The following is a 242566-nucleotide window of genomic DNA, read 5'->3' as shown; positions in this document are numbered from 1 at the left end:
TGTCCACTTCCCCTGGGCTGACAGGAAGAGATGAGGATCATCTCATGCTCAGAGGGTGGCTGCCTGGGGACTGGGCCTCCATTCAGCAAATATTCCATGAGCTGCCCTCCGTGTCCCAGACTTCCTTACAGTAGTAAGTTGCAGCCATGTGACGAATCCCCATCAATGGACTGTGAGAGGAAATGACACATGTAACTTCTGGGGCACAGCAGTTAAGAGCCAGAGCACCATAGCCTCCCTCCTCTTCCCCAGATGCAGTGACCTTGGGGCCTATGCATTCCAAGTGGCATGGACCGCAATGGAGAACACAAACCTTTATTGTCTAGTGCTGCTGAGCATGGGGTTTATCTGCCTCTGCCGCAGAGCCAAGCCTAACCAGACTAATAACAGCGCCTGCTGAAAATATCAGCTCAGCCTCCAGGGTCTGGGGTCTAAAGGTCAGGCATGCAGGCAGGCAGGCATCTATCCCGACTCCCCAGTAAAAACTCAGAACACCAAGGCTCAGAGGAGTGCCACTGGCTGGCTATATTCTGCTTATTGTCACACATCATACCTGCAGGAGTCAGCACTGTCTGTGACTCCACAGGCAAAGGACAGTAGGAGCTCTGACACGGGAACCCTCTTCGGTTCTGCCCCACATGTGTCTTCCTTGGCTGATTTGATCTGTATCTTTTCACAGTAATAAACCATAACCATGGGTATAAACACATTCGTGACTTCCAGGAGTCTCTCTAGCAAATGGTCAAACCTGAGAATGGCCTTGGGAGTGAACGCCCAAACTCTGCAGTTAGAAGTGAGGGTGGTCTGTGGACTGCCCCGCTAACTTCAAGCTGCCTTTGCTTTCCCTCATGAAGGACCTGGAGCCAAAGGTGGCACCATGTGAATGGACCTTGCCTGGCCCTGGAGATAGATTCCTGGGCCAATGTCCTCTGGGGCCAAAATCGCAAATGAGGAACATGATGATGGAGACTCCCCTTGACCACAGTGGGTCATCCAGCAGCATCTGATGAACCTGCAGTCCCATCTGGGTGTTCAGGTCAGAGCTGCAAGGGGTCTGGCACGAAGATGTTCATTTCAGCACTGCTGGTGGGAGCGGGAGCCAGAGGGAGCTCAGGTGCACATCCCTCAGGGACTGGAGGACTGAGTGAGCTATGACACAGTGTTCCTTAGCACACGGAGGGGATGCTCGAATATAGTCATGTGGAGGAGGGTCAGTGCCACCTGCAAATGAGAAGAAACAGAGGAAATCTACATCACTAAGACCTTTATGTCAGCTTATAACACACATAAAGCTATTTTTCAAGAATCTAAGGACATACATTCAACATGGAGACAAACATCCTAGTGGAAGAAGAAAACAATACACTCAGACAAGGGAAAGTGACATTTGATTAGAAACTACAGAACCAGGGGAGCACCATCGGCTACAGGATTATTGGCATGACTTTGTGGCCCACGTGTCTTGTTCCCTTTGTAGGGTCTTTGCATTGGTCTCTCCCCATTTTCCAGCCCTCATTTCTGGCAAGTCCACCAGCTCTCACCCATGTTGATGAGGTTCCTTCTGCTTCCTGCACTTTTTTCTTCCCTGATCTCCAGTCTCTGCTTTTAGTGTCCCATGAGCCCAAATGCACCGTTGGGTAGATTAGATGCCCCTACCCAGATGGTTGGGGGTCTTCATCTTGGCTGCAGTTTGCAATCACTTGGGACACTTTGAAAATTACCCCCACCTCAGGCAAGGTGCTGGCTTATGCCTGCAATCCCGGCAACTTGGGAGGCCAAGGCCAGCAGATCACCTGAGCCCAGGAGTTCAAGACCAGTTCCTTGGGCAATGTAGTGAAACTGTTTCTACAAAAGATAGAAAAATTAGCCAGTCTTGGGGGAGGGAAGCACATCCCTGTAGTCCCAGCTACTCAGGAGGCTGAGGTGAGAGGATACACTGAGCCAGGGAGATTGAGGTTCCAGTGAGCTGAAATCATGCCACTGCCCTCCAGCCTGGGCAACAGAGTGACACTCAGGAAAAAAATTTGTCATCACCCCCCACCAAGATGCTGATGCAATTGGCTGAGGTGGGGTCACACTGGTAAGCTTTAAAGACCAGCCAGGTTTGGATTCTGACCCAGGAATCAGAACCACCGAGGCAGATGCTCCTCTCCTGCCTCCCTCTCAGAGCCTCTCTCATGCACCATTGAAGTTTTCTGCTTGTCTCTCCCCAACTAAGCTGTTTCTGAACCACCTTGGGCAGGAGCTGGCATAGGCCAGGCTCTCAGGAGCCTGAGATGAACTGTTTTAAAGCTGTTCAAAGAGATGAGACACACAGTGTCGTTATTAAGTTCAGCGTAGCACAACATTCATTTTCTTTTTCAGCCACCCCTAAATCAAGCTCCTAATTTTCACCTGCATCTTGGACCTCTTATCTACAGAGAAGCAAAAGTTTTCTTTTTTGATTTTTAGGACTACCTACAAAACTGGGGGACCAAGAAGGTGGGTGGATCACGAGGTTGGAGTTTGAGAACAGCCTGGCCAATACGGCGAAACTCCATCTCTACTAAAAAATTAGCTGGGTGCGGTGGTGCATGCCTGTGGTCCCAGTTACTTGGGAGGCTAAGGCAGGAAAATTGCTTGAACTGGGGAGGCGGAGATTCCAGTGAGCAGAGACTGTACCATTGCATTCCAGCCTGGGGGACATGGGAAGACTCCATCTCCAAAAAAAAAAAAAAAGAAGGCACAGAATACTGGAGTCAGTGGACAGACAGTTTATTGAGGATTTAAAAAATAAATCACACTGAGGCCGGATGTGGTGGCTTATGCCTATAATCCCAGCACTTTGGGAGGCCAAAGTGAGTGGATCATGAGGTCAGGAGATCAAGACCATTCTAACCAACATGGTGAAACCCCATCTCTACTAAATCACGAAAATCTAGCCGGGCGTGGTGGCACATACCTGTAATTCCAGCTACTCAGGAGGATGAGGCAGGGGAATCGCTAGAACCTGGGAGGTGGAGGTTGCAATGAGCCAAGATCACACCACTACACTCTAGCCTGGGGACAGAGCAATGCTCCATCTAAAAAAAAAAAAAAAAAAGGATTACACTGAGTCTGCATCCTGACACACAAGGACCAGGGTCACATGGACTCCACTTACCTGCAGGTGGAACAGATCAGAAACTATCTTTCTGGCCACAGGACTGGGGAAAAAATAATATCCCTCTGGGCTGGAGAATGTGAGAGAAATATTTGTTTTTTTTTTCTTCATCTTCTTCTTTTTTTTTTTTTGAGATGGAATCTTGCTCTATCTCCTATGCTATAGTGCAATGGCGTGATCTCTGCTCACTGCAACTTCTGCTTTCTGGGTTCAAGCGATTCTCCTGCCTCAGCCCCCGAGTAGCTGGGACTACAGGTGCACGCTACAACACCCGGCTAATTTTTGTCTTTTCAGTAGAGTCAGGGTTTCATCATGTTGGCCAGGCTGGCCTCAAACTCCTGACCTCAAGTGATCCACCTACCTTGGCCTCTCAAAGTGCTAGGATTACAGGTGTGAGACACGGCGCCCAGCCCCTTTTTCTTGTTTTTAAAAATTCTCTGCTTTACTCTGAGACCAATCCTATGTGGTGAAGCCACAGTTCTGTGGTGATGCCGGTGGCAAGTGGGCACCTAAGGGCCAGAGAGGAAACCTGTCACCCTGGATAGAGGAGCCAGGCAGAGGGGCCCCCCATTTTGTAAAGAGTGTGGAAAGAGTCTGCATTTTTTTTTCTTTTCCAAATACATGAGACAAATGGTAAATCTCTTTATTTCTAGAGTTTTAAAAATCTTAAAAATCTTATGTGCCTTATTCCTGAGGACAGGCCCAGTCACATGCATCTATGTAATAGCACGGGAGGCTAAAACACTTAGAGAATGCCATTTTTTCTGACCAGAGGGACCAGAAACTGGGACCCCTGTAAGCAACAGGATGTGGTAGAAATCTCCAACAGGAGAGGGATGGAGAAGGAAATCCCCTAATTCTGTGTATAAACTGATTTAAGTACCAGGCTCACCTTCAAGTGATGCATGCATGGAATACACATCAAAAAAAAAAAAAGAAAGAAAAAAAGAAAAGAATTTGAGAAGTGAATGATGATGTAAAACACTGCCCAAATCTTAGACCAACCTCTGGGTGGGACATATCAAAACAGTATAGCAAAGCGTTTGAAAACTGGACTGAAGTTGAAACCGTCATTCATGGAAGTCAAGACAGATCTTGTGTTCTGAACACCAGAAGGTTGATGGCCTGCTAAATTAAAACAAAAAAACAAAAATGCCATTCTCCAGAGGATTTCAACAGAATTGAGAGTCTCACAACATAATGTTCAAAAAGTCCAAAATTACTTGACAGACCAAGAAGCAGGGAACTCTAAACCAATTCTCAAGGGAAAAGACAAAGAATAGATGCTAACCCTGAGATGACTCAGATGTTAGAATTATCAAAGACTTTAATGGGGCCATTGTAACCATACTCCATGAGGTAAAGGTACTAAAATGAATGTAAAAATGAACATTCTTAGCAGAGAAATAGAAACTATAAAAAGGAACGAAACACGATGTTATAACGGAAACATATTATACATATATACATATATATTTTTAAATCACTGGATGAGTTTTTAATAGCAGAATAGAGACCTGTGGGACAAAACAAAACAAAACTCTAAAATTTCTGTCATTGAAATACCTGAATAGGAAGAGTTAGAGATAGACATAGAAAAATATTTTTTGAAATATTGGCTAAAAAGTTTCCAAACATAATGAGAAAAAAAATCCATAAATATACAGATTCAAGAGGTTTGGTAAAGGCACAAAGAAGATAAATTTTAAAAACTCATGCCCAGACACAACCTAACAAAAATTCTGCAAACCAAAAATAAAGGGAAATTGTTAAAGTAGTAAGAAAAATGATGCGTGTTACAGAAGAAGGAACGGCAGTTCACGTAACTGTGAATATTTTATCTGAAACCAGAGAGGCTAGAAGAAACATTGGGACATCTTTTCTGAAAGAAATAACTGTCAACCCGGAATTTTTATTTAACAAAAATACCCTTCAGAAATGAAAGCAAAAGAAAGATATTCTTAGATGAAGAAAAACTAAGGGGATTCTTTTTTTAAAAAAATTTATTTTATAGAAACCATGTTGAAAGCATTCGTGGTGGGAATTTAATCCATTTATTAAGTAGACGTGTAACATATAATAACTATAACAATTATGTTTATAAAACAGAAGACAATTTGATATGAGTATAATAAAGTAAAAATAATAATGTAAATAACAAGAATTTTGTAAGAATTTGCAGAAATATTGAAGGAAATGCCAATTTGCACATAGTCCAGAAATAGGTGATAGATATCAACATTGAAATGTGTGATTTAAAAAATACAATATCTTAATCTGTGAATTTTTTAAATAGGCCTAATCTTTTTAGAGCAGATTTAGGTTTACAGAAATATCAAGCATAAAGTACAGAAAGTTATCATCTACCCCTCACCCCAACACATGCCCAACCTCCCCAACTATTGCCATCTCCAGCCAGAGGGGTGCATTATTAAAACTGATGAGCCTGCTTTAACACATCTGTATTAGCCCATTCTCACTCTGCTGTAAAGAAATGCCTGAGACTGGGTAATTCATAAAGAAAAGAGGTTTAATTGACTCATGCTTCTGCAGACTGTGCAGACTCCTCTGCTTTTGGGGAGACCTCAGGAAACTTATTCATGGTGGAAGGAAAAGCAGGAGCAAGTGTTTTCACATGGCTGGAACAGGAGGAAGAGAGAGAAGAGGGAGGGGCTACACACTTTTAAACAACCAGATCTCAAGGTAACTCACTCAGTCACATGTCACAACAACAGCATTGAGGGGCAGTGCTAAAGCATTCTTAAAGGATCCACCCCCATGATCCTATCAACTCCCACCAGTCTCCACCTCCAACATTGGGGATTAAAATTCAACATGAGATTTGGGTGGGGACACAGAGCCAAACCGTATGAATGTCATTATCATCTAAAGTTCATAGTTTACATTAGGGTATATTCTTGGTGCTGTACATTCTACAGATTTTGACAAATGTATAGTGATGTATTCATCATTGTAGTTCAACCTGTTAATTCTTAGTGTCATTTTAAAACTCTAGAGACATGTTTTAGAAACTAAGTATTTCTCATGTGGGATATTATTCAGGATTAGTGGGGATAAATTGCAATAATCTACAACTTCAAAAATCTCAGTTCCTGGATACAACAAGGTTTTATGTTTTTATCTTACAGAGTCTGCTATAGGTCTCAGCATCCGCATGCATTAGATTTCATCTTCATGTAGCTGCATTGTCTGGATTGTGCAGCTTCTCTGATGAATATGGTAGGGGAAAAGATTGTTAGAGAAGCATATATGACAATGTAATCATATAGCCTGGAAGTCACATTATCATTTCCACCCCTGTGTTCATCTGTTCTTTTTTTTTGTTTTGAGATGGAGTTTTGCTCTTGTTACCCAGGCTGGAGTGCAATGGCGTGATCTTGGCTCACCGCAACCTCCACCTCCTGGGTTCAGACAATTCTCCTGCCTCAGCCTCTTGAGTAGCTGGGATTAGAGGCACACACCACCATGCCCAGCTAATTTTTTTTGTATTTTTAGTAGAGTTGGGGTTTCATCATGTTGACCAGGATGGTCTCGATATCTTGACCTTGTGATCCACTGGCCTCGGCCTCTCAAAGTGCTGGGATTACAGGCTTGAGCCACGGTGCCCGGCCTCATCTGTTTTTGTGTTGCTGTAAAGGAATACCTGAGGCTGGGTAATTGTGAAGGAAAAAGGTTAATTGTCTCACAGTTCTGCAAGCTGTACAAGCATGGCATCAACATTTGCTGGGCTTTCAGGGACACCTCGGGGAGCTTTTACTCACAGCAGAGGGCCAAGTAGGACATGTCACATGGTCAGAGCAGGAGCAACAAAGTTAAAGGTGGTGGTTTGCAACACTTTTAAACAACCTGATCTCACAAGAACTCATTCACTATTGTGACTAAGAGAATTCTCAACCAGGAGAAATGCCCTGAAAGAAAAGTTAAAGGGAGTTCTTCTGGATGAAGGGAACAGATACCAGAGGAAAACCTGAAATAAAGAAAGAGCAACAAAAATGTTAGATATCTGGGTAAATATAATACACTATTTTTCTCCTCTTAAGTTCTTTAAAATATATGATTATTAAATATAACATTGGGAGGGCTCAATGTATGTACGTAGGACAACTGTAATAACAAGGACTGTAAGGCTTCCATGTTTTATTTTTATTTACAGGTACAAATTAACTCTAAATAGACTGTAAAAAGTTAGGTATGCATATTTTTATCCCCAGATCAATCACTAAAAAATAATAGAAAGAGATATAGCCAAAAAGCCAATAGATAAACTAAAATGAAACACTAAAATATATTAAAGTAAGTGTAAGGAAGGCAGCACAAAGGGAACATAGAAACAAATGAACAAAAGAGGTTAAAATCAGGAAAAAAAAAGATAAAATGGTAGACCTAAATCCAGCTACATCACTTATTACATTAAATGTAAAAGGTCTAAACATAGACCTTAAAAGATAGAGATTGTTATGTTCTGATAGTGCTGTCTATAAAAAACCTAAATATCTATATAATTAATACTCTAAAAATTTTCCAGAGTATATATTATTCAGTTCTTTGCCATTTAACAAAAGCCTAGTTCTTTAAAGGTCATGTTAAGTATAATTTTCTTGATGAGATTACACTCCTTTCTCAAGATATTCCCAAATAATCCTTAGATCAAATGAACTATAAGGAACTCAGTATCTGTTCTTAGTAGATTGCATCTTGTTCTTATATATCCTCACCTGCCACTAGGGTTACATTTACAAAATTGCTATCCAACTATATTGAAGACCTTTGTGAGAAGCAATCCCTCACGACTCATCTTTATGTATTTTACAAGTTTCTTGAGTTGTTATTTATTATATCACATGGTCTCTCCCCAGAGAGAACTTATCTGAACCTACTCTTTTGGAGGGTAGAAATCTTTGAACCTACCCCTAGTAAGATTCTTCATTGACATCAGTGGTTGTATAACTCTCCAGGTTTCCCACTTTCCATTGGCTGCTAGAAAGCCCCAGGTGTCTCCCTGTAATGTAAAAAGCATTCCTACAATAAAAGGCCCTATGATCAAATAAATGTGCAAAACACAGGGATAAAGAAAATTAGGTTGATTTCTTTATTCTTTGATCTCATTTAATCCTCACAACCACCTTGGAGGCTGGTGCCATTATCATGCCAGTTTTATAGATGATAAGGAAACTGAGTCTTCAGAGAATTTTAGACCACTTGCTCAAGATTGTCCAGTAGTGGTGTCAGGATTAGAACATAGGCTGCCTGCATTCAGAGTCTTAAAACTGTAGTCAAATTCCTGTGCCTGACACAGGAAAAGTGCTTATCTTATAGTATGGGCAGCTAAAGTGTTGAACTGGCTTCACAAAAGGAGGAAGGGATCTCTAGGGTCAGTTAGGTGGGACCCAGCACAAGGTCCCAGGGGACCGGCCACCTCTATGTCAACTTTTCTACCTTTTTGCCTGGGAATGTTCCTGCTGGTGTTCAAATGTCCAAAGCTTCTCCTGATACCCCACAAACTTCATCCTGATACTCCTACTGATACTCTGACATGCACCTGACTTCCCCTAAGTCCCACATTTCTCTCTTGGAGGCCTATCTTCTGTGTACCAATGTGACAGGGCTGGCATGGGGTTTCATGAACTTTAAATTTACCACGGAGGTAAATGCTTATTGATCAGCTGTGTATCCATGGAAGTGGAGGAGGTAGAAACAGTGGAGAGGAATTTTTCCCCTACATTTTCTGAATGATGGGTCATAATTCTTTACTCCTCTATTATAGAATTAGACATTTGTACTCTTTTCATGCCTTAAGATGGGTGGAATATACATTCCCGTTCCTTGACTTTGAGCTTGGCCTCATGAAACTTGAGTTGGCTGTGGGATGTCAGTGGATCTGTAAGAGAAGGAGCTTGAAATGGAGATTGAACTGGAACTCCCACAACATCCATTGAACTCATGATTTGTAATCATGGCCTAGAAGCTGCCTTCTTAATGGGCTCCCAGAACAAATATTGTCAGACTTGTAGCCTGAAGCCAAGCTGCTTGTCTGTATTAGTTTTCTTTTGCTGCATTATTTTCTCACAGTTTCTGCAAGTGAAAGTCTGAGTGCAGAAGAGCTGGGTATTCTGCTGAGGATCTGACCAGGTTGAAATTGGGGGTTGGCAGGGATTATGGTCTCATCTGAAGGCCTGTCTATGGAAGAATGTTTCCAAGCTCATTTGGGCTTTTGGCAGAATTCAGTTTCTAGTAGCTGTAAGACTGAGATCTCTATTTTATTGCTGGCTGTTGGACAAGGGTCACTCTCAGCTCCTGGAGGATGCCTTCACATCCTAGCCATGTAGCCAGTTTACTTCTCAAAGCTAGCAGGAGGACCTCACTGCAGTCTGTTGTGATGAAGTGTAATGTAATGTAATGTAATGTAATGTAATGTAATGTAATGTAATGTAATGTAATGTAATGTAATAGAATGTAATGTAATCATGAGAGTGACTGACTATTCCACCACCTTTGCCAGGTAACATAACCATGTGAAGGTAGTGACTAGTTCATTATATTCACAGATCCTGTTCACACTCAAGGGGTGGTAGTTAAATAGGGTGTATACACCAGGTGTAAGAAATCTTAGGGGACATCTTATGGTTGCACCTATCACACCATCCGTAGGTAGATTAGCCCAACCATAGTCAACCTGCAAACCTGTGAATGTGAGAATTAATGCTTGTTGTTTTAAGCCACTGAGTTTTGAGGTGGTTTGTTATGCAGCATTATTGTGATGTAGCTGACTGTTACATTTCCTTTCAAGAAGCATTGCCCTTCTGGTTTACCCAGTGTCATAGCTCCACTTTGGGGAAGCAGCCTGGTATGGTGGACAAAGCATGTGAGATCAGTCAGATCTGGGTTTGAATCTCTATTTCTTCAATTTCTAGTTGGGGGAGGCTTGAGCCAGTTACTTCACTGTTTGGGTCCATGTCCTCACTTGTCTGAGGATTCACAATGCCTACCTTGCAGGATGTTGGGAGGGTTAACTATGATGTGTAGCACTTTGATATTAAAATCAGACCTGACCATGGAGAGATCAGCCTCCACCACCGACTACTGACGTGAGCTTGAGCTGAGACTTTAACTTTCTGACCTTTGATTTCCTTCCTGTGCATCAAAGGGTTAACTTCCCACCTCACAAGGCTGTTGTTACACTGATAATACGCAAAAAGCTGCTGCCTGGAGCCACTTAGGAGCCCAATTAAATGGTGTTCCCTTTCCCTCAGAGCAGGGGCCATCTATGTCTTCTGTTCTTTTTAATGTGGCTCCCTGCCACCTTCCCTCCAGAGCCCACCTTGGAGAGGAGCACAGAGCAGGTGCTTCAGGAAGGTGTTTGCTTCTCTTCCGGATCCTCATGAAAACCCCCTGGGCAGCTGATGCAATCTACCAGGGAAGTGGTAGATTAGCCTCCCTGCTCCCTTTGAAGCGTAGTGTAGCCATGTGACTTGCTCTGGCCAATGGCATGTGAGTAGGTGTGTCCTGTGTTTTGAGTGGAAGCTTTAAGTGCCAGTGCCTGGCTGGGCGCGGTGGCTCAAGCCTGTAATCCCAGCACTTTGGGAGGCCGAGGTGGGTGGGCACAAGGTCAAGAGATCGAGACCATCCAACATGGTGAAACCCCGTCTCTACTAAAAAATATACAAAAAATTAGCTGGGCATGGTGGCGCGTGCCTGTAATCCCAGCTACTCAGGAGGCTGAGGCAGGAGAATTGCCTGAACCCAGGAGGTGGAGGTTGCCATGAGCCGAGATCGCGCCATTGCACTCCAGCCTGGGTAACAAGCGCGAAACTCCGTCTCAAAAAAAAAAAAAAAAAAAAAAAAAGAGCCAGTGCCTGCCCACCTGCTCTGTCTTTCCTTGGGCCAGCACGTTCAAGGGGATGTCTGTCTCGATCAGGCTGACTAGGATGAGTAGTGGTCATGATTATGGATGAGAAGAAAGCAAACCTTTGTTGTTTTAAGCCACCAAGATTTGGGGTTGTTGGTTACTGTATTCTATGCTAATGCAGTGGGACAGAATGAAGAACTGGACAGCGGAGGGGAAGTGACTTGCCTATGGTCACCCAGAGGGTACCAAGGGGTGGGGCTTTACCTAAGGAAGCATGTTTTTGTTCTTCCCAAAAGTGGCTCAGGTGGTTGGAGCTCTGAACTAAGGGGCTAAGAGCTAAGGTGACTGGAGCTCTGACCGCCCCCCACCACCTGCTGCCTCTGGGAGATGGACCCCCCACTCCCCATTGCAGCTATTCACATTGTCAGGACTAGGAAAATGACCTCTGTTCAGATTAAGTCAGTGGCAGCCTAGGGAGGAGAGTGGTGGAGCTCTGGAACCCGTACTCTCAGGACCAGATAGTCTAGACTCAGCCACACAGCAGGAGCAATTGCACTCTGTCTCCCTGTGCTGTGTGTCCTTCCCACCTCAGTGGTTTCATTTATCTGCTAAGGAGCCCTTTTTCCTCACTAGTAAATGCTGTCCAAGTAAAGGCTGTGAAACTCATTCACCATAAGGTGAGCAGATCAATGAAACCAGGAAGAGAGACTGCTTTGTTATGCAGCATTATTGTGGCAGTAGCTGATACACTTGTCTGTCCAATATCCGTCTCCTCTTTTCTTTTATACACAGAAACCTGATTTTATTCTGGGCAGTCATGTGTCTGGGTAGAAAATTACATTCTCAGCTTTCTTTGGGATGTACACAGAGGTCTTTGTGGGCAGAAGGTGCTTCTAGGAAAGCTCCCTAAAGTGGGGGTTCTCCAAGGGCAGGCTATGTTGGAGAGCTCCTTGGCCTCATGTACTTAGCACCTCATGTGCTGTGTTGCTTTCCCAGCACTTGTGATGAACACCTTCAAGCCATCCAGGCATTCTCTGAGCTGCCTGCGTGACAACAAGCCTTTGGCTTAGTTTCTCTTCATGGTAACCTGGAAGATCCTTAGGTGTCAGCAGCCTGCTTCTTACAAATATATGGAAATAGGGTCCAATAGGGGAAGAAAATTGTCTTAGGACCCACAGTGAGTTACATGCAGAGGTGACTCTCCCACATCTTCCTGACTTACCTGAAGGATAGATTGTCTGGTTATGGGTGGGTGGGGGACAGATGTGGTTGGGAGCACTAGTTCTAATATATGCTGTCTGGATTCCAGAGTGGCTGGCACAGAGCTAATCACACTGCAGGGACTCTGTACAGAGGAACATACTGGGGCAACTTCTGATTGTTTTCAGATCCTAGGAAGACTCAAGGGTTTTCCTCCAGATCTTGCCCTGGGGAATTTGGCTGGGTTAACTGGACACAGGTCGACAGGAACACCTTATCAATACTTTATGTACAATTTCAACCAACAACTCTCTTGCCCCACTGCCTTCCTGTTCAGAAGATAATCCAAGGAAACCTGAGCCCTGGAATGACTTGGGTACCCAGGTTTAGGGCCAGGGAAACATACATGGAGTGGACCTTGCTGGTCCCTGCTCGGGTTCCTTTGTCTGGGTCAGTGCACCTGTCCCCTAATTGCTTGTTGTTGCTAAGGGTTCATAGCTGTGCCTTCTCTGCAGAAGTGCCTGCAGCCCACAAGAGCCACTTTAGAGATGCTTGGACAGATAGTTTATGTATCACTTACACATCACCCACCCACCCACATTACCAGGACAACCAGCAGTCAATGACCAACTGATCCAGTACCAGGGCCAGCCCCCGGCCTGAAGTGGGACTACTCTGATACTACAGTCCACGCTCCAGAGCTCCATGTAGCATCAGGCTGAAGCCGGACACCAGGTAAAACCTCCTCTTTGCTCAGCTTCTTTACCTGTCCTGTCTCGCTTCCTTCATGCCCTTAACAGCTTTCTCTGGAGATCTTGCCATCAATAATTCAAAAAGAGCCAGGCACACTGGTAGTCCCAGCGACTCAAGATGCTGAGACAGGAAGATTGCTTGACCCCAGGAGTTCAAGGCTGCAGTGTGCTGTGATGACACCTGTGAATAGCCTTGCACTCCAGCCTGGACAACATAGCAAGACCCCATTTCTAAAAAGAACGAAAACAGAAAATTGCCCGAGAATCCCCATGTGCTTCCAAGCAATATGTAAGTTTCTGAGCTCTCTTCTACATCCAACGTCCTGTGTAATGAGAGAGAGCCACCGAGGGTTCTATGCTTAGCGGCAGGAAAAGTTTGTTCCGGTGAAAAGGACTAAAGTTTCACCTTATTTTTTGACACCATACTGTTTCTATGAGCTCAAAGAGAGGCTTAAAGCAACAGCATCCATTGATCAAATACTGATCAGGCATTCACTAGAAGCCTCGCAGCTGCTTAGCCCTGGAGGACCCAATAGGGAGCAAGATAAACATAGTTTCTACCCTGATCCTCTAAATTAGGTACAAAGGCTTCTTGAACACCCCTCAGAGTCCCTTTTGGAGCAATCCAAATGACAATCAATTGAGTACACGAAAACTTCAAAATGCTTTTAATTTCTTTTAATGTATAACAGTTACGCCTGAGTTACAGAGGAAGCGCTTACAAGCAGCAGGTAGTTAAAGCAAATACCAGTTTCTCTTTCTAGTCTACTACTCCATATAGCTGAATAAATTATGGTGCGATTATATTTAAACACACACCTCACACCCACACGCCCACACACACACCCCACTCACACTCTCACGCACACCCACTCACTTCCGCATGGGGGAAATGGCTGTGAGTCAAACACGGAAGCAACAAAGTTGCAGTTATTAGGAAGGAGGAATGATCTAGGGTACTATGTAGATATTTCCCAGGTCAGGGAATTGGCCATGTCGGCTTTGACTTGAAGAAGCATCAAATACACAGAAGTGTCGGAGCGTTTCAAGTTGGCGGCTAGAGAACCCCCATTTGGTCTTGGTTTGGTGCTTCTGCAGGAGGGGAGGAGAGAAGACCTGTGTAACCCCAAAAAGTGTCCAATAGTGTGGGACACATTCGGGAGCTTGATGAGAATATCAGCCTGACAGAGGCCCTAGAGAACATCTTCTTAGTTGGGTGATGGAGTTTCACCGAGTCCCATGATCCAAAATCTTGAATGCTTCACCAACTTCATCTTAAAACACTGGATGCTGACAGTGTGGTGAAAGTCTGGGACCTGTCCTGTTCTTAAGCCAGAGTCAGATTTCCAATCTGACTCTTCATTTTCCTTCTGGGTAAAACCTCTCTCTCCATCCTTCTTTCCTTCTCTCTTATCCCACTAGTTCTCTGTTTGCTCTGCCCTTTCATGTTCCTCTGGCAAAAGAACAACAAAGGTATATCAAGTATAAAACGGAAGTATAAGAGCATAGCTTGGTTCTTACACATCACTTATAGCAAGAGAGAGATACCAAATGAAAAAATAAAAGAACAAGAATGAAAGAACCCAGCAGAGCCTGGAATGCGTAATTTGAAACACACGATATGAAGATATATCCCTACAGATGGTTCTTGGCACTAGCACGACACGCACTGTGGGGGATTTCTTTCCTTTTTTAGTATATATATATATATATATATTTATAAAAAGTCAACTTTCTATAAACGAACAGCACATCACCACATTTCCAACTAATGTACAATGAACTCAAAAGAGAGCCCTCCTCAGAGAGGACCAACAGCGACTTGTGATTAAGTTGGAGGAAGCAGCTCTTATTTTGCTACGGACTCTATTTACAGGGATGGATGGGGGTTGTTTCTGGGATAGCCTGGCTGCTGAAACCTAGGCCTTCTTTCTCAGGCTGTGGTCAGCCCCAGAGACATGGAGGCCTTGTGTCTTCCGTCCAACATCACCTCTCTGGTGCTGTTTCGAGCATCAACACAAGGCTGAATTTTATAGCCCAAGTTGGCCAGACACATTAGTATACGGGTTTTAGAGAGAACCTATCAGGGTCAAGGGCCTCTTTCTGAAGGGGGTGGGGCCCCTCAAGGAATAAGTTCCATTTTCTACCAAGACGGTGGCTTGGGAGACACTTATCTTCAACATCATGAGAAATCATTTGGTTTATTTCCAAGCAGGTCTTAGTTCCATTTTACCATCGGGGCCAGATATCTGGGATTGGTCCTAGCACGGAAATGTCACCTCCTGGGGGTGGGGCTGGGTGGTTTTGATGTCATCTGCCTGATATCTCTGCTCCTGAGTCACAGAGGGTGTCAGGAGACTCAGACACTTTCTGAGCCAGGCCTCCGGGGGAAGGACTGACCGTTCAGGGAATGTGGATGAAGCGTATTTGGTCTTTAGGAAGAGCTGCTTTCTGCTGTGATAGCTATAAAAGCTGGGCTACCAAGGGACAACAGAGTCTTCTTTTTCTCCCAAGCTTGAAGAACCAAAGGTCTCCCGCAGTGGATGCTCCAGTTGCAACCTTGGTTGACCTTGATGGGTCACGTGTCCACTGCTACCAAAGAGTCTGTTTGTCCCCAGTTATTCATAGGTTCCTCCAAACCAGAGATATGAACCAACCTGGCCATGGTCCAGGAAAGGCTTGATATTAGCGACTCTGAAGACGAGAAGCGGGTAAGTGTTTGTCACAGAGGTGACGTCCATGCAGGCGAGTGTCCTAGAATCATGCCAAACCAGCTCCCCAGGAAGGAGGAACTCAGATTGACTCCCAGAGCAGCAGCCCTTCCCTCTAGGAATGTCTCATTGGCTGAGGGCAAGAGGCATGGATTGAGCAAAGAGGTGGCCTCATGAACCCAGGTGGGGACAAGCAATTTGGTCCAATGTTTGTGAATTCAGTGCTGTGTCTCCCGTCCCAAGTACTTTGTACCCAGCAGCGCCTGATAATGGTGATGGAATGTGGATTACAGTGACAGTGACGGTAAAGACGAATGTGATTTTGATAAATAGGTAAAGGTGGTAAAAAGTTCCCAGGGAGGGGGAATCGGGGGTTTGAATCACCCCCTCAAGGTCCCAGCTCTTAAGAGAATGGTACTTCAGGAGGCTGCTGGTGTGGTCAAGGAAGCTGCCTCTTCCCTCTGCTCTGGAGCTGTTGACATCTTTCTCTGCTTAGGGGTGGTAGCTTGAAAATTGGCCCCAGCTGCCCCAGCTCAGCTGTGCTGGATCAGGAGACAGAGGCTCCTTGGCCAAGAGGGAGGCAACATGGAAAGATGCCACTCTGGGTGGGACAGTGGGATACACCCCTACCGACCTGCCAGGGGAAATTTGTAGTCTTGTCTGTGGGGCAAACAATCCCTGCCCAATCTAGAACCCTCCTCCAAAGCTCTGAGGGTTGTTCTCTGCATCCCCAGAAGCTGAAAGGGGTTTGGGGAAGATGGAGGCCTCTTCCTAGAGGATGGGACATAGTAAGCATGGGCCTGGGTCTCTTTGGGAGGCTTTGGGTAAAATCTCAACTCCCTGGGGTATGGGCTTGCAGGTAGAGAGCTAAAGCCTTGGGCAACAAAGGCTTGCCCTCCCACAAGCAAAGGTACCTGGTTATGAGAGCCCCTTCTGAGCCTACTTCATGCTCCTCCACTCACGTATCCTCAAGACTTGATCCCCTCTCCATCTCATCTGATCCAGCTAATGAGGAAATTGAAAAGTTCTGTGGGCTCCCCAGGCCCTAGATGGGGTGGACATGGTGGGAACTTGGGCTTCAGGCTAAGAGCCCTCTGCTTCTAGATGCCTGAGTCAGGTCCTTGTAACCTGGGTGGGCCCATGGCTGACAAGCCCTACCCCCACATGGCCCTGCCATTTGGTTAAGCCTCTTCCTGGCCTCCCCAGTCTCCTTGCCTTTGCTAGATTTCCCTGTGCACCTAGTAGAGGTGTGGGGGGAGCGTTCTAAAGTCCTTCAAATTTCTGGGTGGGGGTGAGACTGTCCCCCTGCTGACTCCCCTGGGAAGACCCCAGAGCCAGGGTCCCCTCACTGCTGGAGTCCCAATGTCTAGAGGAGGAAAGGGCTGTTGTTCTCACACTGAGCCAGAGACCCACCTTGGAAGGCTGGCTCCCAGTACATCCAGCTGAGAGCAGCCCTGAAAGCTACACTTCCACCTCTAGCTAGGGCACCCACTGGAGCTGGGTCCAAAGGGCTGCAGGACCTCCTCTCAGGCATTGTCCTCCTCTGGGTGCCCCAGGTGTTTAGGGCGAGCCTCGATTTCCATGCCTATGTTGGCACAGAGGCCACCATGGGATTTGACGGGGAGGGCTGCAGGACAACCAGAAACCCTCCTGGGGGAGAGTGGGGAGCAGACTCCAAGGGCATCACTCTGGATCCCTAACCACAGGTGAGTGACAAGCTGGCTGTCTACCTCCAGGGGGCCGGTGATGAGAAGCAGGTGGGCTCCTTTCCTGGCCTCCTGGGACCCCAGGGGGATGAGGGAGCAAGGCTGGGAAGCTCAGGGGTCAGTTAGGCTTGGGCTGGGAATTGGGCGGGGGCAAGTCGCCCTGGGGGCCCTAGTAGGCCTGTCCAGTTTCCACAGGCAGGAGTCCCAGCACAGCAGAGTGCTCCCCGAGCTTCATGCGACGCTGGGTGGAGAGGCTCACGTTTTTGGCCAGGTAATCAACAGCAGCTGGAAAAAAAGAAGAGCATCTCCTAGAAATTGAGGTTCTTTTTGTTTATTCTTCCATTCACTCTAAATCCACCTATCAATTCATCCATCCTCTGTCTATCCATCTGTTCTTGCATCCATCCATTATCCTTCCATCCTTCTACCCACTCATTCTCTCATCCATCCACACATATCCATGCATCCACCCACCCATCCATTCTGTCCATTTATCCATCCATCCATCCATCCATCCATCCATCCACCCACCCACCCACCCATCCTTCTATCCACTCATCCTTCCCTTCCATCCATGCATCTATCTATCCATCAATTCTTCTATCCATCCCTCATCCATCCATCCATCCATCCATCCATCCATCCATCCATCCATCCATCCTTCCATCCATCCATCTATCCATCTCTTCATGAAGCTCTTTCTCTCACCTCCTCTCCAATTATTTGGCAAATATCTATTTAATACATTGTGTGCCCAGCTCTCTGGTAAGTTCCTAGGGAGGCACAGAAGATTATCCACATTGCTGAGCAAAGAATTCACCACCCCTCAACAAACCCACTACATATTCCTGCTATGGAGGAGGCCCTGTGAGTCCCTGAGTCCAGGCAATGATTACAGCAAGGTCTCTCTGCTTTCTCTATCTGTGCTCAGTTTACAGATAAGGCAAAGCAAGACCTCTGCTGCAAGGCCAAAGTGGCTGAGGGTGAACTGAGGGATCCATGCAGCAGAAGTCAGGACACAGATACGCAGGGAGCTGAAACCGACAGCTCTGTCCTTCTGGTCACCCAGAGGAGAGAGATGAGTGTCTGAGGGTGTGTGTACCTGAGAGTGGTGCATATTTGTGTGTGTGAACAGCGGAAACAAGAATCTCCTTGAATAATTGGCCTGCACATGAATGTCCACACAAGAGCAACATCGCACACACATGTGCACGTATGTGAGTGAGTTGTGTGCACCTTTGTGAATAGATGAACCTTGGGAATGCCAATGCATGTGCAGGTACTATGGACAGGTGAGTTCCAACTGAGCCAGGTACCTGCCTCTCTGTGTGTACGTGCAGGGGTGACCTCTGACCTGCACGTACACGTGTTCTGTCTTGACTATACGGATTCTGCCTATCTGAGGTCCCACCAGAAATCAGCCCTGACCAAATGATTTGGCTGGGGTGTGGCCAAGCCCTCCAGAGACACAGGGATGGGGGCTTCCCGAAGTGGGGTCTGTGGCTATGGCCAGTCCAAATCCCTGGGATCTGTTGGGTCCAGGGCATTAGGAAGTACAAGGCCTGGCTCAACACCTGTTCTATTACCTCCCCACAGGGGACCCTGTGGCACTCTATATGCTTCCCCAAGGTTGGAGGTTTCTGCCTAGGGCAGGTGGGTGAAGCCAAAGGTGATAGGCATGGCCTGAGGACGAGGCCAGGGAGTGCCAATCACTGAGCCATGGGAGGCCCTATGGCCTAGTGGTTCAAATGACGGAGGTTCAAATCCTGCACATGCCAACTTTTAGCATGAGGTTTGGGGCATACCACCTCATCTATTCAAACTTCAGTTTCCTTGTCTGTAAAATGGGATAATAATAGCATCCATCTGAGGAGCTGTTATGAAGGATAAAGGAGAAATGCATACAAAGTGGCTAGCTAGTAGCGTGCTGCCACATTGTGAGCTCGAGAGATGTGGGTTTGGAAGCAGCAGACTAGGATTGGGATTTAGTAAGCAAATGTGGCTTTTGATCAGGGCAGGAGGGGATGGAGCAGCAGATGAGGTGGCTGCAGTTCCAGTTACCTCCCGCTCATGTGGCCCTGGGCGCATCCCTTGACCCCTCTAGGCCTGCTTCCTTGTCTGCTGCTCTGAGGATGAAGTGAGACAGTGATCTTTACGATGTGGGTTATGGAGCATGCAGGGGCCGGGCCCTCAACATTCTCAAGGGATGTGCAGATGTCCGGGGGTCTCTCTGGAGTGTCTGAACCCTGTGCCCCTCTGCTTGCCAGGATCCAGGGTGGGTGATGAGAGGAAAGTTAAGCCTGCTTAGGGTCTGAGCTGAGCCCCTGGGGGCTGCCAACCTTCCTCTGAAGTCACTTGGCCTCCAGGTTCCCAGTTGGTAGAGCAGAGGTGGTGGCAGCCAGCCTGGCCCTGCCTTGGGTCTGCCCCTTGCTCTGTGTGGGGGTAGGGCCATTCCCATCTCTGGTCTTGCGGGGACGTTGCAGCCCTGGCCACACCAACTCTGCTACCGGGAGCCCACCCTCCCCGGGCTCCAGGGTCCACCCCATTAAGAAGGCTCATTCTTAGAGCGACAGTAGAAATGGAAAGAGGAGGAGCCAATGTTTACAGAGAGCCTGCTTATGCCGGTCCTGTTAGAAGCACTTTGTGGTCATTTTCATTTCGTTCTCACAACTCTGTAAGGCTGGTAGAGGTGATATTGGCATCTTACAGATGATGGTACTGAGGCCCTGAGAGACTGCTGCACTTTGAAGATCACACAGTTCATAAGCTGTGGAGCCAGGATTCAAACCCAGGCCGTCGCCCTGGGAGCCTAGCTCCCAGCCACCCCTGCATGCTCCTAGAGAATAACCCTTTGTACAGGCACACTTTAGAGTGCATGAGGTACTCTACACCCCAAATTCTGCACTGATCCCATGTTCTGCTCCAGGCTCTGTAAGTGATGTGTCCAAGGGCACACTGCCAAGACAGGTGACCCTTTCCCTGAGTCTCAGCAGCCACTGCCTTCCCACCTTATTTCACACGCCAACCTCTCCAGCTACTCCTGTGGGTGGGCTGAGAGCTCTGGCTTTTTAAACAATTGATACATAATATTTGTACTTATTTATTGAGGTACATGTGATGCTTTGCTACATGCATAGAATGTGTAATGATCAAGTCAGGTTGTTAGGGAATCCATCGCCTTCAGTATTTATTATATCTTTTCTTTTTTCTGAAACGGAGTCTCGCTCTGTCACCCAGACTGGAGTGCAGTGGTGCAATCTCAGCTCACTGCAACCTCCGCCTCCCGGGCTCAAGCAATTCTCCTGCTTCAGCCTCCCGAGTAGCTGGGATTACAAGTCCCCGACACCATGCCCGGCTAATTTTTGCATTTTTTAGTAGAGACGGGGTTTCACCATGTTGGCCAGGCTGGTCTCAAACTCCTGACCTCAGGTGATCCGCCTGTCTCGGCCTCCCAAAGTGCTGGGATTACAGGCGTGAGCCACCGCACATGGCCCAGTATTTATCATTTCCGTGTGCTGGGAACATTTCGAGTCCTCTCTTCTAGCTATTGTGAGATATACAATATGTTGCTGTTAGCTGCAGTCACCCTACTCTGTTATCAAACACGAGAGCTTACTCCTTCTATCTAACTGTATGTTTGCCCCGGTTAACCAACGTCTTCACCTCTGTCCCTGCTTCCCTGCCTCTAGTAAACATCGTTTGACTCTCTAGCTCCATGAGATCAACCTTCTTAGCTCCCACATATGAGAATATGTATGTTTGTCATTCTGTCCCTAGCTTATGTCACTTAATAAAAGGACCTGCAGTTCCATCCATGTTGCTGTGGATGACAGAATTTTATTCTTTTTTTCTGGCTGTATAGTATTCTACTGGGTATCTATACACTATTTTCTTTATCCATTCATCTGTTGATGGATACTTAGGTTGATTTCATATCTTGACCATTGTGAATGGTGTTGTAATAAACATGGGAGTGCAGGTATCCCTTTGCTACAGTGATTCCTATACTTTGGATAAATACGGTAGTTATAGGTTTTGCTGGCTTTGAATAATAATTAGAACAACAAAGGGAGCACCCTCACATATGGCCCACCTACTGTGTGCTGGCAGGCATGACCACATCTATTTCTTTCAACAGCCCCATGCTTTAGGTATGAGTGTTCTCCTTCTATAAATGTGGAAACTGAGGCACAGAGAGGTCGCTGGCCCAGAGTCACAGGCAGTGCGTGATGTGGAGAAGCCTGCATTGGTCTGTCCTGTGCCTCTGGGCACTCTGTGTAATTTCTCCTTGTAAGCCTCTCCCAGTGACCAGCCTGTGGCCTAGTGCACAGTAGGAGCTTGCCAGGCCCTGTCTTGGTAGCCAAGGAAACTTTCCCAGCGACCTGCCAACTTCAAGGGCACCCAACAGGCCACAGAGCCTGCCTCTCCCCAGGGTGGATCCGAGGGGCCGGCGAGGCCAGGGCTGTAACATTTCTCATTATGGCCTCCGTCAACGGCCCTCCCTGTCCCTCTGTCTCTCCGCATCTCCCCTCCTCTGCCTCGTGCCCGCGCCTGGGCTCTAAATGTCTCAAATTAGATTAATCGGGAGCTGGCAGGAGATGTGGTGGTGATGCCAACTGGTAAACAATCTCAGCCGTCAGCGCCTCGTCAGCCCGCAGCCCCAGAGGAGGACCCTTCTAGACACAAATTCTTATTAGACTTGTCAGATCTATTAAAATTCTTTTCACACTTCTGCGTTCTATCAGCCCCATCATTAGTACAGCCCTGGCCTCTGGAAACACCAGGGCCATATTAATCTGCCGTGTGCCCCATCCCTGGGCCCCTGCCTCCACCCCTCCAGGGACGAGGGGAGACGGACAGGTGGACGGACAATAGCCAGAGCAGGAAAAGAAGGAGCGAAGGTGTCCCTGGGAAGAGGAGAGGCCCCGGGAGAGGAGGAGGAGGACTCGGGGGCCTAAGGGTTTGGCCCATGTGTATGCTCGTTCTGTGCACACCTGAAGGTGGCTCTCCAGGGACAGGCTGCTGGTGTGGCTGTGTACACATCAGTATGAGCTGCCGGGTGACCTCAGGCACACAGCCTCTCTGAGATCCCATTTCCTCATCTGTCCAATGGGAATAACCACGTGCACAACGTAGGGTAGTGTGAGGATGAAATGCCAGACCCATAGTAGATGTTCAATAAACAGTCATCCCTCCTTCCTTTACACACGCACATTTTGTGTATTTATATCTTAAGGCTGCATGTGTACACACATTAGTGAACACTCACATATAAACCTCTCTCTCTGTGGTGCATCTGTCCATATGCAGGTGTCTGTGAAGCTGTGGATGTGAATCCACATGTGGGTGGGCTCAGGTGTGTATTGTTGCTGAGTGGCCTCCACAAATCTGTGGCTTGAAGTTAGGAGACTTTGGGTCCACCATTGCCATGGTGTGGGATTTTGGAAAAGCTACCTAGCCTCTCTCAGCCTTGTTTTTGCATCTGCAACCTGGGGACAAATAACTCAGAGAATTACATGAATGAGGAGCATGCATTTTGCCCAGTGCCCTAGAGGACGAAGTTGGGCAGAGGACAGGTGTCAGCGGATGACAGGTGGGCCTGGGCACACAGTCCGGGACATGGGCCTCCTGCACACATGCTGGGCATCTCAGCCATAGACATGTTCAGTTGCCGAGAGATGTGGTGCAAGTGGTTAGTGGTAACACAGTGTGTCTCTGGGCCTGCAAAATGCCAAAAAAGAGGAGGTGGTGCAATGGAAACACTTTGAGATGGCTACGTCTACTCTGTGGCCTCCATTTCACAGATGGGAAGACTGAGGCTCAGAGAGGAAAGTGTGTGACTTACCCACACTAACTGATGTCAGAGGAGTGGACTTTTCCTCCAGCCCTTCTCTCCCAGCTCAGGCCCGGAGTCTCTGTGGGGTCAGGTGGGATCTGTGTAGGGCTTGCTTTGGGGAGGGCTGGAGAATGTGGCCAGGAAGAGCACTGAGCTCTTCCTGGAGAAGCGAGGGTAGCAGGAGTGGAGCTGGAAGGGGCATGAGAGGAGGAGAAGGGAGTGGAAGGAGAGGATGGAAAAGAGAAGAATGGAGTTGGGGAAGGGGGGAGGAAACTGCTCTGCCTGGCTTTGCCCAAGCAAGAGGAGAACAAACCCTCCTTTCTCGCCTCCTAGGCCTCGTCCCTTTTGATCCCCTTCCCTGCCCCCCCATGCTGACTTTGGGGTTAATTTTATTTCCGAATTGAGCAGGCGCCCCGGGAGCAGGGCACCGAGCTCGGGTGTGACTAACGCCTGCCCCAGGCCGGGGCTGCTGCTGCCGCTGAGGTCACTCTAAAATATTTATCAAGAGCATGTGTGTCCCGCTCCATGCCCAGGAACATGGGCTGGGTCAGGAGGTCGCCCTGGGACCCTCTGGAAACACTCCCAAGCACATGCATTCACCCTGCTTTTAAATATACATGCATACTCCCATGTAAACACTCACACACACACACACACACATGCACACACAGAGTTATACACACAGACATAGTATATGTCTATACCCAGATATACATCCATACACATGTGCTCACGGCCACACCTATGACATGCCCAAACATACACGCACCCCCATTTATACACGGCACATAGAGTGTATGTGTCCACACACAGGTACTCCCAAACACACAATCACAGACACACTCAAGCATGTGTACATGACTCAATGCATAGCTATACACATGTACATATAGTCACACATTTGCACACTAATATATATCTATACACACACATGCATGCTCATTATACATATCTACATATTGACATATGCATACAAACATGCAGGCACACAAAGACACAAACATATTACAGACTTGAATGGACATTTAAACATATTTGTTTAAGCAGACACATACATATGTGTGCACATGTGTGTTCATACATACAAACAGGTGTGACATCACATGTGCGCAATATGCTCATTTATGTGCACATGTGTGAACAGTCCTATACACATATGCCCGCATATGCCCACTGACACACACCTGTACTCACATATATGCAAAGATGCATGCAATAACACGTGGATTCTGGCATACTCAGAGGCATCGCATGCACACAACACACACACGCGCACGCACACACACACACACACAGAAATTGCAACATGTCCCGACACGTACTCGCATGCACCCATATGGACAAGTGTACATAAACATATGCAAGCATGTGCATGCACAGGAAGGGTCGTGAACACAGCTGGAAGGTGGAGGCTGACACAGCTGGCCCTTATTTGGCAGTGGAGGCCAACACCTTCCAGGAGGAGTGGGTCGGGGTGGGCAGGAAGCAGAGGTCAGAAAGGATGGCCCAGGGCTGGGCTGGGGGAGAGGATGCCCTCGGGGAGGGGGCCTGGCCCTCTTGCCACACGGCCTTCTGATTAGTTTGACACCAGCAGGTGAGGCCTTTGTAGGGCGGTGGGGCAGGAGAGTGACCGGTGACCTCTGGCTCCTTGTGGCATCTGGGCCTGCCCCACTGCTGGCCTTACCAGGCAGCAGAGGCTATGTCCAGGCCTGCATTTTCCAGGCTTTGGTCTGAGGGTCCACCGTCCCTGCCTCAAGGCAAGGCACCAAGGGGATAGCAGCTGGAATGGGTGCGTGAGACCACCGAAGAGTCTGGAGTCAAGGAGAGAGCTGGAAACACAGCTTTCCCATGCCCTGGGCAGAAAGGACAGGTCTCCCACTGAGCCATCCTGCACCGTGGCCACCAGCAGCACATGGCTATCGAGCACTTGGACTGTGGCTAGTGCAACCAGGGAAGCGAATTTCAAATGTCAATTTCACTTTCACTCACTCAAAACTAAAAACTGATCTTCAGTTATTTGGTGGTTGGAAAACTTGCAATCTGGAACACTTTGGGTGTATAAGTCTATTTTCTCAGTTGTAAACTACATGAAATGTAAATATAGATCGAGTCTTTCGGTTGAAAACTCAGTGTCTGAATTAAAACGACTGTAAGTGTAAAACACACATAGGATACCAAAGACAGCATGAAGAAGAGAATGTAAAATGTCTCCATAAATATATATGAATTGCATTTTGAAATGATAGCCTTTTGGATGTACTGGGTTAAATAAAATGCTAGTAAAACTAATTCCATTGTTTCTTCTCTTTTTTTTTTTGAGACAGTTTTGCTCTGTCACACAGGCTACTCTGTCACATAGGAGTAGAGTGGCATGATCTCAGCTCACTGTAACCTCTGCTTCCCGGGCTCAAGTGATTCTTGTGCCTCACCTACTTGAGTAACTGGGATTAAAGGTGCGCGCCACCACGCCTGGCTAATTTTTGCATTTTTAGTAGAGACAGCGTTTCACCATGTTGACCAGGCTGGTCTTGAACTCTTGGCCTCAAGTGATTCCAGAGTGCTGGGATTACAGGCACTAGCTACCACGCCTGTCCTGTTTCTTCTTACATTTTAAAATGTGGCTGCTAGAAATGTTAAATGATATTTGTGTCATGTATTATTTTTCTGTTGGAGCCCTAGTATGGGGAGCAGGGGCTTGGCCAGGAGATGTCCTGGGTTTTGCCCAGTTCAGTGTCAGTTTAGGTAAACCATTCCTTCTGGCTGAACTTCAATTTTCCCATCTGTAAAATGGACAGTCCCCACCCCGACACCACTTTGTAGCTCCCTACATATAAGCAGGAGGCCCTGGGGAGGAGGAGAAGAAATGGGGAGGGAGGATGCCCAGGGCACCAGGCACTCACTCTGGCCATACTGGCCGTACTGATAGCCGGCCACGGGGTCCACGCTGTAGCTGGTGGTGCTGTAGGTGGGTGGGCAGTAGGCCTGGGAGGTGGGCAGGCTGTCTCCGGGCTTGATGGAGTCGGCCCGCTGGCTGCAGCTGGCTGAGATGGAGGTGGCCGGGTCCAGGCCTCCGTGCAGCGGGGAGATGGAGAAGTCAGCCTGTGGCTGCGGGGGAACCGCGCTGGGGTTGCTCAAGATGCTCATGACCTGCAGGGAAAAGGTCATTAGTGCCAGGTTCACCCGACAGACCCCAGAGACACGAGCACATGGGGCACAACGCCCAGCTGGCCCTGGACCGCTCTTGGCCGGAGCTGTTCCCTTGAAGTCTCTGGAGCTTTGAGGTCCTTGGTTTACCTGATTTGCGTGCCCTCATGCGGCTCTTCAGTGTTTCTCTTGAAGGAGGGTCCTGAACCAGAGGTCCTCCTTCCACTGGGAGTTGGGTGAGGCCTTACTCTAGCTTCAGGGCCTGGCTGTAAGGGGCACCCTGGGCCTGTCTATTGAATGAATGCATGCATGGATGAACCAACTGGCTAATGATGCCTCTCCCATCAGTCAGGAAGCTCTCCTAGCTCAGAGAACTATGCCTCCCCCATTACACCGGGATGCCCCCATCTTCTAACACAAACATTTCAGCAGGACTCTGGTCTGTCCAGCACCACTGTCCTCAACTTTCTCTGCCCACCACTTCTCTGGACTCTGAAGCTCCTGCCCCTCTGACACCGAAACCCTCAGCCAATGCTTTCAAAGAGCCTCTCAGGTCCCTTCCTTTGGTTCTACCAGCTCCGGAGGTCTGTGACCGTCCTCTTTCCCTGCCTGGTCGGGTTCCACAAATAGGAACTCGCTGTCAGAGCTGGCTACACAGATTAGCAGGGGAGGCTTGTCTCTAGAAACTCAGCTTAGGGGACCCAGGTGGAGGTTCAGGTGTTTACTTACTGGGATGTTCACTCATTTGCTCCACAAATGGGCATGGATCGTGACTCTGGCTCCAGGCTGAGAGCTGAAGGCCCTGAGACTTCAGAGGAGAAAAAGCCACAGTCCCTGCCCTCAGTGGCGGGAGAGGAGGAGGAAGGGTCTGGGTCCATGAGGGAGGCTACTAGCAAAGTCCATGGGGCCATGGAGTAGTGATACAGGCTCTTATCCATCAAAGGATGCAGAGGAGGGCATCTCGCCATCCCTGGCAGTCCAGGAAATTGGGGGAGGTGGCACCTGCTGTCCAGGTCTCCAGGAAAGAGGGTGGGGAAAAGCAGTGCTTTCCTGTGGGGGTGGGGCTGGGATGGTGCTGCAGGAGTCCCTGCAGAGTGAGGGGGCACAGTGTCCCAGTCAGTCCAGAGGAGAGCAGAGAGAGGATAGGAGGGAGAGGCAGGTCCTTGTGAACCTGACCTGCAGGGCTCAGGTCTCTGATGACCTGCTGGTAGTACCACCCCTTATGAGAGGAAGACCATGAATATGATGAGGTGGGGTTGGCTTTGCTGATAATCTGCCCAGCACTGAGATGGAGAACTGCATGGCAATCTCTGCTGGTTACACAGTCATGTTCCCTGACTCCCTGTCCAGGGTAAGAAAGCAGGCTGTGGGCATTCAAGCAGTGATCGTTTTGCCAACTAGACACCTTCCAAAGATTTTTATCTTTGCCATGATGATTGGCCTGTTCCACAGGCACTGAGGCCTGGCCACAGTTGAGGGCATCGATGGATTCCTTGGGCCAGGGACAGAAACCAAGCTCCTCCACTTACCAGCTGTGTAACCTCGGGAGTCTCTCTGAGCAGTTAACTCATTTAATCTCCCAACTGAAAACCCCACTGAGATGTGTGGGGTGGAGCTAGGATGCCCATTTACCAGATGAAAAAACTGAGGCCAGAAAGGGGCTATGACTTCCCTAGATCTCACAGCAGGCCTAGGGGTCAGTTTGCCTGACCCTGGTTCATCTGCAAAATGTCAAGTTTAATTCTCAAGAATGAATAAGGTTGAGGCAACTGATCACTTTAGAGGGTCTCACTCCAAGGACCAGCAGCAGTGTGTTTCCTGGGCAGCTAATGGTGAGTGGGGCTGGGTTCCTTACTCCGGGGAAGCTTAGGTCCTCTGGAATGCCTTGAGCAGAGCCTCTGCCTGATTCTTTCCCCCATGCCCTCAACCCTGGGCGTCTCCCCTCCTCCATCCTTTCCCTCCGTCACTCTCCTCCCAGATCCAGAGCCCAGAACTCAGGCCAGCTGGGGCTGTCTACTGGCTGGTCCTCATCTTCACACAGCTGGGGAGATCTGAGTGAGACATAAGGGTGAGTCAGCCTCATCAAGATGGCAAAGACACACTGGAATGGGTTTGCAAGAAGGAGAGAGAAGGTCTGCCCAGGAGGCAGGAGGCTGGGCTGGGCGATGTCTGGAGTGCTCTGGACACTAGAGCGACTTTAGGGAGCTGAAGTCTCCCCAGCTTGCTCTGTTCAATGTGCTTCTGAGGCCTTTGTTGTGACTGGGTCAACAGCAGGGTGCTGGGTGGTATACCAGGGTGCCTGACACTGCAGGGTTGTGTTTGCTGCTTTCTGTCTGTCAAGATGGGATCTCCTTGGCTTGAAGAATGTACTGGGGCCTGGGGAGGAGGGCTGGGTCCCAGGACAAACTCAGGAATCTAAGTCTGCCCTGGGGTTCTCAATCTAGACCTTTTCCCACCCATCTCCTTTCCGACCCAACACAAACACGGACCCTGCTCCCTGCTCATAGGAGGCCTGGGCTCCAAGAATAGACTTATATGCTCAGACGGGCTCCATATCCCCTCTTTCAGAAGGGTTGTCGTCAGGGACTGGGAGGCTCCTGGGAGGATCTGTCAGCTCCCATGAGACCCCAGTTTGATCCTTCCCTCCTGCCCTTCCCCAAGATGCCAACCCCAGATGGGATGATGAGAGGGGAGGAATGAGGGGACGGTTAGGAAGAGGATGAGGATGCTTTGGGACAGGCTGAGAGCTGTGCGTAGACCCACTACTCATCCTCTAAGACAGAGACCTACACAGAACTGCCACCCAATCTGACTATATCACTCAAGAATTATCAATGGCTCCCTAGTACCTCCCAACAAAAGCTTCTCCTGACCAGACCTCTAGTTGCCTGTCCCAACTCCCTTCACTCCTTTCTACCTTGCACTTTGTATCCCAGCTATCCCCAACAATGTGTTATTTCTTGAAGATATCCTTTATTCATCTATGTATTCATCCAACAAGCATTTCATAGAGGGCTACAATGTGCCAGTCTGGAGCTAGGGCTGGACTACCAGCTCTTCGAGAACAGGATAGAACTGCGTTTTGTCCCTCTCTGTAGCCCCAGTGCCTACATTGTGCTTGCTACATATTCTGAGCTCAGAAAACCTCTGCTGAATTCATGCACATTCCTTTAGCAAATAATTACTGAGCATCTATTATATGCCAGACACTGAGCCAGGCACTGGGGACACAGCCATGAAAAATGCCAGTCCCATGCCCTCCTGGAGCTATCTGCCTAAGAAACAATGCTGACTTAAAACAAGTGAACAAATAATATAATTTCTGATACTGATCAATTCTATGGAGGAAAAACAAGCGGCTATGCGGGGTAGTCAGGTAGGACCTCCCCAAAGATGTGATAACCAGCAAGATCAGAAAGAACAGCCCCGAGAAGACGAGGCAGGGGAGCTTTCCAGGCAGAGACATCAGCAAGTGCAAAGGCCCTGAGGTCCCTGGGGTTGAGGGGGCTGAGCCACGAGATACACTTCGCAGGTTTAGGAGCAAGAAGGTGAATGTGGAGAGAGTGAAAACTCCAGGAGCTGCAAGGGCTTGTGTAGTCCTTTGTCAGAGGGGCTTGGGTGGTGCCCAGTGGCTCAGGAGGGCCTTGGACCCTGGGCCGTGAACAGACAGCTCAGAAACAGCTTGGGTCCAGGAGCTTTTCCCGTAATGGGATTTGCTCAATGGGATTTGCCCTGGACCATCAAATCAAATCCACATCTGGGGAAGGTGTGAATGGGGGCCGTGTGGCTGCGGCTCACTCTTTTCCAGAGTCCCTGGGGGTCTGTGGATCAAAGGGTTTCCATTTCATCCAACCTCCTGTCTCCAGGCAGGGCAGCATCTAAGCTAATGGGACAGGACCCAAGTGGAGAGCGGTGGGAGGGGAGAACACTCATGGATGAAGACCACAGGGCCTGAGTCGTACATTGGTCACTTCATGGACTCCTCGAGCAGATAGGATGTCATTACTCCCATTATGCAGATGGGGAAACTGAGGCACAGGGAAGCAAAAAGTCTCACCCACAACCACACAGCTGGGAAGTGGCAGAGCCAGGATTTGCACCCAGGTCTCCCCGGTCCCTAGCTGTGCTCTTTCCCTGCCGCCAGCTGCAGAGCACACAGGGAGAGGTTTGGCAACCTCACTGCACAGAGCCCCACAGGCCTAAATGATCCTTGCTGACCTCTGGCTTCCCCAGGACCTCTAGGGCTCCCTCTTGGCCTGCAGAAGCAGGAAGCATTGGCCCACCGTTAGGAGCCCAGCTGAGGTCTGGAGCCTGCAAACTTTTGAACTTGAGGAAGTCCAGCTCTGATGCAGTAATCTACCCCCCTCAAGAATGCTAAGGACTCTCCCCGGGTGGGTCTTACTTTTTTTCCCGGTGACCTTGCTTTCACTAATGTATTACTTCTTGGTACGTTACCGTTACTAACTCAAAATCAATACCGACCTCCACATCTGTAAGGTTTTATCTGAAGGCAAATCTCAGGGCTGTCCATCAGGCTGACAGACAGCCATCCCTTCCTCTCCCTTCCTCCTCCATTTCCCCCCACCCAACACAGCCCTCACCCAGCCCCCAACCCTTTCCTCTCCCTCTGCTCCAAATCAGTCCCAGCCTCTACCAGACTAAATCAATAAGGGCCCTGCCTCACCCTCCCTTCCGCCCTCTGGGGAGAGGCTTGCTGGTTTAGGGGTGGGGGACCCCCCCCTTCCACAGCCTCTGCTCACCGCCCCCTCCCCCGGGATGTGCCAGCGCTCTCCCCTACTTTAAAAGAAGGGGATGGGAAAAATGTAATTAATTCCCTCCGTTCCTGAGCTGGCCCCGAGGGCCTGGGACTGTGGAGGCTGAGCTGCGAGAGCTGCACCCTCTGTGATAACCAAACGTGGCTTTGGGAGTGCAGCTGCAATTAGAAGGGGCGATCGCCATCATCCGGCTCCATGGCAGGGTTTGTGGTCGGTGGGTGGAGGCCGCAGCAGGGTGCGGAGGGAGAGGGAGGCACAGAGCCTGAAGACTGAAGGTCAGGATAGGGGTGGGGTCTGGAATCAGGTCAAAGACCTTGGGGACCAGTGGCAGGTCAAGGAGCCTCACTTCTGTACTGCCTGAGAAGGACCCTGAGGTTCTATGAGGGACAACAGTGTCCCTGAAGGCACTGGGCTTGGGCCTGTCAGTGCTCAGAAGGGCTTTCCTGCAGCATGGGGGCCAGAATATCTGCCCTGAATAACTGTGACCCTGGGTAATTTCTTTAACCTTCTGTGCCTCAGTTTTCTCATCTGTAAAAGGGGTATGATGATAATTGTAGCTACCTAGAGAGTTATTGTAAGGATTAAGTGAGTAAATAAATGCACACAGGATGTGCCACACCAGTGTGTTGTTAGTTACCAGTAAATATCAGCCCTCCTCCTCCCCTTCCTTTTTCACCTCCCTGACACCTCTTCTGCCTGGATTAGAAGGAAGGAGGTGGCCCCGAGACCTCACCTGAGATGGAAATGAGCCCTTGGAAGCAAACTCTGGGAACAACACCTCCCAATCATGGGCCATGCACTTGTTCATCTTTTTCCCCCTTGGGGGCCAACACCCAGTGGGTGCTTTCTGAATGAAGACTTGCTCTGCACCTCTTAGAATTGTTCTGTCTCCATGCAGAAGCTGGGCCTGCACTCTGGAAAGGGAGCAAGTCACACCCTCTCCGGCCTGAATATGCTCCTCTATAGAAAGAAGGAACCCTCACAGTACAAGTCCTGGGAGTCTCCCAGTCTCAGCTGAGTGAGGCCTAGAATCCGCACAACTCCACAACACACACACAGCGCAGGGCAGCCTGCACCACGCTCCGCAGGACACACACCTGAATCCAGGACGAAGAGTCCACTGAAAACGTCTCTGGTCCTGATCACCAAAAAGCCTTTCATCAGAGCCCCAGTTAACTGGCAGGATAGTTTCCCCCGTTTGCACGCTCACTTTCTTAGACTCATCCAATACACTTACACACACACACACACACACACACACACACACATGCATGGGAATGCACCTAAATATGCATTCCCTGGGAGGCATGAAATATGAAACCTGGGAGGCAACTTGGAGATTGCGGCATGTTCAAAAATGGGGAAACTGTGGCTCAAAGAGAGGGAGTGGCTTCCGGAATAATCCCCAGGGGTTACTGCCACTCCCTCATGCCCCCAGTCTTGGGTCTGTTTCCAGAAGAATCTCCTGGCTTGACACACAGAGCACTTGTATCTCCAAGCCTCAGGTCCAACTCCAGCCCTGGTTCACCGTCTGGACTTCCACAAGAGGTGAGAGGAGGGAATATTTTCAGAGCCATCTGTTCCTGTGGTTGGAACACAGCTTGCCAGGAATAGAATGCATCGTTCGTCTGAATTGCATGAAAGTGTCTCTATGGACCAAGAACTGTCCCCAGGCTGGGAGATGAACCAGGGCAGCCCAGCTCACAACTTGTCTTGATTCCTAAGGTTCTGGGGCCTGGAGTCCACCTCTGCCTCCAGGCAGACTGTGTCAGAGCAGGCTGAGGACTGGGGAAGATGAACGGGCTGCTCCCCTGGGTCTGTCTGCTCCATCATCAGTTCTCTTATCTTGACTGTCCACTGGAATCACTGAGGAGTCTGGGGGTCAGGAGTTTTTAAAGCCCTCCGGGTGATTCTAATGAGCAGCCAAGTTTGAGAGCCACCAGCCTCAAGTCATCACGGTGAATTGCTACACACACGTAATACCATGACACATCCGTATTCATGCAGGTGAAGATATGGGATGCAAACAAAACACATCCAGACCCCATGTGGGAAGATACACACATTACAGACGTGCCAACATAAACATGCAGAGAACGACATCCATGCAAACCCGCAGGCACCCACCCTGCCGGCCACAGCCCATCTGCATGCCTCCCCGACGCACACATACAGAGCACACAGATCCTCACGCACTCACATACTGTGGCCCCACAACTCCGCCTTCAACGGCTCACTCACGCAAACCTGTGCACTCTTTCACCCTCCTCCAGCCCCCAGGGGACACCCAGACACACATCACATGCCTGTCCCCAGCCCCACACTGGGATTAGTGGAAGCCAGAAATCACCCACCCAGGCAGCTGCTCCCCCCCGCCGCCCCCTCTTTTTCTCAATTCTCCACTGAGAGGATCTGGACCTTCCCCCCATCCTTCCCCCGCTGTGGACATCGGTAATGGGCTTCGGGTGCTGACTTGGAGCTTCCAAACAAGATTTCCTGCAGGTCTCCCTGTCCCCTGCCTCCCAATTCAGCTCCCATCTCTGCTCACAGCCTTCACACCCCACCCCCTCCACCACCAGCATCCCACACTGCAGCCCTGCACCTGCCGTGTGGCCAACAAACTCCCCTTCCTTCCCCCGACCCTGCCCCCTGACTCCTGGTTCCCTCTCATTTGTCACCCCCAAGGCCTTCCGTGACTTTTCTAAGCCTGGCTGATGACATTCTCTTGCACAAGCACAGCACTTTTCAGTTGATGAAGTATTTCTGTGTAAGCTTCATAACTACACTAGGAAGCACGGTTATTCCATTTTTCAGGTGAGAAAACTGAGGCTTAGCTGCTCACCCAGAATCAGCTGGGGGATGAGTAGCAGGATCAGGGCAAGGACCCTTGACACTCAACTTCTGGTCTGATGCTAGAAGGTGGTCGTCTTGTGCCTGTCTGTGGCCTTCATTTACCCTAGGTGGCTCAGGGTCATTTATTAACTGAGTGTTAACTCAGTGTGTGTGTGTTTGCGTGTATGTGTGTGTGTGAGAGAGAGGGAGAGTGTGTTCATGTTTGAATACTGTGTGTGCATGTGTGAGTACTGTGTTCATGCATGCTTGTGCACATGGGAGTGCTATGTGTGTGTTTTGTTTGTGTGCTTCTAAGTCCTTGTGTGATGTGTGAGCATCGTGTCTTTGCACATGTGTGTTATGTGTGCATGGGAGTACTGTATGTGCATGTAAAGAATTTTTGTGTACATGTGCAAGTATTTGCATATGTGTGAATTTTGTATGTATGCTTGTGTGAGTATTGTGTATGCATAAGTATTCCTTGTGCGCGAAGTAGCTACTACTGTGTGTGCATGTGTGATTGTTGCCCACGTGTGTGTGTGTGTGCATGTGAGCATTGCACATGTATGGAGCACAGATGCTGTGTACCCCAACCCAAAGTACAGACTGAAGCTTGGGGACCTTGGAAGGTCAGAGGATACGTGGTGAACACAGGGTCATTGACTGCCATCTTTGACCAGGGTGGGGGCTCCTCATTCCCAGCCCTGTTGGGGTCTCTCCTCCTCCCACGTGCAGTTTGACACACCAGACTTGGAAGACTCATGAGGCCAGCTCTGTCTGAGTGAAGAGGGAAGCAAGGGGGCTAACTTGTGAAACTGCAGCAGATATCCAGAAATCCTTCTGGTGTATGAGGGAGAGACCATGGGAGGTAGAGCCAAAAGAGGCCACCAGGTTCCTGTGTTCAAGTCTTACCTCGTGGGAACTTTCAATCCCAGGAAGGCCCAATCTTCTTCCTGGGAACAGACCGAGTCCCACCCCGTTTGTTGTCTTCCTGTGGCCCTGATGTGCCTGGACTTGGCCAGGAGCTGCCTGGGGGCAGACTTGGTGTCTTACTCCTGGTGCCTGGCTCCCAGAAGGCACCCAACAAACATTGGCTAAGTGAGGAAATTCATGAATGAATATCTGAATTTATCTTTTTACCCCGAGCACAGGGTCTAGCACAGAGCTGGTTATACATTGAGGGGTCATTTGGCAAACATCCTCCAACCCAATGGGTTTCTACGAGCCCCCTGCCGACCCCAGGGGTCCTTGGAGGCTTTTGGTTAAGAACTGTCTAGAGGTGAGGTGGGGGTGGAGGGAGGAACAGAATGGCTTTCCACTTACTGTCCAAGAAGTCAAAGACACACACACACACACACACACACACACAAACACGCACTCTTCCAATGTCTGTTTTACAAGATGTCAATCTCTAAATATCTAGAAACATCTAGAAATAAGAAATATCTGGAAACACCAGATGGAGGCTTTACCCCCCATCCCAGGGCAGATCCTTGGGTTGGCCTGAGTTTGAAGATGCCCACGCCAGGATGGGTCCAGGGCTCAGGGCCCCTGGCGGGTGCTGGTGCTAGCAGGGTGTAGTGAGACTCACAAACCATCTCTGATGGCCCGATAAATGGCGGATGAGGGATTAGAGCGACTCTGCTCGGAGCGGCGGGGCTGCGGGGGGAAGGGGCCGATCACTGGGAAAGATATGACTATTTAAAGATAATGATTGCATAAATTTAATTAGCACACTTTCACGCGGCAAATGGCCGTTTTGTAATTAATGTATCTGGCCTTACTAAGCATGAAAGATCCCATCTTCTCCCCCTCCCTTCCCTGCTCCCCCTCCTCTGCGGCCCTAATGAAAGACAGAGAGCAAGTGACAGAAACAGTTTGTCAGCGGCTCCAGGTGTCAGGGGCCTAATTGGCTGAGCTAAGGGGAGGAGGGGGAGGCGGGAGGAAGGAGGAAGGAGAGGGGAGGGAGGAGGGCCTCCTTGACTCTGGTCCCCCATCCAGGTTGGAAAAGGAGGAGGTCTGGGCTCTCAGGCTCCCCTGGCGTGGCAGAGGATTGGGGGGGCACTTCTCCACCTCAGTAATTGGTGGAGATGAGGATGCAGATTGGACGTGGCAGGGACTGAGTGGTGGCAGGGAGGCCCTGGTTAGTACCTGGGCAGACAAGCTGGCACATATCACAATGCGTTAAGGACTCACGGCCATGATAGCTCAGACCTAGCTTGCCCCCTCCCAGAAGCAAAATCCCTTCAGTGGAATGAATAAACAAGTAAGCCTCAGTTTCCCCATTTGTAAAACAGCCCCTGGTTAGAGAGAGGCTCGCATGGAAAAAGGATCCTAGTCTTAAGCACCTACTATGTGCAGGCGAACTGCCAGCCCCTCCTCCCCACATCAGGTCAAAGACGTATGTGTTCACCTTTCTGAAATCAGGACGTGTATTGCCTTCACCTGATTCACCGCCTTCACGCAGTGGCTAAGTGGCTGCGCAGCTGTGTGGAGAGCTTTTGTTCCCACCTTCTGATAGGACTGAGAAAGGGCCAGCATCAGATGTCTCAGATTCAATGAAATATGAACTATAGTGAAACATGGATGTTCTATTTTACAGATCAGGAAACAGAGGCTCTAGAAAGCTAAATGATTTGCCCCGGTCTCCACAATGAGTAAGCACTGGGGCTTGGATTTGAAGCAAAAAATAGTAAACAGAAAGTGGATTCTCTTTCTTGCGTCCACCCAGGGGCCTTGGGCAGGGACAGCTCAGCACCTCTTCCTACCCCCACGGTACCATCCTCTGCAGGATGACTAAGGTGTATGACTGGCTTCATAGGACAGTCTGTCAGTTAAATGGGTACAGCTGTCAATTGCAGTGCTGTCCCTCAAAGTTAGGGATTGGTTTCTTGGGTGACTTGGTAATGGAACAGACAGAGAGGGCTTGAGCTACCATGCCTGCACCGTGCCATGGCCATGCTGGGGCTCTGCAGATGGCGGCCATGTACATCTCACCTCTGACCATGACCCTCCACTGCCTTCACCAGGTGCCTCTCCAGCCTGTGCCCCAGTGAGCTCGGCCCTGCCCAGTTTTCTCTGAGGAAGGCAGAGCAGGGAGGCCTTGAGCCAGCTTCGGCTGGTGGAGTGGGGCCCAGCCAGCCCTCTCCCAGACCAAATTCAATTTCGAAGCTTAATGAGTTTGCAGAGGAGCCGGGCGAGCTCGCTGACGCCACTCCTTGCCGGATGGGTGGTTACCGGCCGGGCCACCGAGCGCTCGCAGTGGCCTGAGCGGGGAGAGCCCTGGGCCCCATCGAGAGTGGCGGGGGCACTGAGGGAGTGAAAAATGTCAGAGCAAATTGCTCTTGACAGCGTTAATATCTGCACCTCATAGCAATAATTACATGTAAATAAATAGCAAAATCACACTCAGCTGGAGGCAGCTTGGGGAGGACAGACGCTGCTAAGGACCAGCTGGGGACCCGAATGCTCTGCTCCACTCTTTTCTTTCCTTCTTAGAGTCTCTGCTCCTCTGTCTCCCTCAACCAGGTTCTTGCTGCAATACAGAGCTGGGACCTCAAGATTCTAGCTACTCACGTTAAAAATGGAAGGGAAGAAGAAAGCATTTGGGTTTTCCCCTCCACGGGTGCAATGAAACCTCCCAGCCTTTCTCTCCTTGTTCCATCTCCAGGTCTCTGCGGAGAGACATCTCCGAAATCTACGTCTTATTCTGTCTCCGGATCCCTGCAGAGAGACATCTCTGAAATCTATATTTCTGCCCTGACCTCTGTCCTGGACACACATATGGCTATCTCCTGGTTTTGGCCTGCAAAGAGCTACCTCTGAGCAAGTCCTCCTCCTGCATTCCCAGTTTCTGTCTGATTGCCTCGCCTTCTTGGTCACTCAGACTTCAGACATCCCAATCGCCTTTGCTTCCCCTCTCAGTGCCCACATTCAGTCATCCATCATGTGCCAGGCAAGGTCACCAGCTAAACATGGTGCAGCTTCCTGGAGAGGAGTCAAGTTGACACGATGGCAACTTATTTCATGACTATGACCCAACATACATGGCCCTGTAGTGGCAAAGAATGCATCTCAAAGAGAATACATGAAACTATGTAACACCCCAGCTCCTGGGCCTCAGGGAGAGCACACTCAACCCTCATCCTGAGTGTTTGAAGAACAGTTTGAGAAGCCCTGTGAGCACCATATGGCCATTCCTTAGAGAGCATCAAGGCTAAGGAAGCAGCTGGAAACATTCTAGGGTTTCCAACCAGATTCACCTCTTGCTGCCACATTTGGGGCCCATTAATTTGTTGTCTTGGTTTTGTCCGACTGGACTATAAAGTCTTCAAGAGCAGAGATGAACATTTTAGCAATCCCTGAATGTGCAGTTCTTAGCAAAAGGCCCTTGGAGGGGTTTGAGGGAGGAAGAAATGAAGAAAGGGAGGTGAAGGGTAGGAAGGAAAGGAAAGGCGGATGAAGACAGAAGATGGAGAGGAAAGAGCTGCAGCCCGGGGAGGTGACATAACTCAGAATGAGCCCGGTATACCTATTTACCCAGATTTGAATTGGAGTTTCACTCTCCCCTTCCTGGATGGACCCAGGAGCTCTTCCTCCAGAGACCCAGCCTCCCTCCTGCTCCCTTCTTGCACTGTAGAAAGTTCCCATGAGTGAGGGCTTCCGGGGCCCTGGGAGAAGGAACACAGACAGCCCTTCCAGCTATGTCGACGCCCTGCTGCCTCACCCACACAGGGCAGGGAACGCAGGCTCCATTCTTTGCAAAACAAATATGTTCTCCGGAGCAGCCCCCGCGTCCCACACCTTCTTGTTTAGCTCACCGACTAATCCACTTATCGAGGATAAAGCGCCTGTGAATCCCCATTTGATAAAGGCAGCTACGAAATTAGCAAAAACGTGCCAACGGCATCGACGTACCAGGCAAACAAGAGGCTGGGGACGGTGGTGGAGAGATGTTGTCTCGTTTCAGTCCCTGGGCCCTAAGAGATGCGGGAGGAGATAGGGGCTTTTTCAGGCTTTTTCGCTGGCGCTGCAGGCTGGGAAGGCGATGCCGATGCTGTGGGTTGTATGGGGAAGGGGTTGGGCAAATGGAGTCCCCGCCTCATTCTATGCTGCATACATCCAACTCCAACCTGGGCCCCCTGCTCTGATGATGACCCTAGTCCATGTCCCTGGTGCTGACCACACTTCCAAGGTCAGCCATTCATAATCCTAAACTGATATTCTTTAATGCTGTCACCATGTCAGATACGATTCTAAGCATTTCATTGAGTTGACCCATTTACTCCTTACGACAGCCCTGGGAAGTAGGTCCAACCCTGTGTCATCCACATTTGGTAGAGTTGCAAATGGAGGCACAGAGAGGTCAAGTAACTTGCCCAAGATCACACAGCTGACAACCATTGCCCCCAACTTAGATAATACTCTCCGATTCAACATGACAGATTCTAACTCTAACCTTGATCCCATCTCTGATGGCAGTCCCCCAAACCATGCAACGCCCCTAATCCTGACTCTCCTTTGAAGTAACCATGGTCTGCTTCTTTGCCACTCTGCACAGGGCCTTCAAGTTGCTGAAGCCTATGTGTTTTCAGACATGGCCCGATGGCAGCCAGGTACACCTCCCTGCATCAGTGACAGAGCAGAAATGGTTCTTTTATACCAGAAATGGTTCACATCCACCGTTAGTGGCTCTGGTATCAAGACTGTGTGGGGCTCCCCTGAGAACCCCAGCAGCCTCTCTGCTTTGCCCCAGGGAGCTCCAGGCTCTCTGCTGGCACGGCCTCCTGAGCACAGCAGCAGGACTACTGCCACTTTCACAGAGCCAGGGAAACTGAGGCTTGAAGGGAAACAGCCACGGTCACATGGCTCATCTGAGAGTGTCTTTGAGGAAGGGTCTGCTCTCTGCTCCTGATGGCTGGAGGGGATCTAGGGAGAGAGAGGAACCAGGAAGGGATTCTGGAAGTTCAGTCCCTGTGCTGCCCACCCACTGCCACCTCTGGCTTTCGGAGAAGGAGCTGGCCCCAGGCCTAGGGGGTGGGGACATTAATCACAGGGTAGCACCTGTCAGGGTGGCATCTGGAACTAAAGGAAAACACCTGGCAAAAGGGCAGGACTTCTCACCCTGGGCTCTGAGGGCTCTGGGACCCACCACCGCTGCACTGGGAGGCCAGGGCATCTGGGGTTCAGGCCCGGGCAGCCCCCTGTGCATGGGAAAAGATCCTTGCCATAGACATCTGGCCTGGGAGTGGGAGAAGAGGCTGGAGGGAGTGTGGAGAGGAGCTGGCTCCAGCAGGTCACTAGGCTGGGTGAGAAAGGGACCTGCTGCTGCGGTTCCTATGGACCGACATGGGGGAGCAGGTGATGGGGCTGAAATTCAGTCGGGTTCCTCTTATGGCAGAGCTGTCTGTGTCTCCCTCCTCTGAACCCTCAAGCCCTCTCTCTGGACCTTCCTCCCTCCAGCTCTGGAGTCCCCTCTCCTTCATCCCCAGCCTCTTTGATTAATCCCTCTCCCTGTATCTCTCCCTCTCCCACCCCTGCCCCTGTATATGCCCCAGCCTCCACACTGCTCTGCCCTAGCTCTTCTCACTCCTGTTTCTGTCTCTTACTCTCTGGGTGTCTCTCTCTGCCTCTCTTTCTCTCTACCCCACCCCCAACCTCCACCCCTCTCCACCCCTTCCTTTCCCTGACGCTTCCATGGGTCCGTTCACGCCCACCTCCCTTCTCTCCATCAGCACCTCATACCCTGGCTCTCTCTGGGTCTGTCCATCTCTCTCACCACTTCCTTGCCCCCTGTATACCTCCCTGCTAGAGTCACCTGCCAAATAAGTTCAGGAGCTTGATGTGTCCAGGACTCAGCTGCCATGCCAGGGTGCCAGGCCCATACCCTGCTCTAGCTGGGCGTTGGCTGAGTACAGAATCGCGGGGCTGGAGGAGTTCTCAGCCACTTCCCTGGCTCTCCTGCCTCTTCCTCTGGACCTCTGAGGGATTTGGGGTTCCCTCCCAGACCCCTTCCTTTCTCTGTCCTCTGCTGTCCATCGAGGTCTGCGTTGAGTCACCACAGGGAGCTTATGGGGCATGTGAGAGCTGGCAGCGGGGGAGGGCATGAGAGGTCATTCTTCAGTGCTTCTCAAACATTCATGTGCACACAGAGCCTCTGGGGGAACTCAGGTCTGCTCCGGACCCTGCCTCCAAGCAGCCCCACTTGGAGGAGAGAAGTGTTATCTGGGTAAACCAGGAATTTCGCTTCCAACACTGCCCCTTGCTGCTGACCACGGGCTTCACCTCTCTGAGTCTGCAAAACGGGCACAATGATTCCAAGCCCTCTGGGCTCAGAGAGAACCAGATAGCTAATAGGAGTAGAGGTGACCTTGCCAACTGCCGAACCCATAGGGTGTGGCACGACCACTACTATGATCAGTAACCACGCTGGGAGACCAGCTCCAGTTCTTTGGGGTCAAAGCAGGGTATGACCTCAGTCGGGACAGCTGTTTCGCCCCAGAGACTTAGACAAGGAGAATGAAGTTGTCTGGGGTTGGAACCACAACCCAGGGGTCTCAGGGAAGGAGGCCATGGAGTTCCAGGGCCGGAGGAGGCATCACCTATGCCCAAGAAGGGAAGGGCGCCCCTTTTGGAGGAGGCTCCAGAACTTCTGCCCCGGGGCCTCATGTCTCAATTTCAGCCTGGACGTGTCCTCTTTGTGATAAGACACTTGCCAGGGCCCTCACGGGACCTTAATCCTCCGATGTTGCTGGTCAGAGACCCCCGGGTTGGTGAGAGGGTCACATTCATTTGGCCTCGGGCCTGTTTCACCGGCAGGACTGAGTGCTGAAAGAGCACACTATCTCCTATCCCCCAAAGCCCCAGCCCTCACACAGCAGGGTGGAGGGACTGGAGCGGGGTGGGGGTGGATCTCCCTCAAGCCCCACCAGGTCTCCCACCTGGGTTGCCTCTTTTGTGGATGTTTGAAAAGGTTTCCCAGGGCTCTGTGTCAAAGTGGAAGTCACCTGACCTAGGCCACTGCAAGCAGAGGTACAGATAACCACACATGCCGCAGATCAACCTCTTGCAAGGATAAGGCCGTTACCACATGCACTGTGCCCTCGGAAAGCCCTGCTAACTCCTGAGTCCTGGGCAGTGAAAGTGTGCAGGGGCCTTGGGGGGTCTCTATCTGCAATATAAGACAGCCAGTTCACTCTTTCTAGGTGCCCGCCAGCTCTGAGATTGCTGGGGAGGGTGATCTCGGTTCACTGCAAGCAGATACTCCCTCCAACTTGTTTTCTAAAGAAACAAAGGGTCAAGGCCTAGATATCACTGAGGTGCACTGGGACCCGCAGGTCCACTGAGGTTAGGAAGACCTTCGACAGAGCCCCACACTCCTCCACTCAGGATGAGGCTGACAAGGGGGAAGCCCGCTAATCCATGCTTTGCATGTGCCAGGCCTGGGACTGGTTGCCTTGCATCGTGCCCTTTCAAAAAATACAGATTTCCGCAGTCCTACCATGGACCTACTATAACAGCCTCTCGGGGCAGAGTCTGTGAATTGAGATTTTTAACAGGTCTCCCAGATCATTTTGAGGCTCAGGTCTGGGAACTGCTGACTCTACCTCAACCGCCCCACCCAGCAAGGACTCGCCCTCCAACCACGTTGGCAGGTAGTGCCTGGATTCTGTTTGCACCCCATGCTGAGCAGAGATGGGGCACGCCCTGCTTTCCAAAGTTAGCCCTTCCATCCCTGGCCAGCTTTGAGTGAACTCAGTTCAGCCGACTTCTGCCTCCGCAGGACCCGTGCCTCCTGCCATCTTCACAAACACACCGGCTCTCCTGTCCCCGACACCCCTGTGGAGGTTCAGGTGGGATCATGAGGGCTCCCTTTGGCCTCACTTTACAGAATCTCACCTCCTGTCCCTCTGGAATCTCCACATTGTTGAGCCATAGCTTGCCAAGGAGGGTGGTCAGACAGCAGAGCTGGGGCTCTAGGGGGTCTGTCCAGTGAATCAGGGTGGCTGGCCCTCTAGATGGTATATCCCTCGCTACAAGGGGGCTGCAGGCCCTCCCCAGGCCTCCCTCCTCTCTGGAAGCTTCTGGCTCATGGTTTGTCTGCTGGCTTGTCTGTGGGTGGATTAACTGAAGGTTCTTTAGGGCAGAGGCTAGGTTTAGCCAATCTGGCATCCTCTATGTGCAGAACAGGACACAGAACAGACCCTCACGAGAGCCCAGGGCACACCCATTGCTGTTTACTGGGCACCTACTTTGTGCCAGGCTTTGTGTTGGGGACACAGGCCAAGAGCCTAGCAGTCCTTGCATTAGAGGGAGAGAGCTGTATCCAAAACGTTAGAAACCAGAGGCAAAGCTGCTACCCAAGGGCATACAAGACGTGGAAGGGGGCCTGGCACCAGAGCCGGGTCAGGGCAAACTTCTGGAGGAAATGACCTCTCAGCTGAGACCAGAGGTTTGAGCAGGGCTGGCTGAGCGCCAAGAGGGAGGGCGAGAAGGTTCTAGGTGGAGGGAGGGAAGGGCATGGTGGAGAAGGCCCAATCAACGGGTGGGGAACGGGTCGCTCCCGAGGGAGCCTCTCGGCCTCTCTCCCCAGCAGGCAGCAAGGCTCTTGCTCACCGGCTGTCTGTCCCTTCGCCGCCTGCCCGGTCCCCAGACGGCCGGCCGAGGCCCTGCGACCTATACTGGACGAGCTAGCGCTGCTCCGCAGTCCTCAGTCTGGGGGCGGCCAGGCGCGCGGCTGCTCGGGATCCCAGGCCCGGGCAGCGGGAATTAAGCAGGCCGCCGAGCCTGAGGGCGCCCTTATCTCGGGGAGACAGTTGTTGGGAATCACTTTGACTGAGTGGTTTTGTCTCCCCGCATTTTCCACTGTCAGGCAGCCTCAGGCCATGGATCAAAGGCGCGGCGGCGCGGAGTGCGGGGAGGGGCGGCCGCGCGGATCCCCCCACCAACTCCGACCCGATCCCCCTCCATGCCGCCGCCCAACCCCCTCCCAGACCCGGGTCGGACTTGGGAGCCAGCCCGGGCCCCTGTCCAGCAGCAGCGCAGGAATTCAGAAAGGGGACACAGGGGAGGGGGACAGGGTTAAGGGGGGCCGCAGGGGCTGAAGATGGAGGGGAAGAGGTGCTTGTTGGGGGCAGGATGAGAGAGGAGAGAATGAGAGACTAGGGGGAAGAGAATGGGTGCAGGCAAGATTGGGTATGTGTGGGAGGAGACCAGGAAGGAGGGAAATAAATGAGGGTCTGAGAGAAGGGGGTGGGTGGAGACAGGATTCAGGCTGCAGGTATTCTCAGGGTTATGACACCGACAGGGAGAGGGTGAGCAAGGCGGGTTGGGGGTGCACGGGGGTGAAGGGAAATGGGGAGCGAAGGGAGAAAAGAGGAAATGGGGAAAGGAGAGAAATAGGAAGCAGACAGTGTGTGGGGGAAAAAAAAACCGGAGGTGCATTTTCCACCAACTGAGCCCTAGAGAAAGCTCCGTGCTGCAGGAGGGGACAGGGAGGCAAGAATGGCTGAGGGGTGAGGGAGGCTGTCCACCCTCCCTAGAAAGTGCAGGCTCTTTTCACTCAGAGGGCGACAAAGCCACAGAGTGGGGGAGTGGCAAGGCCGAGGTGCACAGGAGTTAGGGTAGCACTCAGACCCATCCTTCCAATCGCCTCCAACCACTTACGGGGGACTGACCGAGATCTCTGATGCTCTCAGAAGCTGCAAGGGAAGAGCCTCCCCTGCCCTTAGCAGAACACCCCTGGTGGCCAAGGACACCTGTCCCCACTGAAAATGGTGTTGGAGAAATGTGTTCACAGAGGGAGAGAGGTCCAGGAGGAAGAAGGGGCAGGTGGGGAAGGTTAGGGAGCCCCCAGGGCTGAGGTGGGGACAGGGCAGGAACCTAGAGGCCGGGGGCAGGAAGGAGCCAGGGAACAGGATGGAAAAGGCTGATGGAAAGAAGATGGCAAATGAGTCTGGAAGAGACAGCTGGAAAGGCGCTGAGGGAACGTGAATTCTGCAGCAGGAGGTCTGCGTCCTGGCCCTGCACTAACTCACTGTGACCTTGGCCCGCCATGGCACCCGCTGGAGCCTCAGACCCCATCTGCAAAGAGCTACCTCACATCCTACTAGGTGTTCTTCTGCACACTTTGTGTATATGAACACACTTCTCAGGCTAGCTCTACAAGATAGGAACAATTATTAGCCTCACCTTACAGATGGGGAAACTGAGGCAAGGAAGAGTCTGTTTGGAGCCACACAGGTAGGAAGTGACCGCGCTGGGGACTGAGCCCAGGCACAGGGATTCTATGCATTTTGACCCTCTGCTTTTCTTAGTGAGCAACTTACCCCAGACAAATTATTTAAACTGCTCCGTGCCTCTGTCCCACCATCTGTAGGACAGAAATCATAATTCCAGCACTTCCTCCAAGGGGATATAATAATGATTAAATGAGATATTTCACGTAGCTGGCTTAGCACAACATCTGGCTTGTGGTAAGAGCTCAAACATTTTGCTTATTTTTATTTAATAATATTTGTGTAGCGATACTGACATACTGTATCACTAATATCAATAAATACTCTTAATGTACTGATCAAATGTAGTAATGCAGGGAAAGGACAGCTAGCCCACCATGCTTGGGGGGTGAAGGAGGGCTTCATGGAAGGGAGCTGACTCTTGAAGAATAAGTAGGGGTGGTCTCGAGATGGCAATGGGGTGGTGGAGAAGGTGTTCTGGGCTGTTAGTAGTAGGTGCAAAGGCTTGCAGGCAGAGGAGAACACGGGTCCCCTTTGGTGACCCTCAAAGTCATCCCCGCCTCTTCTACCTGGGACCTCTCCTGGTCTCTCAGGTCCGATTCCCCAACCATCCCGGCGGCCTCCCTCCCACAGGGGACCCTAGGGAGAGGCCTGTGAAACTCCAAGTCTGTCCGCCGTATTAATTGCTAATCTCCCTCATTTTCTTTCCTTCTGTCTGCTGAACTGTCTCGTCCCCAGTTCCCGTGCTAATCAGAAAGAAGGACAAATCCACTATTTGCATTCTTTCTCACCAAGCCAGGCAGCTCTGGAAGGCTAAACTCCTGGCCTGCTGGGATTCCCAGGAGACAGGAGGGAGATACAGGATGTAGGACCGAGAGGCGGGCCAGCCCTGCTTGCAGATCTGGAGGCCGTGACTCCCGTGGATGGAGAAGAAACCCACAGAATCACCGACTCTGAGCAGGGAGGCTCGTTGGTAGCAGTTCGTCCATGTCTTTCATTGCACAGATGGGGAAACTGAGGCCCACAGCAGTAAGGCATCTATCAAGATCACTTGGTGGGTTGGAGGCAGAGCATAGAGGAAACTTGGATCTCCTGAGTTTCCAACCAGTGACCAGGCCCAGAAAGGAAATTGCCTGGTCATAGAAACCTAGCAAAACTTCTGTAGTTCAATTCTGTTCAGGGCAAGGAGAAGCAGGGAGGGGAAAACTGAAGCTCTTACTAGATGCCAGGAATGGTACTAAGTGTTTCACATGAACAATCTCATTTAATTCTCATAAGCCTGCAAGGTGAGTAGCAGAGGCCCCATTTCACAGATGAGTAAACTGAGGCTCTGAGAGCTCATATAACTTGCCTGTGATCACACAGCAAATAGGTAGAGGAGCTAGAATTTGTTTTTTTATTTTTATTATTTATTTATTGAGATAGAGTCTCACTCTGTCGCCCAGGCTGAAGGGCAATGATGAGATCTCAGTTCACTACAACCTCCGCCTCCGGGGTTCAAGCAATTCTCCTGCCTCAGCCTCCTGAGTAGCTGGGATTACAGGCATGCACCACCACGCCCAGCTAATTTTTGTATTTTTAGTAGAGACGTGGTTTCTGACTAGGCTTTAGTAAAGACGTCATGCTGGCCGGGCTGGTCTCAAACTCCCGGCCTCAAGTGATCCTCCCACCTTGATCTCCCCCAGAGTGCTGGGATTACAGGCGTGGACCACCACATCCAGCCTGGGAACTAGAATTTGAGCTGTGGTCTGTATGATCATTCCACTGTGTCCACGATGTGCCTGAATTAGTGGCTGTTTTAATATCTTCCATATCATTTGCTGCTGTCTGGTCTGCACCAACCTCCTCCCCCTTCCTTTATTCATCCCTGAGCAAATCCTGTCTTCCCACTGGGGCTCCTCTTCCAGGAAGCCTTCTCTGACTATGCCCTCCCCTCTCTAGACTTCCTGTCTGATTGGAAATCACGCTGCATTGTCAACACTGAATAATTTCTCTCCGGGGTGGGACGAGGAGTATTGTCTCTCCAAAGTATAAGAGCTGAGAGAGCCATGCACATTTCTCTCTTGAGTCTCCCTCTGTGCCGTGATAAACGGAGTTAGAGACAGGAATTTGAAGGGAATCATATGCAATGATATTCAAATGCAAACCAAATCATCAGCTGCCTCAAAATCCTCTTGGGAATGGACTACAGCTATGTCTCACCAGGCCGGCTGTATGCCCAGGGGTTACCCAACAGTTGGTGGTGGTCCCTTACCTGCCAGACGCCGAGTTATAATACAAGTGTCACACCAAGATTTTGTGTGCCAAGTACCGCCATGCTGCCTATGGTCCTACTGAAGACCATGGTCCCTAACAACAGGGGTTTGTGGAAGCATCTAGAGCTTCCAAGCAGGCTATGAGCCCCTTTCGCACTTGTTTACACCAGGCCTCAGCTCCACCTGTGCAGAGGGGCAGGTCAGCTCCTGCTCACACCCACTGGAGGTGTGGAGTTTGGATGGAAGCAGATGTTTTGCTAGTGGGCATAAAGAGGCTCAGAATGGCCCCCACCCCTGTTTTTTGAGATGGAGTCTCTGTCTGTTGCCCCAGCTTGGGGGTAGAGCTGTGATCTCAGCTCACTGCAACCTCCACCTCCTGGGTTCAAGCATTCCTCCCACCTCAGCCTCCCAAGAAGCTGGGATTACAGGTGCCTGCCACCAGGCCTGGCTAATTTTTGTATTTTTAGTAGAGATGGGGTTTCACCATGTTGCCCAGGCTGGTCTCAGACTCCTGACCTCAAATGATCTGCCCACCTCAGCTTCCCAAAGTGCTGGCATTATAGGTGTGAGCCACCACATCCAGCCCTAGAGTGGCCCTTGAAGGCCACCCTCTATCCACCTCTCCTTCAGACTCAGATAAATGGGCTGAAGGCCTGGAACCCTCCCAGAATCCCACTCAGTTCTCTAAGAAAGGAGACAAGGCCAGCATCACTCTTCTGCTTCTCCCTCAATGATAAAACGGCTCTGACAATACCCTGAAAGCCAGTCAATACACCAGTCCTCCGGATTCCTAGCAGAAGCTACTCTTAGGCCTGATCCATTCCCTCGCCAGCAGCCTGGAAAGTTCCTGAACCTGGTTTGGTCTTCCTTTCTGGGAGGAGTTTCCTCCCTCTCCCCTGCCCTCTCCTTTTCCTCCACCCAGGAAACAGGGGTGGGAAAGGTAGAGATACAAACATGGGTCTATTTTCACGGGAAGAGGCTCTGCCCAGGCTTCTCCCTGGTGGGCTGGAGCGGGAGCCTCTGATGGACGTGAGCAGGTGGTTTTGTGTGATGAGGAGCCACCAGCGGGGAAGTAACTCTGCTTTTCCCACTGAAGTGGGTTAACTGTGGACAAAGACAGAGCTGGATGTGAGAGCAGGATCTTGGCGGGATCTGTCTGGACCGGCTGAGAATGCCCAGGGCCAGGGGCTGAAGTGACCATTGACTCACACCTCCGCTATGGCCAATTCCCTAAGCCTTGCAGTTCATCCCTGCCCTGGGCCTCCCGGGCAAGAGAACCAGAAAGAGCCCTGGGGAGTTGGGGGCTACCTGATGAGCGGAGTGGACAGCAGTCTGTTAGCCTGATGCGGTGACCAGGGGCTGGTGGGTATGGTTTGGGTGGGGGCAGTCTCTGGGAGCTGGGCTCATCCTGGGTACAGAAAGCCAGTTAGGTGGGCAGACACCGAAAAATGTCATTTGGCTTCAGGTCCAAGAAATCCAGCTGCAGTCTCTTGGCCCTTTCCACAAACTGACTCCTCATTCCACACCATCACCGCTGGCCATGAACAGAAAGAGAAAGAGGGGCATGGGGGTGTGTGTTGGGGGGTAGGGGGATGCCTCAGTTAGCTTTCCCCTCGGCCTGGGAAAAACCACTCACAGCCCATGTCCTTCCAACTTGAGTCAAGCACTCCTCCATCAGCTCATCCTTCCCCAGGGGCCCGAGGGAGGAGCAGGAGACAGCCTTTCCCCCGCTTTCTGGAGAGAGGGAACCCCTGCACCTGGCACCTTCTCCTCCCCAGACTTAGGTCAGCAGAACACCGTCCATTGCCCTGGATAGGAAACGGACTCGAGCATTGTCCAGCTAACTGAAAGGGGTCAAGGAGAGAGGGGAGGTAAAAGATGGGAACAGAGGGAAGGGAACAGAATGGACGGCAGCGAGGCAGAGGCAGAGGCCAGAGCACAGGTGGAGGGGTGTGGCCAGTGCACATTTAGTAAGCGCCTACTTGTGCCAGGCACCTAATCCAAATTTTCCCTTAGTTCTCACAGCAACCCCTGAGAGGTAGCGATTACCACCCCTGTTTTCCGATGAGGAAAAGGAAGCCCAGAGAGGTTAAGCAAGCTGTACCAGGGTCACACAGCACTTCAGTAAATGGCAGAACCAGAGCTCCGACTCAGGGCTGCTTGTTGGCACAGGCCGTGCAGTTTCTCTCGCTCCAGGCTTCCTTCCACCCGTGGGGCCTGAGGGAGAGGCCTCTGGAGAAAGCGGAGGCCCGAAAGAGACCCTGACAAGGCAATAGGAGGAAGCGGGCAGCAGGAGAGTCGCCCAGGAAGGGAGGAGAAGGAAGGGCTGGGTGGGGCGCAGAGGAGCGGGAGGCCGGGGTTAAAGCCCCATGTTCCTACAACCCGCTAAGCCGGAGAAATGAATTCTGATCCCTCCAAAACCCAACCTTGGAAAATGTGTGAGAGAAGGGTCTCCTTTCAGGGGGCAGGAAATCCTCCACACCTCCTCCTGACGCCCTGGTAATGCCAGGATGTCCCCAATCTGCTTTGAGGAATGGAGAGATTAAGAATAATAAAAAAATTGCAATAAAATATGTGTGAAGGAGGGGGTAATTGTGGACAAACGCAGCATTCAAATTCATTTTTCAGCTCTTTTACACACCATTTCAATCTTATTTTCTGCTTGTTAATGAGATCTTGTTGCCTGGGCTAGGCAAAACCTTCCAATATCAGGACGTAATTGCACATAATTTTCTCTCCTACCAGTGATTTGCATCAGTTTTTTTTTTAACTTCTGGGCTATTTAACACCCCACAATCCCCCTCCCCATCTTCCTGCCTACAAATCTCTCACTCCCGCCTTCTTCCTCGTCCCTGGTCCAGCAAGACTCATTTTAAATGCTTATTATAAACGCAGTGTCACCAATAAAGGGGCGGGGGACATGAAGAGGAAGTGAGAGGAGAGAGAGGTGGGGGAATCTCCAGTACCCACTGTGTGAGTGGCACTGCTCTGTCCCCTAGGGCAAGTGGACTGTCTTGGCCGTGTCTTGCTGAGAGTCGAGTGGTGGGGAGGTTCCTGGGTCAAGCAGACCTGAATTAGAACCCCATCTCTGTTGCTCACCTGCTCTGTGGCCTTCAGCAAGTGACTTGACCTCTCTGAACCTATTTCCCCAAGAGTAGGGTTGCTGTGGGGCTGGAATGACTTCAGATAGGCAAAGTGCTTACATGGGATCTGACACATGGATGTACGCAGTTGATGGAATGTCTTTTCTTGCTGAACCGGCTGCCCCGGGATCTCAGACAATGCCAAAGGGCAGTACTGGGCATGTGCTGTTAAGATGCACTGAAGAGACCTCATTCACAAATTATAGATAAAGGTAAAGCCTTGAGCTTGATTACTGTGGGTCTGAGGAGGTAGGAGGAAGCTTGGTGTTTGGGGACAGTGACTCTGAACCTGGCTCTGCCATTAATTGCTGCTGTGACCTGGGACCTCAGCTTCCCTGGATGGACCGCCAGACCAACCTCACCAGGCAGCTAAGACACAGTAGCATCGTGGGCTCTAGAGCCGGGCTGGTGGAATCCTAACTCTGCCACTTGCCAGATCCTAGCACACAGCGGGCACCCGGGAGAGGCTCCGTCAGTGTTTCTTAGATGTTTGGATGAATAGAGGACCCTGGACAAGGAAGGTTTCCTCATCTGTAAAACGAGGGTCACGAGATAACAGCCAAGAGTCAAGGAGGGCAAGCGGGGTCAGCATCCAGACCCATCGGGACCCGGCCGGCTGTAAGCACCATCTCAGCCACTAAAGGCATAGGCTGGCCGGGAGAGAAGGGGATTGAGAAGCAGGAAAGGACAAGAAAGCGCTGGTGGGCCACTCGTGGTCGTGTGGTTAACCGCACGCTTAGAGAACATCCTTCATTAGCTCGGCGTGTGGGGAAACTGTAAATATGTAAATCCCTTTATGGGTTCCTTCGTTTTAAGCTCCTGAAAGGAACAAAGGAAATGACGAATGTGGGACATTCTGAAAGAACATGGGGAGGGGTGCTGGGGATACACCTTCCCTGAGGCTGTGGCCGGGGCCCTCCACACCAGCCAAGGATGCCACTAACCCAACGGTGTGACTTTCAAAAAACCTGGGGAGATTGGGCCCTCTCCGGGCCTCAGTTTCTACTTCCTACTCTGATATAGTTGGCATCTTAAAAAGGTTGGGAGATGAGGAAGTTTCCAGCTAACCACACCCCCCAGCTCCACCCAGCACACAACCAATGGTGTTACTTTCGGAAAATTTGAGGAGATTGGGCTCTCCCTGGGCCTCTGTTTTCACTTCCTATGCTGACAGAATTGGGATCTTAAACGGGGAGATGAGGAAGTCCAGCAAACCACACCCCCCGGCTCCACCTGACACACAGCACACAGACCCTGAGACAGCCCTGCCTGCAGCCTTCAACCCAAAGGACCCTCAAAACTGGCAGAACTTTTCTCCTCGTTCTTTGCTTGGGATCTCCGCCTGCCAGGAACTGCAGCTCTGAATGACTTTCTGACGCCTGTCTCCCCCATCTGTCTCTTGGAACTGTGCTCCAAGAGAGGGCTGGGATTCCATCAGACTAGGGCATCTAGGGACAAGGGGTTTGTCTCTTCCATTAGACTATGAGCTCCTGAGGACAGATGCTGTGTCTTCCCCGTCAGACTGGGGCATTTAAGGATGAGGGGTTTGTCTCTTCCATCAGACTACGAGTTCCTGAAGACAGGGGCTGTGTCATCCTCATCTACTGGAGATCCCTGAAGGGGCGGCCTCATGTTCTCCTTTCTACCTGTAGCCACTACCCCTAAGAGTGTGGCCTGGGCCGGGCGCAGTGGCTCACGACTGTAATCCCAGCACTTTGGGAGGCCAAGGCGGGTGGATCACGAGGTCAAGAGATCGAGACCATCCTGGTCACCATGGTGAAACCCCGTCTCTACTAAAAATACAAAAAATTAGCTGGGCAAGGTGGTGCGTGCCTGTAATCCCAGCTACTCAGGAGGCTGAGGTGGGAGAATTGCCTGAACCCAGGAGGTGGAGGTTGCAGTGAGCCGAGATAGGGCCATTGCACTCCAGCCTGGGTAACAAGAGCGAAACTCCGTCTCAAAAAAAAAAAAAAAAAAAAGAGAGTGCGGCCTGCTTGCCATTCCTAGACGGGCTGGTATGAAGGGCTCAATCCGCAAGTGTCACATTATTCAAAGTCATTTGTGTTACCAAATATTCCTTTCATCCTAATTGTTTTATGTTTTTAATTGATTAATTAATTTTGAGACAGGGTCTTGCTTTGTCGCCCAGGCTGGAGTACAGTAGCACAATCACAGCTCACTGTAGCCTCAATCTCCCAGGGTCAATCAATCCTCTCACCTCAGCCTCCCTAGTAGCTGGAACCACAGGCTCCTGCCACTGTATCTGGCTTTTTATATTTTTAATAGAGACTCTGTCTCACTATGTTGCTTGGGCTGGTCTTGAACTGCTGGCTTCGGGTGATCCTCCTACCTCGGCCTCCCAAAGTGCTGGGATTACAGGCATGAGCCACGGTAATCACAGCCACAGGGTGGCCTGTGATCCTAACCCCAGATGACCCTCATCAGGAATGAGGTCTCACGGGCAGGATTTCTTTTCTCTACATCTCTTCAGAAGGACTCAGTGCATGAAGCCAGGGACATCCATGTGCTGAGTGCCTGATCCCTAATCCTATTAGACTGGGGCTTGGGCGGGTAGGGGAGACTATGAAGGAACCAAGCCTCAAGGGTATCAAAACCTCTGGAAAGCCATTTGCCCATATAACTCAGCTCTGTCCATTGGTCCCTAATGTGACGTCACTGGTCTCAGTTTTCTCATCCACCTCATGGGTTGAATGAGCTGTTTCCTCTACCAGGCTGAAGGGACTGGCCTCCCTAGATGATTTATTCTTGCACCAGCCAATCTCTAAAAAGAGTGCAGGTATGGGCATTTCTGACAGGTAGGAAGATAATGAGTAGCTAAGATTCAGGCTCTAGGCCAGGTACAGTGGCTCCTGCCTGTAATCCCAACACTTTGGGAGGCTGAGGTGGGTGGATCACTTGAGGTCAGGAGTTCAAGACCAACGTGGCCAAAATGGTGAAACCCCGTCTCCACTAAAAATTAGCTGGGCATGGTGGAGCATGCCTGTAGTCCCAACTACTCTGGAGGCTGAGGCAGGAGAATTGCTTGAACCTGGGAGGAGGCAGAGGTTGCAATGAGCTGAGATCGTGCCACTGCACTCCAGCCTAGGTGACAGAGTGACACTCTGTCTCAAAAGAAAGAAAGACAGAGAGAAAGGAAAGAAGGAAGGAAGGAAGGAAGAAAAGGAAAGAAAGGAAGGAAGGAAGGAAGGAAGGAAGGAAGGAAGGAAGGAAGGAAGGAAGGAGGGAAAAAGATCTCAGGCTCTAAAGACATGGGTTTTGATCCTGGCTCTGCCCTTTAAGTGGACTGATATATGTAAAACACCCAGAGCAGGGTCTGAAGGTCAGAAGTGCTCCAGAAAATTCAGCTGTCCTTGTCAACACTGGTATTAAATATATTGTATTATTATTATTATTGGTTTTTTTTTTGAGACGGAGTTTTGCTCTTGTTACCCAAGCTGGAGTGCAATGGCGTGATCTCAGCTCACTGCAACCTCCACCTCCTGGGTTCAGGCAATTCTCCCGCCTCAACCTCCCGAGTAGCTGGGATTACAGGCACGCGCCACCCTGCCCAGCTAATTTTTTGTATTTTTAGTAGAGACAGGGTTTCACCATGTTGACCAGGATAGTCTCTATCTCTTGACCTCGTGATCCACCTGCCTTGGCCTCCCAAAGTGCTGGGATTACAGGCGTGAGCCACCGCGCCCGGCCTGTATTACTTTTTAAATTGTATTTTCTGTCTATCTGACCCTGTTGTACTGTCACCTCCACCAGGACAGTACAAGGGTTTTCCTCTTATATTCCCTGATTTATCCTGAGCGCCTAGAACAGTGCCTGGCACACAGTAGGTGTCTATATCTATCAACATTTATTATGTTGGTGACCCCCTCTGAGCCAGGGGGCACACGTAGAGACAAGATGAGTAAGTCGCTTTTCTGTGAGATTCCACATGGAATCCCTGATGCGCCATGGCCCCACTTCCCAGGCTGGGTTTGAGCAAAGGGACTTGGGTCAAGCCACTGGAGGAGGCACGTCTTCCCCCCGTAGTAGCAAGCTGGCAGCATGCTACCCACCTAGCTTATCCCGGGTCTGCCCAGGTGCTTGGTAGACACATAGCTTCATCCTCCAGTGTAAGTCCCTTTGGCTTGTGTAAGAACAAACATTTCTTCTAGTTGAGAGGTCCGGTTTACAGGCATCTGGGCAATATGTCAGGGACCTGCCATCCTGGGGAAAGGGACAGTGTGCTGACCCCACAGTCCAGGGGGAAGTCTATCCTGTCCCTCCTGCCCAGCTGAGCTACAGAGAAGCTGGTCCTGTCGGGAAGAGAGGACGCACGAGGCAGCTGGCGTCTCCCTACAGATCCTTACTGGCCCTGCACCTCCCAGGACCACAGCGATGTGCTGATGGTGTCAAGTCCACCTGCCCAGACCGAGGAGAGAGAGCAGTGGGAGTTGGAGCTGAGCAAGCCTGGGAGCTTTTGTGCAACACCCAGAAGCTCCCACCCGTCCTTCAGGAAGTGCTCGCAGCTTAACCTCTGTGATTCACACGCACAGAAGCACATACAGCCTGCCCTACTGCCCCTGCATCTGCCCTCCTCCAGCAGCTGTTCACCTCCTGGTCCCCTCTGCCCCTGTCAGACCTTCCATCTGTCTTCACACCTTTGATGGGAGCCTCTGGGTGAGCCTCTGAGCTTCTCCAATTCATCATGTCAGCCTCCCAGCCCTGAGGAATGGGCTGGAGGCCTCCTGAGGGTCTCTCACTTTTAACTTCAGTGAAATCCTGGGCTGGGTGGAGGGCTAAAGGTCCAACTTAGGAACATTGAGGAAAGGGTGGAAAACACAGCATCCAACTCTGAAGCCTTCTAGCTATGGGGGATGCTGCTCCTTGATCTACTGCTCATTCCAACGGGCCGTTTCTCATCCACAACCCACACTCTGGAGGCCTGGGGGCTTTTATTTGCTAAATCTCTCCTCTGTCCTGTAACAGAGTCCTGTGTTGGGATAAACCTCAGCCCATAGTGAGATAGGGAGGGCTGGGAAGAGCAGTGGTCACAGAGTCAGGTGCTCTGGACTCAACCCTGGCCTGATCAATGCGTACTGGGGCCCTCCATCTCCAAAGCAAGACAGCTGCACATAGAACCCCAAAGTCCCTCCTCAGCTTTCTAAGGACACTCCTCCAAATTTGTTTTGTACCACCAAGCTGGGCCCAGACTCTTTTCTTGGGTGTGGACACTCTGGATTTCTGCAGCGTCCTCCTCCAGCCAGCTCGGGGATCCGGTTTTGACTCATCTCAAGTGCTCTGGGACTACTTCAAGGGCTCTGGAAGGTTAGTGCTAATGAGTTGGAGGCCATGACCTTGAACCCCAAAGAGGCCAACCGGGGTCCCCAGGAAAGACATTCTGGCTGACAGACTGTATTACATGTGCGGGGTTTAGTTCACCTGGGATCCCAGCAAGAGAGTGGGCTGGGTTGGTGAGGACTAGAGCTGGGGCTGACAACGCCAGCCAGGTCAGTGGCATCAGCCTCCATACTGTGGAGCCTCAGAGGGCTTGGTGCATCACTAGGAGCTCTGCAGGCAGCTGCCTACAGGCACTGGGCATTCCCTCTGTGCCAGGCCTGAGCTGGGTGCCTTCTACAGATAATCTCATTCAATCTTCAGCAACCTTGGGAGGCAAGAACTGAGATTATTCCCATTTCATGGATGAGAAGGTTGAGGCATAGAGAGGGGAAGGAACTTACTCAAGGGCTTTCCCATAAATAAACAATGGAACTGAAATGCAACTACACAAATTAACCCTCAACTACACAAATTAATGGAGGGAAACAGAAATGAATCCAGGCAAACAGAAACTTCACATTCTCAGGAATATTCCACAACAAGGTTTTTTTTCTTTTTTTAATTTACTGTAAGGGTCTGATAGTAAATATTTTAGGCTTTGTGGGCCATATGATCTCTCTCTTTTTTTCTTTGAGATGGAGTCTCACTCAGTCACCCAGGCTGGTGTGCAATGGTGTAATCTTGGCTCACTGCAACCTCTGCCTCCCAGGTTCAAGCAATTCTCCCACCTCAGCCCCCTGAGTAGCTGAAATTACAGGCACCCACCATCATGTCCAGCTAATTTTTGTAGAGACAGTTTCACCATGTTGGCCAGGTTGAATTCTGGATTTCTGGTGATCCACCTGCCTCAGCCTCCCAAAGTTCTGGGGTTACAGGTGACAGCCACCATGCCTGGCCTTATATGGTCTCTTTTAAAGCTACTTAGTTCTGCTATTGTGGCACAAAAGCCGCCATAAACAAATGGACATGGCTGTATTCCAATAAAACTTTATTTACAAAAAACAGGGAGCTGGACAGACATGGCCCACAGGATGTAGCTTTCTGGTCTTCTTTTGACTTCTTTTTATTCTCCTTTTAGGTAGTGGGTGTCCCATATTAATTATATTGTCGTGGCAATGGGAAGGCCAGAGAAGTAATATTACTGGGCACTGGGTACCAGGCTGACAACTACCACTGAGAACTAATATTACTGGGCACTGGGTACCAGGCTCCGGGCTAGGTGTCCTGACCTGTTAGCATGCTGAATGTGGCAGGCATCCTGTGTTGAGATGTTAGTAACGGACTCTCTTTGCTTAATGGGGGGTAAACTGAGGCTCACAGATGCTGACTTGCCTCAGAGCCCCCTGAGCAGTAGAGCTGGGATTTAGACCCATGCCAAAGCCTTCACTTTTCTCCCACACTATGGCTCTTCAGATCGGTTTGCATCACTGCAGTGGATTCTTACCACAGACACATGGCTGGGGAGGCAGGGATTTCATTCCTTTCCCATGGATATGTGGGATCCTGCTGAAGCTACAAAAGCTGAGCCCATCAGTCCTTCAAGTTCACTGGGACTTCCAGCATCAAGCCCTGTTCCCCAAACTCACCGATCACCACCATCAGTGCCCGCATCTCTGACTTCATCCAAAGCAGATCCTGTGACTTCTAACAGCACCCCCAGGCAATGAGTGACTTAACCAATCACACAGGAGCAAACAGAGTTCCAATGACCAATCAGGGTAGAGTTACCAGCCCAGAACCCCGTCCGCCATTCCCTCCACCAACAGGACACAGTCCTGCCTTTCAGGAATTGGTCATTCCTGGTGAAAAGCCAAGAGCGCAGGACAGAATCCAGGGAGGATTCCTGGTTCTAGAGTAAAAACCCCAACCACAATCAGCCTCCTACAGGAACGATCGCAAGGTTTCCACCAACGTGCGGTCCACAGATGCCTGACTTTCATGGCGGCGGGACCCTGGGTGCTGGGCTGAGGCCACCTACCTGAGGACTCAGGCCGTTGCTGACTGGGTTCATGTGGTTGGAGGGCGCTGCCGGGTTCATGAAGCTGTCGGAGTAGCTGGAGAAGCTGTGGCGGGCCCCGTAGGCAGAACTGGTGTCGGCGGCTGCAGCCAGCCCGCCCTGGTGCATGGTGGACGGTGGCAGGGGCTGGGGCCGGTGCACGGTGCTGCCCCCATCTGTAGAGAGACCCAAGAGAGGTCCTAAGCAAGTGACCTCACCCTGGAGGCTGGGCCTCCAAGAGCAGAAGGCAAGCCATGAGCCTCCTCCGCCTGGTCTCCATCCCTTGGAGGGGAAGGACCCCCTTTCTCATGCTACCTGGGATGAGACAAGCTGGCTCCTGGGCAAGGCACTGGGCACTGGCCAGGTCTTAACTGACAGTCCAACACTCCAGACAACCCCTAGGAAACTGCACACCAGCCCCTGTTGCTCAGTGCTTGGCACGCAGTAGGTGCTCAATAAATGTCAGCTGGACTGAAAGCCAGACCTCAATGGGAACTCTGTTAACCTACCCAGGCCTGTTTCGTTTTGTGAGCATCAACCACTTGCCAAGTGCTTTTACAAATGCTGCTTAAGGGTATGAAGCAAGACTATAAATCCCAATTTACAGATGAAGAAACCGAGGCTTGGTGGGCTTGGAGCACTCACACAAGATGACAAGGCTCATGAGGGATGAGGGATGGGCCAGGATTGGAATGGCCTGACTCCGGAGCCCACTCTGTCCTGCCGCTGGGCTGTCACTGTCCTGTCTGAACCCCTCTGCGCAGGCGTGCCGGGGTGGGGGGACCCTCAGCTCTGGTTCAGTTTATCTTACAAAGTCACCGTGGTGGAGGGGTTCTTCACCTCTCTCCTTGGCCTCCAGAACTCCAGACTGCCAGCCATTTAAGAGCAGGCTTTACAAGGTAGCTACTTTTTCAAAATTTATTTCTTTATTTTGCAGATGGAATCTTGCTCTGTTGCCCAGGCTGGAGTGCAGTGGCATGATCTGGGTTCACTGCAACCTCTGCCTCCTCCCCAGTTTCAAGTGATTCTCCTGCCTTGGCATCCCCAGTAGCTGAGATTACAGATGAACGCCACCATGCCCAGCTAATTTTTTTTTTTGTATTTTTAGTAGAGACGGAGTTTCACATGTTGGCCAGGCTGGTCTCCAACTCCTGGCCTCAAGTGATCCCCCCGCTTTGGCCTCCCAAAGTGCTGGAATTGCAAGTGTGAGCCACCGTGCCTGGCCCATGAGGCCAATATCACATACTGGTATTCCTGGTGCGTGCTGGGACAGGGCATGGGGGGAGGTGGGTGCAGAATGGGCAGGGTCTGGGAGGTAGGGGAGGCAATGCTTCTTCCCCTACTAGGCTCACCTTCTCTCCTGGGACTCAGCCTTCCCCTTCCCCTCCCAAGGCCCCTCTGATTCCCTAGCCTCTCCCTCCCACTCACCTTCTTCCCTCTGCCTACCCCTTTCCAAAGCTAGAAGGGAATCTTATACTTCAAGCCACTGGGAGAACTGGGCCCAAGGGAGGCCTCCTTCCTAGGCAGACCTCAGGATTCTGACCCCTCTCAGCCCAGCCTGGCCTAGAGCTGTTCACACGAGTGGGAGGAATCTCTCAGAGGTAGCTTTCTCAGGTCCTCGAGGGAGGCCTTGATCTTTACTCCATCTGTGAAAATGGATCTTTCGAGAGACAGGCAAGAAAATGAGGTCCCAGCAAATTACTGAAGCCCCTTTGTAAAGTTTTTTGTCATAAGTTGGAGACCAACATAATCTAAAAAGAAATGATTTCAACGTCCTCCCAACAAGTACACACACAGGTTTACACGCACACACTCATGCACATACTCACACTCACACATGTACTCAATGTACTCATACCACTCTCTCATTTTAAAAACTAGTCCTTGGAGATCTGGCTTTTTCCCTCCAAAGCTGGTCAGCCCAGTGTCCTCTGCTCCACATCCTCCCTGCTCAAAGCCTGGCCCATGCCCCAGCAATGGCATCCCCAGGGAGCTTTTTAGAAGTGCAGAATCTTGGACCTCACCCAGACCAGCACTTTAATAACATCCCCAGTAGATCCACGTTCATGGTACCATTTGAGGCACTTAGTTCTAAACAGGTGCGCAGGGGCTGCCTTGGGGACCCTGCCTGTCTGCTCTGTGTCAGGGCTACGAATTTTAGGACAAGATTGCATCTTTTTTGTCTTAATATTCTGCTCATATGAAAGTCAGAAATGGTCATTTAAAAAAAGAATCCTTGTAAATGAAAGAAAAGAAAGAAGGGAAGGGGTGCCACTGAGATGGCAGGATGGGGCCGAGATACTCACCTTGGGAGATGGTGGTGGTTGGGTAGGTGGAGTCTGGCAGCTGGTAGGGGGGCAGCGTAGGCATGCCAGTGGGTGGGAAGCCTCCTGGCAGTAGGTGGTTGAATGCCGCCAGCTGGTTGGCTCCTGCCTGCTTACGCCAACGGGCGCGCCGGTTACTGAACCAGACCTGGGGAATGAAGAGCAGAGAATGGAGACCCCTTGGCCAGGTTCCTGGTGGAGAGCTGCAACACATCTAGACCCAGTTGGCCAAGCCATCACCCTCTGACCCAGACAGCATCCTCCCGCAGGGAGGGAAATTCCCGGCATCGCGCAGAGTGGGGCGGTTTGCAAAGTGTTTTTCTAGCCGTGTCCGCATTCTGCCTTGACAACCACCAGTGAGGGGGTTCTATATTATCCCCATTTTGCAGATGAGGAAACAGACCCAGAGAAAGTGGGTGACTTGTCCATGGGCCAGGGTGAGTCAGTGGCCCAACCAGTCGTGTGTGGCTCTCAGTCCAGTGCTCTTTCCACTGCAGCTGCTCCTTCCCTGAGGGATGCTGGTGCCCTGCTTGACCACCTCCTCCAGCAAGCCCCCCAGGAGGAAGCCACACATCTGCAACCCACCTGGATGAGACCTGCACTTCAGACCCAGATGTGAAAGCCAGGTTATGTGTCTGGAGACAGAGGCCCTACTTTACTTACGTACCCTGGGCCTCCTTGGAAAAGGAAACGCACACAGACACACACAGACACTCAGACACACACACACACACACACACACACACACACACACACAGAGAGAGAGAGAGAGAGAGAGGAATTTATCAAACATTAGTGGGATAATAATCCAAAATCTTTGTCTCCCTTTTCTGCAAACACTGTGCCAGCACTTCACGTGTCAGTGCACACACAGACCCATGAGATGTGTTCTCCTATTCCCATTTGACAGAAGGGGAAACCAAGGCTCACAGAGGTCACGTTGCTTGCCCAAGTCCACATAGCTAGTCTGTGTTGGAGCTGAGGTTCAAACTTAAAATCAGTCTAGCTTTCTGGAGCCCACTTATGTGGCTTTGCAAGTTTCCTGGGAGAGATCAGAGAAAGAGGAGAATGAGGGTGCACGCTTGGGCTGCTTGGAGGGGGCTCTTTTCCACTTTGGGCTTTGCACATGCTGTTCCCTCTCACCTGAACACTTCCTGCAGCTGACTCTTTGGCCTTCAGAGCTCAGCTGAAATGCTTCCTCCTACTCCCACTCCCTAATCGTCGCATATAAGGTGGGTTCAGGTAGGTTCTCCGTCGTCTCTCGGGGCCTTCTGCCTCTGTGCTTCCCCACAGGAGCTATGACTCCATTTACTTGTTTCTTGGCTGTGCTGCTCCTAATGACCCTCTCGAGGCCAAGCTCCATGGGGCAGAGGCCATGCATCCCTTGCTCAATGCCTGGAGCTCAGTGAGTGTTCAAGGAATACTTGTTGAATGAATGAAAGAGTGAATAATGAATGAACGAATGAATGAACAAGGGAAGGCAGGGTTGGCTCTGGAGTATCTTTGCTGGGGCTGGGGCCACAAGGCCTGGTTGGTGTCCCATCCTGATGTGGAGATGAAGACCCCAACCTCCCCTGGCACCTGATCACCCAAGACCACCAAATCCCTGGACAGTATCTGCCAAGATGGGGGAGGGGAGGGCATCCAGGTAGAGGGTGCTTCTGTGCCCTTTGCGTCATCCTTCCAGGGTGGAAAAAGCAGCGTTCAGCTTCTCAGTCTAGATAAACAGAGCTGCTGCCTCTGACTCGTTTAGGTTTCACAGAGAGAGGAGAGGAGGCAGCCAAACCTGGAGGGAAAACAACTGGCTCCCAGTGGATTCAAAATCTTGGCTTCTCCCCACTTCGGCAGGGCACTGAGGCTTCCCCAGGGCACCCTGGTGTGGGAGGGATGCTGGAGAGAAGCCCTGCAAGGGAAGGCCTTGTCCCCGAGCTCCTAGGCTCCTGTGGGGAGGTCTTTGTACTAATTAAGTGTTTCCCAACAGTGGGCCTCCTACCTCTGCTCCATGTTAGAGAAACAGAATTCAATAACCAGGACATGAGGTTGGGAAAGTTGTTCCACTCCACTTCTCACCCAGGCCTCCTGGGCATGGGGACGCGGGGAAGACGGGTCTCAGTTTGGTGCTAATGCATCCTCAGCGCCTTTCTAACCTGTGCTAATCTCCCTTTTGAACGCAGGGAGAGGAGGCAGTTTGCAGGTGACAGTTTCCTGAAAGGCTTTCATCATGTTGTTTTGTTTCCGTGTGTGTGTGTGTGTGTGTGTGTGTGTGTGTGTGTGTGTACAATTGCCTTCATTTATGGGCGTGTTGTGCATTTTTATTTTAAAGCACATTGATTTCATTGAAAAGTCAATGACGATAGAGATAATATGTGAACGTGGCAAACATCTTGGAACGGGTTGGAGAATGATGGGCGTTTGGCATGCGCCGTTCTAGTTTGTTACGTTGCAGCTGGTCCCTAGGTGTGGCTCTTGTCTTTTCCTCAAGAAAAGAATGCTGAAGAGAGTTGGAAGCATTGTTGAATGAATGAAAGAGCAAATAATGAATGAATGAATGAATGAACAAGGGAAGGCAGGGTTGGCTCTGGAGTATCTTTGCTGGGGCTGGGGCCACAAGGCCTGGTTGATGTCCCATCCTGATGTGGGGATAAAGACCCAAACTTCCCCTGGCACCCAAGACCACCAAATCCCTGGACAGTATCTGCCAAGATGGGGGAGGGGAGGGCATCCAGCTGGAGGATGCCCTCCTTCTCCTTCCTTCCCTTTCTCTTCCTACTCTTCCCTTCCTTCTTACCTTCCACCTTCTCATCTCAGACTTTTACTGGGACTCCTCTCTGTGCCAAGCAAGACACAGTCTGGAGAGATGGACAGGACCCAGTTCTAGCCCTCAAGCTGCCTTTTATCTGGGCACAAGTCAAAGAGAAGCTGCTTTTCAGTGCAGTAAACCCAGAGGGGGTGACATGCAAGGTTGGATAAGGAGCTCAGAGGAGGGGCTTTCAACTTTGCCTCTCAGAATCTGGGAGGACTTCCTGGAGGAGAGGGTGTGCCTTTGTTGCCAATTCTGTCATCTCTTCTTCCTTCATTGTCCTATGTCCCAAGGTCCATATCACTCCCAGTAGGCATCTCCCTTCCCACTAAGTGTAACAGGATAATTGAGAGCAGGGACTCTGGAGCTAATTGCCTGGGTTGGAATTCTGCCTCTAACTCCTAAGATGGGAAAATTTTTGTTATCCCTCTGTGCCTCAGTTTTTCATAAAATGGGGCTAATAACAGTCACCTCCTACGTGGTTCTGGACCTCAAATGAGTTAGCACATGCAATGTGCTTAGAACAGCATCAGCCACATTTAACTATCATTCTGCTGGAGACCCTCTGAGACGGCTAAGCTGCGAGGGTCTCTGCCAGCATCTCATGTGAGCTGCTGATTTACAGAGGGGAAAATAAATGCTCTAAGAGGGACAGTGACAGCCCCAGCACCCTACCCAGAATCTCTGGTCAGGATTGAGTTCTTTGAAAGCAGGGGCTGGGTTTTATTCTTCATTTCTGATCCTTCTCTCAATACCCCACATTGTGAGAAGGCACAGTTGCTGCCATCTGTGGACTGAGTCCAGTACTCCATCTGGCCCGTCTCTTCATGTAGCGCAGGGGAAACGAATCTGAGCAAACTGACTTTGGTTCAAGTCCCAGCACAGTCACTGATGAACTGTGTCCTTTTTTAATGTTTAATTTTTGTGGCTACATAGTACATATGCATATTTATGGGGTAGAGGGGATATTCTGTTACAGGTATACAATGTATAATAATGACATGGAGGGCAAATGGGGTATCCACCACCTCAAGCATTTGCCCTTTGTGTTATAAACAGTTCAATTATACTCTTTTTTTTTTGAGACAGAGTCTCGCTCTGATGCCTAGGCTGGAGTGCAATGGTGCGATCTCGGCTCACTGCAACCTCCACCTCCTGGGTTCAAGCAATTCTCCTGTCTCGGCCTCCCAAGTAGCTGGGATTACAGGCACAAACCACCATGCCCAGGTAATTTTGTATTTTTAATAGAGATGGGGTTTCACTGTGTTGGCCAGGATGGTCTTGATCTCCAGACCTCGTGATCTGCCTGCCTTTTTTTAAAGGTACAATTAAATTATTATTAAAAGCAATGCATCAGGAATGCTATCTAGTATTATTAAGAGATTTGGTATAAGCTGTTAATTAGTAAATCGCTGTAGTGCTTCCACAATGGAATTCCTGTTCAGAACATCCCACCCCTACCCTAAGCAAGCAGCAGGCTTCCAAGGACGGTAAAGTAAAGAGGTGCTGTGTACGGCCCTAGTTTCCTGGTGCTGGTCATCTGAAGGATGGGGAGCTGTCACAGGCAGTTGTGGGAGAGGCCATGGGGTGACCTTGGGACCTATCAGCCCTGCAGCCTCTGTTTCTAGAAGAAATTCACAGGCTCAGGGTTGTGGCACCTAGGAAAAAAAATGGGTCAGTTCACCTCTAAGGGAGACATACGTATCACTCCAGAGAAAGAAAAGATGAGTTTCCAGGCATGGGTTCTCCTGCCTGACACCCCCTTGCCTGCCCTTCACGTGGCTCTGGCTTTCTTCTGGCTGAAGCAGAGGAGTTGCAGGCACTGGTGACACCCAGCAGGCTTCAAGCAGAGGTTCCCAGCCCCTGCAGGGAAGCAGGGCTGGAGGGAGCCAGAGGGGACAACAGGCCACTCTTTGGTGACCAGATCCCTGGCTGCCATTACGGCTACCTGTGCACATGTTTGTGAGAATGCCAGCTTCAAGACAGCAGGGATTTTTGCCCAGTGAATCCCCAATGCCTAGAACAGCGCCTGGCACACAGCAAGTACTCCATAAATGACTGCTGGGTGAATGCACCTGGAGCTGCAAAGGTGGCTAGACTTGGAGCTGCCAAGAACAGGCAGAGTTTTAGTAAGAACCCCCATTTCTGGCATTTCTGTGTGCAGGTACTTCCATTTGGTTTTTACATGTGATCATTTAATCTTCAGAGCAAGGGAGACATTAATATCATCATCTTGCAGGTGACGAACGGGTGGAGGGTGGAGAGGGGAAGAGTTGGGGCTGGAATCCAAATCTAGGCATTTGGCTTCAAGCCCACCCTGAACCAATCCACTCACCCCGCCATCTCCCAGGGCCACCGAGATGAGATATTATAGGATGGGAAAATCCCAGAACCACAGACCTTTAGAACCAAAGATCAAGTTGTAAAATGTATGAAGTCATACAATCTCAGCAGTACTCAGGGGACTTGGAGGTCTTAACTCCAGGGTCCCTGATTGACTGGACCCTGTGCTTTTGTTTGAACACCTCTGGTTATGGGAATCTCATCACCTCACAAAGCATCCCTGATTGCCAATAAATAAGGATCCTAGAACTGTAGAGGACTTAGTGATTGTTGAGTTTCATCCCCTTATTAGTGGATAGAAAATGAAGTCTCAGGAGAGGAAATTGGCGTGTTGAAGGAGACACAGCTGACGGAGGCAGAAACCCAGGAGCTCTCAGGCTCAAGCTCTCTTCCTATAGACCTTTATGTTGGACTTCAGATGCTCCGCTCTTGACACTGGCCCTGGGCTCACCCCCTGGGGACTCTCAGAGCAGCTGTGTTCTTCAAGTCTCCACCTCTCCAGGCTAAATGCTGTTGATTTCTTTTTCGGTCAACCTTTGTTTATTATGTATTTATTTATTTATTTTGAGATGGAGTTTCACTCTTGTTGCTGAGGATGGAGTGCAATGACACGATCTCGGCTCACTGCAACGTCCACCTCCCAGGTTCAAGCCATTCTCCTACCTCAGCCTCCCAAGTAGCTGGGATTAGAGGCATGTGCCACCATGCCTAGCTAATTTTTTTTTTTTTTTTTGAGATGGAGTCTTGCTCTGTTGCCCAGGCTGGAGTGCAATGGCGTGATCTCCACTCACCACAACCTCTGCCTCCTGGGTTCAAGTGATTCTCCTGCCTCAGCCTCCAGAGTAATTGGGATTACAGGTGCGTGCCACCACACCCAGCTAATTTTTTTGTATTTTTAATAGAAACGGGGTTTCTCCATGCTGGTCAGGCTGGTCTCGAACTCCCAACCCCAGGTGATCTGCCCACCTCTGCCTCCCAAAGTGCTGAGATTACAGGCGTAAGCCACCGCGCTGACCCTTTGTTTATTCTTTAAAAACTCAACATTTTTTATTCTCTCTTTCCTGAGAAAGCTCTCAGGCTAAGTGGGGAGATCCAGCTCTGTCCTGGGAGAGATTCTGGTCTAATGGGGAGTCCTGCCTTGTTCTAGAGAGAGCTCCATGCACTGGGGAAGCCCAGAGTATGATAGAAAGTCCACAAGGCACAGGAGATGGGCCCAGCCCCCTCAGGATGGCTTTGCCTGCGGTCTGGCTGCTTCTCCATTCCCAGACCCCCTCCCTCCGTGGACCTTGAGTGACACCTGTTTCTGAGTCCCCTGGGCCAATAAAAGCACTGCTCTGACAGCCAGGAAATTTTACAAGAAGCGGTCAGTCTTCAAGGTGGTGGGAAGCCGCCATGGCCTCCAGACAAGGGAACAAGAAAGCGCCCAGGAATGTGCCCAAGAGAACAGCTGCAGGAGGATCAGAGCGGGAGGGGGGCCTGGAGCCAGGCAGCTCGGATATCACCTCGGACAAGAGGGGAGGGAATGAGATGAGCTGGCGGCTGCCGCCTGCCCACTTCCCCTTGGGGTCTCCCTCAAAGGAATCGAAGGGCCCCACTCTGGGAGTGGGGACAGGGCAGACGGGTGTCCGCTGGGTCCTGGAGTGCTGAAACACCCCTTGCTTCTAGGATTGTCCCACTTGCTTTCAAATTCCAGCTTCTGACTCAACTTGTTCCTTCCCCTGGATAGAAAGGATGTGGGTTTTGCCAGCTGCTGGGCCTGGCTCAGTCCCCATCCAGCCCGGGACCCTGGCCAAGTTCCTTCCCTGAACTTCCAGTTTCTGCACTTATGGCTTGCAGGGGGTGACCATACTGACCCGACAAGGTGGTCTGAGCTTCCACCAGGTCACGCGTGAGAAGCAGCCCAAGCAATGCTAGTGGCACCAAGCAGGTGCCAGGCAAGGGCTGTTTCCTCTTGGACAGGAGTGCTCACTGTCAACAGTTTGGGGCGGCCCTGCTGCAGGCCACTCTGACTCCCTGAGCACTGCTTAGATTCTGGCAACAGGGATCTTTCTCCTCTCTCAATGCCTCCCCATCCATGGAGAAGGCAGCCCGGGAATGGATTCCCACAAGAACCATCCATCACAACCTGTCCTTGTTCTTCCTCCTCCATCCCAACCCTCCAGCCTCTGCCCTTTCCAGTCAGGCCCCCAGAGAGGCTCCTGCACTTGGAGAACAACTGTAGCCCTCCTGGAATTCAAGAGCTTGGCCTGGGGAGGTGAGGCAACACCCCGAGGCCCCCTGCTGCAGGCCTTTGCCCCAGCCACCAACCCAGGGCAGGCTAGGCAGTCCTCAACAGGTTCTGGGGATTGTGTCGATAAGCAATTGTTGGAGGCTCTTGCTTTTCTCCCTCTTCCTTCCCACATGCTGAGGCTGTGGAGGGGATATTCAGGGTCTTCAGGGGCTGCCCACCCTGCCTTGATGCATCTAACCTGCCTGCCCAGTCTGCTTGCATGCTTCCTGTAATGGGACACTCATCACCCCTCTGAGGAAGCTAGGCTTGTTTGGAAATTTTCCTCCCGATCACTTCCTCTGCTCATCAGAGATTTGGAGATTTTTATACTCCCCAAACCCTCTCTTCTGGCTGAACTAATGCCCTGGCTCCCTCCCTTCTTTCTTCCTTTGTGAGTCTCACTCTGTAGCCCAGGCTGGAGTGCAGTGGCATGATCTCGCCTCATGCAACCTGCCCCTCCCCAGTGCAAATGATTCTCCTGCCTCAACCTCCCAAGTAGCTGGGATTACAAGTGCCCGTCACCACACCAGGCTAATTTGTGTATTTTTAGTAGCGATGGGGTCTCACCATGTTGGCCAGGCTGATCTTAACTCCTGACCTCAAGTTACCCGCCTGCTTCAGCCTCCCAAAGTGCTGGGATTACAGGTGTGAGCCTCCTAACTCTGCATTAACTGCTGGGGGCATTACTTGTCTACGCATCTCCCTGAACCTGGTGCAGACCCCCAGAGGGGGTCCCGTTAAAGCCACTGACCTTGGCCATCCCGAACTTCTGAATCTCTGGCGTGTACCTGCAGCACCAACGCCGGGATGCCTCCTCACCTGCACACGCGCCTCGGTCAGCTTGGTCCTCTGCGCCAGCTCCTCACGGGTGTAGATGTCTGGGTAGTGGGTCCTCTCAAAGGCCTTCTCCAGCTCCTCTAGCTGCTCGGCCGTGAATGTGGTCCGACTGCGACGCTGCTTGCGCTTCAGCGGGAGGTCAGGTTCTGATTCCACGTCCGAGCCTTCGTCCAGCCGGTTCCCTACAGCAGGAGAGGGAGGGAGAGGGCAGGGACTTAGAGAGATGGCAGGGTGCTGGGGTCTGGGAGGAGAGCACAAACGCACATGTTTGCTCACTTAGGACCGTCACTGCACTGAGGATCAGACCCCTCTGAAGCACAAGGAAGAAGGATGTTCCCCCAGCATTATTTATCAGTGTGAAGGTCGCGAAGGAACCTCCATGACCAACCCTAGGGTACCGCTTAAATGCTTTCTTGCAAAGCCTTTCTCTTAAAAAAAAAGTCCCCTCTTGTTAGGCATTTTGGTTATTTCCACTGCCATGCAAGGAGGTCCATGACATAAGACTCCAGGGGTGGTGTCATGGTGAGATACATTTGACAAAATCCATAGAGCTATATTCTTAGTTAAAAGGGCGGAATTTTACTGTATATTAACTATACCTCAATAATCCTGACTTTAAGAAAAAGCCAGCCAGGTATGGTGGCTCACGACTGCAATCCCAGCATTTTGGGAGGCTGAGGCAGGAGGATTGCTTGAGCCGAGGAGTTCAAGACTAGCCTGGACAGCATAGCAAGACCCCACCTCCAGAAAAAAGTAAGAAAATTAGCTGGGTGTGGAAGTGCATGCCTGTAGTCCTAGATGCTCAAGAGGCTGAGGTGAGAGAATTGCTTGAGCCTCTGGTATTCCTGGAAGCTCTTTTATGTTTTTGTCATTCATGCATTTACTTCCTCCCCCAAAGCGTTTATTGGGTACGTGGTATGCACCTGAAGGGTTTAGGTATGCAGTGGGCAGGGTAGGACCTGAGCCCTGGGCTTGAGGCACTCAGCCTGAGTCAAGCTAGAATAGCTTGGGAGACCTCTTGCTGGCACCAAAGGTGGGAGAAGCTGATTCCCAGAGAGGTAACGTGAGGTGCACTGAGACGATGCTCCCCTCCCCTGACCCCTTCCACCACTACAAAGATCCCCTTCCTCCCCATCGCTTCAAGTGTTAATTATATAAATAGGCCTAGGCCCCTCCCCCAAGGGGCAAACCCCTCCTCTCCTCAACAGAAACAAAAACAGAAGCTAGTACAGCCTTAGACTTTAAACGGAGGTTAAGGGAAAGTCACTGCAGGCAGAGGGAAGGGCACGTGCAAAGGCCCGGCATGTCAAAAGGCATGCTGGATAATTTAATCATGGGGCCACACTCAGAGCCAGGAACCAGGTGGCTGTGGCCAGTGGGTGTGGGAGGTCATGCGTCTGGAGGGTCATCCATCTTGGCACTGCCTCTCTGCCTTGGGCCCACTTTCTTCCATCCTGCTATCTTCTCCGATGGAAAGTTATCTTTGGTTTTTTTTGGCCAGTGCCAGGGGGTTTCTGACTGTGACGCCATGCCACACAGCAAAGGAACGGATTGCAAGGGAGTCCTGCCTTCACTGTGGCCTGCCTCATCCCCAAGGGCAGAGACCTGGGGCCAGATCGAGCCCCTTCCTCTGCCCTTGCCCTTCCTGTTGGGGCTGCCAGCTACCCAGCCCCCTAGTCACTGTGGGGAGACCATGGTGGGCACAGCTGGCATCCTGGAGCTCCTTACCCACCACAACTAGGGCTCAGAGCTAAATACAACTAAGCCAAAACTTCAATTCCTGAAATGCACTGCATGACCTCTGTGCTCTGATGGTGACAAAGAGCCAGCCTTTGGGGCTTCAGAAGAAGGGAGCAGGCATTTGTCAGGCAGGCAGGGAGGTCAGCCTGTGGATGGGGAATGGGGCCTAGATTCAGTTCTCCAGTGAGGATACTCGAGCAGGCAGGGAGGTCAGCCTGTGGATGGGGAATGGGGCCTAGATTCAGTTCTCCAGTGAGGATACTCGAGCTCAGATAGGAGGTGAGTGGGAAGGGGAACAGAGTTGTGGGGAGTGCAGTCTCTGGGCGGAGATTGTCCTCATGGCTGTGAGGTCAGAGATGAGGGCAGACACAGGCCATACCCTCGGAGAGCCCCAGGTCGATGAAGGAGGAACAGCCTTATCCTGGGAGAAATCCTAGTCTTTTTAATTTATTTTTCATTTTTATTTTTTTGAGATGAAGTTTTGCTCTGTCACCCAAGTTGGAGTGCAGTGGCGCCATCTCTGTTCACTGCAGGGTCCGCCTCCCAGGTTTCAAATGATTCTCGTGCCTCACCCTCCCAATTAGGTGGGACTACAGATGCACACCACCACGCCCAGCTAATTTTTGCATTTCTAGTAGAGATGGGGTTTCACCATGTTGGCCTGGCTGGTCTCGAACTCTGGTTTTGAACTCCTGACCTCAGGTGATCCTCCTGCCTCGGCCTCCCAAAGTGCTGGGATTACAGGTGTGAGCCTGGAAATCCTGATCTGATTGAGTCTCCGTTCAGCTCTAGAGCAGCGTTGTCCAGTAGAAGTTTCTGGGATGATGGCAACACTCTAGATTTGCAGTGTTCAATGTGGCAGTACTAGCCACAGGTGGTTTTGAGCACCTGAAACCTCCCTACTGCACCTGAACGACTTCATCTTTCACTGTATCTAATTTTAATTCAAATTCACACAGTCATCTGTGGCTGGTGGCTACCACCGAGGCCAGCACACACCGAGACAGTCATGAGCACAGTTGTTCTCTTTTTAACAAAGAGAGGGCAGGCCCCAAGCTCATAGCTTCCTGTGTGCAAATCTCTAGGTAGAACTTAACAACGTTGCTTGTTTTTATGCTTTTTATGTTTTTTTATGGTTCCCATCTCTTTATAGGAAATGATACTCATTTTCCATTCATAAGAGCATTAATATCCTTGAATTAGATTTTTTTAAAGGTGCTTTTAGGCCGGGCGCAGTGACTCACACCTGTAATCCCAGCACTATGGGAGTCCGAGGCAGGCAGATCATGAGGTCAGGAGTTCAAGACCAGCCTGGCCTATATGGTGACACCCCATCTCTACTAAAAATACAAAAATTAGCTGGGTGTGGTGGCACACACCTGTAAGTCCCAGCTACTCAGGAGGCTGAGGCAAAAGAATTGCTTGAACCCATGAGGCAGAGGTTGCAGTGAGCTGAGACCATGCCAGTGAACTCCAGCCTGGGCAACAGAATGAGACTCCATCTCAAAAAGAAAAAAAAGGTGCTTCTGGATGAAGTAAAATATTAAGGAAATAATAGGACAAGGTATAAGATTGTAACCAAAATCATGAATGCAGTTAGCAAATGACCAACATTTATTTGCTTTATGCCACTGAGCAAGAAAATTAAAGGTGCTTCTGCCAAGCCCCCGGCCTCAGCGCCTTCTCATGCCTCCTTTGATCCCTCTGTCCTGGAAGTCACCTGCAACTTTCTAGACTCACCATGGAGTTCTGGGTCTAATTCCTTCCTGTCTCCCTGTCCCTCCCACCCCTTATTCTGCAAGGATTTGGGGAACTCCAGAGAGATGCTTGGACCGAATCCCAGACTGGGGAAGGCCAAGCAGGGCCCACAGGTCTCTCTTGTCCGAAAGGAGCTAGCCTGATCCTCGTGGATGTTGGAGGTTGCCATAACAACCATCTGGGTACTGGGTGGGGAGGGCAGAGCTCTGCCTCACTGCCTACTGAGATCCAGAGAGATCTTAAGAGAACAGAACTGCAGTTTGTTTGTGACTTCAGCCCCTGAAAAAGAGCTTCCACCACCTGCCTTGGCCAAGGTCAGGGAAAGAGAACCCCATTCTAGAAACCTCTGTGCCAGCCTTCATAGCTCTGTGAAGCTGGGACCACTGACTCCTTTATAAATAGGTATACCAAGGCTCTGAGAGGTTCAGTCACTTGGATGGAAGACACACAGCCAGTAAGCCCTGGAGAGTGATGGGCAAGAAGGGATAGATTGGGAGGGAGTTTGAGGGCCCTCTGGGGCAGCTCCAGTCTAATCAGGAGCCCTGGTTATGGCGGCCTGAGACCTGGCTTCTGGGCTCTGTCTTTCCCTAGCTATGTGGTGTTGGACAAGTTGTTCCCCTTCTCAGACCTTGGTTTTCTCAGCTATAAAAAGAGGATAACAATACATCCTCGGATGCCTCCCTGGATGACTTTGAGAATGGAATGAAATAAAGATGATGGGCTGGGTGTGGTGCCTCACGCCTGTAATCCCAGCACTTTGGGACGCAGAGGTGGGCAGATCACCTGAGATTGGGAGTTCAAGACCACCCTGAGTCACATGGTGAAACCCCATCTCTAGTAAAAATACAAAAATTAGCCGGGCATGGTGGTACATGCCTATAATACCAGCAATTTGAGAGGCTGAGGCAGGAGAATCGCTTCAACCCAGGAGGTGAAGTGAGCTGAGATCACCCCACTGCACTTCAGCCTGGGCGACAGAGCGAGACTCTGTCTTAAAAAATAATAAATAAATAAAATAAAGCTCATGGGAGCAATCTGCAACTTCCAGGACCCATGAAGGCTCTTACTGTTGTTGGTGCTGAGGATACTGACAGTGGTGATGACAGAAAAGGAAGAGGGTGGGGGGTACAGGGCCAAAGCAGCATGACAGGGGACACAAAGAGCCCCAGTGCCACCACATCGGCCTCTCTTCAGCTTCCCGCACACCCACTTTCTTGGGGTACCCTTTCCCCTCCCTACCCCTGGAAATGCTTTTCCCTCAGAGTTGAATTAATCAGCAGGATTAGGTGCTCTAAATTAAATGATTATTTTGAAACAGAATGAATTAGATTGGCACAGCCCTGCTGGCGAGGGCTGAGTCTTCTGTGCACCAAAAGCTGGTCACCTCGGTGAAGCCTGGGCAGCCGGTTTGGAGAGGGGTTCATGGGGAGAGTGAACGTGGGAATGCATTCATCAAATGGCAGCCAGATTCAGGGTGTGCAGTGGGGAGCAGCCTTGTGGCCAGCCTCGGCTCCTGACCCCACACTCTCAAACAGCTAAGGAATGGGATGGTCCCAGGGGCTGCTGGTCTGGAGATTGCCCCAAAAGAGAAGGATACAGGGAGACACGCTCTCTCTGGGTTCCTGGATCCTGGCTTCAGTTAGGGATGTGGGATGGCCCATACTGAGCAAAGGAGAATTGCAACTCCTACCTGAGAGACTTCCTAATCTCATGGGGGAGAAAGCCTCTGTTTTAGAAAGCTCCCAGACTGATGGAGGAGGTATCACCCCTGTCTTGGGGATTTTCTCTCAGACTGATGGAGGAGTTATCACCCTGTCTTGGGGATTTTCTCTCAGACTGATGGAGGAGGTATCACCCTGTCTTGGGGATTTTCCAGTCCGGGGGAGGAAACACTGCCAGACGAACCAGGGTGCAGGATAGACAAAACATCAAGGCAGCTCATGACGCATGAAAGCAGCAGAGCCTCAGGACAGAATGAGGGTTGGAAGGTGCTGAGAGCAGTTTGCGTTGTTAAAAAGGGGAGCAGGAGCAAGTTCAGCTCCAGGCTGAGGCGCTGATGGTGATGGTGCTGGAGGGAAGGTTGCCATGGGCAGCTCTCATCACCTCTCCCTCAGCCTCTGCCTCCTCCTTCATTTATAGCTACTGACTGCCAGGGTGTGCCAGGAAGCCTCAGCCATGTCAGCAAGGCCTCAACCACCATTGGCCCTGCCCATGTGTCCCCACTCACTGTGCCATCCCATGCAGTTCCCCGTCCAGCCAATCACGGCTTCTGTGAGGGAGTGAGCCAGGTGGGTCTTGCCTTGATGCCTTTCAACATGAGCTTCCCCTGCTCAGAGCGCCTTCCTTCTTCCTGGGAGTGCGCACCCAGCACCACCCAGCTCTTGGGCCGCCTCTCCCAGCAAGACTTCCTGGGCCCACCCAAGGTGATATCAGTTCCCCTCCTTGGGGTTCTCAAAGTTCATCAGGAGACACTGAACTTGACTGTTGACGGGTCTGTTGGTCTCATTGGGCTGGGAGATCCTTGAGTGCGGCAGGGACTGTGCCTGGGACCCAGCACGTGCTCAATAAAGGGCCTCTTGGATGGACAGAGCTTGGCAGAGCGATCACAGAGTTCCTCCTGAACTCTGACGTGCTGCAGCCGTCACCCCCCTGCACTTGTGCACAGTACTCTACAGTTTACACGCCCTTTTGTTGTCCCAATACAGTCTGTCCCAATAAGGTGAGGGGAAGGCAGGCAGGCAGTCTTATCCCCATTTTACAGATGTCCAGTGGAGTCCTGGGGCAGTGAGGCTGCAAAGTAAACCCAAGACTCGGAGCTCCCAGCCTGGAGAAGGACAGTTTGCCTACAGCAAGTTCCCGGGTATGGAAAATTCCATCTCTGATCCTGAAAACCAACGTGGCTTCTCTTCCCCAACCTTTCCCTCCTCCCTTTTTTTGCCAGAGGAAAAGCCTTGAAATAAGGTGGTCACAATCTCTGGACCTACGCAGCTCACAGAGGACCAGGAGGGAGCTGACCCATCTCTAAATCACGCACCCCGGATCAGTGGAGGCTGGCAGTGGCCCTGAGGCTTGGGGTCCTTCTCTCAGCCTCCCTCATACCCCACAGAAACCCTCCCACCCCTGCTCCTGTGCTCCCCTCTCCTGCAGCCTCCCAACCCAGCTTTTATTACAGTTTAACATAGGCCCCGGCGTGGAGCTGCGGCAGAGAAACGAATCACATAATAGTTGATATGCGTTTTAATCAAGTAATTCGGGCAGAGCTGAGAGCTGGCGAGTGTGGGCCAGGCGTCCCTGAATACCAAACAGGCCTGGGCGCAGCTCTCAGAAAATGGAAAAGTCATTTACAGCTCAGCTGGGGGCCCGGCAAGCGGGGGCCAGGGAAGGAGCCCTCCCTGCCCCTCTGAGGGAACCGCTCAGCTGTAACCAGCTCACAGGGCGGTGCGTGGGGCTCCGGCATGTCTGCGGGAGTCAGACGGTGCAAGGACAAGGCGATGGGGAATCGAACCGAGAGGCAGGGGCTTGGACTCCAAGTTCAATCTCCCTGTGGGCCCAGGAGAGGATAAAGCATCCCACTCCAGTCCACTGCTGCCCACACTCCTCTTGGGTGCTTGTCTCAGCGATGGGCACTACACCCAGCCAGCACTGTCCTTCATACCCGCCTCCTCTCCCTTCACGCCTCCCCTGCAGCTAGCCCAGCACTCAGGCCAGGAGATTCCGAATCCCTGTTAGCTTGGAACCTGTCCTGGCATCTGACCTCCCCACCTCTTCCTAGACTCCAGCCGCCACCTTCTCTCCCAGCAATGGCAGGCCTTCGCACAGGCTGTGCCCTCTGCCCATGCCCCTCCCACCCTCCGCAAGGCCTGGTGAACTCCTGCAGTTTGCAGCTGATCAGACCAAGGAGAGCAGGCACTGAGGAGCACAGACTCTGGGCTCAGTCTGCCTGGATGCTGTGTCCCCCACATGTGCAAAATACAAATAATAACAGAGACGCCCCTGACCCTCCCTCAGCACGTATCACAGTCAGACCTGCTACGTATTCTGTCCTGTCATCTGTCCCCAGCACCCATCCAACACCCACTGCAAGTTCTGCAAGGATGGGCATTGTTTTTTCTTTTCTTTTCTTTTTTTTTTTGAGACAATCTCCCTGTGTTGCCCATGCCTGAGTGCAGTGGCTCAATCTCAGCTCGCCACAACCTCTGCCTTCCCAGATCAAGTGATTCTCCTGCCTTAGCCTCCCTAGTAGCGGGGATTACAGGTGCCTGTCGCCACACCCGACCAATGTTTGTATTTTTAGTACAGACAGGGTTTTGCCATGTTGGCCAGGCTGGTCTCAAACTCCTGACCTCAGGTGATCTGCCCACCTCAGCCTCCGAAGTGCTGGGATCACAGGTGTGAGCCACTGCGCCCCGCCACTGGGCACTGCTGACTGTTTTTCTTCGTTGCCGAATCTCCAATGCTCGGCACAATTGAGCACTCAAATTTTGTTGCATGAATGAATGGAAGATGAAATGAGTTGGTGCATAAAGTAGTGCTGAGTTGGTAGCAACAGAATGTTCAAAGAAAATGAAATTTACAGACAACAGTGCTGGGGACAGGTAAGTCTTCCTCGGTGCTCTCCTCCCTCTGGGTCTAAGGTATTCATAGCTGCATCCTCATTGCTGGGACAGAGCAAAACTACGCGCTTGATTCATTTCAAATGTCTGGGCACCCACTCAGTCCCAGTGTCTGGGAGTTTGAAGGTGAAATCAACCCAGCCCTACTCTGAGGGTGCAGGGGAGATGGGTGGAGGGAAGGCCAGTCCTGGATGGAGCCACTGACTGACTGCCTGACCAGTTGGCCCTGCTCTGGTTTCCCACTGTACCTGACCACTCCCCTGACTCCACTTGCTTCCCCCCACACATGTACTCCCATCCTGGTGAGCAGGGTCCCCAGCCAGGTGCCCTGCCCCACCCAGGCAGCTGGGCAGCCGTGAGGGGCCAGGTGGAGAAGGCAGATTAAGTGGGGGTACAGGAGCAGGGAGGTGGCTCTGCATATACCCCCTGAGACCCGTCCTTGACAGATGGGATCTCCATCAACTACCCAGGTTCTGCCTGCCCTGCCCCCATAGCCCCGAAGCGCCTCCTCTCTCCCCTTCCCAGGCAGGCCCAGGAGGGGCCAGGAATGTCTTAAGGCCACAGCACATCTGGGGAGTCCATTACCTCCAACCCTTGGTCCAAGGCTACACCACCGAGTTGCTGGCCCCAGAGGAGGGGACAGGAGCTCAGAGTCTCAGGGACTTGCCACTGTCCAGAAGGTGGCAGGGTGGGGATTCTAATGTGGGGTTTTCTAGGCCTGGAGTCCCGCCCACTTCATGTCGCTCCCTGCCCACCCAGTTCTCCACTGGGAAGAAGACAGGGTGAACTGGAATTGATCCAGTGGAGAACTCTTCCTGCTTCTTCTCAAAGGGGATTCTAGAAAGGGGGCAACATGGCTCCTCCCCTACCATGGGGCCCAACAGCTGGCAAAGCAAGAGACCCCTCCATGCTGATGTCTGAAGGGTCCCATGGGCCCCTAACCAGAGTCCAGACCTCAGGCTCCGCGCTGGGTCCTCTGGCTGCCCCAGAGGCCTCCTGGGGGCCGGGAAGCATTGGCAACGTGAGGACCCAAATAGGTTCTGCCTGACTCCAAATCCTATGCTGTCTCCCAGGGACTAAGAGGCTCACAGGTTCAATTTCACTCTTCCAACTCAAGGAGAGGAGGGAGGAGAGCGTCCTTGGGAAAGCCAGAGTTGGACTCTCATCTTGTTCACAAAACTTTTTCTTCTCCAGGGAGCTCTCATGGAACTCCATCAGGCTGCGTTTAAAAATTCTAAGCCTGGCCTGGCGCAGTGGCTTATGTTTGTAATCCTGGCACTTTAGGAGGCCAAGGTGGGTGGATCACCTGAGGTCAGGAGTTTGAGATCAGCCTGACCAACATAGTGAACCCCCCATCTCTACTAAAAATGCAAAATTAGCTGGACATGGTGGTGCACACCTGTAATCCCACCTACTTGGGAGGCTGAGGCAGGAGAATCGCTTGAACCCAGGAGGCGGAGGTTGCAGTGAGCTGAGATTGCACTATTGCACTCCAGTCTGGGCAACAAGAGCAAAACTCCATATCAAAAATGAAAATAAAATAAAATTCTAAGCCCTAAGTAGAAGATTTGCACCACAAAATGTGATGTAAGTGGAAGCTGCAGTGGGGCGTTCTCTGTGCTAACAACATGGTACTGTCCTCAGACACTAGAGGGCACTGTGTATACATTCCTGCCGGGAAGGAGCCTTTCTAGGAAGAAGGAAGTAGTACTGCTTGAAATGGTACTGTGTAGTTGCATGGGCAGAATTCAGAGCCCTGTATTCTCATGACGGACCCAGAGCTCTTTCTTCTGCACCAAGCTATGAACCAAGCACAAGGGCACATATGGGAGAGAAGAGAAGGGATGTAGAGGGCTGGAACCATCTGAGCCAAGAGCACTTAGGGAAGGCTTCCTGGGTGCAGAGAGTTCAAAACCAAGGTCCTCTCCGTTGAAACAAGAGGTTGAAGCTGAACATGTCACAAGGACCTTTCCAATTCAGTCTCTTTAACATGCTGGTGTCCCATACAGCTAATGTGGAGTTTTGGAAGGGGTGGCAACTGTGGATTAGTGAGGAGGGCGAGATGGGACGTTTTTAGAGGGCACCTTGGGGATAGGGGCAGGCCTGCTCTATGAGAAGCGAAGCTCAAACTTTTTTTTTTGCGACGGAGTTTTGTTCTTGAGCCTGGAGTGCAATGGCTCGATCTCGGATCACCGCAACCTCTACCTCCTGGGTTCAAGTGATTCTCCAGCCTCAGCCTCCTGAGTAGTGAAGATTATAGGCATGCATCACCATGCCCAGCTAATTTTGTCTGTTTAGTAGAGATGGGGTTTCTCCATGATGGTTAGGCTGGTATCAAACTCCCAACCTCAGGTGATCCACCAACCTCAGGTGATCCACCCACCTCAGCCTCCCAAAGTGCTGGGATTACAGGCATGAGCTACCATATCTGGCTCAAAATCTTTTACACTCTTCCTGTGACTTTAAGGCCATCTTGAAATCCCTTGCTAGTTCTCATTCACTTCTCTCATGGGTTATTTCAATCATTTACTCACCCAAGTTATTTAAGCAGCAGGGAGAGCAGCTTTGTGTGGGGCAGGACAGAGGTCACTATGCTGCTCCTAAAGGGCTTACAAAGTGTGGTGGAGGCAGCCAAGGGCTGGCACTGAGGGAGAGGTGGGAAGGGCAGAGGCAGTGGAGTTAGACAGACCTGAGTTCAGATTTGAAAACTGCCTCCCATCAGCCGTAACTCCTGAGTATAAGTCTGAGCCCCATTCTTGTTCTTTCTAAAGGGTGAGAGTGATGGGAGATGAAAAGGAAGAAGGGAGGTGAGGGAAACTGGATGAAGGCTGAGCTACCAGCCCTGTGGGTGACGGGCGCTCCCGGGCTGGCCAGCCTGCCAGCCACCACTCCCAGACCCAGTCTCTCCTCTCCTTCAGAACGGAAGCCTGGCAGGTGGGGAGCTGGCACTCTGGGCTCCTCCAAGACCTGTGTGAGCCTGAGCATGTCACTTGTCACTTGTCCTCTTGGAATCTACATCTGCATATCCATCTACTGGGAATAAGAGCCGCCACCGTGCCTACTCTCCAGGGTACTGGTGGGGCACCAGGGGTGGGAATCTCGAGAAATACACAGAGAGAGGTACCTTGATTCAACTGTACCAGCCCCCCACTAACCTAGGAAAGTGACTTCATTTCTTTGTGCCTCAATTTTTTCATCTGTAAAATGGGAAAAGAATAGTACCAACCCCATAGAGTTGTCACACAGGAGATGAAAGGAATTACGGCAAGGCGAGAACAGTTCCAGGCACACAGTAAGCAGCCAATCAATGTTAGCTGTTACCATTGCTGCTGTTGTTATTATTATTGGCCCCTCCACGCAGTGTGGACTTATTTCCCTTCTGTATCCCTCAGAGGCAACACAAAACACAAAGGCAAGGAATGAGTGCACGAATGAATTAATGAACAAATGACTGAATGAATGAATACGCCTTTGTCATCCCTTCCTTCTTCTTTCGTGGTGGAGGCTTTGCACAAATCAAGCCACGCCCACAGACCCCACATCCATCCCATCCCATCCTTTTCCTGGAAATCTGTCCTGGATGCAAACGGTACCTACAGAGAAGAGAGGGACAGGTGATATCAGGTAAGTGATTCAGCTGCAGCACAAATGCTGGAGGCAAGAAGGGGCCAGAGGAAGACAGACACCCAGGAGCAGAGGAGGCTTCAAAACCAGCATAGGGGCAACAGTAGCAGCTGGGGCCCCAGTGGCCAGATGAAGCTGCCTGGCATGGCGAGGTAAAGGCAGCCCAACCACCCATCCGCGCCCCACAAACTGGCTGTGAAAGGACCATATGGCTGAGAAGCCAAGCCTGCTGGAACCCTCCTTCTCTCCCTCCCCGCGTCCTCACCCCTCCTCTGTACTGGAGCCCTGGGAGGCAGAGGGGCTGTGTCCAGCTGGAAAGTTGTTTGGAGGTGAAGATGGAAAATGGCTTTGGGCATCCTCCCACTGTCCATGTAACTCCCTGCTTCTGGGCTCAGCCATGAAGAAGGGCTTCAACCTGGGGCTCACTCTACCCTGAAGATGGGGCTCTGTGAACCCACGCAGCATTCCCCTGTGGAGCTGGGTATGAGGCCACTGAAGAAGAAACATTCAAACCCCTGCCAGCTTTGGCCGCACTGAGCACCTTTCCCGTAGCAAGTCACAACATCTCACTACAACTCTCATGGGTATTTCTATTAGCCCCATTTTACTAAGGGTGAGGAAACTGAGGCTCAGATGGGTTAAGTAACTCAATGGCAGAGTGACTGTGAAGGCCAGGTAGCTGGTCCCAGTGCCCTCTTGACCATCGTGGTGGCACTTCTGAGCCTGCCATGCCAGGTCCCCCCGGACCAGCTCAAACATGCCCACCCTGCAGCAGCACTTCCAGGCTCCACACCGGCTTGCACCCTGGGATGATGCCCCCAAATTAGTTCCTGTTGTCTAACCCCACCATCCTCCCAATCTGGACATGAAGGCCACCTAGTCCATGAAGCCCTCCAGGACTGCCACATCCAGAGAACTCCGCTTGAATCCCTGGAGCATTTGCTTCCTGGGCAGTCCTCTTAGCCCTTGGTATCAACTCTTGCTGGAGTTGATAGGTTTAGTGGGTATGTGTGAACAGTTCATCTCCCCATCAAACTGAGGACACCCCAGGGTATAGATAACGCTTTTACAATAAAACTTGGAATTCCTTGAGGATGGAAAGTCTATGTTTTCTTATACTGGGCATTACCTGAGGGCAGGGTGATGAGGAACAGCTCTGCAGTTCCTATCATTCTAGAATGCTTTTAATAACAGTCTATATAGGAACTGCAGCCATCAGTTAAATAAAGACGCCATGGACCCTCGTCATCACACACACAGCAAGGAGCACTGATGAAGCTTCCCCAGAGTCACAGCTTCTGTGCCAGTTTCTTTTCCCTCCAGAGTTATTTCTATCCTTCCAGCTTCCCGTCTATCCCACTTCTGTCTTCCTTCAAATAGGCCTCCCAGGAAAACTCTGAAATCTAACATTCTGTGCACCGAACAAGGTGTACAGAGAACTACGTGCCCCACAGGTGTTCACCAAGCACCCAGTGGCGCCTCACAAACTCACACTAACAAAGGCTAATGTTCATCGCGACAGGAACTGGGGTCTCAGGATCCTGCCACTGTGAAAGAGACCCACTCTCTGAAAGATGGGCAGGCTGTGGGCCAGTCCCGGAGTGCTGATGAGAAAGTCAAGCAGGATTGCTGGAAACGTAAGCCTGACACCCCCACCACGGGGGCAGATGCTGTAATGGAGGCCAGGCCGCCTGCCTTAGAAACGAAAACCCCACCTGAGAAGCCCACCCAAGGAAACAGACTTCGCCCTCTGGAGACACCAACACCGAAGCCATCAACTCGGTTATTTCCCCTGTTGCTGCCTCCTGGAACGCCAGGTTTAAACTGAGTTGTCATGGCTGAAATGTCCCCGGAATCATCTAGAGTCAACCAGCACACCCCCTCTAGATGAGAGCACTCTTCACTTGCCCAGAGGAGCGTCCCCGAGAGCCTGTGGACTGGTTGTAAAGATGAGGGGACTTGGGGTTAAAACCCTGAAGTTGGTCCCTGACTTTACTTCCAACTGGCTTTGTGACCTTTGCCGAGTCTAAACCCCAATCTGAGCTGCATTTTCCCCGCCCCTAAAACCAAAGGGTCCTCCTGGATCTCTAAGAACAACCTGAGAAGGGCCTGGGCTGCATCTGATGGATAAACCCCACCTCCAGGGTCCAGGACAGTACCGGGCATACAGTGGGGCTGGCTTTCAACACGGCCTGTTGCAGGAGAAAGGCTTATGGACTGTTTGGGGCAGGGAGTTTCAGAAGGGACTGGGATCCTAAGAGAGTGAGCTACAGGACACCCTGAGATCATCTGCTTCTTGGGGTGAGGGGAAGGACCGATTTCATCACCCTCCCCTTCTGCCTGGGGCCTGCCCTGCCTCCCAGGATCTCCCGAGCCCCCTCTTTCCCTCTTGGGAGCAGGGGGGGTGGGGGGGTGGGGGAAGGAGGGGGGTGGGGGGAGGAGCGGGGGAAGCCTTATCCTTCCCCTCCCTTCTCCTCTCCTCCCCCACTTCCCCTCCCCTCCTCCAGCGAGTCATGGGCCCCTTGTGTCTCCGGCTGGTTGCTGGGCAGCGAGAGGCTTTTCATGGTGCATTCTCCCGCTGCCTCCCTCCCCACCCTCTCTCCCCAGCAACCCCATCCTGTCGTGCCCCCATCAATCTACTGCAACCCAGCCCTCTCCAGCTGGCCTGGCTGGGCCCTTCCCAGGCAGAGCAGGTCCACAGTGGAAGGTGGTGGAAAAATGTGGACAAATTTCTGATTTGCAACACTCTGGGAAAGAGTTTATTGCCATTGTTTGAGGACGAATGTATAAATAAAGCAAGGCGAAGATGGCAAGGGGAGGCTGGTGAAAGGCAGAAAACGAGAAATTTTATGGCCATAAGGAGCGTACTCTAATGGTGATTTTTGAGGCACTGGACCATGGTAGTTACTTAGCCAAATGACTGCTGTGAGGCTGGGGGAGGTGGCTTATTTCTTAATTACTATTATGTATTATGTCAGGCCGATGCCCCAACTTTGGAAAACTTGGTCCTGAGCGGACCCCGGCTTGGAGCCAGCTCCTGGTGCTGGGATGCTGGCAGGCAGATGGGAGGCTAAGTGGGGACCGTCACCTGCCCTGATCAGGGCAGTGTCCCTGGGGGCTGCTGCATCTCCCCGCTGCCCAGGATCCTGCACCCCGAGACACCACCCAGAGAAGAGTCAAAGAAAGACTGGAACTTAGAGCCACGCCTCCAAGATATTAATTCACTCAACACATCAGGGTTGAACACAGGTATGAGCCCCGTTCTGAGCTAGTTATGAGAGTGGTGGCAGAAAATAAGACTTCAAAAGCTGTTTACGAAAAGCAGCCAGGGGCTCATTCCAGCTTCCTGGCTGGGAGTCTCTGCAAAGCTGTTCAGAGAGCAGGATGGCAGGTGGGAGGGGCAGCCTGAGAAGGGGGCCTGGGCTGTATGTGATGTATTCATTACCTCACCTCCAGAGCCCAGGACAACACCAGCAGACAGTTGGCTGGGGAGAGGAGAGATGGCCTGAAATGACACAGCAGTGTCACCTGGCCAGGTACGTGGCCTCTCTGAGCCGCTGTCCTTCACCTGTAAAAACTGGGTGGGGCTGAATAGTCCCTTTTTGGTTCTAACATCTTAAGAGTCTGTGACTCTAAGATGCTGTGGTTCTGTTGCTGTCAGAGTTGGCAGGGTTGATTTTGCCAAGGAGATCGGCACGGGCCTATTGGACAGTTTCAACTTCCTTTCATGGTTGGCATGTGTCAGGCAAGGTGGCCACAGAGGAAAGAAGGGGGCTACTGAGGGTGTCCGATGTCCCAGGAAGTCAGTGGGCACTGCATCCTTTCACAGAACCCTCCCCAGCATCTCAGGGGGAGAGCACTCTTTCAAACACTTGGAAAGGTGTGGAGGCTTGCTCAGATGCTAAGCAGCAAAGTCTCCCTCCATTCAAACCCAGGTGGATCAGACACCAAAGCCAATGAATGCATTTCAAGTAAAGCGAGCCACGCCCCCAGCATCCTCTAGACCAGCTGTGAAGTGTTAGCAGCATCAGAATCACCTAGAGGGCCTCTGAAAACACAGGTTTTGGGGCACACGAAGGAGCCGAGGAAGTCTCATTCCCAGCAAGTTCCCAGGTGCTGCTGCCACTGCCAATGCTGGGCGGGGGAGGGGGTCGCATTTTGAGAACCACTGTTCTAGAGAAATGCAGAGAAAACTACCATCAGCGAATAAACAGGACCATACTGCTCTGTGAAAGGAAGCAAGAGCCCAGGGAGAAACATACAACCCCTCTCACCCATCATCACAATGGAAAAAGAGGGACAGACCGCGGTGCCAAGCCCTAGCCCCTCATGGCTCCAAAGCCCTGGATATTTTTCACATGAGAAGGGTGGAGCCAGTGCCAAGGGGGCCAGCTTGAGGGGAGCTCCCTTCTCTGTGCTGCCCCTGCAACTTGCCATAGTGGCTGCGTCATCAGATTCTTGACAGCCTACAGTCAGGAAGCCTGCCTCCCCCGCCTGCCCTGGGCTCAGGATTCACCTCTTTTCACCCCTTCTCTCCTCCTTGGCTCTTTCCCTAAGTCCCCTTTCTCCTCGCCATCTTTCCTTTTGGGTTCAGCAATCAGGTGTGTCACTGGTATTTGCAAGGGGAAAGAGCTGTCATCTTATTGGGAGAGTAACCTTTAAAAGCCTGAAGTCAGGAATCATACCTGGCACCCACCTCCTCCATGAACTGTCTTCCAGCCTCCCCTCTTGAATTATTTGGATGAGCCATGTTTCTGCTCCATGAAGATAAAGATTTTTATCTGTTTTATTCATTGCTTTATCCTCAATGCCCAGAAGAGGGCCTGGCCCATGTCAATAGACATTTGTTGAAGGAATGAAAGAATTGACCAGATCTGCGGGTGCGGTGGCTCACGCCTATAATTTCAGCACCTTGGGAGGCCGAGGCGGGTGGATCACAAGGTTAAGAGATCGAGACCATCCCGGTCAACATGGTGAAACCCCATCTCTACTAAAATTACAAAAATTAGCTGGGCATGGTGGTGTGCGCCTATAGTCCCAGCTACTTGGGAGGCTGAGGCAGGAGAATGGCTTGAACCCAGAGGCGGAGGTTGAGGTGAGCCGAGATCACGGCATTGTACTCCAGCCTGGGTAACAACAGCGAAACTCCGTCTTAAAAAAAAAAAAAAAATTGACCAGATCTGTGCAAGAAAGTGCCATGTTCCAAATAGTTTGCTCTTCAAGCCAACGTGATTGTTGGTGAGATGTGAGGATTGTTTGGCACAATAATTTCATTAGAGATGTATTTATGCAACACCAGACACCCGGCCTCGTGCTGAAAGTCCCAGCTAGCCAGCTGAACGGTTGCAAGAGGTCCAGAGGATTGACTCGCTAAACCAACACACAGGTACTCCGTCGACTCCCCCTTCTGCTTCCAGATGCCTCAGCCACTCAGAGGCCTCCATATGCAAATGCAGTGTTTTCATTATGGCTCTAAAACACCGTCCCCTGCCCGTGGAATCCCTCATCCACCCTGGGGTTTGAGTGTCTCACTGCAAATAGTCAGACTTTGGAATGGGTTCCCGAAGGAGCCACTTTTTAAAAGAGTTAAAATCCAATTTGATCCTGCTGTTTACGCCTTTTCTAGTTTGATGTGTTTTAGATAAAAACATTTTTTGATCGATAAAAATAAAATCTGTTACTCGCACCCTGGGGCAATTATTGCTCTGAGCCCAGTTTACTGAATCTTAATCAAATAAATAATGTTATTTTCCCAAAATGCGGCCAGCCATAGGTGAGTTACATTAAAGTAGCAGGGAGGTGGTATACTCTGAAGCACACTGGTCCTGAGAGGGCACAAGGTCATGCTTCTAGATAATTTGGGGATGGACAAAAATGTGTTCATTTAAGGGGCTGATGCCGTGGGGTTGGGCTTCTCAGTTCTGAGGAACAAATGTGCCTCTCCACGGGGATAAACCAGTGGTAACGGGTGTCTATGGCGCTCTTGCCTTGTGCTGGGTACGGAGCTTTGCATGCATAATTGGCATCATTCCAAGCACTCAGAGATGGTAGGCATCAATATTAAACCAGTCCTAAGGAAGAGATTCCGAGAGGGGCAGTGATTTATTCATGGTCACACAGCTATATGTGGCTGGGTCAGGACTTGAACCCAGGTCCACCCTGTCAGAACGCATCTACAGACCCCTTGTCACTCCATCTCCCTTTCACTAAGCCAGGGCGGTAAGGAGGCTTTGGAAATTGCATCTCATGCACCTGCCAGTGGTGCTGCGTCTTTACTCTTACTTCTTCTTCCTCCCATCAGCGCCATGCTGTGCTTGCTGCAGATAGCCCTGATGGAGGCTGCATAAAAGATCAGTGTTCTGGCTGGGTGTGATGGCTCACGCCTGTAATCCCAGAACTTTGGGAGGCCAAGGTGGGTGGATCACCTGAGGTCTGGAGTTCAAGACCAGCCTGGCCAACGTGGTGAAATGCCCTCTCTACCAAAAATACAAAAATTAGCTGGGCATGGTGGCACATGCCTATAATCGCAGCACTTTGGGAGGACAAGGCAGGTGGATCACCTGAGGTCAGGAGTTCAAGTCCAGCCTGGTCAACAGGATGAACCCCACCCCCCCCACCATCAAAAATACCAAATTTAACTGGGCATAGTAGCGTATGCTTGTAATCCCAGCTACTCGGGAAGCTGAGTCAGGAAAATTGCTTAAACATGGGAGGTGGAGGTTGTGGTGAGCCGAGACTGCACCATTGGACTCCAACCTGGGCGACAGCGAGAGACTCCATCTCAAAAAAAGATAAAAAGAACTCAGTTCTCTCCAGTCTGGGGCTGCATTTGGCAGGAGGAGAAGTGGATGCATATCTGGGAAGATGCTGCATTACATGCTTCCTGAAATTGATGTGGAAGGACACACACCTCCTGCCGGCCATGGCGTGTGCATGGTGCATGGTGCATCCTTAATCCTGAGGACATTTATTTCCTGTTGTATGTTTCTGAACAAAAAATGTTGATGTTTTATTACAAGAATATTATGTATTCTGTAAGAGATGGGGGAAGGGGATGGCTTAGTGGCCTCAAAGGCTAAGCTAGACCTGCAATACCAGGAGGCCAGGGGACCTGGTGGCTAGAGTCAGAGGGGCAGTGGTGAAAGAACAGGAGATGGCAAAGGGAGATTCGGAAGTGAAGGGTATTATCAAGGGTGCGTGGGAGGAGGAAGTTGTTAGGGCTGGACATCAGGCTGGTCACCTGGGTGAAAGAGGAGGGGCAGACGCAAATGCTCATGGAGTGTTCCCTACGTGCCAAGCTCTGCTCAGACATTCCAACATTTCATCTTGACAGCCACACCAACAGGAACTTTATTATTACCATTTTATTTAGGTATTTATTTACTTGTTCTTTTCTTTCCTTTTTTTTTTTTTTGAGAGGGAGTCTTGCTCTGTTGCCCAGGCTGGAGTACAGTGGCACAATCTCAGCTCACTGCAACCTCCATCTCCCAGGTTCAAGTGATTCTCCTGTCTCAGCCTCCCAGGTAGCTGGGATTACAGGTGCCCACCACCGCACCCAGCTAATTTTTGTATTTTTAGTTGAGACGAGGTTTCACCATGTTGGCCAGGCTAGTCTTGAACTCCTGACCTCGTGATTCACCTGCCTTAGCCTCCCAAAGTGCTGGGATTACAGGTATGAGACACAGTTCCCAGCCTACATTTTTTTTTTTAAAGACAGAGTCTTGTTCTGTCACCCAGGCTGAAGTGCCATGGTGCAATTATAGCTCAGTGCAGCCTCAAATTCCTGGGCTTAAGTGATCCTCTTGCCTCAGCTTCCCAAGCAGCTAGGACTACAGGTGGGCACCACCATACCTGGCTCATTTAAAAAAATTGTTTTTTAGAGTTTGGGTCTTGGTATGTTGCCCAGGCTGGTCTCCAGCTCCTAGCACTGAGTGATCCTCCTGCCTCATCTTCCCAAAGCACTAGGATCACAGGTATGAGCCACCACACCTGGCCCATTCCCATTTTAAAATGAAGAAAGTGGAGGTTCTCTGGTTAAGCCACCAACCCAAAGATATAAGGGAGGGCCAAGATTTGGGACTTGAATCCAGGCCTGCTGAGCCCTCTGAGATACTGGGAGGGAAAATGTCCAACGTCATCCTCCCAGGGCCCACTCTCCACCATCACACCCTCCTCCCACCTGGCCCACTGTGGCCTCCCTGCCCCAACCTCCAGCTTTCTTCCCCTTCCAGGCTCGGCTGTCTGCCCTCTAATTAGATTCCCCTGGAAATAAGAGTGCATTGTACGGTTCTGCTAAAGGCAAACTGATTTTACCATTTCTTTTCTTTCCTCCTCTTTAATAACTCACAATGTCTCAAGGAGGTTTCACTTAGGGGCTGCACACTGGAAAATTATTCTGTCTCTCATGTACTCATTTTTCTGTTGAGGAAAATTGAAAACTGGATTCCTTCTCCGTCACTGGCTCCCTCTCTTTGCCTACCCTGTGCCCAGAATATTCTAGTCCTCTCTCAAATTGCCTTCTAGGCCCCTCTCTACCTCGAAAGCAAGGCCTGCTGCCTTCCTACCCCACAGCTTGGAAAGGCTGGCAGGCCCACTGAGCTGGGAACAGTAAGGGCTCTTTCAAAAGTTTAGTGAGGAGGGAGGGAGCGAGGGGGTATGGGGAGCTGGGAGCCAAGCTGTTTGCCGGGCTTTGAGATGCCTTTGCCCCCAGAGACCTGGACTGGCTCCAGAACTTTTGAGGCAGGAGTTGGGTGAGTTCTGAGCCTTTATTGGCCCCATCGGGTTCCCGTTAAGTGTCAGAGAGTAAATTATAAACAAATGGGTCCCATTTCCATTTCTGAAGGCGTCTCCAGCCCTGCCTTCGCCCTCTACGTGTATGGGTACATCCTCTTAAGTGGTGCCTGATGGGACAAGGAGCCAGGTGGAGGGACTCACACGGGCCCGGCTGTGGTCTCCATGGCCTGCAGCCCCTGCTGGCTGGCTGGCACCCTCCGGCCAGGCCCTGGAGTGAGACCAGCAAGGTTTCCGGTGTGACGGATGGACAGATAGACTGTCGAACGGACACCTGGCGCTGCAGGTCTGGGCCCCAGGTCAACAGGTTTCATGAATTAGGACTTGAGAGCTCAGGCTGGAGGGAAAGCAAGAGGGTGGAGGGGTGCTTAGTGGAGAACAAGGCCTGGGCTCTGGCTGCTGGGGCCACAGCTGAGGAGGTGGGAAGAGCACAGGCAGGTCCCCTGGGCCTGGGCACTCTGGGCTTTGGGAACAGAATGTCTTTGGCACCCTGGGCAGGGCAACCGAAAGCCACCTCCACCCTGCCCTGCAATGTTCCAACCCTCAGTTTCTGATCTCAGGATGGGGGTTGGAAACAGGAGACTCAGACACACCCTTGCAAACAATTGACTTACAGTAGTCAGGATCATTTGCCAGACACCAAGCTGCCAGCATTTACTGTTTCATTTCAGCCTTGCCGTGGCTCAACGAGGTAGGTATTATTATTAGTTTTGAGATGGAGTTTCTCACTGTCGCCAGACTGGAGTGCAGTGGCGTGATCTCAGCTCACTGCAACCTCTGCTCCCAGGTTCAAGTGATTCTCCTACCTTAGCCTCCCGAGTAACTGAGACTACAGGCATGCACCACCACATCCGGCTAATTTTTGTATTTTTAGTAGAGACGCGTTTTCACCATATTAGCCAGGCTGGTCTCGAACTCCTGACCTCGTGATCCACCTGCCTTGGCCTCCCAAAGCGCTAGGATTACAGGAGTGAGCCACCTCGCCCAGCCGAGGTAGGTACTATTTTATAGACAAGGGCTCTAAGATGCAGAGAAATCCTCATCAGTGATAATTTCAGCTCGTAGGGAGCGCTTCCTATGTATTAGGAGCTGTTAAAGGCTTTTTTTTTTTTTTTTTTTTTGAGATGGAGTCTTGCTCTGTGGCCAGGCTGCATTGCAGTGGCACAATCTTGGCTCACTGCAACCTCCACCTCCTGGATTCAAGTGATTCTCCTGTCTCAGCCTCCAGAGTAGCTGGGACTACAGGTGTGCACCACCACGTCCAGCTAATTTTTATATTCTTAGTAGAGATGGGGTTTTACCATGTTGGCCAGGCCGGTCTCGAACTTCTAACTTCACAATCCACCCGCCTCGGCCTGGCTTCCCTGTTAAGGGCTTTTTGTGGATTAGCTCCTATGACAGCTATGTTGCAACATTATCATTCCATTTGCAGATAAAGAAGCCAGAGCTCAGGCCAAGCTACTGTCTAGTCTCAAAGCTTCTAAGCAGCAGAGTACGGGATTGTTCTCAGGTCTCGGGCAGGCTCCAGCCTTCCTTCTGGGGACAGCTTCCCAATATGGACTTAGTCTCCAATGTCTGAGACCCCGTTTCTGCATCAAAAGAGTTGGTTCAAGCTGGGAGCAATCTGAGAGATAACTTAGTCCCAAATCATTGTCTTACAGATGCGAATACTGAGCCCAGACAGGGAATGTGACTTGCTAGAGGTCACATGGCAGTTAACGGGAGAGCTGGAACTGATTCTCAGACACCCTGGGGGTGTATCAGTACGGGGTGAGGGGGTGGCCAACCGTAGATCTCCTGAGGGTGCCACCATATGGCCACTGTTTGTGCTAAGTCCTAAGGCCACTGAGTCGAGACACCAGCTCTGAAGCTCTAAAGATGCCATGGATTCCTCCTGGTGCTCCCCTGCTATGTGGAACCAGAGGCTGCCAGCAGAATAGGGCTTTAGAGACTAAGACCCGGGTTTGAATCCTGGTGCCCCCGAGCTGCTCACTCTGCCTCTCTGAGCCCCAGCATCTAGGAGGCAGGAGGGTGCTCCAGCAAAACAAGCCCCTTGGAAAGCAGAAAAAAAGGAGAGACTCCTGTCCTTTGGCCCCGATCCCTCCCAAGGGCCCCCGAGGAAAACCGACACAGGCGCTTACCACATCCTCCTGGGCCCTGACATGTTGCAGGAGGAAACTTGAGGAAGCCAGGCCTGGTCTGGGAAGAACTCATCTGCAGCCAAGGCGGCTGAGTCACTGTTTGCCGAAGGTTATCTAAGATGTGTCCAAACAAGAGCCAGCCAGGGTCCTGCTCCAGGGCTCCCAGACACACCCACCTGCCCCAAACCAGGACAAAGGCTGCCCTCCTCTTGGGGAAAGTGGTCCTAATCCCAGGGATCATTCAGGTCCAGAGAAAAGTTTATGGAAATGCATGCAAAGTACCTGGTACCAGGGAGGTGCTGCAAAAGTGGGAGCTGTTATTATTATTGTTATGTCATTACTATTATTTTGAAACAGTCTCACTCTGTTGCCCAGGCTGCAGTGCAGTGGCAAGATCAAGGCTCACTGCAGCTTGGGGCTTCCAGGCTCAAGCCATCCTCCCACCTGAGCTTCCTGAGTAGCTAGAACCATAAGCACATGCCACCATGCCCAGCTAATTTTTTAAAAAACATTTTGTAGAGATGGGGTCTCACTATGTTTCCAGGACTTGTCTCTAACTCCTGGCCTCAAGCAGTTTGCCTGCCTTGGACCCCAAAGTGCTGGGATTACAGATGGGAGCCACCGCACCTGGCCATCATTATTTTTTAACAGGCATTTACTGAGCACCTACTAGGCACTGTCCCACACTGGTTTCTCTTCCTGTCTGCCTTACAGCTCTGTGAGATGATCCTGACAGTGCCTGCTTTGTGTGGGCCAGGACGTTGAAATTCAGAGGGTGTGGCTCAGGCATCTAATGTGGTTGGAATATCCACAGCTCTGACTCTGAGCCAGAAGTTCTGTCTGGGCTGTTCCTTGGAATCGCTCAAGGATTTAAAAATATACTTCCCCACTCCCTGTCCATTTTGATTTAATGGGGCAGGGGTGCATCTTGGGCACTGGGATTTTTAAAAGCTCCCTCATATGAATCTCGTATGCAGCCAAGGCAGAGAACCCCTGTTCCTGGGCTCATGGGTTTTGCTTGGAATTTTCCCGTGTTCTATTTAGTTTCAGAGGAAGCATGGTTAGGAGACTGGGATTCAGAGGAAGGGTCCTTTGATAGCTTAGCTGGAAGGAATGTAGCTAATTCCTGAGAGGAAAGGGAGGATTGGGAGCCAGGGAGAGGGCATGTGTCCCACTGGCCTTGGCTGGAGAAAAAGGAAAGCAAAGATTAGAACTTCCTCAACCCCCAGTGCTGGTTAGACAGGCTCAGGGACAGGGATCCTACATAAGTGGGCAGGTGGGTCAGCATTCCTGGGCATAGAGTGGGAAGGTTGTTGGCACCATCTCCCTGCCTCTACCACATCTGTAGAGTTCTTTCCAATGATCCTCAGATTTCTGCCCTGCCAACCCAGGATTCCATGACTTGTAGATAGTAACAGGTGTGTGTTCCCTCACATCTAATCTCAGTCCCTCCACCGCATCCTTCAGCATCTACCTTCTGTGATTTGTCCTCCTGGCCCTCCGTTGTTTTATGAGAATCTGGCTTCTCAGGAAAAGATCCCCTTTTACAGGGCTACTGCTCTGGGTGTGTGCAGACTGAAACTCACACCTTCCTTCCTTTCTCTCTCCCTCCTTCCCTCCCTCCCTCCCTCCCTCCCTCCCTTTCTTCCCTCCTTTCCTTCTTCCCTTTCCTTCCTTTTCCCTTCCCTTTCCTTTCCCCTCCCTTCCTTTTTCCTTCCTTCCTTCCTTCTTTGCTACCCTCCTTCCCTCTCTTCCTCCCTCTCTCCCTCCTTTCCTTTCTTCCTTTCCCTCCCTCCCTCCCTCCCTCCCTCCCTCCCTCCCTCCCTCCCTCCCTCCCTCCTTCCTTCCTTCCTTCCTTCCTTCCTTCCTTCCTTCCTTCCTTCCTTCCTTCCTTCCTTCCTCTCTCTGAAGGATGTGGGTAAAACCCAGCCACTGAACAAACTTCTCCCCACCTCTTTCCTTCTTATACAATTTTTCACTTGACCTAGAACTTCTAAGGGGGCTACTATTTTCCTCCCTCGTTTTATAGATGAGGAAAGGCACAGAGAGGTAAAGCAACTTAACTGACAGCACACACAGCTAGGGTCAGGACTTGAGCCTGACTCCTCAACTCAGCTGGTGAGCAAGGGGGAAGCTGTCTTTTGGTTTGCAGCAGGAGGGAAAGAAGTCAGACCAAAGGAAGAACTGTCCAAACTTGGTGGCCCTTAGCTCTAGAACTAGCTGCTGTGGAGAAGCTATAGAGTATCTCAGGGACCTTTCTCAATGACCCCAGAGGACCCCTGCTCCCTCAGCCTGTCCTGGAGCCAAGGTCCCGATGCCCCCACCACCAAGCAATCTGAATCTTTCCCCAGGTGAGTCGAAGAGGAAATTCAATCCTGCTTTCTTTTTTCTGAACTTGCCAAATGTTTGTTTGCTCTGAGAATGCCGAGAGCCCTGTGAGGCCTTGGCTTCCTCAGTTTCAAATAATTGACTTTCAAAGCCTGTCTCTAGGTGGAACACTGCCACACAGCACCTGGGTGAAGGGCTGAACCCCGAGGACTTTGCCAGGGTATAGGGTGGTGTCAGGGCTCTGTGATTGGACAGATGCCTCCCTCAGTCACCCTCCGGGCCCCACCAACCCCTTTCCCCACCAACACCTTTGCCCACAATCACTGGCTGGCACCGCCTTTACTCAGATTGGGGGCTAAGAGGATCAAGACTGGCCACAGGCCCTCAGCACCCCGAAAATAGTTGCTGGGCAGCTATTAGGAAGACTGTGGCATTTGCAGGTATGCTCATCTGTGCCATCAGCCTTTCTGGGGCTTGTGGCGGAGACTATGCCACCTCCTTCCCTGACAACTTCTTCGGAGAGCCTAGGAGGTCCCCACAGTTCAGAGCAAACTCGGGGCTTCCCCTAGACCACAGCCAGGCCACCAAGTGCAAAGAGGTTGGGGGGATAGACCCAAGGTCTGGAGTTAGCCTTCAGCCCTGGTCTGTAGGGCTATTTTTAAATAGCTATAAATTAAATGATTATTTTGAAACAGAATGAATTAGATTGGCACAGCCCTGGGGAAAGGAGGTAAAAATGAATTACCACCTTTCTTTTATTTTTTAATTTTATTTTAATTGAGACAGGGCTCTGCTGCCCAGACTGGTTTCAAACTCCTGGACTCAAGTGATCCTCCCGCCTCAACCTCCCAAAGTGCTAGGATTACAGGCTGGAGCCATGACGCCTCTTTCTTCTGTTCTACAGGAAAAGGTCACCATTTCTGCAGCTGAAATGCCACCTGAGTTGGGCGTAGTGGCTCACGCCTGTCATCCCAGCACTTTGGGAGGCCGAGGCGGGCAGATCACTCAAGGTCAGGAGTTCAAGCCCAGGCTGGACAACATGGTGAAACCCCATCTCTACTAAAAACACCACAAATTAGCCGAGCATGGTGGCAAATGCCTGTCGTCCCAGCTACTGGGGAGACTGAGGCAGGAGACTCTCTTGAGCCCAGGAGGCAGAGGTTGCAGTGAGAGCACCACTGCACTCCAGCTTGGGCAACAAAGTGAGACTCTGTCTCAAAAAGAAAAAAGGGAAAAAAAATCCGCCCAGCCCGCTCATGCTGCATCTCTTTAGCTCCAGGCACAGGCCCACCTCATTGCTCGCCTTCACGGGTTGGCTAGAGACCAATGAAGGTCGTGTGCCATGGGTGTGTTGTTAAGGCCATTGAGGTTGAGAGCTGGGACACTCTCCACCCCTCTCACTAGACTGTGACTTAAGAAATAATAGTAAGCTGCTAACCTTTACTGAGCACTTACTGTGCCCAGGCTCTCTGCTAAGCTATGTACACACATCACGTCATCTGACCCTCTCAGCCACCCTGTAATGCAGCTCTACATTGCATACGAGGAAACCGAGGCACAGAGAGATGATGCCATCCTCCTAAGGACACACAGCAGGGTCAGGATTGGAGCTTGAGTCCAGCAGTGTCTCCTGCTGGCCCTGTCAAGAAGCGCGCTCCCTGGGAAAGGGAACACATGGTCCTGTCTCCTTTCAGGATGTGGGGTTCGCCATCCTATGTCCAGGGGGTCAGCATACGTCTAGGCAAATGAGCATTACAACAGGGGGCTTCTAGCCTCCCCTCCTCAGGGGCTCACCTTCCTGATCTGTAAATAGGGGAATAGGACTAGATGGTTTCAAGCTGCCCCTGCCTCACCCCAGGTCTGACATTCCATCACGTACTGTGGAACTCTGAACAACGGATGTCACCCTCTGAGCCTCTCGATTTCCCCATGTGGAAAATAGGGATGACAAGGCTACTTTACAGAGGGCTGTGAGGATCACGGCTTGGGACAAGCTTTGTAAACCCTAAAGTGCTGGCCAAATGAGAGGGCTGTGAGAGCCTGGTAACTGGACTTCCACATGGCTGCCTCCCCTCCTCCCTCCCCTTCCCCAGCCATGGTGTTCCCTATTCCAGGTCACCAGCTCCCCATTTGTTACGCCTCCCGGCCTCCCTGAGGTTTGGAAGACTTTCAACAGTTGGGAAGGAAAAACTCAGATGTGGCCATAGGCTGTCAGGGGCCAGGAGAGAGGTCACCACCGCCTCAGAGGCACGAGATCATCTTTCCAGCAAAAGGCAATCTGTCCCAGCTCTGCCACTGATTAGCTGTGTGACCTTGGGCAAGTCACTTAACCTTCCTGGGCCCTCTGCCCCTTTATTTGTGAAAGTGTGAGGGTCAGACTGAATGCTTCCAGAGCTGACATCTGAGGAGTGTCTGCAGGAGAAGCTCTTTTCAGCTCCAGATCCCAATCTTGGTACGAGGATCCGGGAGAGCTGTGACTTTCAAAATCCTGGATGGAGAACGTGAATTGTAGCCGAGGGACCCCACTTTTTCAAGGCCGATGCATGGGGTGGGGGCTTTCTAAGCCCCCAATTCACCTCTGTGCTCTCTTGCCGGGAGGGAAAAGGGAAGACTGTGGCACTAGGAAGCCATCTGGGCTGAGCTGGTAGCAGCTGGCCTCAACTTCAAGGCTATGTTAAAGTCATACTGTTCCCGGCCTGTGGGGAGAGGTCAATACCAGGTATCTCTCACCACAGGCTGTGTTGTACTTCTTATCTGGAGTCTACCCACTGAACTCAGGATAGGGCCAGTTACTCCACATACCCCAGATTATTCTAGAGGATCGAGAGTCAGATAACCCAAATTCCAATGCCAGCTCAAGGCTGGATGTGGTGGCTCACGCCTATAAGCCCAGCACTTTGGGAGGCCAAGATGGGCAGATCACTTGGAGCCAGGAGTTCGAGACCAGCCTGACCAACGTGGCAAAACCCCATCTCTGTTGAAAATACAAAAATTAGCTGGGGGTGATGGCGCATGGCTGTAGTTCCAGCTACTTGGGAGGCTGAGGCACAAGAATTGTTTGAGCATGGGAGGCAGAGGTTGAAGTGAGCCGAGAGCTTGCCGCTGCATTCCAGCCTAGGCAACAGAGCAAGACTCTGTCTCAAAAGCAAAACAGAACGAAGCAAAACAAAACACAACAAATCCCACAAATTCCAGCTACTTTCTAGCGGGAGACCCGAAGAAATCATCCAGCTTCTCTGGCCTTCAGTTTTATCATCTGTACAATGGGGACAGCAATGGCTCCTCAGTTAACAGGTGAAAGTGATGATCCCAGGGCTAGATGCATCAGTTCTCAGCTATCATCAGGTTGAAGGTTACTAAAACAATGGATAAAACCCATCACTGGCGAGGTGTCAAGAAGGAAGCAGCCTCTTGTACCAGCCTTCGGGAAATGATGTCCTGGACACATTATTAACTGATTGAGTCCAGAACAGTGTCTGTTGCATAATCCTACTTTGTCGAAATAAACATACGTATAGATGTGCACGTTCCTCTGTGGAGAAACATCTAGAAGATCAGACTCCCAAGTTATTCATCATACTTAACTCTAGAGAGTAGGAGGCAGAGGCTGACAAACTTTTACTTTCTATATTCTGTTTGTGGTTGAGGTTTTCTCACAATAATATGTGATTCCTTCATTATAAAGAACTAACAGGCCAGGCATGGTGGCTCACATCTGTAATCCCAGCACTTTGGGAGGTCAAGGCAAGTGGATCACTTGAGGTCCGGAATTCAAGACCATCCTGGCTAACATGGTGAAATTCCATCCGTACTAATAATATTAAAAATTTAGCTGGGCATGATGCTGTGTGCTTGTAATCCCAGCTACTAGGGAGGCTGAGGCAGAAGAATAGGTTGAATTTGGAAGGTGGAGGCTGCAGTGAGCTGAGATTGTGCCACTGCACTTCAGCCTGGGTGACAGAGAGAGGCTCTGTCTCAAAAACTGCAACAACAAAAAACCCAAAAACTGAGAACTAATAAAGTGTTTTTGAATTTGAGAAACCAGCTTTCTTTTCTGTTATTCCAAGCAGAAGTCGGGCATGAAGCTACAGGCTCTCTTACAGAATGAGAGAATGAGTGATTGAATGAATGAGTGAATGAGTGAACTAAAGAAGGAACGAAGGAGCAGTGCGAATTCCAGGACTGCAGAAAGGTTGCCTCGTGTGACCACACCAATAAGCATCACCCGGCACATCCTCCGAGACCGCTGGGGCAGGGGTCATCTTTAGGCCCATTTTGAAGGCAAGTTCACCAAAGCTCAGAGAGTAGGAATGGCTTGGCCAAGGCCGGGTCACGTAGCTTAAGCAGCACTCACCCCAGGCTTTGGAAAGCAAAGCTCCCCCTCTCTTCCCAGGCCTACAGGAGGAACTGCCTCCTCACCCCCCAACCCCCCCCACCCCCAACCTCCCAGCACCCACCCTACCCCCAGCAAAGCACCAGCTCCTGTTGCCCAACCCCAGAGCAGGTCTCTAGGACACTTGGATAGGCAGAGAGCGGGTTGTCCTGTCAGGACCCAAAAAATAAACAAAGCTACTCTCTGAGCTCCAAGTGGCTGACTCCCACACCCTCCCTGGAAATGGTCTTTGATTTCAGAACAGGCTGGACTGTAAAACCAATAAAGCGTCCTGTGCCCATAAACAAACAGGCAGCCGCTTAACCTCCCCCTCCCGGGGCCCTCCGCCCGCCCCCTGCCACTGGAAGTCTCGGGCAGAGGGCAGGGCTGTGCTCCATTGTCCCCCGGTAATTAATTGCCATAATAAGGAGCCACACTAAGCTTCAAAGGCCAGGCCTGGTTGGCCGAGGGAGCTTGGGTTCCTGTGTGCTGCTGCCAGAAAGCCAGCATGGGCTCCAGGGCCACACTCTGAGCACCTACTGTGTGCCAGACACGAGGCGTGGCTTTGTCCCATGCTGTGAGGTGGGTATCGTAAGCCCTATTTTACAGATGAGAAGACTGAGGCTCATGGAGGTCATTTCTTGTCTGCAGTTACAGGGCAGGGCAAAGGGCTGAGTTAGGGCGCAGGTTTCCAGATAGTCCAAGAGCATAGGCTGGGAAAGGCTGTTTCAATCCTCTCAGCCTCTGCATGCCCGTCAAGGAGATGGAAGAGAATTAAAGTCTAATCCAAGAGATGTGGACAGAGCAAAGGCAGGTTTATCAGAGGAGATATCAGAAAGTTTCTGCAAAGATGCTTGGGAAATGTGAGCTTGATCAAGTAAAGACAAATTTATCTCCACCTCATGGACTCCAAAGCTGGACTCTCCCACAGCCCCTATGCCCTCTGCCCCCATGGCAACTCCTGCAGTGAAGGGAGGGATATCTGTTTGCCTGTCTACCCCACCAAGCAAGGGGGCCTCTGAGGGCAGGGATGGACCCATGTCGTTCTGTTTCAGCAGAGATCCTGGTCTTTATCTTTCCACAGAGATTTACTGATCAACTAACAGCCACGTGTCAACTGTCTAATCCTCAGTCCTTTGGCCCCTCCTGTCCTGTGCCCCTGCTCCAGCGCGCACTTGCTTTTCACCTTCCCCCCAGCACTTTGAAGCCCATCCACTCCCTATTTAACTTCAGCCTTAAAATCTCCTAGGAGCAAAGTTGTTTTTGCTCCATTTTACAGCCAAGAAAACTGAGGGCCACAGAGAGGAAATAGCTCCTTCTTTGCCAATTTCTCCCCAAACTCATCCTCCAGGTCCCCCACCCCCGTGAGGCGAGTCCTCTGCCCCCTCCCTTCAGCTGCTGGCTCACAGGCCAGGACTGGGCCCCACCTCTGAGCCCCCTTCTGTTTTTTCACTCAGGATTCCTGAGCCCAAGGAGCCAGGCTTGTTTATAGCCCTGCCGGCCCTGGTGCCTTGGTCCCAGCTCAGGTCAGCTCTCTGGGGCTAGTAGGGGCTTTTGAACCTGGTAAATACAGGTTACAGGGGTCAGGGGTCACAGTCCTTCCTTGGGGGAAGTTAGACTTGAATCACCCATGAAATAGCAACGCTCATCTAGGGGCGCAGAAGGGAGGCAGATTTCTTAAATTATGGTGACTCCGCAAGAACCCTCCCTCCACCTCCCAGGCCTCACTCAGCCCCCACTTTGGTCTCCTTGAAAGGACTTGGCATCTGGATTTTCCGTTTTCCTCCCTCCTAATTCTGTCCTTAAGCCAGAAAAAACAAGGTGTCTGGGGGAAGAGCACAGCCGAAAGGAAAAGAGGAACGTGGCATTTGTCGGAGGCCTGCTCCGTACTGGGCAGAGTTGGGTCTGAGTGGTATTGCCTCTCTTCCACAGATGGGGGGGTGACTTGACCAAAACCTCCCAGCCAGCAAGTGGCAGAGCCAGGATTTGAACTTGAGTTGGTCTAAGACAAAGAGCCAAGCTCTAAATGGGAGGCCCAGTGGACAGTGACTCTGCCTCACATACACACACACATCACACACGTGCTCATGTGCACAGAGCCACATGCATGCACACAAATACATATGCACATACATATACATACAGACACGTGCACATTACACACACATGCATGCACACACATCACACACATACATATGTGTACATGTGCACACATATACATATATGCACACACATAAGCACACACACTCTCCAGCCCAAATGAAGGGAATTTTGGATTTTTGTATAACCCTGGCTTGTCTGAGAAAGGGTTCCCTGAGCATTGATCATTCAGAAAGGTTTCTCCCAAGGCAAATTCATGTTTATGAAATGTCAGCCCCAACCAGCCCTCCTACAACCTTGCCCAGCCACGTGTCCTTAGGGTCAGGCTTCAACCTTCCTTGCAGAACACATTCTCTCTGAGCTGCCTGAGCCATCGTCAGCCAGGCAGAAGCCTGCCGTAGAACTGGGGCTAAGATTTGCTTTTGGCTTTAACCCCTGTCCCGAATGCAGCAGCTGAAAATCAGGGCGAGACCCCAAGGGTGGGCCAAGCCTGGAGCTGCATCCAGATGATTCCCTGAGAAAGGGACTTCTCTCTTGCCTCATTTTCCCTTCCATCACCTGGGGGCCAGTAACGCCTACCTTAATGTAAAAGTCTGCAGAGGTGATGGAGCCCGGGGCCCTAGTCCAGCCCCTGCCACACAGTAAGTGTTTAGAAACGGGGTGATTATTACGAGCATGGACCAAAAGGAACAGAAGCTCCAGAACCCCCTTCGCTTGCTGTCTTCCAGAAAGACCCACCCTGGGGTCTGTGGAAGACGTGGGCAGGATCTGTTCAGTAACATATGGCTCCAGGACCTTTGTAGGGGGGAGAGGGAGGGCAGGAGGGGGGAGGGGAAGGTGGGGGCAGGGAAGAGGAGGAGGAAGGGTGTATTTAAGAAAAAAGAAAAACCCATACAAAACCGACAGAATTCCAGCCGATTATTCCTCCCGCTGCAGATGTACATTAATGCAGGAGAAGTGGGGGACGGAGCTTTGGGCTGGAAAAAGAGAAACAGCTCGCAGTTCCTTTTAACAAGCCGTTGTCTGGCTTGATCTTGTCACTCTAAAGAGGGCCATTGAGAGGTATTCATGCGTCGGCCCTGGGGGGACAAAAGGGCCCAGTATATATACTGACTGCTCAGTCGCCTGCCGGCCCTGGGGCCTTTGTCTAACCTTCCTTAATAAACTTTTGGGAAGAGTTCATCAATCCGCTTCAATAGCTGATGTTCTCATTTTCAGAGAGAGAAGAAAAATAGCAGAAGGCTGGCGTCTTTTTTTTTAGGGGGCATTCTCAATAAGAAGGAAAAAGGGAGAGAGAGAGAGCGAGCGAGCCTGTAGACACCCCGCTTTAAAGGGAAAAAGAACACACCACCACTACAGTTGCAGACCCTAAAAGGCAGCCCAGACAAAACCGCTATTCATCGGCCCCTGAATTCTGCCTCCCTTTAAGTGTCTCTGGGCCTAGTGGAGCTGGGTCCTGCTGGCAGCCTGGAGGAGGCAGAGGAGACTGGGTCTGTAGCTCAGAGAGTGCGGGCCAAGAAGAGCTTCTTTTTTTTTTCAGATGGGGTTTCCCTCTTGTTACCCAGGCTGGAGTGCAATGGCACGATCTCAGCCGCAACCTCCGCCTCCCGGGTTCAAGCAGTTCTCCTGCCTCTGCCTCCCGAGTAGCTGGGACTACAGGTGCGCACCACCATGCCCAGCTAATTTTTGTATTTTTAGTAGAGACGGGGTTTCGCCTTGTTGACCAGGATGGTCTCGATCTCTTGACCTCGTGATCCACCCGCCTTGGCCTCCCAAAGTGCTGGGATTATAGGTGTGAGCCACCGCGCCCAGTGAGAAGAGCTTCTTAGGAGGAAAAGTGTGACAGAGAGCAAGAGCAGCCAGGAATCTTCCACCGGCTTCTCTTTCTGGATCTGGGGTCATTTGGTCTCTGCCATCAGGCAGTTTTTAAAAACTGCAGGTGTTTTTTTCACGGAAGGTGGAGGCGATGGGGCCAGTATTTTCTCTAATCACCTTTTCCTCTGCACATGAGGCTTCTGCTGCTCAGACCATAGAGATCGCCGCCCTTAGTCCAGGGGTGGGGTTTCAATCCCCAGCCGGTCTCCTGGAAGCCAGTATCTGCCTCACTTTTGGACTGGGTCATAAGAAAATGTAGCCTCTGACCACCCCCATTCTCTATGCCAGAGCAATGGTATCTCAACCTTTTCCCCGGATTCTACAATGCCTGGTAAGGTCGGGGGCGTGGGTTGAATAGGGAGGGAAAACAAAGAAAAAATGACATTCTTACTATTCCTACAGCAACAGACACCACACTAGTTTTGATTTCGTGTGTGTGAATTCACTTGTCACCATGATCCTATTTTTTCTTTATTTTTTGAGAGAGAGCCTTGCTCAGTTGTTTGAGGCTGCAGTGCAGTGGTGTGATCACGGATCACTGCAACCTCGACCTCCCAGGCTCAGGCGATCCTCCCTCCTCAGCCTCCCGAGTAGCTGTGACCACAGGAGTGCCCCACCATGTCTGGCTAATGTTTTCTTTTCTTTTTTTTTTTTTTTTTTTTTTTTTTTTTATAGAGACAGGGTCTGTGTCTCCCAGGCTACTCTCTAACTCCTGGGCTCGTGAAATCCTCCTACATCAGCCTCGCAAAGTGCTGGTATTACAGGCACGAGCTCCCTTGCCTGGCCTCATTATCCTTTTTTTTAAACACGCATTTTACTTTACTCATTTTACTTTGGAAAACTGAAACTCAGGGAAATGGTCCCTGATCTAGAGTCTCACACCGGGAAGCTGAAATTCAAACTTGAATCTTTCCAAATTCAAATTTCAAAGTGCTAAATGAAGCCGCCTCTTACATTGTATTTATTTATCTGTTTGTTTGAGACAGTGTCACTCTGTCGTGGAGGCTGCAGTGCAGTGACACTATCTCAGCTCACAGCAACCTCTGCCCTCCCAGATTCAAGCCATTTGTGCCTCAACCTCCCGAGTAGCTGAGATTACAGGTACACACCACCCTACCTGGCTAATTTTTTTGTATTTTTAGTAGAGACAGGGATTCACCATGTTGCCCAGGCTGGTCTCGAATTCCTGACCTCAAGTGATCCGCCTGCCTCGGCCTCTCAAAGTGCTGGGATTACAGGCATGAGCCACTATGCCCAGACTTGTCTCTTACATTTTAGATCATTAATCACAACAACAAGAATAACAGCTACCAGTCGTTGCACTCTTAAAATGCACCAGGCATTGTTTCAGGTGCTTTAGATACCTTATTTTCCCAATGGCCCAGTGGGATGGGTCCGTTATGATAATACCCATATTGCAGATGGGGTAAACTGACACACAGGCAAGGGCTGCATTGGAGTGCCAGGAGGGTAAAGCCCGCTTCTAGCTCAGGTTTGATGCTGCAAACCTCCACGCTGTTCTGCCTTTGATAAAACACAGATGCAGGAAGGAAGGAAGTAGATGAACAAACGAATGTGACTTCTGCCCCTGCCAAGTCTCGGAGATGGGTCTCTCAGGACCTGGTTCAGCTTTGGATTGCACACTCCCAGACACACACACACACACACACACACACACCCTCTCTCCAAGTCTCCCCAGTGGCTCTAGTTCAATGTTTTACAGGCCTAATGAGTGTTGACAAGTTTAATGAGTTTGTTTTAAAGAAGGGAGGGGGAACCTGGTCAAGTTGAGATTTCCGAGTCAAATGAATTAGTGGAGGCCGCCAGACTTCAGCTGACAGGCCTGGAAACCCTCCCGCCGACTGCAGCCCTAAGCCACAGACCCTGGCTCCCCTCAATGGGAGCCAGGCCCCATGCCAGACACTGGGGACTCTGGAGGGCCTCTGGGCAGCCCTCAGGTGCCTGGGTCCCAGCCCAAGCCCCTCGCTTCATCCGGCAGCCCCTCTCTGCCAGCCCAGCCCTGGTTGGCCCCCCTTCGCCTGGACTTTCCTCCCCCACTGAGTCCCCAATGAGAAATTTGATTCAAACCCAGTTTGGCACTTGTTTGCATATTGATTGCGTGGTAATTAAGTGGCTTCATCTACTAAGGGGACATGCCACCTGCATTTCTAGGCTCCGTAGTCATGGGCTGGGACCGGCCGCAGCCCTTGTTTCTGACCATGGAAACTGGAATCCAGGGAGACCAGCTTCTGGCTGCTAGAAGGGAGTCACGTTGTCTTCATTGAAAATAACAGTCTTTATGTTCTGCAGCCATGAGATGAATCGGGAAGAAGTCTGTGCAACCTGACCAGCTCCAGACAAAATAGCAGAATTAAAATTAAAAGGTAGCAATGATGCCCAGATTAAAAGGATGCATATATGATTCTGGCCCAGGAACCACCATCACGGTGGCATTGCAGGCACGTGCCAAGCAGGATGAGTCCTTACTTTGATCGGCTCCTTCCTTGCCGGCCCGAAGCCTGAGAGGTCTGGATTCACACGCCTCTTCTGGCCTCTTTCTTTAGCCCTGTGATCTCGGCCGAGTGACTTGACCTCACTGAGCCTCAGTTCCCTCATCTGTAAAATGGGATTAGTAAAACCTGTGACATTCACAGGGCTGTGTCTGGTTCATGGTAAATCCTCCAGAATTCCGAGTTTACTTTCCAGAACTCCCTCCCAATTGGACATGAGAACACTCGGTACGTCTCTAATTATTACAGCCTCGCTCAGGTGTATGAGCTACCTTGCAGCTCACCCGATGTTGTGGTTTTTCCCTCTGCTACCCTGGGTAGCTCGTGAAGCTCTCAGATGGCACCTGCCACTTTGCACACTCACTGGGAGGAAGTGGGTGAGTGGAGATTTAGGAAGGAGGAAGGCATGGCACGTGAGCACCAGGTCTGCTTCGCTGTGTTGAGTTTTGTCATCCATTCTGGAGAATGGTGTTGAGGCTGAGTCCAGCACCCAGCTGGGATTCCAGCCCCTGCCCTCACTCTCTCCCACCTGTGATTATTTATTGCATATTCTCCCCACTATGTAGGGGACACCCCTCCCCTTCTTTAACTGTCCCCTAATCTCTGGTCTAAGGCGGTGGGCTTGCACTTGAGTGAAGTGCTCTTTCTAGGGAGAATTTCTTTACAGCGTGGAGCTGGTGGGCGGGGGAGGGCTCCCTCCACTGGAGCCCCAGCCAGCAGGCAGACTCTGTGAACCACCTCTCTGGACTGGGCTGCTGTGCTCCTCAGGCAATTTCTTCACTTCCTAGGTCTTGCCATTGTTCAGGGCTGCAGCCAGCTGCGGGGCGGCGCGTTAATCTTTGGCGTATTTGCAATCCCCGAGAAAGAAAGGCCCTCCTGCGACAGGGCTGGGCTGGGGGCCCAGGGAATGGGCTGGAGCTGAGACACCAGAATGAGAAGGGGGACATGCATGTGACCGCACACACGTCCGCCAGGCCCCGTGACTGACGCTGGCGTCGCCGCATGCTGGCATTTAAACCTTTTGTTGTCACTTAAACCTTTCCTGGGGAGCAGGGAAAAGAGGCTGGACTCTGAAGGCAGCCCTGGTTTCCCTTCCAGGCTCAGCCGCTTCTCAGCTAGATGACTTCAAGCAGATGACTTGATCTCTCTAAGCCTTGGTTTCCTATCTGTAAAATGGGGGCAGATACATTCAGAGCCGTAAACAAACTCCCTGACCTGAGCCTGGACATGGTGGAATTGACAAAATCACATGGTACAGGTATCACTTGTTCTGCAGAGACACACCCGGATACATCCCTCCATCCACATCACCAGCAGCTGCACACCCATAGCTACACAGCCACATACCCCTGAACACATTCTGTCAGACAGCACACTCCATGTCACAGGGACACAGCCACCAGCACACCAACAACCGAAAGCAACACCTCCCCTAAGTCTAACCACAAACCAACTCCTCTTCCTTCCTAACTCCCCAAATACGATCTGCTGTAACCATGTGTACACAGCACTGCGGCAACAACACACACACACACACACACACACACACACACACACACACACACGTGACAGTTCTTAAGTCCTTAACCAGGACTGTAATATCTGTCTTGCAACACATTCCCAGGGCTGGCTGTGATTCCTCAATTCATAAACCCAAGAGCATATCAAGATGTGGGCCAGGTAGCCCACTCATGAAATTCTGATTCAATGAATCTTCCCTGAAGGATGAAACCCTTTCCCTGAAGGAAACAGGGAGGGCCATTCCCCAGGGACAAAGGACCCTGTGAATTAGCTGAGGGTATTCCAAAGTTAATGCCTGCAAAATCGCAGGTGTCCAAGCTGGAAGAGTTTGTGGTACTGGATTCAATAACTGGTTCTACACTTGCTGGCTCTGTGACTCCAAGCAACTGAATAAACCTTTCTGAGCTGTGCTTTCATCTACAAAATTGGGGTAATGGATGCCCACGGGGCAGGGCTGGGGAATTAAGGGAGATGAGGCGTATAGAGCCCCTGGCTCAGTTCCTGCCACGTAGCAAGAGGTGGGCAGGTGGAGAGCACAGGTGTCCAGTGAGATGGCCCTGCTCCTCTAACCTAAAGAGCCGAAGCACCTCCCTGTGTGCCTCCGATTCTGTATCTACAAATGGGCTTCTTAATTAATGATTGCTCCTTCAAGATATTCTTGGGAGGATCTGATAAACTCATTAATGTAAAGCACTTAACATGCATGCAGTCCACTCTCAACTGACCGTTGTCCTAAGTAGTAGATGTTTTCAATAAATGGCTACCTCTTTCCTGCCCTCCAGGTTTCAAGTCAAAATACCACCTCTACTGGTGGCAGGCCTCCCTGATAGCCTGATTATTAATAAACGTAACTCCTCCGTCGGTCCTTTTCTGTCACGATTCTGCTTTATACACTTCAAGTCCTTTTCTACCTTCTAAAAGCCTTTCTGTATTGGTGAACCTGCTTATCTTCCCCCAATACGTGAGCTCTATGCAGCCCGGACCCTGTGCTGTTGCCAGCTGAGCTCCCAGGAATCGCCCCTGGCACAGAGTGGGTTCTCAATACATTTTGCCGTAGGAGTAAAATGGTAGTTCTAATTCTACCTTTCTGGGGCAATGTTGGGGTGGGGGTTGGAGGGAAAGGGGGCTGGTTGAAGTTAAGGGTAGAGGCAGCCAGTGGCCCTCCTTTCCCCTCCCACCCTTTACCAGCTCTGCACACCCCCCTGCCCCACTTTGGAATGTGATTCCCAGGCTGTGGGCCCAGCTAGCCCAGCCTTTCCGCTGCTGCCCAGGATTCTCTTGCCGCCTCCTGCCAGGGGGCTGGTGAGCCTTGATGGGTTTACCTGGGTGTTAATCCCCCAACAATCCCCCCTGGCCTGACCTGAGAGCCAGTTTCCATTCTTGTCCTGGGTCTAATTAAGTGCCTGAAATGCCACTTCCCCTTTCAAACCAGGCTGCTTTTCTCTGAGGCAGGCAGGTAAAGCCCAGCCTGCCTCTTTGAAGCAGCGGAGGCCGGAAGCCTCAGCAGGTGCATGAGGAGGTGGGGGAGGCACTGTGAGGCCTGGAGGGAGGATGCGGGGGAGGGAGGGAGCTTTCCGAGGACAAACACCTGCAAATCTTCCAACTCAGGATGCTTAACCTTTGGGAGACCCTGAGCTCTGGAAGACTTGGAATCTGTCTCCAGGGAAATGCACATATCCAGACACATACCCATCACTGATAAATTAATTCTGGGGGTTCATAGTCACCCCTTGAAGCCTCTATTGCCCCCAAGTTAAGCTGATGTGACAGCACTTTCCTTTAAATATATATCTGTATCTAAACAGATAGATGGATACGTCTACCTAGATACAGAGACAGATCTAGATATCACTGTATAAATCTGGACAGCTACATCCAGACTCAACACAGCTGTTGCTAGGGATGGAGAAGGGATATAAAATTTGGGATAGAGAAGTATATAAAATGTTTACTTTATATAGTTTTTTATGATGTGAAATTTTACAAGTCCATATTACTTTTACAATAAATCTTTCAAAAACCTATAAAAATATATGCATATACATTTTAGAGCCACCGATGAAGCAATGTGTTTTTGACTTAGGAAATTCCCAGTGTATAGACCTTTAGGGATGGTCTCTTTCACACAAATCACTTTCGGGTCTTTTAGCTCATTTTAAGCATGTACTACCTATGTGCTACATAGATTTTCTGTGTTTTAATTCATTTGCTCCCATTGCCTGGATGAGAAAACTAAGGCTGAGAGAGGGGAAGCCACAGCTCAGGGGACATGGCAGGGGCAGCACTGGGGAGGAACCCGGGCCTTACTGATTCCAAGTCCAGGGGGCTTCCATGCACTGAAGCTACCTGTTCATATAAGGGCTCAGAGCCCAGAGCTGAGATGACAGTGGGTGTCTAGGAGACCATCTGTGGCACAAGCAGGAGTTGGGGACAGTATGACAGAGCAGAGGTCTTGCCCTGCCAGCCCCACTGTTCCCAGCATGGTGCCCCGGCAGATGGGACCCTTCGTAGGGACAGGTGACCGTAACAAAAGGTGAGGGATCCAGCAACCTGAAGGGAAGAATGTTCCCTTCATGGTGCCTGGCTTGACAGTCTGGGACTGGGTCTCTCTTCTGACTCCTCTCTCTTTGCTGTGCAACAGGTAACAAATCCCTTACACTCTCTGGGCTTCAGTATCTCTATCTGTAAAAAAAAGCATTGCACAAGACCAGTGGCTCTCACTGGGGAGGCTGTCAGAATGACCTGGACAGATTGCTCCAAAGCCACTGTGCTCAGATGTCCCAAATCAAGAAAGTGGCCAGGTGTGTGTGTCTTGCAGAAGCACCTGGGTGACTCTGGGGCACAGCCCTCTGCCCTCCTGCTCCCCCATCCCCCACAAGCTGCCTTGAATCCTCCTTCCAGCACCGTCCAAGGATGGCATTGCAACCAGCTGCCCCACCAGACCCCAAAATGAAGCACAGAGAGTGTAACTGCTTCCTGGTCACACAGCAAGCTGGGCAGCACAGGGACTGAAGAGGCAGACATCAGTGTCTCTTGACCAGCCCTGCCCTTCTTCCAAAGAGACCTCCCAGCCCGGGGAGAAAGTTCCCTAATCAGAGGAATAGAAGAGGATAATCATTTGTCACCAGAGAAGCAGTTATCACCTTATCTCTGAAGACCAATAACCACAGCCTGAGGGCTCTGATTCCAGGAGTACACAGAGCTTCTTCCCCTCACCCTCCTCTAGAGCAGCCTTGGATGGGAAGTGGTCCTTGCTCTTCCCAAAACAAAGTTCTGCCTCCCTGGAGTTTCCTCTCTCCAAGGGGAACAAGGCTGGTTTTTTACTGCTTCCCCTCCACAGCACACACGCCAGAAATACTACAGCTCAAAGGATCACCCCAGAGGCTGAGAATCCCAAGTCTCCATAGAATACAGTTTGAAAACCACTAGGCGGATCCTGCCTTGCCATTGTTCAGACAAAAGGACCAGGGGCCAGAGATACGAAGTGACTCTTCCAGAATGACACAACAGTTAGTGCTCAGGCGAGGGCCTCTGCATGGGGCCACTCACATGAGGATCTGAATTCCAACCCTAACCACAATCTGTGACTCTTTTTCCTCTGGGCTTAATTTTCACTTGCTGTTGAAAGGACTGTTCCCAAGACGGTAAACAGACCAACCCTTCAGCAGGCCAGGTTTGTGGCCTCTAGCAGGGCTGAAGATCCCAGTGGGTGCTTATGGGTGCTGGGAGTGTGGGTGGTAGTGGGGTGGTGGAGAGTGGCACTGGCTTGAACCACAGTCTCCCCTGGACCTGAAAATCTGGGGTTTAAGAAGAACTGGGAAGGGGGCTGGGGGCTGCAATTGTCCAGATGGGGTAAGAAGGAGAGCTGGATTGCTGCTCTTAGGGCAAAGGCATCAGGGTCCTGCGGAGCCTGTGGGGAGGGCACCCTCTTCCCCTTACTTCCTTTGGGTAATCAAGTCTCTGTGCCTCAGTCTCCCCCTCTGTGAATTAGAACTTTAAAGCATGTGTCACATAAAACACAAAGGGTGATGAACTGCTGGGCTGGGGAAAGGCCACATTTCCTGTGGTTGTCTGTATTCCTGCCTTCTTAATTCCTGAGGGCAAGGCTTTTACCAGTTTATTAGGCTCCTGTACCAGCACACAACTGCCAGCGGACCAGTGGCCTTTCCTTCCTCTGGCCTCATTCGTATCACTCCCTCTGGACTTTAGTTTTCCCATCTGTAAAAATGGCCAGATGACCTCTAAGGCCTGTTTGAGTCTCACTCTACCCTTTGTAAGCTCAGCCTGCAGAGGAATTCCAAGTTCCCTTGAAAGAACCTAGCAGCCAGTCATGGGCTCAGGAACCCTGGGCATCAGCAGGGGAGTCTGGGAATGGGCTGCTTTCCTCCTCTTCTGTCTCCAGCTGGGGCAGCCCTCTCCTAACCATCTCTTTTGGTATCTTTTGCTCTCCAGCCCCTCTGTACTTCTCTGTTCCTTTCCCACAGCCTTGACCTCTTATCTAGTATCTCCACACCTTTTGGTACATTCTCTGCTCGGTGAGTCCATCACTCCCTACTGAAATATCCTCCACAGCTACCTGCTGCCCTTGGAATAAATCCTAACCCTTTAACTTAGCTTTTGATGAGTCTGGACTGAGAGTAGGGGTATCCTCCCCAGCACAGCCCACACAACCTAGGGGCTTGACAAATTGCAGTGGAATGGCTGGGCATGGTGGCTCATGTCTATAATCCCAGCACTTTGGAAGGCCAAGGTGGGAGGATTGCTTGAGCCCAAGAGTTCCAGACTAGCCTGAGCAACATGGCAAAATTCGGATTCTACAAAAAGATATAAAAACTAGCTGGGTGTGGTGGCGTGTGCCTGTAGTCCCAGCTACTCGGGAGGCAGAGGCAGGAGAATCTGAGAGGTGGGAGGTTGAGACTACACTGAGCCGTGATCACACCGCTGCATTCCAGACTGGGTGACAGAGCAAGACCCAGGTTAAAAAAAAAAGTAGTAGAGTGAATGGATGAAGAGTGAAGTGGCCTTCACTTTTCAAAGAATTTTCAAATCCTTGGAGTCAGGGCGTGTTTCTGGGAGATGGCTGGGGGGTGGGGAAAACAGCTCTGGTTGGGGAGGGGAGGTGACTGGGGGCCAGTTAGGTGGGAGCCTGTGTCACATACCCTCACCTGCCTCCTTTAAACGTGGAGGATGTTTTCACCATCTCCTCAATCCAGAGCACTCACCCCCACCTCCCTACCCTGTCCCTGAAGGCTGCCCGGCCTCTGTCTTTGGGGACAGGAGCCATAAGGGTAGGGAAGTCCCCCCCACACACAGAGCAGTGTCTGCTGGGCTCCAGGAACTGTCTCTGTTTCTACGTTCTTCTCTTGGCCTTCTGTTGATTGAGGAGCTACCCACAGCACAGGCTATTTCTCCTGCTAGAACCGTCCATCAGTTGGGATACTATTTATTTGCACCTGGCTGAGCATCTGCCCCCACCCACCCACGCCCGCATTTGGTGATCACATATAGATTTACAGCCCATTTCTTTCAAGGCCTCTATTACTTCTCAAGTCACAGGGGAGTGACTAAAACAAGCCTTGGAGGAAATGAGGGGGCAGGAGAGGATCGGGGCTGACATTTCTCCAGCCTCCCATTGGCCCTGTACTTTATGTAATTCTGCCATTTATGCTTCCTAGCCTACCTTGAGGTTGTGTCTATGAACCCATTTCTCAGAAGAGGACACCTAGGCACTCAGAATGCTTCACCAAAGCTACCCAGATCATTCAGAACCCAGGGTCCTCCTCTTTCTCCTTCAGTCCCCTGCCTCCTTCCCCTCTGCCCGGCCCCCAATTCAGCATCCTCTAAAGCTGTGATCACAGACTCTCAGGTCGCCACAGCGGGGTGACTTTTGGAGACCGCTGTACCCAGCTCCTCAAGGTCACAGAGGAGGAAGAGAGAACCGGGTGCCCAAGCCACGTAGCACTTAGCGACGGATTCTCCAACGGATGCAACTTTCTCCTTTCCTCCACCACCCCGTCCCAAGTAAGCGACCCAGCCCAGGCGTCAGGGGCAGCGGGGCCCAGGTCCTCTGACTCCTTCCCCTCCGCTGACCGGCGCGGGCAGCTGACCCAGCCAAGCTCAGCAGACCAGCCCCTCCACCAGGGCCCGGCTTCCCCTCGCCTGGAGCTCGGTTTTGTTGTGGGTTTTGTGAGTCGGGTTTTGTTCCGTCCCCCGCCCCTTCCCGCGCGGCCGCTCCTCCCGGCCCCCCCCCCACCCCGGCCCCAGCCCTCCCCCCACCGCACCTCCCGGATCCCCGCCCCGGCCCCAGCCCTTCCCCCCACCCCACCCCCGGGCTCCCAGCGTGCCCGCTCTTGACTTCATCCACTAAGTCAATAGCCCGGGCGCGGGAGGGCCGCTCCCCCCTCGCCGCGCCGCCCCGCGCCGCCCCCCGGTTTTCTTCTCGGGATAATGGGGGCTCTTTGTGGCCTAATCAGCCTCCTGAGGGGCTGGGAGGCCAGGAGCGCTTCCCCCGCGGCCGTCGGTGGAAATGAAAGCGGGATTAGGCCGGGGCCTGGCCCACACCATAGTAAAGCGCCACCAGGCATTCGCCCCTTCAAAGCCCCTTTCGAGGGTTTGGTTACTTTATTTCTAAAGTTGTTTGTATTTCTAAAGTGGCCATTGAGGCGCGAGCGGGGACTGCGCCGAAGGGGCGGCGGGGAGGGGGCGGCCCCGAGAGGAGGACGAACTCCTAGGAGGCGCCTCCTACCCTCTCCCCGCCTGCACCCGCCGACCAGTTTCCAAACCGCTTTGCCGGCCCCAATTTTCTGCTGCCTGCGGAGGCCAGGAACGGCTTTTATCCTCACTAATCAGATAGGGAAACTGAGGCTCAGGTACCGCTGAGACGGAAAAGAACGGGTCTTTGGGAAATCGGGGATAGATGCAAAGGGGGCCATTTACAGCAGTAATCGCTTTTAACACGCAGCTCTGGGTGAACCTCTCCGTGTCCCCTTATGGGCCACCAGGCCACTGGAGAAAAAGTCCCAACCAAAATTCAATTTGATCCCTGGAGAAGGGGAGGTTCAGCCCCATTTATTAAAGAAAGTGCCAAGGCCTCTTTTCTTAGGGTTCACTCCGAGGACCTCCAACAAATCCCAGAAATGCTGGGATTCTGCAATCACTTAGAATCTTCACCCATCAAAAAGGTGGGAGGGGTGGGCATTTTGAATTTTGGCATTTACAGGCAGTGGGAAGGAAGAGAATGGAGGAAGGGGTATACCGCCCTATTGGAGTTTCTTTTTCTACTGTATTTTTAGACCCTCGGAAAGGTGAATTCGAACTCAAGAAATCCGGGAGGGAAGGAGAGCATCAGGGTGAGAATCACGGGAGGGCTGGAAAGCGACTTGCCAGGCGTCTTAGAAACCAGCTTCGCGAGTTAGGTTTGTGGTAACCAGAAAGTGTGGGAGATACAGGCACTTCTGCAGCCTTCCACTGGGAATAAGACGTTCCAGAAGCTTTTTTGGGACTTCTTCTGACCCCTTCCAACTCCCAAGTCTGCAGCCCAGGATAAGCCAGAGCAGACTTTAAGACAAGTTTTCAGGAAACCAGGAGGCTTGATCCAGACCCACAATCTCCCTGAAAAAGTGTACAGAACACACTGCACAAACACACACATGTCACAAAACTTCTGAACGTTGCTCTCTCTCCACCTTCTCCAGTCACCTAAAGACCACGGCCTGAACTGTAGCCAGCAGCTGTAGCTGTCCCTTCCCACCTGTCACCCTCGCTGAGGCTTGGGACTGTAGGGAACCCAGCACTGGCCGCCCACTCACCCACTTGGGTGGGGTTCTGTAGGGTCTGGGCCCCATGGAAAGGACCCAGAAAAGTTTAGGGTGTAGTTTTCTGAGCTACTTATTGCCTCTGCCACCTCACCCCTTTTTCTGTCCTGACGGGGAAGTGGGGGGCCTCTTTGATCTTCAGTCTTTTCTTGGTGTCAGACAAAGAGTGCAGTGAAGGCCAGAGGCTCGGCAGCCCAGCCGCTCCTCCCTCCGACTCTCCCTGGAACCTGTGGTGAAGCCAGGCCCAGTCTGCCGAGGACTCGGGCCACTCCAGAAGTCACCTTGGAGGCTGCCTGCCAAATTCAGCCTCAGCCCCGCACTCTGCTGTCGTGGGTGCGCGCACGCGTGTGCACACACACACACACACACACACCATTCACAGACACCCAGACACAAGGCAGCCCTGCAAAGACGGAAGCCCACAAGGATATCCAAGTAAACACACAACACATATGCGAGACACGTGTATACAGGTAAACACACAACAGACGCATACACGAGACACATCTGTTTATTTGTGGGCTTGTTTATTTCCTGTCTCCACTACCGGACTCAGAACTCCATGAGGGCAGGGACCTTCTTGAGTGTTAAGTGCCTTCGAGGAGTCCCAGGCACTTAACACAATGCCTGGCACCTAATAGTTGCTCAACAAAATTTTGCAGAATGAATGAAGACATTCACACACATACACCCCAGAGGAAAATTTCTCTTTTGGGTGATAGAGGTTCAGCATATAAACGCTTCAGAAAGGACCCTTCCAATAACCAAATGAGGTGGGGGAGATGCTCTCCACTCTGTTTTGCAGAGGGGAGGAAGCAGCAAGGACCAGACCAAGGGCAGAGTCTCAGTGCCCCTCCTCCCCCTCTCCTCATTTTGGGCTTCCCATCCCGGAATCAGAAGCTCCCTGGAGAATACCGGAGTCATCAGGAAGCAGCAGCTGAGAGGTTCTGAATGGGGTGTGGCCTCTAGGGGCCCAAAGACTCCTTTATACTAGATGAAAAATTCTGCCTGTGTGAAAAAGTATGTAAGTATGTAAACGGCAAGGTTTTAAAAATTATTTTTTCGGTTTTAGCTTATTCTTAAAGGGATCCAGGATCCCCTACAAGGATAACAACATTTGTCTTAGCTAATTCTCTTTCTTCATGGAAGGAAACTGAGGCACAGAGAGGTTGAGTGGGTTGTCTAAGGTGACATCGCAAGTGAGTTGCGGGCAGGATGGACACTAGAACCTCGACCACGACCATGATGCACTTCGCCCCTCTCAGATTGCTCCAGCCTCCCACACCGGGGTTCAGATGGAGAGCAAGGCGGCGGGAGGAGGGAATAGAACACAGCCGCGCGGGGCTGGTGGGTGCGACCTGGACCCGGAGCTGCACTGAGTCTTCAGCTCGCTCTGGGTTACCTCCCTCTGACTCGCCCTCCAGTACGCAGCGTTCGCAGCCTGGAAGCGGGGACAGTGGCCCGAGCGCCATCCCTTCCCGAGGGCGCGAACTTAGAAGGGGCGGCGGCTAAACTGGAAGACGGCGAGCTTCACTCTCCAGGCAGTGCAGCCCGGGACGGCCTGTAAATTTAGCTACGCTCTGAATACGGTTCCCCGCCTCCCCCTCGCTCCACGTCCCAACACTGCCGGGCACGCGGGCTGGCCCCTGCCCAGAGCCCGGGTTGGAGCGCGGAGCCCCGGCCCCGCCTGGGGTCGGCCGCCCTCCCGCCCTGCCTGCCCAGCTCGCTCGCCTCTAATTAAGCGGCAGGATCGCAGCGAGCCGCTGGGACTAGCTGTAATATGATGAACTGCCTTTGTGCCAGTGTCACCGAAAGCGCTTCTGATTAGGGGAAGCCGCGGAGGATCAAAAGGGCGGCCGCGGCTCTCCCGCCTCCCGCTTTCCCCTCGCCGCCGCCCGGCTCTGCGCGCTCGCCCTCTCCGCGAGTGCTCTCCCGCCGGCTGTCTCTGGGTCCTGCTGGTTCTCCTGATCCGCCTGTCCCAGGGCCAGCCTCTCGGTGACTCTGCATCTCTTTGTCTTTCTTCCTGGAGCTCGGCGCCTCCCTCGGCCCCTCCACGTCGTCCAGCGTCCTCAAACAGTACGCACGATTCTCTTCAGCTGCGCTCAGCCTTTCTCTCTCTGAATTTTCTAGCTCTCTTCTCCTCTGTGGCTCTGTCTCTGCTGGGTCTCCCCACCCCTCCCTTGGTCTCCACCGGAGCTCAGGCCCATCGCACCTCCGTGACCAGGGCAACTAAGCCACGGAAAGGTCCATTCGCTGACCCGCAGACAGGGAAAATCGGACAATTCGCCGGCAGCAGACGCACAGAGCCCCGCGGCGGTCCCAGTGCCCCTCACAATCCACCCTGGCTCAGCTCGGCTGCCCAACCAGGGGCCAGGCACGCGTGTCCAAGGCGCCCTGGAATGCCCTCGGGGCCTCTTCGGAGCTGGACTTGGGGCGCACACAACTTCCCCTCACCCCTCCCGAGGCTACAGCGACCGGCAGACGCTTTTCCTCTCCCAGGGGGTTGAAGTTCCAAGTGCAGCCGACCCCCCTCCCTTCCACCCCCTTCCCCACACCCCTTCCTTTGGCCCCCGCCTCCCCTTTGCCCTCGACCCCGTCTCTTCCTTCTCCAGGCCCCTCCCCATTCACAAGCTGGTAGTTCCCCCTGCGCTCTCTCTGGACTCCTTCTCTGCCTCACCTCGCCCCCACCCCACTCCGTTTGAAGTTTTGGAGAGATCTATCTACTATTGGCGAAGTTTCCCCCTTAGGTCACCGTTCTGCCTTGATTCGATTTGGGAAGGCAAGTTCCCTCCCTCCTCCTGCCCACCCCAGCCGGGGCCAATTGCTCCAGAGCAGGTCAGAAAGCGCTGACCCCATTTCCACCTTTTCCTCTTTCAGCCAGAGTTGGGGGAAGGGGAAAAGAAGAGGGAAGGCCCGGGACAGCAAAAACCGAGGGGGGCATTCCAATCTTCCAAGCGCCTCTGACCCTCATCCTGAGTTTCCTAATTACCTCTTTAGTCTGCAATGGGAGTGAGAGAAGAGCTATTTTTCTGGAATTTCTGGAATGTGCCCCCCCCTTAGTCATGGCCTTCAAGGCCCCAAAGCCTCTGGAGAACCTTCCTTTGGGGGTCTCTCCTCTGTGCAGGAACCCTTCCCTCACCCAGGTATTGTCTTTTCTGGGGTGTGACTTGTGTCTAGTCTTAGACTATGAGCTTCCAGGGCCACGGCCAGGACCTTGTACATTACATGTTTATATCCTTAGGCGCTCTTGACCCGCAGTACAAACAGAAGCCTCATCAACTTTGTTGATGATAAAATGATGGCAAATAGAAACTCCAAAGAGGTAACCTGGAAATAAATATCATTTGCTCAGCCCTCTTTTCTTATATAAAAATGTTTTTATATAATATTATTTATATATAATGTAACGTGAAACAACTATCATTTTCAGAAAGACATTCTTAAAAAAAAAAACACCCAAATAATCACCTTACTGCTTTAAGGCTACTGTTATATGTGCTTTTAAATCCTTCCATGTAAATTCCACTGAAAATTTGGAAAGCTGTGAAAGGGGAGGGGGCCGCGGGAGTTGGGGGGAGGTTAATCCGGGTTTAACGCTGCGATGCAGTCTTAGGACCAGGGTTAGCCTGATTGCGTTATCTCTCCCCAACATTTGAGACGCCCATATTTTACCCAGCCAAATAGCTCCGAGAGCAGCGCAGATGGCTGCCGTGGTCGCGCCTCAGGAAAATGTGTTATTAATATCTAAATAACTTCCCAATACTGTCTGGTAAATCTCTCCTCCACCATTCCAAATGATGAATTCGTTTGAAGTCTTCCCCCAGCCCCATCTTTTCAATGTCTCTCTCTCTTCTCTCTTCTTCTTAGCCAGGCTTATTTCAAACTGGTAAATATCTAATTCCTTTAACCGCTGCGCCGTGCACACTAGTCTTTTAGGTACAAACGCCTCGAAACAGCCGGTGTGTGGCGGTGCGTGCCCCGAGGGGAACACAAAACCCGCACGCCCTCGCAGCAGGGGACCCTGCCCGGTTTAGACGTGCCTGCGTTCCAAGACCGGCTGAGCGCGGGAACCTCAATCCGGGAATCGAGCCCCTTTTCTTGCGCTCCCTGGGGACCCCCGCTTGGTTTCCCATGGAGTCCCAAAGGCACCCCCCCACATACTCAGCTCTTCCGCGGCTCCCAGTCCCCCCCCCGTTTCCACCCCTTCCAAGCTCTCAGACGGCTTCCCCCGCTCTCCGGGGCGGATAATTGCCCTCCGCTCGCCTGTTCTCCCTTGTTTAAAGTTTGTTTTCTAAATGTCTTCTATTAGATTATGCTCGTTCATTCCCCCTCCAACCTTATCTCCTTCTGTCTCTTCTCTCCTTGCCCGTCACACTCGATTTAGGCACGAGTTTATCTGGCAAACAGTTTGCAGACTTTGTTTATTTACCGCGGGTTCTGGGGCTGCAAGCGCGCGAGCGCCAGTGTTTGCCTTTGTAATAGTTATCTTCTCATTGTTGTTCCTCGTAAGTCTCCGCTCCCGCCTCCCTCTCTCTCTTCTTCGGTTGGGGAGGTGGAGGGAAGAAAAGGGGAGCCTTGTCAGCCCAGTGTGGGCTCGACCCCTCGCCGGGAGCCCCCTCCTCAAGGAGGTTCCCAGCTCCGCACGCCCCTCTCCGCTCGCCCCATCCCCCCCTCCAGCCCCCGACCGGGTGAGCCCCTCCTGCGCCCCCTCCCTCTCTCCCTCTGGTCGCGCTGGATATCCTCCTCCTAGCGCTGCCTAAAGCCGGGAATTGCCTGACACCCTCCCATCTTCCTCCGAGCCCCCATTATGCGAAGCTGATCCCACTCTGAACAGCTTCAAATCCCGCCTGGACTCTGTTTGATTAGATTGCCAACCCGGGGTAATCCTTTGATTTGGTGGAGTGTCAATTACCTTTCTCTAAACACACATTTACAGAGGAGGGAACTTGTTGGTTTAAATCAATGCAGATTGTTTCGTGATAAATGGACTATCACCGTCCCCTCCCTCGCCCCCTTTTCCGAGTCTCCCGTCCCTCTCCGCCCCCTCCCCTTCTCGGTTCTCGAAGATCCCATAAACAATGTCCCTTCCAGGTGTGAAGTCGAAAAAATGGTGTGGCGGAGGGGAGCCATGCCCCCCTTCCCCTATTCACTCGCTCCCCCGGAGCCTAATTAAATTTGGCAGGTCCTTGTACACACAATCAAAACAGCTTCCTCCAGTGTAGCAAACGACCGAAAACCGCATTAGCAGCTATCGCCGCTGCCAAATTAAATTGTTTCCCACCTCCTTTTACAAGTGTCTAAAACCGACACTCCGGGCTCTCCCCTCCTTTCCGATCCTTCCCGTCATTTCCCACTCCACACCTGTAAGTTCCCTGCCTTAAAAATAAATAAAGCAAAAATGCGAAGTGAAACACATCTGCCTCACACACCCTCCTCGCCAACCCTCTCCCCAGCTCAGACGGTCTTTCACACCCAGGAAGTGTGCAGATTCTCCAGCTGGACTTCGACACCTCTAGGATTCCCCTCTCCCCACCCAGAGAAAAAGGCTGCCGCCACTACTACTACTTTTATTCCGATCTTGTAACTTTCCCATGTATTTCATATTAATTGTAACCTCCTTGGTCTTTCCATCTTAGAGACCAAAGTGGAGCCCCTGGTCCCAACCGGTCAGCTTTGGCTTAAACTGGTGCACTGTCAGATGCATGGGGCTTCTGTGTTCTTATTGTCTGTCACTGCTATTATTGTTGTTTATATTATTGCTTATTTTTTTGACACTCACTCCCTCAGCTCCCACTGAGGAATGGTTTGAGCCATTGCAAACCCCTATCATATTCCCCACAAGAATCTCTCTGAGCTCAGATTCTGTGAAAATCTTTTCCTTTCTCTTCCCTCCTCAGATCCACTCCCTGTTGGGTCCCTGCCCTGTCTCTCTCCTGATCCTTGGAGAAAGGGGTGAAGAGGAGGGAGTCTAAGTGCATGGAGGCAAGGAACTGTCCACTTCCCTCTGCAGGTGAGCTGAGCTTGGCTGGGGCAGGCACCTATCGGCAGCGGTCTGAGAATGCTCATAACCAACAATCCTAATAAGTCAGTCTTAACAAGGATGAGAGAGAGAGAGAGAGAGAGAGAGAGAGAGAGAGAGAGAGAGAGAGAGAGAGACGAACAGCCTCATGAATATCAGCCCAAGGGGAGCAGGAGTGAGCTGTTCAGAGATGAAAGTGCACAGAAATAAAAGCTCAATTTAATCTGCTTTAAAACCCTTCAACTTAACGTTTGTGCTTCAAACTCTGAGAGTGAGAACTGATTGCGGATAAATAGTTTCTTACCATGCCTGGAAGCTATTACACCCCTCTCCAACACAGTTTTCTATTCAGCAGTCCCAGTTTTCATTACCAGCTCTAATAAGTCTTAACATTATTAAATGCCAAGCGGACGATAGGAAAAAACGGACTCAGGGAGGGATCTCTCTTTAGTGCTTAAAGAGGAGAGCTCTTAAACCCCTTCTTTGGCGGCTCCCTGCCATGAGAGGGGCAACTCCCCCAGAGAAAGCATTTTTTTAAGAGCAAGAATCGAAAACAAACTTGCGGGTGTGCACAACTCCCCCTTCTCTGCCCATGGGGCATCTCTGCCTCTCCCTACCTGGAAGACTCAGGTGGAGGTTGGAAGGTCTTGTCACCTTTAACTTGGCCATGAAACTGATGTCTGGGGCCTGGGAGAGAGATGAAGGGTTCACAGGAGGGCCTGCTGACCTGCCCAGGAACTCAAATAGGCAATGGATACAATTTGCTCACAGATGGCTAGATAGCCCTCTCTCATCTGCACCATCATATTGTTCATTCACACTCATCTAAACGCCCCCAGCATTCAGATCCAAAGGCCCGTGGGTGAACAGTCACACCAAGAGATGCTTATGCTTACACTGCCGTCCAGTGCACAATTACCGCACCCAATGCACCCACCGTCACGCAAAGACTGCAGGACTTCCTGGACACCAGGCTCACTGCATGAGATCATTTCATTTCTTCAGCTCCTCTAGACTCAGCACCTGTGAACTCAGCCTCCCCCATCTGGCACAGGCTTCTCTTTAAACCCTTGGAGATGCGGTGCTTCCTGGTTCTGCTGCAGGGAAAACCTCTCTCCAGCGAAGTGATGAGCAAAGGAATCCTCCAGACTGCACCATCTTTCCATCCTCTTCCTTCCCTTCCCTTCCCTTTTTTCTCAGAGGAAATTTACCTATTTGTGCTTCCTCACAAATTGAACTGGATACACTCCCTGTGTGAAAACATACCTGAAGTTTCTCCAAAGAAAACCAAACTAGTCTGCTTCTCCCTGGGATAACTCTCAGAAGAGCTGTGTTTTGTGCGGGGGAGATTATTTGTCCAGGAAAGATTATTCAAGTTCTATGTACCCCTCCCCCTTCTCAGCCCACAAAAAGTCCATCTAGTCTCCTTCCAATAGGAACTGAAATTAGGACTGGGTCCCCCAGCAGGTGTCCAGGGTCAGAGGCCTGGCGTTGCCGGGCTGCCTCCCGCTGCAGACCCGAGGCCCCGCGGCAGGCCCCGCACAGCGGGGCACCCGGTACAGCTCTCTCGGTCCCTTTCTTCCTTCGCCCTTTTGTCCCGGGCGGGACAGCCGCAGCACTAGGGGCCCGGCTTTCCTTTCGCTCTGGGCCGCTCTCACAAGGGACCGCCCGGCCCCCATCCTTCCTCACCGGACCAGGCCTGTGGGGGCTGGGCGAAGATAGGAGTTGTCTTAGTAAGCCGGCTTTGTCTGTGAAGTTCATCTTCAAGTTTGGGAGGGTCTGCTGAGAACTGGAGAGAGACCTGGGCTGGGAGTGCTTGGGACGCGAGGAGAGGGGTGCTGGGAGAAGACTCTGGAGGGAGGAGCCTGGAACCACACAGGCTCTTTGTAAGCTTTCAGGTTCCAGAGCACTCGCCACTTTTTCCAAAGCCGTGGATCTGCGGGTTCCAATGGCCACTGTCTTTCCGATTGCCTCAGCTTGCCGCCTCCCCGCGCGAGTGTTTGGGGCCTTTTCTTTTAACTGTCAGTCTTTGTGACTCTGGGTCTTCCATTTCTGTTTCTTTCCCGATCGCCCCTTAACGTCCACTTACCAAGTCTCAAAGAGAACTAGGAGGGGAACTAAGGGCGATGAGGAGGGGGAGAGGGTAGTGAGGAAGAACTTTCCCTTTCTTCTCTCAAAACTTCCTCCCGTCAAGAAACAAAAGCACAATCCCCTTCCCCGGGTTTGCGGGCGCTAGATAACTAAATGCCTTCCTTAGCTGATCCGGAGATAAGGCGAGGCGCTGGGCTCAGACTCCAGCTTGTCCGCAGAGGCCGCGCTAAGAATGGGGAGAGGGTGTGTGCAGCCTCAGTCTCTCCCCCACTAGGATCCTCCGACCCTGGGCAGCTGGGAACTTGGCCTCCACTTCCAGCCCCGCCGGCGCACGCCAAAGTGGAACGCACCCTCTATCACCCAGTCCGCCCTGGCAACGCGGGGCTGAGAGTCAGGCGGCGGCCCTGGCTAATTTTTATTGATTGCAGCGGTCAGTCAACTGTCAGGCGGGGTTTCAAGGGACCGTTTAGAGAGCGTGTGCGAGTCTGGTTAACAAATTCATTTAGGGAGCCTCGGGCCGGCTCCTCCTTCCTCGCTCCCCGCCCTGCACCCCCTCCCCCTGCCTCCATTTCCCACGTTTCCTATAAATAATTGATCGACACCGGGAGTAGCAGCCAAAACACCAGCCCTGGAGGACACACTTCCCGCAGTACTAGGGTAGACCCGGCGCGCACGGCGGTGGCACGGTTTGCGGCGAACGGCGCCCAGCCCCGCAGCCGGGCTCTACCGGGACGCACAAGCAGTCCGCGCCCCGTCTCTGCCGCTCAAAGAAGGCGCGGGCTCCACATCCAGCCCGCATCCGGGGTGCGCACCGAAGGGGCACTGTCGGCAAAGCCTGAGGGGCTCCCGGCTGCCTCGCAGCCTGAGAGTTCTCCCGCTGGAGTTCTAGTCTCCTGCTCCGGCGGCGCGAACGAACCTCCGGCCCGCACACCTGAGTGTGGGAAAACCCGGGCTGGGGCCTCGCAGCCCCGGAGTCCCCTACCTTTATCGCCCAAGATGCCGTCGATGCTGTGTTTGGCCTTCTTCTCGCCGTCGTCCTCCTTCTTGTCTGCCTCATCCTCCTCCTCTTTCTTCCCGAACTTGATTCTGAGCACGCGGCTAATCGAACTCACTAAACCTCAGAAATTCAAAGGCAAAAGAGCGAGTATAAGTTGTTGGGGCAGAGGAGCGAGCGGTGGCCTGGGCCCCTGGGAGAAAGTCAGGAAGCCCCCGGCTTCCTTATAGATATCCATTCATCCCTCTTCCAAACACAGGCTTCCATAACGGGCACTCACTTGGGGAAGTCTGGCTCACACCGGGGCACTCATAGGGTGGCTAGACTGCATTCCTATGCAGATGCTTGCACGCAATTGTGCCTTACACTGTCACCTGCCCTAGCTAGGTGCACTTCCACCCACACCCCTGAGAGATCCCAGGACCTCCCTGGAGTCTCTCCAGCCCCTGCTGCCACCCCCACACTTAGGTGTGCATCCTGGCCCTGCATGCCTGAAGGCAAGCACACGCGCGCGCGCGCACACACACACACCCCCCAGGTCACTTTCTCTCTCACAGGCAGTATGGTTTGGGACCTCCAAATGTGGGACCCAAATGGCTGGTGGTGGCAACAGACCAGAAATGATGACTCTGGACAGCGGTCCAGGGAAGCCAGTGGGCATCCACTCTCTTAGGACAGACCCATCTATTAAAGCCACTTCTCCAAGAAAGCTCCAGGGGAGCTCTTATCATCCAACTTTCTAGGTTGACTTTTTGTCCATTCCTGCCTGCCTGCCTGTCTGCCTACCTTTCTTCCTCCTCCCTTTCATCCTTCCTTTTCTTCCCTCTCTTTCTTAACTTTTTTCTTTCCCTCTTCTTTTCTTTTTATCTTATTGCATTCTGTTTTTATTTACTCCCCTGTCTTAACTCTCTTTGCCTTTCCCATCTCATTTCCTCCCAATTTCTCAGTAAGTTCCCTGTCAACCATCACCTCCCCTCCTCTCTCTCCCACCTCCAGCCCTCCACATCAGAGCCCTAGCAACACTCCCAGCCAGGTCTGCTGGCTCAGCTGCCTTCTCACCTGAGGGCACAGTGCTTCGGTCACAGTGCCCATCCTTCAGCAGCCGGTCCCGGATCTCCCAGCTGAACATGCCTGGGTTTTCCCTCTTGTACTCCTCGATCTTTTTCTCCACATCTGGAGTCGCCACCTGCTTCAGAGGTGGAGGTGGTGGAGTGGAAGTGGAAAGATGGGGTGGGGGGAGGGAAATACTTTTAATATCACCTCTTACGAGCCCCAAACCAGGCTGGTGGTTCTGGTTACCAAGTGTCCCCCTACCCTCCAAGAGATTGGCTTTATCCTTTCAAGAAACTGGTTCCTGGATCCCAGGAAGGCAGTTGGGGGCCTGGCAGGGTGGCAGGGGGTGGGGGTGAGACAGGGATAGGCAATAAAAACCTCTAATTAGGACCCCCAGGGTCCCCCTCATTATCTCAGGGAAGACTGAGAGAAGATGTCTTCTGGTCTTGTTAGGTGATGGGGGATTGGATGGGGACTGAGGCAAATGTGCAAATGTGGGGACAGCCCAGGAATGGCTCATTGGCCTCAATGTCTAGGACAACCCAGACCTCACTTAGCCCCATCCCTGAGAAATTCAAATAATAGGAAAACAAAAGGGAGGATATCTGGGAGTAGGAGACACCCTCCAGCTCTACTTTCCTACAACCTAGTGACACTGGATGACACAAGGTAGTAAGAGGGGCCACAATCAGGATCCCCCGACCATGAGAGGCCAGCTGCCAGCCTCTGTGGCAAAGACACTCACTCTGGGCTTGCTGCCGCCGATGGCCCCAGGCCGGATGGACCCGGTCTCCTGGTATCGACAGAGAATCTTGGAGACGCAGCCGTGGGAGACACGCAGCTGGCGGGAGATGACACAGGGCCGGATGCCATGGTGGGCCATCTCCACTATCTTGTGGCGGATGTGGTTAGGCAAGGGTCGCCCGTTGATGAAGACCCCTCCCAGCTGATTGACCCGGCCTTGGCCAAGCGGGGTGGACACTGGAGAAGGGAGAGGAGATGCAGGAGAGAGGCACAGGGTGAGGACGGAGGGCAGACACTGAGTGTACCCCCTGACTCCAGTTTTGTCCGTTTGAACCCCAAGGCCCCAGACAGCGATCCTGGTGGTCCTCATACTGGGGCTTTGGTAGGTAGGTAGTTGGAGAAACAACTGCCATAATCTAGGAAATCTGCAGAGATGGAGAGACAAGTCACAGCTGCAAGAGTCTCCCCAGATGCTGTGCCCCCCAACTCCTGCCACACTATGAGGGGTGAGGACACAGCTGGGGGATTTGAATGCTGCTAAGAAGCAGAGGGAGACAGGTGAGACAGCAGAGCTGCAAGGCTGGTAGAGCCTTAGAGATCTTGGGACCAATGACTCTCTGTCTCTTAGGCTGAAGAGTGTGGGCTGCAGGCCTGCCAGCGTCTCAAAGAGGCCAATAACTGGTGTGATGGTGGCTCATCTGGTCAGTTCCACACTCCTGATAGTCAGGAATGATCCCATTTTGCTGGAGTCTGGAAAGGGCTGTTTGATTACTACATTTACAGCTCTGGCTGGAGCAGCGGAACTGTCTCAGGGAACAGCTGAGACAGCCGAGGGACTGGTGACATATGCTGTTGGCTGCTGCCTCCGAGGGTACCTGGCTTTCCCTTGGGTGACTCCCCTTGCTTCTAACCACCCTCGAAGTCCTAATTTCGTTTTCGGACAATTGTAGGACCCACTCCACTGCCCCAAAGCTCCTAAATAAAATAGTTCAATTGGCCACACAAATCCATAAACCGTCCCTGTAGGCTCTGTGAGGCTGGTAGGCTGATGGGCCACAGTCCCCAGGTGGTGGTGACTTAGGGAACCGGGAAGACAGTCATCCCCGGTATGTGCTGGGGAGGGGAGAACGCCCTGGTCACCTTAATGCAAAGTCTACACAATTTCCTCACAGAAGGTTGGGGGGACACCCAGCGCACTAATCCGGCCTCGATCCCCCCAATTTGGGGACTCAGCGGCTGCGGAGATGTGGAAGATTAGAACGATTTCACAGCCGCAGGAGTGGAGGGAGCCGACTTGTAATTGAAAGGGAGGAGGTGAGAAGAGTCTCCGCTGCTGGGCCGTTCCCACCGCCCCCTCCCTCGCTTTCCCGGTTCCCCCACCTCTCTTTGTAAAAGTAGGTGTCTGAAGCCACCCTCGGATTTAATCAGAAATCGTGCGTCGCAAAGTCAGAGTCACTCGGTCTCCGTGGCGGGATATGCCATTAGCGCTCAAGAGCTCTCGAGCGCCCAACTTTATATTCAAGAGCCTCTTTAGCGACCGGCACTCGGCTCTCCTCAGTATTCTGCGTCATGTTGGGCAAATATTGTTCTAATCCGCCGCGCGTCCTCAGCCGCCTGTTTTACTTGCATTCGCTACAGGAGAGTGGCACTGCAAATCCCCGGGTTTGCGCGCTCTCCCGCCTGCGTGGCTGCCTGCGCGTACTTGATCACGGAGCCGCTCTCTTCGCCTCTGTCTAATTCAGGGACCCAGCGCCGTCTCGCTGCCCAGGGGAGCTCCTCCCGGATCGCAGGCTGCCAGCCCGCCCACCCCCTCCCTGCCTTCTCTCCCCTTCCTCACGCGCCAGGGACTCTAATGATTACAAGAAGAGTAATTAAAAAAAAAAAGAAGTCGCACATATTTTCTAACGACTCCTCCGTGACACCCTAGGATACCTACCCCCAGAAGCCAAATGATCCGTCAGTGACAGGTTGAGGCCCTCCATTAGTTTAAAAAGAAAACAGAACAAAATCACAGGAGCGGGTCTCTCCGCCGGTGCGATCCCAGCCTTTTCTCCAGCCGGGGACCCTGTTTGCCGCCGCCCTTCCTCTCCGCTCTCCCCGAGCGGGCGCTGGAGGTTTTGGAAGGACGCGTAAAAAAATCAACTCCTTCCCCTCGTTTGGACTTTGCCGTGCCCCTCTCGCAGTTTTGAGGTTCTCTAAACCTCGCCGTTTGGAGGTTCTTTCCCGGGAGATTTCCAGAGCGCGCAAGCCCCAGTAAAAAGTTTTAGGGGGAAAATCGTTACTAATTATTATTTCCAATTAGTTTGCGTCCAGACGGAAAAGCAGGAGTGATTGAATGTGGCTTTGGCTGAAAGGGGTAGGCTTGGTAGTTGAGGTACATAAAGTATCACCCACGGTAGGTGGTTCTAAATAAAAGGGACTGGAAGACCAATCCCGAGGGTAGAAAAAATAATTCAAAACAAGAGCAGAAAGCCGGCAGCCAGCGAGCCCGGAGAGCTGAGAAACTGTCAGGGAAGAAGCGTGTGGAAATAATGAAAAGAGCTGAAATTCGCCAGGACCTGAAATTTACTAGGAGTCCAAATCTACCAGAAGTTCAGCCCTGCGGGTAAAGGCCGGTAGCTCGGGACCTGTGAAGCGAAGGCCGCCGGTCAGTGAAACTCACGCAGAAGCGGACAAGAATGGGTCCCAGAAACTTCCTGGGTTCCGCGCCCGGATGGGACCCAGAAGAGAACGGGATCCCTCTGCTACCGCCGGGGCCGCCACCACACTCTGGAGAACGCAGCCTCTCCAAGGACCCCGAGTTTCGCGCGGTGGAGTCGCAGAGAGGACAGCCTGGGCGCTCTTACCTTCCAAAGGGAATCCCGTGCGGGGGTAGTTCTGCCCCGGAGCTGGCCGCATCATTCTCGGTACGGTGCCGGGAAGGGCCGCCATTCTTGCGCACGCCGGGGACGAATCCAAAGTCGGCAAAAATCGCTTCCCGTCCGCTCCCTTCACCCCTGCTGCGATCTCTTTCTTTCCGTCTTCTTCGTCTTCTTTTTTTTAACCTCTTCTCCCTCCCCTCTGCACACACTCCCTACCCCCACCCCCCACCCCTGGCTGCAGTCAAACCCGTCCAGAAGCTGGGGAGGGGGGTGAGGTGGGGGGCGGAGGTTGGGGGGAGGGAAGGTGGCGACGACAAGGAAGTTCAAACAAACAAACACTCCAGCCCCAAGTCCGCCTCTGCCGGCTGGGCTCTGCCAGAAGTTGTGCGGGCTGAAGGGCGCGGCAAAACCAGGAGACGAAGCCCGGCAGCGGAGGGGACCCGGGGGGACGCGGCCGGAATAGGGGCCGCCAGCCTCCGAGTGGCAAGCGCCGCGCTCTCGCGCTCGGGGCCAAAGTTTCCGAGCCGGGAGACTGCGGAGTGGATTTCGTTCTCGTATTTATTTATATATTTATTCTCTCGCTCTCACTCCCTCCCTCTTCTCCACGCCTTCTTTCTCCGGACCACACTCGCTTCTCCCTCCACACCAGCTTTCACACTCCCGCCCCCTAGGAGACCCGGGGACGGTTGGAAGAAGGAGCCTTCTCGGGTTTCGGGGCTGGAGGGGGCGACCCGGGGTGACGAGGTTGGGGGAAGAGAAATGGAAAAGCGAGGGGGCGCGAGTGATCAGCTGGGTAAGTTGTGCAAAAGTGTTCACCGAAGTACGAGGAAGGGGAGGAGGAGGAGGAGGAGGAGGAGGAGGAGGAGGAGGAGGAGGAGGCAGTGAACACGATCTGATAGGTTCGGACTTTTCTTTTATTCATGAGGAGGGAAGGGGGCCAGGGCGCAAAGGAGCAGAGGACCAATAACGAAAAGAAATCGCCAACGAATATTTCTTTCCCTCGTTTCTAATCCCCGGCTCGACCTCGTTTTGGGGGAGAATTTGAACCGCCGTGAAAACAGAGGGAGGAGATCCTGGCGAGTTGGGGGCTGGGGGAGAAGAGGAGGGGGCCAACTTTGTCCCAGTGCCTTCCTTTGATGAATGGGCCGGATCCGCCGAGTCCCCGGCCCCCAGGTCGCCCACGGCCGCTCTTGGCGTCCCGGCTCTAAGGGAATGTCTGCCTCTGGCCAGGAGCCTCTCTGGAGTCTCGCCTTTTCTCTGGCCTCCCAGGGGCGGAATCCGCTGTATTTCTCGTTCTCTCCCTCGTCTTACACCCTCTGAAATTCCTCCAGTGAGGCTCCCCAGGAACCGGCCTGGGGTGACTTGAAGGGAGGAATTCTTACTTTTTCGGTGTGATACTGTCAGAGCCCCGGTGTTCGGTTCTTACTCTCCCTCCCCGCCACTCTGAGAAGCCCCCAGTAACCCTATCTGGTTCCGAGGCTTGGAAAAGTGGGTTTGCCAAGTGTTAGGGACCGGTCTCTTCCTCCCCTTCCAGCCCCACCCGGTACAGACACCTCCAGCCGCCGCCGCCCTTCTCCGTCCCCAAGGCCAGGCCCAGAACTCCTTTCCAGCAGGTAGTTGGGTTTACAGGGAAGTGGTGCCTGTATGAGGACTTGGGAGTCCAAAAAGGTGGGAGCTGGGAGGGAGGGAGCCGGTCAAGACTTCTGAGCTCATCAACTCGGAGCTCCTTTCTGGTAGGTTTGGGGGGACATCCTAATTAAATGATCGGGAATTGGGGTGGGGTGATCAGAGGTTCCTGAATTCTTTGCTCTCTGAAGCCAGGGTGACCAGTAGCCTCAACCTCCGGACACAGTCCTGGGGGCGAAACGCCCTCCCAGCGGGGCAGGACGCCACAACTACAGGCCTTTTGTCTCCTGGGGGAAAGAGTGTCTCTGGCCCCACGCTGGAAGCAAAATACAATAAAATGAACCCAGCCCTCAAACTTGCCCCCTGCCGGCCCTCTCCTGGCAGGGCAGTGGGGTCAGCCTTGTCTTAGCCTGGGGCGCTCACCGCTGGCTGGCCCCAGGGTGTCCTCATCCCTCCCCTTTGCCTCACCTGTGACCTTTGCCCCTCTTAGCCTGTGACAGATCTCCCTCCTCTCCCCACTGTTCTAACACAAGGGGCTCATCAGATTTTTGGGGGGACTTCTGGGAATGGGGGCCCTGCTGAAAACTTGTTAAACTCATACTGTCTCTGATTGAGAAGGAAGATACCAAGTAGCTTTAGAATTGGAAGGGGGACACCAGGGTGGTTTGCCTGGCCCAAATTATGGGGCCCTTCCCCAGGAGAGATTGGGGGAGATCAAGCTTTAAGCCATAGCATAGCATGTGTGCCCAGGGAAGATGTCAACCCCCTTACATCACCAGCCTTGCTGGGGACCTGGCCTACTTTGACCTCCGTAGGTGGGTATATATTCTTTATGTGTGTATATATATATGTATATGTATTTGTATGATATGCTCATATGCACACACATGCATATATATTAGGTATCTTACATATTCATCAATTCATTCATCACTAGTTGTCCTCTTTGCTTGGAAGATTTCCAGACACTTTTTCCACATGTTTATGAAATGGGCCAGGGTGCTTGTGTGTGAGGAGAGGCCTGTGCCTGGGTCTGTGTGTTAAGATGCAGGTGGGTTTTGTGTGTAGGTCTGTTTGGGGTCAGTTTGAGTAAGTCTGTCTTTCTAAGTGAGGGTCCATGTCTGTATTTCTGCTTTGAGGTCACCTCCATGCTGCCTTGGTATGGCTGTAAACATGGGTCAGGAATGTGTGAGTGTGTGTTTAGGTCAATTCTGGAGTGAGAAAAGACCTCCAGGGCGTACCGAGAGTGGGAGGCTCTGTCTCTCCTGGCTGGTGCTCTCAAAGCGTCTTGAGCCGAGTGGGGAGTGAACAGCTGGACACCTCTGCAGCCAGGGACCCTCAGAGCCTCAGGAGTCCTGCACTGGGGCCACCTCGTCCACAGTGTGGTCCCTCACCCTCCCCGCAAAAGACTCACAGAGGCGGGTACAGTCGTGACACCCCCGGTGTTTCTGCAGCTCGGGGATTCTGTGGGCCCCTGCAGGGGGAAGGGTTGTGGGGGGGGTTGTCTATTGGAATGAGCGTGGCCGTTCTTGCCTGTTGGAGACCAATTTCACAAATGATTTTTGCAACAATTAAGGAGTGTGGCGGGGTGAAATGGCGATTTCACATCCAGCAGGAGAAAGGAGGGTTCACCTGGGAACTGTGGCTGGGGGTTGGGGAGAGCAGCTTTCCCTCCTCTTGTTTCCCTTTGCATACCCCCTAAAAAAAAGTCACCCCCATGCAGACTTCATCAAGTCCCAAGACCTCCAGTTGCTGCTGGAAGGCTGTGAGGGGCTTTGGATTGTATGGGCTGGGCTGGACTCCTTCCAGAAAGTTTCCCTTTAGCCCTTGATCCCTCTTTCTGTCCCTCTCTGTCCTCACCCTCTTTCACCCTCTTTCTCTCTCACTCACACACTTTTCCTGTCTGCCCCTCTGTCCCCCTTAGTCTGTCTTATGGTCTCCTCCATCTGTTTTGTTCTTTTGGTCTTTCTCTTTTCCTCCTTGCCTTTCTGGCTTCACCCCAGCGGCTTTTCTCTGGGACTGTCTGTCTTGTCACCGCCCCCCACATCTCCATGGTTTCCTGAGGTATGTATGGGCCTCCACTGCTCTCTCGGCTGTAACTCAGACCTGAATCCCTGGGAAGATCCTCTGGTCCAGATGAGGTTGGCTAAAGACCTTGGGGAAGGGAGCCTCCTTCTCTACTTGGTCTGGGGGTGCATTTCCGGGCCCAGCCCAGCCCCCTGGTACCCCAGGAATCATTCCCATCCCAGTGTGGTCTGGCTTGGATGGTTGTCTCCATCTCCAGCTCAGCTGTCTGGTCTGAAATCTCTGCATTTCTCCTCTTCCCTTTTCTTAAGGGCAGCAACAAGGCTAATAGGAATTCTTCTTCCCGAATTCCCAAGTGGCATCTTCCAAACCCAACTGAAATGGGACGGAAATAAATAGGCCCAAGATACAGAAGCAAGACCCCAGGTTGAGTTCAGCTGGGGAAACTTGGCCTGTCTCTGGCTGCTCCCTCCCAAGACAGGCCACAAAGGGGCTCCCTCCTCCCTGCACCCAAGTGGTTGACAGCCTCTTCACCCAGCCCAAGGGAGAGGACGCTCTTTATTTCAGATCCCTGTGTCATGAACAGTTTTTGAAAGCGATTACCCAATAAATATTCCTTTAAAGGGTGAAAAATCCACCTTGAAAACCAGGGGTTTTGATTTCATTGGGGGCCTTTTTGCATTTTCAGAAGCTCCGGCCTGCTCAGCACTGCTGGAAGAGGCCAAAGACATCAACAAATGGAATTATTCAGTCTTCAAATGTTCGATAACCAGAGAGGAGGGGGTGGGCGTGGGGGTGGGGAGCAAAACTGAACATCCAGGAACAAAGGACTCTGGAGGCTCCTTCCAGGTTTCCGAGGCTGGAATTCATCAGCGCTCCGTTTCCAAGAGGCACCCTGGAAAAAGAGCACCTTCTTTCTACTCCCTAAACCTTTTATTATTATTCTTTTCTTTTAAGAAGTGGCATTCTTCTGGGGTGACCTTGAAATAATCTGCCCAAACCTGAATAGGAACCAGAAAAGGAAATCAAGTTGTTTTCTTGCTTGATGTTTTCATTTTCCCCAGAAAAACAGAATAGTGTGCATTGGATTCCAGCTCTTAAGAGCTGGACAAGAATAACATTAGTAAAGATACAACAGTAATAATAAGCAGACTTCTCCCAGGCCTCCTGCTGAGTGGGCCTCCTCCCTCCCTTCTTCTTCCTTCCTCTCCTCCTCCTCTTCCTTTATCCCTTCTCTTCCTCATCCTTCCCTTCCTCTTCTATTTTCTCTTTCTTCTCTTCTTTCTATTCCTCCTCCTTCATCTCCTCCTCCTTTTTCCTTTTTTTTTTTTTTTTGAGATGGTTGCCCAGGCTGGAGTGGCATAATCTTGGCTCACTGCAGCCTCTGCCTTCTGAGTTCAAGCAATTCTCCCACCTCAGCCTCCCAAGTAGCTGAAATTACAGGGGCGCACAACCACCCCTGGCTAATTTTTGCATTTTTAGTAGAGATGGGTTTTCACCATGTTGGCCAGGCTGGTCTCGAACTCCTGACCTCAGGTGATCCACCCACTTCCCCTCCCAAAATATTGGGATTACAGGCATGAGCCACAGAACCTGGCCCCTCTTCTCCTCTCTTCCTTCTCTTCCTTGTGTTCTCCTTCCTCCCCTTCCTCCTCCTCCTCTTCTTCCTCTTCCTCCTTCTCCTTCCTCCATTCTTCCTTCTCCTCCCTGCTTTCTTATATATCCTCAGTTTCTCCTTCCCCTCTTCTTCCCCTTCCTCCTTTTCTCCTCTCTGCTTTCTTCTCCTCCCTTTCTCCCTCTTCTCCCTTCATCTCCTTCTCAGGCAGGTCCTGGGAGCCTTTTACCTCTCGAGGTTCTGGAAATAAAGATAAGTGAGGCTGAAACTTAGAGAGAGACCCAGGATGGGCCAAGGCGCTTCTCTCACTCCTCTTCCTCCTCTCTGCACTTCCCTCTCCTACAAATGCTTCTCTACTGGCTGTCAGAGATGTGGTTGAAGCCATCTTAACAAAGTGGTCCCTGATATCTGTAAAAGCCTTTCCTCTCTGCCAGTGCCTGGCAATCCCTCTTTCCTTTCCATTTCTGAAGTGGAAAAAGAACCTTCCCAGGAAGAAGAGAATGCCCCCACCAGCTCCCCTGCCAACCTGCCCCAGTCTGGTTCCAGTGGTTGAAAGGGAATGGATTGGGATGAAGTTGTGTTGGGATACGTTCATATGAAGATGTGAGGCTGAGAGCATGTGTGCACCTGTATAAGAGCATACAAGAACCTGTATACAAGTGAGTATGAGTGTGAGTGTATATGTACTTATGTGCACGTGTGCATGTGTGTACACACGAGTGCATATGCTCATGCAGAGATGTGAGGAAGGGCGTGTGTAACACAAATTTCTCTTTCCTGGCACCCTTTAGGAGCCTCAAGAGGAAAGCCTCTTCCCAAACTCCCAGCTGCCAGAACAAAAGACCAAGTGTCAGATGGTGTTGAGATGCCTTCTCCAAGTTCAATACGCACCAAGTCTAGCATGAATGGGTTGTAGACATTGCCCTTGGACAATTACCTTATCACAGCAGAGCATCTGTGGGACCTTCAAAGCACTTTCATTAAACAATCAAAGCGAGGTGGTGAGCCCAGCGCTGGCTGGCCTGGAGCTCAGGGCTGTGCACAAGCCCAGACGAACTTTCCCTCCAGGCCCCCAGGCTTTTTTCTAGGGGCTGAGACAAGATGGGAATGAGGATGAAGAGATCAAATGCTGCCTGTACTCCACCTCAGATTGGCTTGTTGAGAAGAGGAAACTGATGGAATTGAGTTTTCTTGTTTACAAGCCTTCTGCTTGGTTTACAGGACTTTTGCTTCCTTCTCTCCCTGGGGAGCTCCCTCCTCCATCACAGTTCAGTCCATGAGGAGGGGGTCTTTCCTCTCCCACAGGCAGGAGAAACATAAGGATGGACTTGGTAGAAGCTTTTGGAAGCTCCACAAGGACGAGGGTACTTGTTCTGTGTATTCATTACTGTACCCTAAGTACCATAGTAGACGCTCAATAAACGTCATTGGGTGAATAAGTGGATGAATGAATGATCCTAGCACATTGAACCTCGGCTTGCTCTTTGTGTGCTAAGGTTTCCTCACTGGTTAACTGGAGGCTTGTCCCATGGAGTACCACGAGGCTGCATGGTCACATATGCATGGCGAACTGTGCTTCAGTGGAACTGAAAACATGGCCATCTGTACTGTTGCAAGGAGCAGGGATGAGTTGGAGGAAGACACCCAGCATCGTGGTTGGTCTGCTGTTGGTTGGCACTAAATGCAAGCTGGCCTCCTTGCTTCACACTTCCTTGAGAGTCGGCCACTGGGATCTTTGTGTATTGATCTCTGCATTTCTAGAACGGAGCTCAGTGTCTTGAAGAACACAGATGGTTGGTTAGGTAATCCCTACACTTTGGGAGGCCATGGTGGGTGGAATATTTGAGGTCAGGAGTTCGAGACCAACCTGGCCAACATGGTGAAACCCTGCTTCTGCTAAAAATACAAAAATGATCCGGCCATGGTGGCAGGCACCTGTAATCACAGCTACTTGTGAGGCAGGAGAAATGCTTGAACCCAAGAGGCGGAGGTTGCAATGAGCTGAGATTGCACCACTGCACTCCACAACAACAAAAAAGCAAAGAACACAGACTGTGCAGTAAAGCGTGAATGACCTTGAACTTGGATGCTCATGTTACTCTTTGACCTTGGGCACCCACGTTTACAACTGGAATTTTTGAATGCCCACTCTGTGCCACACAGTTGACAGCAAGCCTGCTTAATCTCAAAGCTAACCCAATTAGAAGGTAGCAACATCTCTGTTTTACGAGGAAGAAACAGACTCAGGGAGGCTAGAGATGGGTTCAAGGTCAAAGAGCTATCAGGTAGTAGGGAAGAGACTTTTCTTTCCTTTCCTTTTCTTTTTGAGATGGAGTCTCCCTGTCACCCAGGCTGGAGTGCAGTGGCACGATCTCGGCTCACTGCAACCTCTGCCTCCCAGGTTCAAGCCATCCTCCTGCTTTAGCCTCTCAAGTAGCTGGGATTATAGGTGTGCACCACCATGCCCGGTTAAGTTTTTTGTATTTGTAGTAGAGATGGGGTTTCATCATGTTGGCTAGGTTGATCTCGAACTCCTGACCTCAGGTAATCTACCTGCCTCGGCCTCCCAAAGGGCTGGGATTATTGGCTTGAGCCACTGCCCTGGCTGGGAAGAGATTTTTCACTTAGGCCTCCTGGATTCCAAAGCTTTCTTGCTTCTGTTTCTTCTCTCACAGCCTCAGTTTCTCTTTTTGTAAATGAGATGATCCTCAACACTGAGCATAGAGACCGGTGCATGGTGGGTGCTCAGAGGTGTTGCTGAATGAATGAATGAATGAAGCTGAAACATTCTGATGACTGTGAGATTTTAGATATTGCCTTGAGAGTCCTGGTGGGGGTGTGGGACTGTAGGATCAGAGAATGTTACTGCCAGGAGGGAGCCTTTGAGCTGACCTTGCTCAAGGATTTAGCAGCTTAGAGAGCCTCACCTGCTTTCTGGGCATTCTGGGGAAGCCAGACAGGCTTTTGCTGGACCAGAAGGTGCTTAGCCTGGGGAAGGAGGTGGCCAGTCTAGGGGTACCCAGGAGCCTCTGGCAGGTGCCAGGTCTTCATTGAAATGTATAGGTGGAAGTGAGAATGCACTGCATATTTGTCTAGGTGAATTAAAAGCACAATCCCCATTTCCCAGAGGGAGCAGTTGGTTCATATTTATACATTTAGTCTTACAGGTGTAAAATAGGTTTCCTTTATGCTTATATAATAATTTTTCATTTGAATTTCAAGGCTTTATTCCCTTCTTTGGATTCAAGTCTTCCACCTGAACCCGATTCTCTCCATAACCATTAATTCCTTCATCATAAAAATGAATTCCATCTAATTCTCTATAGAGGCAGTTAGAGCAGATCAAAAAGTACCTTTGCAAAGGGCTCCCCCCTCTTCCACCATTGTAGTTTCCAGCTCGCCTGAGTACCCACCCCCGCTACCAACACTGAGTTTCAGAAACCAGGGCTTGGAGCACAAAAACTTATTTCTCTCGCTCAGGAAGGGTTGTGTGTGTGTGTGTGTGTGTGTGCGCACATGTGTGTATGTGTGTGTGTGCATTCACATGCACATGCTGGCACCCCAGGTGCATTGTAAAAAATGCTCCTCACTTTCCAAAAGGCAGCAACCACAATAATAATACTAATAATAATAATGGGCGGGGTTTGGTGGCTCACGCCTGTAATCCCAGCGCTTTGGGAGGCCGAGGCAGGCAGATCACTTGAGGTCAGAAGTTCAAGACCAGCCTGGCTAACATCATGGTGAAACTCTGCCTCTACTAAAAATACAAAAATTAGCTGGGTGTGATGGTGCACACATGTAATCCCAGCTACTTGGGAGGCTGAGGCGTGAGAATCCCTTGAACCCAGGAGGCAGAGGTTGTAGTGAGCAATGATCATGCCACTGCACTCCAGACTGGGCAACAAGACTCTGTCTTAAAATAATAATAATAATAATAATAATAATGGTAACTCAGTACTCACAATGAGCCAGATACTGTGTTAGGTATGATATTATTTATTATATTAGATATATAAATGATATATTATTTAAATATATCATTATATTATTTAATCCTCACACAAATCCATGAGGTGTATATCAGCATCCTTATATGACAGATGAGGAGATAAAGGTCATGAGATGTGAAATAAATTGCCCAGGGTTGCACAGCGAGGAGAAAGCAGGGCTTAAAATTTAAAAGTTGAAATTATTTATTGATTTTAACAAATGTTTACCATTAACTATTTAGGGACACAGTCAACACCCTGGAGTATACCCCCTCCCTGACTCAGTCCCTTTCTTCTCTCCCTGGAAGGAAGCACACTCACTAAGGTGGCATCGTAGTTTCTCTACATTCTGTAGTAGGCTGGGTAATGGCCCCTAGAAATATCAGGTCTTAATCCCTGGAATGTGTAACTGTTACCTTCAAATGAAAAAGGGTCTTTGCAGATGTGACTAAGTTACAGATCTTGAGATGGGAAGATTATCCTGGATTATTTCGGTGGCCCCTACATGCAATCACAGTGTCATTATAAGAGGAAAGAAAAGGGAGCGTTGGCACAGATGGAAGAGGAGAAGGCAATGTGGTCATGGAGGCAGAGACTGGGTGATGTGGCCATAAGTCCAGGAATGCGGGCAGCCACTGGAAGCTGGAGAAGTGAGGGAGGGATTCTCTTCTGGAGCATCCAGAGAGAGAGTGTGCTCTGCTGACCTGACACCTTGGTTTCAGCCTCGTGCTAGTAATTGAGGACTTTTGACCTCCAGACCATGAGAGCATGTTATTTTTGGTCACCAGGTTTGTAGGAATTTGACACAGCAGCCACAGGAAACAAATATACATGTTTTATAATATTTTTGGAGACAGGGTCTCACTCTGTTGCCCAGGCTGGAGTGCAGCGGCACGTACACAGCTCGTTGCAGCCTTGACCTCCTGGGCTCAAGCGAGTCTCTCTCCTCAGCCTCTCAAGTAGCAGGCACACACCACCATACCCGGTTAGTTTTTAAATTTTTTTGTAGAGATGGGGTCTTGCTATGTTGCCCAGGCTGGCTTTGACCTCCTGGGCTAAAGTACTTCTCCTGTTTTGGCCTTCAAACTGCTGGGATTACAAGCATGAGCCACTGCGCCTGGCCCATATTTTTTTTTTTTTACTACATATTTATATTAAAATATACAGTTTATTTTTTGTTTCTTTTTTTTCGAGACAGAGTCTCGGTCTGTCACCAGGTGCCAGGCTGGAGTGCAGTGGTGCAATCTCGGCTCACTGCAACCTCTGCCTCCTGGGTTCAAGCAATATTCCTGCCTCAGCCTCCCTGGTAGCTGGGACTACAGGCGTGTGCCACCATGCCCAGCTAATTTTTGTATTTTTATTAAAGACGGGGTTTCACCATGTTGGCCAGGATGGTCTCGATCTCTTGACCTTGTGATCCACCCGCCTCAGCCTCCCAAAGTGCTGGGATTACAGATGTGAGCCCTGCGCCTGGCTAAAATACACAGGTTTTACAGTTTACATAACAGCATGCTGTTGGTGTCATTCTGGAACTTGCTTTTCTTGCTCGACAATTATCCTTACTGACCCAGGTAGTGTTGGATTCAGAGAAAAAGATTCTTGATTGCCGGGCAGAAACAGATGAACCCTGAAGGACATTGGAGTTGTGTCTGCAGAATGGGCTCTGCAGGGCAAATGCGGGGCCGGCTCTGGCTGCCATGTTCTCTTTTTTTTTTTTTTGAGATGGAGTCCTACTCTGTCACCCAGGCTGGAGTGCAATGGTATAATCTCGGCTCATTGCAATCTCCACCTCCCAGGTTCAAGTGTTTCTTCTGCCTCAGCCTCCCAAGTAGCTGGGATTAGAGGTGCTTGCCACCACACCCGGCTAACTTTTGTATTTTTAGTAGAGACGGGGTTTCACCATATTGGCTGGTCTTGAACTCCTGACCTCAAGTGATCTGCCTCCCAAAGTGCTAGGATTACAGACGTGAGCCACAGCACTTGGCTGCTGGCTGCCACATTCTGAAAGCGCAGTGCTATACCTGCCATGACTGCACCCCCAGATACTGGGACTCAGGTGAACATAGGTTTGCCATGTGTCAGGAAAGCCAGATTTGTTAGAGACCCAGTTTCATGTGAACCCAAAGATTCTGTATCTGTTTTTTTTTTTTTTTTTGAGCTGGAGTCTCGATCTGTCACCCAGGATGGAGTACAATGGCGTGCTCTCAGCTCACCACAACCTCCACTTCCCCGGTTCAAGCAATTCTCCTGCCTCAGCCTCCCAAGTAGCTGGGATTACAGGTGCACACCACAACACCTGGCTAATTTTTTTTTTGTATTTTAAAGTAGAGACGGGGTGTCACCATGTTGGTCAGGCTGGTCTTGAACCCCTGTTCTGCCCGCCTCAGCCTCTCAAAGTGCTGGGATTATAGCATGAGCCGCTGCACCCAGCTGATTTGGTATCTCTTAAGACCTTGGAGAGTCAAGAGGTTTCAAGCCATGGAAAAGAAAGATACTCTAGCTGTGGGAGGTGACTCATGCCTGTAATGCCAGCACTTTGGGAGTCCAGAGCTAGTGGATCACCTGAGGTTGGGAGTTCAAGACCAACCTGATCAATATGGCGAAACCCCATCTCTACTAAAAATACAAAAATTAGCTGGGCGGTGCCTGTATCCAGCTACTCGGGAGGCTGAGACAGGAGAATTGCTCGAACCTGGGAGGCAGAGGTTGCAGTGAACCAAGATGGTGCCACTGTACTCCAGCCTGGGCCACAGAGGAAGACTCCATCTCAAAAAAAAAAAAAAAAAAAAAGGAAAAAAGAAAAAAAAGACACTCTAAAGGAAAAGTCAAATGGAGGTGAGAATGTGTGTGTGTGCAAGGCGTGTGCACATGCCTATGTGCCTCAGTGTGAGCTCCTTGATGTCACAGACACAGTCCTTTCACTCCGAAGGGTCTGGAAGACTGAATATCTGTTGAATAAATGAATAGATTTGTGGGAATGGGAAGGGCAATTGGCGATCCATCCTGTAAATGTACGACTGATATAAGTTGTAAGGAATAAATGGCTATATTCTGAAAATTCATCTACAAAGATGCCATTTGTACCTTTGTCAAAAGTAAGCTGTCATTTTACAGTTATGGAGTCTTCATGTCCGTGGTTTTTTAAAAAACTTGGTTCTCATCTCGATCCTGTGGGGTATGGAGGCAAGCTGTTATTATCCCCAGATGAAGGAAAACTGGGCCTAGGGTGGTGAAGGGGTTTTCTGCTGTCATAAAACAAGCATGTGGCAAAGCCAGGGGTTAAACTCAGTGAGTAGGGCTCAGGAGGAGGACACAGGCTTTGAAATCTGATGAGCTAAATTTTAATCTTGGCTTCAATCCTCAGGAGCTGGGTTTCCTGGGGCAAGTTACTTAACCTCTCTGAACTTCCGTTTCCTCTTTTAAGAAATGAGAACAGTGACACTTAGCTTGTGGGGATTGCTGCAGAGATTATGCATGTAGAGTGGCTGGCACTTAGTGGGGCTCAACAAGGGGCAGCTCTTATCTTCTATCCTCAATTGAATATTAAATTTCCTATTGCAGTCCTAGGCTATACCCTACATTCCTCCAAAAATTATCAGGGAAATTTAGAGAAGCAAGCAGTCAAAGCAGTTGGCTGGCATCAACTGTTATCACCAGGAGGCTTGAGTTATCCCTTTTTGGGGGTCATTGGGGCGTGATGACCTATGACCTGTGACCTTATGATGCAGCCAGCAGGGGTAGGAGCCCAGTGGATTGGGGGGGGGTTGTCTTAGACTTCTGGAAAGACCTGATAGACCACTTTCCAATCTGGGGTTTTTCATTACGTAGGGGACAGTAAATCAAAGAGACTGCCCCAGGCTGCAGACTTAAAAGGGCCCCAGGCTGGTGGAGCTGGGCAGGGAAGATGCTGAGGAGGAGGAGGCGGCTACGGCTCCCCTGGCTGGAATCTGAGGCAAAGGAACACATAGGAGTCAAAAAACCACTGAAAATAAAATTAAGAGCAAATGACAAACTAGATAATAAGCTTTCAATGCCTCTGCTGCAAAGGGTTGACATCTTTGCTATATAAAGAGTGCTTGCAAATCAATGAGGATGATGAACAATCTCTGGGAAAAGGTCATAGACAGGCAATTTATGAAATGTATTTGAGGGCTGGAAGCATATGAAAAATGATCAGTCTCACCAGATGCCTAAGAAAAGCAAATTAAAACAATGGGATACCATGCCTACACATCTGACTGTCAGTTGTGAAGGGGAGACTGGCACCATCAGGATGGCTGAGAGGACTGGAAAGTGTGACTCATCCACTGTGTGGCAGAGTAAATTGCTATGCTTTCTGAAGGGCAATTTAGCAAGTATGTTTCAAAAGCTCTAGAAATGTTTAAGACTATCCTTGGTACATCACCTTGTATGTCTAGAAATTGACCATGCATATGTGAAAAGATGTAAGTACATCACAGTATTTTTTTCTAATAGGGAAAACTGGACAAAAGTAAACATTCCTAGCAATAGGATATTGACAGATACATTATGAAACGTCCATATTGTGGAATACTCCAGGCCATTTCAAGGACACACGGTAAGAGGCAACAATGTGTAAGGTTTCCAGGGTTTAACCCATATTCCACCACGAATTTAGCTTCATGCTAGCGACCATCCTAAATGTCTTACGTGGATTAGCTTGTCTAATTCTGCTAACAGCTGTTTGTGATAGGCACAAGTACTGTCATCCCAATTATATTGGTGGAAACTGAGGCACCAAGAAGTTAAGTAACTTGTCCAACTTCCCTTAACTATTAAGTGGCAGATGCCAATGTGAATTCAGGTGGTTTGGGTTCAGAGTTTGCATGCATGTTCTTTTTTTGTTTTTGAGATAGGGTCTCATTCTGTCACCCAGCCTGGAGGGCAGTAGTGCAATCACAGCGCAGTGCAGCCTTCACCTAGCTGTGCTCAAGCGATCCTCCCACCTCAGCCTCCCGAGTAGCTGGGACTACAGGCATGCCCTACCACGCCCAGATAATTTTTGCATTTTTTGTAGAAGACATGGTTTCACCATGTTACCCAGGCTGGTCTCCAACTCCTGGGCTCAAGCGATCTGCCTGTTTCAGCCTCCCAAAGTGTTGGGATTACAGGTGTGAGCCACCACACCTGGCCGAGTCCATGTTCTTAATGGAACTATCCTACCCCTTGGAATTGGTACCTGGAAAATTTTCATGAGCTGCAGAAATGCTTATGAAACATCGAGTGAAAAAAGGCAACTTCCCAAACAGCATGATTCTACTTAAGAAAAAAAATACTTACATGTGGAAAAATAACACTCGAAGAATGTATTCCCAAATGATACGTGAATACTAACGGGTGAGGTTATGGGTGACTCCCGTTTTCTTCTTTTTGCCTCCAAACATTTTGTAAATTTTTTATAATGAGGGTTATAAGTTTAAAAAATAAGAACGCCCATGTGAAAAGTATTACAATAAAAAGAAGCAAACTTTTGACCCATGTTCAGGCTTCAGCACCTAATTGCTCCTAACCCAATGTCAAGGTGAAAAACCAAGGGCGTCATGGCCAGTCTTGATGTTTCTGTAGACTCTTGTGCCTTCTCTCTGTTCCTTTCCACTTAGGGGTTGGGAGGCCCTGGTGTAATTTACATCCACCTAAAAGCAAAGACAGCACCCCAAAACACACATTTATTGGACACCCACAGGCACCAGGGAACAGCAGCGACCAGGCTGAACTCCTGCAGTCTACAGCAGACCTCCAGTCCCAGCCACGTCTGCTTGACTCTTAGTTCTGTGCCCAACTGCCGTGGGATTCTGGTCCCAGGTTAATAAAATTGTTTTTCACCCTTTTGTCTGAACTATTCAAATAGCATCAAGAGCACAAAACAGTGATTCTCAAAGTGTGGGCCATGGACCAGCGGCATCAGCCTCACTTGGGAACTTGTTAGAAAAGGAACTTCTTGGCCGGGTGTGATGGCTCATACCGGTAATCCCAGCACTTTGGGAGGCCAAGGTGGGTGGATCACGAGGTCAGGAGTTCAAGACCAGCCTGACCAACATGGCAAAACCCTGTATCTACTGAAAGTACAAAAATTAGCTGGGCATGGTGGTGGGCACCTGTAATCGAGCTACTCAGGAGGCTGAGGCAGGAGAAGCTTGAACTCGGGAGGCAGAGGTTGCACTGAACTGAGATCATGCCACTGCATTCCAGCCTGGGCAACAAGAGTGAGACTCCGTCTCAAAAAAAAAAAAAAAAAAAAAAAGAAATGCAACTTCTCATGCCCCACGCCATGCCTACTGAATCAGAAAATCTGGGTGGATGGAGAGAGGTGGTGGGCAGCAATCTATGTTTTGTTTTTGTTTTTTTGGGATAGGGTCTGGCTCTGTTGCCCAGGCTGTAGTACAGTGGCATGATTTCAGTTGACTGCAGCCTCTGCCTCCTAGGCTCAAGCAATACTCCCACCTCAGCCTCCCAAGTAGCTGGGACTGCCAGTGCAAGCCACCACACCTGGCTAACTTTTGTATTTTTTGTAAAGATGGGGTCTCTAGATGTTGCCCAGGCTAGTCTCAAACTCCTGGGCTCAAGTTATCCGCCTACTTAGGCCTCCCAAAGTTCTTGGGTCACAGGCATGAGCCACCGCACCCGGCCAGCAATCTGGGTTTTAACAAGCTTTCCAGAAGAGTCGTAGGCATGCTAAAGTGTGAGAGTCACTAAATCAGAGAGATCGTTATGTGGGTTGAGAGCGTTTGAGGGTGTTAGAAGCGTTTCTCATTTTCTCAGATGCCCCCAAAGTGGCTGGCTCTGCTAAACTCATTTTTGAAATCCCGAAGACAGGCTCTGGGAAATGAGTTAGTGTTCTCCACTCTCAACTCCCCTCCCCTCCCCAGCAGTAGAACACTGCTGACAGCTGATTAATGGGGAATGACTCTCCAAAGATTTCTTTACATATATTAGGCTAGGAAAGTCTTTGAAAACTTTTTGTGGCAATTGTGCCTGCAAAGATTCCGTCCATTGGCTCTCCTCAGGGATGGAGAGGTGGTATTTGCCTCCCTCAATTTAGACAATGACTTTTATTCTTGTACCTCTGTGGGCAGTGCAGGTCTGGGAGTCGGGGTCCTGGGTACCCACTTGGGCTTCAGCACAAATGCACTCTGTGACCTTGGATAAGTCACTTCCCCTCTGGACCTCAGTGTGCTCCTCTGTTTAATGATGAGGTCAGGTGGTCCCTAAGCTTGGAATTTGTATTCTGTTCTGAATATCTGGAGCTGGGCATTATTGAGAAGATTCATGGAGACGTGTTTTATATATGGATTCATTCTAGGGAAGAGACTCATGGAGTTGTAAAGAGAGGATATATGTGTTTGGGTGTGTGTGTTTGTGTGTATGTCTGTGCCCTGAAGGCTGACGCAGGATGACATCCGTAGACAGAAAGGGCTTATGCAGATAGAAAGGGTAGTTTCCAGTTTCTTTCTTTCTTTTTTTTGAGGCAGGGTCTCACTCTCACTCACCCATACTGGAGTGCAATGGCGCAATCACAGCTCATTGCAAACTTGACCTCCCTGGGCTCAGTGATACTCCCACCCCTGCCTCCTGAGTAGCTGGGATTATGGGTGCACACCACCATACCCAGCTAATTTTTGTGTTTGTTTGCAGAGACGGGTCTTACCATGTTGCCCAGGCCAGACTTGAACTCAACTGATCTGCCTTCCTCAACCTCCCAAAGTGCTGCGATTACAGGCATGATCCACCTTGCCTGGCCTCCTGATTTTCTTTATTCTCTAAAAGATACATTAACAAAAGGTGTTGATGGATACTGGATTGCTGCAAATTGCAAACGAAGGGCCATTCACATGTACTCATTGCAGAGTCAAACATTTTTTCATCTACTGATAGGCACCAACATATTTACATTAAGGCTGGGCATCTACATCCAAAGAGCACTTCCTTGGGATGAACTGGGAGTTCCTTTAAAAGCCTTTCTGAGGTCAATTCTTTATTTTCCCTTTGAGTGAAAAGTGAATTCTAAAGGGTAGAGAAGGGAGAGGGATCCCCCTGACCGCAGCCTTCCACTTCTTATGCCAAGATGTGAATCCCCTGAACCTGGGGTGGGAATGTGTTGTGGGAGCAGGTGGCTGTGCTAGGTGCCTACAGCTGCAACTGATCTTGTCTGTCCCTAAGCCTGTCAGTTTCTGTGTTTGGTAAGATGTATGGAAGGCTGGTAAGTGAACGCCTACACTTTCTCTGTGGGCCACACCCATGGTTTACAAGGAAAAGAGCATTTCCCTTGTCTCCTGTAGCTGGGTAATGTCAGCTGATCTACCACTGGGCTGCAATGTCCACAAATCCACAGCTGGCTGTTGGCCACTGGCCACAGCTGGGCAGACTCACTGCTCTCACAGTCTCTGTCTAGTAAAGGGAGACTCAGCGCACGAACCACTCTGGCCCAGGGCATGGCCACCCAGCTGTAAGCAGGGATCTAGATTTATAGTCTCCCTGTTGACTAAAAGTACCCAGGGCAAACAGTCCTTGGAGAATCCAACACCCCTGGTCCTATGTAGACACCAACTGCGATCTCCAAGCCATGGAGCTGATCATCTGAACCATATCAGATACCCATGGCTTCAGATCCACCTGCGCCCACAGCTGTGTGATGTAGGGTGAGTAAGTTTCTCTGTGTCTTCCTCTGCTCATCTATAAAGTGGGCATGATAATAATAGCTACTTCTCAGGGACTGATGGAAGGATTAAATGAAGCAAAGTATGAAAAGCGCTTAGCACAGTAGCTGCACAATACACGTTTTGGGTTTTTTTTTTGGTTGTTGTTGTTTTGTTTTGTTTTTTTGAGATAAAGTCTCCCTCTATCACCTAGACTGGGGTGCAGTGGCACGATCTTGGCTCACTGTAACCTCCACCTCCCTGGTTCAAGCGAGTCTCCTGCCTCAGCCTTCCAAGTAGCTGGGATTACAGGCGCCCACGACCACACCTGGCTAATTTTTGTATTTTCAGTAGAGGTGGAGTTTCACCATGTTGGCCAGGATGGCTTTGAACTCCTGACCTCGTGATCTGCCCACCTTGGCCTCCCAAAGTTCTGGGATTGCAGGTGTGAGCCACCACTCCCGGCCTAACAATACTTGTTTTATTGTTATTATCATTGGAGATTCTTCACAGACGTTGACTCAACCAAATGCGGTATCAATCCTTAAGCTGCTGTGTAGTCAGAGGGACAGTGTGGAAGTGAAAATGAGCAGTAACTCAAAAGAGCCTGGGCTCTGCAGCTGGGGATCTGGGTTCGAATCCCGGCTCTGCAGTTTTCCAGCTTTGTGACTTGGGGCAGGAGGCTTCACCTCTCTGTGCCCATTTCCTCTTTGGTAGAGAGCGTTTGCCTCACAGGACTGTCCAGAGAGGCGAAGACCCAGAACACACTGGCCAGGATGTGGGGTTCACACCTGAGGCAGGGTCAGAACCCCAGGACCTACTTATTTGAACCTCACTGGAGCACTCTTTTTTTTTTTTAAATTAAATTAATTAATTTATTTTGAGACAGAGTTTCATTCTTGTTGCCCAGGCTGGAGTGCAATGGTTCGGTCTTGGCTCAATGCAACCTCTACCTCCCAGGTTCAAGTGATTCTCCTTCCTCAGCTTCCCAAGTAGCTGGGACTACAGGTGCTCACCACTGCACCTGGTGCTTTTTTCTTTTTTGTAGTTTTAGTAGAGATGGGTTTTAGCATGTTGTACAGGCTGGTCTCGAAATCCTAACCTCAGGTGATCCACCCGCCTTGGCATCTCAAAGTGCTGGGACTGCAGGTGTGAGCCACCATACCAGGCCTATTTTATTTATTTATTTTTGAGATGGAATCTCGCTCTGTTGCCCAGGCTGGAGTGCAGTGATGTCATTTCCACCTCCTGGGTTCAAATGATACTTCTGCCTCAGGCCCCTGAGTAACTAGGATTACAAGTATACTCCACCACGCCCGGTTAATTTTTGTATTTTTAGTAGAGATGGGGGTTTTGCCATGTTGACCAGGCTGGTCTCAAACTCCTGACCTTAGGTGATCCACCCGCCTTGGCCTCCCAAAGTGCTGGATTACAGGCATGAGCCACCAAGTCCAGCCAACAGCTCACTCTTTCTACTGGGGAGTGGTACAAATGACTTCCCTAAGGACACACAACCAGTAATGGAGAGGGGAGAGGCAGGAATGGTGGGCATTAGAAAGAAGACTCCAGGGAGAATTCCCTCAACTTTGATCTAAAATGACCCTTGGATTCTCTGTGAGAAAGGGGTCCTGGCCCTCGTGGGAGGCTGCGTGTTCCCAGTAGCCCATAACCCAACCCTCTCCAGGGTCAGGTTTCTCTCCGCCTGTCTGCCGAGGCAGCATCTTTGGGAGGTGGCCAGGAGCAGCCCAGTGAACAGCTTCTCTGCCTGTGATCTGAAATCTCCCCCACCGAGGCTGTGGCTACAGGCAGAGAGCAAAGAAGAGTTTAGACTATTTGCAAGCTGGAAGCTATTTCAAAGGGAAGGCTCGTCCTTGATATTCCCTGAAGCTATGTGAAAAAAACAATGTTTTTGGATTATAAAAGCAACACACTTGTTCTTTGCAAAATACATAGAACAAAATAAAGACTGGCCAGGGAATCAGCCCCTGCATTTTCGCATGTTTGCTTCCAGCATTTCCCCATCCCTACATTTGCAATTGTACTATAGTTTCAAGTGCGATTTCACTCAAATCTATATAAAAATACTTCTTCGTGTCTTTATTGATTGTTTTTTGCAGGCGGCGTATTTAATAGCTACATCATGTTTCCTTGTATGGAGTTAGCACAGTTTCATTAGCCACTGACAACTGGGATTTCTGTGGGTCGCTTTTCCCTTAACCCACGGTACACCTGCTAAATGAGAAGCCCCCTCTCTCGGCCCCAGGGAGGAGTGAAGCAGGGTGTACCTCCTGTTGGGTCATTTTTCCATCGTTTGCAGCAGGACCAAAACTCACTTTGGCTCCGAATGCTTCAGGCCAGATCCTTCAAAGAAAGGACTTCCCCCGCTTCTACTAATTGGGCAATTTGGAAAGCTGGACAGGAGTAAAAATATTATTTTTTCCCCAGTCATTCTCAAATTGCTTATTCACCAAGGTAAAGCATCCAGCCAAAGTGAGGGAAAAGAAAAACAAAAATCCAACTTTGAACCAGCTGTGCCGTGTTGCGTAGACAAAATAACAGACTTCAGCTGCTCCAGCGTTTCGAGTTTTGTTTCTTTCTTTCATTTTCTTTTTTCCGAAGTTGGTTTGTTGTGTAAACAATATTCCAATATTAAAGAGAGAGAGAAAAAAAGAAAGAAAAAGATGATCTTATTCTTTCCTGGTCCAGAAGAGGGAGTTTTTGGTTCTGACTTTTCGGTTCTTCTTATTTATATTATCATTTTTAGAGATGGGACTTCACTCTGTCACCCAGGCTGGAATGCAGTGGCATAATCATAGCTCACTGCTGCCTCAAACTCCTGGGCTCAATGATCCTCCTGCCTCAGCTTCCCCAGTAGCTAGGATCACAGGCGTGCACCATCACTCCTGGCGGGGTTTTATTTTTTATCTTATTTGTTATGTATTTTTTGAGACAGAGTCTGGCTCTGTCACCCAGGCTGGAGTGCAGTGGCGTGATCGTGGCTCACTGCAACCTCCACCTCCCAGGTTCAAGCAGATTCTCCTGCCTCAGCCTCTGCAGGTGTGTGGTACCACACCCAGCCAACTTTTGTATTTTTAGTAGAGACAGAGTTTCAGAATATTGGCCAGGCTGGTCTTGAACTCCTGACCTTAGGTGATCCTCCTGCCTTGACCTCCCAAAGTGCTGGGATCACAGGTGTGAGCCATGGCACCCGGCTGTATTCTTTAGTGGCTGGCTTCTTTCATCCAGCATAAGGTTTGCAAGTCCCTTCCATGTTGTAGCATGAACGAGTACTTTGCTCTTCTCGTGGCTGTGTTCCCTCTATCCATTGCCTGGATATACCTGTTTCTGCCTGTTTGGCCATCCATCAGGCAGCCGAGTGGAGGGGACATCATGACGAAGCCTTGCTGGAAAATGAGCAGACGGCCTCACATGTGCCAATCATCTGGGTAACTTAGTCTATGTGGACTACAGAATTAATCAAGTGGCTTTTGGATGAGACTATCTAATTCAGTCATCCCCGTTGACTGGGGATGTTGGGTTTCCTCATCTTTAAGAAGGAAATGATGTTATGCTTTTAAAAGGCTGCTGTAGGGATTAATTGATTAATTAGAATGAATACATGAAGAATGATTACTATCGGCCATCTGAGCAAGTTAATACAGTTCATTTAGTCTCTGACATTTCATTTGTTTTCGTAAGTTCTAGCTTTATTATTTACTCATGGAATTACCTGGCTGAGCCTCAGTTTCTTCACATACTTGCTTTATTTTGTTGCTGAGAGGATAAAATAACTTACAAAAGAAAGTGCAAACCACACACCAAACATTTTTGATCACCTAAAAAAAGCAACACAGATTAGTTTAGGTTTTGGTATATCTTCTTCCCAAAAGAGTAAAGCATGATTAAATCAAAACAAAAATCCTATAGGCCTATTGAAAGGATAAAAGAACATATAGAGTAATTAAAGATGAGAGCTGGGGAGATAAATAGTTGAATTGGAAACCAAAGATGAAAACAGCTATGGCAGTTGAGTATAAAACTTTGCTTTGGGCTTCCTGGTGGCCAAGGCAAAAAGGGAAAGAAAGTGGGGTTGAATCAGTCTGACTCAGGTATCTCAATCTGGACACCACTGGCATGCTGGCCTTGGCAATTCTTTGCTGTGGGGGCTATTCTGTGAATCGTAGAATGTTTAGAAGCATCCCTGGCCTCTGCCTATTAGATGCCAATAGCATCCCCACTTCTCTTTCTGGTTGTGGCAATAAAAAATGTCTCCTGACATTGCCAAATGTCCTCTGTGAGTGAATTCTGCTCCTGGTTGAGAAGTGAAGATCTCATGGAAGGAGGCAAACCTTGATGTAGGGTCTTTGGTTAAAGGACCAGGCAATGTGACTACCAGGGCCTTCAGAGCCAGGGTCTCAAAGCTGCAGACAAATTTCCAGCCTGTGCTGTGCCCAACCTATGATGACACGAAACCCACGTCTGGTGACTTCCATGGGTGAGGCTCCCCTTCTCTGGGTGACACTATTGCTCCTCCCATCCCATGACCATTTACTTTGGTTAAGCCCATTTCCAGGCTCTGGGTTAAGGGCTGAGGACTCTTGTCGAGTCCTTAGAGTGTGTCTTTGTAATCGTTGTGATTCCCCATTTGATGGATGGGGAGACTGAGCTTTGGAGAGGTCGAGCAGCTTGCCAAATGCCACACACACTCTAGGTGGTAAAAGGGGACTTTGAACCCGGGTACGCTGGCCCCATACTTTGACCTCCTAGAGCAATGCTTCTTAACTGGGCATTGATTTTGTCCCCCCAGGGGACAATTGGAAATACCTGGAAATGTCACAACTGGGGTCAGGGGTGCCCCTGGCATCTAGTTGGTAAGGCTAAGGCTGCCGCTAAACACCCTACAATTCCCATGACAGCCCCCAACATGGAATTGTAGCCTGCAACATCCACCTCTCTTGAGGGTGGTCCAGCGTGGGGAGATTTGGGTCTGGCAGGATGGGGGTTCTGTAAGAGGAGGGAATGGGGTGGGCGATGGTGCCCACAAGGTACTGACCGGGCTTGGCTGCCTTCTCCACACCCTCTCCACCTCCTCAATGAAAGACCCAGGCCTGGATTTTCCCGAATTGCAGCCGATGTCTGCATGGGTGTGGAGAGTCCTGCTGCTGCCCAGGAACTCATCCTGAAGTTTTTAAGATTCCAGACACATTTCTTTCTTTATCTTTAGTGGATGAGGAAAAGTTGGAAGATAAGTGTATAATCCTAGACTTGCAGCATTGTCAGCCGTTATTCTGAAGGGCTCTGGAGTCAGGCAGGCCCCGGGCCGGGCACTGACCGCCACTACCTACCTAAGGACAAGGACGAGGCTGACTCCACCTCCTCCGAGGCCACTGCCTTCGCTGCTCCTCCTGCCCTCATCTGCACAACGAAGAGAGTAATCGTATCCAGCTCACAGTGTTGTTGGAGGATTCAGTGAGGTAATGCATGCGGCAGCTCTTATTGTTGTTGTTATTACCGGCGTTAGGAATATCCCTAGAGCCGACCTCATCCAATCCCTTGGTTGACAGGTGGGGAAAAACGAGGCCCGGAGAGGCATGACTGGCAAACACCAGGTGGGACAGATGCTGGGACCTCTCTGTCAGCCCCGAGCTCACTGCAGGACCCATCCCGGAAAGAGGAGGAACTCCCAGCTGAGGTTGGAGCTGATGTGGAAACCCCTTCTCCAGCCCTTCCTTCCCTCCCTGAACCAATTTGTAATTGATGGCCTGTGGCCACGTTTCTCCCCGCCTCCAGGGCAAACTTGTAAAACCTGTAGGAGAAGCTGCTGTGGGCAGGGCAGCTGGCTAGGAGGCCAGCCTCTCTGTTCCAGTCCCTTAGTCCCTTTTCTCCTGCAGGAGGGGGGATGGTGCCACCTCCTTGTCCCGGCGCCCTGCTATGGCCCTGTTTTGCAGGCCAGTGATCCCCGGTTGGTCATCTAGGCTGTAATTTGTGGCTGGTGCTGAGGTCGTGCCAGGGTGTGGTGCCCCTCTGGGGATGGGGGGATACAGGGGGCAGGGCCTCTCCCTACTCCACAGGGGGGTCCCAGCAGCCCTCTGAAGAGTTCAGGAGGTGCCAGGTGCGGGCGCACAGGGTGCATGATGACTGAGAGGAACAAGGATGATGGAAGTGCCAGGCCCAGCCAGGGCACAAAGCCTGAAAGCTTAGCCACTTCCCCCTTTCCTCCCCGGGGCCCCGTGGGTGATGCCACGGCAGCGGGAGTTCCGGGAGTTGGGGCATCTCTGCCATAGCTGCTGACTTTGGCAAAAAAGAAATCCTCCTCCTTAATGCCCTCTCCTTCCAGAATGACAAGGGGTTTGAAGTTGGCGGTGGAAAGGGAAGACAATCTCGTTACTAATGTACCATAAAGTACAATAAATATTCTGCTGACAGACTCCGAACTCAGGAAACAATTCTGAAATCCTTAAATAATAATAATAATATAAACAGAAGCCAAACCTTCCTGAAGCCTTTCTCTTCTTTGGTAAATTTTATTAAGATGGCAGGTGAAGTCACGCTCCCTCCTCCACCCTCACCCCTCCCGCTTCTTCCAACCTGGTACCTCTCTTTTGGGTCAAGGTCTTCCTCCTCTGCTGGGATTTTACAGCTTGGAGGCCAGGGCACCTGCACGTGTGTTGGGAAAGAGTGCCCTCATCTGGAACCCCCCGAAGGCGTGCCAAATAAACACCTCCCAGTCCCCCCTCTCTCTTTCTGCCCCCCACAAGCACACCTGCCTTCAAAACGGGTCTCTTTTTTCATTAAATCCAGGCGTTGATAGGGAGGGATTGACCTGGCTACTTCAATTAATTTTTTTTTACCTTTCAAACCATAAGGTTCCATTTCCTTTGGAGGAGGTGGTGTCTTGCAGGGTGCTGCAAAGTTTAAAACGTAGGGCTGCATTTGAATGTTTGGTCTTGATAGGAGATAGGGACCAGCATGGAAAATCATCTTTACCACCCCAATATGGAAGGGAAAGCGTGCGGCCTGGGCTGGCATACCAAGCGGCCCGTGAGCCCTTATCGTAATCCCCCCTCTGTCACCTCTGCTATTCCAGGCAAGTGTCAGACTGTCTTCCCTGCTGTACAGAGCCAGATAGCACCGAGCTGGGCCAGCGCAGCGGGCATAATAAGAAGTGGAAATTGCTCCCAAGGAAAGTTTCAGAGGAATTAACTTCTGATGGGCAGAGGAGGCAGTGTGGGGGTGGGCAGGTGGGGAGGGGTAAGGGAGCCAGAGGAGGAAAGTGAGTACCTGGGCTAAGACAAGGACACCGACAGTCTCCGAGGAAGGAGGCAGAGACTTCCAGAAAGACTGTATTGCTCCCATTGGGAAAGGCAGGTGGGCCCTGCTGTGGCTGGCAGAGGGAGCTCTGGGACCCAGGAGGACCCTACAGACCCACAGCTGCCTGAGGGGGCAGGGTCTGCACGCTTTCTTTGGATGCCACTTGTGCCAGACGGGCTGAGCTGTGCATCAGGCCCAAGACATTGAGGAGCTTTGGGTGCAGTGGAGCTGTGGCCAGCGCCTTTGATGATTTTCCGTCTCTGAGCAGCCTCTGTATCCATCCCGGCCTCAATCCCTCTCCTCGCTCAGGCTGCTTAAGTGGGAGGTTCTCATTCTCACCCCGTGTGGAAGACTCCTCAGTCCTGCAGCCTACAGAGCATTTCCTTCCAAGCATTATTTATAAACATCTGTTGAGCACCTACTATGTGCCCGGTGCTGCCCCTGGCATTAGGAAGCTGCCAGTGAAGGGGAAAGGTGAGGACTGGGCAGACGCTCCCCTGTGCACAGATGCAAGAAAAGAGACAGGGAGCAGGATGTGCTCTAAAGAAAATGAAATGAAGCCGGGCATGCTGGCTCAGGCCGGGAGGGGTGGCTCATGCCTGCAATCCTAGCACTTCGGGAGGCCAAGGTGGGAGGGTCACTGGACCAGCCTGGGCAACATAGCCAAAGCTCTGTCTCTACTTAAAAAAATTAAATAGGGCTGGGCGCGGTGGCTCACACCTGTAATCCCAGCACTTTGGGAGGCCGAGGCAGGTGGATCACGAGGTCAAGAGATCGAGACCATCCTGATGAATGTGGTGAAACCCCGTCTCTACTAAAAATGCAAAAAATTAGCTGGGCATGGTGGCACGTGCCTGTAATCCCAGCTACTCAGGAGGCTGAAGCAGGAGAATTGCCTGAACCCAGGAGGCTTAGGTTGCGGTGAGCCGAGATTGTGCCATTGCACTCCAGCCTGGGTAACAAGAGCGGAACTCCGTCTCAAAATAAAAATGAAAGTAAATAAATTAGCTAGGCAGGATGGCATGCACCTGCAGTCTCAGCTACTCAGGAGGCTGAGGTGGGAGGATCCCTTGAGACCAAAAGGTTGAGGCTGCAGTGAGCTGTGATCATGTAACTGCACTCCAGCCTGGGTGACAGAGTGAGACTCTGTGTCAAAGAAAAAAAAAAGAATGAAATTGGGAGGTGGTGTGAATGATATAATGGCCACATTTTAGCTACAAGACTTCAGGCAAAGCATGCCTCTCTGGGCCTTAAATTCCTCACCTATAGAATGGGGATGCAGACACTGCGCTTTCCGGGCTTTGAGTCTGTGGCGCTCAGCACATGGCCTGGTGTGTGGTCACTGCTCACTGAAGCTATGCTCCTGCTCTGCTGTCAGCAAGGGGAAGTGGGAAGCAGACAGATGTCTCAGCACTCTCATGCATGCATGCTTGCATTCATTCATTAATTTATGCATGCATTCATTCACTCATTCATTTACTCATGCATTCATTCATTTACGAATTCATTTTTCATGTGCTCCTGTGCAGGGTGGGTTAACAGGATAGGCTCTGGAGTCAGGCTGCCTGGGTTCATACACACTCACTGTGTGGCCTTGGCAGCTGGCTTCATCTCTACCTCAGGTTCCTCATCTTGGGGCTTTTCCTCCAAGTCTTCTACTGGGTACATATGAGGCAGATCTGGAGCTGAGCTTCCTGGATTTGAACCCTGGTCACCTGCTTCATAGCTTTGGGTCTGTGGGCAACGACTTGACCTGTGGCCTCAATTTTCTCACCCAGAGATTGGGAATCGTAACAGTAGCTTCTTCAGAGAGCTGTGGCCAGGATTAAGTGCATTCCTCTGGAAGGTTCTCTGAGCTGCAGTGTGGGAGCGCTTCAGATGAAAACTATGGAGAGCTGTTTGTTCACGTGTCGGGGCCTCAGTGAGTGGTGGGGAAGGAGCGTGGGCTGGGAGCTGAGATCTCTGGCTTCTTCTCTGATTTGACACCGATGAGAGGTTCCCACCATCCCTGGTAGGGATACCACTTGTGGGCAGAGGGTCAGGCTGGGAGTATGATTGCTTATTGATTTGCAGGGACCCTCAGGACAGCTAATGTGGCAAGATAACCAGAGAGGGACTGTGAGCTTCCTAGGGCCACACAGCAAGCTGGAAAGACTCAGGCCTGAGCCAAAGGCACCTGCCTGCCTGGTGCCAGGTGCAGGTGCATAAGAGTGCTTTCAGGGGCATGCGGCGGGGGCGGGGGGGTCACTAGGGGAGAGAGCTCCTAGTTTTAGCTGCCGGGGAGTGGAGTGGAGTGATAATGCTGCAGTAATTGGGTGCTAATACCATTATGCTTCCCATTTCAAACTCCATAGGATCCCTGGGCTCTCTCTCCGAGGATCTCAAAGCCCTTTACGTGACAACGCCACCATTAATTCATAAACCCTCCCCGGCCTGCTGGGAGGAGAGGTGGGTGGTGTGTGTGGGAGGCTGAGGAATTAACCTCAATTATTTTCCAGTGATTCAACCTTCACAGAGTTGTCAGGTCAGCTCTGGGGTTTGGTGGGCCCCAGTTAGTGCTCATGGGGTGGAGGCTGGCGGTGTCTGCTGAGCAGAGCCTGTTTTTTAAGTCAGCTTGTTGTCCACGATGTCATATTCAGAACAGCCCTGAGAGTTAGGTAGCAGTGTTCCCTTTTCACAACAGGAAAGACTCAGAGAGGAGCGGGACTCACCTAAGCTTACCCAGGTAGTCAGCAAGCCTGAAGTTTGCCCCCAGCCACAGCTGTGCTGCCCAAACACACCAGGGGTTCAGAGTAGAGCAGGAATAGGCTCGAGGGCCAGGGGCCTTGGGACAGGATGCTCTGCCTCACAGGATGCTGTGTGACTCAGGGCCGGTGCTGCCCATCTCTGAGTGGGTCCCCATGATGGTTAAGTCCTCAGGTTGACTGCTTACAGCCGGGTTTGTACGGACTGCTTTGCCCCACAGTGTAGGAGAAATACAGGCCCCTGAGGGAGACAGGTAAGGATGGAGGGTGGCTCATGCATGTGTGCATTCATTCACTCACACATTCATTCATTCATTCATTTATGCATGCATGCATTCCTTTACTTATCCATTCATTCAGTCACCCATGCATTCATTCACTCATGCATCCATTCATTCACTCATACATTATTTATTCATTCACTCATGCATTTACTCATTCAGTCACTCATTCACTTATGCATTCATTCATTCACTCATACATTCATTCATTCATTCACTCATGGATTCTTCGTCGTGTGCTCCTGTGTGGGGCGGTGGTTAAGAGGATAGGCTCTGGAGTCAGGCTGCTTGGGTTCAAATACACTCACTGTGTGGTCTTGGGCAACTGACTTCATCTCTGTCTCTCAGTTTCCTCATCTGTAAAAGGGGATAGTAAAGAAGTCACCTTACTGTGTGGTCCACTTGTGTGCTTCACAATAAGGTCCTGGGCACTGGCCACGTGCCAGGCACTATTCTTGGCCCTGGGCACATGGCAGTGAACAGAACAGACAGAATCACTGCTGGAAGGGTCCCAGTGACCTGGGAGGGGGGAGCCAGACCACACACATAGTAACTGTGGCATCTCGCCAGGTGATGTGAGTCTCAGGCGGTGTGAGATGGTGGTGGAGGTTGCAGCAGATCAGCCACATGGGCACCTCGTGTGAGGCTCAGTGTCTCATTTGCATCAGCAGGGACTTTGACTAGCTGGGCACAACACTGGGGGCAGGAGACACACAGATCTGGGGCATGTGTGATACTTGGTCACGAGGCAGAAGTAGCATCTCTCAGTGGCAGGGCCAGACTGTCCTCCCACCCCTGACCCTCCACTCTGACCTTGGACGAGGAGGGACACGAAGTCTTCACAGAGCCCAAAGCCTGGGTCCCTAGAGCGGGGGGCACAGGGTGTGCCAGAGCTGTGGTCTCCTGGACCAGGGCTGCAGGGAAAGGAGGCAAGGGCTCCCATTTCACAGATGCGGAAACTGAGTCCCAGAGGGGTGATGGAACTGGTTTGAGGTCACATGGTCAGGGCTCAATGGAGTCCAAGGGCTGCTGGCTGCCCCAACACAGGGGCCTCCTTGGACATCCCGGAGAGTTGGGATGTGCATTAGAGATGGCTGGACATGAATGCTTTGTTGAAGGAAGTAATTTTTTCCCAAGTTTCTGTTCCAATGTTCATTCATTGCAAGGCCCAGAATTCCAGGTAAGGATAGCTCAGGTTGGGAAGAAAGAGACACAGGCGTTGGATTCAGATCATCCCCACCCATCCCAGTTCTAAAGGGTGATGGAAACTGGGGAGTGGGTGTGTCGCACAGAGGGCATCCAGATGTAGCAAATAAAACTGCTCAGTTAAATGAATTTCAGAGAAACCAGGAATACGGTTTAGTATATGTCCAATTATTATCATTAGTATTACTATTTTTTGAGATGGAATTTTGTTCTTATTGCCCAGGCTGGAGTGCAATGGTGTGATCTCGGCTCACTGCAACCTCTGCCTCCCAGGTTCAAGTGATTCTCCTGCCTCAGCCTCCTGAGTAGCTGGGATTAAAGGCATGCACCACGATACCTGACCTGGCTAATTTTGTATTTTTAGTAGAGATGGGGTTTCTCCATGTTGGGCAGGCTGGTCTCAAACTCCCAACCTCAGGCGATCCACCAGCCTCGGCCTCCCAAAGTGCTGGGATTACAGACGTGAGCCACCACTTCCGCCAATGTCCCAATTATTGTCCTGTATTTTTTCTGGTAAATCTTGTCCTATGAATGCAACAGAAAGTATCCCCGGAGCTACAAAACCTTCTCTGGGCCTCAGTTTTTCTTGTCTGTACAAAAAAGTCTTTTATACAATAGAGATTTGAGGCAAGAGGTTTCCTGGGAGATTATCCAGGGATTCCTTGTGGGAGACGACTATTATTTTCCGTTTATTCACCCCAAATTTCTTCCCATCTCAGTTCAGCCATTGGGTAGAGCAGGGACGTGCTGGGCTACAGGCTTAGATAGGCTTCCGTCCATCTGACTCTGGCCTTTGCTGCTTCTGAGCTGAGTCACCATCAGCAAGTCACTTTGGCCCAAGCTTCATTTTTCTCATCTGTATAATGGGCATATTTGAAAGGCCTAGCTCAGATGCAGTAGCGAGTGAGAGACACGCTTGCATTTTTTTTTTTTTCTGAGATGGAGTTTCACTCTTGTTGCCCAGGCTGGAGTGCAACGGTGTGATCTCAGCTCACTGCTACCCCTGTCTCCCGGGATCAAACAATTCTCCTGCCTCAGCCACCCAAGTAGTTGGGATTACAGGTGTGCGTCACCACGCCCTACTAAATTTGTATTTTTAGTAGAGACAGGGTTTCACCATGTTGGCCAGGCTGGTCTTGAACTCCTGACCTCCAGTGATCTGCCCACCTCGGCCTCCCAAAGTGCTGGGATTACAGGCGTGAGACACTGCGCCCGGCCATGCTTGCATTTTAACCAGTGCTGCTGGCTCTGAATGGGCCTGCCAAGGTGAGGTGTGAGCTACGAGCTATGTCTCCTGGGACCAAGGGGACCCCAGACTGCCAATGGAGTGCTCACCTGATGTACCCTACTTGGGTTTCCTTCCAAGGCAGAGGTAAGGATTGTCAAATTGAAAGATCCCTTTGGGGACCACTACTCCACTCTTCTGCTTCTCTAGGAAAACGTGGCCCAGAGACGTCATGCGGGCACCCCAGGGCCACACAGGGAGTTTGTAGCTGAGCTGGGATCTGAAGCCAGGTTTGCTGAATCCCAGTCCAAGAGCTGTGCCCCTCTGTGATCTCAAGACTTAAAGTTTAGATAATTTTTATTTTCTTCTGGAGGCTAAAGCTCATTTAAAAAAAATCTGAGACCAAAGTTCATTCCGTAAGAGGCGTTGCAGTACGGTGGGGAGAAGAGGAGTCTTTCGGTGAGAATCAGGCAGACGCAGCTGCAGTGGAACCGAGGAAGCATGAGAGCCTGCGTCCGCATCCTCGAGGCCTGTCCTGCTCCAACAAGGGGACCCCAGGAACAGCACTGAGTGGCGGCCTAGGACTGGAAGTCCTCGGACCCACCACCGGTTTGCTGTGCGACTTTGGGGAAATGTCTTCCCAATCTGGGCTTTGGTTGGGAGGAATCTTTCTCCCTCGTTACCTAGGACCAATGAGGCCATCAATCTTCTCTTCCAGAGAAAGACACTGGGGACATGCTTCCCTCAGCACCCAGGATTGGGAAAAGCACAAGAGGCAGAGGGGGTGGTGCCAGCCGTCCTGCCTGTGCAGGCGTCTTGCGTCCTTCTCTCTGGCTCTGTCTCCCCTGACCCTTCTCTGTGGCTTCTGGTCTTCACCACCCTGGTTGTGCACGACGCCCCCATTCCTCTCTCCCTGTCTTTCTTCTTTTTTTCTCTCACTTCCCTCTCCCTCTCTCCCTCCCTCTCTTCCCTCTCCCCTGTCCCCTCCCCTTCTGTCTTTCCCTTTCACTGTTTATCCCGATCCTCTTTTCCTGCCGGGACACTCTGGAAAGCCCTGGCTCCAAACCAGTGCGATTCTAATCTTCCCAGCAGACTGTTCAAAATGTAATTTACGAGCAAGGCTCCCCGGCTTCTCCATTCTGCAGCCTGGACAGTACTCCCAGCCAGTGAACCAGGCTGGGGGGCAGGAGCGGGGATGGGGCCCGGCCTCGCTGGGTCATCTCCCATTCTGCTCTATCTGCCCATCAGCTGGGGGAATGAGCCCAAACCCGGGGAAGCTTTTGACTTGGAACCAACTTCAGTTCTGGGTTCATGGAAGACAGCTGGCTCTGAAGAGCAACAGACTGCTGTCTGCTGTGGGCTCTGCAGAACTCCGCGGCAGGAGAGACCTCTTGGAGGCCATCAGGTTAGGCCAGGACATTCGCACATTCATTAACTCATGCTTACTGAACACCTTCTATGCATCACACGTAGTCCCAGGAGCTGAGGTGGCAGTGCTGAGCTCAGAGACCAGTTCCTGTTCTTTTGGAGCTGACAGTCTGGTGGAAGAGAGCGACATTAATCTCATGGTTATTTAAGAGAATGCTGGCTGGGCACGGTAGCCCATGTCTGTAATCCCAGCATTTTGGGAGGCCTAGGCAGGAGGATCTCTTGAGGCCAGGAGTTGGAGACCAGCCTGGGCAACGTATTGAGACTTTCATCTCTACGAAAATAAAAGTTAACCAAGTGTGGTGGTGAATGCTCGTAGTCCCAGCTACTAGGGAGGCTGGAGTGGGAGGATCAATTTAGCCAGGAAGGTCAAGGCTGCAGTGAGCTATGTTCATGCTCAGCCTGGGCAACACAGCAAGACCCTGTCTCAAAACAACAGCAACAAAAAAAAAACAAAGAATGTTAAACAGATTTCCCTTAGATCTGTGCTAAAGGAGAGGTATAGGGGGCTTTATAATATGGGGGGTTGACTTGGTCTGTTGGGGAGGCAGAGAAGGAAGACTCCCCACTTTTTTGCATCCCCACTGTTCTGCATGATAACAAATAATGACCCCATGAGTGGAGGGGTTATAAAGACAGGCAGTGACAAACGTAATTCCTCCTTTCCTGCCACTTTTGCTTTTCTGTGTGTTGAATTTAGATACCCCTCCATCCGCTGATGCGAGGGGCTTCTGGGGGCCCCTAGAAGGGTCCCCCACTGTGTGTGCTGCTCTCGACCCATATACCAGACACAGGTAAAGGGACTTCTTTTTTTTTTCTTTTTTGAGACAGAGTTTCACTCTTGTTGCCCAGGCTGGAGTGCAATGGTGCAATCTCGCCTCACGGCAACTCTGCCTCTCGGGTTCAAGCGATTCTCCTGCCTCAGCCTCCCGAGTAACTGGGATTACAGGTGTCCACCACCACGCCCAGCTGTTTTTGTATTTTTTTTTTTTTAAGTAGAGACAGGGTTTCACTATGTTGGCCAGGCTGGTCTGAAACTACTGACCTCAGGCGATCCACCAGCCTCTGCCTCCCAAAGTGCTGGGATTACAGGCATGAGCCACCATGCCCGGCTTGATAAAGGGGCTTCTCACTCTCTCTGACTCCACTGTCTGCGCTGCCACTGGGCCCGATTCTAGAAGCGGCTCAGCTCTTTGGGCCTCTGTTCTCGCTGCGAAATGGACTAGCAGGACCCCATGGGCCAGCTCACAACATTTGCTGTAAGGGTCACATGAAGTGATTAGTGTGAAATGTATTTATCACCTTGGAAACTCCTGAAATCGCCACCGTATTCCTCACTGCCATCTTCATCCATGAAAGCGAGGGGGCTGAGGGAGGTTTTGCAACTTCCATGAAACTGCTTGTTCTAGGATTTTCACACTCCCACCTCCATGGAGCGCACGGCCGCCTTCTCAGCGGAGCAATGCTACCACCTAGTGGCTATCCGGCACCCTTCTCGGAATCAGGGGTGACCCAGAGCACCTGCCCGTGAGAGCTGTCCCCAGGCGCCCCTCCACACCTGCAAAGCTACCAGTGGTCAGGGCTTCCGTGTCTGGTCATGAGAGAGTAACTATTGCAGTGGAGAAGAGGGGCTAAGGAGGCAGGGTCCCTGCCCTTATGAAGGGCAGCTTGTCCTTGGGCCCTCTAGCTCCTCCTGCCATTGAACTTGGCTTGGCAGAGTTTCCATCAGAGCAGGAGGGGCAGAAAGCCTGGGCTTGCAGACCTCATCTGCGGGGCCCCTGTCAGTGTTGAAGTCAAGAAACTCATTTGTGTGAGCCTCACCCTGTTTCTACTTCGTGTCTTCCCAAAGTTTATTCTCTACATGGCTTCTAGAGTGATCCCTATAAAGCAAGTCATGGTGGCTCATGCCTGTAATCCCAGCACTCTGAGAGGCCGAGGTGGGCAGATCACAAGGTCAGGAGATCGAGACCATCCTGGCTAACATGGTGAAACTCCATCTCTACTAAAACAAAAAAATTAGCCGGGTGTGGTGGCACATGCCCGTACTCCCATCTACTCAGGAGGATTATTTGAACCAGGAGGTGGAGGTTGCAGTGAGCTGAGATCGCGCCATTGCACTCCAGCCTGGGCAACACAGCAAGACTCCGTTTTTAAAAAAATGTCAGATGATGTCATGCTGCTGCTCAAATCCTGTGGCAGTTTCCACTCAGAGTCAAAGCAAAGACAGCAAGACAGCATCGGAGTCCGTGGGTAACCTTCCCTGCCCTTGTTTATTTTTTTAAAAAAATTTTATTTATTTATTTCTTAACTTATTCATTTTTTACTTTTTTGAGACAGAGTCTGCTCTGTTGCCCAGGCTGGAGTGGAATGGTGCCATCTCAGCTCACTGCGATCTCTGCCTCCCAGGTTCAAGCGATTCTCTTGCTTCAGCCTCTCCAGTAGCTGGGATTACAGGCATGTGTCACCATGCCCAGATGATTTTTTGTATTTTTAGTAGAGACAGGGTTTCTCCATGTTGGCCAGGCTGGTGCTGGTCTCGAGCTCCTGACCTCAGGTGATCACCTGCCTTGGCCTCCCAAAGTGCCGGGATTATGGGCATGAGCCACTGCATCTGGCCTTGTTTTGTTTTTGAGACAGGGTCTCCTTCTGTCGCCCAGGCTGGAGTGTGGTGGTGCAATCATGGCTCACTACAGCCTCTACCTGACCGGCCCGAGCAATCCTCCCATCTCAGCCCCCCTGAGTAGCTGGGATGACACATGGGATGTGTCACCATGCCCAGATAATTGGAATTTCTTGTAGAAGACTAGGTTTCACCATGTTGCCTACGCTGGTCTGGAACTCCTGGACTCAAGAAATCCTCCCACCTCAGCCTCCCGGAGTGCTGAGTTTATAGGCTTGAGGCTCTGTGTTCAGCTCTGTTTATCTTTCAGACCGCGCCTCCCCCTCATCAGCTCCTCTCCAGCCTCCTCGTCATGCCTTAAACTCTTACCGCTGCTCTCTCTGCTCAGAATGACCTTCCCCTGGGAAGCTGGACAGGTGGGCCCTTTTGTCATTTATCTCTCTGCTTAAATATCCTTACTCAGAAAAGTCTGCCTTAATTAAATCAGCAGCCTCCATTGCTTTCCTACTTCGCTTTCTTCACGAAACTCACAATATATGGTTGTTTCTTCGTATCTGTACCCAAATCTGCAGATGCTCAAGTCCCTTCTATAAAATGCAATCATATTTGTGTGTGTTAACTTCACACATCCTGTAATATAATTTATTTTTATTTTTTATTTATTTTTTGGACAAGGTCTCACTCCGTCGCCCAGGTCGGAATGCAGTGGTGTGATCTTGGCTCGCTGCAACCTCCACCTCCCGGTTCAAGCGATTCTCATGCCTCAGCCTCCTGAGTAGCTGGGATCACAAGCATGAGCCACTATGGCTGGTTAATTTCTGTTTTTTTATTTTTAGTAGAGATGGGGTTTCACCATATTGGTCAAGATTGTCTTGAACTCCTGACCTCAAGTGATCTGCCCCCCTCGGCCTCCCAAAGAGCTGAAATTACAGGAATGAGCCGTTGCACCCAGCCCATCCTCTCACATATTTAAATCATCTCTAGGTTACTTATATCTAATACAGTGTAGATGCTGTGTAAGTTGTTGTTATACTGTATTTTAAAACGTTTATTATCTTAATTGTTCTTATTATTTGTATTATTTATTGTATTATTATTATTATTATTTTTGAAACAGAGTCTTGCTCTGTTACCAGTCAAGTGCAGTGACATGATCTTGGTTCACTGCAACTGCCACCTCCTTGCTTCAAGCGATTCTCCTGCCTCAGCCTCCTGAGTAGCTGGGATTACAGGCGCATACCACCACACCCAGCTATTTTTTGGGTATTTTTAGTAGAGACAGGTTTCACCATGTTGGCCAGGATGGTCTTGATCTCCTGATCTGGTGATCCACCCACCTCGGCCTCCCAAAGTGCTGGAATTACAGGCGTGAGCCACCGTGCCCAGCTGTTGTATTATTTTTAACTATTTTTCACACTTTTGAGTTCCCTGATGGGTTGAATCTGTGGACGAGGACATGTGGGTACAGAAGGCTGACTGCGTAGTTAAGTCGTATGGCTATGTGGGATAGTGGGAAGAGATACAGCCTCTGATTTCAGAGGCTTCCTGGTTCTCCGTTCTGCGAGGAGACTGACGGCTCCTTGTCAAAGGCAGGAGCTGTGGCCTCTGTTTGTGGCTCCTGAAGCTCTGCATGCAGGCGAGGGCAGCTGTGGGGTTGCTCTACAGAACACTGACATGAACCTGTCAGCGTGACACAGCAGTTTTCCTCTTCTCCACCTGGATATTGTGACTAAAAGCCCCCACAAACTCCATCTTCAGCCAAACGCAAATGCAGAAAAAGCAGACTGGAACTAGAGCATCATGTCTGTCAAATGCAGCCACCCTTGGCACACAAGCTACGTGGGGTGAAGAGTGGCAGAAAAAACGTGGGAGGGTATAAAGGGCAAGATTGCGCCACCGCTGGAGATCCAAAAAAGATGAGCAAAGGCACACTTCCTGTCGGCGGGAGGCTCACCCAGCAGAGACAGCATCTCTGTCTCTTGAACACCAAAGAGCAAAAGGCATTGCCTGCAATAGGCCAGAAAAACTTAGCTCTTTCCTCAGTTTGTAATAAAAAGGCAATAGTAAGATATTGAAAGACAGCAGAGCAATGACAATGAGGTCTAATTGAGAAAGGAAGGTGTGAGGCAGGATTTTATATTGAGCCAAGCTATCTTCAGGCATATGCACCACCCACCAGCAATTCTGAACATGGCAGAACTCAGTGGATATCTTCCCTGTGGAGTCTCTCTGGAAGAAACATCTAGAGGATGAACTTCAGCTCCATGACTGGCAGAGGGCTGGTAGTACATTGACCGTGATGTGTGGAACTGAGACCAACACAAACGTGGGAAGTGGAGGAATAGATAAAATTGTGAATGCAGGTGCCTGTGATGAGGATGGAAGCAATGCCTCTTGGGAGGGGACGGGCAAAAGAAGTCAGGAAACAGAGTGCAATTGCAAAGTGCCTTTTCTGTAGCAGGTGGGAATCAAAGAACATCTTTCAGAGTCAAGTCAAGAGTGCTAACCTATACAATGGAAGCACAAAGAACATCTTTCAAAGCTGGCAAATCAAGACAAGTGGTATGAAGACATGTAGCAGAGCATAGGAGATCATGGAGAAAGGAAGCCATCAGAGCCTAATTAGGTGTGCTGGGGGAGAGCTGGGGAGATGGGCAAGAAGAAGAAGAAACACCGTAGTGTTCTTATTTTCTGAGAAATTGTGGACTAAGAATATTATGTAAAGTTTTAATAATGAACAAAAGTATAAAACTTTATAGCAAAAGAACTGCATAAAAAGAGCAAACTACAAACAAAAGACATTAAAAAACCCATAAACAGGGAAAAATTACATAAAATAATATGACACAATACAGATGTTATAAATGCAAATGAGCTTAATTTGCCCAGTGAAAGAAAATTCATTAGATTTGGTCACAAAACCAAATCCAACTAGTGTTCTATAAACGATGCACTCTTAAACCAAAGTAATTAGAAAGGTTGAACCTAAAGCTGGGCAAAAATAGGTAAGGCAAATGCAGGTAAAAAAACCTTAGTATTGCATAATGTGGAGTTTAGATGAAAAAATATTAAATAGGAAAAAGAAAGTTATCTTAGAATATACAAGTATGTATCCACAATGAAGATAAGAGTTATAAACATCTATGATCTCAATAACATAGTAGGTGCATTTCTGAAGGAGAAATCACATCTATGAAACACACTTCAATTAACTTTCCTCATTACATGACAAAGGATAACAAAAATCTTCATAAGGTGATAAATAACTCCCATCCATTGCCTGGCTGTTAAGAGAATGTCACAGATTGGTACCCCACTTCTGGTACCAATTCCTGTATTATTGAGCATGAAATATCTAACTCTTGGAACGAAAAGACACCAACATACATTGGCTTGGAGGACAAAAAGGTCTAACTCCTCACAGTGTGAGGTGAGTTGCTTAGTGGGTGGGGCAGCTTTGTTCCAAAAGGTCTTCAGGAAGCCAGATCCTTTCCAACACGTTTCTCTGTCTTCTCCTAGGGCATTACCATTGTTGCATGGTTGATACTGGGTCACTGTGGGCTCCAGAAAAAGGGAAGAGGGAAGAGAGTGTGAGGGAGGTGCACCCACTTTGGAGTATGAAAGGGACACATAGACTTCCATTCATGATCTGTTGGTGAGAACTCAGCATCACGTGACCTTTTCTAGCTGCAAGGTAACCTGGGAGATGTAGTCACACAGTGTGCCTGGCAAGAAGGGAAGAATGAATTTGAGCAGACAACTGGTCGAGTGGAAATGAGTACCAGTGCTTTAGAAATGATTTGTCAGTGTCTGCCAGAGTTCATGCTATTTGTCAGTAGCCATGCTACTCCTGGGAGGGCTCAGCAGAAATGAGCACATATTTGTACCAAAAGACATGGGCAGGGGAGTCTTCTATTCTTAATGCTACTGTTCATTATTATTAATTTTTTAAGAGACAGAGTGTATCTCTGTTGCCCAGGCTTGTAGTGCAATGGTGCAATGTAGCTCACTGCAGCTTCCAAGTTCAGGGTTCAAGCCATCCTTCCGGCTCAGCCTTTTAAATAGCTGGGACTACAGGTGTGCACCACCACACCCTGCTAACTTTTAAACTTCTTTGTAGAGCTGGGGGTCTCACTATGTTGCTCAGGCTGGTCTCAGACTCCTAGCCTCAAGTGATCCTCCCACTTCTGCCTCCTTTAGTGCTGAGACTATAGATGTGAGCCACCACATGCCCAGTCAAATTCCTATGAGTAATTATTAATAGTACTACTCATTCCATAATGGTATTCCTAATCATCCAAATATACATCAGCAGCAGAATGCTTGAACACGTTGTAATGTAGTCACACAATGACAAACTACAGCGATCAAGATGGACAAAGTACTGCAGTGCATCGCAGCACGGATGGATCTTACACAGTGTTGAGTGAAAGAAGTCAGACCCTGAAGAGCACAAGTGGGTCATCCCAGCACTTCTGGAGGCTGAGACAGGTGGATTACTTGAGACCAGCCTGGGCAACATGGTGAAACCTTGTCTCTGCAAAAAATACACAAATTAGCAGGGTGTGGTGGTGCAAACCTGTAGTCCCAGCTACTTGGTAGGCTGAGGTGGGAGGATGAGGCAGTCCCAGCTCATCCATGCAAGGCTGAGCCTGGGAGGCTGAGGCTGCAGTGAGCTGTGGTGACCCTGTTGCCCTCCAGCCTGGGTGACAGAGCAAGACATGGTCTCAAAAAAAAAAAAAAAAAATTTGAAAAAAAAGCTCATATTTAAAATTTTTTCCCTTTTCATTATTTTTAAACATTTGTCTTTCCATATGTTTTGGTTTACATTATAATGATCAAAAAAAGGCAACACAGGATGATATTAGTTTGACGCAAAAGTAATCACAGTTTTTGCCATTAAAAGTAATGGCATAGCTTTTAATGGCAAATTATTTTTAATGGCAAAAACTGCAATGCCAACCTAATAGAAATGGGAAAGGTGTTTCCTTTTGGGAGGAGGGGTATGATCGCCAGGAGGAGACAGAGGAGGGACGTGGGGAACTGGGTCATGTTCCGGTTCTCAATCCAGGTGGCTATTTCATGGTGGCGTTTGCTTTGTGGAAATTCACTGTGCTGTCCTCTTTATGATTTGTGACTTTCCTGTATACATGTTCTATTTCAATAAATATTTTAATTAACAAAATTACTAAAAGGCAAAAGAATGTGAACAAGTGGAAAGATACATCGTATTGCAGGAGGGGGACTCAACACGACATTTTAATTCTCTCTCAGCTAATTGATAAATATACTTTGATTCTGATAAAAATATTCACAGTTTTTGTTGAATGATGTATGCTTCTCCTAAAGTTTGGATGAAAAACTAACCAGCAGGCCAGTCATGGTGGTTCAAGTCTGGAATCCCAGCACTTCGGGAGGCTGAGGTGGGCGGATCACCTGAGGCCAGGAGTTCGAGACCAGCCTGGTCAACATGGTGAAACCCCATCTCCACTAAAAATACAAAAATTAGCAGGGTGTGATGGCATATGCCTATAGTCCCAGCTATTTGGGAGGCTGAGGCAGAAGAACCGCTTGAACTGGGGAGGTGGAGGTTGCAGTGAGCCGAGATTGCCCCACTGAACTCCAGCTTGGGTGACAGAGCGAGACTCCGTCTCAAAAAAAAAAGAAAAAGAAAGAAAGAAAGAAAAGAAAAGTTAACTAGTAAGTAAGCATAGTTAGGAAAATTCTGGAAAAAGAGGGTGCTCAGGGGAAAGACCAACCATATTATGAAGCCTCGGTCATTAAAGCAATGTGGTTTTGACTCATGAATAGTCGAGTAGACAATAAAATAAAATAAAACTCAGAAATAGGCCTAAATTTAGATGGACAGTTAGTAAGCTTACCATACAAACCAGCAAAGCAAAGCTGGATTATTTAATAAATGGGGTCAGATGACTGGATAGACACATGAAAAAAATCTGGATTTCTACTTTATATTTAAAATAAATTATGATGAATCAAAGATTTAAGTGTGAAAATGAAACCGAAACATTTTAGAAGGAAACATCAGAGAGTTTCTTTATGACTTTAAAGTGGGGGGGGGGGGCTTTCAAATTATGACTCAGAAATATAGAAGCCATTAAAAATGGATAATTTACTTATTTTTTATTTTTCTTTAAAGACAAGGCTTCTTTATGCTGCCAAGGTTGATCTTGAACTCCTGGCCTCAAACGATCCTCTAGCCTCAGCCTCCCTTGTAGCTGGGACTATAAGCATGCACCACCAGACCTGGCTAATTTTATTTACTCATTTATTTCATTGTAGAGAGGGGGCTGTCCTATGTTGCTCAGGCTGGTTTTGAACCCCTGGCCCCAAGTGATCCTCCCACCTCAGCCTCTCAAGTAGCTGGAACTACAGGTACACATCACCATGTTTGACTGATCAATTTATTTCTATAAAAATTGGCCAGGCATGGTGGCTCATACCTGTAATCCCAGCACTTTGGGAGGCTGAGGCAGGCAAATCACCTAAGGTCAGGAGTTCGAGACCAGCCTGACCAACATGGTGAAACCCCATCTCTACTAAAAATACAAAATTAGCCAGGCATGGTGGCATGCACCTGCAGTCCCATCTATTAAGGAGGCTGAAGCAGGGGAATTTCTTGAACCCGGGAGGTGGAGGTTGCAGTGAGCCGAGGTGTGCCACTGCACTCCAGCCTGCATGACAGAGCCCTACTCCATCTCAAAAATAAAAACTAAAACATAAATAGACTAAAAAAAAAAAAAAAAAACAAAAATATTCTGCTTGTCAAAAAAAAATCCCATTATGAGCAAAGTCAAAAAAACAAATTACAAACTGGGACAAAATGTAACTTAGATCAGAGGCAAAGGGTTAATCTCCCTCCTGAAGAACCTACAGAAATTGATGTCAAACGACCCAAAATAAAAATGGGCAAAAGCTGTGAATAGACAATTTAGAGAAAAGAAAATCTAAAAATGCTTGAGCATAGGAAAAGAAGTTCAGCTCACCCATGGTAAGATCAATGCCCATTAAAGCTACAGACACATGTCATGCTCCCTTACCAAACTGGCATTCATCCAAATGTAAAATGACACCTTCTGCTGGTGAGTGTGAGGGAGAAATAGACATTCTCCTATGTTGCCGCGGGGACAATGTCTAAGGGTACCTTGGCAGTATCCATCAAAGTTTCAAACGCATCTTCTCTCTGACCTAGCAATTCCCCTGTGGGAATTTATCCTACAGAGATACTTGCGCATGTGAAATGACAACTGTATACATGGCCGTTTATCACAAAACTGTTTAGCAAATGGCTAAAAACAGCCCATGAACTACTATAAGGAACTGGCTAATTAAATTATGGTCTGTCTAGACCACAGAATACCATGGTTAAGAGAAAAAATTAGCGGAAAAGAGACAGTGTGTTTACTATTTTACATTTCATGGCAAAAGAGGGACAATGAAGACTGTATATTCTCTCTTTTTCAGAGTCTCACTGTTACCCAGGCTGGAGTGCTCTCGGCTCACTGCAACCTCTGCCTCCAGAGTTCAAGTGATTCTCTGGCATCAGCCTCCTGAGTAGCTGGGATTACAGGCATGCACCTCCTCACCCGGCTAATTTTGCATTTTGGTAGAGACAGGGTTTCTCCATGTTGGCCAGCCTGGTCTCGAACTCCTGACCTCAGGTGATCTGCCCGCCTCAGCCTCCCAAAGTGCTTGGATTACAGGTGCAAGCCATTGTGCCCAGCCTAGTTTGTTATTAGGAATGGAAAGCATCCTGAGAAAGCATCTGGTGGGTGTTCTTACCCCCATTCACAGATGAGGGACCCAAGGACAGAGCGATTGTGTGATTAATGCAAGGTCACAGACTTAGCATATTAGTTTTTTCTGCTATAACAAGAACAAGTGTAAAGTTAAAAATCTTTATATTAAAAAAGTAAACTGTTACGAAGCTGCTATGGACTAATGATACTTTGCTTGCCAAAGTGTTTGGGTTGTTTTTGTTGGGTTTTTTTGTTTGTTTGTTTTTGTTTATGAACAACAGTGTCTAGAATCACATTTTGAAATTGGAAAACTATTAAGTCATGTATCACCTTTGAATGCCCTTTTTTATTATAAAATATTGTAAAAGTAGGGTCTCAACTTTTAATACACTTCGGATTTCTTCTCTGAATTATTAAGGTCCTTGATGACCTCATCTATAAACACTAAATTCTTTCCCCTCCCGTCATTTTATTTTTTATTCATCCAAATGTATTTTTTTCTTGTGTATATTATAGAAATATATTTTATGAGCTCTGGGTTTGAAATCCCATCCTTCTGAGTCTGAGGGCTTCTCTCTGCTGCACGCGCCCTCCCTGCTCCATGAGTTGGGCTCTGCACATCAGTCGCCTGTGAAGGGTGTTGAGGGGGCCTGAACCAGGCTGGTGCCCAGCTCTAGTCTGTCCATCACCATGGTAATGGCCTGGCCAGGTGGGGTGCTCTTGCGGGATGTGCTTTCCACCAGGCTGAGTACAGGTACAGCCGCGGTGCTGTGGACAGGGCCTCAGTTTCCCCTTTCATACCAAAGGAATTGGACTAATCAACATCTAAACTTCCTGAAATCTCAGGCTTTGGGGTGGAGGGTGGGGTTATGTAGGGCCTGCAGGCCTCTGAGGGTGTCCAGGTGCCTCCCTCAGACACCTGAACTAGGACCTCAGGTTGACCTCACCTGAGCTAGAGGTGAATCACTCGTCTGGGGACTTCTCTCTGGGCTCCTGGGCTGCTTAGCACCAGGCCATTTCTTAAAATAGCTTTGTCGAGATCTAATTTACACACAATAAACAGCTCATATTTAAAGTCTACCATGCAAATTTTTTTTTTTTTTTGAGACAGAGTCTCACTGTCACTCAGACTGGAGTGCAGTGGTGGGATCTTGGCCCACTGCAACCTTTGCCTCCTGAGTTCAAGTGATTCTTGTGCCTCAGCCTCCCAAATAGCTGGGCTACAGGCACGTGCCACCATGCCAGGCTAATTTTTTTGTATTTTTAGTGGAGACGGGGTTTCATCATGTTGGCCAGGCTAGTTTTGAATTCCTGACCTCAAGTAATCCACCCTCCCTGGCCTCCCACAGTGCTGGGATTACAGGTGTGAGCCACTGCACCTGGCCCATGCGATAGTTTTGATATATGCATAGATTATCAAAAACATAGCCAAAATCAAGATAAGGAACATATTCATCATCTTCAAAAGCTTCCTGGTGAACCTTTGTAACCCTGCCTGCTCCCAACTTCCCCACCCCCACTCCCTGCAACCATTGACCTGCTTTCTGTCACTACAGATTAGTTTGCATTTTAAAAAGTTTTACATAAACAGAATCATACAGTACAGATTCATTTTGTCTGGCTTCTTTCTTCAGCACAATTATCTTGAAATTCATCCACGCTGCCATGCGTATTCCTAGTTCATTCCTTTTTGTTGCTAACTAGTGTCCTGCTTCATGGACGTACCACAATTTGTCCATTCACCCGCTGATGGACATTTGGGTTGCTTCCAGTGTTTGGTTACTTCCAATCAAGCTTTGGGGAAGACGCGTGCACAAGTGTTTGTGTGGACACATGTTTTCTTTTCTCTTGGGTAAACATCTAGAAACAGAATGCGTAGATTGTGTGGTAGGTGTAAGTTTAGATTTTTCAGAAATCACCAAACTTTTCTTTTTTTTTGGGGGGGATTGAGTCTCACTCTGTCACCCAGGCTGAAGTGCAGCAGCACAATCTTGGCTCACCAAGTCAAAGTGATTCTCCTGCCTCAGCCTCCTGAGTAGCCAAGACTACAGGCACGCACCACCATGCCCAGCTAATTTTTATATGTTTAGTAGAGACAGGGTTTCACCATGTTGACCAGGCTCGTCTCGAACTCCTGGCCTCAAGTGATCTGCCTGTCTTGGTCTCCCAAATTGCTAAGATGGCAGGTGTGAGCTGCTGCTCCTGGCCTCACCACACTCTCCCTAAGTGGTTGTACCATTTTTCATTCCCAGAAGAAGAGTCCTGTTTCCTCGCCAACACCGGGTGTCTCACTGTGGTTGTAACCGGCATTTCTCTAGTGACGAATGAGTTTGGGCATCTTTTCATGTGCTTTCTTGCCATCCACATTTTCTCTTCAGTGGAGCATCTGTTGAAACCTTTTGCCTGTTAGAAACGGAATGCCCGGCTATTTTTAGCTGCCAGCAGATGGCGCTGCAGGATCTAAGACTTCCTTCCGCGTGGGTGCTGCCATTTCTCTCTACTGACAACCTTTCCGCATTGCTCTTGCCGCACGCCCTCCCCGGTGGATCAGTCAGACCTACAGAAGGTTGATCTCACTGCCTTCTGAAGGTCCCTCCTAGCCTTCCATTCCAGGGCACTATAACCTCAGCTCCCATTCCGACCCTGCCTCTCACTGTGCGATGCTGACAAGTGTGTCACCCCTCTCGGGGCCTTAGATGCTATTTGTAAGACAGAGATATTAGATTGGGCCATTACTTAGGATCTTCCCAGCTTTGCCACTTACCGGGTGTGTGACATTGGGCAAGTTACTTAACCTCTCTGTGCTTCAGTGTCCTCATCTGAACACGGGAATGATAATACGGTAGCACCTGGCCGTACGGTTGCTGTGAAAACCTGATGAAATAATTATACAGGTGGAGTGCTTAGAACAGAGCGGGCACGTGGTCTGTGCTCAGTAAAGCCTCGGCTCTTCTTGGACAGTCGAAGATCTATTCTTCAACTGCTCAACCACCATCTTTGTACAAGCTGCAGTTTTTTCCATTTTGAACTTTTGCACGGGCTTTTCTTCCTCAAATGGCTCACTCTCATACTTTCAGCTGGTCCTTAGCTTTTCTTGCTCTAAATCCACTGCAATGTCTGCCTTCTCCATGCAGCCAGCCATGGTGAACTCCAAACCCTTGTCAAACCCTTCATGCACATGGCCAGGCTCCATTTCCTGGGCATCGATTAACCTTTGTCTCTTTGTGGCTTTGATTTCATCTTGGTGTCCCTCTTCCTTCTGAGGCTGAGGCCTCCAAAAGCAGATGCTTGGCTTCCCCCATTTGACTGGGGATCCCTGAAGGCTGGGTCTCTCTCATCAGACTGGGGGCTCTGGAAGGGAAGGGTCCAGGCCAGCGTATTGCATCAAGGGTTGGCCCAGAGGCTTGCAAACCCTGCTCCTGATGGCATTTACATAGCTTGTGCTGCACCATTGCCCTGGACCCCAGGGGAGACCCGACCATAGCCACACCCACACCCTGGTTCTGCTCCTCCCTGCTGGCCAGCTCTTGGTCAGAGCAGGTCAGATGGGACCCTCAAAGCTGCCAGAGGAGCTCAGGCCATGGCTGGGAGTGAAGGTGGCTTTGACAGAGGGCCACGGAGCCAGACATTAAATGTTTTCTGATGCCAGGAACAAATCTGTGTATTGACCGGAGGCCAGAAGAATGACGTCACTCTGAAAGAGCAATGCCTGCCCCCAGAGTGTCTAAATGGGTCGATGCATCTCTGTAAATGGGGCTGGGTGGGTGGCCTGGGTTGCAGGGACGGGCTTAGCCAGAACCCCAGCTCAGCTCACTGTGGGCTCGGCTGTGCCAGGCAGGCAGCGTCCCAGGCTGCTGCTTCTTTGGGCAGAAACATCGCACACCCACAAACAGCATGGACAGCTTTAAATGGATAGCTTTAGAATTCCGTGACTGGGGCCAGATGTGGATCGACATTCCAGACACAACCTTGGGACAGTCAGATTGGAGCACTGTTACTGGGAAGCACCTTGGGGATGGTTCCAGGCTGCTTTGCTACTTACCAGCGGTGTGGCTTTGGACAAATGGCCAAACCTCTCTGAGCCTGTTTCCACATCTGTAAAGCAGGGATAACACATGTTTACTTTAAAGGGTGGATGTGAGGAGTAATACGTGTTAGCTATTAATACTATTGTTGTAATCCTTCTTATTTTACAGATGAGGAGACCAAGATTCAGAGAGGAGCAGTGACCTGCCCAGAGTTGCCCAGCAATTAGTGCGAAGACAGGCTTTGTTCCCAGATCGCCTGATTCTAAATCCATGGAGATGAGAGTTGGGACACAGCTGAGAGGTGGCCGAACGTAGCAGGAGAGCATGGCCCTTGGGCCCGGGTGCAAACCCTGGCTCTGCCAGCTGTGTCACTTTGGAAAAATAACTTGACATCCCTGAAATTTGATTTTCTTGATTTAAAAATGGGATTGTTGATGGCAAAATTGCCAAGTTACAAGGGTGAAAAGGAAATGGACCCAAAGGACCTGGTCATGCTGGGGATATGGGTGGATGAGTTAGGCTGGCGCTGAGGCAAGGAAGGCAAAGGAAGGAGCCCACGTAGGCCGAACGCCCACGCTGACCACGGGCAGGAAACCAGGTTTCAAGGCACAGACCAACTCATGGGAAAGGCTCCCTCTGCCCTGGGGTTCTTGGAAATGCTGGTCCTTCAGCCCAGAGCACTTTCCTTCCCTCTTCTCCTAGTTAATGTTTTGCTCTTCCTTCAGGTCTCAGCTCAAACACCACCTACTTCAGGAAGCCCTCCCTGACTTACCCATCCAGGTCTAATTCCCTTATTATGGGCTCATTCAGTGGTCTTTACATTCTCATAGGAATTCTTTACATTCTCATAGGAATTCTTTACTTTCTCATAGGAATTTCTATAATTCAATAGCATTGCTGAGTCATCACTTTATATTTATTTTTGTCATTCTTTGATTAATATCTGGCACCACTACGGGGCTGCAGGTTAGGTGAGGACGGAGTGGCGTCTGCCTCTTTCTTTCCATCAAGAAGGCTCTCAGCCTCTGTCAACTCACCTAGGAAAGAGGCGGCACACTCATGAATGAGTTGTTGCCCAAAGTACAGTGGGGAGGCGATTTTACGTGGCACACAAATACAATTGTGAAGGTATGTGCTGAGTATTTATTGGCATCAGGACAAAATGGGGCCAGCGCACCACACTTCGCATTTTGCAGACTTTATTGCCCAGGATGAGGCTAGCTAAAACAAGTGAGTTGATTTAAAGAAAAAATATACTGAGTACAATAGTTCAGGCCAGGCAAGGTGGCTCATGCCTGTAATCCCAGCACTTTAGCAGGTCCAGGCGGGTGGAACACTTGAGGTCAGAAGTTCGAGACCAGCCTGACCAAAAAGGTGAAGCCCCCATCTCTACCAAAAACACTAAAATTAGCCAGGCATGGTGATGTGAGCCTGTAATCCCAGCTACTCAGGAGGATGAGGCAAAGAATCACTTGAACCCAATGGGTGGAGGTTGCAGTGAGCCAAGATCGCGCCACTGCACTCCAGCCTGGGTGACAGGGTGAGACTTTGTCTAAACAAAATAGTTCAGGTGTTGTGCTGTTGTAACAACAAAATGCAGGTGGCATGGGAGGGCCTGACGTTTGGTTTGCAAAGCCCGGCCGGTCCGAATAGCTCTGGCGCAGATGGCTGCCAGGCTGCCGGGCTGCAGAAGGACACAAGGTGGCACCAGTATCCCACCTGACGCAGGTGTGGGTCGGCTGGCGCCTTCTGGAAACTTGGATGCCTGCGCCTCTCAGGACATTCCTCCAGGGACCTTGGGGTGAGCTTGTGAGGAGAGGGAGCTCCACTGCCCCACTGGAGGTGGCCCAGGAGTGGGAACAGAAACCTTACCAGAGCTTGGGAGTGGGAGCGGGCACCTGCCCAGTCTCTCCTCCAGCCACAGCAGATATGCTTGGTTGCTCTTCCACAGAGGCTCAGAGATGGAGCCTGGACACAGAAACCCCCTGCGCTGCAGTGAGTGCGGACCCTCAGGGGAAAGCCAGCTAGACCAAGCCAGAAGGTATAGTGGGTTCTGGTTGGACAAATGTGAGTTCAAAGCCTGGCTCTGCTGTTGGACAGCTGTGTGGCCCTGGGCAAGTTGCTTAACTTTCCTGTGCTTCAAATTCCTCACTTGCATATCAGGAGAAAGAATACACATCGTGTCAAACAGTGGGGTGGTTGAGTGAATTGATACGAGCTTGGAACTGAGCCTGGTGCAGAGAGCGTTTCCTAACGTCAGGATGCACAGAGCATTTTGTTGAATGAATGGTGAAGGAGAGATGGTGGCGGGAGTGCAGGCGGTGCCTCTGAGTTCTGTCCAGATGGCAGTGTGTCCCTGGGATGCACGTGCCAGGGTCATGCCAGGGACTAGGGCAGGATCCCATCCGGATGGCACACATTGGCACATGCCTATTGCTGCCCATGTGATGCCATTTATACATCTGTGCAAGCCAGGAACCGCACTCTGAGGGCTGGGGCATTCACGTGGCCTCGGAGGTGGGGGTTTAGGGGATCTCAGAATCCAGATCCCCAGGGCTCTGATCTTACCAGCAAGGTGACCTTGAGTGAGTCCTTTCCGTGCTGTGGACTTTAGTTTGTCCATCTGTAAGATGGGAGCGTGCCACTGACCTTATGGGGATGCTGTGATGACCACAGGTTGTGTCAGGCACACAGTACATTCCTGCCAGATAGAAACTTCCTTCATGCTTTCCTGTACCCCCTGCCCCAGGGGCTTCCTTGGAGGGCAGGGACGGGGGGACAGAGCCATGAGGCAGCCATGGGAAGTGGGTGCCTGGTCCTGGGAAGACTCCTAGTGAGGAGAAGATGGGGAGAGGCACAAGAGTCCCATTATGCCTCAGCTCAGGGACACCCAAACAGCCCAGTACCTCTTCCCCCAGGAAAGCCCATTCATCGTCAGCTAAAGGAGGCAGGAATGTGAGGCCGTGACCATGGCATTTTTATGAGTTTATAAACTGCTGAGGACACAGCTGCTCTGAGCCTCAGGCTGTTAATGGACCATCAATTCATGCTCCAGCTGGCTTTATGGGATGCTGGGCAGGCAGGTGTTGGCCCCTGACTGCCCCTGCCCGAGGCCCCAGGCTCATCTCTGGCAGCTTCTGGATACCAGCAGAGCCACTCATGGCAGAGCTCCGCCTGGCTGCCATGCCCCTGGGCCAGTGGGAAGAGAAAGACCAGCTCTCAGCCTCAGTTGACTCAACTCTAAAATGGGAATAGGCCAGGTGTGATGGCTCATGCCTATAATCCCAATACTTTGGGAGGCCGAGGCAGGCAGATTGCTTGAGCTTAGGAGTTTGAGACCAGCCTGGGCAACATGGCAAAGCCCCATCTCTACAAAAAATACAAAAATTAGCCAGGTGTGGTGGCATAAGTCTGTAGTCCCAGCTACTTGGGAGGCTGAGGTGGGAGGATCGCTTGAGCCCAGGAGGTAGAGGCTGCAGTGAGCCGATACTGTACCACTGCACTTCAGCCTGGGCAACAGAGTGAGACCCTGTCTCAGAAAAAAATTAAAAAAAATAAAATACAATGGGAATAATCATGCCTACCTCTCAGAGGAGCCAGGAAGCTGAAATAAAGCAGTGGTTCATGCCTGTAATACCAGCACTTTGGGAGGCTGGGGTGGGAAGATCACAAGGTCAAGAGTTTGAGGCCAGCATGGCCAACATGGTGAAACCCTATCTTTATTAAATATACACAAATTAGCTGGGTGTGGTGGCGTGTGCATATAATCCCAGCTACTCGGGAGTCTGAGGCAGGAGAATCACTTGAAACCGGAAGGCAGAGGTTGCAGTAAATGGATATCATGCCACTGCGCTCCAGCCTGGGTGACAGAGCAAAACTCTGTCTCAAAAAAAAAAAAAAAAAAAAAAAAAAAAGCCACATCCAGTTCGTCAGGGAGTCCTGGTTGGTGCCATATATGGTTTGGCTGTGTCCCCACCCAAATCTCACCTTGCATTGTAGTTTCCATAATCCCCACCTGTCATGGGAGGGACCTAGTGAGAGGTAATTGAATCATGGGGACGGTTACCCCCATGCTGTTCTCATGGTAGTAAGAGTTGTCACGAGATCTGATGGTTTTATAAAGGGCTTTTCTCTCTGTGCTCAGCACTTCTCCTTCCTGCCACCCTGTGAAGAAGGATGTGTTTGCCTCTTCTTCTGCCATATTCTAAGTTTTCTGAGGCCTCCCCAGCCCTGCGTGTCAATTAAACCTCTTTCCTTTATAAACTACCCCATCTCGGGCAGTTCTTTATAGCAGCGTGAGAAGGGACTGATACAGTGCCCTGCCCTCAGAGTACATCCTGGCTCTCATCTTTTCTCCTCACCTCCACTGGGGCCACCCTGCTCTAAGCCATCATCCTGGACTCCAGGCAGCTTCCATTAGGTCTCGCTGCTCCCACCCCCGCCTGCTATAAGTCTCCATGCAGCAGCCAGAGGAAGTTTTCTTTTCTTTCCTTTTCTTTTTGTTTTGGAGATAGAGTCTCGCTCTGTGGCCCAGGGTGGAGTGAAGTGATGTGATCGTAGCTCATGGCAGCCTCCAGCTCCCTGAGCTCAGGTTATCCTCCCACCTCAGTCTCCTGAGTAGTGGGGACCACAGGTGCACCCCACTATGCCTGGCTAATTTTTGTATTTTTTGTAAAGACGGGCTCTCGCCATGTTGTTCAGGCTGATCTCGAACTCCTGAGCTCAAGCGATCGGCCCATCTTGGCCTCCCACAGTGCTGGGATTACAGGCGTGAGCCCCCACGCCAGCTTCAGAGAGAGCATTTAAAAATGGGAGCCAGATCCTGTTATCCCTCTGCTTAGCACTCACAATGGGCCCAACACTAAAGCCAAAGTTGTTGCTTTTTGTTGTTTGTTTGTTTGAAGATGGAGTCTTGCTCTGTTGCCCAGGCTGGAGTGCAGTGGCGCCATCTTGGCTCACCACAACCTCTGCCTCCCGGATTCAGGCAATTCTCCTGCTTCAGCCTCCCGAGTAGCTAGGACTGTAGGCACGGGCCACCACGCACAGCTAATTTTATTTTTATTTTTATTTTTAGTAGAGACAGGGTTTCACTATGTTAGCCAGGATGGTCTTGATATTCTGACCTCGTGATTTTCCTGCCTCGGCCTCCCAAAGTGCTGGGATTACAGGCATGAGCCACTGCGCTCGGCCAAAGCCAGAGTTTTTCCAGGCCCTGTCTCCTGCTACTTCCTCTCTGTTCCAGCCACTCTGGCCTTCTCCTTGTTCTGGAACTGGGCAGCCTCCTCCTGCCGCAGGGTCTTTGCACAGGCTGTGCCCTCCTCACATGTCTGCTTGGCTCATCCCCTCACCTGCTGGAAGTCTTTGCTCAGAATCACCTCTCAGCGAGGTCCTCTCTGAGACTTTATGAATACTGGGATTCTCCCAGCAGGATCAATTCCTTCCCCCATTTGCTTTTTCTTCTTTTTCTATTGCGCTTATTACCTGTTATATAATTTACTTAATTATTATGACATAATTTTCTTTCTTTCCCCTCTAGAAAATCCACTCTGCACAGTCAGGGAACTTTGCATCTTTCACTACGATCTCCCAAGTGGTCAGAAAAACACCTGGCATGCAGTAGGTGCTCAATACGTGTTTGCTGAAGGTCCTAGAGTTCTGCCTGGGCCACCTAGACATTTGAGAAGTGACAGCAGTCGCCATGATGAATCCCGAGACGGTTTTTCTTTCTTCTTCTCCTCTTCCTCTTCCTTCTTCCTCCTCCTCTTCTTCTTCTTCTTCTTTAATGGAGTCTCACTCTGTCTCTCAGGCTGGAGTGCAGTGGTGCCATCTCAGCTCTCTGCAGCCTCCACCTCCCAGGTTCAAGTGATTCTCCCACCTCCTGAGTAGCTGAGATTATAGGCATGCGCCACCGTGCCCTGCTGATTTTTGTATTTTTAGTAGAGATAGGGTTTTACCATGTTGGCCAGGCTGGTCTCAAACTCCTGTCCTCAAGTTCTCCATGATGACAGGTTCCTGTGTATATTAAATGGCCTGTGTAAGTGACTATCTGGCAAACACATCAGTGATAAAGAAAAGCCAGGCCACGACAGGGGCCCTAGCCAGGTGCATATCCCAGTGGCCATTGACTGACAGCTCATCCCTTCTCTAGAGCCTGGAAGTGGGAACAGAGAGAAAAGCAATGTTTGGAGAATTGGGGAACCCCCTCCGTGGAAAATAGTATCATGCTCAGAGCCACAGAGCTGGGGGGCAGGACACCTGTGTCCATGACGCCCTGGGGCCAGCCCGATTGTTCAGTTCACACTAGACTCTTCCTTGGATACTGGTACCCTGGTGAGCATGCAGAGAAGGTCTGGGAGGAGATTTGCGGTGGCTTTCCATGCTGAGTCATCTCTTTGTTATTTGGAGCGCAGAAAGGCTAACTGACTTGTCCATCCACCGTTATGTGCTGAGGAATTAAAGGGGTCTGCCTAGGTCTAGGCCCGTCTGATTCCAAAACATGTTCCCATCTTATTTGTGTGGGTGCAGGAACCAGCACAGTGGATGGCCCCAGGAGGTGGGGGGCTCAGGAAATATTTGTGAAAGACCAAGCACTGGAGAATGTGGGCTGTTCAAACGTGTCTTTGTCCTTGTCCAGGACTTCTCGGGAAGACAAGTGGGGGCAATGGATCGGTGACACCTTTCTGAGATCTGTGAGCTCTGGTGGAGTCCACCTTCCGTGTGTTCAGGGAGTTTTGCCCGGAAGTGAAGATGGGGTAGAAACTCACTTGTCTGCACTGGCCCTTGTGGAGGATGGCTAACGAGAGAGGGAAGACAGCTTTCTGCATTTCATCTCCACTGCTGAGGGTCCAGCCCACTTTGGAAGGCACCGCTTTCCTGGGCCCAGAGAGGCTCAGCCAGTGTTCTGTGGTCACAAAGCACAATGGTGGTGATGATTGTGATGATGATGGTGATAGCACTGAGAGCGTCAATGATGATGGTAGTGGTGGTGATAATGGCGACCTGGGAAAAATGATCTGTTTTTTACTCCGTGCTTATTATGTGGATCTTTTCATTTTTTGCCATAGGGTCTTGCTCTGTCACCCCAGCTGGAGTACAGCAGGGCATTCACATCTCCCTGCAGCCTCAACCTCCTGGGCTCAAGTGATCCTCCCACCTCAGCCTCCTGAGTAGCTGGGACTACAGGCGTGCACCACCACACCCGGCTATTTTTTTTTTGACGGTGTCTCACTATGTTGTCCAGGTGGGTCTTGGACTCCTGAGCTCAAGCTATCTGCCTGTCTTGGCCTCCCAAAGTGCTGGACTATCCGCCTGTCTTGGCCTCGCTGCAGGCCTCCTGAGGCCCAGCCTTAGAACTCACACAGCGCCACTCCTGCTGCGTTCTACTGCTCAAACAAAAACAAGGGTAGGTCAGATTCGGGAGAGGGAAACAGACCACCCCTCAGCGTGGGAGGAGCAGCGGAGGAGCATTTCTTGCCTTTTACCGTCCACCATAGCTGGGACTGGAGTCTCGGTCTGAGAGGCGTTCTCCTGACCCCACACTGACTGGCTTCCTCTTTCTCCGCAGTGTCTCTTTCAGGTTTGTGTTTGTGGGGAGGAGTTAGGGGAGGAGGCCAAGCCTGTTTCTGTGGCCTCTCACCTTGGCTTCCTGCTCCCTCACTCCTGCATATTCTCAGCGTCCTCCCGGGCTCAGCCCTGGACCAGCTGTCAGCGCAGCCAGGGACCTGGCGCTGGAGAACAATGCAGGTGGCCACTGGGGGGCAGCAGAGTCAAGGCCTGGGCGAGGCTGTCTGGAGGAACTGGCTGCTCTTCTGGGCTGGGGGCTGCCTGAGGCGAGATGGAGCTGGGGGTCAGGTTGACCAGATGTTGCTCACCCCCAGTCCCTTCATCCTGAACTTGGTGCTGCTTTTTCCCTCTCATGCACTGTGTCTGTGGGGGTGACTTGAGTGCCAGTCTTGTCTCTTTGTGTGACCTTGGGTAAGTCACCCTCCAGTGCCTCCTGGGGCTCAGTTTCCCCAGTTGCACAGGAAGGTGGTGGATTGTTTCAGGGAAGGCAAGGCTGCCTGGTGCCTTCTCGACTTCTAGGCCTCTGTTCTATGAGGCCTGCAGGCTCCTTTTCACCAGGAGAAAGGGTTCTATGGCTTCAGATGAGGTTCCCCCTGACACCCCCCTTGGGCACGGAGAAGCCCCACCTCGGGGGACTGAGCCCCTCCTGAGCCAGCTGGGCTGAGAAGGCCTGTGTGCTCCCGTGGTAGGACCAGAGGTCCTGGATTTAAGCACAGTCTTCTCTCTTCTCTCCTTCCCTCTACCAGGGAGACACTCTAGCTCCCAGCAGGTTACCCAGGCCTTAGCCGCTGCCTGCCTGCAGAGGCCTCAGAGCTGATGAGGGGACATGATGAGGGAGGGGCTGAGCCAACGACACCCTCATCCTGGCTTCAGCTTTCGATGTTTGCTTTTTTAAGAGACGGATCTTGCTCTGTTGCCCAGGCTGGAGTGCAGTGGCACAATCATGGCTCACTGCAGCCTCCAACTCCTGGACTCAGGTGATCCTCTCACCTTAGCCTCCCCGGTACCTGGGACTATCGGCATACACCACCACTCTCAGCTAATTTTTTTTTTTTTTTTTGAGACGGAGTCTCTCTGTCATCCAGGCTGGAGTGTAGTGGTGTGATCTCAGCTCACTGCTACCTCTGCCTCTTGGGCTCAAGTGATTCTCCTGCCTCAGCCTCTCGAGTAGCTGGGATTGCAGGCACACCATCATGCCCAGCTAATTTTGTATTTTTAGTAGAGCTCAGCTAATTTTTAAAATCTGGGGAGAGACAGGGTCTCACCATGTTGCCCAGGCTGTTCAACTCTTGGCCTCAAGTGATCTTCCTGCTTCTGCTCTCCAAAGCACTGAGATTACAGGTGTGAGCCACTGCACGTGGCCAGAAAAACATTTTTGTAAATAACAAAAACAATATGGGATGGTGGGCAGGGCGATTTGAACTTAATCGGCTTAATAGGTTTGGGAACTTGTTCCGGCCTCCCGGGTGGGCTTCCGGCCCTGCAGCCCTTGGGGCTCCCCACAACTCTGTCCCGTTGTACTTGCCATGTGCCCTCATGGTCTGGGAGTGTCCTGCAGCAGTGTCTGGATCCACTCTGTACCCCTGAACTCCAGTTTGGCACCGTTTGGGCAGCTCGGTAAGAGTGACCAGCATTCCCATCTGTGCCAAACACCATGGTGGGGGGTCCCTCTTGACTCTTTTTCCTTGGAGAAACCCCATGGGGGAGATGCCTTTGCTGTCCCCATTTGCAGATGAGTAAACTGAGGCCCAGAGGCCTAGACACCTTGCAGAGAGTCATGCTCTCAGTAGGTGGCAGACAGGATTCGAACCCAGGTCCACAGCGCTAATCACTTTACTGCTTCCCAGTGAGCAGAAGTTGAGTGAATGAATGGCTTCCCTGGACCGGGGTCTCAGAGTCTTCAAAGGCTGGACTCAGGGCAGACAGAGGTGGCGGAGAGGCCTGGCCCAAGTGGGGCCTGGGTTGAAGTGGTGGTTCTGTCGGCTACCAGTCAATATCTCTACTGGACACCGAGCTCAGTATGGGGGTGGCTGTGGGAAGCAGAAAGTTCCTTTTTAAAGTTTCCTTTCTTGTTAAAGAATAAGTGTGCTGATAACTTTGTTAAGTCCTATCCTATGAAGCTCCGTGATAGACACGCCATGCTTCAGGCATGTAGTACACTCTATGTCCTTGTACTTTAACCAAGGTATCTGTGCTGGGAGTGCTCACAGGCATGTCCCAGCTCTCCATTACTTTACCTGTTCAGAAAAGTTTTAAGTTATTAGCTAATCGGGTTTTAGTTTAGATTGTGAGGTCTGGCTCCAGCCAACTGAGATCAGACACAGCAGTACGGACGACCCCAGATGTGTAAGGAATAAATTTGTATGTATTCTCTTTGTTCTTTGTACTCTCATGGCACAATGGCTAGAGAGAGTGCCCTTCCTGCAGTCCAGGAAGTAAAAATTGCGTTGCTGAAAGATCCTTTGTCTCAGTGCTGACTCGGCTTTGCAGCACCGGGCATCTGTTTCCAGCAGTGGGTGTCCGCCATATTCCTTGCTGCATCTTTGTGCCAGCTGGATGATCAAGCCCAGTGAGCACTTGTTGACTGACCATAGGATTGACTGAGTGATACCAGGGTGGGCCCATTGCCTCTCTGGGATTCTGACACTGACTGTTCTTGGTGGCTCTGGACCCAGGGCCTCTTCAAAACCTTAAAAACCTCCTTCATGATGGATTGTTCCATTCACTGGTTGATTTATTCATTTATTCAGCAAATATTTATTGAGTATGTCCTCCGTGCGGGGAGTACGCAGGGAACTAGAGAGACAAGGTCCCCGCCCTTGAGGCTCCCACCTTAAGGGAGGGAGACAAAGAAACAAACAGATCAATCATTGTGAATTGCAGGAGACATGAACAGAAGGGAAAGATAAAGAGCCACCGGGGCAGCGGCTACTCTCAGGGGTACACTATGAGCTGAGACCTCAAATTATGACTCTGCTGAACAAAGGCTGGAGGCTTTGGGCTTCAGGTAGAGGGAATGGTTGGTGCAAATGTCCTGGGGCAGCAATAGCTTGGTGTGTTGGAAACAGAGGAGCGAGGCTGGTGTGGCTGAGATGGAATGAGGAGACATGGTAAGGGTCTTCCAGGGGAGAGATGAGGGTGTCATGGACTACAGTGGGGGCTGAAGAAATAGGGAGATGTGACAGACGTAAGCCACCATGCCCAGTGGCTCATCCAAGAAATACAGAGGAAGTGAAGCCACAAGTTCGTGGGCACAGCCTCTCCCTGCTGCAGGGCTTCCCAGAGAGGGAGGCAGGAGGGAGGGCTCCCTGGAAGAGGAGGGCTTTCTCTAGGCTGGAGGGATGGGGAGGTCTTGGAGCACAGGGGGAGCAGAGCAGAGAGGCACTTCTTGGAACAACATGGATGTGCGCAGGTGAGGAAGATGAGGAAATGCAGGGAGAGTGAGGTGGAACTGCACAGAGGTTACAATGGACATGGATGACAGCCACACTAGCTCTGTGGCCGAAGCCAGTTGGCTGACCTAGCCCAGCCTCCGTTTACTCACCTGCAGAATGAAGCATGCAGATCGCTCTTGCATAGGGTGCGTCAGGACCGAAGGAGATTATGTGGGTAAAGCCGAGAACTCCGATCCTCCTCATCAAGGAGGGGTCCTCGTTTCAGCTCCATCCTGTTTCAATCCTCAACAGTGTGCTTTGGTTTCTCTGCAGAATGGGGAGGGTGGGGCCAGGGCCCACAGGACGATGGAGTGGCTGGGGCCAGGGCCAGTGTTGTAACTGCTCCCCCTGCCTCTTCTGGAGGTTTTCCCATTCCCACTTCAGCTGCCACCTGGAGGGACCAGTTTGCAGCAGAGCTTCCGACAGTGTCACTCAGAGAATCCTCCCAGGGGCCAGGACATTGTGTAAGCCAGCCAGTCATATTTGCATTGTCATTTGCATTTCATTTGCATGCACCAGTTTAAACTGCACCGTCCTTCTAAAGCAGGGTTCCCAGGAGGCAGCCTGCACGGAGAGCAACACGAGGCTTGCAGTTCCCACGTCCTGGGTTCGAATGTTCTTCCCCTGAGCGTTGATTCCCTTACCTGTAACGAGAATAACCCTGACCTCCTTCACAGAGGCCCTCTCTTATTCGGCAAATATTGATTGAGTTTCTACCACGAGGCAGGGGGGGATGTGTGACCTGGGGACCCACTGTGACAAGCCAGGCCTGGGGCCCTGCCCTGATGGAGCTTACCTGCAGTGGAGAGACAAAAACCAGTTGACTACTTTCTAAGTGAGATAACCACGGCGTACAGGGCATGCAGGAAGGGAGGAAGCGGGGCACCGGTGAATGAGTGGGCAAGTCTGACCTCAGCAATACAGACTCCTGATCCCTCTGTCCCCAGAGCAGGTGGGCAGAGGTGGCTGGGCTCACTGACCTGGCAACACAGAAGGACCTGCTCCAGTCCACTCTGCCCAGCATCTAGGCGGGACAAACAGCTCAGTCCCTGTCTCGAGGTCTTGAGACATGTGCTCTCTGGACCCGGGCCAGAAGTAGGGGTGGTCAGTTTGAGCAGCAGGGCAGGTCTTGACTCCAGGATGCTGATGGGTAATGAAAGACACTTCCAGTCTCCCCCAGCCAGCAGGAGCCACTTGCCAGAACCCCTGTCAAGGTTCAGAGAGAAATAAAAATAGATGGTGGGATGCGGGGGAGTTTTCCTCTCCCTCCCTTCCTCATGCCCATGGCTGGGGTCTCAGAACTCCTCATCCGTCATGCTGCCACCCTAGCAGGTGCAGGTTGTGGAAGTGGTAGAAAGACCAGCTCCCACTGTGACCAGGGGTGGGCTGGGGGTGTCTGGGGGGCTTAAGGGGAGGGATGACAGGGCACATGGCACTGGCCTTTAAGCTCCTCCCCGCCTGCGCCTCACAGCCACTCCCAGGCACCCGGGCCCTTTTGAGGGCATTCACTCACCATTCATTCAGCATCGGTGGCACAAAGAATTCATCATCTTTTTAATTAGTTCTTTAATTCATTTACTTATTTATATACGACATGGGGACAGTGTAGGGGAGGGTGTGTCTTGCTATGTTGCCCAGACTAGTCTCGATCTCCTGGACTCAAGGGATCCTCCCTCTTGGTCTCCTGAATAGCTGGGACTGCAGGCATGCGCCAGCACACCTCCTGTGCCTGTCAAACAGGGGTCATACCAGGACCTGCCTCTTCATTTGAATGGCTCACGAGGCTGTTAACCAGTGAGTGCGTTTCAAACAGAGTCACTTGCTATGGTGTCTGGGGGCTCCTCACCATTCCTGATTCCCGTCCCTCCCAGACAACCATTTGAATGTCTTTAAGATTTTTCCTTTTGTAAGTCCATGTCATTGCCGAAGGTGCGCTGCTGTCTCTTATGTACACACTTTTTTTTGGGGGGGGGTCTTTTTTCTTTCAATTTTTGTCTTTTTAATTTTCTGTTTTAATGGTTGACAAAAAATAATGGTACGTATTCATGGGGTCCAAAGTGATGTTTCCATACCTGTAATGTGCAGCGATCAGGTCAGGGTGACTAGCATACCCAGCGTCTCCAACAAGACATTGTGTGATCGTTTCCGTACACGTTTTATTGAAGAATAACATACTGACAGAAGGGAGCACAGATCCCATAAACACAACTTGAGGACTTTTTCCCAGAGTGGACTCAGCCCCCAGCTCATGGCCAGCACCAGTAACCAACCATGTCTCGTTCTGGTATATTACATGTATTTTTATTGCATTTTTTGAGACAGGTTCCCACTTTATATATAGATATTTTATTGTACTTTAGGTTCTGAGGTACATGTGCAGATCATGCAGGATTGTTGCATAGGTACATACATGGCAATGTGGTTTGATGCCTCCATCTCCCCATCACCTCTATCTGGCATTTCTCCCCATGTTATCCTTCCGCAACCTCCCCACCCCACACTGTCCCTCCCTTAGTTCCCCCCGACAGACCCCAGTGTGTAGTGCTCCCCTCCCTGTGTCCATGTTTTCTCATTGTTCAACACCTGCCTATGAGTGAGAACATGTGGTGTTTGATTTTCTGTTCTTGTGTCAGTTTGCTGAGAATGATGGTTTCCAGATTCATCCATGTCCCTACAAAGGACACCCAACTGGAGTGCAGTGGCAGGATCACAGCTTACTGCAGCCTCGATCTCTCAGGCTCAAGCAATCCTCCCACCTCAGCCTCCCAAGTAGCTGGGACTACAAGCATGTGCCACCATGCCCAGCTAAGTTTTCTATTTTTTTTGTAGAAATGGAGTTTTGCCATGTTGTCCAGGCTGATCCCGAACTTCTGAGTTCAAGCAAGCCACCCACCTCGGCCTCCCAAAGTGCTGGGATGACAGGGGTGAGCTACGCTGCCCAGCCAATGTCTATGTTTAACGTGCCAGCCGTGGTTGAGTTAGCGCTCCTGTTCTGTTTCCCACCTTGACCTCCACGCACTGTGTTTTCAGGTGTGTCTGTTCAGAAGACGCATATCACCTGCCGTGGAGTCCTTGGCTTGCCCTGTGTCTGCCACGTGCCACCTCCCCACTCCCTCTAGGTAGCCTTGGCTTCTTGACCAGGCCAGGCCTGGGCGGTGCTGGGGGCCCTTGCCTGTGCTGTCCCCCAGCCTCATCATGGTTCACCCCTTTCCTCAAACCACCCCCTTTCCCCAGTCTGCCTGCTGCCAATCTGTTCCTCCTGATATGGTCGTGTCTTTCCTTAATAGCACTTATTCTACTCTGAATTCCCTTGATTAGCAATCTGCCTCCCTCAGTATTGTCTGTCCCCTTCACCTGCAGGTAAGGGCTTCTGTCTTCACTGCCGTACCCGCAATGCCCAGGGGAGGGCCTGCGCCTTGTAGAAGCTCTGTTAATAGTTGCTAAGTGAAAGACCCGCACGTGGCAAGCTACCCTCGACAGCCTGCTCCAGTCCACGTTGCTGCCGGCATGGCTCTCAGTGGGTCTTTTGCTTTACCCAGCTCACAGGCCCCTGGAGGCCTGAGCCAGGGACATGGCCGGCTCCTGCTCCATCCCCAGATCTGCGGACCTGCCTCACAGGTGTTTCACTAACCTTGTTCTGAACCAGACGTGCTGGAGAGAAATGCATTTTAAAACCACGTGCAATTTAAAGAGAATTTAATCTGCATGTCTGGGATTCATTAACACATAGATCATCAAATTAGGGTTTGCTCACAGCTGTTTGACATTCGAAGGGCCTTCTGAGTCTCTTTAATAAGTGCCTTTAAATATTATTTTTTCTCTTAATCTCAGGGCTGGGTGTTGAGCATGCTGTTCTTGGAATGGGAACGTGACAAAAACGACCTGGGGATGGTAGGTCCATTCCTGCAAGAGTGTGGCAGGCTTGGAGAGCTTGGCACAGAGCCATCCTCACTCTCCTGCCCTGTCTCCTTCACCAGCAGGTGCCAGCCCCAAACTGGCCAGAGCCGTGTGTTCAAAACAGCTGTTGAGAGAGGCAGCGTTCTTCTCCCAGGCACGTGCACATAGGAAGATGCAGGCCTGGACAATCTTGTCATCACATGGAGCCTGAGAATGAGCCCAAACTTAGAAAAGCAAAGCTTGGGAGCTGCAGAGATGCAGGTGACACTGACGATGGCTGGATCTAGCCATGGCTGAATTAGCCTTGTTAGGAGATAAATTGTGTCCTACCCCCTCCAACTTCCTGTGTGGAAGTCCTAACCCCCAGAAGCTCAGAATGTGACTTTATTTAGATATGGGGTCATTTGCAGATGTAATTAGTTAAGATGATGTCATATTGGAATGGGTGGACCCCTAATTCAACATGACGTGTGTCCTTATAAAGAGGGGACGTTTGGATGCACAGACGTGCATAAAGGGAAGATGACGTGAAGACAGATGATGGCAGACTGCAAGCCAAGGAGAGAGGCCTGGAACAGATCTCTCCCTCACAACCCTCAGAGGGAAGCAACGCTGTTGACACCTTGACCTTGGACTGCTACCCTCCAGAGCTGTGAGGCGATAACTATCTGTTGCTTATGCACCCCCAGTCCACAGTTGTTTGTTATAGCAGTTCTAGGAAACCAATACAAACCCTCTTTGAACTTTTTAGTTATGAGAACCAATATATCCCCTTCCTCTCTCCACCCCTCCCTCTCTTCCTCCCCCTTCTCCCTTCCCTCCTTCTTTTCCTCATTTCCCTCCTTCCATCCCTCCTTCCTTCTTTCCTTTCTTTCTTCCTTTCTCCCTCCATCCATCCCTCCTTCCCTCCCTATCTTGCTTTCCTTTCTTTCTTCCTTCCTTCCTCCCTCCACCCCTCTTTCCTTACTTTCTTCTTTCTCTCCCTCATTCCCTCCCTCCCTCCCTCCTTCTTCTTTCTTTTCCTTCAAGCCGATTTATGTTGTGTCTCTTATTATATACAAGGGCAAAACTCTTACTTGAAATCACTCTCCTGCTTAAAATATTTTTTTTTGAACCACGTTGGAGTTAGTGGCATAAAACAAAAATGATAATTTGTTTCACTCAAAAGAGGTGATTTAGGCAGAGTGTTGTGGGGTGCCCTGTTTCTGCTTGATTGGCATTGGTGGGTAGCTGAACTGGGCTGGAGAACCCACATCCAAGATGTCTCACTTCCATGGCTGTCAGGCTGTTGCTGACTGTGGGCTGGGAGTTCAGCCAGGGCAATGAATTCCTCTTGTATGAGCCCCTCCACAAGCTGCTTGAGCTTCCTTATAGCATGGTGGCCAGATCCAAGAGCAACTGTCACCTGAGAGTATGGTGAAGTATGGCATTTTATCACCTGTTCAATTCACATAGCATTCTACCCACTATGCCCTAGTAGATGAGGGGACAAATGTCCACACAGATTAAAGGGGAGGGGACACAGAACTCAGTTTCTCTATGGGAGGAGTATCAACACCATATTGGAAAAAGAGTACAGGGAATGGGAGATACTCTTGAAGCCAGCTGTGGAAGGCGCCATCGGCCATAGGCCACATGTGCTATGGTTTCACACAGATATAAGTCAACAAGAGGCATCCCTAATGGAGGATGAGAGGGGTCAGAATCGCATTGCCTTTAGAGGAAGGTAGCTTTGACTAGAAAGGAACGAAGGGCATCTTCCGGGTGCGGGACATGGTCTCCGTCTTGATATGGGTGGAAAGGACATGGATGTAGATATGTCAGAAGTTGAGCTGGTCACCCGAGTTCATGCCACTGATGCAGTTTATACCTTAATTTAAGAAATTGTAAAGGCTGTAATGGAGAATATATGACTCAGCACAGAGGGTAAAAGTCCTCTGCCCATTCCCAATTGTCCAATCTGCCTGGTCTGGCACAGGGAGGGCCTTGAGACCCAGCCCCCAGTGTCCCCTTGGGTTTGAGTTCTGCCTCCCCTTCCTTCTGACCATTGCAAGTTCATGAATGTCTCCAGCTGTGTGAAGGATGCTGGGAGGGTGCTCCAGAAGGAGGGAACACCAAGTGTGGAGAATCTGTGCGAGGAAAGGGTGGAGGGCCGGGAGCGGGAGAAACAGGCCAGGGTCATGGAGTGGCTCCAAGCTGGGGTGTGACATCGCCTGGCTACTCTGTTTGAAAGATCCTAGGGCTGCTGTTTCTGGCTGGGCGATGTGGGCAAGTCTCTGTTTCCTCATCTGTGGGATGGGTCATGACAGTCTCGGCCTTACACAGTCAACGAGAGGAGCCAGGGATGCCATGTCCATGAAGTCCCTGGCCCACCATTGAAATTGCTCAATGCAGCTTTCCCTCCACCTATCATGGGGCCCTAAATCCTGGCAGGTGAGGCCTCTGATCTCTGGGACATCCTTCCCTTCCTTACTGGGACCTCTGCCCTTTCTGGGCCACACTTACTCCCCCTGCCAGATCTCTAGAGCCTGTTGGGTGGAAGATAGATGGAGCCATTCATCTGTGCACTCTAAAGGTTAATTCAAAGGGCAGCCATGGGCTGGAGATGGTGCCTTTGTCCTGGCTCCAGTTCACAGACTGGGAAGCAGGGCAGGTGGGGTCATCAGCCAGAAGCTTTCCCCGTGTAAACTGCCATGTGGTAAACTGCAATACCTCAGGTGGCTCGCTGGCCCCTTCCCACCCAGCCCCACCTCCTGTGACTTCATTTCCATCCTGTCCATGCTATCAGTGCCCTGCCTTGCCTTGGGCAAGTTTCTCCCTCCTTGAACCTCTATTTTCCCATCTTGTATTGGGAGCATGAGACCTGACCATCCCAAGAACCCTTCTAGGCCAGACATTCTAAGACTGTGCCTCTCCATCCGGCAGCCAGGTACACCCACTACACACCTCGCACCTTGCTCTGCCTGGCTTTCCCCTGTTCACCTCACCTGGGCCACCACCCTCACCATCTACATCCTTTCCTTTCTTTAAGACCCAGTGGGAAAGTGTCAGAGGCACCTCCCTCATTCACTCCAAGCTGGTCCAGGCTGGTCCTCTGCCCTGTGGTTCCTAGTGGCTGTGGCCTTCGTCTGCATGATATTCATCTGCACATTTTTGTGGGTCAGTCTGGAAGTATCTGGAATGCTTGTATCTTTTTGCCTCTCCCATCTCAGCAGAAGGATTCCCCAAGGCAGAGCTGGGTCTGTGTTATCAGACTGATACATCCCTTAGGGCAAGGGCTGAGTCTTCCCCCTTCAAACAGGTTCCTCTTTACTTCCCAGTAGACCTCAGGGTCTGGGCTGAATCCCACCTGCAGGACGTGTTTGCCTCACCCAGTATTGTTTTTTTCTTTTTAAATGTTGAATGCATTGTCAACTCTTAAAATTAAGTGATTCCAGCCACAAATCTAGATTTATATCTTAGAAACATTGTAAGGGCTGGCTGCATCAGGCTCACCTTTCCTACAGTAAAGATTGGCGGGAGCTGAGAGGAGATGCCCCTGTGGATGGGGTACATGCAATCCAGGTTGCCCCAGACGTCACCGGGCTCTACACTCTCCCAATACCTGATCAGTCATTTGGGTTTGCATTCCTGGCCTTAGAGCCTGAGGTACCATCTGCTTTCAGCAGCTGCCTGCTGCGGTGGCAGGGGTGGGAGAGCGATTCCAGAGAGGGATGCAAGAATGAAGGCTTCTCTGCTCTTCTCTGCCTCATTAGGATCGGAATGGGCTGGAGATCAATGCTTTTAAAAATCAGATACATACTGACACTGTTTCTTGCACTGAGAACAGTCTGTACTGACACAGAATACTTCTCTAATCAAAAGCTTGCCTTTGGAAAAATTGCATGGAGAAGGGCTGGGGGGAGAGGTATTTTCACTCAGTAATTATTCATTGGGGGCCTACTATGTGCCAAGCATTGAGCCAGATGCTATAGAGACAGTGCTGAAAAATGCCTAGCCATGGTGCTGATACAGCTCATGGTCATATCTCATTTAGGCAGAAGAGGCCCAGAGAGGGCAAGCAGAATAACCAAGATCACGCAGCAGAGGTGGAAAGAAAACTCGCGCTGCTTCCCAGGCTTTCTGTTTCATCCCTTTCTCAGCCACATCAGTGTCCCTCCCAGCCCCCTCTGCCAGAGTCCCAGGACACTGGCTACCTTCTTCAGCTCCTCTCCAAATTCTGCTACAGCATCCTTGCATTTAGCTGATAACTGGAAATTGGGGCTCATCCAGTGGGCTTGGGGTCTGCTCAGAACAAAAACCTGGCCCTTCCCTGGCTGTTTTCCGTGAGTACAGGGTGTCATACCTACCTGTGAAGGCTGAGTTCAATATTGGTTTGGAATTTAGCAACATACCAGGCAAATCACCCCAGCTGGAATGTTCTTCAGCCAGGCAGCTGCTCAGTGGCTTTTAAAAAGAGACAGGCTTGGAGCAGAGTCCCAAGCTGTTAGCACCTCCCCTTCCCCGGTAAATACAGGTTGAGTGCCACACCGGTTGCCTCTGGGGCTAAGCCAGGCTTTATTTTCAAGCCCAGACTCTTGTTTTTGAAAAGGAAGGGCTTAAATTCGATTCTACACCTGGCTGCTCTGCAGATGTGTGAGAAACAGCCAGCTCTCCCAACACAGCCTGCACGGTTCGGTCCAGAGACGGTTCTTTGAGGAACTGGCCAGCTGGGCTGGGTTTGAGCAGCTAGATACTTTGCAAATAACCAGCAGCGAAACTCAAACAACTCCCCCAAAAACCATTGGTTGAGTCCAAGCCCCTGGGTATATTGAAACCAGCCAGCCAGACTTCGGCCAACAGCTGCTGGGTTTCAAGCGGGCTGACTGTAATTGGCTCAGAAACAGCAGTTTGCCAAAGTAAAATAATCAATGGTGACAGCTACCGTTTATTGAGCATCTGCTATGAGCCAGGCATTTTTGTGTGTTGCAAGGTTGCCATTAACATCCCCGTTTAATTTATGATGAAGTTAGGCTCTGAGAGGTGAGCTCTCCTGTCTGAAGTCACATAGCTGGCTTCCTGGCCAGTGGAAAGCCTGGATTTGATTCCCAGTCTCTCTCATGCTAAAAGCTCATGCTTTTTTTTTTTTTTTTTTTTTTGAGATGGAGTCTCCTTCTGTCACCCAGGCTGGAGTGCAGTGGCACTATCTGGGCACACTGAAAGCTCTGCCTCCCGGGTTCAAGTGATTCTCCTGCTTCTGCCGCCTGAGTAGCTGGGATTACAGACATGTACCACCAGGCCTGGCTAATTTTTGTATTTTTAGTAAAGACAGGGTTTCCCTATGTTGGCCAGGCTGGTCTTGAACTCCTGACCTGAAGTGATCTGCCCACCTCGGCCTCCCAAAGTGCTGGGATTACAGGCGTGAGTCACAGTGCCTGGCCTCATGCTTTTGATTTTTCCCTGCCCCTGCAAACTAGTTTCCTGTAGGGTCTGAGGCAAAATGGGCTAGAGAGGCCCCCACCCTTGCTCTCCTCTCTGGTGGGTGCTCAGGAGGCCAGGCTGAGGCTCTGCACACGAAGCTTACCTGTTTCTACCTCCCCTCAGCATCCTGCCCCAGATCTCTGCACAGCCCCAAATGTTCCCAACGCAGTAAAGGGATGCTAAGTTGTTCGAGGCTCAGGGCAAGCCTGTAGTTAGAGGGCAGCAGCAGCAAGACCATTTCCAATCGAGGCTTTCCAATGATGCGGGTAGACTCCTTCCCTTTCACAGCCTTGGTCCAAAAGCCCCGAGGCTGAGTCCTGGAGGAAATGTCTCGGTCCAGAAGATCCTCTTATCCTAGTGAATAGAGGATGGAAATTCAGGCGGGGTGCAGTGGCTCACGCCTATAATCCCAGCACTTTGGGAGGCGAAGGTGGGTGGATCACGAGGTCAGGAGATCGAGACCATCCTGGCTAACAAGATGAAACCCCATCTCTACTAAATATAAAAAAAAAAATTAGCTAACTTTGTGGCACATGCCTGTAATCCCAGTTACTTGGGAGGTTGAGGCAGGAAGATTGTTTGAACCCGGGAGGCAGAGGTTGCAGTGAGCTGAGATTATGCCACGGCACTCCAGCCTGGCTGCCTAGGTGACAGAACAAGACTCTGTCTCAAAACAAAAAAAGAAAAAAAAAAAAGAAAATCGAACAATGGTTACCCCAGTAACTGACTTGGATAGAGCCCCTCCTATGCATCAGAGATCTTCCAAGTGTCACTGCTGTGGTGTAGTGGGTGAGAACATGCACTCTGGAGCCAGATTACCTGGGTTCAAATCCCAATTTGCCATTTGCCAGCTGTGTGCTTTGGGCAAGTCACTTTAGCTTCCTGAGCCTCAGTTTTCTCCTCTGTAAAATGGGCAGAATAATAAGACCTTCTTCTCAGTATACTTGTAGTAAGAAATGAGCTGGTACATAAAGTTCATGGCACAGAAGCTGATATGTAGCCAACGCTCTAAACATGGCAGATGTCTTTTTTTTTTGAGATGGAGTCTGTCGTCCAGGTTGGAGTGCAGTGGTGCGATCTTGGCTCACTGCAACCTCTTCCTCCTGGGTTCAAGTGAGTCTCCTGCCTCAGCCTCCTGAGTAGCTGGCACTACAGATGCATGCTGCCACACCCAGCTAATTTTTGTATTTTTAGTAAAGACAGCATTTTACCATGTTGGGCAGGCTGGGCTTGAACTCCTGAGCTCAAGTATCCGCCCACCTCAGCCTTCCGACGTGCTGGGATTACAGATGTGAGCCGCCTCGCTTGGCCTGAGGTCATCATTTTTTAATGGTTATGTGTTTTAATCCGCATGAGAATCCTGTGGGGCAGGTGTTAGTGTCCTCATTTTACTGATGAGGAAATTGAGGTTCAGAGACGTTGAGTAACTTGCCCAATGTCACACAGCCACTAGGTCACAGAGCTAGAGTTTGAACCTGTATTTGTTCCTTAACACCAGCTGCCAGGGTAAGATTCCCAAGAGCTGGTTTCTGTGAAGGGCAGGGCTGCAATCTCTTCTCCCCAGGCCTGGATCCACCTACAAGCAGCTTTATTCAGTTGGAAGATTTTTCTTTTGTTTTTATTCAGTTGATTTAAAAATACTTTTAGGGCCACGTGTGGTGGCTCAGCCTTATAATCCCAGCACTTTGGAAGACCAAGACAGGAGGATTGCTTGAGCTGAGGAGTTTGAGAGTAGCCTGGGCAACATAGTGTGTCCTTAATCTCTGTTAAAATTCAAAAAAAAAACTTAGCCAAGTGGGGTGGTGCATGCCTCTAATCCCAGCTACTCGGGAGGCTGAGGTCAGATGATTGTTTGAACCTGGAGAGCTTGAGGCTGCAGTGAGCCCTGATTATGCCACTGCACTCCAGCTGGGTCAACAGAGCAAGAACCTGTCTAAAAAAATGTTTTCAGGCTAAGCATACAGAAGGGAAACTGAGGCTTAGGCTAGCATACAGAAGGGAAACAGGCCCAGAAAGGAAATGGCCCTGCCCAAGGACACCCAGCACACTTAGAACCAGAGCCCCATCCAGCACCTGGCTCTGCCTCCGTCCCACTGGAAGGGCAACCTTCAGTCCCTCCCCTTAGGGAGTTTGCTGGATGGACTGGAGGGGCTGGGTGAGCAGGAAACTGATGATGGATTCTCCCAGAGACTGGTGCTTGTCATGGCTCTGTTGATTGATGGCCAACAGGTGTCACTCCCTCAGCCAGACTCAGCATGGCACCAGGACTGGTAATCTGTCAGCTGACTCATCCTCACTCTGACTGGGGGACATGGGGAGGGGCGTGAGCCAGGAAAGGAAAGACTTCCCCTAGGGAGAGTCCATTTCCACAGGCAGAGACCTCTGGAGATCCAGTGAGGCCACACAGATGCCTAGGGCTGAGCTGCAGTGTGAATGTGCTTGTAGGGGCTAGTGTGGGCTTGAGAGGCTCCCAGGAGGCCCTGCCCAAGGCTCTGCACTGGGCTGTGTCCTCCTGTGGTCCACTCAGCAGCCTTGGAGTTGAGGCTGTCAGCGCCCTCACATTCCCAGCAAGGAAACTGAGGTCCAGAGAAGGCTAGCCATTTGCTTGGGACCACACAGCTAGTAAGCGGCAGAGGAGTAGTTCCTAGAGCCCAGGTGTCCCTGACTCCTGTCTGACTCCCAGTCCTGGGTGCTTCCTAAAGATTACACACACAGGCACACACACATTTATAACTCACCTACTAGGTACAATCTATGAAAGTGCCTTTTCTTGGTAGACCAAAATTAGTAGAGAAACAGCAATTTCATAAGGTTCAGTCAACTATAAATTATACATAGGTATATACATATATATATATTTTATGTTTGTCAGTTTATTAAAGAAATACCACCTATCTACCTTGCATATGTAATCTCTCGTATATGTGCATCATATACATAGTCTATCTGAGAGGTATCCAGTTACCAACCTGTTACATCATGTATAATCAGCATTTGCTGCTAAATCAGCCCTTGGAAAAAGTATAGCCCTGATCGTAGCGTCTGCCGGTTTCTGTAGTGTAAATGCTCCCACCAGGCTGATTTCAGGCAACCCGTGTGATGTCACAGAACAGAGTCAGGAAGAGAGGCACGGGATTGACTCGCTGGCTGACGTGAATGGGGGCTCCAGTCCACCCTTGAATTGATTCATCTACCCGGAACGTAATCTGTGTATCTCAAAAATCTGTCACTCTATCTGATCTATAAGCATAGTTCTACACATATAATATACAATTGACTTCCCTCTTTCTGATAGATCTCTGACAGCTATCACATTCATCGTCGTGCCTGGCTCTCTACTTGGAATCCACTCATTCGTCCGTCCAACTAGCCATCTGTTCCGAGCGTGGTTACTGAAATCTGAGTCTGTCTCACTCTTTTCCTGTGGTGGCTCACTGTTTCCTGCTCTGCATGGAGGTGGGGGGGTGGTGGTGCTGGGCTGGTGGTGTGGTTGGGTGCAGTGCCTGACTTTTCTCATCTGGAACATCTGCACCATTCCTCCTGTCAGCCTTACAACCACAGGTTCAGAGGTGAGGGTCTGGGGAGGTTGTGCTGAGCCAACACCACTGGGTCTTGGCCAATAGCAGTTGATTTTATCCTCCCAGGGCTTGTTCTGATGTGGGATCAGAGCCCCCAAATGGACAGTGAAGGCTTCACTGGGGCATGTCTGCTGACTCTGTTCTACCTCTTCCTCCTCCTTCTCCTCCTCTTCTTCCTCCTCCCCTCCTCCTCCTCCCCTCCTCCTCCTTCTCCTCCTCCTCCTTCTCCTCCTCCTCCTTCTCCTCCTCCTCCTTCTCCTCCTCCTCCTCTTCCTGGAGATGGAGTCTCACCCTGTTGCTCAGGCTGGAGTGCAGTGGCACGATCCTGGCTCACAGCAAGCTCCGCCTCCAGGGTTAAAGTGATGCTCCGGCTTTAGCCTCCCAAGTAGCTGAGATTACAGGCACCTGCCACCATGCCCGGCTAATTTTTGTATTTTTAGTAGAGACAGGGTTTAGCCATATTGGCCAGGCTGGTCTCGAACTCCTGACCTCAAGTGATTTGCCTGCCTCAGCCTTCCAAAGTGCTGGGATTACAGGCTTGAGCCACTGTGCCAGGCCCTGGGATGAGGCATTTCACAGGTCTAAGCCTCAGTTTCCTGGTGAGAAAAATGGGAGAATAACATTATCTCCCTCATGGGGCTGCTGTGAGGTTGAAATGAATGAAGATTTTCACAGCACTAAGTGGCTGTCAGAATTGGTATTTGGCAGCTCCCAAGCAACATCATCCTGGCACCTGGCTGCCCGCCCTCCCCCTGAATTCGTCTTGCTCAGTACGGTTGCCACCGTTTCAAAGCTCTTGTCCCCAGCCAGCTTGTAAATAGCTCTCAGGCAGGGCTCCTCAGTCATCTCGCGGAGACTTTGCACTAGGTAAAGAGACTTGTGTCGTTCAAAAGGGATGCCACAGGGTTAATGCATCGCAACAACGGTTACCCTTCAAAGAATCCCTCTCTGAGGGCCAAGGGCTCTTTCAGTGGGAAATGCCCACCTTCTCCTCCTTCCTCCAGTAGGAGAAGCTGGGGAGCAGATGGGTTCTAAATCCTCTCCTCATGCTCCCATTCTGCGATAAATGTGGGCTGCCGGGATGTGCGTGTTTTCTCAAGAACAAAGCCCCTGTCATCCAGTTCAGGCTCACAGCCCCTGGATGTCTAAGAAGTTCTCCCTGAGTGTTTAATAATAGCACGGGGACATACCTCCAGCTATCCCAGCATTCTTTCTGTTCCTTGAAGATGCCGAGCACATCTCAGTTCCTGGGATTTTGCCTCCGCGGTGCCCTCTGCCTGGGGCATCTCTCCCGTGGATCTTCTCATGCTGGTTCTTCCACGGTTGGGTTCATTTCAAAGTCTTTCTCAGAAGAGACTTTCCCTGACCACCTTGTCTAAGTTGCCCCAAGCCTTTCAGTGACTTTCCATCATTTCTCCTGTTTCATTTTCTTCATAGCACTTTTCATTTGCTGAACATACTTTGTGTATGGAATTGTTTGTGTCTAGCCTGTCTTCCCCAGTAGACTTTCAGCTCCACGAGGGCAGGGGGCTTGTTTTGTTCACTGCAGTAGCCTGCATCCCCAGAGCAGTACCTGGCATGTAAGAGAGTCTCAAATTGCTCTTCACTGGACAAATGAAAGGAGGTATACAGTGTGATTCAGTCATGTGGAAATGCATACAATAAAAGGGAGAAAGAAAGGTAACAAAAAAAATGCTACCGGACTCTTCCCGCATCTTCTTGGTTATATATTTTCTGGACTCTGGAAAGTGCACGTTTTAATTTTATAATTAGAAAAATGTCCAAACCGTGTGAAGACAGAGTCCTGCTGCCGCAGTCCGGCCAATCTTTCTCTGGGTTTAGCTGAGGTTCATTTTATTTCTGCTCCTGCGGTTCTCCTTGAATTTAAAAACAAATCCTGATCATCCCCTTAGGAGAAACTTCTGTAGAAGTCAGCAACCCGTTGCTACCTTCTGCTTTTGCTTCACTTCTTCTTGGCCTCAATTTCTGAAAGAAGATATTTCACTTTGGATGGTCCACGCCCTCTGTAAGTCTTCTGGGATACATTCAGGAAGGAAGGCAGAGGGCAAAGAGGTAGGTGGTGTTGTGCCTCCCCCATCAGATTGGGAACTCCCTGGCTCAAGGGCTGTCTCTTCCATCGCACTGCCAGACACCTCTGGATACCTTTTGCTCTAAAAGCAGTACCTCTATTCTCTCCCTCCTCCTTCCTGTCTCCCTTTTTCCCCTCCTTCTCCTGATCCTCCTCCAAGAGAAGGTCTTCCCGGTGCTTGCTCTGTGTCCTGGGTCTGAAGGGTCAGGCACATGGGGTGGTCTCCTTGGCAGAAGTTTCCACTGCCTGCATGCACAGGTGGGTTGGCGAGCCCAGGCTGTCACTTCCTCACCTCATTCCTTCTAGGCAGAGGTGAAGCCACATTTGCCCTCGATGATCTCAGCCCCAGTAAGCACCTGCCCCCGGCCTCCACTGTCCCCATCCTGCATTACACACACTGGGGCACATGGTTACCCTGAATTCATACTGGTGGTGGGGTCTTCTGCTCAGTACGGCTGTCGTTTCAACTCTCTTGTCCCTAGGCAGCTTGTAAATAGCTGCCAGGCAGGGCTCCCCAGTCATCTCACAGAGCCTTTGTTCTAGGTAAAGAGACTTAACGCATCACAACAATGATTGTCCTTCAAAGAAGCCCCCTCTGAGGGCTGAGGGCTCTTTCAAGAGAACCTCCCGTGTGCAGAACATTTCCGGAAATGGCCATTCGATTCGTGCCTTAGTTATCGGGACGAGGGTGAGAATGCCGCTTGCTGCTATGAGAGCAGCCCCGGCTGCGCTTAGCGACCTCTGCGTGCTGGGCACCAGGCTGGGTGCTCGCACACCTGCTCTCTGCCAGCCCAGCCATCAGATTGTGTCACTTGCTGCTCAGAATGAGTTCTCGTTGAACTTGGAGTACAGGATTCATCACCATGGTTACAACAGCCTGCTTCTCCTCTCGACCCTCAGTTCCCCACCTCCCACCCTGCCCCTGGAAGGCTCCACCTCTGGGCCTTTGCATTTCCTTCCTGCTGCCTAGACTTCTCCAGGAAGCCCACACAGCCCACCCCTGAACCTGCTCCAGGACGTTCCTCAAGTGTCACCTTCAAAGGGAAGCCATTTCCAACCAAAGCACTTAAAAGCGCTGCTTAGTCTCCCGGCTCCCCCAAACCTCTAGTGCTCTTTCCTGATTCGTCTTCATATTATCAGGTGACATCCTATACATCAGGCATCCCCAGTCCCTGAAACTGGTCTGTGGCCTGTCCGAAGGGAGGCTGCACAGCAGGAGATGAGTGATGGATGAGCATTCCCGCCTGAGCTTCGCCTCCTCTCAGATCAGCCATGGGGTTAGATTCTCAGAGGAGCACGGACCCTATTGTGAACTGCGCATGTGTGGGATCTGGGTTGCACGCTCCTTATGAGAATCTAATGCCTGATGATCTGTCACTGTCTCCCATCACCCCCAGATGGGACCATCTAGTTGCAGGAAAACAAGCTCAGGGCTCACACTGATGGTGAGTTGTATAATTGTTTCATTGTATACTACAATGTAATAATAATAATAATAGAAATAAAGTCCACAATAAATGTAATGTGCTTGAATAATTCAGAAACCATCCCTCCCTGTTCATCCCCCAGTCCATGAAAAAATTGTCTTCCATGAAACTGGTCCATGGTGCCAAAAAGGTTGGGGCCACTGCGATACATTGTGTTTGTTTTATTTCTTGTCTATCTCCCCCTGCTGGAATGTCAGCTCCTGAGAATGAATCTGGCTTTGCTCTCAGCTATCAACCTGGGGCCTAGAGCCTGGCACGTTATAGGAGCTCAATAAATATTTGCTGAGTGAACAAACATCCTTATGTGGTAGGTGTCATTAATCCTGCCTCGCAGATGAGAAAACCAAGGCTCAGAAAGACTACATGACTAGGTAGCACTGCATATCCTGGTTCTGTTTAGCAGCTGCAATGTGACAGGCTCAGTGCTGGGCTCTGGGGGCACAGAGATGGGTCCCTGCCTTGGAGAAGTGCCCAGGCTGGAGAGCAGCAGGTGTGTATAACCCAGGCTGTGGTGCAAGGCTGGAGACAAGCAGAGTGTGCTGTAGGAACATACCCTTGCCCCCAGCCTGGGGCATCAGGGAAGGCTTCCTGGAGATGGTGACACCTCAGCTGAGTCTTAGAGGATGACTAGAAGTTTGTCAGGTTGGGAGAGGTAGCAGCTAAGGAGGGAAGTGTTGCCAGGCTACATGAAGTCACAGAACAAGCAAAGACATCCAGATACGAGAATGTGGGGCTTTTGTTTGCCTGCAAATTGTCCAGTCTGGTTGGGGAGGGGAGGAGAATGCATGGTAGGGGGTGGTAGGAGGTGGGCAAGTAAGATAAATGATGTGGAAGGTCAGGGGCAAGAGGATGGGGAGCAGCTAGATTGCCCAGAGCCTGAAAAACCATGCGAAGAAATTTGGGCTTCATCTCCCAGGACTTGGGAGGGGATGGGGTATGTCAGAGAAGCACGGACCCTATTGGCTTCTAGACTGAGTTTCCGGCCACTGTGGGGAGGTCAGAACAAACTGTGGCCAGGTGAGATGTAGGTGGACCACAGAGGAGGGTGACCTGAGTGAGGGATGCCGAGGCCTGAACCTAGGTAGAAGCAGGGGTGCCTGTGTCGGGAGGAACTTCAGAATTATTAAAGAGGAAGAGCCGTGGAGACCTGGTGCCAGGTGGCCTGGGCGCTCGTGACTACTGCTTGTTTTGACCAAGGCAGATTTGTCCGACGTGGCAGTCCTCCGGGCCCATGAGAATTTAGCTCCAAGTGATTCCTGGGTGACTCAGAAAATCGGCTTCACTCTCTTTAAAGGATGAGGGTAAAGGCCCCCAGAGGAAAGGTGCTGGCTTGGAGAACTCGTCCCAAAATACAGGTGAGAATGTCCTCATCACCGACAGCATCAAGGCCATGTGCAGTGTGGCTCGGGGTGGAGACTGGCCGTTGGTCCCTGACAGGACTGAGTTTGAATCTCTAGATCTCTGTCTCTGACCTGCTGCTTCTTGGGTGCAACACAGACAAAATATTTATAGTGGTAACATGAGGATAAAATCACATGACACGTGTGAATCTCAGCACAGAGCCTGGCCCATGGGCAGCGATCAACAAATGGTCATGTTACTTCCACTTTGAGCTACCCCCATTGCCATGATTAGTATTATTTTGGGAAGGACATTTAATTAAAACATTTTGATTATGGAGAATTTTGAACCTCCATGAAAATGGACATATACCAGTCCGCACCCTGACTCACAACCAACCCCTCTTCAGTTCTGCCCTCTCTACACCCCATTCTCTCCTCTTGTCCCTGATTAAGTTAAAGCAAATTTCAAACATCACATCATTCATTCATAAATATTTCATTGCTATCACTATTAATAATATACAAGGTGACTGCTCTGAAACGAACAGCTCCATCCCGGAAGCATCCGTGAGGACTGGCTTCCTCGGGTTCAGCTTGTGCAGGGCACCTTTGATGCCAACATGAACGCAGTCCCTGCCCACACACACCAGGAGCTCCCGGTCAGAGGCTGGGCATGCAGGATAGAGAAAGGAGATGGTTATGAACAACTCCAAAAACACGGTAACTAAGTGCTACAATCTAGTTGTGTATAAAGTGATGCTTATTTTCTGGACCCGAGATGTAGGGAAGCGGTTCATTACAGAGAAGCCTCGTGTCAAAAAAAACCCCCAAAAACAACAAAACCAAAACCAAACCAGCCAGTCAAGTGTAGTTCGGGGCAGTAGGGAAGGTGTTGGGTGCGAGGCCAGAGAGACATGAGCTGAATTCCAGTTCCAGCTCTAGCACCTACTGGCTGCGTGGCCTGGAGGGAGCCGCTTCTCCGCTCCATGCGTCAGTTTCCTCCTCTGTCACACTCATCCCTGGGTAAGTGCTGATGAATTCTATTTCACTGAGTGGTGCCGGGAGAATCAGTTGATATTCATAACCAGGCTGCTGCCCGTAACTTTAGGCAGAACTGCTGACCTGGCAAATTAAGTCGTAACCGAAAGGCAAAGAAAAATGTGTCTTATGCGGCCAATTACACAATAGATGGTTTGGGACTTGGTTTGCTTAGTTAAATCTATGACCAATTGTGGGTCTATCACCACTTATGATGCTACTCTAATTGAAGCTGGTTGTCAAAGTCACGTGGGAGGGAGGTCACGGAGACATATATAGGTCAAGCCCCAGGGCTTGCTGATTGGACCTGGCTTGGACTCATGGCCCTCTATATCCTAGCCGTGTCTCTGAGGGCAAGTCACTGAGCTCCAGTATCCCCATGTGCAGATTGGGGAGGATTCCTGACCAGCTTCCTCACTTGACTGTGCCCCAAGGCAGGCCCTAGAGAGCTCGGAGGGTCGTTCTAACTCATTTATTCACCCAGCGAGGATTTATTGGGTACTCGTTATGTGCTCGGTGCTGGGCACAGTGCTAAGTGCAGGTAATCATGCTGAGGAAAAGATGGATGGAGCTCTCGACCTCATCATGACGCCCTTGGTCCAGGGAGGAAGGAGGCATTGCTCAGATTAGTTTGAAGGGAGGAAGGCTTTGGAGAAGTTGCAAGATGGGGTCATTTGACTTCATCTGAAGCTGAGACTTCTCTACCCCTGAGAATAAGGGACAGTGAGCCAGTGGCACTGGAGCTGGGGCAGGAAGGGGGTTTCTCATGTGCAAAGGCCCTGTGGTAAGAGAACGCCTGGCTGAAGGGAGTGCTGTGTGTAGACGGCAGGCATGAGAGTGACAAGGGTGAGCCCCGGGACATGGAGGCAGAGCCTATCAGCAGATCCTCAGAGCCACACTACGGGGCTGGGGAGCTGTGGAAGTGGGGAGGAGCAGCCCCATGAGCTAGATTTGGTTTTCATAGTGTCCCTCTGACTGCCCTGTGGAGAGGGGCTAGAGGGAGACTGGAGGGGAAGCAGATGGCACAGCTGGAGCGATAGGTGATGGTGGCTATGTAGGGGTGGCAGTGATCCAGTGGATGGTTCCAGGATGCTTTTGGAGACAGGGATGGCAGGTCCAGTGGAGGGGCCAGGCAGCCTGCAGAGGGTGTGGGTTTCTGGACAGAGTATTGGGGTGGGAGAACCTGGAGGTGGAGGGGTGGTGGAGAAGATCTCTGGGCCAGATCAGCAGTGCCAGGTTACAGCCAATTTGAGGTGCCCTGGGACATCCGGGTGGACTTAGGAAGCACCAAACATGAGATTTTGTCAGTGTCTCATGCACAGATGAAATTTTGGAGTCATTAGTGAGCAGGTGGCATTTCAGGCCGTGGGCAGAGAGGAAATCACTCCAGGAGAAGACGTGAAAGAAAGGGCAATGGTTCTAGGCCCAGCCCCGAAGCCGCTCCTTCAGAGTCGGGAGGAGGAGGAGAAAGGAGAGGTGAGGGAATGGGGTGCAGATGCCAGGAAAGCACACTGCAAGGAGAGGGGAACCTCCACCGGCCAAATGCTGCAGGGAGCTCCTGATGGGCCGACTGACAGGCGCCTGCTGGATTTGGCAACTGAGGTCTGTGGGTGGGGGCCTTTGGTGCGAGCTGCCTGTTGAGGTCGGGCTAAGCAGCTGATGGGAGGAGACAGAAAGATAGGTGTGGGAGCCATAGGGACTCCAGGGAAGGTGTCCTGACAAATGAGAGAGGGCAGAACATTTCTTTTTTTTGATTATTATTATGCTTTAAGTTCCGGGTTACATGTGCAGATCGTGCAGGATTGTTACATAGGTATACACATGCCATGGTGGTTTGCTGCATCCATCCCCCCGTCATCTACATTAGGTATTTCTCCTAATGTTATCCCTCCCCAACCTCCCCACCCACTGCTATTGCTCCCCTTCCCCCCATCCCCCAACAGACCCCAGTGTGTGATGTCCCCTCCCTGTGTCTGTGTGTTCTCATTGTTCGACACCCACTTATGAGTGAGGATATGTGGTGTTTGGTTTTCGGTTCTTGTGTCAGCTTGCTAGGAATGATGGTTTCCAGATTCATCCATGTCCCTGCAAAGGACATGAAATCCTCCGTTTTTATGGCTGCACAGTATTCCATGGTGTATATGTGCCACATTTTCTTTATCCAGTCTATCCTTGATGGGCATTTGGGTGGGTTCCAAGTCTTCGCTATTGAACATTGCTGAAAGCTATTGGGAAGGGTCTGTGAAGGAGATGACCAAAGAGGTGGGAGATACGTGGCACATGGCATGAAGAGGCTTCCTAGTGGGACCTGGGGTCCAGGTGAGGAGACTGGCCTTCTGTGAGTTGGGAGGGCTACTTTCTCCCAGAAGAGGAGGGGTTAATTGCAGTGGGGCTGGAGGAAGACTTGATGGTGGGTTTGTATCTGATGGCTTCCCTACTCTCTGAGTCATGAGGGGCAAGGCCTGCAGCAGAGAGCAGTGGGGAGGGAGAGTCGCGTGGAAGACAGAAAAGAAGAAATAGGCACAAGGTCCTCGGGGAGGAGAAGGCGCTCTGTACATGAAACAAGGTGCTCGCTTTTTGGATAGTTGATTTCCTGAGGCTTAACCACTGACATCCTGACCTTGTCACTCCTCAAAGGCCGCCGCGGCCTCTCCCTGGAGCAGCGGCGCCTTGGCTTTCAGATTTTTCCTTAAGCAGAAAACCATTTCTTCAAATAAAACCTGACATAGAGCCTCGACATAGGTACAGACCAAAGCAGAGCTGTTCTGATGACAGAACCTGCCCCACTGGCGTTGCCTTTCCTCCCTGTGGCATCTCTGTGACGGCTGGCACTCCCGGGACCCAGTGTGACTCCCACTGATGGAGGAGACAAGCTCTAGTTCCCTGTTTGCCACATGTTAGGCAAAACTCTGTGCCTCGGTTGCCTTGTCTGTAAAATGGGGATATTAGCAGAGTGGAGACTGGATGCACCAGGTAGCATTTCTCTCTCTCACCCGTGTGTGTGTCTGTGTGTGAATACTCCCCAAACTTATATGATTTCTTTTCTTTTTTCTGTCAAGACAGAGTTTCACTCTGTTGCCCAGGCTGGAGTATAGTGGCGTGATCTTGGCTCACTGCAGCCTCCACCTCCTGGGTTCAAGCAATTCTCCTGCCTCACCCTCCCGAGTAGCTGGCATTACAGGTGCACACCACTATGCCCGGCTAATTTTTGTGTTTTTAGTAGAGATGGAGTTTCGACATGTTGGCCAGGCTGGTCAGGAGGTCTCGAACTCCTGACCTCAGGACATCCACCCACTTGGGCCTCCCAAAGTGCTGGGATTACAGGTGTAAGCCATCACGCCCAGCTACTTCTATGATTTCATTAGCATCCACAACCTTGCCTCTTGGTTCTCTATTTAGCAGTCATTCATTAGCTATCTTGGGTTGTTATTGGAGAATCAAGACTTGACCTTGGTCTTACTGCAAAGCTTATGCCACGTAGATGAGACCAAGCATTTTACTTTTCAGCCAGGTGTGGCAGCCCATGGAGCCGGATGCTGGAGCTGTCTTTTGGGACAGAGGGATGGGAAATGGCACAAAGGGTGGATTTGAAAGGTGGGCCATCATCCCACATTGTTGGCTGCAGGAAGCAGTGAACATGGGTGGGGTGGACCAGTTGCTTGGTGGTGTTTGGGCCCCACCTCTCTGCACAGAGCACTGTGTGAGAACAGGGCTGTCATGAGAGTCCCTCGGCTGAATTTGCCACAACAGGGATTGGATTTCCCTCCCCACCCAGCCTGGCCTTGAGACGGTTGCCCCTAGAAGATCGTGCTGAGATGGAGGGTGGAATATGGGCCTTGGAGGCCGACAGACTTTGGTTTCAGTCCCAGCTTGGCCACGTACAAGCTGTGTGACCTTTTGTGGCCCTCAGTTCCCCATCTGTATAACATGGTGGTAAAAGGTTGTCACAAGGATGAATGGGACACTGTGTGCAGCCTGCCCAACTGGTGCCTCGCACACTGCAGATGTCCCACAGAGGTGGTCCTTCCTCTAGCTTTGCCCCTCTCTCCCATTCCAGATCCCAAGGTCCTCCCTGCCCCTTTGGTCCTGCGTGAGAAGGCCTATCTGTCTCTGCATGTTCCTTGTTATTAAGCAGATGTGAATTTTGGATGGGATGACATGGCACGGTGTGGGCCATGTGATGGGCAGGCACCACATAGACCTCAGACTCACACACAGCTGCCTTGGATCCTGGTTCCACCACCTGCTAACTTGATGACCTCGGAGAAGTCACCTACTTCTCTGGGCCTCAGTCTCTTCATCTGTAAAATGGCAAGAATCATGGCATCCCCTCAAATCGTTATTCTGAGGATTAAATGCATTGCCATTTATACTCCTGAAACCAGACCATAGTCACTTCTGCTTCCTAAGGGGACAGAGGTGGCATAATTGGTGTCCGGGGGAGAATACATCTTTGCACCGAGGCATCCACCTATAGAGCCTACATATAGGCCAAGAACCAAGCCCAGGAATTCCTTGTCCAGGCAATTTCCACGCTTCTCCTGGGGCTCTGGGCTGGGATAGGTGAAGACTGGATTGTTTAGCAGAGCCTGAGTGACGTTTGGGAAGTCACAGCAGGCCTGGGGGAGCTCCGGGAGAGGGGTGAAAGCCAGCTGCCTTGGTGAGAGACAGGAGCACATGGCTGCTGGAGGTTGGAGGCCAGGAGCAAGAGAGGGGAGGACGGGGAGGCTGAGGAGCTGGTGGGAGGCTAGAGGGCTAGGGTTGGGGAGCTCATAAGGGCAAGGTTCCTTTCATCCATGGGACTTGGAAGAAGGAATTTCACAGCAGAGAGGTCTGCTTTTCCATTTCCAGGCAATGCCATTTTTCTTCATCAGCACTACCTTCAGCAAATTTTGGACACACACATGTGCCTTGTCCTGGTGGAAGCTGGGAGGAACCAAGGCAAGGGGCCGCTATGTCCCGCATTTGGGATAATAGAGGCAGAGAGAGCGAAAGTCCATGTGAGAGGAGGTGGGGGAAACTGAGACTTTCCCAGATGAGGGGCCAGAGCAAAAGAAGTCATCTGCCAATGCCTGGAGCCACTTTATTTGAATATTAAAGGGCAGGTGAATCATAAAACTGGAAGACTTGGAACATCATTCATTCATCTACAGATATTAACTGAGCATTTACTACATGCCTGGCATGCTGCTGGGGATACAAGGTGAGCAAAATAGAAGTACAGACGTCTGGACAGGTAACCGGTGTTATGCACAGAAAGTACCCCAAGTCTGTCTTTCTAAGGGCATGGGGCCCAGCTGTGTGAGAATGACAGCAGTGGGGTGGTATTAATGCCATCAGACAAACGTGTTGATGGAACAGTGCGCCGAGAGTCGCGGGCTGCATGCTAATTACATCGGAGTTACTCCAGCCGGGGGTAGTGGCTGTGGTGCAATTAACACGAAGGGCTGGTGTGGAGCTGTCAGTTTTCCAGCCTGCTGGCCTTGTCCCACTTACGGAGGCAGCTTGACTTTGGACTTTGCACCTTTCTTTTCCAATGAAAACACCTGGAAAGTGTGTGGGATGTTTCTCCTCACCACACGCACTACTTGACAGATTCTAAGATCAAATTCACTCTCACCATCACTCCCTGGGGATTTGAGGGTGGAGCTGGCTGCAGTGTTTGGGAAATAGACCGCGGGACTCAGAGGAGATTGTCAGCCTATGAGGGTTGAGGAGTGAGGCTGAGTCTTGGATTCCCCCTCTGGGTCATCTAGCCTCTCTTGCTGGTCCTCCAAAAGCAGAAGCCCTGGGTTTGAACCTCAGCTCCACGTCTTGGTCTTGGCCAAGACATCTCCACTCTGAGCCATGAGGTTCTGGACTGGCAGATGGGCGCAGGGGTGATGCTGTATCTGGAGGGTTGTGGTCAGGATCATGTGGGTGATGTCTGTGAAACACACAGCATGCTGCCCAGCACTAAGTCAGCTCCGTTAGTGACTCATCCGTGAAGTCCCCAAATGTTTCCAGTCCCACTTGGAGCCGTGGACTGCTTCTAGCCAACGAGTTGGAAAGTGACTGGGGCATCATGCTTGCCTGTGAGAGACTCTCCGGCGGCTTTGTTCCCCTTTGCCCCAGTGACTGGGGCAATGTGGGCCCTGGAGGAGGACACAGAACAGACCCCAGAGAACCTATCCTAGCGGTCATGTTAAATAAATGAGAAATAAGTATTGTGCTTTGAATCCCATCTGCTGATATTTTGGGACTGTTCGTGAAGGCAGCAAAAGCAGCTTTTCCTGACTGGTGAGAAAATTACTTCCTCTCTCTAGACCTGTTTCCTAACCTGGAAGACGAGAGGCTGGACCAGGTTGCCTCCGGATTTCCTCCATTTCAACCTCTGGTGGAGGAATCTGGGGGGCTGCTGTCCACACCCACCCAGGAGTCTCTGCTTCACCCCTGCCTCATCCCTGCCTCACCCCTGCCTCACCCCTGCCACGCTCACTCTAAGCCAGCAGGGTGGGCTGGGGAGAGGAGGAGTTCCCCTTGGCATTTCAAGTTCAGTAGACTGAGAACAGAATTCCTCCTTCCACTGGCTTCTGCTTCTGGCTTCCTCGCTTAGTGGGGACCCCAGGAATCCTTCCATGACCCAGCAGAGAACCCTGGATGCCATCCTGAGCTTCTCCACTTACCCCACCCAAATCCTTTCCTTTCCACACCCTGATGTCGCCCACATCTGGCCTCTCCTCTTTTACCTTCTCCCGTCTGCCTCCTGCAACAGCCTCCTCTCACTCTTCTCCTTGTGTCATGCCAAATCCCTCCTTCCCATCCATTTCCACCACTGCTGCCTGAGAGATCTTAACAGGCAACTTGATTTATCACTCTCTTCTGAGCTAAAGATCCACCAAGCAACTTGCAGTTTCCCCAGACATTCTCCATCAGGGCCTGGGCCATGTGAATTCCTCTTCCTGGAGTCCCCTTTAACCCATGGCTGCCTGAGAAATTCTTATTCCTCCTTCAATGCTCAGCTTAAATGCCACTGGCTGTGGAAACCCTTCTCTGAAATCACAGGCTTTCTTGGAGCCTTTGTGACCACACTTAAAACAAGGAGCCCACCTGCTCTGTGGCTGCAGGCCTGTGTGCTGCTGGGGAGGTGGTGGACAGGGACTGTGTCACTCTCATTCCTCTGGGCATCCCTAGCGGGGCCCAGCAGACAGTAGGTGCACAGCAAGTGCCACACACTGACCCAACCACTCACTTACCCACACCTGCACCCTGCAGCACCCTAGGCACTGGGAACGCAGCCATAAGGGTGAGGGTGATTTATTTCCTTCCTTCCTTCCTTCCTTCCTTCCTTCCTTCCTTCCTTCCTTCCTTCCTTCCTTCCTTCCTTCCTTCCTTCCTTTCTTTCTTTCTTTCTTTCTTTCTTTCTTTCTTTCTTTCTTTCTTTCTTTCTCTTTCTTTCTTTTTCTTTCCTTTCTCTCTTCTTTCTTTCTCTCTATCTTTTTCCCTGACTCACTCACTCACTCCCTCCCTCCCTCCCTCCCTCCCTCCCTCCCTCCCTCCCTTCCTTCCTTCCCCTCTCTCTTTTTCTTTCTTTCCTTCTTGATGGAGTCTCACTCTGTTGCCAGGCTGGAATGCATTGGAACGATCACGGCTCACTGCAACCTCCACCTCCTGGGTTCAAGCAATTCTTCTGCTTCAGCCTCCTGAGTAGCTGTGACTACAGGTGCACGCCACCACACCTAGCTAATTTTTTTTCTTTTGTATTTTTAGTAGAGACAGGATTTTACCATGTTGGTCAAGATGGTCTCGATCTCTTAACCTTGTGATCCTCCAACCCTGGCCTTCCAAAGTGCTGGGATTATAGGTATGAGCCGCCGCGCCTACCCAATGCGTGCTTTCTTTTGGGAGAGGGAGAATTCAACAGTAACCAAGGACTAAAACAAAGGCAGGAGATGATTTTGAGAGAAGCGTGTGCTAAGAAGGCCGTTAAACCCAGAGCTGGAGAAGGGGAACTGCTCTAAGTAGATGGTCAGGAAAGGTCTCTTTGAAGAGGTAGCATGTGAGCTAGGACCTGAATGACGAGAATAATCTTCCATGTGGGCACCCAAAGGGAAAAGCATTCTTGCAAGTGGGAACAGCATGTGCAAAAGCCCCAGGAGAGAATTGCTTGGTGCTTATCGAGTTGGATGCGTAGCTGGGTGGGTCGGTGGGAGAGGGGATGAGTGGAAGATGGCCACTCCCGCTTCTTCTTCCTCTTGGGGTCTGGATGCTGAGTGGCTTTGGTGACTGGAGCCAGTTGTTTCTGCTCTCCAAGATGACAGACAGAACCTGCCGCTGGGTATTTCTACTCAGGAGCAGTCAGGTGCTGACGCCGACTCCTGGAAGCTACTGAAGGACAGAGTATGTGGGATGTGAAATAGGGTGTGAGAAAGGCACATTTGGTCTGGCCGGCCTGCATCTCCTTCAGCTGAGGACCTGAGGATGCTGCAGACTCCTGCTTCATAACAAATACCTCCCCTCCTCCACTTTTTTTTTTGAGACAAGTTCTCGCTCTGTCGCCCAGGCTGGAGTACAGTGGCACGAGCTCAGCTCATTACAGCCTCCTCTTCCCGGGTTCAGGCAATTCCCCTGAATTCCTGAAGAGGTTCTCATTCAGACCTGTCTTCCACTGGAGGGAGAGCACTGAGCCAGACCAAATTCTCTGGCCCCTTCCCTTCTTACCCCTGCCTTGTCCATCCCTGTCTCCCGTTTTGCCGCTCTCCAAAGCAATTGGCAACATTAATTTGCTATTTCAGCCTTCCTAGCAGACCCCACCACATCCACACATGTATGTATTTTTCCATTTCAATGAAATGGCTCTAACAAGGAAGTGCCAATTAGCGAGTAAGAGGGCAGACCCAGAGCTTGCGGCAATGCGCCTGTAGAGTCTAGCGCTCCTGCCTTGACCGTCTGCACCGCTGCGCATGTTGGCCTCCCTCCCCTGCTCTCAAGCCGGCAATTAACCCGGGACCTGTGGTGGTTGCTGCAGAAGGAGGGACACAGCTGGAGCTGCTGAACTGGCGGGCAGCTGTGTGGTCTCCATAGCCAGTGGGAGGAAGGTGCGATGCTGGACTCACGGTGATGTGCCATGTGTACTGCTGGGAGCCAGTGAAGGCAAAGGCCTTGGAACCGGTCTAATTTCCAAGTCAGCCCCCCAGCTCCCTAGTGTGGCTTGAGCTTGGAATTTACTCATTCTGAGCCTCAGTTCCCTCAACTGTAAAGGAGGGACGACAGAGGTATTTTCAGGAGGGTGAATTACGATGCCATCTGCCAAGTCCCTGGTGTGTGTGGGAGACACACCTTGAGTGTGAGCTTTGTCTTGGGGCTCTCTCTGACTTTGTGGTGTTTGCTTCTCACAGTCCTTGCCCTTCATTGCCAAGGTATGGAGGAGATGGAGGCTGGGAGACGGAAAGTGTGATCCCACCATCTGGAAAGTACAAGACCTCCTGGCCCCCAGGCGATCTGACTTCCCAGGTTGAGATTCTTGCTTGAGGGAGCTGAGGGAAGTGACCACTGGCCCAGGAGAGGGATGGAGAGAGGCTAGACCCTGAGGCTGGCCTGTCCATGGTAGAGCCGTCTCTGCATGCTGGGCGGATCAGCCCCAGCTGAGTTTCCTGGTGCCCAAACAGCCCCACTAACCCTTTGCTGCCAGTGGGGCTGGGACTGAGGGCCCTCAGGAAAGACAAGTTGGGGTAAGGTGGGCCATCCTCCCTGTTCTAGGTCCAGCAGATGTTGGAGCTGCCTTAGCTGAGTTCTGGTAAATAAATATTCATGAACGCATGTTGGACACGGGCTTCCTGCATGGGGATGCTGGCATCATGGGGAAGTTCCTTGCAACAAGGAGCCCACCTGCCCTGTGGCAGCAGGCCTGTGAGCTGCTGGGGACATGGCAGACAGGGACTGTACTACTCTTATTCCTCTGGGGGTCCCTAGCACAGGGCCCAGCAGACAGCAGGTGCACAGTAAGTGCCACCCACTGGCCCATCCACTCGCTTACCCACACCTGCACCCTGCAACACCCTAGGTACTGGGAGCACTTGTTGCCATTGGAGACTGGGACATGTGGAGACAAACTACCTGGATAGGTAGCTTGTCTCCAAGGTGGGGTTTTCCCAGTGGTGTGATGGTAACATGTTTAATAGCCAGTTTTCCAGGAGAAAGCAAAGGTAAACTGATTGTAGCACTTGCCAATTTCCATGGTGTAAATATTTCCACTATGGCCACCTTCAAGCTACTGCAGAATTGAGGTGAGATGTACACAGCTGGCGCTCATTTGGGAGGAGGTATAGGTCACCTGCAGCACACCTGAGGCTTTTCCTTGACCTCTGGTGCTCTGAAGCCTCTCATTCCTCACTGCTTCCCCAATCCTCACTGCTTCCTTTTCTCGGTCTCCCACCCTGTGCTCATAGGGGTGAAGTTTTTACACCACGTCCCTCAGAGGGTCTTGCCTTGGGGCACAGCCAGTGATCATGTGAATCTGGAGGCTGCTCTAGCTGGCCTCTGGGGCTCCCCATAGCTGGAGATGGAGGAGATAGATTGTTCCAGGGGTTACAGATTTTTTAAAGGTCACAGGCCGTCTTTGAGAATCTAAAAATTGAACCTGCAGCCAGGGAAGTGCAGGAGTGTATATTTATAGAAGATTTTGCACATAATTGTAGGGAGTTCTTGACTCCTGAAGGCCATCAAAGGATACCGTCAGGGTCTCAGGGGGTGTAGTGGGCGGTGAGTGGTTTAAGTCTCATGAGAGGGCAGGAAGGCCGGGTAAGGACTCTGGACAGCATTTTGTAATTTTCAAAGCACTCTTCCTTCCCTCACTGAATATGCCTCACATGACCAATCCTCCAGAGCTGTGCTGTCCTAAGCAATATCGTTCCCCAAATCAGGAAACTGAGGCCCAGAGAGGAAAGATAAAGCCTTTCATTAATATCACTACAGCTGCCATCCTGTGAGCATCTGCTTTGCACTAGGTGGGTATTTTTTTGGTTGTTTTTCTCTTATTATCATTCAGTAAGTGTTTATTGAACATTTGCTAAGTGCCAGGCACTGTGCTAGGCATTTGAGTAAATGAGTGAATAAAACAAAAGAAGCCTGTCCTCTTGGGGCTTGCATTCTAGTAAAAGAAAACAGACAACATGCAATCCTCTCAGTCAGATGCAGTGGCTCACACCTATAATCCCAGCACTTTGGGAGGCCAAGAGAGAGGATCGCTTGAAGCCAGGAGTCTGAGACCATTCAAGACCAGCCTGGGTAACACAGTGAGAGCCTGTTTGCACAAAAAAAATTTAAAAATTAGCCTGGTGTGGTAATGTTCACCTGTAGTCCCAGCTATTCACGAGGCTGCTGTGGGAGGATCACTTGAGCCCAGGAGGACAAGGCTGCAGTGAGCCTTGCACCACTGCACTCATCCTAAGCGACAGAGTGAGACCAACTTTTATTGCCTCAAACAATTATAATAATTTTCTCAATTCATCTTGTTAGAGAAATTTCAGATGCTTCATGTAGCAACTGAAGACCTGGCCTTAAAAAGGGGCTCTGGGCTCTAGCATGGCAGCTGCTGATTGCTTGAGAGTTGTGCCCTCTGGGCTCTGAAGTCTGCCATGTGCCAGCTGTTTTAATACACGTTTCTCACCTTCCCAGCTCTGCAAAGCTGGTGCATTAGTTTTCCGTGGCTGCTTTAACAAGTGACCACAACTTGGCATCCTTAACAATACAGATTTATTCTCTCACAGTTACTGAAGACAGAAGTTCAAAATCAGGATCACTGGGGGGAAAGCAAGGGGTCAGCTGGGCTGTTCTCCCACCAGGGGCTCCAGGGGAGACTCTCTTCCAGGTTGGAGGCCGCCAGCGTTCATTGGCTTGTGGCTGCACCACTCCCATCTTTAAGGATAGCATCTTCAGATCACCCTCTCTCCGTCTTCATGTCACCTCCTCCTCTGTGTGTCTTTGTCAAATTCTCTCTGCCACTCTCTTATAAAGGACATTGGTGACTGCATTTCAGGTCTACCCAGATGCTCCAGGAGAATCTGCCCATCTCAATATCCTCAACTTAATTACATCTGCAAAATCCATTTTTATTTTGCCATATAAGGTAGCGTTCACAGGTTCCAGGCATTGAGAAGTGGACATCTTTTGGGGGTCCATTCTCAGCCTACCACAGCCGGGTATCACAATCCTCCTTTTTCTAGGAGGGGTTAAGTCACCCATCCAGTGTCTCACCGTGAGGACGTGGCACACCTGGGATTCAAACCCTGGTCTTTTCGTATTCTTTCCACCACTCCCATACTCAGGTGCACACTCTGCAGTTGAGCAAACCAAAGCTCTGTGAGCTAACACGATTGTGGCTGCAGCCTTTCCATGTCTTGAGTCCTTTTCAAGGTGGCCAAATTAGGGTCTGTCTGATGCATCCTCCCCCAAGGCTGTGCACCCTGAGCTGGCATCAGGCATCCAGTTGCCAACAGAAAACATGACAACAGAAGGGGCAGCTGAGAACTCCCGTCTGTCCCTGCGTTTACCAGCTTTCAGCTTTCAAACCGAGTCAGCCTCGAGGCTAATTTTCCTCAGCTTCCAGTCGTTCAGCTCCATTTATTGTGCCTGACACTGTGAAAGCTTTCGCTATTGATTCTGGGTTGTATTAACTTTCTCCCTCTCCCCCCAGCCCCAGCCCCAGCTTTTCCTGCAGTTTTTTGCCCAGCAATTAGGTATTGTCGGGGACAATGTGGGGTGGCTGCTGCTGCCTTTCAATTACTGTCACAGTAAATACAACTTACTCTCCACCCCCGGAGTCCCTGCCGCACTCAGGAAGAGAGAACACTGCCTAAATGACTACTCTCTCCTGCCTGATACTCCGCAACTCTAGCTGATCAATAAGTCTATCACCCCGTGGGGCTCCCCTGAGACCATCCAGCCTTGTTAATTGGCTCTGGGGAGATGGCCGGCCGGCAGAGGAGTGTGAGTGTGTGTGAGTGTGAGTGTGTGTGCGTGTGGATGTGTAAGTGTGAGTGTGTGAATGTGGACGGTGGAAGTGGCTTCTCTGCTCCGCATCCCCCTCCCAGGTCCGTAGGGATGGGAGAGCCCCTTCAACATGGATTAGGTGGGGAGGATCTCTGACTCTGGAAAACAGACTTTGAGTTGTAGGGATGGTGAAGCGTGATTCCTCCAGATTTAAATGGTCACAAAGTGAAGAGACAAATGGAAATGTTTCAAGGCCATAGTGGACAAGCCCTTGATTCTGAAGTCAGATTGACTTCAGTCCTAATCCTGGCTCTTTCCCTAATATGCTGTGTGGTCTTGGGCAAGCCACTTAGCCTTTCTAAGCTGATGTCTATGAAACAAGCATTTGTACCCAGTCCCAGAAGACTGTTTTGAGGGTGAAATGGAAGAATGGATGTCCAATGGCATATCAGTGAGTGACAGTGATGACTGAGGTGCTTGGAGTTCTAGGTGGTGGGGTAGGTGGGACAGGTCCTGATCAGAGTTCTAGGGTAGTGGGATGGGGGGGGCAGGTCCTGATCGAAGTTTTAGGGTGGTGGGGTGGGGGGGCAGGTCCTGATCAGAGTTCTAGGGTAGTGGGGTAGAGGGGGCAGGTCCTGATTGGAGTTCTAGGTGGTGGGGTAGGTGGGACAGGTCCTGATCAGAGTTCTAGGGTAGTGGGGTAGGTGGGACAGGTCCTGATCAGAGTTCTAGGGTGGTGGGGTAGGGGGGGCAGGTCCTGATCGTAGTTCTAGGGTAGTGGGGTAGATAGGTCCTGATGTTGGCAGACCTGAGCGTGGATCCTGGACCTGCCACTGACGAAGCCATAAGACTGCGAGCAAGTCACTTTCTGTGCCTCAGTTTCCTCTTCTATAAAATAGGGGAATAACACCTATTGTATGTGGCTGAATGGTGTCTCCCCCAAATCCCTGTCAACCTGGAACTTCAAATATGACCTTATTTGGATGTCGCATCTTTGCAAATGTTATCAAGTTAATACTGCTGGGTTAGGGTGTGTCATACATCCAGTGACTGGTGTCTTTATGAGAACCCAACTGAAGACACTGGCAGGAGACACAGGGAAGGCCAGGTGGTGACAGAGGCAGGAATTGGAGTGATGTAGCTACAAGCCAAGCAGTGCCAAGGCTGCTGGGCACCACCTGAAGCTGGAAGAGGCCAGGAAGGATTCTCCCCTGGAGCCTTCAGAGCTGCCCCTTTCCATATGAAGCTCCTTATCTTGCTGTAACCCCAATTTCTTCAGGCCTCAGAAATCTGAGGAATGGGCCACCATGCCCATGTGAGCTGGCTTCTAGTCTGCTCAGATAACAATAGGGTGTCTTCTTTCCAGAGGCCCTAGGCAATGAAGACCTTAGGTGCAGACACGGGAAAAAGTGGTGGGAGGCAATAGGCAGCTGGAGGCAACACCAACGCTGGCCTGAGTCCTTGAGGATCTCGGGGTCCAGCTGAGCAGTGTGGCCCTTGTCATGCACGCAGGAGGAGGCCCAGGGAGTGACGTGATCCCAAGGCAACCTGCCATTTGATCAACCGGGTGGCCATGTTGCAGACAAATTGGATGGAATGAGGCCAGAGGCAGGGAGGCTGCAGGAAGGCTGGGGGGAAAGTCCACATAAGGAATGATGAGGCCTGAGTTAGGGTCACAATAAGGAGGATGGAAGAAAGGAAGAGGGTGAGTCACTCTAGATCCCATCTCACCTCTTCGAGCCTTGCTTTGTGGGACCCTAAGAGCAATGGCTGCCCTATACCAGTGGTCCATGAGGAGAGTTCCTCATGGACCAGGCTGAAAGCCCAGGCTGGGTGATCTCACCTCTTCCCCACCAAACCCAATCTCTTCCATTTTACAGTGAGGAAACCGAGGCACAGGGAGGTGAAGTAACGTGCCAAACATCACACAGCTGGGAGAGTAGCAGGGGGACTGCCACACAGGCCTGGATCTTGACCACCACTCATGCTGCCATCTGGAGGAGGCTGGCTCTCATTGTCGCTGTCATTACTGTTATTTGCTTTCTGCAGCTGCGTGTGAAGACCCAGTACAGGGCCTGGTGCATGGTCAGTGCTGGAAAAATATTTGTTCAATGAATGAAGAAAGAGAGGGAAGAGGAGCAACTCCAGATGCTGAAAGACTGAGGAATTCGACCTCCTCTGCAGGGCACAGAATGCAGGGCCTGGTGTGGACCCATTCCCACTGGCTCTGGATCCAGTGCTCCCCTGAGCTCTGTGGCAGGGAATGGAGAAGAGTTAGGTACCTTAACCAAGGTCACAGCATAGAGTTTAACCAGTAGGGAAGTGCTGGGCAGTCTCCACCCAGCTGTCACACACGGGATGTCATTTTCATCTTCACGACTTGTCAACCCTTTCTTTCAGAGGAGATCTCTGTCATCAACTTGGAGCCTCCTTCCAGGGCCCCAGGGCCCAGGCACCTCCTGCAGGGATATTCCACAGTGTGACCACTTTCCCCGCTGGTGGGTGGGGTCAGCTGAGCCAGCACCTCTGAGCACTTCTTGGTAGCCCAGGGATGGGAATTGGCAGGTGTCCCACAGCAGAGCCAACAGGTTGACTACCCACAGACTCTTGGGAGTTTTTCTGCCTCAGAACCATGTTTTCCCATCCTAGAGTCCTGGTCTGGGCTCCTCAAGCCCTTCCCACCTCCCTCCCTCCCTCCTTTCTTCCTTCCTTCCCTCCCTCCCTCCCTTCTTCTCCTTCCCTCTCTTCCTCCCTTCCTCTCCTTCCCTCCCTCTCTCCCTCCCTCCTTTCTCCCTTCCTCCCTCCCTTCCTTCCTTCGTTCCTTCCTTCTTCCTTCCTTTCTTTCTCTCCCTCCCTTCCTCCTCCCTCCTTCCCTCCCTTCCTTCTTCCTTTCTTCTTTCCTTCCTCTCTTTCTCTCCCTCCCTCTTTTTTCTTTCTTTCTTTCTCTCTTCTTTTTTCTTTCTCTCCTTTCTTTTTTTCTTTCTCTCCTTTCTTTCTCCTTCCTTCCTTCCTTCCTTCTTTCTTCTTTTCTCTTTCTTCTTTTTTCAGAGTTCCACTCTTGTCACCCAGGCTGGAGGGTGGTGGTGTGATCTCAGCTCACTGCAACCTCCGCCTCCTGAGTTCCAGCAATTCTCCTGCTTCAGCCTCCCGAGTAGCTGGGATTACAGGCATGCACCACTACACCTGGCTAATTTTTGTAGTTTCAATAGAGATGGGGTTTCACCATCTTGGCCAGGCTAGTCTCAAACTCCTCACCTCAGCTGATCCACCCATCTCGACCCCTTCCAAAGTGCTGGGATTGCAGGGGTGAGCCACTGCGCCCAGCCTCCTCAAGTCTTCTCAGTGGTGGCCGGGCCAACAGGCTGCCCAGCTCCTTGCTCACTCAGCCCCGTGTCCTTCCCCTTCCTGCTGCCACCTGAAATGCCTTCATCTTGTGCAGCTTGTCTTAGGTCAGGGTTTCTGATACAGGGCTCTGGGGCATGTGACTTACTGAGGGAGGGCTTTCCCTGTGAGCTAAGAAAGCAGCACCGGGCAGGGAAGACGCCAGCAAGCTCGTGGCTTCGGATAAAACCCAGCCTCAGCCCGATCCCACAGGGAATGCTGGGGTGTAAATGGCAGCAGACAGTGGTCCTACCTTGAGGCAAAGGGGTCTGGATGGGGAAAGGGATGGAAAAGGAGCCACTCTCATCGAGAGTCTGTGCACCAGCCAGTGTGCGAGGCTCACACACAGGTTTCTATTCTATTTCATGCCACCTTTACAGCAACCTGAAGTTGGTATCACCAACCCCATTTTACAGATGGGAAAATTGAGCCTCCAGGAAGTGAAGGAACTTTCGTAGCCAACACAGCAGATTAGCGGCAGAGTCAGGATTGAATCTGGGTCAGAATGGCCTCAAGACACCGCTCTGAGTGCTGTGAGGAGGCGGAGGCGTGTCCCAGTCTCCTGACGTTGCTGCCTTGCCTGGGGATTGCGACATTCACCTCAGCATAATGCTCCGTGCACCTCCACAGACATTATTTTATGTTGGAAGCAGTTGCATGTAGCGGTTAAGAGCATGGATTCAGGAATCAGACAGACCTGGATTCAAATTCCTGCCTCGATACCAAGAAACTGTGTGCCCTTGGGTGGGTCACATTATCTCTTAGAGACTGAGCTTTCTCACCTGCAATATAAGTATCCTGGCAGTATATCTTCTGCAGCGTTGTTACATGGATTAAAAGGGTGCATATCCATAACTAACTTAGAGCACTGTGCATGGCACACACCTGGGACATGTGGGCTAGGTTGGTGACGAGAATGGTGAAGGTGAAGCAGAAAGAGAAGGAGGGGAGATCCCTGCCTAGCAAGGGGTCTGGCACATCACGGGTTGGTTGTTGTTGGTGCTGTTATTATTATTTAGCTTTTACAATAGCATTACGGCAAGGGAGTATGGCACAGTGCCTAGCACATAGTAGCTGCTCATTAACTATTTAATGCCTAAGAAATGAGCTAGGCGGAAAATTGCATCCTCATTTTAAAGAGGAGCAAAGTGAAATGCTGAAAACCTGGGAGAACTGCTCACAGCTGTAAGCACTGAGTGCAGGGTCTGGCATGAACCCCATTCCCACTGGTTCTGGGTCCAGAGCTTCCCCGAGCTCTTTGGAGCAGAGAAGGGAGAGGGGTAAAAAGGACATACTGAGAATTTCAAAAACCAGAGACCCTGGAAACAGGAAGAGGGAAATCAAATCAAGAAGAGGGTGAGTAGAGCTGGGTCCCTCAACAGGGGGGTCTCCCAGTCCCTCCTCAGCCGAGCCAGGTGTGAAAGCTGGCCGCTCCGGGGACAGGGTGCAGATGAACATGCTGATGCACTCCTGGCTCCCTGGATGGGTGAAACTTCCAAGGTCACCAGCCCAATGCCTTCTGAGCTGCTGGGTGCCTGTCTCTGCATTCTCATGGGCCCTGGCTCTGGCGTCATCGTGGCTGTGCAGGATTCTTCAGGGGTGACTTGATGACAGTAGCTTCACATGCTCAGAGCAAAGTCACGGGGCCTCCCAAGGGCTGTTTAAAAAAAAGAACAGCAAACAAAAAATAATTCTGGGAATATTAGGCCAATATATCAAAGTGCAGCAGGAGCCCAGCTGGAGTGGGGGCCAATGTGGGTCGCTTTCCCCCAAGGGAGGCAAAGGAGCTGGGGTTGTGAAGCAGGGCTTGGCGCCAGTGAGGAGCAGCCCCCACTAGGGCTGCTGTTCCCAGCCTGGGCAGTGACCCATGGGGTTCTGGGTACAGAGACCCTGGCTGGCCCTGGGGACTGATGCCAGGAAAGGCAGCACGAGATGGGGGAGCCAGCACGCACTCTGTGCTGACTGGGCTCTCAGTGGATGGGGAAAGATGCTGAAAAACTCCACTGCCACTCTCTGCCCGCTGTAGGGCGTTCTGCTTGACTTCAAGATGCAGAAGGTGAAGCTCGCAGATCTGGTATGCCTCACCCAGAGGCAGTGAAGGGGAGAAATGATTCCATCTGCCTTCCCTCCACTGCCCCTTGTGAGTTTCCTTCCCTTGAAGGGTCCTCTGTCCCATCATTTCCTCCCTTACAAGGTTGGAGGTGTGGGGCACCCCCTCCAAGGAGGGTGACCAGCTGACCCCATTTTCATGGGACTAAGGGTCTTCCCAGGGTGCTTTTGAGCTGAGGGTTCTGGCTTAGCCTGTGCATTTCCTCTCATTCCATGTCACTGCTGCCAATCACATCCCTCCTTCCACTCCGGGTCCTAAATGTCTCTCCTATGGCCTGTTTTCACTTTGAGACTGTGGGCTCCTGTAGGATCTTCCTTATGGCACTGTCTCCGGTGCCCAGCATAGGGCCTGGCACCAACAGGATTGACTTGCGGTCTGATGAGTTATTGCCTGTCCGCCTGAATGAATGAATGAATGAATGAGAGAATGAATGAGGGAGGGAGTGAAGGCCCATCTAGAGCCATAGTTTCTTAGAGCAGGAAGTTCCAGGTACTGTGTTTATTAGTGTTTTCTTCCTCTCCTTTCTGATTTTTTTTTTCTGATATCTTCTTGGGATGGAGCCCTGAGGGGTTGGTGAGCAGGTGCCAATAAGATCACAGTGGCCCTCAGAGGTCCTTGGTGCAGCATGTGATGAACCTGGGGCTAAGGACTCTGGCAAGAAACTCTGTCCAGCCCCTGAAAAGCTGCCCTTTCCCAGATCCCAGGTGCTCAGAGCTGGATGGGCTTTTATAGGTCACCCCACTCAATTGTTCATTCTACAGGTGGAGAAACTGAGGCCTGCAGAGGAGCCGTACTGCCCCAACTCCACAACAAGGGGATGCCAGAAGCAGTGCAAATCCAGGCTCCAGGCACCAAATCTCATGCTCTCTCACCTCCTCTGGGGACGATCAGATGCTCACTCTCCTGTTTGGAAGCTGTCCTGCTGTTGATCTCAATCTTCTCTGGCTGAGAACCCAGCTACATGGCTGGGGCTGGTTGCTGTCCCCATCCGAAGTCTCTCTGCCTCTGCCCACCACTGCCATGACCCCTTTCCACTCTCGCAGAAGACCTCAGCAGCCTGCAGAATCCCCTAGAATTAAGTCCTCTTTTTAGGGAGCCTAAAGGCAGCTCAGATCAGCCCAAGTCACTTCCAGATCCACCGCCTCTGGCCGGCTGTCCCTTCCCCCTTCAATAAACATTCATCATCACCTACTGTGTGCTGGACCCTGGAGGTACAGAGAGTGAGTCCTCGGCTGGTGAGAAAGGTAGACATGTAGATGAATCCTGACACATCCTGGTGATGGGGAGGGTCTGAGGAGGGGACAGGAGCACCCGAGGGCCAGCAAGTTGCCTTTGCTGCAAGTAGGGAATCACCCAGCCTTAGGTCTGCTGCTGGCTGACTTCCCTGCAGAGCGCAGATGGGGTCTCCTCTGCTGAGTGGCTGTCACCCATTTAGTGTACATCTCCTTACCAAATCCAGCACCGAAATGACTTTGCAGGCAATGGCAGTAAAGCGGGCATTTACGGAGCCCTTACTGTGAGCAGGTAGTAAGCGCTCTGCGTGAATCATCTCAGATAACACTCCTGACTGTGTAAGACAGAGTGATTAATGTAGTCAGTTTACAGTCGAGAAGGCTGAGGCTTGTAGCGTAAGTATTGTCCCCACCCAAGGTTATTTGCCTACTCAGGTGGCTGAGCCGGGACAACAGCCAGGTGTGAGGTCTACAGTCCTGCCAAGCTGCTTTCCATGGGTTTTGCCCATCTGCCAAGCACCCAAAGAAACCCATCTCCTCAGGGCCACCCCAAACCAAAAACATTGCTCAGGAAGCTCTGAGTCCACTCTATGGCTCAATCCTTTCCCACTCAGGAGCTCTGAGCCCCCTCGGTGCCTGGCATGTCACAGGGAGACTGAACAAACAAGGGCACCCTCTCTGCCCTCAGGAGGGCTCAGGCGAGTGCTGTTCTGAGGTGAGCATGCGGTTCCCAGCTGTTCTTTTCCGCTTAGAGACAACTTTCAATCATTGCAGGTGATCTTACTTGAGCACTTTTAACTGACATCATTAGCAACTTTGTTTAATATATAGTCGATGGTTGACAGCGTCATGCATTTACCTGAAGCAGCAATGTTGAAAGGAAGGGTTTTTGAAATCAAAATGTAATTATTGAGTCAGGGAGGAGTGCATTCAGATGCAAGAGATGAAAACCCAACAAACAGGAGTTTATTTTTTGCGTTGAACGTGGAGTCCAGAATTAAGCAGTCTAGGTGCACCTGAAGGAAATCAAGTGTACAGACCCGTTCTGTCTTTCTGCTCTGCTGTCCTGAGCATGTGGCTTTCATCTTCTCGGTGGCAAGATGGCTGCTGCACTGCCAGACGTTGTATCCATGTCCCAGGCAGAAAGAAGCAAGAGGCTGGGGTCGCACCTGTCTCAGGAAAGGTTGAACATCCTCACCAATCCCCAGCAGACTTCTCTTTACACCTCAAAAACCATAACCATGTCTCATGTCCACTCTGGTCTGCAAAGGAGGTGGGAAGATTAACTCCCCTGAATAAAATTAGCAAACTGAAGGTAAGAAGGAAGAAAAGAATGAGTATTCAATGGACAGCTGGAAGTATCTTCCCTCACTTATGCAGCAGGATTAAAAAGTGCAACTATTAGTTTAATATCTGGCATTAGAATCCCCCCCAGGGAAAACTATCTTTGTTTTGGAAAATACTTTGACAATCTTCTGGAAGTGGAAGATAAGACTCACAGAGCATGAAGTGTCTGGAAATGGCAGATAGCTAAACTGCTAGCCTATGATACCCATGGGAAATTGGAGGTGTGGAAGAGGAGAGAAGAGACAGAGGAAGAGAGGAGGCAAACTGGCAGGACACCAAAGCTAAGGAGTACGTTGTTGGTGAGGGGGAACCAAATATTTTCTCAGAACAGAGATTTTTAGCACCAACTGTAAGTCATCGGAGATCCTGAAATGTGAAAACTCCTCCACCACCTCCAGATTCTCGGCAGTCTGTTACGCTCACCAAAACCTTGAGTTATTTGGGAAATATCAGGGGTAAGAGATGGGTTTCAGGTCTGGGAAAGGGATAGTGTGGGAGGAAATTGGGGCAGATGGAAGGATTAGAAGTTGGCCTCCAAAGTGAGCAGAGATTCATAGAAATCTTGGAGAGGACACAGACCTGCTAGGAATGTGGAATTGGAGCTGTATTAGTTAACTACGGCTGCATAAAAAGCATCTCAAAATCCAGTGGTTTAAAGCAACAGTTGTCATTTACTTCAGAGCTCTGCTAGGCTGGGTGCCTTTGCATCTACCTTGGAGGTGGTACTTCCCATTTTTAGCAGAGGCAAGGAGACCAGCTGAGACTGAGCACGGGATGGCTTTCTGGTTGCTCTTGAGACAAGCATTTGTTATTCTTTTTCTCATTTTTTTTTTCAGAAGGATTATGAAGTCACACTGAATTCCCAGAACATCAGACCCACCCGTCTCCAAACATGACAACAAAAACCCATTCTGGAGCCAAATATAAATGCATTTTTAATTATCTGCGCCACTGCTCCCTCCCATTAGTGTGGGAAATCAAGAGTTGAGTATACAGTATTTACAATCATAATCCCAGGCACAGAACTTCTACTTTCAAAACAGCTCCTCATCTATTATTGCATTGATTTGCATGAGCTTACCTCGAGTGGGCTTGGGCTAGCTTGGGTGGTTGCTTCCTTTTTTGGATGGTTACATGGAAACTCAGGGCAGAAGACTTGGTAGAGACAGGCTGAGAAAGCTGGTCCCCTGAGTGTCTTCTCTATTATGGGAGAAGCAGTTTCTCCCGGGCTGGGACTGGGGATGGTGCGGTGGGTGGGAAAAGCCGTAGCTCTGCAGTCAGGCAGACGTGGTTGAAACCAACTTGGCCGCTTTCTAGTGGGGTAACTGAGCTCTTGGTCTCTTTAAGTCTGTTTCCCCAGCAGCAGATGAGGATGTTAACACTTATCCTGCCAGGCTGTGGCACCTGTTGAGGTGTGGCATCTGAGGGTACCTCGCATGTGCCTGGGGCGTGTTGTGCTCAGTTCATCTCAGTACTGTTCCTGTCTTAGCTTCCCCTAGCAAGACGGCTGGCAAGGTGATATCCTCCATACCGGCTTCGCCCTCTGCATGGTGCCAGGAATGGCAAGAAGGGAAGGAGGAAGGGAAGGAGGAAACAAAGAGTCAGGGGCCTGGAACTTTCTGACCGGAGACATTAGCAAGCAGGCTTTGTGACTCAGGAGTGATCAAGCCAGAGCTTTCGGATAATCCCTGGCTGCCATTGTAATTAAAGTTTCTTGAGGGGCTGTGCTTGGAATTATCCAGTTCTGTGAAAGGTCCTCTCCTGGAGTTTGAGGTGAGGGGATAAGCTGGGATCTGCATCCTCAGAAAGAGAGACAGAGAAGAGGCCAGGATTCCAGCTGGCTCCATGTGTGCTGTTGGGGGCTAGTTTCCCTTCACCTGCTCTGGAGGCTGTGAGCTCTTATTGCTCCCAAGTAACCTCAGCCCCACTGGGCTTTTCATTTTGGAAAGGTCAACTTTCTCTAAATAGCTTCCTGAAGAAGATTGAGGGGAGGGCAGGACTGGGCTAGCCATGTGACTTTGGGCAAATAACTTAGCTTCCCTGAGCGTGGGTTTCAACATCTATGAGCCTCACCTGAGGTTTCTTTGGCTGCTGTAACACATTACTGCAAACCTAGTGGCTTAAAGCCACACACATTTATTCTTCCTCAGTTCTGGAGGTCGGAAGTCCAAATCGGCTCCCACCGGGCTGAAATCAAGGTATGTGCAGGGTTGTGCTTCTTCCAGAAGCTCGAGGGGAGAATCTGCTTCTTGCATCTTCTGGCTTCAGGTGGCTGTGACACTTCTGGTCGTGTGACTTGATCACTCCGGTCTGCAAGGCCAGTGTCTTCCAATCGCTCTCTGGCCTGTCTTCACATCACCTTCTCCTCTGCCCGCCTCTTATAAGGATACATGTGACGGCATTTAAGGCCCATCGAATAATCCAGGACAATCTGCCCATCTCAAGATCCTTCACCTAATCACATCTGCTAAGACCCTTTTCCAAATATGGTAACATTTACAGGGATTAGGACCTGATATCTTTTGCAGCCATCATGTGGCCTATGACGAGTCTCTAATCTATGCATTCAACCACATTCAACAAATGTTATCAAGGGCCAATTAACTGCTTATTATGGAAAGGGTACAAGGGCAGACACTGAAGCCAGCCTGCAGGGCGCTCATCCTCCCAGCTGGGATGAGGGTCTCAAAGGAGAGGTGCGGGACCCTAGGAAAGCTTAAGCAGGATTTGACTAGTGGTGAAGGTCAGGGAAGGTTCCTCAGAGGAAGCCGTGGCTGGGAAGAGCCTACAGATGAGCAGAATGGCGTGATGGAGCGTCTCAGGCACAGTGAAGGAGGAGGTGGCCGGTGAGGCTGGAAGAGAGGCAACTGAGCTGCCATTTGCAGGGCAATCGGAGAGGTGGGTGGGGCCAATTTATTCTCCACTCTGAGGGCTGTGATCTCCATCTTAAGAACAAAGGGGAAGCCAGTGAGGGGTTTTAATTAGGATTGCTGAGGTCAGATGTGTTTTGTGTCTTGACAAAAGATTATTCTGGCTGCAGAGTGAAGGGTGTGTTAGAGGAACCAGAGTGGATGTGAGGTGCCAGGTTGAGAAGTTCTTGGAGGAGCTCACACGAGAGGAGGTGGCTGATCAAGGGAGGCAGGTGCAGAAGCAGTAAAGAGAAGTGAGGGCCTCAGGAACTGTCTAGGGGTGAGGCATTCAGCACTTGACAGTGGGTGTGTTATGGACACGGCAGAGGTAAGGATGAGTCATCAGGTCTGGCCTGAGCCACTGGAGGGTGGTGCCATTCCCTGATCCCCAAAACACAGGAAAGAGATTGGATGAGCAGATAGGGAGAATGTGAGGGGTCAGTTTAGACATACTGAGTTTGATGTGACTTTGAGACATCTAAGTAACCAATAATTTCCAGAAGAATCTGGGTTCCAAGTAGATGTCGGGGCTGGAGATTTGAACCTCATAGAGGGGGTATTAGGTAACTTCAGACACACAGAATACTTGGCACAATGCCAGGAACCTAGGAGGCTTCAAAAGAGGGTGGCCCACTCCTTCTTATTTTAAGAGTAAGAACTTCAAGGAGCCCAAGGGAAGGGACATCACTGCTCGAGAAGGTGGCTTGTCTGGGCCTTGGGGGCCATTGCCTATCTATGTTCAGAGACAAGCAACTGTGCCATCAGGGGTGGGTGAATGACAGGTCCCCCACTGATGGTGGAGCCATAGGAATCTGTTTAATGAATACATTTGTCCTCCTCTTGGCCACCAGGAAGCTCAAACCCAGCAAGCCACGCAACCAAAGCAAACTGTACAGGATATTTTGAAGCTTAATGAAAGTCCTTGCAGGCCGGGCGCAGTGGCTGAAGCCTGTAATCCCAGCACTTTGGGAGGCCGAGGCGGGTGGATCACGAGGTCAAGAGATCGGGACCATCCTGGTCAACATGGTGAAACCCCGTCTCTACTAAAAATACAAAAAATTAGCTGGGCATGTTGGCGTGTGCCTGTAATCCCAGCTACTCAGGAGGCTGAGGCAGGAGGTTTGCCTGAACCCAGGAGATGGAAGTTGTGGTGAGCTGAGATTGCGCCATTGCACTCCAGCCTGGGTAACAAGAGTGAAACTCTGTCTCAAAAATATATATATAAATAATAAATAAATAAAAGTCCTTGCATTATTTTATTTTCTACCTTTGCTTTTCCTTTGTTCTGACTCTACATCTATTTTTTGTATTGTGTTTCATGTATTTTAAAAGTTACCCAAGACTTTTTTTTTTAGTGGAATGAGACAAGGTGTATACCAACAAATCAACAAAATCAGTAAGACAAACATTTGCAGACTGATTTAAAAATAGAATCTTTCTATACCGCACTGGCATTGAGAAAGAGTTTGCTGTTTAGTGACATTTGTGGTCAATCCTCCTGAAAGGGAAACAGTTGTTGCTTAATTTATCCACTGGGTGGTTCTGGATTTTGGTTCAGTGCTTGGCAAATTAACAAATTAGCCAGGTGTGGTTTTGAGGAGAGATATTAAAAGATCCCATAAAGGGCATACGTAAGTTGTGAAAATGCATTATGGATACCAGGCCAGGCAGGGGTGAGAGCAGGGCGTGAGGAGGGAGTGTGGAAACGTGCCTGGTGGGTTGGATGGTCTCCATGCATCTAATTAGCTGGGGAAGGTTTTGCAGAAACTGAGGGTGGGGTTAAGGCTGGGGCTGGCATCAGGGTTAGGTCTTTGGGGATTCAGTCTATGGGTCTGCTGTCAGTCAGCCCGGGGAGTGGAGATAACTGATTGGCTTTCCCACTTGGTGCATGGTTGGATGGCTGTCAGCCTGCTCCAGAGCTCCATCAGGGAACAAAAGCTGACTGCTATTCTCCCCAGCCCCACCACCATTGGCTGCCCTGGGTAGGCCCTGGCACCAGGTGCCCAGGCCTTTGCAGGAGCTGCTGTTCAGCAGGGATCACACTCTCCAGCATGGTGTGGAGGTTGAGAGCCCAGAGGCCAGAACCAGATGCTGGCTTCACCATCTACTATTTCAATGATATTGGACAAGCTCTTCAACCTCTCTGTGCATCAGTTTCCTATCTCTAAAATGGGGATGATAGGTATACCTACTGTATTAGTCCATTTTCATACTGCTGATAAAGACATACCTGAGACGGGTAATATAGAAAGAAAAAGAGGTTTGATGAACTCACAGTTCCACGTGGCTGGGGAGGCCTCACAAACATGGCGGAAGGTGAAAGACACGTCTTACATGGCAGCAGACAAGAAAGAGAATGAGAGACAATAGAAAGGGTTTCCCCTTACAAAACTATCAGATCTCATGAGACTTAGTCACTGCCATGAGAACAGTGTGGGGGAAACTGCCCCCATGATTCAGTTGTCTCCCACTGGGACCCTCCTGCAACATGTGGGAATTATGGGAGCTACAATTCAAGATGAGATTTGGGTGGGGACACAGCCAAATCATAGCACTTACCTTACTGGGTTGTTTCTGAGTCCTGGTGAATTAACTTAGTGAAGTGTTTAGACAGGCGCCTGTCACAGTAAGTGTTTGCTGTTATTGTTACTGTCTCTCTCAAGTGCTTCACCTGGCTGGGCTCTGTTCATGAGCCAGCATGCAGTATCTTGCAGTATCTCACTGCGGCCTCCCCTAACCATCATTTCCCCAAGGCTGGGTGAGATGCCTTCCTCTATGCTTCTGCAGGCAGCCTTGAAAACATTGGTCTTTTGCATTCTTTCTTAGATCTTGAGCCCTTCAGGGGCTGAGGTTGAGTCTGGTACATCTCTGCCTGTATCTGATGCCCAGCCCAGAAACTGGCAAAGATGAGGGGCCAGGAAAGGGATGGAGGATCCTGAAGCATGGCCCAGGGATGCAGGACTGCAATGACAATGAAGAAGCTGTACTGCCAAGAGCTGAGGTACCACTGGCATTGCTTGGGCCCATGCCATTCTGCCCACATTCCCTTGGAGGTGCAGAATGGAGCATCCTCCTCCTACGTGGGCTAGGCAGGGAATGGAGGTGTGAGAAGGCCTTGCTGGCTGCTCTTCATGGTGGGAATATATTCAAATCCAACCTTACCTGGATATCCCCCAGGTAAGCAAATGTCCTCTGCCAAACGGAGTCCTTGAGCAGGGAAGATGCCTTGTAACCCATCTCAGGGAGGCAGTTTAACGTCATGGTGAGAACGCAGGCTCCAGAGCTGGGGCATGGAGTTCAAATATATTACCTCCCTGTGCCTCTGTTTCTTTAGCTGAAAAATGGAGTTAATCATCATGCCTATCTTCTAGATTTTTTATTTTTAAGACAGAGTCTTGGTCTTCCATCCACGATGGCATGCACTGGCATGATCATGCTCACTGCATCCTCAATGTCCCAGGCTCAAGAGATCCTCCTGCCTCAGCCTCCCGAGTGGCTGGGACTACAGGTGTACACCACCATGCCCAGCTTATTTTATTTTATTTTTTATAAAGTGGAGGTCTCACAATGTTGTCCAGGCTGGTCTGAAACTCCTGGCCTCAAGTGATCCTCCTGCCCAGGCCTCCCAAAGTGCTGGGATTACACCACACCTAGACTTATTCCATGTTTTTTGTGGTGTCCTTCCAAGGAATTGGAATTCTGCCTGTTGGTGACTCACCCCATCATCACTCCCCAGTGGTGAGATAGATCAGACCCACTTGCTAAGGTGCCGTGTAGAAAGCTGTGATGAGCGTGTAGACGCATTGGCTGCACCCTCCTCTGTGCTGTCTTGGTACCATCTCTACTCCTGTCCCATTTTGTTGTGATGATATGTTTTAGTATCTATCTCTTTTGCTGGGTTGTGAGTCCTGAGACTTGGCAGTGTGTTAATTGAGGGTGTGGCCACATGCCATCCTTCTTAGGTCATTATCAGCTCTCATCCATTGAATGACTATGCATCCCATGCCTGATGGTGTGTTTAAGTCTTCATGACCACTCTGCAAGGACGAAAGTGAGGCACAGAGAGGTGAAGTGGCTTGCCTGAGGTCACACAGCTTGAAAATGAAAAAACAATCCAGTCTGATTCCAAAGCCCATGCTCTTTCTACATGCCATGCTGATCTGATGCCCGTTGCAATGTTAAATATGTAGCAGGCACATGGGACTGAATTGATGTGTGTTGAACGCACAGATTTAGTATGTTAGAGACTGAGAACAGAAAGGGAACTAGGAGACAGATCAGTGGTTTTACAGTCCAATAAGCTTGAATGTGTTGGCCATCCAGATGCTCCCCGAATCCTGTGGGACACTTATTTCACAAGGATGCCATGTTACCCCATCTTGTTGCTTGTCCCAAAGCTATCACCACCTTTTCTCTTTGATAGCAGAACTTCCCTGCCTGTCTAGTTCTGGCTAATGAGTGCAAAAGAAAATCAGCTGGGCGAAGGAGTTTCCTCCTTCATAAGAGAGGAACCAGTCAGGGGAGAAGCTCTGCATCTTGCAAGCCCCTATGTGCTGGCTTTAACATGGCCATAGGGAGAATCCTATCCCTGCATTGTGAGTGCAATCTTGCTATCCCAAGATAAAGGTCAGAAAATCACAAAGGCCACCTGTGCCCTGATGATCAGTGAGCCACTGACCTAGTTCTAAAATGTCTCCACTCCGGACTTCTAAGAAAATACATGACCATGAATGAGAAAAATGCATCTTGGGGGTTTCAGCCTCTGTTCATTGGGGATTATGTTACTTGCAGCTGAAAGCATTCCAAGCAGATACAGAATCTGATTGCAAGTGGGAAGAGCAGGGAACCTGGCATCAGAAGACCTGGCTGGGACACTCACCTCTGTCATGGAACCAGCAGGAGACTTTTTGGCTAGTCACTAACTGATATGCAGCTCAGTTTCCTGATATGAGATCCCTTCTTCTAGGGCTGAAGTGAGATGTAGGGGGCATTTCTAACCCCAAGTTCCCCTTGCTCAATATAAGAAAAGGCTCTTTGTTTATTCTCTGACAAGCACTTAGTGTGGAGAATCTTCTCAAACATGTAGGGTGAATCATGTAGAGGGGTTCTTAAAAAGTAAAAGGCCCCATGAGAGCCTCAGCTGATGCCTTCCTCCAGGGGCAGAGTTGGAGAGTCATTAGTCATGGAGGCCACAGGTAGCATGGCTGCATTGGAGCTCAGAGGAGCTAAGACCTTGGGTAGAAAGGCAAGGTTAAGAATCAAGTTAGGAGACACGTAAGAAACAGCAGAAAGGTAAGGATTTGGAGGACAGACAGGAAGGTCAAACGCTGAACAGTAAAAGGTTGGAAATAGGTAAAGGCAGCGATTCTCAAAGTGTGGTCTCCAAGGTGCTGTATCAGCATCAACTAGGAACGTGCTAGAAATGCAGGTTCTTAGGCCACCCAGACCTGCTGAACCAGAAACCCTGAGGCTGGGTCCCAGCAGTCTGCATTTTAACAGGCTTTCCGGGTGATTCTAATGCCTATTAAAGTTTGGGAACAACTGAGATTGCTCAAACTTGGCCTGTGAACAATAGGTAGGTACCCAAGGGTCCCCTCGGCAAAGTGCCTGACCTCTGCTGGGGAAGTGCAAGGGAGAGATTTCAGAGATCTATATCAAGACATTTGTGGAACGTATTATTAACTTCACTTGTAGAATGAGAGCACAGAAAGTTTCACATTCCTGCTTTCTTTTTACTTTGCAGGGAGCTGAGCTCTAGGTTTTGTGACAGAATTTGAGGCAGTGAATGCTGACCCAACTGTGTAAGAAAGAATAGGAGAAAGGGGTGTGTGTGTGTGTGTGTGTGTGTGCGCGCGCATGTAGAGGTAGCTGGAGGGACCTGCTGACATCCTGCCACAGCTTGAGGCAGCCCCTAATTGGGATCCATTTCTCTTTCTCCCAACCTGCTGACTCAGCTCATGGAGAAGCAACACACTGACAGCTGCTAGCGGTCTGGGCCACGTTGTGACCTGCTCTTGTGGCATGGGCTCTGCATGGGGCATCAATGCCAGCTGTGCAGCCTGCCTGCTGATGGATGAAGCTGAAGGAGCTTCTTAGTTTGGGCCAGTTCCCTGACCCTGCTCTGGAACTCCAGAATGCCTGTGTCCCCACTACAGCATGGGAAGCTCTCCCCGGGGCTCATTTAGCAGTGATGTGCTTGAACAAGGAAGTTCTTAAATACTGGCTGCTCTGGATCCTTGGTTTCCCAGGTGGGGCTGTCCCATTGGAGGGATGAGGAAGCAGTTCTATTTAGGCTGCAAATGGCTCCAATTAGCTTCCTTCTGTCCTCATTTATATTGTATGAGATGTGGGAGGCAGAAGTACTCTGGTTGCTGGGCCTCTGCTTCCTCCCCTCCATCCTCCATCTTTATCTTTCCATGAAGAATGTCTGTGTTCACTTCAGTCCTGGATCACCCAATATCTTTCTTACCAGCCTCTCCATCGCTATGGTGACTGCATCAGCATGGACCCCAGTGACTGTTGTGATGCCTCCTTCATGGTCTCCCTGGGTTTTGTCTCCAGGGCTGCTGACTTATCCAATAGGCACAGGAGGCACAATTCCTTTGACCCATGATACTTTTAGGAGAACTCATGAAGATATTTCAAAATCAGAAGAAAAGATGAACTTTTACATCAATGAAAATGCTTTAACATATAATATTAATATTTTTGCCTTTACAACCAATATCATATATTTAAAATGATTTTTCTGTCTTTATAATATATGTAACATAGCATATTTTGTATATATGCATAAAATTTTCAATAAATAGTATCATAGTATAAAAAATAGATTTACCTTTATACCAACACATGGTAAAATATAATTTCTAATATTTTTATGGAAGAAGGAGCCCATGAAGGCACAAGTGCCAAAAGGCCCATGAAATTATAATGCATCCCCACCCCTTTCTTCCAATTCATCTTTTACTTGATGCTAGGCTTTAAAAATACAAGCCCAGCCATGGCCTTTGCTGCTTCTTATGTGATGAGAAGCATGGCTTGAAGTGACTGCTGCAGCAGACACTGGGCTGGCTGGACAGTAAGTCAGGGAAGACTGAGTTCTCTCCATCCCACTGTTTCCAGTGAAGGAACTGCATTGAAACTCAGTTCCCCATAGGAACTGAAGACTTTTTCTTCCTTGGTAAAGGGGCTACAATATACCTTGGGCACTGAAGTCTCCAAGTATTGGACAGCTGGTGTTCCCAGGAAACTCCTGCAAGATGCTAGTCCCCGTATCCAGTCACTCAGTGCCATGTGGTCTGTTGTATCCCCCATGGATAAAGTTACTCTCAAAATGGCATTTTAGAAAGTGACAAGAGGGAAGATCTCTCCACTGGAATGGCAGACCCACCTTAACCTATTCGAAGAGGTGTGAAATTTGTTCTAAACTCTGGTGCACAGCAGGCAGAAGCCAGAAGGGCTCTACTTTGCAGGATGCTGCTACCCCTGAGTTCCCAATGCTCACAAGATGAAGTTTGAGATCCTTAGTCTATCTCCCCAGTGCCTCCATGATCTGGCCTTGGCTATTTCTCTAGCTCCCTGCATCCCTCCTTGCCCATCTACTTATCATTCCTGAATATTCATGCTCTTTTAGGTTTCTGAGGTTTTGCACATGCTCGTCTCCTTGTCTAGAATGTCTGTCTTCCATCTTTCTTCTTGATCCTCTACAGAGGAGAACTTCTATTCATCTGTCAAAACTCCATTAAAGTTCACCTCCTCACTGAAGACCTCCTGGATTCTCATCATCCTTATTCCAAGATATATATGAGTAGGAGTTAAGAAAAAATGAATTCATTTTAGCTTTTCATTTTCCTTCCCCACTTCCAGGAAGGAGAGGCCATTATTATTTATTTCTTATTAGAAAGACAAGATGGAAGGAAGAAAGGAAGGAAGGAAGGGAGGAAGGAAGGGAGGGAGGGAAGAGAATCCCATTTATCTACTATTCTGAATTCACAAATGTCAACATGTATCCCACATCCTTCCATAAAATAAGAAAATTTAAAAATTACTAATGAAACTCAAGTTTTTTAGTCCCCTTTCTAGTCCCAATTCTCCTTCTTCATTCCTCAGAGGCAGTCATAATCATGAGCTTGTTTTCATCCTTTCTGTTCATGTTTTCACATTTTTGCCGTGTGTTTATACTTACGAACAATATGCAGTGTTTTTTGCGTGATTGAACATGTCACACAAATGATTCACTGTGTTCAGCTGTCTGCAATTTGCTTTATTCTCCCAATAGTCTGTGTGAGTTTGATCTATGCTGATACTCACAGATCTAGTTCATTCATTTTAATAGCTGTATAATATTCCATTGTGTGAATATAGCACATTAAAAACTATTTCCATGTGGAAGAACATTTAGGTCATTGCCTTTTCTTTTCAGCTACAGTCACTGCTACATGTGGGATTTCCAAGGTCTGTATACAGGTCTAGCAGTAGCTGTGTTAGATCATAGAATAGTTGCATGCTTAACTGTCATAGTTACTACAAAGCTATTTTCTGGGGTGATTTTCCCAAGTACAGCCCCAACAACATGAGTGATCCTGACTGGACCAGGAAAACGGGAATGATTTTTTTTTTTTTTTTGCCAATGTGGTCTGTAAGAAAAAGAATTCAATTTAAAAAATGTTATTTCCCAACTTCGTATTGAAGTTTCACTTTCAACATATACCTGTCAATCATTTGGGTTTTCTTTTATACATCTTTTGTGTTTTCTTTTACTAATTTTTTAAAAATTGGGTTGCTTGTCATTTTCTTTCTTTCTTTCTTTTTTTTTTTTGAGACTGAATCTTGCCCTCTCACCCAGGCTGGAGTGTAGTGGCACGATCTTGGCTCACTGCAACCTCCACTTCCCAGGTTCAAGCAATTCTCCTGCCTCAGCTTCCTAAGTAGCTGGGATTACAGGTGCCCATCACCATGCCTGGCTAATTTTTGTATTTTTAGTGGAGACGGGTCTCACCATGTTGGCCAGGCTGGTCTCGAACTCCTGACCTCAGCTGATCTGCCCACCTCATTCTCCCAATGTGCTGGGATGACAGGCATGAGCCACTGTGCCCAGCCATTTGTTGTTTTCTTTTTGAGTAACAGAAGTACTGTACTGTGTATTCTGAGTACTATTTCTATACTGTTGCAAGTATCTTTTTCAAATGTATTGTTGTACTTTTACTTTGTTTTATGATGGTTTTAGCATACAGAAATTTTAGTATTTGAAGTAGTCAAATGGAAAAGGTTTTCCATTATAATTAGTATCTTGCTATTTGTTTGGGAAATCTTATCCTAACTCCATATAGTAAAGATACTCATCTGCGTTTCCTTATAATAGTTTTAAAGTTTTGTTTGGGCTATCTGAAATTTATGTGTGGTATGAAGTAGGGATTAAGTTAAAAACGTCCCTCATAGAGATTCCTCAAAGAACTAAAAGTAGAACTACTGTTCAATCCAGCAATCCCACTACTGGGTATCTTCTCCAAGGAAAATAAGTCATTACATGAAAAAAGACACATGCACACCCATGTTTATAGCAGCACAATTCATAATTGCAAAGATTTGGAACCAACTTAAGTGCACATTAGTTATGGAGTGGATAAAGAAAATGTGTATATACACCATAGAACACTACTCAGCCATGAAGAGGAATAAAACAATGTCTTTTACAACTTGGATAGAGCTGGAGGCCATTGTTCTAAGTGATGTAACTCAGGGAGGGAAAACCAAGCATCATATGTTCCCACTTATAAGTGGGAACTAAGCTATGAGAATGCAAAGGCATAAGAATGATATAATGGTCTTTGGAGATTCAAGGGAAAAGCGTGGGAGGGGGGTGAGGGATAAAGACTACATATTGGGTACACTGCTTGGGTGATGGGTGCACCGAAACCTCAGAAATCGCCACTAAATCACTTATCCATATAACCAAAAACCCACCTGTACCCCAAAAATGACTGAAATAAAAAATGTACCTCATAGAGGTAGCTAATTGGCTGACACTATTTATTGAATTATTATTATTTTCTTGATGATACATAAAGCCACCTCCAACATATACCAAGTTCTCATAAATACACAGAGCTCTCCGGTCTATTCTGCTGATAGATTTGTCTATCCTGCATACCTCCTTCATTATTTTAATTTCACATGGCTTTATAGTTCATCTATGTCTAGCTGAGAAAGTTCTTTCTCCTTATTCTTTCGTCTTGACTATGCTTTATTCTCAACTACTTCAGATTAATGTTAGAATCAGTTTGTCAACCTCTATGAAAAGCTCCATTGGGATTTGGATTGGAATTGCAATGAATTTATAGATGAATTTGGAGGAGAACTGACATCTGTATAATATTGAGTCTTCCCATGCATGAATGTGTGATATTTCTCCATTTTTTTCAGTTCTTCTATGTCCTTCAGTAACTTTTCATAATTTTCTCTATAAAGGTCTCTCACATCTTTCATTGGATTTATTTCCAAGTAACTTACAGTTTTTCTTGCTTTTACAATTGGGAACTTTCTCTCAGTTACATATTCTAATTGATTATTGTGGGCATATGGGAACACGATTGAGCTTGTATACAGAAATGAAGCTGACTCTCTTATCTTGCTAGTTGTAATTGTCTACAGAAAACCTGGGATTTTCCATACAATCATATGATGAACCAACAAGGATTCCTTTTTTAAAAAATTCCTTACGTGACCTTTTCTTGTTTTATGTTGCTAGCTGGGGTCTCTTGTACAATGCTGCATAAAAACGTGTAGCAGCCAACCACCATAGCACACGTAAACCTATGTAACAAACCTGCAGGTTCTGCACATATATCCGAGAACTTTAAGTAGAATAGAACTTAAAAAAAGAAATAGAAAAGGTATAGCAGGAACACTTATTTTATTTCTGACTTTACTTATACTACATTTATAGTTGTACCATTGCATATAATGTTTCCTTTAGGTCTTTGGCAAATACACTTTATTGAGTTAAGGAAGTTTTCTCTATTTTAGTTTATTATTATTTTATTAAATAACAGCTTATTGAGGTAAAATTTACGTACCACAAAATCCACTATTTTAAAGTGTATAATTCAGTGGATTTTAGTATATTCACAGAGTTGTATAACCATCACCACTATCTAATCTTAGGACGTTTTTTGTTACCTTAATAAGAGACCCCAAACATTTTCCCTCTCCAACCCCTGGTAACCACTAATCTACTTTCTCTCTCTACGGATTTACTTATTCTGGATATTTCATATAAATGAAATTATATAATATATGTGGTCTTTCATGACTCTTTCACTTATAATGTGTTTAAGCTTCATTCATATTGTAGTATGTGTTAGTATTTCACTCCTTTTTATTGACAAATAATATTCCATCATATGGATATATCACATTTTGCTTATCCATTTTGAGGGATTAAGTTGTTCCCACTTAATTACTGTTAAGTATTGTAGCTATGAGCACTTTGTGTATAAGTTGTGCATAAGTTTTTGTGTGAACAGATCTTCTCAGTTCTCTTGGGTATACACCTCAAGTGGAAATCTGAGTCGTATGGCCACTTGATGTTAACTTTCTCAAGAACTGCTAAGCTGTTTTCCAAAGTGACAGCACCATTTCACATTCCCACCGGCAGTGTATAAGCTTTCTGACTTCTCTACATTCATGCCAATCTTTGTTACTGTCTTTTAAAAAAATTATAGCCATCCTGTTGGGGGTGTGACATGGTATCTTTTGATTTTGACTTGCATTTTCCTTATGACTACAATGTTGAGCCTTTTTACGTGCTTATTGGCCACTTGTATATCTTCGTTAGAGAAACATCTATGCAAATCCTTTTTCAATAAAATATTGGTCATTTTTTTTTTTTTTACTGTTGAGTAGTAAGAGTTCTTTATATGTCTGTATGTAAGTTTCTTATCAGCCGTATGATTGCAAATATTTTCTCCTATACTGCAGGTTGTCTTTTCATTTTCTTGATGCTGTCCTTTGATGCACAAAAGATTTAATTTTGATGAAGTTGAGTTTATGTATCTTTTCTGGGCATATAAGTAAACCATTGCCTAATCCAAGGTCATAAAAGTTTTACACTTATTTTTTTCTAAGAGTTTCATAGTTTTAGATTTTACATTTAGGCCTTTGACCAATTTTGAGTTAATTTTTTTTGTATGGTGGAATCCAGATTCATTTTCTACATGCGAATATTAAGCACCATATGTTGAAAAGACTAATATTTCCCATTGAATTATCTTGGCATCCTTTTCAAAACTCAAATGACTGTAGATGTTTATTTCTGAACTCTTAATTCTGTTCCATTGATTTATGTGTCTGTTTTTATATATCTGTCTTGATTACTGTAACTTTGTAGTAAGCATTGAAATCTGGAAAGATGAGTCCCTCAACTTTTTTCTTCATCAAGGTTGCTTTGGCTATTTTGGATCTCTTGTATTTACATATGAATTGTAGGACCAGCTTGTCAATTTCTGCAAAAAAGGCAGCTGGGATTGGAAGAGGAATTGTTTTGATTCTGTAGATCAGTTTGGAGAGTATTGCCAATTTAACATTATTAAGTATTTCAATCCATGAACATGAGATGCTTTTCCATTGATTTAGTTCCTTAATTCATTTCAACAATGGTTCATAGCTTTCAATATACAAGTCTTGCAGTTCTTTTGTTTAATTTATTCCTAAGCATTTTATTCTTTCTGGTGTGATTGCAAGTGGAATTGCTTTTGTAATTTCATTTGTGTCTTTGAGTCTAAAATGAGTCTCTTGCAGACAGCAAAGAGTTGAATCATTTTTAAAAAGTCATTTGGCCACTATCTGCCCTCTGATTGGGGTGTTTAATCTCTCTGTGCTTAATGTAACTAATGATATGATAGGATTTACATCTCCCATCTTGCTATTTGTTTTCTATATGTCTTAGGCCTTTTTGTTTTTCTATTTCTCTATTAATGCCTTCTTTTGCATCAAGCAAATATTTTCTAGCACACCATTTTTATTCCTTTCAGTTTATTTTTTAGTTATTTTCTCAGTAATTGCTCTGGACAGTACAATTAACATCTTAGATGAAAACAATCTAGTTCAGGTTAATGCCAGCTTGACTTAGACAGTAAAATCATGCAATGCATAACCTTTTAGTCAATAATGGACCTCATACATGATGGTGGTCCCAAAAGATTACAATAAGGCTGAAAAGTATCTTTTGCCTAGTGATGTCATAGCCATTATAAGGTCATATCACAATGTATTACTTACATATTTGTGGTGGTGCTGGTGTAAACTGATGTGCTGCCAGTCATATACAAGTATATCACATATAATTATGTACAGCACATAATGCTTGATAATGAGAATAAATGACTACGTTACCAGCTTATATATTACTATACTATACTATACTATACCTTTTATGATTATTTTACAGTATACTTCTTCTGTTTATTAAAAAAAAGTTAACTGTAAAACAGCCAGGCAGATCATTCAGGAGATATTACAATTCCAGAAGAAGACATTGTTATCATAAGACAGGACAGTTCCATGTATGTTATTGAAGACCTTCTGTGGGGGGAGGGGAAACCCCACAAGATCCGAGGCAAGTGTCTGAGGCCTCAGTCTGTTCTCATATAAATATTGAATTAGAAAAGAATTAGCGATATAGTTACATAGTTATTCCTAGATAGAATCATAATCACATAACTATTCACATGTAATCATAAATATATACATATATACAATCATATAATCTTTAATTTTACTAGTAAGTCTCAGGTCATGAAGTATGGAACTGAAGTGGCATTGGGAAAGAGGTGACCCTAAAGCAAGACACTCTAAGCCCTCTGTCATGCCCTTATAAGGGCTGCTGGAGGGCACCTCGCTGTGTGGAAGAGCCAGCACTGTGAAAGCGCCCACTGTTTAGCCAGCTAGGGAAGGAGATGTCCAAAATGGCTGAGTTGTCTCCTTCCTTGGGGGAGTTAGGAGAAAACTCTGCTCTTCGAAACTCTTGTGGTAGGCTTGCGGCTGTCAGGGAGGCCGCAGACATCCGGGGACTTAATTGTCTCTGTGATGCTGTGCTTCAGCGGTCACATTCCATGTCTACTTTCATGTTCTGTTTCTGCACCTGGTTCCTCTCTTTCTTCTAAGATAAGAATTATTAGTAGTAACATAAATTTTAACATCCTTGATATTCTTGACAAATATGAAGAAGTGCTGATATATTCCATTTTCTCCTCCCCTCGGCTTCTTGAAAATCCTCAGCCCCTGTCTCCGAGGATCCTATCATTGACCACCTATCACTGACCACCATTACCTTACCCTACCTACCTGCCCCCTGTTTGTACTCAATAAAAGTCAGAGTGTCCAGGCACTCGGGGCCACTGCCTGACTCCATGCTTTGGTTGGCAGTGGACCCCTGGGCCCAAACTCTCTTTTCTCTATCTCTGAGTCTTGTCTCTTTATTTTCACAATTTCTCATCTCCACATCAGCAGACAGGAGCTCAAAAGACCTTGTAGGGCTGGACCCTATAACCTTCCAGTGAGACAAGATGTAGAGTTGGAAGATGGTGATATTGATGATCCTGATCTTTTGTAGGCTTAGGCTAAGAGTTTATTTGTCTTCATTCTTAACAAAAAAGTTTAAAAAGTAAAAATAAGTAAACGAAAATGTAAAAAATAGAAATACAATTATAGAACATGGATACAAAGAAAAAGTATTTTTATGCCTCTGTACAATGTGTTTGTGTT

At 50.3% G+C, this 242566-nt stretch overlaps 1 protein-coding gene across 1 annotated transcript; it reads right to left on the bottom strand.

Annotated features, from left to right (window-relative positions):
- Positions 1–15148: 15148 nt before the first annotated feature.
- On the bottom strand, positions 15149–127987 carry PAX7 (paired box 7). The gene is made up of 9 exons (XM_009000509.5): positions 127437–127987; positions 124592–124827; positions 123853–123982; positions 122782–122910; positions 68486–68685; positions 60237–60402; positions 57913–58106; positions 26115–26361; positions 15149–17663 (listed from the first exon to the last, which is right to left on the bottom strand). The coding sequence occupies exons 1-9, from the start codon at positions 127519–127521 to the stop codon at positions 17548–17550; spliced, it is 1503 nt and encodes a 500-aa protein (XP_008998757.1). The 5' UTR covers positions 127522–127987; the 3' UTR covers positions 15149–17547.
- Between the last annotated feature and the right edge of the window lie 114579 nt (positions 127988–242566).

Source organism: Callithrix jacchus, chromosome 7, assembly GCF_049354715.1.
Source record: "Callithrix jacchus isolate 240 chromosome 7, calJac240_pri, whole genome shotgun sequence".
Taxonomy (NCBI): Eukaryota; Metazoa; Chordata; class Mammalia; order Primates; family Cebidae; genus Callithrix; species Callithrix jacchus.
The sequence above is the reverse complement of the archived record's forward strand: the minus strand, read 5'-3'. Positions and strand labels throughout refer to the sequence as shown.

Excerpts from the sequence above, each read along its gene's own strand:
- PAX7 (XM_009000509.5), bottom strand. The coding sequence starts at position 127,521 with ATGGCGGCCCTTCCCGGCACCGTACCGAGAATGATGCGGCCAGCTCCG. Across the intron at positions 124,828-127,436 it reads CACGGGATTCCCTTTGGAAG|TGTCCACCCCGCTTGGCCAA; the intron begins GTAAGAGCGCCC and ends TCCCTTCTCCAG. Across the intron at positions 58,107-60,236 it reads AACCACCACCATCTCCCAAG|ATGGGGGCAGCACCGTGCAC; the intron begins GTGAGTATCTCG and ends GTCTCTCTACAG.